Here is a 288,358-nt window from a genome sequence, read left to right as displayed (position 1 = left end):
GTGGTATTGCAGGATCAAAGAGTATGCATAGTTTTATTACCCTTTGGACATGTTCCAAATTTCTCTCCAGAATGTTTGGATCAGTTCGCAATTCCACCAACAATGCATTAGTGTCTCAGTTTTCCCATATTCCTTTCAAAACGGATCTTTTCCCTTTTCTGTCATATTAACCAATCTGATAGGTATGAGGTAGTACCTCAGAGTTGTTTTAATTTTTATTTCTCTAATCAATAATTCATTGCCTAAAAATGTTTTACTTCCTCAAACATTCCCTTATTTAATCATAATATTTTATTTATTTCATATTTTCCTATGCTTTGTTGAAATCTTAGTCCTCTTCCTTCCTCACTGTGACCTTCAATCTTTCCAACCCTCAGTTTATTCAAAGACAATCATTTTGAATTAACTTTATTCGTCTATTACCTATCTTGACCCCTAGTGAATTGTTTCAATTCTATACTATCACCTATTCTCAAATCCCTTGTCCTTTTATCCACCAATCTTGGCTAGCTAAACCCCAACCCTGTGTTATTCTCATCATTTGCCTCTTTTGTTCTCATTCACATGCTGCTAAATTGAGCAGGAGAAAATTACAAAATCATACCTAATCTCACTGGGATCTATTCTACTCTTTTTTAAAAAAAAATATTTATTTAAGGCAATTGGGTTAAGAGTGACTTGCCCAAAGTCACACAGCTAGGCAATTATTAAGTATCTGAGGCTGGATTTGAACTCAGGTCCTCCTGACTCCAGGGCTGGTGCTCTATTCACTATACCACCTAGCTGTCCTTCCTCCCCCCATTCTACTTCTTAATCAAGTTTCTATTCCACACTATACAGGGGCTATTAGATGGCTACCATTGAGTATCAACTTAAAATCAGAAAAATTGAAGTTAGAATTCTGCTTCAGATGTTAGCTATTATAGGACTTTGGGCAAATCATTTAATCTCTGTCTCTTTCCATCAATTCCCTCAAGTAAATAGCACTTGATAAAATAGCACTTGCCTCCCAGGGTTATTTTAAAGATAAAATAAATCAACATTTGCAAATGTTATTTTTTGTATTTTTGGGGTAAATTTTCAACTCTTAAAGCATTATCATTATTCTTAGTCTTCTCATCTTTCCTCTAGCTTTCAATGGCATCCCTCTTCCCAGTTGTGTTGTTAAGTCATTTTTGTTTGTTTTGCAAGGCAATGGGGTTAAGTGACTTGCCCAAGGCCACACAGTAAATATTACCTTATTACCTAAATATTACCACAAGTAAATATTACCTTATTTCTCCATGTATAAGATGCCCTTTAATTTGGGGGCCCGAAAAAATATATTACATAAAATTGTTGAATTCAAATTTTATTCATCACAAAATTCATACAACTCCTCATCAATGTCAAAACTCCCTTCTATTAGCTCATCCTCGTGTTTGATGACAAATCACTAATTTAGGAGAGGCTCTGACTGCTCTCCTGATTGTTCCCTGGTCTGATGTTGACCATAAGCATTCTCTGAGCAAGTCTGGTGCACGGACAAATTCTGTTTCATGAGCCTGAAGCACCAACTATGTCCTCCTTTGAAATCAGTCACTTCTTTTTTCAACAGCAATTCTTCTTGCTTCCTGCTGAACCATCTTTGTGGACACAAAAATTCCATTGGCCCTTTGCTCTTCAATCAATCTCTCAATCCCTCTCTAAATCAGGCCATTTGGTTGATTTGCCTCTCATGACCTTCTTATGCAGTGGTGTTTTCCGTAGGGTTTCTTCTTCCCGTAGCCACTCTTGGATTGTTTTCTCATTTGGAGGAGGACCAAATAGTCATTCAGCAGCATAATTTTCATTCACTTTTGCAAGCTTGATCACTTTGAACTTGAATTCAACACTATACGAAAATCTTTTCTGAGACATTTCTGGGCAGAACATGGCAAAAAATAACCTAATATACTGGTAGCAAATGTGAAACAATGAGCACAAAGACAAGAGGTATGAAAAAGCAGAAAATGCAAGTAAAAAAACTATAACTACTGTATAAGACACTCCCAGTTTTTAGACCCCAAATTTTTCAGAAAAGGGTATGTCTTATACATGGGTAAACATGGTGTCTGAGACTGGATTTGAACTCAGGTTCTCTGCACTACAGGACTGGTGCTCTTTCCATTGTACCATCTGGCTTACTCCAGGATTTTTCACTCTTGTTAACTTTTTGTTACTCCTGTGGCAATTAAATTGTCCCATATTAAATAAAAGAGCCTGAGGTAGAACTCTGAGTCAATATCACTTCATTAAAGGGCAAAAGCAATATATCGGCAGAGTCATGAGTTGGGTGAAATATGTGGCATTTCCACTAAGTGGTTATAAGATGAATGGGCTACTCTTTAAACAGATTTTTTTTGGGGGGGGGGCTTTTTTTCAAGACAACTTGCCCAAGCTAGGTAATTAGTAAGAGTCTGAGGTCAAATTTGAACTCAGTTCCTCCTGACCTCTATCCACTGTGCCACTTAGCTGTCCCTGAATAGCTACTCCTAAGCAAGTAGGAGGAACCTCGTATAAGTTATATGTTTCTTCCAAGATGGTGTGGGTGGGGTGGGGGGATTTTCATGCAATGCCATTACCCATGCATAGTTTGGTTATGGAATTTGAGCAAAACAGGATGTAGATATCCATATCAGCATTCTTGTGGCTTTGCAAGTAAGCAGTAATGACCATTACATTGAAAGTTTGCGAACTATTAAAGATTCTTCCTATGTGAATCTGTACTCTTATATAACATACAATATCTGGATTAATTCATTGCTTATTGACTAAGCATGTGTTATTAAATGAGTATATGTTCCTAATTGCTAACAATCATCATCCTTTATAAAATCTTACTTGATCCTATAATTCTTGATAACTATTGTCCTAAATGTCTCCACTTCTCTTGGCTAAAACTCCAGGAAAAAACAACCTGTCATTGGGACTTCTAAGTGCTCTGCATTCTGGCTTCCAGTATCTTCCAACTGAAACATCACTCTAAAGATTTCAATGATCTCTAAATTGCCAAATGTAATGGCCCTTTCTCAATTCTTATCCTTGTTTACCTTTCTTCAGCATTTGACACTTTATCACCCTCATCTAGGTAATCTTTTCTCTGATTTTTAATGATGTGATTCTCTCTTCCTTAATTCCTCAGCTCCCTTTGTTGATTCTTTAGCCACATCATGCTCACTATACATGACTAATTCCCTGAGGCTATGATGGCCTTCTTCTCCTAGGCCCTCTTTTCTTTTCTCCCCATATTCTCTCCCTTGATGAATTTTTAATCTACTAATGGTTTTAATTTTCCTCTATGAAGATGATTTCCAGATTATATTTACCTAACTCTTTCCTTATCCACCATTTTATATCACTCTTTTGAATAGCTCAAACTGAATATCTTATAAGTATCTGAAATGCAACATATCCAAAACAACTCATTTTTCTCTATCCCCCAACACTTTTATTCTCAATACATCCCTCACAATTTCAGTGTCAGTTTTGACTCCTTCCCCAAATACACCTTACATGCCTTCTTTCCAATTCACAAAGTTACCAACCTAGTTTAGATCCTTGTTCATCTCTTCTGAACTATTCATTTCAATATATCTTCATGTCAATATATTTTTCATTCAACTGACAAAATCATTTTTCTAAAACATAGGTCTGACATTTTATAAATGGATTCCTATATCTTCTAGGATCATATATAAAGTTCTTTGGCATTGAAAGCTCTTCAAATCTCACTCTTTCCTACTCTTACAGTCTTTAACATGTACCTAGGAGAGATGAGTCCATCAAGAGGAGAATTAGTATCACTTTTCAAATCACTCAGCTTATATGATAAAATATTTATTGACCTGCTACTTTTCCTCTGACTTGGAAATGAACTCTGAGCCAAGAGTTGCATTACAGAAAGAATGGAAAAATAAATTCAGTATCAGAAATACAAAAGTTTCACCTAGAAACAGTAAGGAAGCAGTTTCTAAAGCAAGATTTGTGAAGGAAAAAGAAGAGAAATGAATTTGAATACTGGTGTAGAAGAATTTTTTGTTTATAGAAATAAATAGTTATTCTTCATGAGTAACTTTGTTGCTCATGAGCAACTCAGGGACAGAATAAGTATTTCATTCAAACATAATTTCTTAAAAAGCAAACAAATAGAGCTAATTTGAGGCTCCACTCATGTGCCTTTTCCTCTTCTACTTCCCTAATTCTCCATTGTGCAGGAGCTCTTAAACATTTTTGGATATTCCTTAGGCAATATGGTAAATCCTATGGACCCCTTCCCAGAATGTTTTCAAATGCATAAAATAAAATAAAACATATAGCATTAGAAAGGAAACCAGTTATATTGAAATAAAGATCTAACTTTTTCCCCATCCAATTTCCTGAATCTTTTAAGTTGAAAACCCCTGTCCTTGAAGAAAGTTTTCTCTCCTCAAATATAATATAACATTTTGATTGGAATCATACTTTGTATTACCCTCTAGAGCTAAGAATATGTTTAAGCCCTCGGCTACAAACCAGTTTTTCAAATGTTTGAAGAGAACTATCATAATCTCACTTCTCCTTCCCAGATTGTTCTTTAAACATGTGAGATGCAATGAGTTATAGTAGATAAAGCACTACATCAGAAGAAGAGGGGAGGAAGAGAGATATAAAGAGAAGGAAGGGAAGGGGAAGGAAAGAAAAAGGAGAGAGAGAGAAAGAGAGAGAGAGGGAGAGATTGAGAGAGAGAGATTGAGAGAGAGACAGATTAAGAGAAGAGAGAATGTTAACTAAAGGTGAGGGGGGGGACTTAGAGTTCATTAAGTCTGTCACCATCCCTATTTTATTTTTTTAGATAAGGAAACTGAAACTAAGAGCAAATGAGTGACTTTCCCAAGGTTAGACAACTAGCCCTTATCTAAAGTAGAATTTGAAATTGGAGCTTGACCTTAAGTCTGGCCATTAATAGCTACAGTCACCATATTTTTCAGTTTCCCTATCTGAAGAAGGCTAATAATATTTAAACTACCTACCTTACAGATTTATTGGGAGGATCAAATGAGATTATGTATGTTAAGAACTTTGGACCTAACAGTCATTATGAGCCCTGGAATCTTAGAATTGGAGGATCTCTTACAGGCAGTATATAGTCTGTGTGTTCTAGGAACAGACATATTATCTTAGAAAAAAATGTTGATTACTTCCCTTGTACCTAGAACTAATATATGTATCCCTAGAAATATGTAGATGCCTAATCTTGCCAACACATTCATAGAGTAAGACAAATGGAATTAATTGACTGATTGAAGTTGAATGTCTACCCAGACATGTCTCTTGAGGGCAATAAGCAATTAAGAGCTAACAGAAGAGTTTGAAATATAGTGAATGAGAGGAACAGGACCAGATCCTACAAAGACTCCAGTAGTTGGTTATAAAAAAGTTCAGGTAGAGTACAAATTCTGTCAAAACAGAGACATCAGAGATGACTCAATTGCCAAGGAAATATGAAATTGACCTTGATCATGTTGTCTAAAGTTTTAATCTCTATTCATGGGTGCTTAGATTGAGACTAATTAAACACACACCCTAGTTAAATAAAATGATAGTTAAATGAAGGGTGTTGCTCTCTAATAAACTTGGTCTAATACTGTTATTCTTTGGCATTTTAAGGGTTGAAGGATGACCACTTATCAAAGTCCTTTTAATGAATTTTTAAAGGATGATTCATTCTTTAATAATAAAGGTTTGCAATTTTATGACCCCTTTCATCTGAGGCTCTCAAAGTGCTTTGCTAGACTAATTAGGCTCCCCATGCCCATTCATCACAGGCGTTTATAGAGTATTTACAATACTTCTTCCTTTGACTGGAGTAAGGGTGGAAGAGGAGGGGGAGCGGAAAGAATGTTCTGGAGTAGGGGTGGGGTAAAAAAAGTAAAGTCATCTGGAAGTAGAATAATAGCTGAACTTGACCAATAGAGGGGCATGAGAAAGTTTGGGAAGTTCCCTGGAAAGATGAAATGTTTGAATAAGGTTTTGAAGGGTGTGTGTGGTCAGCTTTTGGTGGAGAGAAAATGAAAAATGTCAGAGAAAGAAGCCCAGGTTCTTCCTGCTGAGCCACTGTGTATGGGTGGTTAACCTCTGGGAATGGCCCAGGGTGGAGGAGAATGTCAAAAACATGCAACCAAACAAAGGGAGTCATCAGCTGTTGGATCAGGTCACTCTCCTGGGGCTAGAAACTCGAAGGTCAAGTTTGTAGCAAAAAAGGAAATAAAATCGGGAACACAGACAGTCTGAGACGGGCTGCGCAGCCAAGATCAAGAATATTTTAAGATCAGAATCAAAAAGGAAACAGTAGCTCCAAGATCCAGTCTCATAAGTGCTGGCCACATAGGCACCTACCGATCATCGATGAGGCAGTCCAGTCTAGTTCCTCCCTATTACCTATCCTTACCCTCCATGGTCACAATTAATCTTCTTAATTACTATGACACTGTCCACTTAGAATCTAGAAAATACCCATCTTATGTTATTATTTACATATTTTTCCCAATTAGATTATAAATACCTAGAGGGCAGAGTCCCTGTCTTTTATGTGCCCATTACATTTCTTATGGATGACAATAAAATATTTATTTAAATTGTTCAGTTTTGGACATCCTGTCTGCTTCTCATGTTTGATTTGGTCAACTTTTTTGTTTTTTTAGGTTTTTGCAAGGCAAATGGGGTTAAGTGGCTTGCCCAAGGCCACACAGCTAGATAATTATTAAGTATTTGAGACCAGATTTGAACCCAGGTACTCCTGACTCCAGGGCTGGTGCTTTATTCACTTTATCCACTGCTCAGTCAACTTTAATGTGAAAACTTTCTGTAAGTTTTTTTATTTTATTAAAATTGATATTATTAATTATAATTATCTTGAATATTTAATGTAAATTATTATGTAAATATATACTGCAAAATATTAACAATAAAAATAAAAAACCTCAAACATTAGGTGTTAATTTTGTTACTTTTTATTAATCCCCTGTCTTGATTTTTAAATAAATTCCAGAGCATATAAACGTCTCAGACAAGGAAAAGACATAAAAAAATTCTTTTGAGGGAAAGAAAGATGACATTAAGTGAAAAGACAGGGTGAGAAATTATTAGCTCATGGTCCTGGTTTGTTCTTACTCTTCAATGAACCAGAGCTATATCTGTATATTTGTCACAGGATGAATTATGCTAGCTCTATATATTGATCACAGGGTAAATTTTAAATATGTATATATATATATATATATGTATATGTAAATCACAGAGTTTTTACATATCTACAGATATATCAGGATTTTATATATATATATATATATATATATATATATATGTATACATATATTTGTATATGTCACAGGCTTATGATAATGATGTTTGTCTTTTTTTTTTTAAGGTTTTTGCAAGGCAAATGGGGTTAAGTGGCTTGCCCAAGGCCACACAGCTAGGTAATTATTAAGTGTCAGAGACCAGATTTGAACCCAGGTACTCCTGACTCCAGGGCCAGTGCTTTATCCACTATGCCACCTAGCCGCCCCTTGTCTTTCATTTTCAAAGAAGATCATCACATCAGAGAGGTGATACCATGACAAACAAGGGAATTGGATTTGACTGAGGCTGTCACCAGCCTTACTTTCTTCTCTTGAGTCATCTGGATGCAAGGATAGATATGCATCAGAATACCTGGAGATGACCCTGAATGGGAAGTAGTCAGGGTTAAGTGACTTGTCCAAGGTCATGCAGCTTGTATAGCCACATTTGAACTCAGGTCCTGCTGACTCCAAGGCTGATGTTTATAGGGTTTATCTATATATGGATATGTATGCTTGAACCTGTACACATATATTGTTATTATCCTGTGGTTCTACCATATGTGTATAATTTACAACTCTATTTTGATTATATTATTAGAACCCATAGTACATTATCTTAGTGTCCTCAATGAAGGCAAATCTTCATCTTTTTAGGGTAGGTTTTATTTTCAGAAATAGCCCAGAGTCATTTGGAAAATGGATGGTCAAACTGAAAAATAAAGTTTTATTGATGATGATGATGATTGATTATTACTTATTAATTATTATATTAAAAAGAAAGAAAATCTGTTAGAATGAAAAAAGGTAGAACAGGAATCAGAGTGTCTGGTTTCAGGTCCTGACTCTTCACTTATTAAGAACTTGCTCACTAAGTTACGTTGAACAAGTTATTTAAACTTTCTAGGCCTCAATTTGCTCACCTATAAATCAAGAAGACTCTTATTAGTTAGCTAGTTGTGTGACCCTGGACAAGTCACTTATCCCTGTTGGTCTCAGTTTCCTTATCTGTAAAATGAATTGGAGGAGGGAATAGCAAACCACTTCAGTATCATTGCCAAAAAAACTCCAAATAGGTCACAAAGAGTCAGACTTGACTGAAATTACTGAACAAACATAGATGTTTGAAATGGATGACTTGCAGAAGCTATTGGAGCTTTAAAAATGAGATCCTATCAAAAACAGCATGTCTTTTCTGGCATAAGAATGGTTTTTATTATGTGGCTCATAAATTCTGGTATCAGCTCTTAGATGCTTCAAGATTTTTTTGAGCAGTGCTAACTTATGTGGAGAAAAGTTATATAGATTCCAAATTACTTTAAAGGTTATTATTCTCCTTTAGATTGTGTACAGCCCTGCTCTTCTCTGGAATAGCCTGTTTGTGAAAAATGTTCAAATGCTCAAAGGAACATGTTTTTTTTTGGTTTTTTTTTTTGCAAAGCAGTAAGGTTAAGTGGCTTGCCCAAGGCCACACAGCTAGGTAATTATTAAGTGTCTGAGGTCAGATTTGAATTCAGGTACTACTCTGTAGGGCTGGTGCTCTATACATTGTGCCACCTAGCCACCCCAAATATGTATCTTCTTAACTGCTTATAGGACAATCAGATTGAAAAACAGATGAATAAAACACTCACAAGTCAAAAAAAGGGGGGGATAGGTAGGTGGCATTCTGTGTTTTGTGGGTTTGGGTTTTTTGGGGGGTCATTTTTTCCTTTATTATGCTTGAAATTAGATTAGCCATTTTATTCCTTCCTTAGTGGCAACATAATTATAGTCAATCTAGATGTGCAAGCAAGTATGTTATTCAGGGGTGGGGAACTTCTGGCCAGTGAACCATATTGGTCTGGTGTTGCCAAGGCAATTGTAAATGGGACTTGAAATTCAATAAACCTAGGTGCTTTTTAGGGGTGAATTAATTAAATGGTTAACCAAAATATGGCCAGCAAATGATGTTATAAATATCCAAATGATCCTTGGTAGAAAAAAGGTTCCCCACCCCTGATGAAGAGCATTAAAAACAGGTATGTAGGGTCTACACATATACTTCTTTTTTTAAAAAAAATCGATATTTTATTTTATTTTTTTAATTACATTCAGTTGTAGTTTTTCAACATTCATCCATTTGGAAATTTATGAATTCCACATTTTTCTATTACCCTTCCTTCCCTCCTCCTCCCATGGCAACAAAAAGTCTGGTAAAAGTTGTACATATTTATCATATTTTCATATTAGACATTTTCACACATATACTTCTAAGTATGCTGTTAATCAATGATACAGTGGACATTGAGTTCACTCTTCCCATATCCAGGAAAGTTTCATGGAAGTAAACATAGGCTCTCAACTATAAATTGAAGGATAAAAGCATCTTAGGATGGGAGCTGAAAGGAACTTTAGACCTTTCCTAGTCTGATCTTTCATAATATAGATGAAGAAATAGAAGGGGAAAAAAGAATATGAATATACATAGGGATTGTGCTAAATAATTTTTTTACAAATATCTCATTTGATCCTCATACAGCCCTGTGAGATAGTTAATGTTATGATCTTTATTTTATAATTAAGGAAAATGAAGCAGACAACTGTTTAGTCATACATCTAGACAATATCTGAAGCTAATCTGAACTCAGATCTTTCTAACTCTAAGCTTAGTGCTCTATTCACTTCTCTTTTGGATGCCTTTATGGAGGTAAATGGAGAATGGAGGCATTGGTAATTCAGAGAGGCTTGCCCAAGTGACTTGCTCAATTTCACACACATATTAAGTGGCAGGATGAAGATTTGAATCTGAGCCTTCTCAGTCTCAATCTAGTATTTTGTAAAATACTATATTATTGCCTTAAAGGAGACAGCTAGGCACAGGAGCTAAGTACAAAGTACAAAGAAGGTCTCAGGTACTTAATAGTTGTGTAAGTTTGGACAAATTACTTTTTCTCTGTCTCCTTCATTTTCTTCAACTGTAAAATAGACATCATCATACCACCTATCTCCTAGGGTTGTTATGAGGATCAAATGAGATAATGTGTAAAAGCACTTAGCACAGTGTCATGATAAAAGCTTATTTCCTTCCCCCTCTCCCCTCTGCTCATCACCTCTACTTGAGGCAGAGTTTGGCAGCAAGAATCTGATTTGTGGCACCACAAATAGGTTAATCCTATTTCCAATAAATTTTGCAACTAACAAGAATTATGTAGCCAAGAGTATATGAGTTCAGAACATCATATGAAAAAGAAGCTTTTAAGTTCTCACAGAAGGGAATTATAAATGCCCATTGTCGGACTGCCCAAATCAAAATGAGTTGGGGATTTCAAAACTCACTAATAATTTGCCTTGGGGAATGTACCTTTTGCCTGCTATATTATTTTCAGATGACTCAGAACTAAAATATATATGCCCGATGAAAGTATCAAATGGATGAAGTTCAGCTTGTTAGTAGCATAAAATATTTTATGACATGGGGGAAAGAATGTCAAACCATCTGCAAATGGCTGCTTTACTGATTTAACAGAAACCACCACATATGGAAAAAGTAACAGGAAAGAAAAACAAAGCAAAGGAATTTGGAATCTATTCTTCAGCTCCATTCAAAGGAGGTTCAGTCACAAGAAAGAACAGACAAAATATAAATGTGGATGCTTGCTTCCTTACTCTCTTTGGAAAAAGACAATTTTGTCAAAAAGAGGGGAGAGAAAAGAAATTAAACTTTCACAACTTTCTTGAAGGGTCTATGTAACACTAAAAGGAAAACACTAATACAATCTCTTTGGGACTTTTGTTTTGGAAATTCTCCTTTCTCATAATAAACAGAATTGGAAAGAGTATCTCTGTAGAAGATGCAGGAGGAACAATTAACACAAAGGAACGCTGCTGCTCTGGTCCCTTACTGTTAAATCTATTCTTCCAGGAAGAAAGGGTCTCTGCTTTCAATTACAAATACCTCTGCTTTCGGTTTTAAGTTACTCTAAAAATGTTCTAACTAATGTCTTCTTCTAGTGCAGCAGTTAGGTGAGTCATAGACTTGGGTCAGGAAGACCTGACTTCAAAGCCAGTCTCAGTCATGTAGTAGCTGTGTGACCATGGGAAAGTCACTTAACCTCTGCCGGCCTCAGTTTCCTTAACTATAAAGTGTGCACTATAACAGCATTTACCTCCCAAGGTTGTTATGAGGATCAAATGACATCATAATTGTAAAACTGTAAAAAAGCACAATGCCTGACATTTTGGAAAAATACAGCCATATCCTTTCTCTTCATGATCCCATTTTGAGGTTTTCTTAGCAAAGACATTGGAATAGTTTGTCATTTCCTTTTCCAGTTCATTTTACATATGAGGAAACTGAGACAAACAAGGTAAGTGACTTGCCTAGGGATACACAGCTAGTGTCTGAGCCTGGATTTGAACTCAAGAAGATGAATGTTCCTGACTTCAAGTCCAGTGCTCTATCTGTTGTGCCCACCTAACTGTCCAAGCACTATGATTATCATTATCTGCAGAGTGTGACTCATTGCCATGTTAATCTGTTTTTTTTTCCTAGAGCAGATTTAATCTTTTTTTTTTAGGTTTTTGCAAGGCAAATGGGGTTAAGTGGCTTGCCCAAGGCCACACAGCTAGGTAATTATTAAGTGTCTGAGGCCAGATTTGAACTCAGGTACTCCTGACTCCAGGGCTGGTGCTTTATCCACTATGCCACCTAGCTGCCCCCCTATCGTGGATCCAGTGAACCTTTTCTCAGAATGATATTTTTAAATACATAAAATATTTTTGTATTACAAAGGAAGACAATTATTTTAAAATAAGAGATATCAAAATATATTAAAAAAAAACCAAGTTCACAGACTCCAAGTTAAGAACTCCTGGAAGCAGTCAGGTTATGGAGTCAGAGTTGCAGCATGGGGTGGTCCTTCAGTCCATTAATAATAAAATTAATAATTTTTATTAAGAACCCACTGTGTGCCAGGCAAAGTGTTGGGGAATATAAGGAAAGGTAAAAGAGAACCCCTGCCCTTAAGGAGCTCATAACCTAATGGGAGAGGCAACATGCATACAAATATGTACGTGCAACCAATATACAGGAAAAAGAGGAAATAATTAAACGAGAGAAGGCACTAGATATTAGAAGGGTTGGAAAATGCTTCCTGTAGAAGATGGGATTACAGTTGGAATTTAAAGGAAGACAGGGAAGGCAGCAAGTAAGATGATGGGGGCGTCAGAGACATGGGAGCCAGCCAGAGAAAATGCTCAGAGCAGGGAAATGAAGTATCTTGTTCTTGCAACAGCCAGGAGGCCATTGTCACTAGACTGAAGAGTCCATGATGAGGAATAAGTATAAGAAAACTAGAAAGATAGGAAAGGGTAACGATCATGAAAGGCTTTGAACATCAAACAAATGATTTTGTATTTGATCCTGGAGCCAACAGGGAGCTATTGACATTTATTATTATTTATTGGTGTAGTAAACTGAACCCTGAACAAAGCAACAGGAGACTCATTCCCTTTTTCATCAGTTACTCATTTGTCTCACTTATGCATTAAAAATAATGTTCTGCTGCCCTTTTTCCCTCTTCCATCTTCAACTCTACTTACTTTCATTTCCCACTCAACCTTCAAAATCATTTTCTTCCTGCGGCTTACTCTACATTCTTCCATACTTCTTCCATACTTCTGAACTATCATTAAAACAATAAGCCTTTCACAAAAATAACTATAATATCAACTAATTCAATAACACAGGGGGTGGGGGAATCTTTTTTCTGCCAAGGGACATTTAGTCATAACATCACTCACCTGCTACATTTGGTCAAACATTTACTCAATCCCGTAAAAAGCCCTAAATTTATTGAATTTCATGTCCTGCCTGTAACTGCCATGGCAGTGCCAGACAAATGGCCAGCAGAATGGACATTTTCAGTTCCTCCAATAAGAAGTTCCAGTATAGATTGAGAAGTCCATGAAGGCATGAATACTCATTATTACAACAGCAACTCATAATGCTTAGCACTATCTCTTGCCAATAGGTGTCTATACTAAATATTTTTTGAGTTCAAGTTATTAGAACAAGATGAAATCTGTCCCAGATAATAATTCTGATATTTACAGAATACCTGGAAATTTCCAGAATGTACTTTCTCTCCTTGGAACCACAATCTGGTCCTTTCCTATTTTTTTTCAATCTTAGACATTATTTTTTTTTTACTTTCGATCATCCAGCAATACTGTCCTCCTTTCTCTTCCCTGCTCCTGATGCTCCATTTCTAGTTTGTCTATAGTCTGTCTCCCCCATCCCTGAAATGATCTTCCCTCCCACCCTACTTCTGCATTTCAAAATATCTGGCTTCCTTTAAGATGCAATTCAAAGAATTCTCCCAGCAGGAAGTCTTTTCTGGAACCCCTAGATGCCTTCCACTCTAAGGTCACCTTTCATCCACTCTGTACTGATGAGTATACAACTATTTATACACATGTCTCCTTCATTAGAGGCAATTATTTCTTTTTCTGCTTTTTCTTTGAATCTTCAGATTCCATAATAAGTTGATAAATGACAGACAGAAGGCTGTTAGGTATTATCATACTCATTTTACAGGTGAGGAGCTAACTCAAAGAAGTTAGATGATTTGCCTTTCTGTGATCATATAGTTAGTAAGTATCAGAAGCATTGTTTGAACACATTTTTAGGAGATATATTCAGAGTAGATGGAAGGTCAGGGCAGGTGAGATGCTGGACCTGGAGTCAGAAAAAACTGAATTCAAATCAAGCTTCAGACACTTATTAACTGTGTAACCCTGGGCAAGTCACTTAATCCTATTTGCCTCAGTTTCCTCATCTGTAAAATGAACTGGAGAAAAAAAATGGCAAACCTCTCCAGTTTCTTGTCAAGAAGACCCCAAATGAGATCCCAAAGAAACTTAAAAATAACAAAGTCTGAAATAAAATTTTAACATTTTTATTTTTTAGGGGTAGCTAGGTGGCGCAGTGGATAGAGCACTGGCCCTGGAGTCAGGAGGACCTGAGTTCAAATTTGAGTTAATAATTGCCTAGCTGTGTGACCTTGGGCAAATCACTTAACCCCATTGCCTAAATAAATTTAAAAAAATATATTTTTATCCTATGAGGCATCGGTGTAGTAAAATAACTGATCATTTCTCATAATTAATTCCTGTACCCATGGAAGCAGAGCTCTTGTAGAGTTTGAATGCTTAGCAGTTTAACTTGAGAGGACCTCAATATCCATCTCTCTGTTTTGAGATCTTCAGAATCTTTCTAAGACATTTCAAATGGAAGTTATTTAGTTTTCTGGCATAGCACTGGTATACTGTTCAGATTTTATAGGTATACAACAATGAGGTCAGCACAATGGTTTGATAGACTTTCATTGTGATAGGCAGTGTAATTCCTCTTCTTTCCCACACTTTCCTTTGCAGCCTCCCAAACATGAGCTAGCTCTGGCAATGTGTACATCAACCTCTTCATCTACACATAAATGCTTGGAAAGTATACTGCCAAGGTAAGTGAATTTATCCACAGCATTCAAAAATCTCTCCATTTGCAGTTAATCAAATGAATGGTGTGGTGTTGTTGTGGAGACTGTTTTTCTTAGTGCTAATTATCAGGCCAAAATCAGCACAAGTGGCAGAGAATCAATCTACACTTTGTTGAATATATAGTCATCTGTGGACAAAAATTATTGCACCAACACTCTCTCCACTTTAGTGTTGGCTTATGTAACTTTTTCAAGTTAAATAATTGACCATCAGTGCAATAGTTGACCTTGATACCATTTTCATCCTAGTTTAAGAGTTCTGATAACATTATGGAAAAACATCATGCTCAAAAGCATAGGGACAAGAACACAGACCCACTTTGCTCCACTGATGACTTGGAAAATGTGAGGATTCTAGCAAGAATCTCTCTGGCAATGATTAAGAGAGAACCCCCCCCCCCCCCTTGTGATCATCACAAGCTAGCCTATTTCCTTTTCTTTTTTAGAGGACAATGGAGTCATTCTTGAACTCCTGGGGAGATAACTCCTCTTGCCATATAACCCAGAAGATTTCATTCAGGTTTTTTACGAGCAGTGGACAGCCTGCCTTGCAAATCTCAGTTGGAATGGAATCAGCACCAGGTACATTGTTACATGAGAAGAGACCAATAGTATTTAAAACTTCTTTAATTGTAAATTGAGCGAGAGAGGGATGAATGACAATCACCCTGTTCTCAAGGAGCTCAAAGTAAAATGGGGGGGGAGAAAAATGCAAATAACTATGTATAAACATTTTATATATATATCAACTTGGAGATAATCTCAAATATAAAGGGGAAATCAGGAATGGTTTCTTGTGGAAAGTGGAATTTTAATTTGGGAAATGAGGGAAAGAGGTGAGGAGAGAAGGAATTTCATCTATGGGGAAGTCAGGTCCAGAATCTGGTAAAAGGACATGAATGACTAGCTTCCAAAAGAAGAATGGCAGACTATTAACAACCTAAGCAAGATTGCTGCGTATCATTAAAGATAAGAGAAGTGTAAATTAAAATGACTTTCACTTCCAGCAAACTGTTGAAAATGACAAATGATGAATTGTTGGTAGAGTCATGAATCAGTCCAACCAACCATTCTGGAAAAAAAAATTTGGAATTAGTTGGTAATACCACGAGTCATGAGAAATTTTGTTGCAGTAGACAGAACCAGGAAAATGCTATTCACAATGACAATGGAAATGGACAGAAAAAAAAAAAACCTGAATCTGTCCAATTATAACAGAGCTTGCTCCTGAGAAAAGATGAGGAAATATATGTCTTGATTTTAGTTTGAAAGGCGGTGGACTACTGGGGTAAAATGTTTATTTGTGTTGAGAAACACTTAATAGATTGGTTGGTTTTGCTTAGTTGTTTCTTTTTAAAATTTTGTTATGAAGAAATTTTCAATTGATAGGGGAAAGAGGAAAGATCATCGGATGTGACTGTAACATAGAGACAAGGATTTAACAAAACTTAAAAACAAACAAAGAATTTATTACCTAGCAATGTATTAAGTTCCACATGATAGGAAGTTCTTAAGCAGAGATTTGATGATGGCTTGTTGAGAAAGCTGAAGATAGCATTTGTACTTTGACTAGAGGTTGGGTTAGATCAGCCCTAAGGTCCCTTTCATTCTCTGAATTAGAGGTACAACTGTTTCCCTTTTCTAAAAAGGGAAGGAAGGGAGAGGAGGATGTATAATAGGTTAGGGTTAGGGTCATGGCACAATTGATGCAGTAGTTATGTAGTGAAATCACCTATGCCCACTCCCTATTCTGTCACCAACACAGCTGCTGCAGTAAGGGGTGGGAGGTGGAAATGATGAGGTAAAGCAAAGAGGGTGATTGGAAGCTCCAGCTGGGAGTGGGAGTAGGGATTGGCGAAACTAATATCCTGTCACCAGAATGGGGAGCATGACAGTACAAGGTTCATTGTTTCAGGTTCAGAGACGATGGTGTGATCGTGGAAAGTCACCCAAGTGTCAGTCTTTATTTCAAGGCTCAACCTCCTTACATTATATGTAAATAGGGGGGCTCCTGTCTATTTGAGAAAGAACTTTTGTGCTGATTCAGAGGGAATCCACCCACTTGTTTGGGTGAATAAGCAAGCCTTGAGTTCTCTCTACTGACTGAGTAGCTGTTAATGAGAGCTGCTAGCTCAAAGACTGCAGCTGTATTTCCTCTGTGCAGAGCAGGTAAAAAAGGTCTGCCTGTTCTGAAGTGGGAGGGGGAGTGGTTGGTGGGTTGGTTCTCCTGCCTTCTTGATGTTGTTCAGTCATTTCAATTGGATCTGACTATTCATCACCCCATTTGGAGTTTTCTTGGCAAAGATACTGGAGTGCTTTGCCATATTCTTCTCCAGCTCATTTTAAAGATGAGGAAACTGAAGCAAAACAGGGTGAAGTCACCTGCCCAGGTGTCATGGCTAGTAAGAGTCTGAAGCTGGATTTGAAACTCGGGAAGATGAGTCTTCCTGATTCCAGGCCCAGTTCCCTTTTGAGCATGCCACCTAACTGACCCTGAATAATACATGCTATCGTCTCTATAATAATCAGTGGTGGGGTTTGTCTCCAGCCTAGTTACATCAATTCTTATCTACCACTGTTTCCCAAACTCTGCCCCCTTCTTCTGCTTCTGATGCATGAGGTACCATGGGGAAATTTTTTCCACCACTTCTCACTATGATAGATTACCTTGTAGCTATAGCAGGCACCATTCAGAGGACTGGCTTTATGTTTAAAAGTCAAGACAGGTGAAAAAAACCCTGCTTCCTGCCCTTTTACTTTGGAACAGAATGAATCATACAGGATGAGCAGGCATGCATAGATTGTGATCTGGATGGCAGATATCATTATATGTCTTACCAAAACCCTCCCCTGACTTTATACTCTCACAGTCTAGTTTAAAAGCCAAGACAGGTGAATAAGAATCCTGCTTCCCGCCTTTTTATTTTGGGAGGGACAGAATGAATCATACAGGGTGAGCAGGCATGGATAGATTGTGATCTGGATGACAGATATTATATTTCTTACCATAACCCTCCCCCCGACTTTATATTCTCACAAAGTCTTGGAGGGAGTAGTCACTTCCTCCAGGCTTTCATTCATTTTTTACCCCAGCAGCCAGTTCCACCCTGTTTATGAGATTCAGATCCAAAATAGAATTTCCCTCCACCTTTTGAAGGAAGAAATTATCACTTAATGCAAGTCAAAAAATTATTAACTGCTCTGCTTTTAGCACAGAAAGGGAGAAAATTCCAGTAGATATTTGGATAATTGATCTCACCCAACATTACTATATTATACCTCTGTGTTAAATTTCCTGACCAGTTTCCCATACTCATCTATTTTCTTTTTTTCTGCAAAGGACTGTGCTGGGCCATCTGGAATTTTCTAGATCTATATTTTAGCAAAGGCAGATGGTTCTGGAGGAGAGAGTGAGGCTGGAGATTTTCCACAGTTCTGCTTCACTTAAATCCAATTTACTTGCAAGTCATGACATTACCTTCTGGATGTCATTGGTCCTCATTGAGAATGAAAGACAAGAAACAACAAGCAAATGGTCACAGTGTACTATGACAATGGAGTATAATCAGTGACAATATGTTCCATATAGTCATGAGTCAGAGCTGTCTCTAGGTAGAATTGTAAAGAAGGAAAAGACAGTTGCTTTTTAAATCTTCTTGATTGTGATTTTTGTCATTTTGGTTTTTTGGTTGTGCCTAGATGGAGCAGTAGATAGAATGCCAGACCTGAAGTCAGAGAAACCTGAGTTCAAATCTAGCCTAAGTCACTTATTGTGTGACCTTGGGCAAGTTGTTCAATGGAGGTAATAATAGCACTTACCTCCTAGGGTGGTTGTTACAGAGGATCAAATGAGAAAATAATTATAAAGCATAGTGCCCAGCACAGAGAAGATACTGTGTAGATATTACCTATTATCAACATCACCATCACCATCACCATTACCACCACTACCACAACTATCATTATCATCAGTTTTATGATCAATTCAGAATTACATCAGGATCAGTTAAAGAAGATGAGAATAAAAAAAGAATAAAAAAAAGAAGATGAGAATATTTAGCTTGGAAAGGACACGACAGGGAGTATTTTTACAGATATCTATGGATATTTGAGATGTTGTCAAGTCCCAAAGGGAAAAATCCTAAACAATGGGTAGAGATTTCAGAGGCAATTATCCAGCTGATGTGAGGGAGAACTTCCAGAAACCAAGACAGTCTAAAAATGGAATGGATGATCCTCAAAGATGAGTCCATTCCCTCTATCACCCCACCCTAGTTTAACATTAAAAAAGCAAAATACTTGGGATTAAATTTATATCTAACTTTTAGGCTTCTAGATATTTCCTATTCATGAATCCATTTAGTTTCTCTACCCTGACAAAAGTGTTGAGTCATCTTGGTTTAGGATAAACAAGAGAGATGAATTGTCAAGTCTTAACTCCCTTTAGGAGTTATTTTGTAGGGTAGAATTAGATGGATACAGTACTTAAAATAAAATAATCATTTAATAAAATGTTTATTGACTGTTGATGGTGTCTCCAATTCTCATATTTCAGTATTTTTCTTCCTATTCTTACTTTTTTTACTCAGGATCTTGTTTCATCCTGTGCTTTTTTTCAAAGGGATAGTGTATATTCCTTAAGGTGTGTGAAATTCATAATCAATTATGTTGTCTTAATTGTTATTTTCCTTCTTCATGAGTATATACAAAATGAGTTGGCTCTAATTTTTTTCTCAAAAGTTAAGACACATTAATTGTACTTCATTTATTCAATCCAAAGCAAAATATATATGTACCATTCAGTATATAAAAGTTACACATTAAAAGTACATATTTATCATTTTTAATTTTGTCCACTAGTTTAATTTACATTTGATCATTATATGTATACTTTTTGCAGGACCAAGAATCTTCATATTAAATGTGGATCAAAATAAATAAAAAATTTGTAAGAGCAAATATTATTCTTTTTGACATCTTAACCTTAATTCACAAACACACTGATCTAGTATTGCCCAAGTCAGTTCAATTCAATTCAGGTCAAAGCATAGATTTAGAGCTGGAAGTGACCTTAGAGGAGATCTAGTTCAACTTTCCCATTTTATAGACAGGAAAATTGGGAAACAGAGGTTAAGGATCACATAGTATCTGAGGTAGAATTCAAAGTCAGCTCTTCTTGACTCCAAGTCTGGTGCGAGTTAGTCACTAGGAGATAGCAAAAAAAAAAAAAAAAAAAATGCTGCTAAGGTGAAAATTCAACTAGTCAGGACAGCTAAGTGGTACAGTGGGTGGAGCACTGGCCCTGGGGTCAGGAGAGCTTCAGTTCAAGTCCAGTTTCAGATACTTAACAGTTACTAACTGTGTGACCCTGGGCAAGTCACAACCCAGAGAAAGAAAGAATAAAGCAAATTCTACCAAGCACCTAGTCATAGTTCACTTAATCAGTTAGACCCAGGTACTAATACAAGATACATAGGGATACATGTATGTGTATCTGTATATGTAACTAAACTTTTTATAATTCTATGGCAATAAATGGACTTAGATCTGTGTAAACTTGGCCCACCCCTGCTGCACTATGTATTGTTGATTAGAAAAGTGATGAGATAGCAGCTAGGTGGCACAATGGAATATCAGGAGGACTTGGGATCAAATTTGGTCTCAGGCACTGACTAGCTATGTGACCCTGTACAAGTCATTTTATACCAATTGCCTCCCAAAAATTTAAAAAAAAAAGTGACTACAAAGGAAAATGTAGATGGATCAGTATGCTTTCATCTATTTTTCAATAGAAAGACATGTCTAAATTCAATAAATTATGGGTCAGTAGTATTATCTTTCTATATGACTAACTCATAATGTATTTAACCATCAAACAAGACACTAAACACCCATGACTCTTTGCTAGATGTTAGGACTGAGATACAAAATCTAGATAACAAATGATCCTGATATTCAAGAAACTTAGAGGCTAGAACAAGGGGATAAGATATAACTGTAATTCATGATATTACTTGTTAAGAGGTAGTATTAGGAAGTAAAAAGAAGACAAGTTTCAGAGACAGGAACATTTGGAATCAAATTCAGTCTCTAATAAATGCTAGCTGTGTGCAAGTCACTTAGTTACTTAATAGTCTGAGAAAACTCTTCAAGTAATATATAACAAACATTTATTCCAGTTTTCTCTGGGAAGAGAAATAGTACCTTCCATTTGATGATGAGTATTATCATATCTGGGCATAGCCTACACATTCCTATGATTTTGATAACATTTATTTTCTAGCCTTTTCTCCTCTGAGGTTTATGAAATTTATACATGTCACCCAATCAAAATCCTGATAGCTATTTTCTTTGGATATATAGGTCACTCCTCTTCCTTTCTCAATATATACCTCAGACACAATTTTTGTTCCCTCCTCAACTCCTGACTGAAACTAGGGTATTTCGAATAGATTTTTTTTTTTGAAGACAAATTAAGTGACTTGCTCAGAATCACATAGCTAGTGTCTGAGGCTGGATTTGAACTCAGATCCTCTTGACTTGAATTCCAATTCTCTATCCACCTTGCTGTCCTTCAAATACATTTTAACTCTCCCTTAAATAACTAACCACTCAGTTCCTCAACCTACTCATTTAACCATGACCTATTTCTTAACCCACCTCAGCAACAAAGTCGACCATACTCTTGATTTTGCCATCGCCCACAAATACACAAATACAAATGTTCAAAGTTTGGAATCCTTTCAATCCTTTTATCTTATCATAGACTACTGGCTTTCTACCTTTCTTCTTTCTTCACCAAACCCTCTTCCTTTTTTTTTTTTGTTTATTTTATTTTATTACAATAATCTTGTTGTGAGAGTAATCATAAACCCCCCTCCCCCCCAAAAAAGATAAGAAACTTCAAGAACAGATAGAAAGAAAAAAAAAGTGTACTTCATTCTGTGTTCAGATTCCAGTGGCTCTGTCTCTGGGATGAGTTGCCTTCCCCATCATAGCCACCAGAGAAGTTGCTTTAATATTTTTCCCACAGTTGCTATCACTAGCTGTATTTCCCTCCACTCTATTCCTCCCCACTCTCATCTATTCCATTCTCTCTCTCCTCCTTTCATCCTGTCCCTGTTCAGAAGAGGGGTGCATCCGAGAACCCTCTCCCACGATCTTCCCTCTCTTCTATCACCTACTCCCTCTTTCCCTCCCCCCATCCCATCCCTTTCTTCTCATTTTTCTCTAAGGTAAGACAGATTTCTATACTCTCTTAAGTGTGTATGTTACATCCTCTCTGAGCCATTTCTGATGGGAATGAAGGCTCACTCATTCACCCTCGCCTTCCCCCATTCCATTCCATTGTCTTTTTTGTTTGTTTGTTTTTTTGTGAGGCAAATGGGGTTAAGTGACTTGCCCAAGGTCACACAGCTAGGTAATTATTAAGTGTCTGAGGCCAGATTTGAACTCAAAATACTCAACTCCAGGGCCAGTGCTCTATCCACTGCAGCACCTAGCCACCCCATTCCATTCCATTGTCAAAGCTTTTTCTTGAACTCTTATGTGAAATATCTTAGCCTCTTCTTCCTCTCTTTTCTCTTCCTCCCAGTACTTTCCTTTATCACCCATTGACTCCATCTTTTTACTATATTATACCATTATATTCAGCTCCTTCCTGTGTCTTGTCTAAATATGCTCCTTCAAACTGCTCTTATGAATGAGAAAGTTAATATGAGTTATCAGTATCTTCTTCCCATGCAGGAATACAAACAGTTCAACATCATTAAATTCCTCATAAATAGTCCTTCTCGGTCACCTCCTCTATGGCTCACCTGAGTCCTGTACTTGGAGATCAAACTTTTTCTTCTTTTTAGGTTTTTGCAAGGCAAATGGGGTTAAGTGGCTTGCCCAAGGCCACAGAGCTAGGTAATTATTAAGTGTCTGAGACCAGATTTGAACCTGGGTACTCCTGACTCCAGGGCTGGTGCTCTATCCACTGCGCCACCTAACTGCTCCAGCTCTGGTCATTTCAACAGGAAAGTTTGAAAGTCCCCTGTTTAATGAAAGTTCATCTTTTCCCCTGAAAGAGGATGTTCAGTTTTGCTGGGTAGTTGATTCTTGCAAACCCTCTTCTTCATCTATACCATGCTCTCTAGCCCCTAGACCCCTAAGTTCTCTCCCAGGTCATCTTCCTGCACTTGCCACACTCTCCTCCTCTCCCCATCTTGGCCTCTTGGGGAACCACTTCAACTTTACATTGGTCCCTTCTCTTGAATCTCTGATGATCTTATCATATCACTGATTGGACCTCAAACTCGGATGATTCTGACCATCTACCACATGTACATCTAAATGGAGGGAAAAATCATATAACTATTTTGACTGGGTTTACTACAAATTTATGTTACACAACCACAATGGGACCCTCTCTGCTGCTGTGAAACCTTCTATACCTCCCCTATCAATTCACTGTTCCACTCTCCACAGCAGATCTTCTAAGTCTTTTCAATCTCCCTCCCAAATCTCCCTTGGCTCCCTCCTCTTGCCACACTCTTAGATGAAAATTTTGCCTTATATTTTACAGAAAAAAACCCAAAGACCATTTGCCATGAACTCCTTTTCTTCCATCTACCTTGTTTCATAACACTCAGATGTCTTTGCCATTATCTCCTCCTTGTTCTTCCTCTCACACAAAGATAACCTTATCCTACTTACCAAAATTAACCCATTTACCTGTGCGCATGCAAACTCATTCCAACCACCTCCTACCCGCTATGATACCTGATTTCTATCTTACTTTCAATCTCTCCCTCTCTTTTGGATACTTCCTTACTATCTTTAACCATATACATGCCTACTTTCCTACTCTTTTTAGCTAAAAAACTTGAAAAAGTCATCTATAATGAATGAGAGAGAAAATGGAGGTACTTATCCAATGAATTTGTTCCCTCCAGAGTTATTAGCAATTTCTTAATTGCCAAAGCCAATGATCTTTTTTTTTTTTAGGTTTTTTTGCAAGGCAAATGGGGTTATGTTGGCTTGACTAAGGCCACACAGCTAGGTAATTATTAAGTGTCTGAGACCAGATTTGAACCCAGGTACTCCTGATTCCAGGGCTGGTGCTTTATCCACTGTACCACCTAGTTGCCACTTGTGCCACCCAGCAACCCCATAAAGCCAATGATCTTTTATCAGTCCCCATTATTCTTGACCTTTCTATAGCCTTTAACACTATTCATCACCTTCTTGTTCTTGATACTCTCTTCCTTCTATTTGTTCTCCTCCTAACCATCTGACCAATTTCAATGTATTTTACTGGATATTCATCCGGGTCATGCCCTCTAACTGTAGGTATTCCTGTCCTAAGCCTTCTTCTTTCCCTCACCTTATACTACCACTTTTTTTTAAGTTTTTGCAAGGCAATGGGGTTAAGTGGCTTGCCCAAGGCCACACAGCTAGGTAATTAAGTGTCTGAGGCCGGATTTGAACCCGGGTGCTCCTGACTCCAGGGCTGGTGCTCTATCCACTGCACCACCTAGCCACCCCACTACTTCACTTTTTAATCACATCAGCATCCATGGATTTAATTATAGTCTCTATGTTGATGATTTTCAAATCTACCTATCCTGCCTTAATGTCTATGCTGACCTCCATTCTCACGTTTTAGATAACTTGAAATTATGTCCAATAGACATCTTAAACTCAACATGAGTGCATTGTATTTTCCCCTATATCCTTCTTGCTCCTAACTCTAATTTATTATTGTCCTATTAAAATCAAGGGCACCACTATCCTCTCAATTCTCCAGGATAAATCATTATCTCTTACCTTTCCATATCCAATCTGTAGCTAAATCTGAGACATTTCTGAAATATTTCTTTTTTGACACTGCCACTACTTTGGTGCAGGCCCTTATCATCTCATACTTGGTTTATTCTAATATCCTGGGTCTGCCTGCCTCAAGTCTCTTCCCAACTCTTATCCATCCTCCTTTTAGTTACCAAAGTACTATTATTAAAGCACAGGAACAACCACACTACCCATCCTGCTCAGTAAATTCCAGTGGCTTCTTATTGGCTTCTTGATTAAATACAAAATTCTTAATTCAGTATTTAAAGTCCTTCAAGTGTGGGGCAGCTAGGTGATGCAGTGACTAGAGTACCGGACCTGGAGTCAGGAGCACCCCGGTTCAAATCCGGCCTCAGACACTTCATAATTACCTAGCTGTGTGGCCTTGGGCAAGCCACTTAACCCCATTTGCCTTGCAAAAAAAAACAACCTAAAAAAAAAAGAGTAGCTGAATTCATAGCTAGCTAACTAGCTAGATGGATGGATGGATGGGTGACCTTGGTGTCTTAGATGACTAACCAAGCTCTAAATGCTCCCTAGTGCCAGTTTCAGTGCTGACCACAGATGAGAGAGTTGGGTGAATCAGGTGAACCCCAAAGATGGATAACCAGCCCTGAAAAGGACTCTTCAAGTTCTCACATCTTTGAACCACCTCATAGAACTGATGAGGTAGAAGAAAGAACACTGGTATTAGGAGTCAGAATATGGAGATTCTAATCATAGGACCTTCATAGCACTTGTGAGATTGTGAAAAAAAAAGTTACTGTTTCTCTGCCCGGCCTTAGAGGTTCTCCATCTGAAAAATGTCATGAAAAGACCACCTCTACTTCTAAATTCTATGATTCCATAATCTATAGAATTTAGGTTGCTAATGATCATCATCACTACTTGTCACTAATTGTTCCTGTACACCCCAACAGGTGAATTGGTGAGGACTGGCATGAAGGTGGTGGACGAGAGGCTTGTTAAATCAGGGTAAGGGGAAAAAAGGGGGAAGATAACCAATAATACAGTAATATGGCATGAAATCATCTTTACTATCTCTGGACCTTTGCTCATGCTGATGTGCCACCTAGCCACCCCTCAGCTACTCTTTTTAATGAAACTTTCTTTGATTCCTTCCTTTCTGAACTCACACAGCAATTTATGCTATTGTAATTATTATATTAATTTTTAGGAGTTGAGAATGGAGCAAATCTGTGACCTCCTCAGTATAAGAAATTTCTGGTTTGGGTACTGCTTCTATTGATACACTGGAATCAATCATTGAGTCATCATTGGTCATCTTGACTTTTGTCCTGTCACTGGACTTCACTTACTAAGGAAGAGAGAATGAGACTGACAACTTCGTGCAACTCAAATTCAAGTGCAAGTCATGACATAAACTATGATGATATTGATCCTCTTTGAAAAAAAAAGAACAAAAACCAAACTCATCAAAAGTCCAATTTTTATTGAAATTCTTTAACAACTTTCTACCTTGATTTATTTTTCATAGTTTGGGGCCTTTAAGTCCCTCTTGTTCCCTCACCCAATTAAATTAAAAGATATTCCCAGTTAGTGAAAATAGCAGTGGAAATTGGTTGGCACATTTTAATATTATTCTTGTGGAAACTTTGGCCCAAATATCATTCCAACAAGTATGGACTATGACAATCTGCTCCCTTAATCCTATTCAACAGATTCCTTTAAGCATTAAATTAAGAAGAAAGAAGGAAGGACAAATTTCTAAAATAATTCCTTCATTCTTTCACTAATCCTAGTATCCCAGTATAGGATTATAGATTATAGAAGCATAGATTTTACTGCACAAAGATCATCAAAGGCCATTCAGTTGAACTACCTCACTGCACATTTGCTGAAGCTAAAACACAAAGAGGTTAAGTGATTTATGTAAGGGCTCGGGATTTTGTTGTTGAGTATCAAAGACAGGGATTAGAACCCAGGTATTCCTAGGATAGCACTGTTAAGTTTGTTGAAATTAGAATGATAAACTTGGAATCATGAAATTGGAAATTCAAATTTGAGTTCTGCTATTTATGGACTGTATGAGTTTAGGTGATGAAAGGATGAATTAGAAACATTTAATAAGGACTTCCTATATGCTAAGTACTGTGTTAAAGCTCTATGGATACAAATACAAAAACCCAATGGGATTTTATGGGGCACTAGGTGGTGCAGTGACTGGAGTGCTGGACCTGGAGTCGGAAAGACTCATCAAATCTGGCCTCAGAGATTTACTAGTTCTATGATCACGAGCGAGTCACTTAATCCTGTTTGCCTCATTTTCCTCATCTATAAAATGAGCTGGAGAAGGAAATGGCAAACCACTTCATCATCTCTACCAAGAAAATTCCAAATGTGATCATGAGGAGTCTGACATGACTGAAAAATATCTGGGCAACAACAACAAACAAGAACTTATAGTCTAATGGTAGAGAGAACACATAGAGGAGTGTTTTGATCTGGGAAGTCTCAGAGATTATGAGTGGAGCTTTGGGGGAACTAATTATCATGCCCCTTTCCAGAAGCAATGCTAGTAATGGTTTTATAATGGCTTCCTGAAAAAGAAGAGCCCGGTAGGAGAAGGGGCGGGTATGAGAAGGGTATACCTGGTTCTGATGGGAACTAAGTCACTTAACCCCTATAAACTTCAGTTTCTTCATCTATAAAATGAGTTTGGGTTAGAAGATAGCTGAACTTCAGGAGGTCAATAATCTTATGACCTCAAATCCAGTACTTTTTCCCTTAAACCAAATGATTCCCAAATCACGCTATCATTTTCTTTTTTTTCTTCTTCATAATCAACAAAGAGAAATCATAATACTCCATATTGTACTCTAATATCTACTGATTTTCAGAGACCAATCCATCATGTATTGGTCCCTTAATACAAAGTTTAAAGTTTGAATTCTTTTTTTCAATAAACTTTCCACAATGGATAATAAAAATACCTTCTGTTTGCATAATACTTAACAGTTTAAAAAATGCTTTCATGTCCATTTCCCATTTTATCCTTATAAGATATCCTTCGAGATAAGGAGGGAAGATAATATTTTCTCCATTTTACATATTAGGAAATTGACTCTCAGAGAGAGTGACTTATTCAGTCACATGGCTAGTAAGGGGCAGAGGAAGATTTGATACCAGACCTAGTTCTTTATCTTGTTTCTTTCCACTACACCAGAGATTCTCAGTGTGGTATGTAGACTACCGCCCCCATCCCCAGGGGTCTTTAAGGTTCTTTCAAGGGGTCTATGAGGCCCAAATTATTTTCATAATAACACTTAGATGTTATTTGGCTATTAAAATATGCCTCCCTTTTCCAATAGTTTCTCAGAATAAAAAAAACAAATACTTCAACCAAAACAATATATTTCAAAAGATTGAATATTGAAATAAATATGAAAATCCAGTAATCTTCCAGACACTAAAGAGTGCAACAAAAATTTGTAAAACAATACTACTCTTCTCACTATTTTTTCTTTTGAAAAATATGGTTATTTTTAATTAAAATGTTATAATGATATGTAATGGATTTATTAAATTAAACAAATTAATAAACATTTTAAATATTGATCTAATATTTAATATTATCGATCAGTTAGTAAATAAGCATTCATTAAGAGCCTACAATATGCCAGACATTGTAAGAAGCAAAGCAAAAGATAATGCCTGCTCTCAGGGAGTTTACAGTCTAATGGAAGAGAAAATATAAAAACAATGGTGTACAAACAAGCTATCTATAGCATGACTAGAGATGATGAATAGAAAGGAGGCACTAACTTTATGAGGGATTGGGAAAGACTTCCTACAAAAGATTTTTATTTGGGCTTAGAAGGAAGAGAGAGAAGCCAAGAGGTACTGATTAGGAGGGAGATAAGGGAGATAATTCTAGGCATGAGGAACAGCCAATGAAAGTGCCCAGTATCTGGAGATGGAGTTTTTGATTGAGGAACATCAAGGAAGTCAGTTTGTATTTACAATATTGAACCAAGGAACTGATATTATCTACTGGATCCACTGTATCACTAGATCTTAGAGGGGGAGGTGGGTGGGGAATAAAATATAAAAAGACTAGAAAGGTAAGAGGGAGACAGGTAAGCAAAAATTCTTTGGGGTTAATTTTAAAGTCTATAAAGAGATTCTGCGACCAAAATGTTTGTGACTGCTACATACTGTCAAATCAGATTTCTCTTCTCCTTCTCCCCCAAAATATAATTTCCCAATAAAAATTACAAAGGATAATGCATGAGGAAGTAATCATAGCTAAATACTGGAATTCAGGAACTCTAGAGTTGTAATCAATATAATCAGCAGTTATTTAGTGGGTACCCACATATAGATTAAAGGCAACTTAATACATTAGAAAAAATAATAAACTTGGATTCAGAGAATTTGATCTCAAATCCTTGCCTATCTAATTATTCATTTTTCAGACATATCTGTTTCTTTGTGGCCCCATTTGAGATTTTCTTGTCAAAGATATGGAATGGTTTGCCATTTCTTTCTCCATCTCATTTTACAAGTGAAAAAAAAATGAGGCAAATGACTTGCCCAGGGTCACATAACAAGTACATGTCTAAAGTCAGATTTGAACTCACAGAAAGGAGTCTACCTGATTACTCTATCAACTGCACCACATCGCTATTTATCTACTTACTGTATAATCTTGGGCAATTTATGTAATTTGGGGACTCTTTTTTATAAATCCATAAAATAAAGGGGTTAGACTAGATGACCTCTAAGGTCCTTTCCATATCTAATTTTATGGTCTTGTTAAATGAACTGTATGATTAAGTTAAACAAATATGATTCCTGTCCTCCTACAGTCTTTATTCTAAGATATACATCCTTTCCTACAAGCATAAAATGGCACAACACATAGAAGACTATGTGAACTTTGACTATATTAAAACTATTTACATAATATGTGAATAATCCTATAGATTGACGGCATCATCTAATCCAATTCTCTATCCTATGCAAGAATTCCCTCCACACCATCCCTTGTCTGATCACCTCTAATAACAGGTAGATAGTTACTTAGTAAGTCATGCTATTTTTTCCAGTGGTTCATGTAAACATCTCTTTAGAACTAAAAGGGACCATAGATATCATTTATGCAGCTGAGGAATCTGAGTCTTAGAGAAATAAAATGACTTGCTCAAAGGTTCACAGATGGTAAATAGTCAAACAAATTTCAATGAGGTCCTCTAACTCCAAACCCTGCATGATTTCCATTTAGAGAGGTCTTTCTTGTATTGAGTTAACATTTGCTTCCTCAAAACCTCTAAGATTGATACTGTTTCATTGGAACTGAAAGAATGAATGTAATTCTTTTTTTCAGATGACAGTTTTTCAAATATGTGAAGATGACTGGCCTGGCTCTACATTGTCTTCTCTTCTCCAGAATATCCTCAGCAACCTCCTTTGAAGATACTCTGATTTTTAATATCTTTTTTTTTAAAGGAGGCTGTCTTTTTTATTTCTATTATAGTATTTTATTTTTCCAATTACATGTAGGGATAATGTTCTACATTTTTCTTCTAAAGTTTTCTCCTTCCCTTTCTTTTCTCCCCCTCCCCAAGACAGTAAGTAATTAGATATAGATTATTCATACACAAGGATGTCAAACATATTTCCTTATTAGTCATACTGTGAAAGAAGAATCAGAATAAAAGGGAAAAACATGAGAAAGAAAAAACAAAAACTAAATTTTAAAAAGTGAAACTATTAATGTCCTTTTGAAAATGAGACTTCTGGAAATAGACAAAATAATTCTGATACAGTGACATTAGCTCTTTTGATCTGATGATTATATTCCTATTCATGTGTCTTCTTGCATTAGTTTATTGGAAGGGGCGAACCTATTATTTTGTTTAATCATGATTTGTAGAATGTCAAGAGCTGAGGTTCTAACAAGTCAGCTGGGTCAAATTCTTCAATTTACTTATGAGAAAACTAAAGTTCGGGAAAGTTTAAGAAATGTACTCAAGGTCTCAAAACTAATCCAATGCCCTTAAGCTATCAACTCTTACTTAGTTTATAGTTGACTAAAAACCCAAGTTGTTTTCCCTAAACTTCTTAACAGTGGTTTCTACTACCATTAAGTCAGAACTCTTCTCATCCTATATTCATGTAATTGATTTTTTGAATCTTAAGATAATACTTTATATTTATTTTGGCAGAATTTAGGCTTGCCAGATTAATATTACAACAAGCAAAGCATATTTTTAGTAGTGTTATATAAAAGAGGAATTCCTCATGTCCAGATTGCTTATCTTTAGCAGATCATGGTAATCTCTTCTCCAATTTTTCAGAGAAAAAAAAACTTCATGAAAAATAAATAATGATTTTGAAAATTCTAGCTTTGGCATGTATTCTCTTTGAAACCTTTAGTATGCTTCAACCTCCTACTACAGGCAACTGATAATTCTATCCTGTTTTTCAAGAGTTTATTAAAGACAGGAAGGAATTCAGAGAATTTACTCCCATCCCTCAATTCAGCCTTGGAAGCTGATACGGAACCAGAGTAGTCTGGAGGCTCTTATTCTGGTTCAGAATAACCTTGGGAAAGTTATCTATAGTAATTCTGGTGGAAAAAAAAAGAGACTGGGTTGGTTTGGGGGCTAAGTAAGACTTGCTCTATTTAGAAAAAACCTGGTAACAAAGTATAGCAGAAAGAACAATGAATTTCAAGCTAAGAGATAGGTTCAAATCCCAATGATGTCATTTATGAGCTGTATAGCCTTGGATAAGAGACTTCTTTTGGCTTCCCACAGTTTCTTCTAGTTTAAAATGAAGTGACTGGATTAAACTATCTCTGAACTTCCTTCTAGGTCTAAATCATAAATCTGATGTAAGGGCAGCTAGGTGGTACAGGGGTTAGAGCACTGGCTTTGGAGTCAGGAGGATGGAAGTTTGAATTCAACCTCAGACACTTGGATGACCTTGGGTAAGTCATTTAACCCTGATTGCCTCACAGGGGCTCCAGGGCCATCTCTAGTCATCCTGATTTATATCTGGTCACTAGACCCAGTGACTGGTGACAGCACAGGATCCCTTCATTCAGATCCAATTCATGTGCTTTTCATGGCATCTTCTCCCTGATGTTGTGGTCTTCTTTGAAAATCAAGGACAAACATTAAATCTGATGTAACATATCATTCTACCATTGATCTACATTTCTGACAATTCCTCTCATGCCTTGAATTCTCCCTATCTTACCTCTTAAAATACTTGATTTCCTTCAAGACTCAACTCAATTTATACCTTCTATAGGAAGACTTTCTAATTTCACCCCACCTGTTAGTTTCCTTTTCTATTCTACAGTTCCCCTCCATCTATCTATTCTGCATATATCTTGTAGGTTCTCATTTATGTATGCTATTTCCTCCTTTACAGTGTAATCTCCTTGAGTTCAGTCATGTCTAATCTTTTGAGACTCCATTTGGGGTTTTCTTGACAAATATACTAAAGTACTTTGTTGTTTCCTTCTCTAACTCATTTTACAGATGAGGAAACTGAGGCAAACTAGCCCAGGTCACCCAACTAATAAGTGCCTGAGACTAGATTTGAAGAAGATGAGTCCATGATTCTAGGCCTAAATTCTATTCATTTGTGTCACTTTAGCTGTCACAATCTCCTTTAGGGCAGGGACTGATTTTGCATTTCTTTGTATTCCCAGGGCTTAACAGTGTCTGAAATGAAGTAAGTGTTTAATAAAATATTTGCTGATTAACTGGCAATTGTGATTTTGCCTCAGGTTCATTCAGTTCCTTAATTGACCTAGTTTTGAGCCAGGAATAATGACCTCTCTGTTACTGTTCCACCAGCAACCCAGGTTATATCTTCGCTCTTGCTGAACCTGGACAGCCAGACTGAGTAGAAGATTGGGTAAATAGGCATTCACTTCAATACATTCTTTCATGGTGACAGGTGCCGAATGTACTAACTAATATCTAGAAATGTTTTAGAAATAGAGTGGATGATCATGCCATTTTTAGGGATCATAATTATCTTTTTATTCAGGAAATCAAAGGAGGTATTTGTTGTATGGCTGGAAAATAGGGAGGCATCAATAACCACAGCCAGAATAAAAAGCTATTATAATATAAATTCTGTGCTCATGAAATGAAAACATTCCATAACTGGATGGTTTCTCCTCCACACCAAGAAATGAAGTTTGAAAACTGACATAAATATTTGCAACACTGCTTTGATGAGTCTGAATTCCACCCAGTAGGGTTGACATGTCCCTGGCAATGATTAGAAAATAAACATATCTAAATTGACAGCAAAGGGAGCTTGTTTGTGGCCTCCTTGACTGGTTGGCATGAAACTGATGGGGCAACAGAGGGAAATTTGCCAGCTGAGCTGGGTAAGAAAGGACAAAAGCATGTATCTGATTAGAGGTACAACCTTTACAGGAAAAAAAAAGGAAAATATTAGAAGCAGTTTTCCAGATAGGATCTGATTTTTTGTCATACAGTTGAAAGGAAAGGATATGCTATGTGGCTGAGATCCTCAAATTAGGAGTTAGTAATTTTCAAAAGTATTTTGCTCAGGTTCAGATCCTAGTTCTGGGACTGGGAGTGAGTTGGTGAGACTGGAAATCAAACACTAGGTTTCAAAGAGAGAGAGGGCAGAACAGCATCTCTTACTTCACATAAAAGACTAGAGGAGATGTTACCAAATTGAATTTTATGAGAAGTGAGGGTAGAAGAGAGGGCAGCAGGATGGGTACCATTCAATGCCAGAAGCCCCTTTCTTCAAGTCATTAAGGAGACTGTTGTATTAGGAGCAGTTGGCATTAGTGCTGCTAAAGATTATTATTATTATTATTTTTTAGGTTTTTGCAAGGCAAATGGGGTTAAGTGACTTGTCCAAAGCCACACAACTAGGTAATTATTAAGTGTCTGAGGCTGGATTTGAATTCAGGTACTCCAGACTCCAGGGCTGGCACTCTATCTACTGCATCACCTAGCCCTCCCAATGTCCTAGATTATTGATCAGACCAAAATGTATTTGTATTTAAAGAAATTATTTTGTGTTGCTAAAGACCTGATATATAAGTTGGTTAACAGGACAGAAAAGGAAAATGATAAATCTTGGAGGGAATGTGGGAAAATTGAGACATTAATACATTGTTGAAGTTGTGAATTGATTCAGGCATTCTGGAGAACAATGGGACTATGCCCATGGGCTATAAATCTGTGCATGCCCTTTGACCCAGAAATACTCCTACTAGGCCTATATCCTAAAGAGATCAGAAAAAGGGAGAGGGAGAGGATGAAAAAGAATCCATTTTTTCAAAAATATTTATAGCAGCTCTTTTTGTGGTACCAAAGAATTGGGATGCCCATCATTGGGCAATGGCTGAACAAATTGTGGCATACGATTGGGATGGAATACTATTGTGCTATAAGAAATGATGAGCAGGTAAGCTGATGAGCAGATTTCAGAAACCATTGAAACACTTGAGTGAACTGATGCAAAGTGAAATGAGCAGAACCAGGAGAACAGTGTACATAATAATAGCAATTTGGTATGATGATCATCTGTGAAGAATTTAGCTATTCTCAGCAATATAATGATACAAGACAGGACTCATTATGAAAAATGCTATCCATCTCCAGAGAAAGAATTCATGGAGATTGCAGCATTACTATTTTTTACTTTGTGTGTGTGTGGTGGTCTGTGTGTCTTTTACAACATGACTAATATTTAAATATGTTTTATATGATTACACACATATAAGCTCTTTTCAGATTGCTTACTGGTTCAGGGAGGGAAAGAAATGTAAAAACTAAATGTTTAAAGTTGTTTTTACATGTGATTGGTGGAAAATAAAATATTTTTAAAATCTGATTTAATAGTTTTAAATTAGTTTTTATTTAATGATATAACTTCTTGGGGTGACCAGGTGTTGCAATGGATAGAGCACCAATCCTGGAGTCAGGAGGACCTGAGTTCAACCTGAGTTCAAATCCAACATCAGATGCTTAATAATTACCTAGTTGTGTGATCTTGGGCAAATCACTTAACCCCACTGCCTTACAAAAACCAAAAAAAAACCAAAACAACCAAACAAACCAAACTCAACAATAATATAACTTCTCTTTTTTTCCTTTTAAATTGGAATCTATAGTTTCATCATAGGGGAGGCAGGGTTCTTGGGGAAGAACTTCCTCTAATTATTAAGATAGCCACCATGTAATCTAAAATAGTTGCCTGGAGCAATGAAAAATTAAGTGACTTGCCCAGAGTCAAAATGCCAATGTCCATGTTAGAGATTGGCTAAATCCATTATTTCATCATTGTGAATTTCCCCTTTCACCATCCCTATGGCTTACCTAACCATTACTGAATGGGCATTGTTTTAGTCAAATTGTGACCTGTGAAAGAGCTAACTTTAAAAGACTATGGACTCGAAAGGACAATGGTCAGTGTTGGAAGGGATGTGGAAAATCTGGGACACTAATAGATTGTTGGTGAAGCTGTGAACTCATCCAACTTTTCTGGAGAGCAATTTGGTATTATACCCAAAGGGCAACAAAAATGTGCGTATCCTTTGACCCAGCAATACCACTACTGGGTCTATACCCTGAAGTGATGATAAAAAAGGGTAAAAACATCACTTGTACAAAAATATTTATAGCAGCCCTGTTTGTGGTGGCAAAAAATTGGAAATTAAGTGAATTGGGGAATGGCTTAACAAACTGTGGTATATGTATGTCATGGAATACTATTGTTCTATTAGAAACCAGGAGGGATGGGAGTTCAGGGAAGCCTGGAAAGATTTGCACTAACTGATGCTGAGTGAGATGAGCAGAACCAGAAAAAACATTGTACACCCTAACAGCAACATGGGGGTGATGATCAACCCTGATGGACTTGCTCATTCTATCAGTGGAACAACCAGGGATAATTTTTGGCTATCTGCAATGGAGAATACCATCTGTATACAGAGAAATTATTATGGACTTTGAACAAAGACCAAAGACTATTACCGTCAAATTAGAAGAAAAAGTGTTATATTATTATTATGTAATTTTACTATCTCATAATTTATCTTTCTTCCTTAAGGATATGATTTCTCTGTCATCACATTCAACTGAGATCAACATATAACATGGAACCAATGTAAACACTAACAGAATGCCTTCTGTGGGGGGTGGGGGAAGGAAGCAAGACTGGGGGAAAAAAGTGTAAAACTCAAAATAAAATTTTTCTTAAAAAGGGGGGGGGGCAGCTAGGTGGCTCAGTGGATAGAGCACTGGCCCTGGAGTCAGGAGTACCTGAGTTCAAATCCAACCTCAGACATTTAATAATTACCTAGTTGTATGGCCTTAGACAAGCTACTTAAACCATTGCCTTGCAAAATCCTAAAAAAAAAAAAAAAAAAAGACTATGGACTTCCATTGAATCCAGTGTCATCTCCAACTGCCTTCATCCATATCTGACCACTGGACCCAGATGGTTTCAGAGGAGAAAGTGGGACTGGTGACTGCACAGCATTCCCTCACTCAAATCTAGGTCACTTGCATGCCATGGTATCACTTCCCTGATGTTATAGTTTTATTTGAGAAAGAAGGACAAACACCACCAACAACAAATCATAACTTTCTTAAATTGTATGATTATCGGTCATTTCTCTTTATAAATCTGCCATTTTGCAGGAGCCTTCTATTTGGGTTCCCTGGCTTTCTCTACTCCAATCCATCCTACACACAGTTGCAAAAGTAATTTTCCTAAAATGCAGATCAAATCATGTAATCCCCCATTCCCTAACTGCAAGCATGATCTTGAACAAGCCACTGAAACTCTGTTTGCCTCAGTTTCTTTAACTGTAAGATGGAATAATTATAGAACCTACCATTCAGGGTTGTTATGAGGATCAAATGAGAATATTTGTGAAGTGCTTAGCACAGTACCTAGTGCTATATAGATGCTTAATTTCCTTCCTCTCTCCCTCCCTCCCTCTCTCTCTTTCTCCCTCCCTTCCTCCCTTCTTCCCTTCCTCCTTTCCTCCCCTTTTCCTTTCCTTCTTTCCTCCCTCTCTTCCTTCCTTCCTTTTTTTCTTTTCACCTCTTTTCTTTCCTCCCTCCCTTCCTCTGTTCCTTCCTTCATGCTTCCTTCCTTTCAGGATCAAATATAAATTCTAGCATTTAATGCTCCTCACAAACTGTCCCCTTTCTATTTTTTTCAGTCTAGTTAGATTTTATTCCCTTCCTTGGACTATACATTCTAACCAGACTGACCTACTCACTGATCTCTCCTTTATGAGAGCAAATGAGGTAATGGGATTAATAAGAACAATGGAAGGAGAAGAAAAAGTAGATTTTTGAGAAGACAGTGAGTAGATAAATCTGGCTGGAGAGGAGGATTCATTGAAGAATTAATAATATTGGAGATTATTTGAGAAAAATAGTTTGGACTAGAGTTTTGAGTACCAGATTAAGGTGTTAGCTCATAGAAAGTAATTGTAGGCTCTTAGCTTGGTGAGATATTATGAAAATGATGCTTTAGGAAAATTAATCTAATGACTATGCAAATTGTATTGGAGACAGGGAGACTAAGCTGTTTAAATAGTTTGGGAATAAAAGGATATCTTGTGTTATTGAAGGAATAAGAATATATATGAATAAAAGAGAAATACCAATGATTCAAAAATTTCCTTCTTAGAATCAATTTTAGCTTTCTCATCCGTCAGATCTAGACAGGAGTTGCAGGTGGTTCTTATTTTTACAACTTTCCCTCTGTATTCTTTCCCAAGAGATGTTAGTGAATCTGCTCATGGAGAGAAGAAACAACTAGGAGGGGAAGCAAGGGGCCAAAATCTTCCTAATTTGGATCATCTGCTTTGTATACTTGGAGATAAGTATAATTAAATTTCTCAAATTCCCACCTTTAAAAAAACCTGTTTGTCAGACCTTAAAATAGAAGACAGTTTCTTGAGAAACAGCATGTGTGCAAAAACATAGCTGAAAGAGAAAACTGACAAGACCTTAGATCAGTGAATTTAACAGAAACTTTGAAACTTTTAAAATCTTTTCCTTTTGTTAAAGAATCTTAATAATATTATTGTTTATTTTTGTATTCCATGAATATTCCAATACATTCAAAGACCCTTTTTATATAACATGCATTTAAAAGCTCATATTTAACAATTTATCTTTTTTTAAATCAACTACATGTAAACTATAGAGATAAGTGATTTTCAAAGTGTGGCCTGGATACCCCTAGGGATCCCCCAAGAGTCTTTCAGCAAGTTGACAATATTAAAACTATTTTTATAATACTAAGATGGTTTAATTTCTAATATGTAAATATTGAAGATATAGTTCACATAAACCGAAGTTCTTTGAGGAAAAGTCCTCAATAAATTTTTAAGAGTATTAAAGGGTCTCAAGACCCTAAAGTTTTAGGACCTCTGGCATAGGTGATAGAATATCCAATCCTGTCTCTGACACTTATTGTCTAGATAAATCACTTAATAACTAAATTCTTCCAGCAGTGCTCTAAGATTGTAAACCACTTTCAAGAAGTCAATCTCTGTATTAGTGGGGAGAGACATAGTGACAGAGAAAGAAAGATAGTCAGACAGACAGAGCCAGAGAGAGAGATATTCCATCCCCAGAATTTTTCTCACCAATGATATCACTGGGCCAGACTAAAAAACAAATAAATAAAATGTTACTTTTTCTCTGAATTAAAGACTATGTGTTCCAATAGTTATTTTATATATTTTTAAAACCACAAATCAACTTTATTGGATTAAACAGTTTAGACATATAGCACTTGGTCACAAAATCCTTCCATAATTCATTTTATCAAGTGATCTTAGGAATGTAGAACAAATTGGGATTTTTGTTTTGTTTAGTTCTAACTAGTCCTGTCATTTCTTTGGTATAGGAAGTGGCCTCTATCAGTATAGATCAGTACACTCCAGGAACTTAAGATACTAAAAAGTTATCTTATCCTTTCAGAAATAAAGTAACTCATTAATAGGGCAACTAGGTGTGCAGTAGATAGAGCATTGGCCTTGGAATCTGGAGAATGGGAGTTCAAATCCAGCCTCAGACATTTGCCACTTACTAGCTGTGTGATCTTGGACAAATCACTTAACCCTGATTGCCTCGCATGCAGGACCATCTCGTCACCCTGATTCATATCTGACCACTGGACCCAGATACCTCCAGAGGAGAAAGTGAGGCTGGTGCAGTAACCCCTCACTCAAATCCAATTCACGTGCTTGCTCTGGCATCACCTCCCTTCTGTCATGGTCTTCCTTAAGAATTAAGAACAAACAATGTCAAGAGATTCATCAATGATCCAAGAGTCAGTGTGTGTCAGATAAAGAATTTGAACCTTAGCCTTCCTGACTCCTGACTCCATTTCTATGCCTAACTATCTTTTTTTGAATAAGTGTTAACATCCTCATTTTGAAGGTAAGTTGTTTTGCCCAATGTCACCCAACTAGTAGGCAGCAAAAGGATGTTTCAAGTTTTAGCAACTCTATTTAGGAGAGCGAACTGATTCTGAAAATAAAAAAAAGACAGTGAAAACAGATGCTGGGAAAAGATGTACATTTTTTCCTGTTCAAATACAGTCACTTTCACTTTTTAAAAAATTATATCGCTGAGTGTCGGTTATATAAAGTATCTTCCAGTTTTCTACTTTAATAAGATATCCATGATAAACAGGTATGAGTTTTTTGATTATTCCATAATGCAAAACTTTTGCTTCCTTCATCTCTTGATTCTAAATTATGATTTCCCAAGTAACTTTTGTCATCTTCCCTATGACCATTTTTGTGTTGTTTTGGTGAGTATCAAAGTATATTTTGTTAAAGTATGAGAGATATCATTTCTTCATAGATCTTTATACTTCATCTTCTGCAGATGTTGATGATGTTTAGTCTGCACATTATATCCGTGAGTATCGCAGGCCTTATGCTTGGCATGAGGACTGATTGCCAACATCAAGTATCCAATGATATGTAATCACTGGGACTATAATGCTTCTTCAGTGTTGTTATTCACAGCACTGAGAAGAGTCTGTGAGCTGTCCACTTTGCTGTAAGTTCCTTACTATCTTCTGGTTTCATTTGTAAAGAAAATCTTAATATCATCACGTTGCAGACAAATCACAATATGATTCAACTATTTAAAAATGTGGTCAAGTTTGGCTACTTCAGTACCATGCCAAGTTGCTGATCAATGAACGAAATTGTGTAGTGATAGTTAAATTAATACTTGCAGATGATCTAAGATCACCCTTTGTTCTCTTTTATATCCCAACCTCAGTTTCTTCATTTTAGCTTGATGATAATAACTGTAGCGCATACTTTTTCATGGTTGTTGTCTTAAGATAAGGTGTGGAAAGAGCTTTTGCCACCTGAAAGCATTATTTAAATGCCAACCATAAGGATAAGCTCATCATCATCATCATCATTAAATCATCTGACATTAAGTATCTCTGTATATTGCTAGTCATCAGAGGACAGGTAAGCAGTCTATCACTGAAAGAGTAGTGGAAGCCTTTCTATTTTGGTAAGAACTTGCCAGAAAATGATGCTGAGTTTTCTTAGTCTTGGGACATTGAGTCATCTCCACATTTCAATAAGACATCAGGGTAGGACTTTAGCTTGAACATAAATAACGACAAAACGAAATCCAAATATCAAATGGGCAGTTAAGACAATGAGTTCTTTGGAACACTCAACTTTTTAAAAAATTTTCTTTTTTACTGTGACTTAATGATCAATCATCACAAACATTTTACCATGTAAAGAACAAAAAAAGATTGTTTAAGAAAATGTGAATCTCTGTTACATATGGTTTGAGTTTTTTAAGAATGTATATAAAGTTTAATATAAAATTTTTTGATGAAATCTCCTTCTGGATTTCTAATTGCTTTCTTTTGCATCTATAATTACATTCATATAAGAAATTCCCAGATAAGGTCCCTCTATCACAAAGGTACAACTCTTCTCTGCAATTTATCACTCCATCTTTTTCTATGCCTTAAAACCTCTAACACTTTTCTTTATTCCCACCATGACCTCCAATTCTTACATTCCTCAGTTCTCTTCCAGGACAGAAACTCATACATTAGTTATGCACTCATCTTTTCCATATCTTATCTTCCTTATGACTGAGTTCAACTCAATTCTGTGCTCAGCACTCAAATCCCATTTCCCCATATCTTGTCCCTATCCTTTGAGAAGCCCAAATCTTGAATTACATCCACTATCCACCTCTTTCATTTCTATTCATTTGCTATCACAGGGAAATGAAGAAAAATCACAAAACCCCATTCTTTTGGGGAACACTATAAATTTGCTATGTTATTTTGATTAGATTTTCATTGTAACAAGGCACACATTTCATACCTCCCTAATTGATTTCCTATTCTCCATTCCAAAACTCTTCATACCTCCTCAAGTCTTGACATCTTTCCCTTCACAATATCTTTCACATGCCCTTGTACAATCCCGCATCACCTCTCTCCTGGACTATTGAAATAACCTTCTGATTGGTCTTCCAGTCTCAAGTTTCTCCTCATTCTAATCCATCTCCTACTCAACTTTCAAGTTCTTCTTAAAGTGAAGGTCTGGATTCTTCTCCACCAGAGCTCCCTCAATAACCTGTATCAACTCCCTATTGCCTCCAAGATCAAAAATAAAATCACTTGTTAGGAATTAAAGCTCTTTACAGTCTGGTCTCTTCTTGCCTTTCCAAGTTTCTTTCTCTTTATTGCTTTCCATATACTCTATGATGCAGTGATTTGCTTTTCCTCACACAGGACTTTCTGCCTCCCACATCCTTGGCTTTGCACTGGCTGCTTTCCATGCCTATCTCCTCATCCTAGCTTCCCTAGATTCCTACAATATTTAACTGAAATTCTGCCTTCTACAGACTTTTTCCAGTATCTACCCCAAAGTTCCTTTTTCCTGAAATTACTTTGCATTCGCATGTAGCTGAAGTAATAATACACCATGAAGGAGAATAGGGAGGCAGTATATGCCAGGCAAGATAAATCACTGCCATAGTCTCAACCACTATGCCCCCTTGGACTCAGATGAATATAACTGAGGACCCTGAATCCAAGAACTTTGGAAATAGTGGCCTTGCTTCCAACTCCGCAGTCATCCCTGAGGAAGGCAACTGTGGAGAAGGACCTCCCTTCCTCACCAATATCACTACTTTCACCAACTGCTGATCAACTACTACTGAGCAACACATAAAACTAAGAGCTCCAGGAATGACAGACCCTGCTTCTAGCCCATCCACTTCCATCATCCCAAGAAACATCTACAGACATGAAATCTGAGATCTGCTTCTGCAAGTGCTGCAATCTCATTTTGGAAAAGAAACTTTTCATCACTAAAATCTCACCACTCTCAAATAGTTCTGTTCTATAACTTTATACCAATTTTTATCAGTTGAAAGAGCATTGGGATTGACTCATAGCTTGAGTCTTCTTGCGTGTGTTTTGTGCCCATTAGAATATGACTCTTTGAGAGCAGGTCTTTCTTCCTTCTCTACTTGTAGCCCTACTACTTAGCTGAGTATTTTGCTCATGGGAAGCCCTTCATAAATACTCATTCATTCATGTTGCTTCCTTCATTAGATGTGAACTCTTTGAGATAGTGCCTGGTGTAGAGTAAATGTTTAAAAGTCTGGTTGACGGAGCACAGAGTGCATTGAGAAATTAAATGATTTGTACAGAATTACATAACTGCTATGTGTCAGAGTCAGGGTTTGAACCCAAGCATCCAGGCTCTGAGGCTAGCTTTCTATCCCCTCTGGCACTCTGCCTCTCCTTTCCTTGATGCTCTCTTGCTTCATGTAGATAACTACCTTAAATTAGCCCACATTTCCCTCTGAAGTAGAAGATCTTTCTCATAACAAATAATTATAGGCAAGAAAAATAAATCAACATATAAACCATATATGATCACTTCTAATTCATCACCTTTCATCCAAGAACTGGGGAGTTTGTTTCATCATCAATCTTTTGAATTCTTAGGAAGCCACACTTTGAATGATTTGTTCAATCCTCATATCTGAAGACTGATTAGGCTCAGAAGTGCCCCTAGATCTTTTATAGTATTCTCTACTTTCTGACTTTTTTTTTCTTAACAGGTGATGATGATGATGAAGGCAATGCCAATTTATGCTTGATGGTCTGTTCTGCCTTTGGTAAACCCATGTTCCCCTCAAAACAGAGGAAAGACCCTTGTTCTGCTTCTCCCCAGGATGCATTCTAGTATCATTACTAGATTACTGTCAGCAGGAATCTGGCTTCTGATTTTCACACTTCTCTCCTCCCCCAGCCCAAGTTAAATTTAGGTGAATCTGTATCCCGAACCAGAACATTTTTGAAAGTTCCTTTTGCATCCTAATTTCAGAGCAAACTCTGCCCAGAACAAGAATAAGCTCCTTGTGATTTTTTCATAGTTAAAGTTTCTCACTTCTCTTGTAGACAGAGGAGCGATGGAGTCTTTGATCTGAACTGACATCTCTAAGAGCCAAGAGCCATTATATTGCCTGTCACTGACACAGAGAATATTTCTGAGTGGGCATTTCCTTTAATAGTCCTATACTTTTCCAAGAAGCCCAGGACAAAACAGCAGTGGTCATTTCAGGGACTCTTCCTAGCATTCACTTTTTCATTAGAAAGTAGGCCTTTTTAACTGACATAAACTAAAATAAATCATTTGCATTCTTATGACTGTTTAAGGAACCAAGAATATCCTTTCCTCCCATGAATGCTTTTGGGCTTTTTCTTGGTTTGTTTTTTAAATGTGTGCTGGGTGCCAGGCAATTAAACAAGTCATGGTATGTGTTTCATATTAACACATATGAGATCACCAGGACTTTAATTTATGACAGGGACAAAGAGGTACTAGGAAAGAAAATCTTTAGGTTATCATTCTTGTTCAAGTGCTTTGGGGGTTTTCTCATTACTGTTTTTGGCAAACAAAACCAATCTTCAAAAATCACTTATGATAGGGGGCCACTAGGTGGCACAGTGGATAGAGCGCTGGCCCTGGAGTCAGGAGGACCTGAGTTCAAATCTGACCTATGATACTTATTAATTGCCTGTGTGACCTTGGGCAAGTCACTTAACTCTGTTGCCTAAAATAAAAATAAAATTTAAAGCAAAGAACAATTAGCAATAAATTTTTAAAAATCACTTATGACAAAGGGGAACACTATGAAGGAGGGTTATTGTTGTAAGAATAATAAATAGTATTTATATGATACTATAAGGTATGCAAAGTACTTTACAATTATTAATCATTTATTTTCACAACAACCCTGGGAGATAGGTGCTATTATTTTACCCACTTAACAGATGAGGAAACTGAAGTTGACAGACATTAAGTGACTTGACCAGTGTCACACAGTTATTAACTACCTGAGGCCACATTTGAATTCAGATTTTCCTGGTGACAGGTCTAGCACTCTAACTACTAGACCAGCTTTACACACACACACACACACACACACACACACACAAACAAACAAGTCACATATACATATATGTGGGTATACATAAATACCTATGTCCAAGAAAAAGGTGTGTGTGTGTGTGTGTGTGTGTGTGTGTGTGTGTGTGTGTGTGTGTATGTGATGTGTGAGATATGGCAGCTGGATTGATCACTGAGTCTGGAGTTAGAAAGACCTGAATTCAAATCTAGTTTCAAACACTCTGTTTCTGTGTGTGTGTGCGTGTGTGTGTGTGACCCTGAAATTACTTAACCCTATTTGCCTCAGTTTCTTTATCTTTAAAATGAACTACCAAATTACTCTAGTATCTTTGTCAAGAAAAACCCAAATGAGGTAATGAAGAGTTGGAAATGACTGAAATCCCTGAATATCTGTCTATCTATACACATATACACATACACTCACACATGAAGATATATAGAAATTTATATAGGGTAGATGAGCAAAAAAGTGATAAGGAGGAATAAAAGGAAACCAAAAACAAAAGACAATAATAGAATTAATTTTAAGAATAATCACCTGCCTAAGACTCAAAGGTTTTGGAATATGGAAGCTGTACTGAACTTATATTTTGGGATGACTCCCCAAAATTTGTGACTCTGTTTTTAGTTAATTCTGCTTTGGGGAAGACTTTAGTGGACATCATGAATCCTATACTTGATTTTAAAAAACCCTACAATTCAGCATTTTATTAATGATGTCCCTCCCAACCTTCATCCCATAGCTCATAGGATCATAGACATATAAATAAAATTAAGGATCCTCAGAGACCATCTATTTTAATCCCCCTCATTTATTAGATGAGGAAACAGTGGCTTAGAGGTTGAGTGACTTGTGGAAGTAATAATGATCAAAGGCTGAATTTGAATTGAATTTGAATTTGAATTTTATACCCCTATTCCTGAGTCAGTAGTTTTACCACTATATTGTGTTGCCTCTTCTATAAAAAATTTTTTATTTTAATCTTGACCTTGGGTTTTCTTTGACTTTTTATTATTTTTGTTTTGTATTCTGGGTTTGTGGGGTGTAGAATGACACATTTTTCCTTTAATAATCTATTACTTTTTCACTGGAATATGCTGAAAATTAAATTCATTTCAATTCAACATTTGTTAAGTACATATTATCTACACTGCAATATTAGACTCTGAAGAGCACAAGACTAAAACTACTAAGAACTATTTTTTGTCGGGAGATCAGAGGGAAGAGAGATATAAAACTAATAAGTAAATATATATATGAATAATTTAATATAAGATAGTTAAAGGAGGGAGAGGCAAAAAATAGAGGGAGAGGCAAGAAATCAAGAAAAGTTTCCACTTCAATTGAGCTATAAGCTTTGAGGGAAGATAAAGCTTTTTGATTGGTAGGGAATAAAGGAAAGGTATTGAATTGGTAGTCACAGGATCTAGGTACAAAAGAGAGAGTGGTAAATGAGGAAATAGAGGCAGTGAGTGTAGATGACTTTTTCTAGAGAGTAACCAGGACAGGAACCCTGAAGAGACAGGAACCTGAAGAGACAGAACACCTTACACTTGATAATGACAGTCTTTAAAGGCTCAGCAAGTTTGTAGGCCACAAGGAGGGATTCATTTGGTTGGGCAAGAGATTGATGATAATAGAGAGAAGAAATCCTCAATGAGATATTCTTTAATTTTTTGAAAAATATTTTTCCAATTATATGTAAAAATAATTTTAAATATTCATTTTTTTTTGTTTTTGCAGGGCAATAGAGTTAAGTGACCTGCCCAAGGTCACACAGCTAAGTAAGTATTAAATGTTTGAGGTCCCCCGACTTCAAAGCCTGTGCTCACTGCACCCAGCTGTCCCCAACATTCATTTTTTAAATACAGAGATAAGTGACTTGCTCAGGATCATACATATGTGATGCCACTGAACATTCATTTAAAATTTTTTTGAGCTCCAAATATTCTCCTTTGCTCCTTCTCCTCTCCCTGAAACAATAAGCAATTTGATATAGGCAATATATCTGCAATCATGCAAAATATATTTCTCTATTATTCATGCTGTGAAAAAAAGACTAGATCAAAAAAAGTGAAAAAATATGCTTCTATCTTCATTCAAATCCATCAGTTTTTTCTCTGGACATATCATTTTTCATCATGAGTCCTTTGGCATTGTCTTAGATTGCTGAGAATAGTTAAGTCATTCACAACTAATCATCATATGATATTGCTATTACTGTGTACAATGTTCTCTTGGTTCTGCTCACTTCACTTTACATCAGGTCAGGTAAGTTTTTCCAGATTTTTCTGAAATCCAACTGCTTGTCACTTTTCATAGCATAAGAGTATTCCAGCACAGTCATCTACCACAGCTTGTTCAGTCATTTCCCAATTAATAAACATTCCCCTGATTTCCAATTCTTTGCCACAGCAAAAAGTAGCTAGAAATATTTTTTTTTATCCCAATAGGTCCTTCTTCCCCATCCCCTCCACCACTTTTTAAAAAATTTATTTATTTAAGGCAATGGGATTAAGTGACTTGCCTAAAGTCACACAGCTAGACAATTATTAAGTGTTTATGGTTGGAGTTGAACTCAGGTTCTCCTGACTCCAGGGCCAGTGCTCTATACCACCTAGCTGCCACTACCACCATTTAAAAAAAAATCTCTTTGGGAAACCGAAGCATTAGTGGTATTCCTTGGTCAAAGGGTATACATGGTTTTATTGCCCTTTGAATATAGTTCCAAATTGTTCTTGAGAATGGTTGACTCAATTTACAACTCCACCAACAGTGTATTAGTCTTTTCCCATATCCCCTCCAATGCAATGCGGCATTCTTAAAGAGGAGCAAGTTGGTGCTGCCATCTGAGTAAAGTGGTTAATGTTAGTAAGAAGCGTCATCTCATCCTCTACAACCAGAGTAAAGGAGGGGATAACACAGGGTAGTATCAAAGGTTTTTGTGAAACAATAGTGGAAGATTTGAAATAGCTAAGGGGGCAGAGGAGAGAAGAGAACTAGCATTTATTATATCACCTACCACATGGGCAGACCCTTTATATTAAGCATTTTACTAGTATTCTCTCATTTGATCCTCACAACAACCCCATGAGGTAGGTGTTATTATTATAATTCCCATTTTAAAGTCGAGGAAACTGAGATAACAGAGTTTAAGTGACTTACTGAGGGTCACAAAACTAAGAAGTATCTGAGAATGAATATGACCTCAGTCTTCAGCACTCTATTTACTGGACCACTTAGCTAATCTTAGTGAAGATAAGATTGGATGACTTCAATATCATCAGTTTAGAGATGAAGGAGTAGGGGTAGGATGGTAGACAAGCATTTGAAGAGGAAAAGTTAAGGAACAGGAGTTTTAGGGAGTCTACCCAAGAATAAAATGGAGAGGAATAAAAGGATTTCCATGTAACACTGAGGACCTAGTGGGATTAGAGAATATGAATTTGTAGTGGATGCAATGATCAGATTCATGATTTCCTCTAACAATGTTCAGCAGCTCAAGGCATGAAATAGCGAAGGGAGTTGTTTGGAGAAGTTGACAATTAGATGAACAGTTTTTAGGACCACAGAAGTCATTCCATGACAGAGGACACTATATTGTTGAACTGGTTAATCACAGGGTTAAGACTTAAGCAAACGGGAGATGGATTTGGAGAAACAAGAAAGCTGGGAGATCCAGGTGTTGTGATGAGAATGATGAGTAGGTTAGAAGCAGAATCTTTCAAGGAACAAGGAAATAAATGATTGCTCCCTTTTGAGGGAGGTGATCCTTTTATTGGGATGTCTTAATAAAAGCCATTTTAATAAAAAAAGAGATTAAAACTAAGCTTGAAACTATTACACAAAAGTCATCAACAAAAAATATGGTCATGTAGTTGCCATATTAATGATGCTAAGGAGCTTCTTGAAAGTAATAGAGAGACACCTGGGAGAGGCCTCAGCTTTTATTATAATGATGGCTTTAAGAAAGCAGTTTTATTTTATTGTTGGTGGTGGCCCCAGACCATCAGAAGTTCTACCCTGCCCTATTAAAGCAGGGGTGTGGACTGAGGGCTAACAAAGCATTTAAAGAAGGGAATTACAAGCTAATAAATACAGTATGCAAAGAGGTCCTAAATATAGAACCCAATAATATAAAAACAAATCTAAGCTCCACTATAACCAGGAAACAGTTAACTTCATGAATGCAGCGACACATCAAAGTCTATCTGAGAAGAACATGATGTTACATGGATATAAAAAAGTATGGAAAAGCAATTCAGGACAACAAAAAAATATATCAGGCAGAGAAAATAAAACAAAACAACAAAAAAAAAAAAAGATGCAACTCCTGAAAAATGTACGATGGAATTTAAGAAAAGCAAGAGAAGATATTAAAGTAAGATTTTAGGGGAGGACAAGAATGCTTTTGAAGATGAAATGCCTCTCAGAAGAGAGTCTTAATGTACCATCCAGATGGAAACTATGGGAACAATGCTGAAGTCAAGAGAGAAGAGATGAAATTCAAAGAAGTTAATGAAACCTTCATTGTTATTTCCAAGATTTGATATGACAGTGGGGAAGACTTAGATATGAAGGGCAAGAACATGGGCAATATTGATGCCATTGTCTTTGAGTCATTCTTCATTGATCTAGAGATTTTATTTTGAATCATCAGGTCCAGGGAATTTCTTTCTCCAGTTTGACAGGGCCCAGAGAATGCAAATGTGCTTATTTTTTTCTTGTTTGTTTTTCAAGGCAATGGGGTTAAGTGACTTGCTCAAGGTCACACAGCTAGGTAATTATTAAGTGACTGAGGCCGGATCTGAACTCAGGTCCTCCTGACTCCAGAGCTGGTACTCTATCCACTGTGCAATCTAGCTGCCACTGATGTGCTTATTTTTATTTTGAAAATGTACATAATTAAGTTCATTTATTCATTATGTCTACTTATACTTAGATCAGTTTCATTTTCTCAATTGGAAATCTATGTTTGTGAATGGTGGTGATAGAGTAAACACACTAAAGATGAGGGTCTATTAGAGGAAAATGTGGAAAGGAGGGAAAGAAATACGTGAATTAATGCTGAACTTTATTTAAGACAATTAGTGGGGTGACTAGGTGGCAAAGTGGTTAGAGCATTGGCCCTGGAGTCAGGAGTACCTGAATTCAGATCCGGCCTCAGACACTTAATAATTACCTAGCTGTGTGACCTTGGGCAAGTCACTTAACCCCATTGCCTTGCAAAAAAACCTAAAAAAAAAAGAAAACTTAAAAGCAAATTTAAAAAATTAGGTTAGGAGGAGTAAGTTTGAACAAGAGATGGAAGGACCAGGATTCATCCTTATGATCCACTTACCTGGAAATCTTTTTCTTGCAACCCCTCCTCCCCTCCTTTCTCTCTAAGCCTAATTTATTTATCTTGTATGTAACAATGACTAGTAAGTACACAAAATAGGATCTGAATCTCTCTTCTTAATTCCAACACTCAATCAATAAACATTTATTAAACACCTATTGTGTCCTGGATACTACACGAAGAGACAAAAGATAATCTTTGCCCCCATCTGCTATCTAGAACTTAGGGTGAGGAAGTAGCAGGGGAGGCAGAGGTGAACTTGACCTGTTGCCCTTCACCTCATGTACCAGACTCCCCTTCCATTTTGGATAACTCTGAACTTAGATCAATGCATTTGTGATCTCAATATTATTGATGCTTCAAGCAGATTTATGAAATATTTGTGCCTTATCATCATGGGTAATTATTTTTCAGGGCTTCCATAAATCCTCCATAGCAAATCTACCAAATACTCTTGAGGTCCTCCTCTGTGAATTTTAATATTTCATGGATACCCAAGAACATTAGTAGCAAGTCCCTTGAAAAAAAGGGATCATCTCACCTCGTTATAGGTATCCTCAGCACTCAACCCAGTTTCACAACTTGTTAAGGACCTGAGGTCATATTTAAACTCAGGTCTTTCTAGCTCCAGACTCAGTATTTTGTCCACTGTAAACACCTAGCTACTTCTACTGATTCACTAGTTCTTCCAATTCTCCAACCAATCTGAAGATTTTTTTATCCTTACAAAGTACTAACACTTAAACTAGCTTTCAAAATTACACTTGTATTGACAGCAAACTGAGAATATTGGGCATGACCTGTGTAACCTATGAAGAAGGACAAATCCATGTTTGCTCAAAGGACTGATCTCTTACCAGATGTCTCATTTTGCAACAGCCATATTGCATCAAGGACCTATGTTAAAAAGTTGTTCTTTGATGTCATGAAGGAGGCTTCAACATTCTCTTTTTCTCCTATTCAATTATGAACCTAGCTCACTGGCTCTTTTCAGTGTCTATCCAAGAAATATCCACTGGTAGTCTAAATCACAGGTGTCAAACATGTGGTCTACTAGCTACAACCCTCCTGAGGGCTGCTGCAAAATATAATTGGTAAATATTTAACAAAATAAATAAAGAAAAAGTCAATATATGGTCCACAGTTTAGTGAACATGAATAGTGTAGTAGTTCTTGTTTCTGTTGAGTTTGACATCACTGGAATAAAACAACTTGTTTTCCTATTCACTGCATGTTTATTCATGTAATATGCCTTCTTTATCCATGAGAAGATCCTCAATAAACTCAGAAAACTTTTTATCCACAAACGGGAACAGCTATTATGAGAGTAGTTAACATCTTTGGTGAGTTTATGTCTCCCTCTTTTATAACTTGCTTGATAGAAATTGTCAGAGAATGGTTAAATCAATATAGTTCTATGATTGCACTTTCTCAAGGAATCCTGTATGATCTTAATGTACTACAGAGGAATAATCTATGGTAAGAGAGCTTTTAATTTGGTATTGCTCTACCTGTATATTTGACAATTTTGTCATTATTTTGAATCCATAGGACTTGAAAACAAAAAATAATGGAGATAATGTAATAGAAGCAAGCATGTTTGGAATATCAAAAATGTCAGAAATGTGATGAAAATGTGTGACTAATAATAATAAAATACCTTTATTAGAATATGAATGTTTTGCTAGATTGCCATGAGTTTCCATTCATCATTGTTGGAAAAAGACACTTGCCTTAACCATCCCAATATTGAATGATCTTTTCCCCCTATGAAGTCCTTAAATGTTTTTAATGAATGAAGAAACTGAATGGAGGAGAGAAAATGTCCAAGTATTACAAGGGAGCAATGGCATCTATCAGAATAATTTTTCCCTTCTCTATTTTTCCATATTCCAATATGAAATTCTTCCCTCCTTCTGACTTTCCCTATTATCTCCTTCATGATTATTGCTAGATTTCTATTTACTTTCTACCATATACCCAGAAAAATACACCATTTCATTCTAATTTTTTCATAGACCATGTTATTTTTTATGGTTATTTCTTGATTTATTTGTCCAATGAAAACTAAATCTTGAGGTTCTTTTTTTTAAAAAAATAGCATCTTATTCACTCTCTACTATAGACAAATCTCTTACTTCTCAGATTAAGCACTAGGCAGGAAGGTCCAGGAAGATTTTTAAGGTAAGCTGCTTTAAATCTCTTCAATAAACTTTAAATTATTGCTGGCAAGTAATTCATTCGACCACACTATTGTACAGTTAAGATATGCTTCTACCTTAAGATATGAGCTCTAGTGGACATTGTTTTTCATCATTCCCAGAAGTACCATATTAGGCAGGACCTGTCTTGTGGAAGAAGGATTTATCACTCTTGTTCTTCTTGATCCCAAAGGACAGAACTTGAAACAACCAGAAGAGGTTGCAAAGAAGCAAATACAAGTTCAATGTAAAGGGAAACTTCTTAACAATGAAAGTTATCCAAAACTGGGATTGCTCCTTGTTGTTCAACCTTCTTTCTCAAAGAGGACCAATGGTATCATGGGGTGATATCTTCTTGACTTGCAAATGAATTGGATATAAATGAGGCAGAACCTCCGTCTCTCCTCCAGGATCATCTGAGTGCAATGGCAAGACATAGATCAGGATGTCTGGTGATGGCCCTGGATGCAGGTTTAGGAGGTAGATCCCTATCACTTGAGATCTTCAAGAAAAAAACTGTATTATTCCACTCTAAGATTCTGTGAGCTACCCAACATAGTCATCATCATGAGATGAAGTCAACTGGCAATAATGCTGAACATTATAATAAGAGTCTACAGAGTACCATTCCAGAAGGAACACTTAATATTCATGATTTTCATGATGACCAAATTTCATACTACAGCTCAAGATATCCTAGGGTAGGACCATGAACTTGCTTTTTTTGTCAAAAATATATTTTTTTAGGTTTTTGCAAGGCAAATGGGGTTAAGTGGCTTGCCCAAGGTTACACACAGGTAATTATTAAGTATCTGAGGCTGGATTTGAACTCAGGTTCTCCTGACTCCAGGGCTGGTGCTCTATCCACTGTGCCACCTAGCCACCTCAAAGCCACCTACCCACCCCTCAAAAATATTTTGACAACTTTTTCAATATTGTTGGGTTTCTTTATAATCTTGTTTTTTGTATTTTATGTACTTAAAATTATTTTTTTCAGAATTAGTCTATAGGTTTCACCAGACTGACAAAGAGGTTTATAACAAAAGAAAGATTAGAAACTCATTTGCTAGGGACACTCAGGATGAGGGAAATAGATTAGATAGTATTCCAACTAAATTGATAGCAATTATCTTTTTTTTGTTATTTAATTAAAAAAACTTGCCCAATTATAATTAAAACAATTTTTAGCATTCTTTTTTTTGTTTCAAATTCTCTCCCTCTCTTTTCCTTCCTTCTCACTAAGAAGGCCAGCAATTTGATATAAGCTATATGTATGTAGTCATGCAAACCATATTTTCATATTAGTCATGTTATAAAAGAAACCATAGACCAAAACACAAAAACAAGAAAAATAAAGTGTTTTTAATATAGTATGTTTTTTTATCTGCATTCAGACTCTTTCTTTCTCTGGAGTTGGATAGCATTTTTCATCATAACTCCTTTGGCATTATCTTAGATTACTGTATTATTAATTCTTCGGTCATTTACAATTGATCACCATACTATATTGCTTTACTGTGTACAATGTTCTCTTGCTTTTGCTCACTCAACTTTGCATTACTTCATGTAAATCTTTTCATGTATTTCAGATAGTATCCCACTTATCATTTCTTATAGCACAATAGTTTCCCATCAGAATCATAAACCACAATTTTTTCAACTAGTCCCCAATTTCTGGGCATTCCTTCAATTTCCAATTCCAATTCACAAAAAAATGCCATTAGAAAATTTTTATTCACATAGACTCTTTTCATTTTTGTTTTTTATTTCTTTGGCATACAAACCTAGTAGTGGCATTTCTGGAACACAGGTTTTACAACATGGTACAGTTATAAATTACTCTTCAGAATGGTTGAATGAGTTCTACCAATTCCATTAACCATGCACGAGTGTCTTAATTTTCCCATATTCCCTCCACTATTTGTCATTTTCTTTTTCTATCAATCTAATAGGTATGTGGTTGTGCCTCAGAGTTGTTTTAATTTGTATTTCTCTAATCAATAATGATTTAAAACATTTTTTCTTATGCTTATAGATAGCTTTGATTACTTTGTCTGAAAACTTCCTATTACTATTCTTTGACCATTTAGCAATTGGGAAATGGCTTGCTTTTATAAGTTTGATTCAAGTCTCTATATATTTGAAAAATGAGACCTTTATCAGAGAAACTCAGCAAAAGAAAAAGAGGCAGAATTAGTCAAATACTTATAATAGCCTTAGACTTGATGTTTGACTTGCCCCAACCTCGTTTTAGAGTACTCTACTTTTAAAGAGTTGAACTCTAATAGATGCTGAAGTTGACATAGAATAATTGTTTCCAAGGTCTAATGAGTTCTTACATAGTCAAGGTAAAAAACCATTGAAACATTTCCAAGAAAGACAGGTGTGTAAATGATTTCTGCTGGGAGTAGGTGTAATACTGTTTACATTACTGCTCTTGGACAGGGTTTGCTTCCCTATTTTCTGAAAGTAAATATGTGTGTGTATACATATGTAAATATATATTTTTAAATGAAATAGCTCTGAAATTTTAAGAGCAAGGGAGCTCTCATCAAACCAGAGTTCATCAAAACTGACCTCATCAATCAACTTCCACCTCTTAATTTCCTTTTGAATCAGCAGTAGTTTGTCTGAGATAGGCAATGCTAAGTTTGTCGCTTTTATATTAGCCTGTTCGTAAGTTTAGAAAAGAATAGGGAATATTAGTGCCAAAAAAACTGCAACTTATTTTGATTGGTCAGCTTTTTCCAATATCATTTTCAAGTGTAAAAAACACAGGTCACACAGTTTGATGACTCCTTTGCTACTGACAACACTTTATTTGGCATAAAGGGAAAGAAGCAAACAGATAAAGACATAAAGAGAAATTTAGTTAGTTCATAGACTCATAGGATTTAAAGTTCGAAGGGAATCTAGAAGATATCTATTCTAACTCCCTCATTTAACAGGTGAGAGAGGTGAAGATTAGAAAAATGGCGTGGTTTAGAAACTATGTATTTTGACTCCAAATCCAAATCTCTTTCCTAAGATAGTGTAAATTGAAGTTGTTGGATTTTGCTGTTTCACAAGGGTTTAGAAAGAATTAGAAATTCATCTATGGGTTCTCAGGCTGAAAAGTAGGAATTGGGATTTGGGATTGGCAGTCCAAGCATGCTTTTCTATCTTTTCTTTGAATGCTTTCTTTTTTTTAGCTATGAATTCCTGACTGTGGGGGACACCTGATGTGGAAGCACCCATCACTGATGTAATTCATCATCTTGAGTTGCCTAAGCCACTGAGGGGTAAGTGATGTGCCCAAGGTCATATAGTTAGTATGTGTCAAAGGTAGGACTCAAGCCCAGGTCTTCATGATACTAAGACCAGCTTCCCAAAGTATCCTTAATCTAATGTTGAAGTAAAGTAGCCTGAACAAGCAAGAGTGTCTAACCTTCAGCTTTCTGAGTAAAAATCAGAATGGTATATTATTGAGCAGCTAAATCTATCTATTGACTGAGAATAAATGACTATGATAGTAAAAATTCCAGGAAGTAGAGAACACAGAGAGGAAGGAGTATTTATTAAGCCACTACAACATGCTGTGTACCATACTAATAAACACTTTACAAATATCACATTTGATCAGGTCATTCTTTTTTTCTTTTTTTTTTTTTAGGTTATATTTGCAAAGCAAATGGGGTTAAGTGGCTTGCCCAAGGCCACACAGCTAAGTAATTATTAAGTGTCTGAGGCCAGATTTGAACTCAAGTACTCCTGACTCCAGGGCCATTGCTCTATCCATTGCGCCACCTAGCCGGCCCGATCAGGTCATTCTTTCAAAACAAAAGTGAATTAACTGGGTGAATAAATAGGTCTCATTCACCATTCAAAACTGAAATAGGCTCTCCTTTATAGGTGCACAAAAGCAGAGTTTCCAAATTCCAAAGTACAATCAGGACCAAGCTATTGTCTCTAAAAAGTTTTTAACTAAGTCAGTCAGATATACAGATAGTTTCTGGTTTCATAAGTCACTGGAAAGAAAGTCAACTTCATGAGGTCTCACACTGCACAACAGCTATGTTTGAACTCCTACCAGGAACATAACTGGAATGTGGAATTTCAGAATTGGGAAGGGCTTCAATAGTCATTTAGTTCAATATATATTTCCAAAGTAATCTGCATGGAAATAGATCTGAAAAATAGCAATATAGTCCATTCTATGTTTGGGGACCTCTACTGAAGAGATTGAAATTCACTCTCTTTTGAAGCAGCCCATTCTCCTTCCTGATGATCAACTTCATAATATCTTTTAAAGGGATCCAAGATGGCAGCATGAGGGCAGGAATTTCCAGAAACTCGACCCCACAAAACTCCAAAAAGCTGTCAAATATGACTCTAATCAAAATTTAGAGGGTCAGAACTCACAGAAAGACTTGAATGATACAATATCCCAGTCTAAGAAAACTTAGAAGATCTGTGGGAAAGGTCTGTTTCACCTGGACCAGAGGCTGGAAAGAGCTGCAGTGCAGCCGGGCCAAGAACAGTCCATGGGGTACCTGAGTCCATGGTAGAGGGAGCAGTTTCCAGCCCTCTTGGACCAGAGATCACTCTGACAGCTTGAAGTGGCAGTGAGAGAACTCTGCCACACCAAAGTGAGCAAGGAGCCCTGGCTAGCTCCAGCCTCAGAGCAGCCCTGTGGTGGGAACCTGTGGTGAGAACCTGCAAAGTCACCCAGTACTTCCAGAGTGCTCAACCCACAGATGGTAAGGGGGTGGGGAGAGACTGCAGAGGTCTCTCTCTCTGCTCTTCCTGGGGCAGGACTCTGCTGTTTGCCCACACTCAGATCCAGGTCACAGATCTACCATAGAGGAGCAGGGACCCTCCACAGCTCCAGGGCAGAGGGGTGTGTTTGTGGTCATCCACAGACCAGAGCATAGGCCAGGAGAGCAGTCAGAGCCTCTCATAAGAACCTGGAGGAATTAGAGTCTCTGTGGGGTTCTCAAAACCCCTCAAAGTCTTGGAAGTGTAGTAAATCTGTCATAGACTAAGAAAATGAGCAAACAACAGAAAAAGAGGAACCTGACCATAGAAAATTACTTTGGCCCCATGGAGGATCAAATATGCACTCGGAAGTCAAAGCTTCTTTATCCAAATCCTCCAAGAGAAAAAGGAAATGGGCTCAGGCTATGAATTAGCTCAGAAAAGATTTTGAAAAGCAAGTAAGGGAGGTAGAAGAAAAAAATTAAGAAAAGAAATTAAGAGTGATGCATGAAAAACAAGTCAACAGCTTGGTGAAAGAAATACAAAAAGTACTGAAGAAAATAACATGCTAAAAACTGTTTAGATCAATTGGAAAAAATGAACCAAAAGGCAAATGAAGAGAGGAATGCCTTAAAACACAGAATTGGCCAGCTGGAAAAAGAGATTTAATAAAGCTCTCTGAAGAAAATAACTCCTTCAAATGTAGAATGGAGCTAAAGGAAGCTGATGACTTTGTGAGAAATCAAACAATGAAACTATACCAAAAAAAATGAAAAATTAAAAGAAAATGTGAAATATCTTGTTAGGAAAACAACTGACCTAGAAAACAGATCCAAAAATTATTGGGCTACCTAAAAGTCATGACCAGGAAAAGAGCCTAGGCTTCATCTTTCAAGAAATAATAATGATACAGAAAAATTGTCCAGAGATCCTAGAAACAGAGGGTAAAATAGAAATTGAGGAAATCCACCGATTACCTCCTGAAAGAGATCTCAAAAGAAAAACTCCCAGGGATATTATAGTCAAACTCCAAAACTCCCAAGTCAAAGAAAAAGTACTACAAACTGCCAGAAAGAAACAAGTCAACTACCGTGGCTCTGCAATCAAGATTACACAAGATTTAGCAGCTTTTACATTAAGGGCTCTTGGCTTTTAGAATATATTATTCCAGAAGGCAAGAAAGTTTGGATTACAACCAAGAATCAACTACCCATCAAAAGTGAACGTCTAGGGGCGGTTAGGTGGTGTAGTGGATAAAGGACTGGCCTTGGAGTCAGGAGTACCTGGGTTCAAATCCGGTCTCAGACACTTAGTAATTACCTAGCTGTGTGGCCTTGGGCAAGCCACTTAACCCCATTTGCCTTGCAAAAATAAAAAAAAAACAAAAAAGTGAACGTCTTCTTTCAGGGGAAAAGATGGACTTTCTTTTTCCTTTTTTTGGTTTTTGCAGGGCAGTGGGGTTAAGTGACTTGCCCAAGCTAGGTAATTATTAAGTAACCGAGGCTGGATTTGAACTCAGGTCCTCCTGACTCCAGAGTCGGTGCTCTATCCACTATACTACCTAGCTGCACCTGAAAAGATGGACTTTCAATGAAACAGGTCATTCAGACTTTCCTATTGAAATGACCAGAGCTGAACAGAAAATTTGATTTCTGAATCCAGGGCTGAGGTGAAGCATAGAGAGGGTGGATGAAAAGGACTAATTATGAGGAACTTAATGTTGTTGAACTATGTGTATTTCTGCATGGGAAAAAGATATAGATAACTCATATGAACCTTGCATTTATAAGAGCAGTTAGAAGGAATATATATGGACAAGGCACAGGAGAGAGTTGAATATAATGATATAATATAGTATAAAGATGGTGTCAATGGGTGATAAAGGAAAGTACTGGAAGGAAAGGAAAGGAGAGGAAGAATATGCTAAGGTATTTCATATAAAAGAGTCAAGAAAAAGCTTTTGCAATAGAGTAGAATGGGGTAAGGCAAGAAGGAATGAATGAGCATTCTCATCAGAAATGACTCAGTGAAGAAATAAAATACTTAAGAGGATATAGAAATCTAAGGGGGAAGTTGATGATAGAAGAGAGAGAGAAGATCATGGGAGAGAGTACTCAGATACGACATACTTCTGAGCAGAGACAGGATGAAAGGAGAGAGAGCGAATAGAATAAATGGGAGTGGGGAGGAATAGAATAGAGGGAAATACAGCTAGTGACTGTGGGAAAAGATATTGAAGCAACTTCTCTAATGGAATTTTGATAAAGAAGGCAACTCATCCCAGAAACAGAGCCAATGGAATCTGAACAGAGTGAAGTACACTTTTTTTCTCTCATTTCATTTCTCTTGAGACTTTATGTTTACTTTCACAACAAGATTATTGCAATAATATGAAAATAAATACATAAACCATAGAACACAAAAGTAGAAAAGAGTTATTTCTTATGTCTAAGCTTCATGAATGTAGCAGAGGGGTGGGGAACCAATATTTTGTCATTTAAAAGAGTTTATATCTTTTAAGATTTGGGGGATAAAGGCAAGGAAAATTTAGGATCCATGATCAATAACCTTTACAACATCATTAGATAACTCCAATAAGAAGATGATAGAAATCTTTACTATAAAAATTACTTTGACTTTTTGCTATTTATTTTAAAAATACAAAATCTTTCAGCAATGACTACCAATGGAAAAAATTTTTTTGCTAGCAATGATGTGCTTGTTGTATTGCATGTTAATTTACATTCCAGAGACTCAAATTTTTGGTGAAGAAACATGTCTGTTGTGAACAATGCATTCTATAAAGTATTTAGAATATGAATTGCACAGAAAGAGGTCTAATGACTGCTGCTGAATAATGATGTTGGCCATGATTATGTAGAAGCTGGAAGTTTAATCCCTTTCCAAATGTCCCTGAAAACACTTGCTGTTGATTTGATTTTAAGAACTGAGCACAGAACAAAATATTGATTCCTGAATGCTATCTTTTGTCCTAAAGTTGCCAACTTAAGAGGTTGAATGGCTTATGGAGGTAGATAGGTCAATAGGTCAACAGAGAAGTATATAATTTACTAAATATCCCTAGCATTAGATTTTTTTGATTTCTTAAGCCTAATGCCTCAGGGAGAACTATAAAAACAAACCAGGAAGATCACAAAGAATTAATTGTGTACAGATTTGTAAGCTGTAATATAAGGCCTGAACCTTAATTACATTGGCAAAGTCAATTATATATAATCGTGTTTCTCCTCCATATGCTTGTATAATTTTAAAGTCTACTAAAGCTAAACAGTGTGAAGCAAGCTCAGGCACATGGAAATCGTTTTCAAGGGAATATATAGGAAACATCCCAGAGTCCCTAATTAAACAAAACTTTAAATTGCTTTTGTATGTTGATACCACTTACACTACACACACACACACACACACACACACACACACACACACACACACACACATATATATAAGAATTTAAAAAAAAACACTAAAAACACTTCCAAATGTAGTTTTCTAAATCTTACTTGGAACCATTCTTCACTGGAGTTTACATCTCGGTGACAATTTGTCCTAGATTTTGATTTTGAGAAAAATCCCACAACTTAGTTCAATTAAATTACAAACATATATTGAATACCAACTATGTTTAAGGAACTATAATAGGAAAGAAGGATAAGGTCCCAAATAAGTAGGGTGTAAGGTGCAAAAGGGAAAAATTCTAAGGATAGCTCCAGGCTTTGAGATATTTCAGGAGGAAAAATCAGTTTTGGGGCAACTAAGGGCAGCAGGAAGTGCGTCAAAGATGAATTCATGAAGGAGAGGTTGGCATCTATGTTTGATGTTGAAGGAAGGAACGTCATTACATGAGATGAGTAAAGAAGTGTGGAGAGGTATGCTTTGTATTAAATTACTTAAGCTCTTCCAACAAATAGATATTATAGACATTTATCAAATGGCAATGAATGGAATTGGTCAGACATAGCTATAATTCATATATTCTAAGAGTTATAAGGTAATGTAGAGGTTTTCTAGCACAATTCCTTCCTCAGTACATAAAATCTATTCACCATATCATGAGGGGAAGGGGTGGAATACTTTCAGCCTTTACTACAGGTAACTAACCTCATGAAACAGCACATTGTGCTTTTGGACAACTTTATTAGAAAGAAAGTCCTTTTTATGAAACCAAAACCAGTCCCCTTATAACTTATAAACTGGACCTCACTATCCAAGTAGAAAAAAAGAAGACTTTGAATTACATTACTTCTAAGATCCAGTTCAAAAGATCTATGATTCAAGTTCATCCAGATGTTTGAAGATAGAAAACTGTCATACATAAGTCTCACAATCATATCTCTAAACTAAGACCTTTTGGAGTTTCTTCAACTTTTCTTCATATAATAGGGTTTTAAATTCCCTTATTCCTAGATGTTTTCTAGTTTGTTAATGTCTCTCTTAAATACATAATACTCAGAACTAAACACAATATTTTTAATGTAGTTTGATCAGTATGAAATGGTAGTACTATTGCCTCTCTTCTTCTAGACATGGAACTTCTGGTGCTGATTACACTATTTTGACTCAATGAATTTTTAGTCTATTAATAATATAAAATATTGTTAAGTATATCTCCTACTTGTATAGTTGATTTACTTTTATTCTGTTAAAATTCTTTTGTTTTAAAAAAATATTTTCCTGATTATGTCCCATGTTTCTTTCTTTGCTTCTTTCAAATTCTAAGATGACATGATCACTTTCTCCCAGGGTTCCTTTCACTTATATTCCACCAAATAGTTCTTTTCGTTTGGTCAGAATAAAGTCCAGAGTAGGAATGACCCAAGGTGCTGTTGTGTGTGTGTGTGTGTGTGTGTGTGTGTGTGTATTTTTTAAACAAGGCAACTTAAGTCTTATTGGATGTTTTGCTTTTTACTTCCTTTGTAGATTCACATTCAAGGGCCTATCTATTTGATATAAAGTTTAATCTGCCACTCTTATAAAATAAATTTGTTTTGAACAAATCAAAACTTCCAGACTTCCAAGTCTAAGCCTAAAAATTTTAGACATTTTATGATAAAATGTTTTGGTATCATAGAGTCATAGTTGCTTTGCTGGGGAGTAATAGTATGATATGATATATACATAGTCAAGTTTGAATCCTCTTTCTCAAAAAAGGGCAAAGAGTTATTGTGACCAATCCTCAATGGGTAAAGGGTAGCAAGATCTAGAATGAATGATTTAGTGGAACACTTGACTTTGTGTCCAAAGACAAGCTGAAATGCAACATCTGCCTTCTAACTTTTTGAGACCTTACAGTGCTTACTCAATACTTCAAATCAGTCAATGAATCCATAACTTTACTCTTGTGGAGACTTATGATTCAGTTGCAGATACTTTCCCATCCAACATTTTTGCATCATTAAGTCTTCCAAAATGGATCTACTTCTCCCCAGTAGAGCACTCCCTTTATTTTTTTAATACCAGTTATACCAGTATAGATCATGCACTACTATCCTTTATTCTCACCAGTCACTAGACTATCTTTGAGGCAGTTTGATATGGGGGGAAAACTCAGAGTACTCTGTTTTCATTCTTACTTCTGATGCTTATTATTTGTATGACCTTGAGTAAATTACCTAATCTCCTTGGGCCTCATTTTTCATCTGTAAAATGAGTGGGTTTAACCAGATGAGGATCCTTTCAGTTATAAATTTATGTTTTTATATCTTTTTTGCCACTTACCCATGCAATTCATCATTGATAAAATACTGTAGCCTACTTACACTTAATATATACATATGTATATATATATATATATATATATATATATATAATATTTTGAGTGATCTATGCTTTAGAGTCTTCTAAGATTGTGGGCTTAAATGATTAGTAGACATATGACATCACTGGGACAACAGTGGAATTATAAAGATTATCTTGCAGTCAATCATAGTTTAGCATCATTGCAAATACTGCACAATTTCCTAAATATGGTTCAGCTAAATCACCTCCCACTATTTACAGTGGAGTCCAGTCCTTCAGAAAGCTTTCATTAAGAGCCTACAATGTACTAGGCTCCATGCTAAGCTCTGGATCTGGCTCATCATCCATCTTTAGCCCCTGCCTAATACGAATATATGTATAGACAGAGAGAGATACAGAATAATAGAGACTAACTCCATGACTGCCCAAATCTAACTGCATGTCAGCAACTAGTCAGTATGTATTTTTTTTGACAAGGCAATGGGGCTAAGTGACTTGACCAAAGTCACACAGCTATTAAGGTCTGAGGCTGAATTTGAACTCCAGTCCTCCAGACTCCAGGGCCAGTACTCTATTCATTACACCACTTAGCTACTGCCAATATGCATTCTTTATATACTATTTTTTTCTTTTATAGATGGCTGGGTTAGTGTTTTTTGAGTGACTATGGATTTTATTGAAGAAGTCTTTATAGTGTTTTGGAGCTTCATGAAATTAGTAAAATATCATCCACAATCAGAAGAATCCATATCAATAGGAAATCCCTCTTTTATTTGGATTTTGTGCATGATCTCATCCATGAAACTGGAAAATGCCTCATGTAACCAAATGTCTCCTTGTTTTCTGTTTTGTTGGCTATTGATTTTCAGCATATTATGAACAACATGACCTTGATGATTACATTTGTCATGGAATCTTATATGACCCTAATATTCTTTTAGCCTAAATCTGTGATTTCACCATTTCTCAATGAAGAAATTCCCTCTGTCAATGGGGATAGGTAACTGTAATAAAATGTATAATCTAAGAGAGTTGCCCTAGGATACTGAGAAACTTGCCTAGAGACATACATCAAGTACATGTTAGATATCAGACTTGAACTCAACTCCTCCCTAAACCATATTTACTCTCTATGACTTTATATAATTCTTTTTTTTTAAATTTTTATTTATTTAAGACAATGGTGTTGTGACTTGGCCAAAGTCACACAGCTAGGTAATTATTAAGTATCTGAGACTGGATTTGAACTCAGGTCTCCTGATTCCAGGGTCAGTGCTCTATCCACTGAGCCACCTAGTTGCTCTATTCTCTATGATTTTAAAATATTTAATAGGAAATTTTTTTGAGGAGAACTTCCAAGGCTACATTTGACTCCAGTTGAATACTTTTTTCTTTTTTTCCAATCAATTCTGCAATATTATATACTTTATACAACTTAGTGAAATGTGATTGTGAAAATATGATCTGCTATAGAAAATTATCAATGGAAATGGTCTCTTCTTTTATTTTCATCTAGGAACACCTCAGGATGTGAATACTTCATTCTCATAAACATTTTATAGAGATAATAAAATAAGCCTATGGGTTGCTAATGTCTTTTTCATTCTTTTAGAATCTTTAAAGTCTTCTCCTTTTTGAGAGATCTTGAAAATTAATTCTTAACTGCCTTTAAAAATTGCCTTACCTCAAGCACAGAGTTCTTCCGTATTTGGTCAGCCATTCCAGCTTCAACTTTGGAAGTGTCATTTCAACTTCCTTATGTTGGGACTGAAGTAGAAGACTCCAAACATAGTCATTCCATTTTTTCCACTGATAACCAAAGATTACCAAAGAAATAAGTGCAGCAGATGTCAAGTCTGCCACATATCATGTCTATTCATGGCTCTCCCTCCCAGTTTCAAGCAAGAATAGTCTCATGCTAAAGGCTCATTCTCCCTTCAATTATATTTCCCATTTTACCTTGAAATGTTGTTCATAATTTCCCCTCATCCTTTTCCATGATATTTTGCAAATAAGCTTGCACTTTAAATTGGTGTTATATCAGATGCAGTATCTTTCCATTTCACAAAGAGATAAAATATTTGCAGACTATAGTGGCTTTCAAGATCTTTACATGAGTTCTTCTCTAGATAGATTGCTGTCAGTAATAACAATAAGCATCTTTTAAATACCTACCATGTGCCAGTCACTGTACTAAGCATTGGGGAGACAAAAAAAAGGCAAAAACAAGATATCATTTCTCAAAGACCTCTTATTCTAAAGGGAGAGATAACATACCAAAAACTGTGAACATAAATTATCTAAGTATGTATATATGCACACATATACTATAAATGGTTGGTAAGCCCAAAGGTAACATAATAATATTCAAGTGGGATTTTATCTGAGACTTGAGGGTCAGGGAATGTGGCACATGAGGAGGGAGATAGTTATAGGCATGGCGGGAAAAGCAAACAAAAATCTCATTACTTTCGTCTATTTCCCCTTCATAGGGGCCATAGTTCATTTAAACATGTTGAATTGGAGGCACTGAAATAATATTCAGCATCTTTTTCTTCTTTCTATTAATTCCTATTGATTTTCATCTTTGATGAATTCAAAATTTTAACTGAGAACTTTCTCCCATCCCCTTGTATTTCCTGTTTAAAACTTATTTGATTAGATTGGCAAGTGTCTATAAAGAGATTTTTTTCTAGGCTTCATTAATATTTCATCACTTGCCAAAAACCCATCATTAGCTTCATTAGCTTTCAGAAAAACAAATACTATTCTTTGCAACATTTTCTGTAACCAGATGTTCTCTATCTATATCTTCCTTCTTCTTCTAATATTGCAACCTTCAGTTGAAAGAGATGAAAATTTCACATGTGTATACCACCAAGACCTTCAACTGTCTTCCCAATATTTCATATTCGCTTTTCAACTTTCTTTTAGAAGTATCATAATATGTAAATTGTCAGAAAGGGGGGTGATTGGTGAATGTGATGTGATAGTAAACTCCCCATCACAACTTTGATACATGTCCCATAAATATATCATGCCTCCCACATGACTATGTCAAGTTTATATAAAACCAGTTCCATTTCCCTCAACAAATTGTCACCATCTACCAAGATTTGAATTCTTGAAAGCTGATGACTTTTATTATTTTGTTCAATTCCATATGGTGCTTCTTCAGAAAGGATGAGGCCTGATCTCCCAATTTTTCGTTTAATAATAACTCCAGCTTCCAGTTTCATTGATTTACATTGTCCCTCATAGTTAGAATGCCCTTTCTCTTCAACTCTATCTTCTAGCCTCCCTGACTTCCTTCAAGCTTGAGTTTAGATCCTACTGTCTTAGATTCCCCTCATTCTCCAATCCTTTTTCCCTTGAGATTATCTTCCATTTACCATTTCAAAAAATATTGGTGCATTCTTCTTACCTCCAGGATCAAGTATAAAATCCTCCGTTTTAAAGACAGAGACAGGAGAGCTAATGTTGTACATGGGAAACAATTAGTAGGCCACATTGGTGGAATACCGAGTACATGAGGGAGAGTAATGATTAATCAGTCTGGAGAGATGGAATAGAGTCAGATTATGAAGGGATTGAATAATCAAATAATTTTTATTTTATTCCAGAGGGTATAGGAGTCACCAAAATTTCTCAAACAGGAGAGCTACATGATCAGGTCTATGTTTGGTTAGACCATATATTTATAAATTAACGAATCTTACCATGTCCTCTATAACATGAATTCATATATAATAAATTTATGATGACAGGCAGAATAATGTGCAAAGTAAAGCACAAGACCTAGATGTTGGAACCATGGGTCAGAAACTTAATGGCTCTGAATTTTAGACCCTTTGTATATAATATGGAGATAATAATACTTGTAGTACCTGTCTCCCAAAGCTATTTTTGAAAATGAATCCCTTTGTGAATTTTAAAAATGCTGCACAAATGCAAGTTAATATTATATTTGCTGAAAGCTTCCATATCTCCCTCTTCATGTGCTGTATTTCCTGACCCTCAAGTCTCAGATATTATGACCTTCTGAGATATTTTACTAATAAGGACCTTTAAGGATTCAAGCCAAGACAGACTCACTATCAGACTAAAGGAAACACATTTGTTGATAATCCTTAGTTTAATGAAATCATGAAATAGTAGGTGCTCAGTAAATAATTGCAGATTTGTCCCCCTACCCCATATCTTCCACTAGAAACATTTAAAAACAAACAAACAGACCCAATCTGAAGGCACCACATTAAACCAGGGAAAACTTTTGTGACCCAGAGATAAGAGAAAGCTGATATGATGGATGAAAGCATCAAGATTCGAAATAATCTCAGCAGACTGAAGTGGAAGATCAAAACCGACAAGATGAAATATAGGAAGAAATGTAAAATTCTTAACTTTGGTTCAAGATAACAATTATCCAGATAAGTCAGGAAGACCTCACTTGAGAGCAATTCATTCATAAAATACCAGGGATATTATCTCACCACATGTCCATAGTGAGTCAGCAGTCTGACCCAGACACTGAACCAGTTAATGTAATCTTGTGCTGCAGTAATAAAAGCATACTATATAGACAAATGAAGAAAATAGTTGTATCGTATGCAGGATTGATCATTCTGAATAGAATGTTCAGTTCAGGGAATTATATTTTAAAAGTGAAATTGACAAGTTAGCATTAGTTCAGAGATGAGTGACCAATATGTTATGGGACCTAAAAAATATAAGGAATATTTTAAGGATTCTGGGGGGGGTAGTTTAGAGAAGAATAAGGATCAGTAGCTGAGTATAATTTAATTGTCTTCAAACATTTTACAGATCAGAAAATAGAAGAGGACACACAGAGGTCCTTCAAGCTACAGGAAAACAAGTTAGGCTTAATACAAGGAAGAACTTTCTAATAGTTTGATGTATTCAACAATGGAATGAGTTCTTACACAACAGAGTTGGATCTATATCACTGGAATTTCTCATGGGAAATGTGGAACTGGGGTGGCTAGTTGGCACAGCAGGGTGGCTAGAGCACCAGCCCTGGAGTCAGGAGTACCTGAGTTCAAATTTTGCCTCAGACACTTAATAATTACCTGGCTGTGTGGCCTTGGTCAAGCCACTTAACCCTATTGCCTTGCCAAAAAACAAAACAAAACCAAAAAACCCCTAAAAATCCTAAAAGAAAATGTGGAACTATCAGAGATATAAAAAAATAATCTTGTATAGAGAGATTGAACTGGGTGACTTTCAAGGACCGCCAACTTAAGGGAATTATTATTCTAAGAAATGTAGTTAAGGTAATGATTATTCATGTTAAAAAATCAATCTTGTATTTTTTACATGGTAATTAGGAAATATTGGACTACATTAAAGTCATCAAATTTTTAACCTATGAAATAACCTACAAACCAAAAGAGTATGTAGATCACTGATATAGAGAAAATGTACTTTGCTGCTTTTCTTACTCAGACAACCAGAGACTACTGAAATCTGTGTAATATGTAGCTTTCCATAAGTCTTCTTTATTAATTCTTAAACAAAAAGTAACATTTGTGTGACACTTAGAGTAGTGATAGTTGTATTCAGTTTGGTGACTAAGAAGTAATGAAGTAATTAGAAGATATATTTACCTTCCCTCCATTGTTATACAAAATTGAGAAGAAAAAAACTCTAAGGAGGGCAGCTAGGTGGTGCAGTGGATAAAGCACCTGCCCTGGAGTCAGGAGTACCTGGGTTCAAATCTGACCTCAGACACTTAATAATTACCTAGCTGTGTGGCCTTGGGCAAGCCACTTAACCCCATTTGCTTTGCAAAAACTAAAAAAAACAAAAACAAAAAAACTCCTAAGGAACTTTGGATTGCCTCTTACAAAATGCCTATCCTGATCTCCACAACTGCCTTCCTTTTTAGAAATTACTTTGTATTTTTAGATAGATAATAGATGATGGTAGATAGATAGATAACAATACATATGCACTTAGATGGAGTTACCTGATGTAATATACACACACATACATATAAGAATCTGGAAATAATTCTTGAATATTAATACATATACACATGTATACACACACACACACACACACACACATATATATATATGTATTGTATATCTATTCATTTATAGTATATAAACACATGCATGTATATAATATATATAGAAATTCAAGAAGTTTTTCCAGACTGAGATACTGATTATGTTTGTATATGTATAGATGTATGTATTACATTAGTAAACTCCAATTAACCGCAGATCATTGTCTAGCCAGTATGTGTTCTTCAAATACTATTTTTTACATTATATAACTGTATCTGTGTATGTATGTATACATACACAAAACACATGCAAAAATGTATGCATATGTATGTATGTATACATAAAATTAAATACAAAGTAATTCTAGAGTTCTAAGAGCAGCTAAACTCTGAGAGGCTGAAGTTTTAATACTATTACCCCTGGCCCCCATGATGTGTTTTCCAACAGCAATCATCCAATTGACTTCATTAGGGAAGGATAATTACTGAGAAAGCTAGCAAGAACAATTGGTATAAAACCTTTTTCCAGACCTGAGGGAAACTCTCTCAAAATATATATAACAATATCTTTAGGATGAAAGAGAATAGTGGCCAAAAACTTACAACACAAAGATTGTGAAGGAGTTCATGTGTGGAGAACAGGTTCCCAGGTGTGGAGTGTACTCTCCCATAAATATACATAGATATAAAAATACTAGATATAAAGTAAAATAGTAGTGATAGATACATGTATAAAACATATATTACAAATAATGTCTCTTGACCCTGGAAGTCCTTTTTTCCTTCACTGAGTTGTCATGAAATTCCCCTTAGTTGTAGAGTAGCTCACTTCTGGATTCTGAGGCTCAGTGCATTTCTAGAGCCCATCCCAGAACTTTTCTCCACCATGAAATGCCATATCTTCTGAAGCTGTTGCCATCCTAAGGTGACTGTCTTTAACATCCCTACGCATATAATTCTGCTGCTATTGCTACTATCACTTTGGTGGCTAGTTCCACTGTCTCTAATCACTAGTGGGCTTAGGACCTTTGAATCTCTCAAAATCATAAGGTTGATCTATTTAGTCACTAAGGGAAGCAAAAGACAGAGGAGGTCATATTCTCATAAATGCCATTAGCCAAGTGAGAGATATGGAAGCAATTCATCCCCTAGTTAACTCTTGGAAAGCTACTCTCAGAAGCCCTTGCTCACTTGCAACTTCTAAGAAGAGAACAGTGAAAAGACTGTTCTCCCCTTTTGTTTATTCAATTTTTGCTTAGTAGCACCTGAGTGATCAGTTCTTCCATCTCTACACTAATTAGAAGGAGTTTTTTTTGGTCATCACACAGTTAGCATGTATTCAGAGAAGAGTGACCAGTATGTTGAGGGATCTAAAAAATATATAAGGAATATTTTAAGAAACTGGCCGGGTTTGTTTAGAGAAGGTTAAGGATTAATAAACTTTAACTGCAAGGTCGTCAATCGTGCATGGGCATAATCAACTTCCCAAGGTTTCTACAGGGTCCTTTGGACTGAAAGTAGACAGGGGATATCTGTACATGCTCCAAAGACTGGTTCTACTATAGACTATTTCATCCAAGAAACAAATGAATGAACAATGCATGTTTCTGCTAGTGGCTGACTTGCTTTTCAGTCTGAGGCTGAGGGAAGCTCTTTTACTGACTTATCAAAATGTTTGACTTGAAGGAGACACCATGTGTCTATTGTTGTTTAGGCAGAGGCTCTTCAAATTTTAATGGTGAGAAGACATGCCAGCACCTGTGATCTTTTAGGCATAATAAAAGAAGATTATAACTCCTGATGTTATGTGGGTGTCATGAAGCAATGAGAAGATTATAGCCTCCTTTGACAGGTGACCATCATATTTCATTAGTCAAGAAAACATTCTTGCTGAATCATCAAAATATTTCTCCTTTCAGATAAAATCATACCTACATTTGGGGTCGTTTTAGGATAATAGCATCATAGATTTAGTGAGGAAAAGATCCTTGGAGATTATTGACTCTCACTCCTAATCTCTCAGATAAAGAAACTGAAACCCAGAGAGGTTAAATATCCTGGGGATACATAGCTAGTAAACATCTGGATTGGGATTTGAACTCAAGTCTTCTTGACCCAACTCCAACACTCTATCCACTACACCATGATGCCTCTAATGGTGTTTTCTCCATCTGAAGATACAGATTTAAAGTTACAATTCTAAGCTTAATACTTTTTCAAAAGAGGAAACAGAAAGCATTCATACATATTGTTTTTGTATGTTTTTTTCTTTCTTATCCTTCTCTTCCCTCTCTCTGACATTTTCACATAAATAATATGAGACATAATAAACATATCTCAGGAAATTTAGACCTGGCTAGTCTGTCAAAATATGTTTATGAGTCAGTCCCTAAACATTTATTGAGTACTTACTATGGATCAGGAACTGAACTGAACTAACTAACTAATATAAATTCACATAAAAATGAAGATAGTTCCTACTCTCAAAGAGCTTAAATTATAAAGAAAGAGAATCACACACAAAAGGAAGCTGAAAAGGGGAAATGATGGAGAGTTCTGAAGTCCAAAGGTAGTGCAATTGGTGAGAAATGGGGAGAAAACTGTACTGGAACCCCTCTTTAAAGAGAGGCCCTGGGGCTTATGGACCAACTCTCTGATCATAAAGTCCAGTCAAAGGGGCTAAGGGTACTGATGAGCTGATAAGGAGATACTAGAAGACATTTCAACACCTTTATTAGGGATATTTCACTTTTATGACCTTCTATTGCCTAGAAGAAGAAAAAAGATCATGAATGACTTAACTCTAACCTCTGGGGCTCCATCTAATAATATTCATCAGTAATTTGCTTTGTTCCTAATTAATAAAAGAGATTAGTATATAATTAAATGTTGGGCTAAAAGACTGTATTAAATCAAATGTTTTTCCTTAGCTGTTCCCAGATTTCCTGTATAAAAGTGAGGAGTATAGGCAGGCCTTTCTATTATAATTAATTATGTTCCTTGAAACTGCATCATTAAGTGGAGCCTCAAAAAACAGATTGAGTATGTGTTAGTGTCCTGTGCAAATATATCATATCACAGGTGGAATCAATCAAATGAGGGAAAAAAAGGTGGCAAAAAATGAGGCAAAGTATTTTATTACTCTAACATTCCAATAATCTATAACTTCATTGACATCATTATTCCTATCCACATTCCCCAATTGGATAATCAATCATTCTACAAACATTTATCAAGTGCCTAATATGGCTAGAGATACATAGTACTGGGGATACAAAGGCAAAAACTGTGCCTTCTATAAAGGAGCTCATAGTCTAATGGAGGAAATCATATGCAACACTCATATCCAAATAGGATAAATTGGGGATAATCTCAGAGAGAAGGTACTGTCACCAAAGGGAAAAAGCTTTTTATAGAAGGTGGGATTTAGACTTGACAAGTCAGCAACTGAAGTCAAGAAAAAGAGCATTTTAAGAATGAGGGATAGTCTAGAAATATATAGAATCAGTCCCTAAAGAGTTATATGTGAGTAACAACAGTAAAAAGGGGCAGTTAGGTGGCATAGGGGATAATACACCAGTCCTGGAGTCAGAGATCCCAGACACTTACTACCCATGTGGCCCTAAAGAAGTCACTTAACCCTTATTGTCAAAAAAAGAAAAAAAAAAAGAAACAGTAAGGAGACCAGAATATGTTGAAAGGGGTAAAATATGAGATCACACAAATAGAGCAATGGGAGTTCAGTTGATCTGCATAGAGCTTTCTTTACATTCTTTTTCAGTCGTGTGGTTACCAAAACAGCATGCTGGCTATCTATTTATTTATCCTCTGCATTATGTCAAGTGAGCAGAATGGCAAATAGTAGAGACCACTTGACTCTTACAGAGATCTTATATGTATAGTCAACATTTCTTATTACCATATTGATTAGTTTATCAAAAATCTCCAGATTTTTGAACCCTCATACTTAGTGAAACATCTAAAATGATCTTTTTCAAACACTGCTCTATTGATGCTTAAGTTATTGTTATTATCCTTCCTTATTGTCACTGTTTTAAACAGCTGTGCCTTAAGAAACAGTAATCTACAAACTGTATTCTATACATTGAAGTTTTTGTGAGACATTACTTATATGTTCCTTGGAAAACAGATCAGTTCCATTGAACATGAGCCATTTTTTGTTTTTTATAGACTCTACCCCCAAGCTGACAATAGTTTGAGGTTCCAAAACTTGGATGGGAACAGTACAAAAAAATATTTGCCACCCTAAAAAATCATGAAAACCATTGGTAAAGAATCTTAAATGCAGAATCAAATTAGTTATTTCCACTTATAAAAATCTTCCGGAAGAACAAGATCTTTTTAAACATCTGCTAAAGTGGCACTGACCAGATTAATGTGGTTCTTTCAATCTAATCTAATAAGCTTTTATTAAAATCTTCAAAAGTACAAGACACAATTGTTCTAAGTGCCAAGGATCCAAAGGCAGAAATGAAAATATCTGTCCTCAAGGATTTAACATTGTATTGAAGAAAACAACATATAAATAGATAAGCATTTGTCTTATAAATTGAAGAGGGAGGAGAAAGTTTTAATAAATTCAATGAAAGACCTTCAGGAGAACCCCTAAGAAAACTGAAAGAAATCCAACTGTTTCCAGACAGAGTTGATATTTTGGCCAGATCTTCAGGAAATACACCTCTACTTAGAAATAAGGTAACAGAAAGGAAATTAAAAAGCTAAAACATACTATTATTTTGGTCTTTATGAAAGGAAATAAATAACAAAGTTTTAGAGTAGATCCTTAAAAAAGACATAAGAAATGGACTTGCTCATTCCATCAGTGCAACAATCAGGCACAATTTTGGGGTATCTGTGATGGAGAACACCATCCATATCCAGAGAGAGAAATGTGGAGTTTGAACAAAGACCAAAGATTATTACCTTTAATTAAAAAAATAAACCATTATCTTATTATGTAATTTTGCTTTCTCATACACTTTATTTTTCTTCCTTAAGGATATGATTTCTCTCTCATCACATTCAATTTAGATCAATGTATACTATGGAAACAATATGTAGGGGGTGGAGGGGGAAGCAAGATTAGGGGAAAATTTGTAAAATTCAAAATAAATAAAATCTTTATAAATATAAAAAAAGAACTAGGACACAAGAGGGGAAAAAAAGATATAAGAAAAATGCTTACTAGCTGTGTGATTAGCTTTGGCAAGTCATTAATTCCCTCTGTACCTTAGTTTCCTCATCTGTAAAATGAGGGGGTGGGACTCAGAGTCTTCCCCTTCCAGATCTAAATTTGTGATTCTATATCCAATGATATAGAGATCAATGCTGTTAGAAGTTGCTTTAGTTAAATTCAACAGACCCTTTTTGGAATTTTCTTGGCAAAGACACTGAAATGGTTTGTCATTTCCTTCTTCAGCTAATTTTATAGTTGAGGCCTGGGGCAAATTGATTGAAGTGACTTGCCCAGAGTCACACAGCTAATAAATGTCTGAGGTCAAATTTGAATTTGAGTCTTCCTGATTCCAGGCTTAGCACTCTATCTACTATACCGTCTGGTTGTCCTAATGTTGTTAATACACTGGGCAAAGATTCTCATTAGGTTAAAAAGGAAAGAAAGGGCAAGAACAAGGTTCAAAGTTAAACTATAAGCATTAATTAAATGTCTACTATGATAAATGCTGGGGACACAATGACCAAAGTGTTCTGAATGTCACATATCCTTAAAACTACAAATAATCCTATTGATAGAGAAACTGAAGACCATTACTTTTCAAGGAAAAGTGACAGAATAAAAATTGGGTTTAACCAGTGAAATGCTTCTTGTGCCTGTTTGTTTTTTTATTTTCCTCATTTGTCAGACTACTCTTTAACTAGAGGTTATTAATTGCTCCTATTAAATGTAGGCCAACAAATGCCTACAAAACTTTATTCTGACTTCACTTTCACAGACTGTTTTGCTTTTTTGTATAATGAGAAAACATAGTATGATTCTTTTTAGGAGATGAGTTCAGAATGAGGCATTTTAGATCAATGATGTATTCAATTGAAAGTAAAGGTTACTATTTACTATAATGTGCTAATTTCTTTAGGAGTTTCTGAATTTCAAAAAGCAAACTGGTTTTTTTTTAACTGTGACATCCCAGACTGCCTCCAGATGATCACCTGCCATTTACGTGGCTTTGACTGTAAAAAATACATATGGTATCATCATTACAGATTGCTAGGAGAGGTTCCTCTTTAGTTTGGCAAATACATTTGCTGCCATCAGCAGAGAGCATAGCAATAAAACCAGAGAAATTCTCTTAATCAGCTAATTCAACTTACATCTGGGATGTCTGATAATGTGACTGGGAAGCAAATCCTCAATATATAAAGAAAGTGATTCTTGTTTACTAAAAATTACCTCCACACTCTTCAGGAATGGCAGCTTTTGCAGTTTGCATTTTGGCTGTCCTCCTGGACACTGTGTCTGGATTCATACTTGGAAAACTTAAGAGTTTCATGGGCCAGTCTAACATGTTAGACTGCTTCCCATATGTAAATGCAATAATATAACATACATTGACTTGATTTTATTATTTAATATAATTAAGACCTCCTGGGGTGTTTATTATTCTTAAACATTAATAAAACTGAGTTCAGTTGAATTGATGCTTTATAAGGCTAGTTTAGAAAACAAACCAAAGGACTGCTTCCTTATAGCACCATGTTGACTTTTTTGTTACTCCCATTGATTTCCACTAAAAGGTCATTGCCAAGTTTATTTATAATCTATCTGCATGTGTGTGCATGAGGGTATATCTGTAGATCTGTATATGTCTGTGAATACACAGTCTATCCCAGTTAAGTCATAAGGTTATTGCTTGAGACTTGAGACATCTTCTATTCCAACCCTCTCATCTTACACATGAGGTTACTTAAGTCCAGAAAGGGAAAGTAACTTAACTTGTTCAACTTTCCAGTAAACATCAATGAAAACCCTAAAGATAAATATGTAATCATCTATAAAAATAATAATTTATCATAAATTTAATAAATAATACATTTATTATAACTATTATAAATTGTAACTTTATTATAATTTATTATAAATCAATATTCATTGCTCTTGTAAATGATTTATAAAATATAAATGAGCAGTGGTTGAAATAATGTCCAATATGTAGGTGATTTCTCCACTACAATAAGTAAATAGCATAGGAGGTTAGAGTCTCTCTTAGAGTGAAAAGACCTGAGTTCAAATCCTGCCTGTGGAATATCCTAATTCTGTGAATTTGGACAAGCGATTTATCCTCATTGAGCCTCTATTTCCTGATTTATTGTTGTTGTCCCAACTCTTCAAGACCCCATTTGGGTTTTCTTGCTAGAGATACCAGACTGGTTTGCCGTTTCCTACTCCAGCTGATTTTTTTAGATGAAGAAATTGAGCCAAACAGGGTTAAGTGACTTAACCAGGATAACATAACGTCTGAGGACAGATTTGAACTCAGTAAGATGAGTCTATGACACTGGCAGGCCTGGCACTCGATCCATAGAGCCATCTGGCTGCTCTTTACTCATCTATAAAATTATAATTATAATATGAAATCAATTTTTTTTTTATCTTAAAGCATCCCTGGGGGTTTTGAAAGATCTTAGAGGAGTCCAGCTCAGAGGAGTACACAAGCAAAATCTACAAGGGTGCTGGTGAGATGTAAATGGCCAATCAAACCAAAGAGAAAAAACAATGTTTCTCCATCTCAGTCTAGAACTGGGCAATGGCCAGAAGCTGGCAATCCTTAGAAAAGGGTCATGTCAGAGGATGTAAAAGTCATTATAAGTAAGAAGGATTCTATGGGAATTGTGACAAGAACACAAGTCCAGACAGTTAGCCTAATGTTGGATCAACTAGAACGAGAGGACAGAGTCATTGAGACTACAAAGGGGAAAAAATATCTTAACAAACTATATGTATCCTACTCAAGTGTCAGTGAAGCCTTGATCTAGTTACAAAATCCCAATTCAAAGAAAAAAAAATTGGACACAAAGTAAAAATACTTATTTAAGAGAAGTTGAAGGGGGAAAAGGAGAGTAATTCCTTGCCAAGGACAAATAGAATTTCAGAAAAATTAATATCTTGGATCACAAAATCTCCAAGAGTGGTTTGAGGAAATGAAGGAAGAACTTTTTTTTTAAATTATAAATGAAATTAGAGCTCTAAAGGAAAAGAAAAATTAGAGGGAAATAAGTGGCTTAGAAAGAAGAGGGAAAGCAAGTTCTCAAGTAACGATCTCCCTAGATGGGGAAAAAAAAAAGAATGGAGCAAAAAGAACTCAATGATTCTGTGGGACTTCAGGAAATACAAGAACAAAGTCAAAAATCTGAAAAAAAATAAAGAAAATATAAGGTATATACTATTAAGAACAACTGATCTAGAAAACAAGTTCAGGAGAGATCATGAAGCATAGAACTCTCTGAAAACATGAATAAAATAAAAGGTTTAATATAAACTGATTTCATTTTAAACTTCTTTTCAGAGGCAGCTAGGTGGAGCAGTGGATAGAGCACCAGTCCTGGAATCAGGAGTACCTGAGTTCAAATCTGACCTCAGACACTTAATAATTATCTAGCTGTGTGGCTTTGGACGAGCCACTTAACCCCATTGCCTTGCCAAAAAAATAAAATAAACTTCTATTCATTTGAATAGGTTGTAAAAAATCTTAGCAAAACTTAAAGCATCATAAGAATGCTAAGTATTATTATAATAAGGACAAGATCTTTATAGACAGTAGGCCAGTCAAGGATTCATTTTTAAAAACACTGAATTCAATTCAATCAAAATTAACTAAAAACTAACTATGTACAAGGCACCATGTTAGATTTTCAGGATATAAAGAAAAAAATGAAACATTTGCTCTCCTCAAAGAGCTTACATGGGAAAAGAGGGGATGAGGTGGGTAGGGAGAGAATAGGAAGAGAATTGAATCTAAAACTGAATCTAAAATTCATACAGATTAGTAAATATTAGCTTAGGCGAGGAATGAGAAAATCCTAATAATTAAGAGCGCTAGAAAGGCAACCATAGCACCTGAACTGAGCCTTGGTAGAATTGATACCTTTTAAGAAGGAACTTCATTCCAGCCTGGGAAATAACTTAAGTAAAGGCATGCAAATGGGAGTGGTGAGTTAGTTAAGGGGACCAGCTAACAGGGTAGTTTGTCTAGAACATAAAGTTTATAAAGGAAATTAATGTGAAACAAAACAGGAATGTGGGTAGAAGATAGAATTTGGAAGGTTTTTAAGACCATTAGTGTAACCATCTTGAGTAGTCTTCCTTATAGTCAGAATACTATGTCTTTTTGACCTTGGGTCATCTGGCATTTTGATTTTTTGAGCTTGTAGCGTTTCATGATTTGCAGCAACTCCTATTGATGCTATATAGATGTACATCTTGAAGCATCACATTCTCAGAAGATGCAGAACCACAGGTGATTCAAATAGCCACTGAAAGACATAATGAAGCAAGTATAAATAGATGATAGTGTATTACCAATGACAATTTGCACATATTTCCTTTTGTATGATTGCATGGGTGTCAGGAACTTCTAGGGAAAATGTTTCTCTATCAGAGTAGATTAGCACTTTCTTTTTACTTTATAGTTCTAGAGAACAATCTGGGCAAAGAAGGCAAATGAGCCAAGGTGACCCAGCTAATATGTGACTGAGATGGGACTTGAATCAATGTATCTCTAGCCAGCTCTTTAACCACTGCTCTGTACTGATTCTCAGATGTAGGAATAAGCCTTTTTTTTAAAAAAAAAAAGTCTATATGTTATTTTCAGGGGAAAGGGGAAAATGGCAGTGTCACATCCTATATCCTAAATTTGGTAATGGGAATGTGGAAAATAGGAGTGGTGATAGTAGTAGGGGAAACAGAAAAAGGTACTTTACAAGTTCTAGTTGATTGCTTGATTGAATAATTGATAAATACTACATTAGCTTTGCCCAGGGGGTTGTTTTGAAGTAGAAATGAGTAATTGATGAAGGTTACCCCTTGATTTTATTGGTTTCTTATATTTTGTTATATTGATAGTGTTTCTTTCTCCTACCAGAATCTGTGTCACTGAATGTCACAACCACTGGTTGTAGTCGACTTGCAAGGATCTTCTGATGTTCTGTTATTCTGTGATTCTGTAATTCTGATTCAGTAACCCCTGGGTTACAATTTATGAAAATATGCCAAATTGCCTTTTTGAATATAGCTCAACCTTGTCTGTGATCACTTTTTCTTGGGGTGGTTGGGGAGAGGATAAAAAGTTCTTTCTGAGGACGTTGCTGCTGTTTTTTTCTCCCTTGTTTCCCATCCACACCCCCCCCCACCCTTGCTATTTTTGCACTCATCCCTTCCCAGTTTAGTCTAGCTACTTCCAAGATAAACAACTGAGGTAGGTAAGTTTGCTTGTTTTTGTTGTGTTTTGGTAGCCTACAGCTATGGGTTATAATGTCAGTTATTCAAAACATGCAGCCTGGGGAAATAAATACCATTTTCTAGAATGCTGGGGGAGTCAGTATTTCTTGTCAAAGAAACCTTTACTGGTGCCAATGTAGGCTATTATTTAGACTAGCTAAAACATAAGTTTGGGAATTATAGTGCCCTTACTAGCGTATCATTAATACTGACCAAGTATGTGGTAGTGTAATCGGACAGCAAGTCTTTGTTCACTGGTAACTGTTATTAGACAGGATTTTTATTTACTCCAGATGTCAAGGTTCTAACAGATCGTTTCCCCTTGTTGTAACCACAAAGAGGTTCCTGAAATAAGGCGATTCCTTTGGATTTCCAGTACTTGACTGATATTTTCCTGGACACTACTCTTGGGTTCTTGGCAGCAGTTTGAACTATGATAGAAATAGCCACTGAATGTGCCTTTTGGCTTCTAGACCTGTCCCAATGTTACAAGATGCTTTTTTCCATCTCAAACAGTTGGTAAGAGCAGAGGATCTGAAAATGTCTATTATACAAAGATTATTTTCCAAGTTTTCTTTACCAATCTCTGTTTGGACTACTGCTTGAGACTTTAGATATACTGAAGGAAGTTGTTTATAGCAAATAGAATTGAAATCTTCAGGTGAATAGACCATATGAAGTTGACTCTTTTGACCTGATTTGTTGGTTATGAGTTTCACCCTTTCACACCTAAATATTTACCTTGCATTTTAGCACAAGAAAACATGAATTGTGTATGGGGGGAGGGGGTATTATATCTAAAATTCCAAGATCCCTTTCTCTTTCCTCTCACATTCCATATCATAACATTTACCTTGTTAATACTATTCTCTGACAAATTAGATTAACAAAAATATTCACAATAGGAATCCCAAGATCACTTAGAATCATGAATTTATATTGGGAAGAATTTAAATAACTTGAGGACTGTTTTTCAGTTTGTGAGCTTAAATCCCTATCTGGAACTTAATTGTTGTTGTTGTTGTTGTTGTTTCTTCAGTCTTGAAAAGGACTATGGCATCAGGAAGGTCATTCCATGACTTGCACATGATTTGGATTGAAGTGAGGGAAGATTGATAAAGCACTTAATAGATAATAACTTTTTGAATGAATGAATATAAGTGATGAGTTGGACAATTGATAGAGCACTGGCCTTGAGTCAAGAGGACCCAAGTTCAAATTTGGCCTCAGACACTTGACACATACTAGTTGAATGATCTTGGGCAAGTCACTTAACCCTGATTGCCTTACTTCCAGGGCCATCTCCTATCAAACTGATTGATATATGATCACTAGATCCAGATGGTTCTGGAGAAGAAAGTAAGGCTGGTGACTTAGCACAGCACCCCTTTATTCAAATCCCGTTCATATACTTATCATGGCATCACCTCTCTAGATGTCATGGTCTTCTTCTAGAATAAAGAACAAACATCATCATCATCATCATCATCATCATCATCATAAGTGAAGAGTTGGAATAAGCCTCAGAGGTTCATCTAATCTATCTCTGACCTATTTATTATTAATTACCTGAGAAAGGGAAAATGTCCATTTTGATTAGACCATAGAAAGGAATCATAAAGCAGAAAAGTTGGTTTGCAGACAGGTCATGAAGGTTTTGAAAAACCGAAGAAGTTAAGAATATGATCCTAGGGTGGCTAGGTGATGCAGTGGATAGAGTACCCACCCTGGATTCAGGAGGACTTGAATTCAAATCCAGCCTCAGGCACTTAATAATTACCTAGCTGTGTGACCTTGGGCAAGTCACTTAACCCCTTTGTCTTGTAAAAAATCAAAACAAAACAACAACATCAAAAAGAATATGATCCTACAGGCAATAGGGAGGCACTAGAGTTAATTGGGGAGGAGAATGAAACAATTAGGTCCATGTTTTAGGAAGAGAAGGAAGAAAAGCAGTAAGAAAAAGAAAGAAAGAAAGAAAGAAAGAAAGAAAGAAAGAAAGAAAGAAAGAAAGAAAGAAAGAGAGAAAGGAAGAGAGAAAGGAAGAAAAGAAGGAAGAAAAAAGAAAGAAAATAGAAAGGAAGGAAGGAAAAAAGGAAAAAACAAAGATGGAAAAAAGGAAGGAAGAAAAGGAGAAAGAAAAAAAGAAAAAGAAAAGAGGATCATTGGATTATCTTTTTTTTAATGCCCAAAAGAAAACAGAAGGAAGAAGGTCAGAAAAAAAATCATAGACAAGTTTGGCAACTTTCAAAGTATCATGGTGAACTTATACATATTTAAAAGAAAAGCAAGCTATACAAAAAGAGAAAGTTCTGGGAGAACTCTCTCCTAATATTCCTTGTGTATGGAGAAGCCCTAATTTAAAAAAAGTGGAGGGGGGCCCTGTCATTTTGGTAGCTATGTAGAAGATGGATTAGAAAAGGAAGAGACTTGAGGCAGGGAGATCAATTAGGAGGCTTCTTCAATCTATCAGGCAAAGAGTGATGAGGGCCTATCCTAGAATGGTGATTGCATCCATGGAGAGGAAGTCTTGAAAGGTCACGTGGACACTCCAGCTGATCTCTGGTTTAGGTTTCCATAGCCCCAATGCTGAGCATAAGAGCCTCTTTGTATTTTAATTATTCTTAGCAAGAGCCAACTTCAGGAAAGAGCACCAGGGAGTTACTTTCAGTGGAGCAGAGGAAGCCAGAGACACCTGTCCATCAAGTGATGACTGTGAGGGTGGAGGGGTTAAAGGCCTGGCCTCTGATAGTCTCAGGCATGTGAAATGAAGTAAAGGCCAGAAAGAGCCTCAGATTCTTAAGCATAACTTCTATCAAGTTAGGAGTGTGAAAAAGTTAACCCCTGCCTTGTCTTTTTCTAGTTCTAGGCTGGGCTAGCTAGAAACTGACTGTGTTTTTAGGGTAAACTGTCAACCTTAAATTTTAGACCCTGAACATTTCTAATCAATATTACAAATCTAGTACAATTTAGGATTTCTATTCACCTTTTAGTGAGCTTGGTGTACTTCCAAAGAATCCACTGCCCCATACTGGTTGATGGTAGTAGTTTCAAGGATATCTTCCTTTTCTTGCTTGAGTATGGAAATGTTGGACTGGGAGTGGGGGACACTTGAGAAGACAATGCATTTTCATTTAATTAATAGCTCTTACTTTAAAGCTTTTGGAATTTTTATTCCCAAGAAAGTAAGGCAGAACACTGGACCTGGAGCAAGAAAGATTTAAATCTGGCCTCAGACTCTGGCTCTGTGATTTATTTCACTCAACCTCTGATTGCCTCAGTTTCATAAATTCTAAAATGGGATTAATAACAATATCTATCTTGAAAGGGTCTCATGAGTATCAAATGAGATAATATTTGCAAAAACTCTTTAGTATAGTGCCTGGAAAATAGTTGGGGGTCTATTAATATTTATTCCCTTTCCTTCCTCCATTGTAGAGTGGAAAGAGCACTAAATGTAGAGGTGGGAGATTAAATTCAGGTCCTAATTCTGATATTCATTAATTTTGTGAACATGGATAAATCACTTAGTTTCTCTGAATTAAAGTCAACTCATCTGTAAAATGTGGTTAATAATATTTTTACTGCCTATACAAGAATTTTTTGTGATGAAAGCATTTTAGAAAACTTAGAACACTAAGACATTCATCATGATTGTCATTACTTTTCTCACTCATGATTCATAATTTATTCCTTTTAATGAATCCTTTAGGATAGAGAATCCTAATCCTGAATCCTAAAGGATAGAGAGCCATCTACAGAGTTTGGAAGACCTTGGCTCAAGTGCTTTCCCTTGTAATGAATAAAAATATTGAGAGAGTTTTTCTGAGAAACTAATAATCAAATTATTAATTAGATTAGTTAACAATTAATAAGTTGATGATCATTGGTCTCTCTCAATAACCAAAGAAAATGACCATGGAGATGATAAAATGCTTAAATATCTTTGGAAAAAAAGGACTGCCCCTGACAGGTGATCAGTACTTGTTGGTAAACAATGAATGAAAGGTTGGACTTGGGCTAAAAGCCTCCAACTCCTCCTACTGAGAACATGGGTAGATCTTGTGACTGCTTTCTGGACAAAGGCATCCACCACCACCCAGACAATTCAAGTTGAACAATGGAACAATGGGATGGGGGGTGGGGTTCAAGGGTGTAAGTTTAATGCTTTTAGGGTTGGAATTTACATAGTTTAGATTCTATTTATACAATTATCAGAAGAAAGCTCCCTAGTTCCCTAGATCAGTAGAATTTCCCATAGAGTTAGACGAATCTCATTATTAGCCCTGTCCTTCAGAGATTGTTTAACTTATGAGGACCCATCTTTGAATTAGGAAATCAAAAGGAAAAAAACCTGGATGTCACTTTCAATAATAGGCTATTAATAAAATAGTAAAATAATCATTTTTCTCACCCTGACAAATACTGACTGTGTGACAGTGGACAAGTTATTTGATTTCTCAGTATACTAAACAAGTCTCTAAGATGAAAGATTCAGATTATTTTCTAAGGAAATTCCTTATTTGGAGTTCTCTGTAGCAGTGAATTACAGTTATGCACAGAAATGTTATAGGGTGATCATGAATTCACCTAATAGACTGACTCTTGACCCAGAGATATTTAGGGACAAAAAAGGTTTATTTACTTAAGATAACAAGGAAATTGAGCAGTAATATGGGCTAGATTTCTTAAAAAATATTAACAAAAGCTAAGAGAAAGTAAAAGCTATTGCATCTAGCCTAATCCCCTGAGGGCATAAGCAGCAGAGAAATTTAGCAAAATAAAGAAAGTAAGGACAGTTGCAAGAATGTTGTAACCAGGATGATCAGCACAGCCAGCATAAAGAACAGCATAAAAAGGGAAAAATTAGAAAAGTTGCTGGGTGTTACAACTAAGCTGATCATCATCAGGTAGCAGGGGAAAAGGCCAGGGTTAAGATAGGGGATGTACTGGCATATTTAGGTAAGGGAAGAGTTAGAGCGGTGCTAGGGAGGAATTAAGGAGAGGGTAGACTGCACATATCCTGAAGGGTCTTCAAGTAAACTCTGGGATGGGAGTATGTGTGGGCTTCAAGTAGTTTCTGTAAAATAGCTTTGAACAGTAGAATGGAGGTCAGTATTAGTGGAAGGGCAGCACAGAAAGAAATAGGGTAATTATTTAACGTGTTTTGCATAGAACATTTCTCTGCCTCATATTTCCTCTGCTGCAATAGAAATAGAACACAACAACAGTAGGTAATAATAATCAATTGAGATCATATTTGTAAAATGCTTTGCAAACCTTACATCATTATGTAAATGATAGTTATTATTATTTATAATCACATAATTTAAATGAAATTGCTGTCTAACAACCAAGGAACTGATACAACACTGGAGGAAATGAAACACTCACATTGATCTTCTAACTTCAGATTAAATCAGAAAATATTAATGATTCACACCTAAATGGAAGTATAACTCATAGCTTCCCCTTAGAAAAATAAATAAAGGAGTTAGCAGAGTTGGTTTCATTATATTCCTAAAACAACAAGAAACAGCATTTCTTGGGTTACTTAGTGATGTCAAGGGGATTACCATGAAGGCATTTCTTAGTGACTTATGTGCTACCTCCTTTTGCAAAGAATGAAAAAGAAAAACTCTGAATAACTTGACAAGCTAATCCAAATCAAATTGATGTGTTCCTTGATAATTTTTTCAAAGGAAAGAGCTCAAGACTAAAAAATGAATCAGCTCAAAGACATGTAGATTGAACATCTAGGAACCCTAAGGGACTGACAGGAGGTTATATTGCCATTCAAGTCAAAACACTACAACCACCTTATCAACCATTTCCCTTTAGACTTCAATGGATATAGGCCAGAAGTCTGAACCCAAGAGCCTTGAGAATAGCAGTAGAGTACAGTGCCTACATCATCCTGGGAAGCAACTCCCATGGACATGAAGCCTGGCAAATGTTTCAGTTCCTAAAGTAGTGAATTTTCTTGCTACCAAAGTGAATCAAATGATTCACATCAGAAACTGATATGATTTTATCGGTGGAAATGCTATTAGAAAAATGGTATTACCTCATGCTTTGTCACTGCATCCTAAGGACCTCAAGAACCTTCTCTTTGATTTGCAGCTGAAATCAATGCACTTTATCCCTGTCTTTCTCATTAAAATGTGATCTCCCTGAGGGCAAGAAATGCATTGCTTTTTGATTTTTATCCTCAGCACTTAAGAACAATACTTTGCCCAAAGTAAGCAATTAATAAATGCTTTTTTTTCATTCTTCAAGAGTATTGGAAAGATCTAAATACATAGAGTAACCAACAATAACAAAAAAAGAAAAAAGAAAAAGAGAGAAATTGTACTTTAAATTCCAGGATAAGACTACTGATATTTACATTATTTTATAATCAAGAATTTGTGTGTAGTCAGATTATTGACTAGTTATATTAGAGGTAAAAATAGAAAAACAATTAGAATGTTAAAAATTAGAAGAACAATAAAGATGAGAACATTTGAACAAGTTCTTGATTCTAAAAAATGGCAAATTAGAAAAATTAATGACATTGACTTTTATTATCACTACTTTGTGAAGAAGTTGAACTGATAAAAAGTATTAGCTTTTACAATAAAACCAAAAGATGACAGAAATCTTCAACCAATACCTCATCTTCTTGTGGTCAAGGACTTGTGACATTAAGTTGTAAAGATTCACCATATAATAAGGCCTGAGAAATTAGAGAGGGCCTTTAATAGATCTTAGTTCCTTGCTACTTATATCTTGGATGGACAATGAAGTGGTTCCAGAATTGAATATGAGGAAGGGACAAGGTTGCAATTCATCTGCAAGACAAATTGTGGCCATGGACAATATTATACTAATTTACAAAACATTATATTAGTTGAAGATTATTAACAAAGAGGAAAATCTTTTACTTGTCTTCTTATCTAGAATTATCTCTTCTAATTTTCAATTTCACATCACCAATTGTCTACTGAACATCTCAAAGTGTACCACAAATATTTTAAACACAATATTCACAAAAATCGAAGTCATTATCTTTCCACCAAATCTTCTCCTCTTCCAAACTTCCTTGTTATTGTTGGCACCATCATCCTCTCATTGACCTAGATGTCATCCTCAACTCCTCACTCTCTCTAACCACCCATATACAAAGGGTCACCAAGTTCTGTCAACTTTACCTTTGTAATATTTCTCATATTTGCCTGGTCACTCCTCTCCCACTGCTGCTACATGGGTATAAGCCCTCATCACTTCATGCTTGGATTATGACAATAGCCTACTGGTTTGGCCTCTCAGCCTCAAGTTTCTCACTACTCCAGTTCATCCACCTCTTCAGCAGTCAAGTTAATCTTCCTAAAGAGTAATTCTCACAATGTCACCCCCTTATTCAATAGCTTCCAATGGCTCCCCAACACCCCAAGTTTAAGCATGAAGACCTCTGTTTTGCTTTCAAAGTCCTGCTCCCCTCCTATATTTCCAGTATTCTTGAACCTTACTTATTCATCCTCACATGTTCTGTGATCCAGACCCTGGATTCCTTCCTGTTCTGATTACAAGACAACACATATTCCAACTCTGAACATTTTCACTAGCAGTCTTGACTGGAATTCTCTCTTTCCTTGTCTCTACCTCCAGCTTCTCTGACTTCCTTCACATTCTAACTAAAATTCCACTTTTTTACAAGAAGCTTTTCTGAATCCCCCTTAAGGTTAGTGTCTATCTATAATTATCTCTAATTTATCCTGAAGATATGTTTCTTGTACATAATTGTTTTCATATTGTTTCCTCCATTAGACTGTGAATTACTTCAGGGAACAGATTTTTTTCTTTTTTCTTTTCTTTGTATTCCATTACTTAGCAGAGTGTCTGGCACATAGTAGGCATTTAATAAATTCTTATTGAGTGACTGACTAAACTTGAGCTTAGATTGATATTAGACTCAAGTAATTAGATCCAGATCTAACAACTTTTAAATTACACTGTAAGGACAATAAATGTGTGTAAAGAGGAACAGATCTGCCATCATCTTTATTACTATCTTTTCATCATCAATGTCAGTGCAGTTAGCATTTTGAAATCCAACACCTCCCTATTCATTGTAATTGATAAAAGGTGCAGAACTGGACTAATTCATATGACCATTCACTCAAAAGAGACTAACCTAGAATTTCTTTCAGAAAAACTCAAAATGTATATGGCATTGTTCATGATGATATACAAATGGATAGGCAATAAATTAAGTTTGCTTAGTTGTACATATACGACTAAGACCATATCTTGGGCAGGCAGAACAGATGGACAATGAGTTGTGCTCTAGGAGGAAATAGAAATAATAGTCAAAAAATGAACTCAGGAACAGCAGCTAGACCTGACCAAATATATACTAAGGAAATCTGTGTTGGAAATGATACAATTGAAAAAATTCAGGGATAAATTTTTAAGTTATCTCAAAGAAAAGGTGTTTCTAAAATAAATTTTGAATCATCAATTTAAAAAAATTATATAAATATTAATAATTATTGACAGATATTCCTACTTTCTCATTTCCTCAATTTTTCTGTGTTAATAGGCCCATTTGTAGTCTCATAAAGCTTAATACTACTATGGTTAGTTGCCTACATTTATAACTGAAGAGTGGCTTGGTGGTACAGTAAATAGAGCAGTGGACTTAAAATCAGAAAAACTCATCTTCCAGACTTCATATCTGGTCTCAGACACTCAGTAGTTGTGTGACCCTGGGTAAGTTACTTAACACTTTTTGCTTCAATCCTCACCTGAAAAATGTACTGGAGAAGGAATTGGCAAATCCCTCTAGTATCTTCAAACTCCAGATTGGGTGAAGATGAATCAGACAGGACAGAAATAACTGAACAACATAATCAAAGGAGATGATAAATTTGAGTTAGAGGTATGTAAACATTCAGATGCATTTTTTTTTCTTCTTAAGATCATGGGTCCTTTGAGATCCATCCATATATGGTCCCCAAGTTAATACCTCCTATTGCAAAAAATGATCAATACACATATAAAAAATATATTTCCTGTGTATCAAGATAATTTCATTATTTGTATTTGCATTCCCAGTATAGTATAGTAACTGGCACATAGGAGATATTAATAAATACTTATTGATGGGTTAAAAACAGACTGATTTTCACAAGTGATTCTCCATACTTAGGCACATCTTCATATTGATTGAGAAGAATAGAAAATACAAGTTCTTATTATATTTATTGTATGTTGAGTATAAAAATATTTGATTTGGCAGAACAAATATTATTTTATTTTATTTTTTAGGTTTTTTTGCAAGGCAAATGGGGTTAAGGGGCTTGTCTAAGGCCATACAGCTAGGTAATTATTAAGTGTCTGAGGCCAGATTTGAACTCAGGTACTCCTGACTCCAGGGTCAGTGCTCTATCCACTGCACCACTTAGCCACCCCTCATCAAATATTATTTTAAAAGCTCTCTTTCAACAAAATGCCTTCAAAAAATATATATATATATATGTTATGGTCCTTAAAGATTCCTATATAGATGCAAAGAAATAACTTTCTTCAATGATCTTCTGATTATCAATTTCAATTGCATAAAACATGCAATCACCAATGGTATTCACTATTATGGTGGAGTCTTGCACAAAATGGAAGAGGGATAAAGTCTTCCAGATATTCCTAGTTACAATCAGTTGATTCCATGGAGTTCTGGAGCAAGACTGGTGTCTTTAATGTCATCAATAGAGTTAGATTCAGACTAACTCATATGACCATTCAAAACAGAAATTCATACAGAAAAACTCAAATGCATATTGCATTCATTGTTTATGAGGATATATAGGTGGGTGGGCAATAAATGACCTTAGTAGCAGACATAAATATGTCTTGGACAGGCACAGGAGATGGATAATGAGTTTGGTTCTAGTTTAAAGAAAGTAGACTGAGTCACTTTGGCTAGATTGTACTATGCCTATAGAAAAGGAAATCTGAAGTCCAACATGATAAGGGTCAGAGACCTGGGAAATATCTAAAGTAGAATTGAAAAACTCTGTTTTTTTTGAATCTTAAGCCCCTTTCTAAATTCACTTTATCACACTGACTTTTATTGCCTATTTATACAAACATAAGTAATATTAAATATTAGACACTGAGTACATTGTCTTTTGCATAATATTGTGAAGTATTTGAGTGCTTTTGGATTTCTATTGCTCTTCTTTAGTTTCTTTAGATTCTTGATTTTTTTTCCATATCAACCTATGGGGGTGGAGATTTGAAATGATAACCCAAAGAATGGCTCATTCTGGTAAACGAGTTTTTGTGTGATCAGTATTTGGTAATGTGTTTTATAAATAGGGTCATTTTTAATTTTTACATTCAGTCAAGGACTGGATTTGTTTATTCCTATTCTTTGCATGTTCTCATAAGTAATGAGCAAATTCTAAGAATGAGGGGTCAATATGATAGGAGGGAATTTGGAATCAGGAAATTAAGAGACGTTGGCTTTACCATTTATTAGTCCTGGGATCTTGGGTAAGTCATTTAACACCTCTAGATCTTAGTTATCTTCCATAGATACTTTCTTCCCAAGGCCACTTCCTGACTATTCCTCCACCCCTGTCAATTGCTTAGAGGCTAGTAAGATTTATCACCCAATCTAGATTCTCCTGTTTTTTTCTATCAATGCCTATGATATTTTCTTTCTTTACTTTATAGTTCAGTGCATCTCTCAAAAAATCTCTTTCCACCACCTCTCCTGTAGCCATACTGTTGACTTCAAAATAAATATTAAAATTTCCTTCAAATACCTAACCTAATAGGCCATCGATCTTCTCAGTCTTCATGATTTGCCATTCTCCCAGTCCTCCTCAACTACACAGAAATGATTTTACCCTTGATCTTACCTTTATCTACAAATGTTCCACTTGCATGTTTATAAATAGTAAACACTATTATCTAATCACAATTTTTTATCATTCCATCATTCCTACTGCCTTACAACCCCTTACTTTGTTCTTGGTCCTCACCATGACTTCCAATCTTCATTTCTTTCTCAGGCCTTCACATCTGCACTGGCTATACTATCCTCTCTTCTTAGGTTCAATTAGCATTGATGTGCAGTGAAATTCCAGATCCAGTTCCCATGTCACTCCTAAGTTTCAATCCTACAATACTAATTGCCTTTTAGGCATCTTGAACTGAGTATCTTGAGTATATTTGGAACCCAATAAATCTAAATCAGAATTCATTAAAATTTCCCCCCAAGTTCTTCCTCCTTCTCAACTTTTCTATTACTCTTAAAAGGACAGCACCATCCTCCCACTCAGTCCTGCTTGAAACCTTTCAGTCACTTTTCACTCACTCCCCAAATATCCAATTTATTAATTAGTTTTGTAATTATAATTTTAGTCTATAATTTGTAATTGTAATTGTAGAACAGATAAGTGGTGCAATTGGATAGAATACCAACCCTGGAGTCAGGAGGACCTGAGTTCAAATCCATTCTCAGACCCTTGACACTTACTACTGTGTAACTTTGGACAAGTCAGTTAATTTGATTGCCTTACATCTAGGGTCATCTCCAGTCCTCCTGATTCATCTCTGATCATTGGACCTAAATACCTCCAGAGGAGAAAGTGAGCCTGGTGACTTAGCACAACTCCTTTCACTCAACTCGATTCACATACAAATCATGGCATCACTTCCCTAGTGTCATGGCCTTCTTCAACAATGAAGGACAGATATCATCACCTTCCTAACATCTCTCATGTCTCTTTCCTCTCACACAGCTGCCGTCATGATATAGACCACCATCACCTCATGTCTCATAGATTATTAAAATGCTGTCCCTTTCTAATCTCTGCCTCAGACTTCTCCAACTCTGCTTCTTTCTCCACTCAACTGGTAAACTGATTTTCCTAAAGCACTGGTCTAATCATGTTAACTTTTATTCAATAAATTCTAGTGACCCCTAATAACTTAAGGATCAACTATAAAATGATCTCTTTGGCAGTTAAAGTTCTTCACAACTTGATCCCTTCCTATATTCTCAGGCTTCTTGCACTTTATTCCCTTCCATAATTTAGCTACATTGCCATACTTGATGTTCTTCACATGATGTCAGGAAGGTGAACTATGATTTGCAAGTGAATTAGATTTAAATGAGGCAGGATTGTGCAAAGTCACTAGCCTCACTTTCTCCTCCAGAGCCATCTAGGTCCAGTGGCTAGATCAGAATGACTGGAGATGTCTTTTCACTGTCCATCTCTCATTCTTGACCTGCTGTGCTTCCTCACCATTGCCTCATGTCTTTTCTGACCACTTTTAAGACTTAGCTTAAATCCTACCTTCTTCAAAAGGCCTTTTCTAGTCATTCCTTCCTCTTCCCTAGGCCTTCCATTCCCACTATTCAGATCTTGTATGTACTCAGTTATTTGTATGTCTGTCCACTATTCCAAGTTGGGGTATTTTCTTTTTTTTTTCTTTCTAGTCTTCAGTGCTTAGTATGTTGGCTGACACAGAAAGTTTTTATTTATATTTCTTGACTGACTGATAGTTAATCTCATATCCGAAAAAGATCAAAGAAAGAAAAAAGGCCCCTTTTCTACAAAAGTATTTCTAGTGGCTCTTTTTGGTTATAGAAAAATACTGGGAAATAAGAGGACTGTCTATCAGGGAATGACAAAACAAAATATAGTATATGAAAATAATATAAAGTTTATATTTTATATGAATATAATGTTACATCATAAGAAATGGAAAAAGGGACCATTTCAGAGAAACCTGGGAAGGCTTTTATGAAGATGATGTGAAGTGAAGTGAATAGATTTAAGTAGAAAAAAGGACACACCACTACAAAGAAAACTTTAAAAGAGCTAAGAACTTTGATCAATGTGTGATCTATTGGGATTTTAAAAGACTGCTGCTGATGATGAATATTTACCTGAGAGAGAAGTGATGGATTCAAGGTACAGAATGAGAAATAAATTTTGTTTACATGCATAATGTGGGAATTTATTTTGCTTGATTATGCATATTTGCTATAAGGGCTTTCTTTTTCAATTGGGTGGGGCATGAGAAGTAGAAGGAAGAAATGGAAGGGCTACAAAAAAATTAAAAAAACTTGAAGGGTCATTATTTAATTTTTTAATGCACAAAAATAATAGGCAAAATAAAAAAATAATAAGAGAGGTGAGCAGGAAAGTTACATGTTGAATTGATTTGTCAAAAAGCACAAGTGATACATAATAAATAGTCATAGTTTTATGGACTATCTTCTTTTTCTGACCTACTTAGTATATGGATGGAGATGCTCATTTTATTTTGGGTTTATCTACTGAATTAAAAAAAATTTATATGAAAGGAGTTGACTTCCATACATGTGGCCATTTTATTTAAACTGACATTTGACTAATTGCTCACATAGGCCCCAGTAAATCCGACAGGCTTTCATGATTCTTAGCAATAAAACTTTACTCTCCCCCCCCCTCCAAAAAAGTAGTGATAATTGTGGAAAGAGCTGCCAGGTAAAACTCCAGGAACAACTTTATTAGGAATGCTTGTAACTTTTCATGATTTCCAAGATGTATGGTATCTTTCAGGATAACATAAATCGCCAAGAGAGTGTTCTTGTCAGGGTCCAGCTGTTAGAACTCACTGTCTGTCTCTGAAGGGAATGTCCTGATAATATATAAATCTAGCAATTCACCAGCTGAGCATATTCAAATGAACTAATATCCATGTCTTGCAATTTTCCCCTTGGATCGTTCCCTATTTTTTTTTTGGCACCATCCCCCTTAACAAAACAGGTTCATGATTTCCTTGGGTGTCAGGACTCCTAAAGATTACATATTAAACCATTGTGTGTAATTAACTTGCAATAGCTCACTTCTCTTAATTGCTCTGAAGCATCTGAGGAATCTGAGGGTGCTGGTGGTATAGTTAGCATTTTGCTTTATCTGAATGTACCATTAACAAGATGAAGTAAGCCTAAATTGAATGTCTTATAAATACCATGGTTCAAACATGAAATCATCTTAAAAGACATTTGCATTTTAAAGCTATGACTCTTGGCTGTCCCTATCAGAGATTTAAAAAAAAGAGAGTCCTTTGCCTTGGGCTAGGGCCTGGTGAAGATGAAAATTAAGGCTATATTATCTTGGCTTCTCTTGGGAATTCAACCAAGTTCAGTGTGTATGAACCTATGCGTCATCCTAGAATTTTCACTCTTTCTCACCACCACCCCATTCAGTCTATTGCCAAGTGCCATCAACATACCTTTGTGACATCTCTTCTGGGTCCCCTTTCTGTCTTTTTACCCTGCTGTGAGCTCTCTCATCACCTCATATCTGAACTGTTGTAATAAACTTCTGGTTGATCTCCCTGCCTCAAATCTCAAGTCTCTCCCTACTCCATTCAATCTTTCATTCAGATTATCAAAGTCATCTTTCAAAAGTGCTAATCTGACCATGTCACCCCTCACCCTCAATCCCATTCTATAAACTCCAGTGGCCTCCTATTATCTCAAAGATGAATTTTTTTCAAATAATGATTCTCTGGTTTTTAAAGTCTTTCATAAATGAGCTCCTTCCAAATTTTCCAGTTTTCATAAAAGATCCTCCATCTCCTCACTGGCCATTTCATTGAATGTCTCTCATACCTTCTCATCTCCATCTCCTAACCTCCTTCAACTAAAATCCCAGTTTCTGGATTTCCTTAGTCCTCATCATGTTGGACTAGAGTTTTCCCTTTGTGATTATTTCCAATTTTTTCTGTACATATATTTTGTTAGTACATAGTTGTTTGCTCAGGGGCAGCTAGGTGGCGAAGCAAATAGAGCACTGACCTTGGAGTCAGGAAAACCTGAGTTCGAATCCCCCCTCAGATACTTGACATTTATTAGCTGTGTGACCTTGGGTAAGGCTCTTAACCCTGATTGCCTTATATCCAGGATCCTCTCCAGTCATCCCGATTCATATCTGATCACTGGACCCAGGTGACTTTGGAAGAGAAAGTGAGGTTGGTTACTTAGCACAGCATACCCTCACTCAAATTCAGTTCATGGGTTTGTTATAGCATCATCACCCTGATGTCATGTTTTTTTTTCGAGAATGAAGAACAAACATTATTAGGTGTTTGCTTATAGTCTCTCTCATTCAACTAAATTTTCTGAGGGCAGGAGCTGTCTTTCCCTTTCTTTGTATCCCCAGAGCTTTGCACAATTCTTAGTACAAAGTGATTAACAAATGCCCTTTGATTTGATTTGACTTGACAAAGAATTTTTCATAGTATTATACAGTAATAATTTAAAATGTTCTAAATTGAGAGATAGTTGATAGAGGCAATTGCTTATCAATTAATCAACAAGCATTTATCAGAATCCTATTATGTAGTAAATTTGGGGGACAAATTACAAAGAATAAAACAATCTCTACTCTCAAGATTCTAACATTCTATCAGAGAACAACTGCATCTAAGAAGGGAGAGAAGAAACATTTCATATATATATATATATATATATATATATATATATATATATATATATATGGCAGTGAGATGACATAGTAGATAACATTGAACCTGGAGTCTGATAGACTCATCTTTCTGAGTTCAAAACTGATCTCTGCCATTTATTAGCTGTGTGACCCTGGGCAAGTCACTGTGCCCTGCTTGCCTCAGTTTCTTCAGCTGTCAAATGAAGTGGAGAAAGAAATATCAAAACCATTTCAGTATCTTTGTCAAGAAAACCCTAAATGGGAATCACAAAGAGTTGGACATGAATAACAATGAAACTCCAACAGCAACAATCTGTAATAAGCACTAAACTCCTGGGGAAGTATTATTTTTATTCCCATTTTATGTACTTGCCCAGGGTCATGTAACTAGTATGTACTTAAGGTCAAATTTGAACTCAAATCTTCTTGATTTCAGGCCCAGAGCTCATTTCACTGTGCCATCTAAATGTCACTTAAGTTCAGTAAATTTCTAGTTTTATTTGCATTTCTCCCACTCTCTTTGGCTTCTCTTCACATATGTGAACATTTTGCAATCTGACCCAGCAAACATAGGGTCAGCAAAATGAGGTCCTAAGGTCTATATCTGGAAGTTGGTGTGGTGTTGAAATGGAAACTAACCATGGGTTTTACAGGAAGTTTGCATGAGGCATGAGGATTAAGTTATCAAAGTACATACACATATAAATAAAACCACTGTAACGAAGATCAAAAGGCATCTAGTAAATCGAGAAACAATTTTTACTAGTGCTTCTGACAAAGGACTCATTCTAAAATATATAGAGAATTGAGTCACATTTATAAAAATAAAAGTCATTTCCCAATTGACAAATGGTCAAAGGATATGCAAAGACAATTCTTGGATGAGGAAAACAAAGCTATCTATAGTCAAATGAAAATTGTTCGAAATCATTATTGATTAGAGAAATGCAAATTAAAGCATCTCTGAGATACCACCTCACACCTCTCAGACTGGCCAATATGACCAGAAAAGAAAATGATCAGTGTTGGAAGGTATGTGAGAAATCTGGGACTCTAATGCATTGTTGGTGGAGCTATGAACTGATCCAACCTTTCTGGAGAGCAATTTAGAATTATGCCCAAAGGCAATAAAAATGATTATGCCCTTTGAACCAGCAATACCATTACCAGGTCTATACCCTGAAGAGATAAAGGGTAAAAATCCCACATGTACAAAAATATTCACAGCAGCTCTATTTGATGTGGCAAAGAATTGGAAATTGAGGGGATGCTCATAATTGGGAAATGGCTGAACAAACTGTGGTATATGTGTGTATTAGAACACTACTGTTCTCTAAGAAATCATGGGAGATGGGATATCAGAAAAGCCTGGAAAGATTTGCATGAATTGATGCTGAGTGAGATTAGCAGAACTAGAAGAACATTGTATGTCCTAACAACAACATAGGGTACTGATCAACCTTGATGGACTTGCTCACTCCATCATTACAATAATCAAGGACAATTTTAGGGAATCTGGGATGGAGAATAACATCTGTATCCAGAGAAAGAACTGTGGAGTTTAAATGAAGACCAAAAATTATCACCTTCAATTTTTAAAATTGTCTATGTATTACATAATTTCTTTCTTCTCTCACAACATTCAATTTTGATCTATGCATATCATGGATGCAAATGTAAAGATTATATCAGATTGCCTTCTGTTGGGGAGGAAAGGGGAGGGAAGGAGAAAAAATTGTGAAGCTCAAAGTACCTGCACATAGTAGATATTTAAAATAAATATTTGTCGAATTGAAGCCTGTAGGATTACAGAGAAGAAATGTTTTATACCTCATATTCCCTGGGATACTCAGCTAACAAGTGTTGTAATATAGTTTTAAAAATGCAATGGATTTAGAGGTTTTTTTAATTTGTGTTTGATTTTTTCATGACTCTATTTGGGGTTTTCTTGGCAGAGATACTGAGTGGTTTGCCATTTCCTTCTCCATCTCATTTTATAGATGAGGAACTGAGGCAGCCAAGAATAAGTGACTTGTCCAGGGTCTAGGAAGTATGAAGTCAGATTTGAATTCATGAAGATGAATCTTTCTGACTCCAAAGACAGGTGCTCTATGTACTGTGGTACCTAGCCTCTTAAAACTCAAGTATTTGAGACTTTCTCTTTATTTTACTATGTTTCAGTCCCCCCAACTGTAAAATGAAGATGTTGGACTATGTGACCTCTTAAAGTTGCTTTCAGCTCTTAATTCTATGATCCTATGATCTAGACTGTAATTCTAGTCTGTCTCTCTTTTGGAAGTTGAATTATCTATGTTGATTGAAATATTCTATATTGAATTATCTATACTGATTGAAAATTCTATATGCCTCAGTAACATGAGGCTGGATTGAAACCTCGTGAGATTTTCCTCTTCCATGGACAGGATGAGAACCTCAAATTCCTGGTACATTTCTTGAGACATTCCCTTCATTTTTTGAGATGCGATGCAGACAGTATATATCACATAACATCTTTTATACAAACAACTAAAGAGTTTAAACATTACTGCTGCTGGCGCCAGGTAGAACGTTTTTCTTTAGCTCTGTAATGTCTTTTGGCTCTGATGAACCAATGCAAACAAGCTAGAACCTCATGTAATACTATTCACTAAATGACAAGATTTGGTATGACAGGTCTATCTTGGACTTCATCCAAAGAGGTAAGTCACTAAAGTATCCAAAGAACTTTGAAGATCTCACTTGTATAGCCATCCCCACTGCACAAATTCCAAAATCCATCGCAGTAAGGAGTCCCTTCTCTTTTTCTTTATTTGTTTGTGTCTGTCTGTCTGTCTGTCTATGTATCTATCTATTTATTTATTGGGGGGGGGGGGGTTTGCAAGGCAATGGGGTTAAGTGGCTTGCCCAAGGCCACACAGCTAGGTAATGATTAAGTGTCTGAGGCCGGTTTTGAACTCAGGTCCTGACTCCAGAGCCGGTGCTCTATCCACTGCACCACCTAGCTGCCCCCCACTTCTCTTTTTAGAGGCAGTTGGTGGCAACATGGATAGAATATTGGATCTGGAGTCAGGAAGACCTGAGTTCAAATTTTAACTTAGCTACTTACTAATTGTGATCCTGGGCAAGTCATATGATTCCCTGTCTGCCTCAGTTTTCTCAATTGTAAAATAGGATTCATAATAGTAACTCCTAGGGATCCTGTGAGGATAAAATGAGATATTTGTATATTTAGTTTAGCCCAGTGCCTAGAAAATGTAGACGCAATAAATGTTTCCCTGTTCATTTTCTTTCACATCTGCAAACCATATTTAGCAAGGATAGTAGCCTAGACCTTGGAGAGAGTTACACTGTGTTGAGAAACCTTTGACTGCCTTATCTTCCCTTCCCCCCCCTCCCTATTTCTTACTCCCCCTTCCCAACTAGTTTAATTTGGGTCTCGAATGAAGACTTTGATCTGAAAAAAGGGCTAAGGGAATCACTTGACCTACAAGGACTCTGGAGGGCCAATTTGGTTTCAAATCTAATCTTCAAAATAGTCCCTATGGTCTAATTGTCTCAAAGTGGTTCTAAATCCTTGGATTGACTCCTGGATAGCTCTGACTTCCTAAGGGGGTCTCTAGAGTAATTTTATTTTCAAAATTAAACAAGGCATGATATGTGGTATTTTGCTGAACACCTATTTCATATTGCATTAAGGTATGATAAATTCACACTGAACTAAGTTATGCCTACATATATAAAACATATATACATAAGTGTTTATTTCTGTAGAACTACTATCAGCTCTAGGCAAAGTCATGTATCTTATTGTTTTCTAAACATCCATTCTGTTTAAATTAAACCTTTAAATGATTTTTTTAAAAGGATTCCTCCTCATGTCTGTTTTAGTGTAAGATAGTAAATACAACATGTGTTTAAATTAAACCTTCAGATAACTTTTTAAAGGGAATCCTTCCCTCTCATGTTTGTCTTTGTGTAAGATAGTAAATACAACACATTATTTCCATGTACCCATTATGGAGAGCAGTAAAATAGACCTACCTATGTGGTATGGACTTCTTAACCTTACTCTCTTATAAACTTCTGAAATCTATTTTAATGGAACAAGTTGAGAAATTTCCTGAGGGATGATTATGTCCCCTCCCCTCTTGGTTCCCTACTTCCAAATTTAATTACAGAGGCTGGAGACATCCTTGATTTACTTCTGAATCTGCCTGTCAAGACTCTTGTTTCTTGAAAAATCCTGTTCTCATCAGCATTTAAAATCTGGAATTAATTTGTGGTTTTATACTTGGAGGCTTCAGTGAGGAAGCAATCTTTGTTAACAATGGGTGGGAAAAAGATCTCCATTGAATCAAAGTCTTTTGGTCCTCTTTTGGAGTAAGAACTGTTCCTTTTTTAAAAAAAAGACATCTCCTGGGAGAGCCAGAAGAAATGATGGAGGGAGCTTATATTTATATGTATATATAACTATATTTAACTATATGTATATATAACTATATGTATATATAGTTATATGCGGTATTTTATTGATGACTCCATCTGACTGATTTAAAATTTCACTTGAATTCACTCCAGATGCTGATCTTTTCCCAGTTCTTGTCATTTGTATGAAAATATAGTCACAGAGAGCAAAGATCCTTTGTAAATGCAATTCTTCTAATATAAATTTCATTGTGACCCTAACTGATAGAGTCTCCCCCCACTTTTCTGGCAGTCATTGAACTTCTTGTATCTGGCAAACTCCACTTCAGTTTAAATGGCATTCTGAAATATATGCACACAAATATATCCACCAGACAAGAAGGTGGAATGGATAGTTTTGCACTTGGAGTCAGGAAGACATTGGTTCATATCCTACTTCAGTCACATTAGCTGTGTGACTTTAGGGAATTTTTGTTGTTTGTCAGTCATGTTTGACTCTTCATGACTCAATATGGGATTTTCTTGGCAAAGATACTGGAGTGGTACATCATTTCCTTCTCCAATTCATGTTTTTGTAGTTTGTACTTCGTTCTCAAAGACCATAATATCAAGGAAGTAATGCCATGACAAGCAGGTGAACTGGATTTAAGGGAGGGGATACTGGGCTAAGCCACCAACCTCACTTTCTCCTCCAGTCACCTGAGTCCAGTGGCCAGGAATTAGGATGACTGGAAATGACCCTAAAGTGGGGTAATCAGGATTAAATGATTTGCCCAAGGTCACACAGCTAGTGTCTGAAGGCAGATTTGAACTCAGCTCCTCCTGATTCTCCAGGAGTGGTGCTCTGTTCAGAGAATAAAGCCTTCAGAAGAGGAAACAGGCAAAAATGGGTTAAATGACTTGCCTAGGGTCTCACAGCTAGTGAGACTGGATTTGAACTCAGGTCATCCCAACTCCAGGTCTCATGCTCTATCCACTGCACCATATAGCTGCTCTTTAGGGAAATTACTTAAACCAAAAAGACTGAGGTTTTTTCCTTTATAAAATGCAGATAATAACATCCCTTCCTTCAAATAGTTGATAAGAAGATCAAATGAGATGTGAAGTGTGTGGTCTTTTGCAAAACTTAAATATTTATGCAGATGTGTGTATCCACAGATACATAAATATGCTTGGATATAAATGGCAGCTATTATGCCATCAATACAAACAAAAACTCTCCACAAAACTTGTCTTTGAAGCAGAGTTGAGTAGCTGTTGATTCTCAAAGCTAACTTTAGCACTCCCTACACATTTTGTCTAAGTTGTGAGACTATTTGCTCAAATTAGTTCATTTAATTTGTGGACTTTGTGTGTGTGTGTGTGTGTGGTGTGTGTGTCAAATCTGTAAAGTCAGCAATGGAGAATTTAGTACAGGTTGGCATTTCCAAGTATGACTAAACAGCTCCAGGGACTTTTAAAAATTCAATCATTTTGCCAGTCTTTGGAGTGGTTTTTCTCCTGTCTAGTCTTTTGATAAATGTTTTCATTGCTTTTTAAAAAATAATGCCCCTAAAATAATGCTCATTTTATTGTTTAACCTGTGAGCGATCACAAGGCATCAGATACTATAGAGAATTTTTGTAACAGGTAGAGGTCAGTGTTGGAGGAAATACAAAGCCTTGAGATCCTAAGCTTTCTAGTCAGCAGAAAATCTGACTGTTGGAATGACGATAAAGTTTTAACTAGAAAACAGGAGACCTGGAAGAGACTTAGAGGTTATAAAGAACAACTTAAGGTTATACTAGAAGCAGTTTACTGGATCATTGGTGTTAATTTTCAGTGTGAGTATTTTGCTACTGCAGTTTAGTCTTTTTTTCAGTCATATCCTGGCCCCATGTTCTTCATGACCCCATTTGATATTTTCTTGGCAAAGATACTGAAGCAGTTTGTCATTTCTTTCTCTAGCTCATTTTTACAGATGAGGAAATCAAGGCAAACACGGGTGACATGACCTGCCCAAGATCACATGGCAAGTAATGTCTGAGACCAAGTTTGAATTCAAGCATATGAGTCTTTATCTACTCAGTGATTTTGCACTTCAGGCAATCAGCAAACAAATCAGGGCTTGATTTAATTTTTTAATTTTTTTATTTAAGGTAATGGGGTTAAGTGACTTGCCCAAGGCCACACACAACTAGGTAATTATTAAAAGTCTAAGGTCAAATTTGAACTTGGGTCCTCCTGACTCCAGGACCCCTAGCTGCCCCTTGATTTATTGTTTTACAGATGGGGCTAGGTTTAAAAAAATGAGGGAGAAACATTATCAATGCAGTTTAAATTTGAAAGTGTGCACTTTCTCCCCTAGTAGTTTATGGTTAAACATTTACCAGCATTTCCTCAATCTCCCCCTCCCTTTATTTTACAAATGAGTAAACTGAGACTCAGAAAGGTAAAGGTCCAGGTACAAGTTAGTAGGAGAGAGGACTAAGTCTCCTGCCACTCAAATCCAGAGTTCTTTCCAGTACAACATGGGGAGAAGAGAGAACAAATGGAAAATGAATAATTTACATAATTTTTCATAATCTTTCATAATTTCCAAGTAACAGACAGAAAGGTAAAGCCAGGTAATATAACAATTCAATTCAATTCAAATCTGGGTAGGGGTAGTGGATAGGAATCAGGAAGACCTGAATTCAAATCCAGCTTCACACAAGAAAGTCATTTAATGTCTGCTTCCACTTCCTCATCTGTAAATTTGGAGTATTAGCAGCACCTAGTTCTTAGGATTGTTGCAAAGGTAAAATAAAATACGAACTGTCAAGTGATTGGCACAAAGTGGATGCTATGTAATGTTAGTTATTGTTTATAAATATGAAAGGCATACCCTCTGCCAGATTCTATGCTAAGCACTGGAAAGCCAAATAGAAGCAAAAAAGAAAGATAGCTCCTATTCTTTAGAAGCTTAAATTCTAATGGCCTAAAATAACATGCAAAAAGGAACAAAGGTGGGAGGGAAAAGGTATGTCCCCAGGGTGAGGAGAATGGAGGAGAGAGGTCCAGAGAAGAGTGAGGAATGTAGTAGGTTGGAGAGGAATGTAGGAATACCCATGTCCTACCCTGGGGACCCCTTTCTTAAAATGGGACCAAAGAACATTAAATTACAAAGCTTTTGCACAGACAAAACCACTGTAACCAAGATCAAAACTGGGAAACGATCTTTACAACTAGTGTTTCTGACACAGGACTCATTTCTAAAATATACAGAGAACTGAATCAAATTTTTAAAAAAAGCCATTTCCCAACTGACAAATGATCAAAGGATATAGAAAGGCAATTTACAGATGAGGCAATCAAAACAATCCATAGTCATTTGAAAATGCAAATTAAAGCATCTCTGAGGTATCACCTCACACATCTCAGACTGGCCAATATGACTAGAAAGGATAATGATCATTGTTGGAAGGGTTGTGGGAAATCTGGGACACTAATGCATTGTTGGTGGAGTTGTGAACTCATCCAACCTCTCTGGAGAACAATTTAGAACTACACCCAAAGGGCAACAAAAATATGCATACCCTTTGATCCAGCAAACACTACTGGGTCCATACCCTGAAGAGATGATGAAAAAGGGCAAAAACATCACTTGCACAAAAAATTCATAGCAGCCCTGTTTGTGGTGGCAAAGAATTGGAAATCAAGTAAATGTCTTTTAACTGGGGAATGGCTTAAATTGTGGTATATGTATGTCATGGAACACTATTGTTCTATTAGAAACCAGGAGGGATTGGAATTCAGAGAAGCCTGGAATGATTTACATGAACTGATGCTGAGTGAAATGAGGAAAACCAGAAAAACATTGTACACCCTAACAGCAACATGGGGGTGATGATCAACCTTGATGGACTCACTCATTCCATCAGTGCAAGAACCAGGGACAATTTGGGGCTGTCCATCTGTATCCAAAGAAAGAACTGTGGAGTTTGAACAAAGACCAAGGACTATTACCTTTAATTTAGAAAAAACAAATTGGTATCTTATATCTCTTGTACTTTATGTTTCTTCTTTAAGCATATGATTTCTCTCTCATTACATTCAATTTGGATCAATGTATATGGAAACAATGTAAAGACTGGAAAACTGCTTTCTGTGGAGGGTGGGGGGAGGGAAGTAAGATTGGGGAAAATTGTAAAACTCAAAATAAATAAAATCTTTATAATTCAAAAAATGGGAACAAAGATGTTTGGAGGAATCTTCCCACATGAGCTGACTGAAGTTCTAATGAGACTATTGCTTGGAACATGATGGAAAAGATATTAGCTTCTATGGTGAAAAAGGTTGCTGGACCATGGGTGTCAGCACTAAAAAGGAAGTGAGATTTGCTTCTTTTCATATCAAACTTGCCAAAACTGCTAACTTGAGTTGATGCAGTTGATGTTTTTTAATCAAGAGGCTTTTTCCCCTGCTTAAAACACAAAGATCATTCAATTTAATAAACAAAGTTCATGAAATACCTCTATGCTCCAGTCACTGTCACTGGTACTGGGGATAGAGAACAATAATCCAGCCCTCATGGAATTCCCATTCTACTGGGGACAGGGACATTGTAAACAGATAAATAAACTTATAATCAAAATCATTTCAAAAGGTAAGCTGTATTAAAACTGGGCATCCGAAAAAACTTTGTATAGGCGAGGGCATCTCAGTTGTACTTTAAAGGGAAGCTAGAGATTCTAAGGGGAGGAAGTAGAGAGGATGTACATTCTAGACTTGAGATTTCACTTGTGCAAAGGCACAGTAGTGAGAGATGGAATAATATAAGCAGGATAAAACAAGGAGATCCGTTTGAATAGAATAGAGAAGGAAGTGGTGTGAATTAAGACTGAACCAAAGACAGGCTATGAGGGGGCCGGAGGTGAGGCTTAACTCTGCCTCACCTGCCATCCCCTCATCATTCCTGAATTAGACAGATAAGTGAGAGCCAGATTGTAGAGGGCACTAAGTGAATATGTCTCTTTATGGCAAAAGTGGGGAGAAGGAAGAAGGGGGTCACTGAACATTCTTAGGTATATGAGTAACAGGGGGTGTTTTAAGAATATCACTTTGGCAGTATATAATATGGATTATGGATCAGGGAGGGGTAATACTGAAATCAGAGAGAAGAATTAAGAGATCTTTGAAATATTCAGATCCATAGTATCAAGACCAGGAAGAACACTTGGACACCATTTTTTTTTTAAAGTTTCATTTTGCAATGAAGAAGTTTAACTCCAGAGAGGTGAAGTGAATTGCACAGGTCACACATAGGATGATGATGACGATGACGACTATGATGACGATGACGACTATGATGATGATGATGATGATGATGATGTCTGTCCTTCCTTCTCAAAGAAGGCCATGCCATGATACCATGAATTGGATTTGAGTGAGGGGAGTGCTATGTTAAATCGCCAGCTTCATTTTTTCTTCTGGAGTCATCTGGGTCCAGAGGTCAGATATGAATCAGCACAACCCTGGATGTGAAGCAATCAAGTGTTAAGTGACTTGCCCAAGGTCACACAGCTAGTAACTTTCTGAGGTCAAATTTGAACTCAGGTGCTCCTAATTTCAGGACCAGCACTCTACCCATGCACCAGCTAGCACACATATAGTAATTAGTGGAATCTGACTTTCAGACATTCTAACTTAAATTCAGTGATCTTTTTCACCACTCCATGTTACTTTATTGAACTGCTTTTCTTGAAATGAAACCTAGAAATTAATTTTTACTGTTAATTGAAAAATTCTATATCCCTGGACCAATTCTTAATTTATCTAAATTGCTTTGACTCTTCATTAATAGGGCATTGAGGTTGAAAGAGCATAATGAAATTAATGTTCTTGACATTTCCTCTGGTTGGCAACTTGGAAGACTTTAAGTAAATGATTTAACTTTCACTCTCAGTGGAGATTACTGCTTCACTGACTTCATAGGTTTTGGAAGAATTACTGATGACAAAACTCTTTGAGTTCTTCAGATGAAAGACAAGCAGTTATTCCAAGTGTTATTATTGTCATTTGCAAAGACCACATTTGTTGTTGGAAGATGGATACAAGAGATTCTCCATATCTAGAAAAATGAGAATCTGGAAGAACTAGACTTTATGTTTTATGAGCTTTGCTCTGCTGCCTTCCCATGGAAGCCAATCTCAAAATAAATCTTATTTATTTAAATTAAAATCAGTGGGAGTTCCCCTCAAGGGGAAAAAGCATCAAGATCAAAGCCCTGAGTAGAAAGACATGAAACCAGATTTTTTAAGTAACCAGTATCTAAAGAATTCTTTAGTTTAAGATGTTCATTTAGAGTTAAGATGGAAAGAAGTCTTAGTTTTAATCCTTCATTATTATGGTCTTGATTCTCCAACACAGATGTATTTACTAGCTTTACTTGTGTTAACAGCAATGCCCAATTATTGCAAAACAACCCACAAAAACCCAACCAACTCTTTATAAAAAAAAGACTTAAATTGCCAGTCACTGATTTCTATTTCAAATCCATGTCTTTCAGGATGTCAACATGTCTTTGGTAGTGTTCATTGGCTTTATAGTACAATGGTTTATATTACAAATCAGCAACATTATCAACAAAGATAACACTTATGAAAGCGATTCAAAATTGTAAAATGAGGTAGCATGGTATAAGGGCTCAAATCACCCTCCTGGTCCAGAAATGACCTAGAAACAAATGGATCATTTGTTTTATTTGTTTATATACATTTATTGCGCTGAAACTTTGGGCCAGTTTTTAAACTTCTCAGTACCCCCAAGGAACTCTAAGAGGAATTATTAACCTTATGGGGTATCATAAAGCACGTTGGCAATGTGATGCAAGTTTTAGACTCCATTGAGGAATGTTTATCAAAAAACTCCAGTTTATGGATTCCAGGTTAAGAACCTTGATATAGACCCACAAACAATCAGAGGTATCCTGAAGGGTCATGATAAAGAACATTTCTTCCATTCTGAGTGGACAGAGTACCAGACCTGATGTCAGGAAGACTTATCTGGACTCAGACACTAATTAGCTGTCTGACCCTGGCAAGTCACTTAACCCTGTCTCCCTCAGTTTCTTCATCTATTAAATGAGCTAGAAAAGAAAATGGCAAACCACTCTAGAATCCTTGCCAAGAAAAACCCAAATGGGGTCATGAAGAATTGGATACAATAATTGGAACAGCAATAGCAACTCTAAGGAGTTCCTTATACCAGTGAAATTACAGATACAGACAAAACAATGACAGAAGTGTATTATGCAAATCTAAGATATCATTATTACAATAACATATAATTGTTAAATGTCTTGTAAAGATTGTTTCATGGGAACAATTATTGCTCCCCACAGGTTATTTGTGCTATTTCATATTTTAAAAATCAAAATTTCGGAAATCTGAAAATGTCTTTTAAGAAATAAAAATAGTTTTAAACCAAACCAAAAAACCCAGAAAGAATAAATTCCATAAGTTAGTGAGAATTTGTTTTAAGCTATAGATAATGTGGCAATTTTTTGCCAGTATTTTAATTAATGTGTTAAAATAGGAAATGTCTATTTAGATTGTATTAGTATACTCTTATAAAAGAAAAATATTAATGTATTAAAATAGGAAATGTCTATTTAGATTGTATTCATATACTCTTATAAAACAAAAAGTAGCACAAGAGAAAAAAGTGAAACTTCACTCCCAAATTATCCAAGTTTTTAAAAAAAAATAAATCTTTAAGACCTACTCATATAACAATCTCTATAAATTTTACCTGTTGGCCAAAGGATTAAGTGTTTTCTCTTGTTTTTCACTGAAACAGCAGAGAGGAAGACATGTGAAGAAGGAGCTTACAATGAAAAATAGCCTAACTGATCATTTAAAGACCATCTGGAAAACTTGCCTCCAACCAAATTGCTAAAGAATATCTGGGACTTTAAATACTTGGACACAATTCATTTCATTTCAAGAAACAATACCTCACCATTGTCCCTGCAAACCCAGGGAAAGGAGCATAATGGCCTGATCATGTGTCTTCTATGACTGCTTAACCACAAAGCTATTAATTAGAATTTATTTTTTCCTTCTGCTAGTTAATTTGATAGAAGGGAAAATGTTAAGAAATTAACAAAACAGTCAAGGTGTTTTTTTTGGTCTGACTTTTGTTAGTTGCTCAAATGGCTCTTATATTGCAACTAATAAGTTAAGGAAGCATTAAATAACATAAAAGTCATATTGATATGATAATTACTAAAATAAATTTATTTTCTATACAGTTTTTAGCAGTAAATTATTGATCATAACTTTTTTTTTAGGTTTTTGCAAGGCAAATGGGGTTAAGTGGCTTGCCCAAGGCCACACAGCTAGGTAATTATTAAGTGTCTGAGACCAGATTTGAACCCAGGTACTCCTGACTCCAAGGCCGGTGCTCTATCCACTATGCCACCTAGCCGCCCCTGATCATAATTTTTTTAAAAAATCTACTTCCAAAACTTATCTCTTGTTTCTTCAATCAGTTATTTTATATGGCACTCAAAATTATTTACAGATTTATTGCATATTAATGTATCTAAATAGAAAGAGGAATTGGTTCTACACACCACTAAAATGTAAATGATAACAGCAATCTTAGCAATTTCCTATTCTGATTGGAGCTGAAGCAAGGTCTTTAGACTTTCAGACCAAACTAATCTGACTTCCTTAGGTAGAGGTTAATAGAGCAATAATATTATTATCAGATCTTATTCTCTAAGAAACACATAAATAATATAATAAATAAATAGAACTTTGCTATTGCATCATTCTTAATAATATATTGCTTTTTCATTTCTCTTTAAAAATGCCTATTGCTAGGGGTAGCTAGGTGGTGCAGTGGATAGAGCACCGGCCCTGGAGTCAGAAGTACCTGAGTTCAAATCTGTCCTCAGACACTTAATAATGACCTTGGGCAAGCCACTTAACCCCATGGCCTTGCAAAAACAAAAAAAAAATGCCTATTGATATTGAAACCAGTAAGAAAAATAAAACTTTTATGTATGTGAGAAATCATTCAAGAAAATTAAACTAAATTTTCAAAGATAATAAAGTCATGACTATGCAATTTGATAATATACTCAGTTGGGGTGGGTTTTTTATTAATGACTTCCATTGATTCAAATAAATTGTTAGTATTTTGGGGGCAAAGACCCTCTATTTCTATGTGTATTTTGTGATCTTCCATGTGACTGTGCCACAAAGTAAGTAGAGCATCACTACTAATAATCAATATCCCCATGGAGTTTTCTTTATTGTGAACCAGTGAATATACTATGGCAATAACAAAATATGAAACTTGAACTGAAGTAAAGTGTTTACTACTGGAATCAAAACCTGGAACAAATTTATTCTGGTCCAAGTAAATAAAAGTTTTTTGAAGACAGGTGCTGTTTGATTTGGGGTTTTGCATCCACAGTAACCATCTGGCATGAAACATATTTGGGTATATACAATCATTATTGAGATAAGTGGTTATTAGGAAAGCAGTTTAAATCATTTATAACTGGGATTACTTTTTCCAACTATGACACCTTCCTACTTAATAAACTCCAGTGACTCCCTATCTCCATTAGGATCAAATTCAAAAATTTGGGGTGGATAGAGCACTGGCTCTCAAGTCCGATCTGATCTCAGACACTTACTAGTTCTGTGATCTTGGGCAAGTCATTTAACCCTGATTGCCTCACATCTGGGCCATCTCCAATCATTCTGATTCATATCATCTAGCCACTGGATCCAGATGACTCTGGAGGAGAAAGTGAGGGGGGTGACGTGTAGCACAGCACCCCCTCACTCAAATCCATTTCTTGTGCTTGTCATGGCATCATGGTGGTCTTCAAAAATGAAGAATGACATTACTATTATTAATTCAAAATTTTCTATTTGACATTCAAAGTCCTTTAGAACCTAAGCCCATCCATACCTTTTCTGATCTTCTTAGACCTTACTCCACAGCACACACTCTTCTATTCAGTGACACTGAACTCTACTGTTTCAAGAGCAAGAGTTCCTGCCTTTGGGCATAATCTTTGACTGTCCCCCATGGCTAGAATGTTTTTCCTTCTCATCTCTACCTCTTAGCTTCTGATTTTCTTCAAGTTCAGCTAAAATCCTACATTCTATATGGTCTTTTTCAGTCTCTCTTAATTCTAGTAGCTTCCGTCTGTTAATTATCTCCTATTTATATTATATATATTTGTCACTTGGAGCAGCCAGGTGGCACATTGGCTAGAGGGTTAGTATCTAGTATCTTTGCCAAGAAAGCCCCAAACGGGGTCCTGAAGAATCGGATACAATTGAAACAACTGAACGACAATAGCAACTCTAAGGAGTTCCTTATACCAATGAAATCACAGATACAGACAAAACAATGAGGGAAGACTCAACTTCCTGAGTTCAAATGTGGTCTCATACTCTTAATGGTTGTGTGACCCTGTGCTAGTCAATTATTCCTATTTATCTCGGGTTCCTCTTCTCCAGTATATTTGCCAAGAAAATCCTAAATGAATCAAGAATATGACTCAAAAATGACTTAAATCCCATTAGATTGTGACCCCCTTGAGAGTGAAAACCGTGTCATTTGCCTTTCTTTGTATGCCCTCCCCCCAGGGCTGAGCAGAGTGTTTGGTACATAAATGGTGCTTAATAAGTGTTTATTGACCCGACTGACAAAACAGACACACATTCATACCTATAACACAAAGGCAGAGTAAGACTTCCATTTGTAAATACACCATGTCAAGCTCTGGACTTATAAGTGTTAGGCTCATTCAAAGGGACTATTTTGGACCAAACCTAATTCAATCCCTTCAGATGATCAGGTGAACATGGTGTGACTATGTCCCTTAAAATCTCAAAGGAAAAAAAAAACCTTGTAAATAAAAAATGACAAAAAATACAATCTTCTTTCAAGCATTCCAATAACTTTTTGTGTTTGTGTATCTCAACTTAATTGTACAATAAAGAGTTGATTTGTTATGAGATGGTTAAAAGGCCAAAGATAAAAGATATTTCTTTTTTTGTTTGTTCATGAAATTATGCTTTTGGGTTTTTTCTCTTTATTTTTTTGTTTAAAAAATCTTTTTAGCCTGTTTGAAGTATGTATGAAACATGTTGTCCAAAAATAAATTAGAATTTTATTTTGTCCAATTATTATTTTTTTTAGGTTTTTGCAAGGCAAATGGGGTTAAGTAGCTTGCCCAAGGCCACACAACTAGGTAATTATTAAGTGTCTGAGACTGGATTTGAACCCAGGTACTTCTGACTCCAGGGCTGGTGTTTTATCCACTGTGCCACCTAGCCTCCCTGTCCAATTATTTTTTTTAAAAAAATCATTCAATTGATTCAGATTTTGGATTAGAAGACAATTAAGCATTCTTGGATCAAAAGAAAAATAATTTAATAAAAGCAACTTTGTTGACAGAAAAATATATAATTAAAATGAAATATTACTCCCTATTACCTCCATATTCACCACAGCCCTTGTCATATGAGATTAGAAAGGAGTTACTTCAGGCAATGAGAATTCTCCTAAAGTTCCTATAGCAATTCTTCATAGACTTGGTCTTTTGTGTCTCAAGCAGTAAGAAAACCAAATTAATGATAATCCAAAGAATGGCCTCCTTAAAGGGATCTCATACCAGTTTACATTAAAACAGTTGCTTCTTCTATCACAGGACTTTATGCCCTAAAATCATTCTTTTTTTTTGATTGATATTTTATTTTATTTTTCCAATTACATGTTATGAAAGTTTTTCAACATTCAACCACATGCATATGCATATTTTAAAATTACATAATTTACTTCCACCCTCTCTTCCCATCCCCCCTTCCCTCAGCTGGGAACAACTGGTAAATATTGTACATACACATTTGTGTTTAACATGTTTATAGATTAGTAATTTTCTGTATGAGGAATTAGGATTAAGGGAAAAGAAGGAAAATCATGAGGTAGGAGAGAAAAACATAAGAGAAATTTTTAAAAAGTAAATCCAGTGTTCATTCAGATTCTGTATGTTTGTTTTTTGTTTTGTTTTTCATTCTCTGGATGTGGATACCGTTGTCCATAGCAGGTCTCCTAGGGTTGTCCTAGCTCTCTGAACTGCTGAGAGCAGCTGCATCAGTCAAGGTTGATCAACTCACAATGCTATTGTTAATGTGTATAATGTTCTCTTGGTTCTGTTCCCTTCCATCAGCATCAGTTCCTGTAATTCATTCCATGCTTTTCTAAAATCCGACCATTCATGGTTTCATATAGACAATAGTACCCTATAACATTCCTATACCATAACTTATTTAGCCATTCCCCAATTGATGGGCATCCCCTCAATTTCCAATTCTTAGCCACCATAAAAAAAGAGCTACGTTGAATATTCTGGAACATGTGGGATTTCCCCCATTTTTTTATGCTTTCTTCTGGATATAGATCTAGTATTATATTGCTGGATCAAAGGGTATGTACAGTTTTATTGACTTTTGAACATAGTTCCAAATTGCCCTCCAGAATGGTTGGATCAGTTCCCAACTCCACCAACAATGCATTAATGTCCCAATCCTCCCACAACCTCTCCAACATTGATTGTTTTCCATTTTTGTCATCTTAGCCAATCTGATAAGTGCTTTATTTTGTTTAAACAATTTTTTGCTTTAATTTGCATTTCTCTAATCAGTAATGATTTGGAGCATAAAAATCATTCTTTCTTTGGCTCATTTTATCTTCATTCATTGTGGTTTCTAGGAAAGAAGGCTATAGTTTGAATATAGGACTCTGTAAACCAAATAAACAACTAGCAATTATTGTGTCTACTATTTGCCAGATTCTGTAGTAGTTGCTGAGATACAAAGCTAAAAAACAATTGAAACAATGAATGTGAAGTGGTACTAGAGTAGGGAGATGATGTCCAGGTCTCACCCATATCTTGACTTTAGTTCCTTGCTATTCTTCCAACTCTAGGCAGGGACACACAAGTAGCGTACAATTTTTTTGTTCCCATGAAGTATTATGGGAACTCCCTCTATCTTAGCAAAAGGCTGAATTATGGAACTTGCAGTCTGGTAAGTCTCCTTTCTGGTTTCATGGATAAAAGTCACAGAGAATTCCATATGGCTATTCCAAAGCAGCCATAAGCAGATAAAGGAACTGCTCCTAGCTCTATTAACTCTTTGGTTCTTTCTGAAAAGGGTGAAAAGGGCAACTCTGCAATTGACTCCCCTTTTTTTATAGGCCCACACAAAAGGGTAGCTTATTCCACAATAGTCAATTCATCTCCTAATAGAAGAGGCACAATTAAAGTCCCAAACAAAGGCTCACCATCCTGTAAGGTCATCAAATGTATCAGGAAGTCGCTTGATCTTGTAAGAAGGCTTCTAGAGGCCACTAATCTGCCCCAGGGCAGGGGTTCCTGGTTTTCTAGCCAAGCTATTCTTTTTCATGTTTCATTCCAAGCTAAATTCCAACCCTGTTCCCATTCTGGATATCATGGATACTAGAGAACTTGAGGCAGAAGAAAATCTTGACTTTAAGGTTGAAAATTAATTTTCTAAAGGTTGACAGAACAATTACTATATTGTAAGAGAAAGGAGGGGGGATGCAGGTGATCATAAATAGAGATTCTACAAAAGCATTTCATTTCTTTGGTGTACATTAGAAGGAACTGTGGGAATATGTTATTTACATTGAAAAGTATGCTGAATTTGAAAAAGTACAGAGAGCATCCCATTTTCCTTAATTTTTGTCTCTAAGTCTTGATTTGGATCTAAATCCATTACAGTGATTTAAAAAAAAAACCCATCTTTTTGGTTGCATTGGCTGATATTTCTCTAGTAAATGTATCTTTACCTGTAGTTTTTTTGTTCTAAAGACTGGAGTTTTGATAATATTTCTTGTTTGTTTTTTGCCTATTAATAATGTTCTGCCATAGAAAAAATATTAGTTCCTAGCTACTACTTTTTGCTCTTCTGAAGTTATGAAAAAAAGAAAATAATCCACTAGATATTAAAATGATAGCTAGAATTTTTAAGGTGTTTTAAAGTTCACAAAGTACCTGATAAAATTTATTTCATTGAAACTCAGAATAAACCTTTGAGTTAATTGCTATTATTATATTCATTTTACAGATGGGGAAACTGAGTTAAGAAATAAAGTGACTTGCCCAGGTTTACAAAGTTGATAAGTATTGAAAGCAGGATTTACATTTATATCTGACTGATTCCAATCTAATAATAGATCAACTGTACCACCAACCAACCTGTTTTGTTTTTTAAGAATTTAATTTAATGGGGAATGGTAAATTCTATAGTTAGAGAAAATAAAATTCTTGTGATTCTTTGTTAACCAGGGATAGCTCTACTAAGAGTACATATTGCTTCTAGAGGGTCTTCTATGGTCTGTCAGTCTTGATCTGTGTTTTTCACAGTCTCTTTCTTTTAAGAGCCTGGATTTTGTTTTTATTATGCAGCAAAGTGGACTACTGAACTTTACAGATAAACCCATCTGGAAGTCACCTGCCATAGGCACCTTTACTGAATGTAAACCATTCCAGAACATACACCTAAACATGTGTATATTAATTGACTATCTTTAAGCTCAGTCCTAAAAGGAAACCAGGAGGTAGAAATGAGGAAGGAGAGAATTCCAGACCTGGTAATGCAGACAGTGAAAATGTACAGACTTGAGAGATGGAGTGTCTTATGTCAGCAAAGTCAGGGAGACCAGTGTCTCTAGATTTCAGAGTAAGTAGAAGGGGGGAGTAAAGTATAAGAAGATTGAAGAGGTAGGAAAGGGACAGCGGGAAAGTCTTTAAAGGTCCGGCAGAAGATTTTATATTTTTTCCTGGAGAAAATGGGAACCACTGGAGTTAGTGGAGTGAGGGTGGGGGTTGGCGATAAGTTGATATGATCAGAAGTAATCTTTAGAAAAATCATTTTGTTATCCTATTTGAGGATGGACTAGAGAGATGAGTCAGAAGACTATTACAATAGTATGTTGTTTAGTTGTTTCTAATTCTTTGTGACCTATGGCTCCAATATTGTTTATGAGCTTTCCTTGGTAAAGATGCCATAGCAATTTGCCATTTCTTTAAACATTCTTGCCCAAGGTCACACACTTAATCAATGTCTGAGGCCATATTTGAACTCAGGTTTTCCTGACTACAGCTCCAGTGCTCTAGCCATTTAGCTACCTCAGTGCTTCTACTACAATAGTTTAGATTGAGTTAATAAGAACTTGCCCTAGGGTTGTGACAGTCTAAGGAGAAAATGGGGCATAGATAACAAATGTTATAAATTCATAGAATTTGCTAATTAGCCATATGGGGTGAGAGAGAAAAGTCAAGAGAGACACCTTGGTTATATGTCTGGATAACTGGAAGAATTGTGATACTCTTAACAGTAAAGGAAAGTTAACTGGAAAAGGGCAAGGTTGTGGGGGGGGAAGAGAATAAGTATATCCCTATTCAATTCCACCTATTAGAAGATTGTTATTTTAGTCTGTCTATATCTTTTTTGATACCTGTTTCACCAGTCTTCTATTTACTATGTGTTATAACGGGAAGTTAAACTTAGATGTTGGGCTATTACAAAAGTATAATCCTCCTCCATTCAGAGTAACCTAATGCTCTCTTCATGAAATTTAAACACATTTCCATTTTACCATGTTTTCTAAAGTAAAGAATAATTGATAACAGTTATCCTGGGTTGCAAAGTGATGTGCGCAGAACCAGGAAAATAATACACCCAATGACTGACTACAATGTACCGTAAATGAAAAGAAACAAAAATGAAACTGAACCTTCAGTTATTGTGAAGACTAAGTTTGGCCCTGAAGAAATAACACACTGTACTCTTTTATACGCAGAGGTAAAGAACTAAGAATGTAGAGCATTCAATATTTGACTGATAGGTTAGTTTAGCTGTACTGCTTCTATTTTTTTATTATTTTTTAATGTAGAGGATGATTGTTTGGATAGGGGAAGGGGCAGGATATATATACATATATATATATATATATGGAGAGAGAGAGAGAGAAAGATTCATATGTATCTGAAAAAGGTGATGTAAAAAACAATAAATCAATAATTTTAAAAATTGTGTACTGGAATTCATCAGTCATTTGGAGATTATGGTGTCGGAGTTGAACCAAGTACTAATGGATCAAATCAGGTTGTTTTGAAGGGTAGTATTTTTGTTGTTTCAGTCCTGCCTGACTCTTATGGTAACCCATTCTGGGTTTTCTTGGCAAAGATACTGAAGTGCTTGCCTTTTCCTTTTCTAGCTCCTTTTCTAAGTGACTTGCCCAGGGTCACACAGCATAAATGTCAGAGGTTACATTTGAACTGGGTCTTTCTGACCCCAGAACTGGTATTCTATTCATTGTGCTGTCTGGCTATCCCTCTCTCTATGCAATTGAAATCACAGGTCTTTTTTAAAAAGAAAATTCATGTATGATATATTCCAATGATAACTTGATATTAAGGAGAGTATATCATTAATCTCAATATCATGACTTGAAAAAGATAATACTTTCCCCTGTATTATGATGAAATAATGTGAGCACATAATATAAGCAAGTGAATATAAGCAAGAAATTTTCTCCATATCACAATTGTAAAGAACTTGAGAATATCTTTGAATTAAGTAATTAATATCAGTAGAAGTAGTGATAACATTTTGGGAAAAACAATAAAGAAATTGACAGAGACAAAGACAGAGGTGGTGATGAAAAGAGAAAATACATCTGCATTCAATCTGAAAGAAATTCAAAAGAAAATCTTCACGGAAATATTTATGGTGATTTTATATAATTATTTCTAAATATTAAATTTTTACATACAAATAAATTTTTACATATTTTTGTTTCTTTTTAAAGGGATCTCATTTTAAGAGTACAGACTATATTTTAGGTGTGGCCTATGTTTAGTACAATAAAGACTTTTTAGAAAGTGAATTTTCTACTGGTGAAAGGATACTCAGGAAGAAAGTATGAACATTACCACAGGATGAAGTCCCTAGGGGGCTGGGTTTGACTGAGTTTCCTGGTATTATATGGCTTGGAGCCAGGGAAAAACCAATGTAGTACATACACTAAAGAAGGCAGTCCTACAAACCTTAGGGGAAAGGTTATAAAGGAGTAGTGTGACAACAATATTTCTTTTTGCATGCAAGTAATATAAGCCATAACACTGAGTGAGTTTAAGGATTTGCAAAGTGCTTTCTGTGGCATGATCTCATCTTAGTGTCATAACTATCCTGTGAGATAGATGCTATAGATTTTAATCTAATTTTATACATGTTGAAACTAAGGCTCAGGGAGATTAAGTAGCTTTCTCATGATCTTGGGTTAGAAACAAGATTCAAACCCAGCTCTTTCTCTCAGTTTAGTATTCACTCACTTGACCATGCTATTTCTTAGTATCTTACAAGATGCATGGAAAAAAAAATCATAATAATAAAGCATTAGAATTAAATGGTTAGAAAATAGAAACTGGTCAGATAGTTGGAAAAAATTGAGGTTAATTTAGAGAAGAATCAGCTATTTTATTATAGAAAGAGAAGCCCTCCAAAGATTAATGCAGGGAAGGAAATGTTTCCTTTCCCTTTGACTAGAGAAGCTGAGGGAAAATTTTCTGCCTTCTCCAGTTCATGAAAGGCAATTATGTGGTGCAGTGCTGTTTGCCTCAGTTTATTTATCTGTAAAATAGATTAGAGAAGGAAATGACAAACCACTGTAGTATATTTGTAAAGAAAACACTCCAAAGTAGGAAACAGCTGAACAACAGTTCATGAGGATAAACTATAGCACCTTTGAGGGATTTAAAGAACATGGGCATTATGGCCTTTAAGGCTGATGTAATTTGCTTTCATTAAAAAATAGTATTTTACTTTTTCTAATTACATGTAAAGACAAATTTTGACATTCGTTTGAAAATTTCAAAATCTAAATTTTCTCCTTTCCTCCCTCATTTCTCCCTCCTTAATACAATAAGCAATTTGATATAGGTTAACATATGTGCAATCATGGAAAATATATTTCCATATTAATCATATTGTAAAAGAAGAAACAGATCAAAAGAAAAACAAAAAAAAAGATGAAAATAGTATACTTTGATCTGTATTTAGACTCCATCTATTTTCTGAATATGAATAAAAATTTTCTTGTGAGACATTTGAAATGTTTTTGGATCATTTTATAGCTGGGTATAAATAACTAAGTCATTCATATTTGATCATTGTACAGTGTTGCTATTACTGTGTACAATGTTCTCCTAGTTCTGCTCACTTCACCTTGTGTCAGTTGGTGGAAGTTTTTCCAGGCGTTTCTGAAATCCACCTGCTCATCATTTCTTATGGAACAATAGTATTCTATTACATTCAATTGTTCAGTCATTCTCCAATGTCATTTGCTTTTGACAGACTCTTGATTCTACAACCCTAACCTTAACCTGTGCCTAGCCTCAATTTGTATCCTTCATTGTTTACACTAGTCACAAATTATAGTGTTCAATTACCCTATTACAACTAAGCAAATCTTAATTATTAGGGGTTTTTTTGGGTTTTTTTGCAAGGCAAACAGGGTTAAGTGGCTTGCCCAAGGCCACACAGCTAGGTAATTATTAAGTGTCTGAGACTGGATTTGAACCCAGGTACTCCTGACTCCAGGGCCGGTGCTTTATCCACTACGCCACCTAGCCGCCCCAAAATCTTAATTATTAACTAAAATGTGTTGTATTTGCAATACCCTATTCCTATTGGGCCATTCTTTAATGCTTCATATTGAGTAGGTCTGTCCAGGATTATAGAGACCCTCCCTGTTTAAAAGCTCTTAAAACTATTTTGTATTCTGGATTCCTTTTGGCAGTCTGGAAAAGCCTATGTACCCTGTTTCAGAATAATTTTTTAAATAATTGAAGAAAATGTTAAATTTTAAAAATTAGTGAAAATAAAGATGTATTTTTCCCCCCTCCAAGTTCACAGAAGTTAAAATCTTAACTTCCCAGGTTAAGAAGTCTTCCTTACTCTAGAACTCTTTACCAGTCTTGAGTCAAGCACATGAACCATGTCAAGCTCATTTCCTCTTCTAGGCATTTGTCTATATTAGAGATTCTTAGCCTGGGGTCTACTTGTCTCCCAGGGTTCCATGGGTAGGATTTCAAGAAGTTTGTAAATTTGGATGAGGAATCTGTCTGTCTATCTATCTGTCTATCTATCTATCTATCTATTGTCTATGTATATATGTATGTATGTATATCTTTATTTTCACTAACCTCTAACTAAAATTTGCTCTTTCATTCTGCTTTGATTTTAGGCAACATACCATTATTCTAAGGAATCCACAGATTTCACTGACTACCAAAGAGGTCCAAGACACATAAAAAAGGTTAAGAACTACCCTAAAAAATGCACTAGTATTACTTTTGTTAGTCAAAAAAACATTAAATGCCAGGCTCTGAACTATGATACATATATAAATAAAAAGCAAGGCTAGTCCCTACCCTGAAGGAATTGACTACATAATGGGGGAAGATCATACATAAAAAGAAACTGAAAGGGTGGAGAGGGGAAGGGAGAGAAAGTACCCATATTGTTGCATTCTGGAGAATTCCAAAGAAGTCCCAAAACAGTGAAGTTGGTGGGAAAACAGGAGCAAAAACTTTGCTGAACCCAGCACTTTTAGCCTTAGAATTGAAAGACAAAGCTTTTTTTTGTCTATTGTATGAAGTTTACTTTTTCCATAAGGAAACTCTTTTAAGTTCCTAACTGTTTAATTAGTAACTAGAGATGTAATTGTGCCCTGAATTAATGCCTATACTTACTTCAAATAAGATGGTAGTAAGGAATATAAAAATGAATAAGAATAATGAAATAAAAAGCTAGTCATTAGCTACATCTTGGGGTTATAAAGTGACTGAATTCTCATACATAAGTCTCTGGAGCCTATTCTATTAGGAGTAAGTCTGATTTGCCAACAAGGGTAACTTCTTGGTTAGCTATGTGAAGAATTTCCTCATTTAAAGCCCTGCCTGACCTGAATGGAAGAAGCTGGTAATGCTTTTAGATTTTTCCAGGAGAAAAGGAGAGGTGACCATCATTCTGATAGCACTGGTAGGAGTAGGCCTTGACAAACTGGGGAAGAAGACTTGTGATCTTAAGAGAGAATGACAGTAACTACTCAAAGTTGAAGGTTCCTTTTGATTGGAGGTTGATAAATCTCACCATATAAACATCAAATATTGACTTAGAAGTTAAAAGGCAAGATCACTGTTAATGTGGAATCCAGAAGTTTATTTTTTATGATGGTAGGAAATCTTCATATATATTTCTATGGTTTTAAAAAGAAAGTCAGCAGAGTTCTTGGGGGTCAAAATCATAAGCTGCAAAGGGATCTGGAAGAAAATCTGCTGCAGCTAAAGATTGGAATCCAGAGAAATTAAATGACTTGGCTAAGATCACATAGTACTTTGAAGCATATTTATTCTAGGATGCTGGATGGTACACTGGATAAGAATGCCACCCTAGAAAGAAGAAAGACCAAAGTTTGGATCCAGTCTTAAATATTTATTAGCTGTGTGATGCTGGGGATGATACTTAACTAACTCCTGTTTCTAGTTCCAACTTCCTGAATTGTAAAATGGATATTAAAATACTAGCAGAATATCTAGAAGTTTGAGGCCCTTAAAATATATTATTTCTTGCATTATAATATTTGCATGTTTTGTTTTGATTTGTCATGTTCTTTTGGAAGGCAGAGATCCCATTTAATTGTGGATTTGTGTGTTCTTTTAATGTTTTTTGCTTCTGTTCTACAAAATTTTCATAGGTTTGTGTTCCAAATATGTTATTCTCTATACTTCTAGAAATCACTATTTTTTTTTGCAAGGTAATGGGGTTAAGTGATTTGCCAAAGGTCACACAGCTAAGGAAGCATTAAGTGTCTGAAGCTAGATTTGAATGCAGGTCTCCTGACTCCAACACCTGTGCTTTATCCACTCTATCACCTAGCTGCCTGAAGATTTCTACTTCTTTAGAAAAGATTCTTGCCTCAACCACTGAGTCAGACCCCCCAGACTGGGCTGTTTACCAGTCTCAGCCTCCTTAATTTGGGGGGGAAATGTCTGAACTGATTGACCAAGGTCCCTTCCCTGAGAAACTTTCAGGAGTAAGTTTCTAATCTCCTTTCCTTTAGGCCTGATGCTCTCTTCCCTTCCAGTATGTGACTGAAGGTCATGCTCAGGGCATCTCCTGTCTTCTCCAAGTCTTTTGTTCTCCCTTTTTTCTTTCCTTCCAGTTACTGGGCAATGTTGCCTTCCATTTTTTGTAAGGTTAAGGGAAGCAGGGTGGGGAAAGGGTCTTTTCATGCAGTCAAAACCTTGGGCTGAGTTAGAGGCCTTATCCCTAGACTTAAGTTATAAGCCTAGGAACTTGTATATGCCCACTGCAGTGGGCCTGTAGAGTTGATTAGGCTTGGGACCTTGAGTGAAACCCCTAAGTTTTAAAATTATCTGGCATTAATTGAGGGTTTGCTATCTTCTGAAGGATTCTGTCTTATCTTGTGAATTCAACTGTAATTTCTTTCTAACTGATTTGAAATCCTTATTTGACTTTTTTTTTAGAATGAAAGAATTTGTACAAAGTAACTTTCCAGTCATCTTGCTGATTTTTTGCTCAATTGCTTTTCAGACATGTGACTTTTGTGACCACATTTGGTGTTTTCTTAATAAAGATACTGGCATGATTTGTCATTTCAGTTTCCAGCTCATTTTATAGATGAGGAATCAGAAGTAAACATTTGTCAGGGTCACACAGCTGTAAGTGTCTGATTTGAACTCACGGAGATTCTGGGTCCAGCAATTTATCCACTGTACCTCCTTACTGCCCTGTCTTGCTGATTCTATAATCTAAATTGTAAAGAACTGGCATATACTACAATATTCTTAGTATTTTATTCTGATCATTTTTTCATCATTCTTTGATTTAGAGGGTATTTTAGTATTTATTGTCTCATCCTCTGGATAAGCTGCCAAAGAACCATTAAGTGACTCAACTGATGAAAAATATTTCTTATTAATATTAGACTAAGAAAACTTGAAGCAATGACAACTTGGAAGAGGAGCAACCCAAGGAAACAAGGACACTCAGGAAACAGCACATTTTATTAAGAAATCTAGATCAAATCTCTAAGATGACTGGACTCTGAAAGAGTTAAAAATTTTTGAAGGCGAGTCAGGCATACTAATTGAGCTAATGATGAGGGTAATCACGTGTTTATTAGAGCTGCCTTTGACTTGATTGATAAGCTACATCAGAGCAGTTTAACAAACCCTTGAGTGTCTCCTAAATACATATCCCTGTAATAGGCACTGGAGGGGGGGGGGGGACAAAGAAAGACAAAGACTTTCTTCCTATACTCCAAGAAAGGAGCTTAGAAGAAAAGGCATGGTGTGAATAAGGGGCAATTCAGTAGTAAGTGGGTCAGCTGGGTTTGGATTGAAAAATAACTAACTAGCCCAATTGAACAAGAAGAAAATAGTAAAAAGAAGGGAAACCACATTGGTCTATGTGGTTCTATCATCCATATGAGAAAATTCAGGAGTTTTTCAAACTCTGAAAGTGAAATTCTATAGTTGTTTTGGTACTTGAAAGTCATCACACCATGCTCAATTTGTAGTCATAAAATGATAGATTGAGAAGTCATTTTATCTTTGATTTTACAAATGAGGAAATAAGGCCCAGAGGTGAAGGGATTTACTCAAGGTCACATAAGTGGTCCTTCAACTTCCTGAACATATATTTAGCAATGGGTGGAATATCTAGCTAAAAAAAGAATTGTTCTAATATGACTTTTATCATATACTCTTAAGTATTTAATCCTGTTTTCTAAAGCCCATTTGGCTTACTGCTGATGAGTTGGCTTATTGAAATGTTGGCCACAAATGATGATGATGATGAACAATAACAAAGATAATTCTGAAATAACTGTAATTTTTTCAGTTTCTGAAAAGTACTCTGTCAAATATGTTGAATGTTGCTTTTCTGCTTTCCCCTTAACTACTTTTATATGTCTTACATTTTCACTCCTCCAAAGATCAGACTATCACAGATTTAGAGCTGGATCTTTCAGATCTAGTTAAACTCCTCTACAGATGAGGAAACTGAGGTCTAGCTAGAGAAACTGTCACTTTTAAGAGGGTCATAGTTTTTTCTAAATTTTCCTTCCTTTTCTTCACTTTCCCCTCCCCTTCATTATTTTCTTCTGGTTTTGATTATTTTTCATGTATATTTCCATTACTTAAAGTTACCTTAATAGAAACTTGTAAAGAATGTACTCCATCATGAAGGACACTTAAATGACTTTTCATAGCTCTTCAGGATTTCACAAATGGACAGAGTACTTATTTTCCCAAGATGGCTAAGATATGGCAGCAGAATGAAATGCTTGCTTATAAAATACAATTGCTTCTGGTTACTGAGTAATTAGATTGTCATATTATTAAAACTATTCTTCTGGAAATATTTGTTCTCAACCCTCATCTTTAGATCACTTATATGATTGGAGTACTTGAGAGAAACAATGTCCTAAGGCTGAACTCAACTTGTATTCTTTGTGTTTAAGGGTTTCAAGATCAGGATGTGTAGCATTTTAATTTAGTATTCAAAAGTAATTGATTTGATTTCCAGCCCTTAGGAAATCAAGTGTGCCTTCCATATTTAAAACAGTCTTTAAAAATAAAAGGGAATTCAACTTATTACCCCCCCCCTTACATGGGAGAAATGAAGGAAGGCATCTTTTTTTTTTAGTCCAGCTGTTTTTACTTTTTTAAAAAAAATTTATTTAAGGCAATGGGCTTGTGACTTGCCCAAGGTCACACAGCAAAATAATTATTAAGTGTGTGAGGCTGGATTTGAACTCAGGTCCTCCTGACTCCAGGGCCAGCACCCTACCCATTGCATCACCTAACTGCCCCATGTCCAGCTGTGTTTTGAACTAAGGCAGCACCTCTTCCCTTTGTAACTCCTGCTCTATTTTTCAAATTCTCCTCCTCCAAAATGAGACTAAATTCCCAAACTCTGTCAGACCTCCCTAGTCATCTCTGCCACATCAGTCTGACAGCTCCTGACCTCCCAGTATCTGGCCTGAACCCTCATTCTGGTTTACCCTTACTGAACTGAACCAATCCTAACCCCCCCTGGGGTTATCCCTTGGAAAAATTTGTGGGACAGGATTTGAGGAAGAAACTTATGGTCTCTTTTTATATCACCTGACCCCAATTCAATTTAGAAAGTCAGGTGAAATGAACTTTGAACAGGTTAATAAATCAAAAATGTCATTCTTCAATTAGTTAAAACTTTCTCCCCCTGAAAAATCTCCTTCCTCTGAAAATCCCCCTGCTCTTAGTTTTCTTCTTTATGCCTCCTTTCCACTGCTCTACATCTAAGAGACAGGAGGATCACTTATCCTAGACCAAAGTGGCTTGATGCCAACAGGTAAAATTTACCTACACCACCTTGAGAGGGGATAATCTATCCATTCCTTACTCTAGTTTGGACCCCATTATGGGAAATTTTCTTATCTTATTTTTTTCTTTTCTTTTTTTTTTTTTAGAAATTATCTTTAATCATTATACCACTGAAATGTCCAAGTCCATTTGTTGGCTCATAGTTGGTTATCACCTAATGTTACTGTTAGTAACTTCTTTTCTTTTTTTTTTTGGTTTATTTATTTTATACTATCATAATAATCTTGTTGTGAGGGTAAACATAAACCATCTTCCCCAAAAAACTGAAAGAGAAATCTCAAGAATAGTGAGAGAGAAAGAAAAGTGTACTTCAGTCTTTCAGATTCCAATGGCTCTGTCTCTGGGATGAGTTGCCTTCCTTATCATAAGTCTATCAGAGAAGTTGCTTCACTATTTTTCCCCACAGTTGATATTACTAACTTGTATTTCCCTCCACTCGATTCCTCCCCACTCTCATTTATTCTGTTCTCTCTCTCTCTCTCCTTTCACCTGTTCCTACTCAGAAGTGTGTTATATCTGAGTACCCTCTCCCATAATATTCCCTCTCTTCTATTGCCGACTCCCCCTTCCCTCACCCCATTCCCCCTTATCCCATCCCTTTCCTCTCATTTTTCTCTAAGGTAACATAGATTTCCTTACCATATTAAGTGTGTATGTTACATCCTCTCTGAGCCATTTCTGATGAGAATAGAGGCTCACTCATCTTCCTTGCCTTCCCCCATTCCACTCCATTGCAAAAACTTTATCTTGTCTCTTATCTGAAATATCTTAGCCCCTTCTTCCTCTCCTTTCCCTTCCTCCCAGTACTTTCCTTTATCAACCACTGATTCCATCTTATTACTATATTATACTATTATATTCAGCTCCTTCCTGTGCCTTGTCTATATATGCTCCTTCTAACTGCTCTTATGAATGAGAAAGTTAATATGAGTTATCAGTATCTTCTTCCCATGCAGGAATACAAACAGTTCAACATCATTAAGTTCCTCATAATTAGGCCTTCTTGTTCACCCCTTCTATGGTTCACCTGAGTCCTGTACTTGGAGATCCAACTTTCTGTTTAGCTCTGGTTGTTTCAGTAGAAACAAATAGAGAGGGCGCTGTTTCATTGAAAGTCCATCTTTTCCCCTAAAAGAGGATGTTCAGTTTTTCTGGGTAGTTGATTCTCAGTTGTAAACCAAGATCTTTTGCCTTCTGGAATATCATATTCCAAGTCCTATGAGCCCTTAATGTCGATGCTGCCAAATCCTGTATAATCTGGACTAGAGAGCCATGGTAGTTGACTTGTTTCTTTCTGGCAGCTTTTAGTATTTTCTCTTTGTCTTGGGAGTTTTGGAATTTGGATATAATATTCCTGTAAGTTTTTCTTTTAGGATCTCTTTCAGGAGGTGATCAGTGAAGTCCCTCAGTTTCTATTTTATTCTCTGCTTCCAGGATCTCAGGGCAATTTTGCTGAATTATTTCTTGAAAAATTAAGTCTAGGCTCTTTTTCTGGTCATGATTTTCAGGTATTCCAATAATTTTAAAATGATCTCTTTTGGATCTGTTTTTGAAGTCAGTTGTTTTTCCAATGAGTTATTTCATATTTTCTTCCAATTTTTGCTTTTTTTTTTTTTTTTTGGTTCTTTTGGTTCCTTATTTCTTCCTGATTTCTTGTAGTCATCAGCTTCCTTTAGTTTTATTCTACATATGAAGGAATTATTTTCTTCAGAGAACATTTCTATCTCCTTTTCCAGCTGACCAATTCTACATTTTAAAGAATTTTTCTCCTCATTTGCCTTTTGTGTTGCTTTTTCCATTTGACTTAAACTGGTTTTTAACATTTTATTTTCTTCAGTATTTTTTTGTTTCTTTCACCAAGCTGTTGACTTGGTTGTCATTATTTATCTGCATCACTCTCATTTCTCTTCCCAACTTTTCCTCCACCTCTCTTAATTGCTTTTCAAAGTCTTTTTTGAGCTCATCCATTGCCTGAGCCAATTTTCAATTTCTCTTGGAGGTTTTGGATACAGAAGCTTCAGCTTCAATATCTTCTGAGTATGAATTTTGATACTTCATGGGACCAAAGTAATTTTCTATCATCAGATTCTTCTTTTTCTGTTGCTTACTCATTTCCTCAGCCTATGACTGATTTAACACACTTCCAAGGTTTTGGGGTTTTTATGGGACACCCCACTGGGACCTTAATTCCTCCAAGGTCTTATGAGAGGCTCTGACTGTTCTCTTGCATGTGCTCTGGTATGTGGATTACCACAGAGAGACCTCTGCAGTCTCCTCCTGACTCTCTTACCATCTAGGGGCTGGGAGCTCTGGATGGCTGGCTTTCCCAATTCCTACTGCAAGTTCTTACCAAAGGGCTGTTCTGAGGTAGATGCTCCGCTCTGTGCTCACTCTGGTGTGGCAGACTTCTCTCACCACCCCTTCAGGCTGTCCCTGGTGATCCCTGGGCCAAGCAGTCTAGAAATTGCCCCCTCTGCCACGGATCTACCTCATGGGCCTGTTCCTGGAAGACTGGAGCTGGTTTACTCTGGCGGCTGCCCTGTGGTTGTATTGTGGCTCTGCTGTGGCTCTTTCCAACCCCAAGGTCCTGGTGAAACAGACCTTTCCTAGGATTTTCTAAGTTGTCTTGGACTGGGATATTGTATCACTCAGTCTTTCTGTGGGTTCTGCCCCTCTAAATTTTGGCTAGAGTCATAATTTCATGGTTTTTGGAGTTTTTAGGGAATGAGCTAGGAATTCCTGTCTTCACGCTGCCATCTTGGGTCCACCCCCTCCATGCAAGGCATCTTATATTGTTTGTATTACATGTAATACATTATATATGATTTACATAAATATATAATTGGAGTGTGTGGGTTGGAATGAATTAGAACTTCCTGTGTGAAGGCTTGTAAGTCCTTCTGAGAGCTGTTCATCCATCTTTCGTGTCCAAGTGGCATTCAGTTCTTACCTCTGACTCCAAGAAATTGTAGTAAGCACAGTGACTAGACTAGTAAACTGTCTCAGCATATGAGTTCTCTCAGGTTAAGAGTAATCAATGAACCAGAAACTCCTAGGCAACTTAAGTGAACACGACTAAATTCTATCCCACTTGAAAGGAAACAATTGACAATGCTGCTAAATTTTCTAAAAGAAATTGAGAAGGTTAAGAGGTCATTCTGCTAACATGTGGGGGACATTATGCATTATGAATGTCTGAGAGAAGTATTGGAATAGGTTGTGGCAGACTGAGAAAGAGGAAAGCTACTGGACTCAAAAAGGAAAGTGCAGTAGTTATTCAAGGTCCAGGATTTCTTGCCAATAAATTAATTAGATAAAATTAATTAAATAAAATAAGTATTTTAATATCAAATATTGACTTAAAAGAATTTAAAGAAGATCCTTGTTATTCTGGATCTGAGAATTAGCCTTATATGGAGCAAGAAATCCTCAAATGTATTTCTATAGGTTTCCTGAAAATCTATCACAAAGTAAACATTTATTAATTCTTTTTTTATTTAATTTTTTAATTTTTTTTAAGGTTTTTACAAGGCAAATGGGGTTAAGTGGCTTGCCCAAGGCCACACAACTAGGTAATTATTAAGTGTCTGAGACCATATTTGAACCCAGGTACTCCTGACTCCAGGGCTGGTGCTTTATCCACTTCGCCACCTAGCTGCCCCAAAGTAAACATTTATTAAATAACCTGGGTTTAAATCTGGTCTTAAACACTTATTAGTTGTCACTTAACCTCAGTTTCCTTAACTGTAAAATGGGGATAATCATAGCATCTACCTCACAGAGTTGTTGTAAGGAGCAAATGAGATATTTGTAAGGTATCTGGCATATAGTAGGTACTAAAAAATGTTAAATAATTTTCCCTACTTTTTAATAATAATTTCACCTTGTATTTTGTACAGGATTGAATTTGACTGTCTTTTCCTTTTTATTAAACTGAGTTCTGGAGGGAAAGGACCACATCTTGTTCATCATTATTTTCCCATTGTCCCCAGTCCAGTATCTTGCAAAGAGATTGTGCTCAACACATATTTGTTGGATCAAACTGAAATGAGCTCTGCATACAGTGTACCTGGCATTCCATAGATAGTGCCTCTTCTGTTATATACTCTACGAGTTGGAAGGGAGCTCAGAAATCATCTAGTGCCATCTAGAACATCCTTGACCAGGGATCAGTCACCCAGTCTCCCCTTAGTAAGCACTCAATAAATGTGCTTCCTCTGTATTTTTTGATCTATCTGTATATCAAGTAATAGATGGATCTATCTTTCTTCCATTTTAAAAATATTTTAAAATTGTGAGCTTGTTTCCTCCACTTTTTCTTCTAAAAGCTAAACAGGGGCAGCTAGGTGGCTCAGTGGATAGAGCACTGCCCTGGAGTCAGGAGGACCTGAGTTCAAATGTGACCTCAAGACACTTAATAATTGCCTAGCTGTGTGGCCTTGGGCAAATCACTTAAATCACCTTAAATTAAAAAAAAAAATTAAAAACTAAACATCAGTTCCTTCAATCAATTAGTGGCACACCTTGGATCATAGGGGTACCTAATGGCCTACTTCCCTGATATGAGGTCTTAATCTCTTATGTCTGCTTGGAGGCAGTTAGAAGTAAAGTAGTTAGAGTGTTGAGGTCTGGAAGCAAGAAGTGTTTAAATCTGGCCTCAGAAACTCAGTGACCTGGTGAATCACTTAATTTCTCTCTGTCTGACTCAGTTTCCTCAACTCTAAAATGAGAGATAATGATACTTAGCTCCCAGCCTTGTGTGAAAAACAATTGAGATAATCATTGTTTATGTAGTTAGTGCTACAGAAATGCTTACTCTCTCCCTCCTGTGAGATAGGAATAAACAATAGGTATATATAGAAGAGGGTCAAACAGTTCCCAGATCAAACATTAAGGAGATGTCTAGAATGCAAACTACTTGTATAGTGGGCTTAATCCTAGGAAAATTATGTAGAAGGATATGGAGAGAGAATGCCTTCTTTCACTAGACCTCTGAAATATGAGTTATCTAATATGGAAGCAGAAACATGAGTTGGTAGCTTCTTCCTCCAAAGTAAAAATACACTTCTATCCTGTTGACTTTTTCTGGGCAGAAAGTATAAATTTTCTTGTTCATTTTACCCTTGAGGTTATTCTTAAAATCACATGGAGCATCAATTCATATATTTTGTTCTTCCTTTCCTTTTTTTTAGGTCTACAGAGGCTAAATACTTCCTGTAGTAAATTTCCATTTCTTCCCACTTTTTCTCAACTTGAACTACTCCTGTATTTGCACATTTCCTTTTGTAATTAGGGAAGACTTAGGACTCTAATCTGGCCACAAACTCACATGTCCTTTGCAGTAGAGGGATGTTTTTCACAGGTAGATCTATGTTTTTGACTAGTTATAGCTTGCATATTTAAATATTTCTAAAGGTATATACCTGTATGGAACAATTTTTCTTCCTTTGTCTTTATAGCTACACATGTTTGGTTATATAAATTTGAAGCTTTAAAAAATGCTGTCTGAATCATAGAATTATATATTGAAAGTATATAGGAAACTTTGGGATCATCTGGTTCAATTCTAATTTTATAGAGAAAAAAAGCTCAGAGAGGTTCGTTGACAACTTAGATTACACCTATTCTTTGATTCCAGATTCACTTCTTTCTATTGACCATGATATACCAAAATTTTATGGAATATTATGTTGCACTTACAATTTTCTCGATATTTTATTTGAAGTGATAACACTGAAGAATTAATGTTGGTTACCCAGGATCAAAATACTGTTGCTGTTGCAAAATCCTGTTCAATTCCTCATGATCCCTTTGGAGGTTTTCTTAGCAAAGATAGTGAAGTGGTTTGCCATTTCCTTCTCCAGTTGATTTTATAGATGAGAAAACTGAGGCAAACAGGGTGAAATGACTTGCCTAGGGTAATACAGCTGGTAAGTATCTGAGGCCAGATTTGAACCTTAGGTCTTCCTGACTCTAGGCCTGGTGCTCTAACCACTTCACCACCTAGCTGCCTTTGAATCAAAATAGAGAAACCCAAAAGATTAACAAAAATTAATTTTAATTTTTTTCTTTTAAAGTTCTTAATATTTATCTAAAGGAAAACTGACTTTGGAGATATATATATATATATACATACACATATATATGTTATACGTCTGCATATGTGTATATATATACACATGTATTCATCTGTATGTGTGTATGTGTGTGTGTGTGTGTATACACACACACACACACACACACACACACACACACACACATAGACTTCCAGAGGGCTTTTAGACAATGATCTTAATGTGAGATATGTTGCCTGTTATTTATCAATTCAGAATTTTTGTGTGAAGCAAAAGGTGATATCTCAGGAACTTGGAAATATTCTTATGCATCAAGAGAAAATAGTCCACAAAGTTTAGTTGAAATTATAAAAACAACTGGGAAAATATCTATCTGGTTCTGTTTGAACACTTAGGAATTTGATAGTAGGGAAGAGAACAACTAGCATAAATCAGAGGAGAAACCATAGCCTTCTTTGTCTATAGGGAGTCTTTTTATTAGCTGATTCAGCTGTTGAAGGCAAGGCTGTTCACATCTTTTGGGGGTATTTCTTTGCACACTACCCTTTTTTTAAAAAATTCTACTTGGATTTCTTGGGAAGAGGTTAAGAGTGCCAATGGCTTTTATTCTTTTAAAAATAATAAGTCTTTTTTTTTTAAGTTTAGTTTTTATCAAGCTATTTCAGGAATTGTAGAAATTGTAGAAATAGGGAAGATTTCCAGGTGCCCACCCAGTAGGACATGTTTTGAAACCCACAGTAAGGCTCAGTGAAAGCAAGCTAGAGCTCATCTTCCTCAGTAGGATGACTTCATTAACATACCTGCCTGGAGAGATCCAAGAAATTTGAATTTGTTGGGCAGCACTTCTGAGATAAGAACCTTTGAGACCTTGTTGCCCTGTTAGGGAGCTACGTATTTTTTTGTCTGCCAGATGGAGAAGGGCAGACCCAAGGCCCAGCATTTCACTAGCCTGAGAACTTTAGCTAATCAGCTTCTTTTTTGAAATTTTATTTGCAAGGTAATGGGGTTAGGTGACTTGCCCAAGGTCACATCATTAAGTGTCTGAGTCCACATTTGAACTCAGGCCCTCCTGACTTCAGGGCTGGTACTCTATTCACTGAGCCATCTAGCTGCTGCCAATTTCTTTCTTTCTTTCTTTTTTTGTTTGTTTGTTTGTTTTTGCAAAGCAATGGGGTTAAGTGGCTTGCCCAAGGCCACACAGCTAAGTAATTATTAAGTGTCTGAGGCCGGATTTGAACTCAGGTACTCCTGACTCCAGGGCTGGTGTTCTATCCACTTCGCCACCTATCCGTGCCCTCCCATTTCTTTATAATGAAATAATATAGATAAACATGATAGACCTAGTTTCACATTAATAGGAATTTTTATGATTTCACTAATAGGGAAAGGAATTGAACTGAATATTTCTCTTGGAGCACAAGACAAATAATTATGTACAGACAATTATGAACAAACAAGATGTGTAAATGATAAATTTAGGGTAGTCTCAGAGGGAATCAATGGAAATGCTGAGAATTGGGAGGTGGACCCTTTAGAGGAGCAGCAAAGAGGTTAGTGTCACTGATTTGCATAGTCCAAGTTATCAGAAGACTGTAAAGGCAGAAATGAGAGGTTTTAAAAGTTAAATGAAGGATTTTATATTTGAGATAATAGGGAATCTCTGGAATTAACTGAAAGGGTGGGATAGGATGTGTGTGACATGGGCAGATATCAGTTTGTCAGCTGAGTAAAGAAGGGACTGGAATTTGGGGAGGTGAGTCAGAGACACCAATCAATATGGTCCAAGTTTGAGGTGATAAAGGCTTACAACAAGGTCACTGCAGTGTCAGAGGAATGAAGGGGGCATATACATGAGATTTGAGGGGAGAAATTATAGGACTTGCTAACTATTGTATATGGGGAATGAGAGAAAAGTTGAAGGTGACACCTATGTTGAAAATTTGGGTCACTGGGAAGATGATGGTCCCTTCCACAGTAATAGGATTAGGATTATTAGGAAGACAGGAAAATTTTGGGGAAAAGATGAGTTCAGTTTTGGACATGTGTTTAATATGTCTATCAGAGCCAATCCAAGATGTGTGGAAGGCAGTTGGATCTGTGAGGCTGAAGGCCAAGAAAGAAGATAGAATATTTTGCATAGAGGTTGTAAGTGAAATGATAGGAACTGATAGGACCACCAAGAGAAAATGTATAGAGGGAGAAGAGAAGAGGGGTTGGGACAGTCTTGGATGATTTCTGCCATAGTTCACATGTGGTCAGAAAAACATTGCAGGGGACTCTTTGCTGGCACTGGGTGCATTGCCCATTAGAGGTTCTAAATTACAACCCCAGGGCAAGGAAGAACACTAGAATATGGAGTGTGGATCCCAGGGGATCAGGTACCCCTGACACAGTTCCAAGGCAGAAAAGAGTGCCTGTGGTCATTCATAGATCAGAATATAGACCAGGAAGGCAACAACCACACAGTTTGGATCAAATGAAATCCTCTAGAACTAGCTCTGAAAATAGCAGCACAATAAATTTAAAAAAAAAAACCTGATATCTGAGATAGTGTTAGCTCTATACAGGGAGTAAAACTCTACTTTTGTATAAAATTAAAAGTCAAGAAATAGACTGGAACAATGAGTAAACAAAAAAAAAAGAGAACCACATTATGGAGTCAGATAAGGTCAAAATACAAACTTAGAAGACAAAAAATTCAAAACAGCTAACTACCAAGACTCAAAGAGAAATGTGAATTGGTCTCATTTATCCTCAACACCCCCCCCCCCAAAAGAATTCCCAGAAGGGCTTAAAAACGATTTTAAAAAAATCAAAGACTAGAGGGAGAAGAAAACTTGGGGGAAAGCATGAGAGTGATGAGAGAAAAATCATGAAAAAAGAGTCAACAGAAAAATCCTTAGGAAAACACCACCTTAAAAACCAGAATTAACCAAATAATAAAAGAAGCACAAAAATCTACTGAAGAGAATTCCTTAAAAAGCAGAACTGGGAAAAAGATGTAAAAAAAATCAATGAAGAAAGGAACTCCTTAAAAAGAAGAATTGGTCAAATAGAAAAGTAGGTACAAAAACTCATTGAAGAAAATAATTCCTTAAAAATTAAAATCATGTAAGTGGAAGCTAATGACTCCATGAGACATCAAGAAACAATAAAAAAAATCAAAATAATGGAAAAATAGAAGAAAATGTAAACTATCTAATTGGGAAAACAAATGGTTCAGAAAATAGATTGAGGAGAGAAATCTTAAGAATTGTTAAACTATTATGCATTATGTAATTTTGTTATCTCTAATATTTTCTTTCTTCCTTTTGGATCTGATTCTTCTCTCATGACACGTTCAATTTTGATCTATATTTAGCATGGTTGTAAATGTATGTTTAGCATAGTTACAAATGCAAAGGCTATTATAGCAAATTGCTTTCTGTTGGGGAGGGAGGATGGAAGGGAGGGTAGAAGGGAGGGAAGGAGAAAAATTGTAAAACTCAAAAATCTTGCTAAAAAAATTGTTAGAAACTCCCATTGTATGTAATTGAAAAAAGAAATAAAATATTTATATAATTTAAAAAATTACTAGACTACATGAAAACCATGATTAAAAAAAAGGATCTAGGCATCATGTTTCAAGAAATTACAAGGAAAACAGCCCTGATATCCTAGAACCTGAGGGTAAGATAGAAATTGAAAATAAATTCACCCATCATCTCCTGAAAGAGATTCAAAAATTAAAACTCTCAGGAATATTATAGCAAAATCCCGGCATTCCAGGTCAACAAGAAAATTTTGCAAACAGCCAGAAAGAAACTATTTAAATATTGTAGAGTAACAGTTAGAATAAGATAAGATTTAGCAGCTTCCACATTAAAAAGGATTGGAAGGCTTGGAATATGATATTCCAGAAGGCAAAGGAGCTAGGATGACAATCAAAAATCATTTACCCAACAAAAGTGAGTATAATCCCTGTCAGGGGTGGGAGGAGAAGGGGGGGAAAATGGACATTTAATGAAATAGAGGATTTTCTAGCATTCTTGAGGAAAAGACCAAAGCTGAAGAGAAAATTTGACTTTCAAATACAAGAATCAAGAGAAGCTAAAAGGGGTAAATAAGAAAGAGAAATTATAAAGGACTTTGGAGGGTTAAACTGTTTATATTCCTACATGGGAAGATGATACTTGGATGTATCCTAAGAAGTTTCTCATTATTAGGGCAATTGGGAGGAGTTTATATGAGTGTAAGTCAACTATGATGGGATATAAAAAAATAAGGGAAAAGAAATAAAAATGCACTGGGGGAAGGAGGAGGCAACTTATCTCCCATAAAAAAGTCACAGAAAAGCTTATACAGTGAAGAGGGAAATGAGGGTGGGGTTGGCAGACAGTCCAGTATAGACATTTATGTTATCCTAAAGCAGAGGCAGAAAGCATCTGTCCCACAGCTGAATGAGGCTTGTGAAATCATTTGATCTGACCCTATCACAGCAGGGGATATTCAAAATTCATTAAATCTAGGAGCTTTTTAGGGGTGAATTGATTAAATATTGACCAATTATAGCAGTCTAATTTTTAAGTTGATAATTTTGTATGGTCCACAAGTGATATAAATATCCAAATGGTCCTTGGTGGGGAAAATAAGTTTCCCTACTTCTGCCTTAAAGGAAAGTAGAAGGGGAATGGGATAAGAGAAGGAGAAAAGGAGCTGATAGAATGGAGGGAGATTTAGGTGAGTCTGTGGTCAGAAGCAAAACACTGTTAAGGAGGGAGAGGGAGAAGGAGAGGGAGAGAGAAGGATAAATGGGAAAAGTAGTATGGACAGTAATTGACAGAAATGGACAGTAAACATAATTATGAAAAAATTTTCATAGTAAATTTCTCTGATAAAGGTATCATTTCTCAAATAGACGAGAATTGAGGCAAATTTTTAAGAATAAAAGTTATTCCCCAATTAATAGGCAGTCAAAGGATATGAATAGGCAGTTTTCAGACATAGAAATCAAAGTATATGATATAATGATATAAATTGCTATTGATTAGAGAAATATAAACAAACAAACAACTCTTAGGTATTATCCATAGAAAATTAAAATGTCAAATATTGGAGGTGATATGGGAAAATTGGAAGAATAAATCAGAATTGTTGCAGTTGTGAACCGATCCAACTGTTTTGGGGACTATGCCCCAAAGAACTATAAAACCATTCATATTCTGACCCAGCAATACCACCACTAGGTCTGTGCCCCAAAGAGATTTTTTTTTTTAAAAGGAAAAGGACCTATATGCACAAAAATATAGCAGCTCTTTTTGTGGTGGTAAGCTATTGCAAGATGAGGGGATGCCCATCAATTGGGGAAAGCTGATTGAGATGGAATATTAATGTACCTTAAGAAATTATGAGCAGGATGTTTCCAGAAAAAACTGTAGAGATGTAGACAAATTGATGCAAAGTGAAGTGAGCAGAATCAGAACAGTCCCAGTAACAGCAATAGAGTATAATCAACAAGTGTGACTTCGCTATTTTTCTTGCTTTTTTAAAACATGTTTTGCCTGACTGCTCATATGCAATCCATATTAAATTGCTTGGTTTCTCAATGTGGGAGGTAGAAGGGGGAGGGAGGGGATTTGGAACTCAAAATCTAAGTAAAAAGAGTATTAAAAATGATTTTTATACATTTAAAAAAGAAAAAAAAAAGATGTAACACACTTCTCCGGCTACACAGGGTATTTGGGGGCAAAACAAAGCTGTGCTGACAGAAGGGTAATTTGATTATGTCTATGTTGCATGCTTAGAAGGGTCAGAAGATAAAACTCTGGAACTATAGCTCCTGAACATTGCAGATAGAGAACTGGATGGCAAAGTATTCAAGGCCTTTGTTTTAATTCGCAGTGCTAGGGCTTGGGGAACTACGGTAAAATTCGGTACTATTGGTCTTGGAGATAACAGTAGGAAAGATAAGATTCTATTCACAAATGATAATAACAATGCAAAGTAGAATGTGATAGTACACAGAAGAGGTGGTAACAAAGTGTTAAATGCTTTTTTTGGGGGGGGGAGAATTTATTTTTTTAATGTTTAAATATGCAACCCAAACTTGTGTCCTAGGAAAAGAGACTTAGCAAATTCATGAATTATCTTTCTGTTTATACTCCAATTAAAAAAACAAACAACAAATAAAACTGTTTCCCTATGCGGTTCTGATTTGATTACAAGCTATTAGTATCCATTCAAAAATGCAACTGTGTTTGGATTTCACAAGTCTGCATTTTCCACCAGGAAGGCAGGTTTAGTTATTGTTTCTACCAATAAACACCTGCAATTAAAGGCAGAAAGGCTTATATTTAAATTACAATTAGATTTCTTGGCAGGAAGAGAAATAAGTTATAATTGTCTAATTATTCTGAGCGGTTGCAGACAATAACTTGACTTTTATAATAATAATTGACATTTATGTAGCCTTTAAACTTTGGAAAGAATTTTACATTCATTATCTCATTTGAACCTCAAAATCACTAAGTGAGGTAAGTACTAAGTATGTTTACACAAATAAGAAAGATGAGGAAACTAAAGCTCAGAGGTTGTGAGTTGCCCAAGGACTCTTGGTGTCTGAGGTTAGATCTGAACTCAAGTCTTTTTGACTCCAGGCCCAGCTTCTTCTTTTTTTTTTTAAATTTATTAAATTTTCAGCCAAGGCAAAATTGTAGGTTGGCATAGGATGCATAGAATATTACTAATGATAGCCAGCATTCATACAGAGATTAAAGGTTTGCAAAATACTTTACATATATTACTTCATTTGACCCTGTAAAATTGTTATTATTAATTAATCCCATTTTACAGATAAGAAGAATGAGTTTGAGAGGTTAAGTGACTTGCTCAGAGTACATAGCTCAGAGGCTGGATTTGAGCCTTGGCTAAAAATTAAATGAGATTTCCAAGGAAATAAATTATTTTGTTGTTTTCATTTTATAAAAGGAATATGCATTGTCAGGTATATAGTCTGACTGGGGACAGGAACTAGAGATTGATTACAAATATGGGACCAGCAACTTTTATCAAAGCTTTAAAATGCTGGAAAATTTGCAAGTGGAAGATAAAATTTCAGTTTGCTATTAAGTCTTAGAGTTTACTCAGCATTAAAAAAAAATCTCCATCTGATTCCTCCAAATCACTCCATAATATTCCTTCATAGAAGACAGAGTTCTACATATTCTGCTTGCTCAGTTTCATAGCTAGATGACATTCATGTTCAAATTGTATTTAAAGTATCCTCTTAAATAACTACACATAATCATCGCATCATACAGTAAATACTTTGATATGAATCCCTTATGCTCAGTTGAACAGAGCTATAGCTCTCATCAATCTGCCTCGATGCAAGTTTATTTGAATTCTGAAATTTCCACTTAGCAGCTGAAAGAATGAATTCCTTCTCCACATTAAGTAGCCAGGGGAATACTTGGGGTTCAAAGAATTGAAGGATCCTCAATGAACACATGTGAACATGGACTCTTGTTGTTCTGTGGTATCTGACTCTTTGTGACCCCGCTTAGGTTTCCTTGGCAAAGATACTGGATGGGTCTAGCTCATTTTATATATGAGGCAACTGAGGCAAACAGGGTTAAGTGGCTTGCACAGGGTCACACAGCTAGGGAATGTCTGAGGCCAGATCTGAACTCAGGGAGGTGAGTCTTCCTGACTCCAGGCCCAGTACTCCATTCACTGTACCACCTAGCTGCCCTTAACCATGCGCTATACTTTTGCAAAATCTTGTTTGGTGAGTTTAGATTTTCAGTTCCTTATATTAATGATTGAACCAAGAGGAAGGGGAGACCTTACTGAGAACTTACTTAGGATGATAGCTTCAGGACTAGGAGGGACCTTAGAGGTCTGTAGTCTAAGCCTCATATTTTAGAAAGGAGGAAGCTGAAGTTCCGGGAGATTAATTCTCAGAGGGAGTATGTGGATTCACATTCTTTGGTTCAAGATTCCTCTTTCCATTGACTCTTGGTTGGTGAAAGGTGTGTAGAGTAGATCACCTTGACAGAGCTTCTATTCTAATAGCTCTTTAAAACCTTTTGCTAATTTAAATATTAAAATAACGCTGTATTGCTTGGAGTTGCAGAGGGTCTCATTACTGGTTCCTCAAAGGTCAATATAGAAGTCCATGGATGGAGGTAGGAGCAAATTGCTGCAATAAGAGCTGGAAGTAGGTGGAACCATGATTAGGAAGAGCTAGGGATAGCCTGTGTACAAGTCCCTGCTCTCTCTTCCTAAATTTACAGTTTAATGCAATGCTTGAACACATGGTTTGTCTTGTTTGCTTGTAATTACACATAAACTCAGTACAGGACGTGCCTATAGGTTCTTCATAAAAGATTTGGAGTTTTGGAGCCAGGAATGGCCTCCTTGGGGTCACCTGACTTCTTCTCCAAAGCACTTTCCACCAATTTTACCTTGCCTGGCCTTAAGAGGTGAGAGATAGAGAGACAGAGAGAGAGACAGAGAGAGAGAGAGGAAGATAGTGAGACAGATTCTGGTTTAGGCGTTCAAGTAAGTAAGCCTTCGTGGAAGAGGTGGCATTTGATCTCTTGGGGAAAGAGGTCTAAGATATCAGTCAGGAGAGATGAGGTGGCGGAGGTGCTTGAGGAACAAGGGGCACGGGTAGCACGTGAGCCAAGAAAGATTCCAGGGAACGGGTTGAACACCAAGCGGTTCATTTTGGCTGGAACGAGAATACTTTCAAATGAAGAAAACATCCACATAGTTTGCAAAAGTATTTTAAGTGACCAGAAAGAACTGCAGCGCGCGTGCAGACGGGTGGGTGCTTCGCCGCCCTACTTTTCCAGGACCATTAGAACAAGGACCCACGACCCTGGCACGACGGAGCAGGCTGTCCTGGATGTATGGCCAGGGAACAATAAGCCGGCACGGGCTGGGGGGAGGAGGTGGTGGTGAAAGTTTGGAAGTAAAGGCACGGCCGCTTGGGGTGAGAGTGAGAAACCCTGAAAAGAGGGAAAGTAACGAGAGAGCCGCCCTCCCCCCACTCACGGTTTCACTCCCAGCGCCCCCGCCCCCCGCTCTCGCTCCCTTATCCTGTTGGCAACTGAAAGGGTAGAGGCTGTGTAACCCGAGAACAGCCGCCCTCCCTCCTCCTCCTCCTCCCTTCCATGTGCGCACCCGGAGATTAAGGAGCTGGGACCTGCTGGCGGGAAGGCTGCCGAGGGGGCTCCCCCACTCACCCGCACGCCGGGGAGCAGAAAGAAGCCCCCTCCCCCCCCCCCACACACACACAGGAGCGCAGGGGGAGCAGGAATAAGCTTCCCCCTTACAAAGAGGAGGCTCTGCAGGCGGAGGGGAGGGCAGGCAGGGGACAGCTTTGGCCAGGGGGCTGCGGGCGCGGAGAGGAGTGTCAGGGGCTCCTGCTGGCGCGTAGTCCAGGAGCGGGGAGCAGAGGCCCCAGCTGGACCAGCGGATCGGGTCAGGCCGTCGGGGGGGAGGAGGAGGAAGGGGAGGAGGAGGAGGAGGAGGAGGGGAGGAGGAGCTGGCGCAGCTGGCGCGTTGGCAGCTGGAGGAGGAGCTCCACAGCTGTGTCTGTGTGTGTGTTGGACCAGAGGCCGGCTTTGCTCGCCCAGGGAGTCGGAGAGAGGCTGCTAAGCCGGTGGCGGCGCGGTCCTGGACGGTCCCCGCAGACGGCCTCTTCTAGCAGCCGCGATGGACGGTCGGGAACGAAGCCTTTAGTCCGGATAAAGGGAGTCGGAGGGCTCGGCCCCGAGCGCGGCAGGGGAGCGTGAGCGGGGCTCGGGCGCCCAAGCGGACCTTGTGGCCTCCCCGGGGCCAGAGTGGCTGGCTCGCCATGGAACCCGTGACCAAGTGGAGCCCTAAGCAAGTGGTGGACTGGACTAAAGGTGAGAACCACTTGGGGGGACTCGAAGCGGGGACGGGGAGGGCATGGAGTGCGGTGCTTAATGACGAGCGGGCTCCCCTTTCCTCTTTGGTGCCACTGGGGAAGGGCACCCCCCCTGAGCCTAAGGGGCACAAGGGACCCAGCTGCCCAGAGAGCCCAGAAGCAAAAGTTAGCTTCAGGCTGGCTGCTTCTCCAGACTTCCCCCAACTCCCTTCCCCCTCTTCCCAGCTGGGTTTTTTTTGGGGGGTGGGCCCGGGACGGTGGCAAGACTTGCAGCTTCGGTTGCAGCATGGAAAAGTTTGCCGAGTGCCGTGGAATCCGTTGCTTTGAGACTCGGGGGGCGGCGGCCAGGTTCGCAGCAGCCCCCCTTGCCCCGCCACGGCTCGGTTGGTTGGGCTGGGGCCTTCCGAGGCACAACGCACCTTTGGTGTGGGTGGCTCCCCGTAAATACACCCTGTCCAGAACAACCTAGAGGAACCCCAAGGCTCTGCCTGGGCACGGCAGGAAAGGAAGCGCGATCCGGGCCGGCCGCGGTGCTACATTTTAACAACTTTGTATCTTTGTGGGGCCTCAGGAATCCGGAGCGCTAGCTGTCTTTTGTCTTTTGCCCAGGAAGGGAGTAGTTGCCGGGAGAAAGTTGCATTCCCCTAGGCTGTGGGTTGGGGATTGAAAGAGGGAGAGAAAGAACTTTCCGACTGGTTTACGATGGGGAGGACCTGAGGGGGCAGGAGTGCGTCTGTCTGCCCAGGACCTGGGCTACCGGTCCGCAGCTTGCCTCAGTCACTTTCTCCGGGTTGACCTGCCTCCAAGCCGCCTCTCCCTGGGGCTCCCGGGGAGGCCGGGACGGGTACTTCAGCCTCTTCTGTAGAGTGGGCGGCTCCCTTTACCCCAAGGATGCTTGGCTCTACTCCTCTGGGTGTCCTTTCTCATGACAGGATCAAACTTTGGATAAGCTTTTAAGACTGTCTCTCCCGTGGGTGTGACCACAATTAAAACTATTAACCTCCTCTGGTAATTGGCTTCCGATGGTATCCCGAAGTAAGGACTGGAATCATAGACTATTAGAGCTGCTACTTGAGATCCCTCCTTTTTTTACAGAAGAAGAAACTGAGACTGGCCCATGAGGACCCTTTCCTGATCTAAGTTGAGTCCGTGTGGACATGTGTTTAATGTTTTCATAAAATGTTCCTTGAAGACAATTTTTAGCTTACTTTGTTTTTTTTTATTTTGAGACGCGGGGTTGGGATGGAAGGCAGTTTTTGGTTTAGTTGAGTTTTTTTTTTTTTTACTTGGAGGGGCGGGGCTGGGAGGAGGGCAACCCCGGACTTTGGAATGAGTGTTATTGGATTTCGAATCCCAAGACCTGCCTTCGACTTTCATAGCTTCCCCCAGTACTGAACTTGAAGTCAGAAAGACTGGTTTGAATCTCACTTTACATATTTACTGGCTTTGTAACCCTGGGCATGTCCCTTAGCCTCACTCAGCTTGAGTTTCTTAATCCATAAGAATAGCACTTACTTCACAGAGTGGTTGGGACAGTCAAATGAGATAATAACACATGTAGAATGCTATACAAATCTTAAAGCCTCTAAAAAGGCTAGCTATTAGGATTGACTCATTCGTAAAAAGAGGTGGTTGGATTAACTGCAAATCTGTAAATCGGTGACTATCCACAGTAGCACCCCAATAAATAAGTAACTGTTATTAACATATATAGTGTAGGATTGATTTTAGTATTAAGACTTGGGTTCAGGTCCTAAATGTGACTCATCCTTAGTGCTTAGGCTCTTGGTTTCCATTGCTAAATTTCTAAGATTATGTCCACAGGTCTGCATTAGTGGGGGGTGTTTCTACCCCAGGGAGTTCCCTACCTGAATAAAAGCATAGAGCTAGGGGGGAAAATGAATAAGGTGATAGGAGTACTAAGACAAAAATCAAACAATGCTTGCCCTCAAGAAGCTTACAATCTACTGGAGAGGTGTCTTCAGAACTCTTAACTGGATTCCATAGCTCTTTAATTCCAGTTCATAGGGTATGAAACACTAACAACACTACCTACATTTTTTTAATAGTCTCAGAAACTGTCTTCCTATAATTACATTTTTTATAGATCTTGGATTTGTAGTTATTACTAATATTTTTGTAGTAGTAAATTACATTGTATAAATACTAGTTAAAAGGTTAGAGCAACTATATGGTGCAGTGGATAGAGCCCTGAGCCCTGAAATCAGGACAATCTGAGTCCAAATTTGATCTCAGACATTTAGTAGTAGTGTGATCCCAGGCAAGTCACTTGACTCTTTTTGTCTGTTTTCCTCACCTGTAAAATGAGCTGGAAGAGGAAATGGCAGTATCTGCCAAAAAAAAAAAAACAACAAACAAAAAAAACCCTCAATAGGGTCACAAAGAATGCGACACAACTGAACAAGTTAAAAGGTTAACTCTATAGCTATAGCCCCCTCATTCTAGTTCTATGTCTTATATCTATATAACAAGCCTGTAGTGAGATAATCCTTAGTTTGTTTAGTCATTCTCCAGCTGATGGGCATCTACTTTGTTTCCAGTTCTTTGCTAAAACAAAAAGTGCTATTTGGAGTACATGAAGCCTTTCTTTTTTATTAGTGATCTATCTCCAAGTTATTTGTCTAGCTGGGCAGTTCCTAGGTCAAAATGGATGGTCATTTTAACTATTTTGTTTGCATAATTTGAAATTGCTTTCCAGTCTGGTTCTACTGTTTCAAGCCCCACCAACAGTGCACTCATGTCCCTCTTTCCCATAACCCCCTTCAACATCGACTATTCCCATTTTTTCTGACCCTTGGTCTTGACTGTAACCGGGAAAATTTATCACATCCTGTAGGACGTGTGTTATGTGAATGTTTGTTTTCCCCTTGGGACTGGGGTCGTGTTGATGGGTGTGGGTGAGGTGAAATGGTGGTGGGAGGTGGTTGTAAATTTGCATCCTGTTATGTTTGTTCTGTGTGATCAGTTGAAAAGGAAGAGCAGATTAAAATATTTTGGGCATCAGTTTGCCTTGACATTATGACAAACTAGGATTTCTTTCTTTGAGGAAAGTTCCCTGTCAACCTGAAAGAGTATTTATCTGTAGCACAATACTTCTGTGTCCTAAGGCCTGAGTACTGATTAGGTTGCATACCTGTGGTCAGCACTTGGCAACTTTTCTAAATAATACTGCTTCTTTGGACTACAAGTACAGTGACACAGAGTGACCTGGATTATTTCAATGTTTAAACCTAGAAGGCCATTGAAGGGAGCCAGCTGCATTCTTGACTTTCTGAGATAGGTACTTCCTTCTGCCATGGAGTAGCCTGGAAGAAAGAACAGTAGGTGAAAGTGTATAACATAACTCATATTCAAAAATTCCACTTTCCCAAGTTTTAGTGACTTGCCTTTTTTCTGAAACCGTATTTAAACCTCTTTGAATTTCTAACAATATAAAACATTGATTTGTGCACTCTTATTTACTGCTGACGTTTTAATCTGTCTTTTGTATTACTTCCCCATCCTCATTTTATAGCATGACACATTTCCCCTGAGAAGCAAGTTTCATGAAGATTTTGCTGGTACAGTAAAATGCATGGACTCTTAAGGCCTTGGATTGTGAACTCCACAGAAATCCTTAGATTAGAAAAACAGAAAGCATTGATTGAAGCAAGCCTGGACACAATCCACAATTTAAACTTCTGTGGAGGATACTAGACTTGTGGTTGAAAAGACAGATATCAATGAGAATTAGTTCATCTATCTTTTGTTAAAAGTATTCACTCTTAGCAAGTGGTATCCTCATGAAGACACCTGGGAAAGAAACCTTAGAATCACCTTCACTGTTCTCAGTTTTCCCATCTGTAAAGTGAACATTTGCTTCTGAGGGCCTCTCCAATTCTAGATCAATGATTCTGTGCCACCTCTATTCCTGCTCTGAACTGACTTTTTCCTGTGCCTGAAATGTGCTCCTTTTCTTCCAAAGGCTCCTCAATGAAACCAATCAGTAATTGAAAAAAAAAATTCTATTGTTTCATTCATGTACTGCAATGTTTTTCAACCATTCTCCAATTGATGGGCATCTATTTTGTTTTTAGCTCTGCTAAAAAAAAAAGTGCTATTTTGGAGTATACAGAACTTTTTTTTTATCAGTGATTTCTTTCAGGTATACGCCTCTCAGTGCAAGATCCCTAGGTCAAAGGGATTGCACATTTTAGCCACTTTGCATAATTCTAAATTGCTTACTAGGCTGGTTGTACTCACAACTCCATCAACAATATTCTTGTGTCGATATCTTTCCCACAACCCCTCTAACAATGACTAGTCTCATCTTTTTTTCACCTTAGTCTTGGTTGTAACTAGGAAAATATTTTTAAAACTCTAAGTAATAGTAATTCGATATTAAAGTTCACTAAAGCAGGTACTATTTCTAGAGACTAATCTGTTAGCTTTTTATGTGGATTTCTAAGGACTATAGTTTGTGAACTCCAAAGATTAACTTTCTGGGCTTGGTAGCAAGCAAATGAGAATAAAAATAACCTGAAGGTGTTTGCTTATATGTATAAGCACCACCTAGAAACAGTGGGAGGTGATTCTTTGGAAAACCAAACAAACATTTTTCCAGAAAGTCTGCTGAGGCTGGTCTCCAGATCTGGTTCTCTTGACAGGTAGATGTACTAAGGAAAAACAGTAGTAAATGGGGAGGGAGGAACCTGCTGCTTTTGACTGCTCTGAATGATTGCATACTGGTCCTTTGAGACCAGTTTCCGCTGTCTCTAGCAGCCAGCTGAGTATTTGACTTTCTGAGATGGGTACTTCCTTTTGCCATGGAAGAATAGCAGGTGAAATCCTCAGAAATTCCTAGGAGAGAAAATTCCAGACATTCGTAAAACCATGGTCTCCAATTTCTATGCACAAATGCCCAAACTTCAAGAACTACTGGACTAACCCAAGGAATCATATTAGGTACCACTAAGACTTGGTGGGGGGATACCCATGACTGGGATATGCTTCTGAATGGGCATGTCTCATTCAAATGAATCAGGATATGTAAAAAGGAATAGAGGATAGAGTTGAGTAACATGGAATATTAAGGTTGAAATTCAGGAACCCTGAGTGAGGAAGAGATCAAAGAAGGGAGAAACTGAAACGATTTTGTCATTGGAGTAAATTATAATATCACACAGAAAGCAGAGACAGATGAAGAGTTATAGAAACAGATCACTTGCCTGGCAGAGGGTCATGATATGTAGAAATTGGAGAATAGTTCAATTATGACACCCCACCCCCCATTGAAAACACTTGTGAGGTAGAGGGTTTTTTTTAAACCAAGTATAAGACTTTTATATTTAAGTTTAGTCTAATTAGATCTACCCTAGCATTCTAGGTTCTCAAGATTTTTTATATTCTGACCCTATCATCCTGTTACTTATTTTTTTTCAGATTTGTGCCATTTGCAGCTTTGAAAAACATACTACCTAAACTATGAAATTAATAAAACATAAAAAAGAGCACAGGGCTAAGCACAGATCTCAAAGGTACTTGCAAGTTGCCATCAAACCAGTAATAACCACTTTTGTGAATTTGAACATTCAACCAGTTCTGAAACTACCTACTTACTATTTAGTCTACATTTTTCCATCTTTTCCCCATGTATTCTAAGAGACTGTTTGTCAGGCTGAATGCAAATATACTATGTCTATGGTATTTCCCTACTCCACTGTTCTAAGAAATAAGTCTATTAAAGGAGGAAAAAAAATAAGTTTGGCATTTTTTGTTCTTGATGAAGTTATTCAGTAATCATTCTTTTTATTAATATTCTTAAACTTTGACAGTAATAAAAGTGAAATTCCTTGTCCTTTGATTTTGAAGATTCATTTTTCTCTGTCCATTTTCCCCTCAAGAACTGGGAAATTTGACCTCCAATCCCATGATGGCTTTACTATTTTACATAATCTCTAAAAGATCACTAGCAGTGTTTCTATTATAGCTTTCATTTTTTGAGTTTTTTCCCCTTTGGTTTTTGCAAGGCAATGGGGTTAAGTGACTTGTCCATCACAGATAGTATCTGAGACTGGATTTGAACTTAGGTCCTCCTGATTCCAGGGCAGGTGATAAAAATGCCTAAACAAAATAAATCCACATTTTTTTTGCCTTTGTCAAAAATATGTCTCAATTTGCACTTGAATTCCACCTACTGATCTTTTTTCTTTTTGTTTTTTTTTTGCAAGGTAATTGGGTTAAGTGACTTGCCTAAGGTCATATAGCTAGGTAATTATTAAGTGCCTGGCCAAATTTGAACTGAAGTCTGTCCACTGCAACACCTAGCCACCCCTCCATCTTCTAATCTCTAAAGAAGTGGGTAGCATTGGACATAGTCTTTAGGGAATTTCTCACCTTTTTTCTATATTGGAATTTTCTTTTTGAACTTCAGAATTTCTTTTCTTTATTTATTTTGGACTCATTTCCTCTCTTGAATTTTAGAACATCAGCTCCTTCCTCTTTTCTTTTCAAAACCTATTACCTCCAAATTTAAGGTGTCTGTCAGACCAGCCTGATTTTTTCCCTTTTTCTAACAGATTTTGATATGGAGAGTTCAGCTCTCTCTAATCCAACAGCTAGCTCCTCCTTGTCGATAAGAATCAGATCCAGAATAAGAGTTCCCTTTACAGATTCCTTCATGTTTTGAAGGATGATCTGATTATGCTCATTTAGTTGGCAATATTACCTTCTTTGCTTTAGTAGAGTGAGAACTCCAATTGATGACTAGATAATTGAAGACTCCAGTCATTACTATATTATATGATTCCATACCAGGTTTAAAATTTGTTTCCTAAACTTCTTACAACCCCTTTCACCTCCATTCCCCTCCCTTACCTATTTAGAATAAACTGAAGGTAGACTAGATTAGGACACTGGACCTGGAGTCAGGAAGGCTAAGATCAAATTTGACCTCAGATATATTGTGTGACTTTGTGCCAATCACTTTACCTCTGTTTGCCTCAGTTTCCTCAATTGTAAAATGGGAATAATAATAATAGCACTTATCTCCCAGGGTTTTTTTGAGGTTCATATGAGATATTTGTTTAAAAAAAAAGCTTGTAGTGCAGTGCCTAACAAAAAAGTGCTATATGACATGCTTCTTCCTCCTTGTTCCTTTTGAATTAAGGATTACCATTCCCAGCACATAAGGTTAGATTTTCCTCCTTGCTTTTGTCTGTAGTTTTCTATGGTTTTTATTACTAGTTCTTTCTTAAATTTTGGTTCCTATGACACTTTTCTTACATTATAATTACATGAGATGAGGTAACAATACTAGTTGATATTCAGTTAGCACTATGAATTTTGTAAAATTTTTTTAGATACATTCTTTTTTTTGACCCTTACAACGGCTTTAGATTTCTAGATTTGAGTATGTGTGTTGCCATTTCTTCTCTTTAAACTTTTATTTAAAGTCTTTTAGACTCAATTTGTGTGATTCTAGTCAGATCCATTCCCATCAATCTTATTAGTTTTTATTACATAGTGATGTCATTTTGGTAGTCTTTGATTATGAAAGACAAGAAAAAAATGTTGATTTTAATTCCATCAATGGAGAGGAACTGTTTCTTCTCATACTTCTAAGCTATAGTCTCCAGATCCAAATTCCATTTTTCAGATGCTATCATCTTACTGAGTGAGCTTTTCTTTTAAAAATTTCCTTTTTTCTTCTCAAGTCCTTGTTTTTTTTCTTAAGTTTTTTTTTTCCAAAGCAAACTGGGTTAAGTGGCTTGCCCAAGGCCACACAGCTAGGTAATTATTAAGTGTCTGAGACCGGATTTGAACCCAGGTACTCCTGACTCCAGGGCCAGTGCTTTATCCAATACACCACCTAGACGCCCCACAAGTCCTTGTTTTTAAAGGGCAAGCAATACATAAGAAAATACCACTTATATTTTCCAAGTTCTTCTGTTTCTTGTTCTAGATTTCATAATGTTTCTTAAAGCCTTCTTGATTCCTTCTGGCAATGACCTTATGAATCACCAGAAGTAGGTAATATTCATCTGGTTTGACAAGATTATCAAGCCCTGGATACATAGCCTGGGAAAACAGCATATCTCTCTGAGGGTCACCAGCTTGCACTCCTTCTCAGATGGCCCTACAAATCCAATCTTCTCTTGAAATGAGCATCTATTTGTCAATTAGTTCTAAATTTTCTGTGGTGCTGCTTGTGTTTCTCATCTTGTACATGTTTTGTGCTTTTTCCCCTTTTTTCACATTGAAGTTCTTTCATTCCCCCCTCCCTGTCAAAGAGGACTTAATTTTCTCTGATATAGAAAGTCTTTCCTTGAGTCCTTTTTCCAGTTTTCTAATGGAAAGCTTAGCCTGCACTTGAAGCATAGATAGATGGCAATAACATGCCCCATTGTAGAAATACAGACATACCCTCTGTGCAAGTCACTTCAAAATTTGTTCTGCTTTTTCATATTTTCTGAAGTGAGATTCTCAGTCTTTGTTATTGCTATTGATTTTGGTCAGTAGAAGCCTTGTAAAATTATTTTGGTGAATTGCCTGTTTGGAGGGGAAGTGAGAGTAGTCTTCTTTGGAGTTATCATTCTCATCTTCTAAAGGTTTTGTGATGATTACACCTTTTCCCTTCTCTTTCTAACCTCTTACCGGTCTCAGTCTTCAGTCATACATTATTTTACCAACAACTTCCTTTCTCATTCTCTTTCTTTTAAATCTTTTTATTTTCCTTTTTTATCCTCTTTTCCCAGACCTTCTGCTTGAGTTTTTCCTTCTTCATCTTCTTCATAAATCTTTCCAAATTTCTCCTCCTCAATTTTAATCTCTAATCCTTTTTTCCATAATTAATTCAACAAACATTTTTAAAGAACCCTTCATATTCCAGAGTATAGAACACAAAAATAAAACCATCTTTCTTTTGTGTGTGTATGTGTGTGAGAAAGATGGTGTGAACATAATTGCAAATCCTTTCATATCTTAATTTTGTTGATGTCAAAAGCATTTATAGAATACCTACTATGTGTCAGATATGCTAAGCTATAAATATTATCTTTTTGGATCCTTACAACAACCCTTCAAGGTTAGTACTATTATTATTAATTATTATCCATTTTACAGTAGAGAAAACTGAGGTAAACAGAAGTTAAGGGACTTGTTCAGTGTCACAAATGTCAATTCACATTTGAACTCTGATCTTGCTGGAAATTGTCATTGAACAGGAGAAGGTTTGTATTTGGGGGGGTAACAATACTAGCTGACATTCATATAGCATTTTGAAGTTTGTAAAAATTTTAGATGCATTATTTTTTGACATACAACAACTCTGAAGTAGGTGCTTAATGTTATCCTTATTTTATAGATGAGGAAATCAAGGCTCATCTTGAGTGACTTGCTAGTAAATGTTTGAATTGGAATGGGAAGCCGCCAGGCCTTTCTGACCCCCCAAACCAGCCCTCTATTAATTATACCATTCTGCTTTTCACTAGCATTGTAATGAGGTTCTAATACATTTGTTCATTTAGAAGTAGTAGTTATAACTTAGGTTTTGGAATGTCTTTAAAAACTCATTTGGGGTTTTGATCTTGAACTTTGAAGTTGAAAGTGGCCCAGTATGTTGGTATAGGCTTCAAAGTTTTGTTAAATCTCTGTTTTTTTTTTCTTTAAAAGGTTTTTGTATTCACATTATTCTTTTCTGGAACATTCTGCTGTGTGCTGTGCTTTCTGAAGCTGCTCATCTGCTTGTGAATGGGGCTTTTGTGAAAGTAGGACAGAACCCAGTTTGTTTGCTTTTGACATCAAGTAGCTGATCAAATAATTTTTCTCCAACAATCAGAAGGTCAAATGTGTTCTTAAAACTAAAGTTTTCTTTGAAATGTTAATTAGCCAGTTTTCAAAAATTAGGAAGTGGGGCCAAATTTTTTTTTCCAAACTGTAATGCAGAAATGTTATGGCCGGTAGGATTTGAACCTTTGTCTAATGAAACCATATTGTTTTCATTACTGTTTAAGGGAAACCCCTGTTACGCAATGGAAAAACGTGCAAAATGTGGATCTGAATCATACTTTCCTGAGGAAAAACCTTTTTTGAAAGGAAACATTCCATTTCCTTATTTTCAGTGACTTGAGGGTGGGGGGAGGTATCTATGCTGTTGTCCTTTTAGGAACACAGTATACAGTACCAAATAAATCCTTTTTAATTCATTTTGTTTGTTCCTGGCCTTGGTCATTGTACATTACTGTCACTGTTTAAGATTTGCTCTCTAAAATAGTGAAACAGACTTTTAATGTACAGTGATCCAAACTTCATGAAACACCTGTGAAAGTTGTCAGCACCATCTTAACATGGATTCCAACTGGAGCCCTAGACTAACAATTAGCAGATGGCATTTGTATTGTTAATATTTCTAAGAGAAATGTTTAAAATTTCCAGGGACAAGTATTAAAGATAAATATTTGTTACTATTAAGACTTTCAAGCATGTTATTATAAAGTAGCATGATGCTATATCTTCTTCAGCCTGGTTGAACTCTTGTTTTCTCTAATGAAAAAGCCCATTTATTGAAGGAGAAAGTTATTAAAGAATGGTCTGTTTGGAGGCAAGGAGAGTATTATCTTTGCTGAAACAGAGGCCTCACTCTTAAATGTTTGACATTTTTGAACTGGACCTGTGCATTGATCTACTGAGAGAACTAATCTTCCTTTCAACTTAATGTGTCTCCTTGTTTTACAGAGAGTTTAAATGATTTACCCAGGATCACACAGCCAGTGTGTTTCAGAGGCTAGATTTTAATTCATTTATTTCTGACTCCAAGGTCAGTGGATGCTTCTCATGATCATTTTATTTAGCTTTTAGCAGTTTTGTTTAATTTGGAACTAAAATCATTTTTTTTCATAAGTGGGCACAAAGGAAAGGAAAGGAAAGGAGACTTTCTCTTGTTAGAAGTTTACTGGAATGATTTTGATCACTGTTTCTTTTTTTTTTGCAAGGCAATGTGGTTAAATGACTTGCCCAAGGTCATACAGCTAGGTATTAAGTGTCTGAGATCACATTTGAACCCAAGTTCTCCTGACTCTAGGGTGCTCTATCCACTGTGCCACCTAGCTTCCCCAATCACTGCTTTTATAAGAATATAAATTTTGTTCTCTCTCTGGGTTCATTTGAGGGGCCTTTTCTAGAGAAAGGGTCCTTAGTCATTTGCTTAGTACTGAAGATCTATTCTTAGGTGTATGGTTTCTTTTTTCATCTGCTCAGGACTGAAGTCTATTCTAGTTGTATGAATTTTGTTTGTTTTTAATATTGTTTTAAAAAGAAAAATCACTCTTTATCATTTCTACCTGTACCCCAAAAACCTACCCAATCAACCAAAAACCCCTCCAACCCAGCAACCAAAAAATGATCCAATTTTCTTAAATAAATCAATTGATTTTTGCATAAATAAGCAAGTATTCAGTAAAAAATCTATCCTTCAAATTCAGATTTTTTTTTTCCATTTCCTTCCCCTCTCTATTAATTCTTTTCAGGAGGCTTAACAAGAAAAAGAAATCTCAGGTAAATGGAAAAAAAATTGAAAGTAAAGTTAGATTTGTTTAATCATTCAATAGTATTAACCTTTGATTATGCTAAATTCCTTTCCTAATTAAATTTTTTTTTGCTTTAGAATCAGAACGTGAAAGAATCCTGAGCTTTCCTTTTTAAAGTTCTATAGTACTTTAAGCATAATTGCTATTTTTCTCTTAATCTTAATCTTTTGCAAGTTGATCTTTGTAGTAGAGGAGTACATGCACTGCTCAACTTTTCAAATTTGGGTTTACTCCATAAGTACTTCAGGAAGAATATTAGTCTTTTGGACACTGGAAGATTATAAAAAAAAGATAAAGAAGAAACTTTAGAGGGCAGAGTTTATTTAGATTTTTTTTTTTGGATCCACATTCTATGTCAACATCTCCATCAAAAACTTCAGAAAAAATATGAAGCACTTACCACTTAATATTATTTTTATTCATGTATATGTATATGTATATCCCTTGAGTTCTACTCTGTAAGCCATATGAGACTTCAAGAATGACAAGAGAAACTACAGAAAGGATTTCCTAGAACAACTGAAAATATTCTTTTCTTTAGTTTTTAAAACTCGTCACTTTCATTGTATTATCAAATTTTCCCCCCAGTTTTTCCCAACAGCAATGTATGTTTTTGGTATATTTATCACTTGGTTTAGGGTCATGAAAATATATTTTCTTATATTATTTATCATGATTTTAGTTGAAGATCATAAATCAACTTTCCCTGAAATATACTTTTAAAATATTATCTCAGGTCCTGGTAGTATAACCCTTTAAAGTTTATATGTAAAATTTTAAAGATAAAGTTTTAATAAAAACCTTTAAGGTTTAAAGGATAATAGAACACTTTATTGACAACAGTTTTATGACAATCGAAGAAATATTGTTTTCCCCTTATTTTACAGATAATGGAGCTGAAAGTCAGGAAGAGTAAATCATTTTCTCTCAATTAATTAGGTAGCATAAGATTCAAGAGTTAACTTCATGGCTTCTGACTCTATTCCAAGGTGACCAATAGGGAGTTGTAATCACAATTGATGAGATGGAGGTGGGGGGGGGGGGGGTAGAGGAAGACAGCCAAAACATATAACCCATAGTTCCCTGTAGTATCTAGTGTAGGTTGATCTTTAATTCTGAAAATTTCATAAAACCATTGACTTGGAACTCAGGACATATTTCATAGTAGACACTTATTTAAAAAAAAACAAACCCAAAATCTCACCATGCTCTTGTGTAAAGAGGGAGAAGTAGAGAGGTAAACGACTCAATACCTGATTTTAAGGAGCTTAAAATAAAGTCTAAAAGAAAAAATACAAATAACCATAAGAAGGGTAAAAATGAGATAAATGGGAGCTATGAGAGTTCAGAGGAAGGCAGGATCATTTTCATCAGGTAACAAAAAGAGGTAGCATTTCAGTTGGGCAAGACTTCCCTCATTTTGTACAATCAAAATAGGAAAATATTAGATCAAGTGATTTCTAATTTGTTCTTTGAAATTCTCAGTTTTTCTGTTACCCTGGGGAGGATGATCAGGGCCTTAAAGTTCTTTGTCTCAAATTAGAAATTTGTTGTTCTCATATTGAAAAGGTGGTTTGATATCTGTGCAAACTGCAATTGAGAGATTGTTGGGATTTGCAAATTGCTGTAAATACCTTCTGTACCAAATTCCCTCAAAGTTATACCATCTAGGAGGCAGCTTGTAGAGATATCTAGGTCACCACTTCCAGAACACAGAGTGAGCTTGTGTTTACAGGTAGGATAGTGTAGCAAGAGGTGAGTGGAAGGCATCCAAGAACTAAGGGCTGGTTCAGAAGAACAAGAATGGAGGCCATCCAGAATGGCTCATTTGGTCAGATTTTGCTTCAGGCTAGAAATTGGTTCCTAGAAGTTGAGGGACTTAATTTAGAAGGACTGAGTAAACTTAACACCATTTGAAGACCTTTGAGCAGGTGTATGGAGGGTAACACTCATGAGCCCCCTGGGTCTTAGAATTTAGAGCTGGAAGCCACCTCAATCATTTAGTTCAACCCCTTTGCTTTACAGATTAGGAAATTGAATCCTAGAAAGGTTGTGCAAGGTTGCACAGATAGTGAGTTTTAAAGATTTTGAATTTTTTAAAAATCTTTTATCTTTTAAGTCAGTGATCTTTCAACTTCATTATCCTGACTTTTCTCCAATTCATTCCCCAAATGGGAGAGCAATCAGCAACCATTTTAGTAAGACTTACCATGAGCTCTGTGCTAAGGGAGATGCAAAATTGAGATTCTTATAGAACAGTCTGGTCTCACATCCTGCGGCAGTGTCCAGAGTTTTGGATGTCAGGGTCAAATAACCGGGAAGAGAACATATAATCTTTGTTATTGCAACAAATTCTTAAATGTCATGATATTCTTCCACCCTCACTTTTTTTTTGGTGGGGGGGGGAGTGGTAAGGAATTAAAAGGCCCCTTAAAGAATTGTCTGGTAAATTAAAAACTCATACAAGAGGTTTTCCTTATTGATTAAACCTACCCTAAAATCAAGTTAACAAATTCTTAGAAGAGGTTAAATTTTGAAATCTTACAACCAACTTTAAATTAATTAGTCACAATAGTAAATAACTTGTTTTTTAGTGTTTTAAGATTTTCAAAATGTTTTTATGTTCTCATTTGCTCCTCTGCAACCATTATGAAAATAAGTAGTGAAAATACATACATCCCTATTTTTACAGATGAGAAAATTAATACTCGGGGGTCATACAGCCAATAAATATTGAGGGCAGTAGTTAAACCTAGGCTTTTTTTCATGATCCTACATCTAGCATTCTATCAATACACTAAGCATCTTGCTAATAAAAGGAAACAACCAGAAAATGACTCCTTGAGATTTACACAACCTTAGAAATTCTGACTTCATATAATTTCTTTTAAAATTTCAAGTCAGCAATGATGTTTAGACATCACAGTTTCAAATAATCTCAGGAATTCTAGAATGTACCTCCATGTTTTATTATTTTGACTTCAGGTAGTGAAGGTGAGGACAAAGAAGCATGTCATTCTCTTCATTAATAGAAAACAATAATTCTTAGTTATGACTATATACTATTAATCTGTAACAAAGGTTGATATTTATAACAGCATCTTCATGAACTGTCTGAATTCTCAAGAGAAGATTGTTGTATGTATTTTTATTACAATTTTGTTATTTATTCTATATTGTTGTATTTCAGTTATTTGTAAACTAGTTAGCCAGTTAAGTTGTGATCCCTTTTTTTTTTTGGCAAAGATACTGGAGTGGTTTGCTTTTTCCTTCTCCTTCTCCTTTCCTTCTCCAACTCATTTTACAGGCAGACAAGGTTAAGTGACTTGCCCAGGGTCACATAGCTAGTCACAGTATCTGAGGTCAGATTTGACCTCAGGAGGAAGATGTCTCCTTGATTCTAGGCCCAGTGTTCTATCCATTGTACTACCTAGCTGTCCTGGAGAAATTTTCATATATAATATATAATATATGTGTATGTGTATGAAAAGGACTTGAATTAAAAAATTAATAGAGTTAGAGGGTGATGCCATTTTGTTAATAATTTCTGAGTTATTATGATTTCTTTAGCCCAGAATCTGACACAGATCTGAGTACCACCCATTTCTTCCTCCTTCCCTCCTCCATCTTTGGAGAAGCCAGAATATTTACTGTATGCTGGTACTTCATCTGGACCAAAAGCAGATTTTTGGTTAGATTTTGCCATTTTGTTCAGTTCATCCTTCCTTTTGAGGGTCAAGGAAGGAAAGCCCTTGGTTACAATTATGAGCTCATTTACCAGACATTGGGTGGGGATGATTTGTCTTGAGCTATGTTGACCTGTTGAAGGGGATGGAGAGTAGTGGGGAGGGGGACAGCACTGTTGATAAGGGTTTGCCATGACTTGAAGGGAGTTCTCTAGTGACCAAGTATATGATTGTAGAGATGTGATTCTTGGTGTTCATGCTCATCAGCTTTTTACCCTGTGATGACTTAAGGATTTCCCCACTGTTGGAATTGCACTTTTAAAATGCACTGTAGGATAGAGGTACCATAGTCTTGTAGTAAGATGACATTTTTCCAGTACATTGTCTGTGATGTGATCCTCTCTCAGAAGAGTAGGATGCTAGGAAATTCTACCACGGCAGATGCTGCTACTTCCATGTTGCTATGTCAGGGGCTAACGATGGAATTAGAATCAAAGCCTGGGTTTGTTTCATGACCTGCACATGGTGGAAAGCAGTTTTACCTACTTAGATAACAATAATCATGTATAAAATTAGATTTAGGGAAAATTTAGGGAAAAACCTTACTAACCACTCAACTTTGGGGCAATTAAGGATGAAGTTAGGAGCAAAGATTTTTATAACCAACTATTCATCATCAAATGAAAGTTGAGGCACAATTGAATTTGAACATCACAGTACTATGCATGTGCTTGTAGAAATGGTATATGAGGAGTCACTATCACACTTGCCCTCTGTTTCCTATAATACTAGATTTTCTGGAAGATGCTATTTAGGAAAGTGAACTCAAATTTTAATGGGGTTTTCAAAAAGGAATGCTTTAATTTGTTGGTGGTAGGTGTAGAAAACATAGGAAATAAAATAAAGAAAACATGGTCATTGGACCCATAGCAATTGAACAATTCTGGACTTGTCTTATTGGTTAGGTAGATTGATGATAAATATAGGAGCTGATATTTTTTCTTTCTTTCTTTCTTTCTTTCTTTCTCTTTCTTTCTTTCTTTTCTTTCTTTTCTTTCTTTTCTTTCTTTTCTTTCTTTTCTTTCTTTTCTTTCTTTTGCCTCAAAAGACCACAGGAGGAATTCATTAAGAAATAAGTAAGAGATACAAGAGTTACTTTTTTACAAGTTCCTATACATGTAAAATACTGGTTTTGGGGTATCCTTTTATTTCCATTTTGGAGAACAGTAATCTCATGTTCATTGTTTTTAAGAACAATAAACATTAATTATCGTCAATAAGTGCAAATATTCTAAAAATATGCTTTAGTTTAATATTAACTCTTAGGAGTTAAGAAACCTAGAAGAGATTGGGGCTAGTGGAGGACAGAAGGAAAAGGAGAGAAGAGGAGGAGCAAATGAGAATGAACTTTGGCCTGAGAGCGGGATCTAGACTTTGCTCTGCTCCTTAGCATGTGGGTTTCTCTAGTCATTACTCTCATCTTTAAAATGAAGAGGTTGGACTACACTAGATGATACTTTCAAGTTTTAACATACTAATCCTATGAAGTAAGGACAAGTGGAAAGAGTATTGAAATTGGAATCTATGGACCTAGATTCATTTAAATGATACCAGGGTGACTGTCAAAGTAAATCATTCAATCTCTGAAGGCTTGCTTTATTTACCCACAAAATGAGAGAGTTTGATGAGATGACCTCTAAGAATTTTTCAGCCTCTCAATCTAATCTTATGAGAAGAGTTGGGTACTGATTTCTTTCACTGTGTTATTCTAGTGGTCCTCATTCTTATTTGTCTTACTGCCTCTGCCAAGGGCTAAGATGGCACTTGGTCCAGAAAAGATGTTTCATAAATGTTTATTGATTTGAAATTTTCTTTTGGACCTTGTAACCATAAGTTCTCATAGTCTTGAGTTTCTTTAGTCCTTAAATCTTTGGAGAGTCTTCTGAATGAAGTCATCAAAGAAACCAGCAAGAACTGGGAAGATTATACTGCACAGTAGATCCCCGATTTTATTTTTTTTTAAACTTTGTTTTTAAAAGGAGAGCAGAATTTAAGTGTCTTTTTTTTTAAACTTCTGTCAGAGCTTTAGATTGCTGGGTTATTTGCCAATAAACTTCAAAATCATCTGTGTGAGAATCTCGTCACTTTATTTTATTTTTTTAGGTTTTTGCTAGGCAATGGGGTTAAGTGGCTTGCCCAAGGCCACACAGCTAGGTAATTATTAAGTGTCTGAGGCCGGATTTGAACTCAGATACTCCTGACTCCAGGGCCCGTACTCTATCTACTGCGCCACCTAACTACCCTGTGAATCTCATCTTTTTAAAGAGAGATGTATTGAGTCACATACATTCAAAACCTTTTTCATTTGTATTCACTTAACTGGTATTAAATTTTCTGCTAAGAATAGTCAGCTTAATACATATCCAGAGAAGGAACTGTGGAGTTTAAATGAAGACCAAAGCTTATTATCTTCAATTTTTAAAAGTTGTCTTATTCATTGTCTGTTTTCTTTCTTCCGATTGGATTTGATTCTTCTCTTACATCATGATTAATATGGATCTGTTGTTTAGCATGGCTATAAATGTAGAGCTTATATCAGATTGCTTTCTATCAGGGGAAAGGGGGAGGTAAAGGAGTGAGGGAAAAGAACGTAAAACTCAAAACTTTACAGAAATAATGATTGGTAGAAACTACCATTGCATATAATTGGGAAAATAAATAAAATATTTTTTAAAAAAAAGGAAAAACAGGGGGCAACTAGGTGGCACAGTGGATAGAGTATGGGCCCTGGAATCAGGGGTACCTGAGTTCAATTCCGGCCTCAGACACTTAATAATTACCTAGCTGTGTGGCCTTGGGCAAGCCACTTAACCCCATTTGCCTTGCAAAAAAAAAAACCCTAAAAAAATAAATAAAATAAAAAAAGGAAGAACAAAAACCCTTATAACAAGCATAGTAAAACAAAATAATTTAAATAAATTTGCATTTTGACTATGTTAAAAAAAGAAAAGAAAGTTTACTTTCACTGAAATTATCCAAGAACACACTGGATTAGCATTTTTCATAGATATCACAGGGGCAACTCTGGATCCAATGAGAAATTCAACTATATAGCTTAATGGATAGTGGCAAAAGGACTACTTTTTTGGAGTAAGAGGACTTTCATTTCTGATGTTTATTACCTGTGTGATCCTGGGAAAGTCATTTCTCCTAAATCTGTGCTTCCTTATAAGTGAAATAAAGGATATGTCCTAGATGACCTCTAGGGTCCCTTCCAGCTGAACTTCTATAATTTATGACCATCCTTGGAGTACCATTGAATTCCTAGATGATTTCAAACTTGCTATGCTTATCTTTCCTTCCCACATTAATTCAATATACATTTTTTTTTAAAAAAGAGCATACAGGTTACATAAACTTAAAAACAATAGTACTTGGTTAAGACTTGAGGGGAAAAAAGGCACCCAAAATTTTAATGAGTATGTCTCTGTCTCTGTCTCTTTCTCACCATCTCTTTCTTTTGCAAGATTTCCCCAAATTTATAAGAGGATGTTCTTACAGACAATTCATTACTAGGATTAACTAGATAGACAGGTTATCAAGGCTCAGTAGTTTGATTTGATAAAGACAAAACTGTAAGATAGTAAGTTGTGGTTTTAAAAAAATCCAAACCCTTTCATATAATGTGTTAACATCTAACATTCATCTTTGAAAACTAGCATTTTCTCATGCATGTTTTCTCAGTGATGTTTAGAAGAAGGAAGGAAATGGGAAAAAATGCTATTTGCCAGATACTATGCTAAACACTTTACAAATATCATCTTGTTTGATCCTCACAACTATAATTATTCCTATTTTACAGTTGAGGAAACTGAGACAGAGTAACTCGCTTAGGGTCACATGGCTAGTAAGTGTCTTAAAGCTTGTTTTGAACTCAGGTCTTCCTTGTTCCAGGCCTGTTCACATTACACCTTGATCTTTTGGAAAACATGGATTTTTGAGGAAGATTCTCATACTCTTGGAGGTTTCTTCAAGCTATCTCACATCTTTGCATGTCTTTATACTTTAGCAATTTGAGATTTTTTTTATTTTAAAAATCTAGCTTATGTGTATATGTGTATGTGAGTATATGTGCGAATGTGCTTGTCTTGAAGACCTCAAGGCTATGTTCTGCTAGACTAGAAGTGGTATTTACAAAACATTTTTATTCAAACAATGTTGATGTCAAGAGATTTTGTAATCTTGTTAACATACAGGTTTGGTAATTTTCTCACATTTAAAAAATTTTTTTCCTTTTATAAAGTTCTGAACCTAACAAGTTAAATAAAATGAGTACTTCCATCACACAATAGAACAGATAAATCAGTTATCATGAAATACAAATCTCTATTAGGTAGAGCTTGCTTTTCTTTGTAAATTCAGCCTGTTGCCTTATTTTTTTATTACATTTTCTGAATATTTGGTTGCATTGAACTTGATGGGAGAGACAGTGTGTTGTTCTCATAGATCAAGATAATCTGGGCAAATCACTAGATAAGAGATGTCAAAGCCAAATAAAAATGGGGTCACCAAATCTATTTAAGTTTCCCTGTGGACCTCATATTGACCACATATTAATATTATATTTTATTGCATTTTTTTGTTAAATATTTTTTCCAATTCTATTTTAATCTGGTTCAGTCTGCCCTCCAGAGTGTCATGGGCTGCACGTGATGTTTGACAGTCTTTGCTCTAGTCATCTCTCTAACATGATAAATTGCAAAGAAGGTGCTGACCTGCCTTGGTCTTGGTAGCAGGTCTTTCCTTACCTCTTACTCCTCATACCAGGAAATCACTGCTACAGTCCCTTCTCCTAAGGAAGATAAGGAAAAAAACTTAGAGCATGACAATGGAGGAAATTTGGTCTTTAAAATCATAATCTATCAGGAAGATGTAAGTGATTTTAAATCCCTAACAAAAAAAAATGCCAAACACTGAAAGAAAATACCAATAGAATTCAGGGTGAGCAACATTCAAGAAGAAACAGTTGCCTCCTTACATTTTAATTTGGGCAGACTTCTTAGAAGGAGGTAGGTTTGATATGAGTGATGTATTAAGCAAATTTAATTTATGATCTCAGAGTTGGGACACTCATGGGGTCCTTTTCATCAAAAGATCTCAGAGGTTTTTATGAATTAAACAGGAAATGAGGGTCAAATGAGAATGAAGCCAAACCTTAAAAATTCTGCAAAATGACTGGAGGTTTTTTCCACCTGTACGTTTCACATTAACATTTATTAATTGCCTAATTTTTTTACAAGGTACTGTGCTAAATATTAAGGAGGTTAAAAGTGGACAAATTCAACTTTTACCCCCAAGGAGCCCACAAGCTAATGGGAGAGACCACAAGGAAACAACTATGTACTAAAAAAGCTAAATCTAGGATAAATAGGAGATATTTTTTTTAAAGGAAAGGTACTAAAATTAAGAGAGGGTGGGGTCGACTTCTTGCAGAAGGTGGGATTTTAGTTAGAACTTAATGGAAGCCCAGAAAGGCAGTAAGAAGAATGGAGGAAGGAGAGAGTGTTCCAGGTTGTAGGAGAGCCAGAGAGGAGAAGGCCTGGAGCCAAGAGATGAGTGTCTTGTTCCTGGAACAGACAGGAGGAGAACTGGAAAGGTAGGGACAGGCTAGGTTGTTGAGGGTTTTAAATGCCCAACAGGATTTTGTATTTGACTGTATTAAGATTTTTTAACAAAGGATTGATGATGATCGAAGGTTAAAACTGACATCTGTTTTTACTATTGCACGAAATGATCCTTTTAAGTCACTTCACTTATTGGAATGTAGATGATATACATACTTGTTGTATAATGGAGTATGTGATTTTTTTCCTTTTTACATGAAAGAAAATAAATTTTTTTTTTTGGTGAGGGGGGAGAGAGGGTAACAATAGTCATTGTTTGATGAAATAATCTTATATCTGTTAACACAGATTCAAGGAGTTTGGGGTACAGATTCACATTTTTAAGTGATATAATTTTTAATTTCTAATGGAACCCAAATATATTTAGCCCTTTTTTTTATTTGATGAGTTTCAGATGCCTCCCCTCCTTCCCCCTAGTTGCAAATACATTTTTCTTTCTTAGTTGATTTTACATTTACTTTTAAATGTGTCATATCCCTCCATTCTCTCCTCCCCTTCCCAGTAGAATGTAAGCCAAAGGAGGACAGGACTGTCCTCTTCACCTAACACTTCACATTTCTTTCTGTGTAGTAGATGCTTAATAAATGTTTCTTGAAACTGAATTTGAAATCTGAACAAGAATGTTGTGTTTCTGTGTGTGATAGCTATTTTAAAGTGTCTGTTTTTAAGGAAATGGGAATCTTTGTAAACAACTTAAAAAGAACAGATTGTGTTTATTGAACATGTTGACCTTGATTCACTTGAAGCCAGATGATGGGGTGGTAGTAATAATAACAGTAACAATAGTTAGCAGGTGTATAACCTTTTAAGTTTTGTAAAGCATTTTTCATATTTGGTTAGTTAACATTCACAACAGCCCTATGAAATAAGGCTACTATTATTCCTGTTTTTTTGGATAATGAAACTGGATATTAAATGAATCCTTGAAATTTCATTCTCTTTATCATCACCATTCTATTAACATTGTGTCACCAGGTTGGACAGTTGCTGTGGTGATTTCTGGGGCAACAGTTCAATTGAATTAGGGTCAGGTGCTTCAAATCTATTTTTTGCTTGTTTTATTACAACTCAAAGGTTTGTTCCATTTGCTCCTTTACCATGCATTGTTTCTTTTGACTAGTCCAATGGGTGTGACAGTTCACGGGTGCCTACATGCACACACCAGTGAGTAATATAGTCCTTGTCTTTATTTGGCCAATAGTTGCACATGGCAGGATCCGGAGTCCAGCCAAGCCCAATTAAGGAGATCAGCCCATTTTACCAAGAAGCCGTTTCACAAGATCTGCTGCTTCTAGAAGCCCTGTGGGAAATAGGTATCAATGGTAATTATCAACCTTGATTAGTCACCAGAACCACTTCCCTCTTATTTCCAAGCCACAGAAATCCACAGACTTCTGAATGGAGGGGTACTCTTAGATACTTATCAAGAAGAAAGGATGTCAGCTCACACTTAACCACAGTTATAAGCTCCATAAAACCTCCCACGTGAGAAACATAAACAAGTAACGTGTAGCATGCTATTACTGTTTTAAAAATAAACTGAGGTTTGAGATGGGTAATCCTTCTACTTCTCATTTTTGTCTGTGAGGGAGACTTGGTAGGTTTATATGTTAAATAAAAAGCTTAAAGTATTATCTGATAAGTTTGCCTGTAGAGAAAGTGAGGTTTTTGTAAGATATCCTACTACAAAAGGGAAGGGTGTTTTCATTTTCTGTTTAATGTGTTTATGCTTATAAGCTATGCTTTCTGCCAAGATGAACATTTTATTTTGCTCTGATCACCATCTTCATCAACCAAGGCATTACTTTCAAAATAAACCAATCCTGTATGGAACTTGTTCATCCAGAGCTGTTTGCATGTTGACTTCCCTCTTAGATTGTAAGCTCCTTGAAGGGTTTTTTTTTTGCCTTTTTTTTTGTACCCTTACCACTCAGCACAGTAGTTGCTTAATAAATGTTTATTGACTGATGTGTAAATTTTCATTGATTTAAACAAACAGCCCAAGTGATATCAATTAAATTTCATTGACTCAACAGTTATTTTTTCTTAATTTCTGTAAAGTTTCTTTACTTAATGGAGCTTTGTGTAGTAAGATGACCTTGGGTAATAATAGAATCTCTGTTAGCCTAGGGTAGATCTTCAACTTTGAACTTCAAAGGTCATCTTTGATCCTAATTTTCAGACTGGAATTTGAGACAAATCAAAGATAGAATTCCTTTTCTCTCAACTTTCTGAGATGACCAGTTGAAATCAAAGTTAGCTGCTAGTGATCATTGAATTCTGATCTTTATTGAGCATCAGAAATTTTTGTTAGTCATGTCTGGCCCTTCATGATCCTGTAGACTGCAGTATGCCAATACTGCCCATGGAGTTTTCTTGGCAAAGAGATTGGAGTGGTCTGCCATTTCCTTCTCCAGTGAATTGAGGCCAACAGAAGTTGCGACTTGCCTAGGGTCACAGAGCTGTTAAATGTCTGCAGGCCTTTGAATCTCAATTCTGTCCTTGCAACCTATGTACCCTTGGGAAAGTAATTTTATCTTTCTAGACCTTATTTCCCTCATTTGTGTTCTAATGAGGTTGGACTTACTGATCTCTGGCAGTCCCTTCTACTTCCAAAATTATGATTCTGTAAAATTTAGGGTTCCTTGCTTTAACTATTGTACCTTGGAAAGAGATATTTCATGAAGACCTTAACATTTCTTAGAATTTCTATACTCAAACATCATAGGAAAGTCCTGAGGATTCATCTATAAACTTCCAAAAAGGTGTTTGGTGGGTGGACCATATAAAGTGACTGGTCTTTTTCACTGCGTGCATTTCCATCATGTAAGGCTTTATTAATAAATGTTAAACAATTCGCTTGATGGTAATTGATATTTAAGACTGTTTTGGTAGCACAGTGAGGTGTAAGTACAGGATAGTGGAAATGAAGGGAATGGAGGTCATGCTAGGTTAGAAGGTAGGGGTGGAGGCATTGGAAAAGCATTGTGTGATAGTGAGATATTTGACTTGAATTTAGCAATGATGGGTTGAATGCTAAAGGAATATGAAGAAGGGCATGTTATGAGGAGTAACTAAAGAAACTGGGGTTGTTTATCCAGAACAGAAGACTCTGTGTGTATTCAGGTATCTGAAGTGTTATTATGAGAGAAGAATGAGCAGCAAAGAGGCAAATTTAGGCTTTGATGTGAAAACTAAGAACTATATAAAAGTGGAAGAGGATCAAAGACAGAAAAATGATTCATATGTATAAACAATTTTTGTAACAGCATATTTTTTTGGCAGCAAAGAATTGGAAACTACTAAAAGGGTGTCCATCAATTGGTGAATCCTTATCAAATCATGGTATATGTATGTGGGGAAGTAGATTGTGCCATAACAAATAATAAAAAACATTTAGAGGAATCTTGGAAGTCTTATATAACTTGATGCATAGTGAAGTGAGTAGTACCAGGAAAACAACTTATAGAGTGACTCCAGTATTGAAAAGAAAAGCAACTGTAAAAGAACTAAGAACTCTGATCAATGTACTGAGTCCAACTTCAAAAAAAACTCGACAGAGAGGTGATACCTATGGATGAGACCTATGTTTTCAGACATGACTTGTGAATGGAATTATTTTACTTGATTATTTCAGTTACTAGAGAAGGCTACTATTGAGGGGCAGAGAGTAAAATATTGGAGGATGAAAAGAAGTTTCAATGAAACATTTTAAAAATACACAGAAGATTGTTAACAAGGGGACCAATACTTATAGGGCAGTTTTTGGTACTTCTTTTAACATATGACTCTAAAATAAACACAACATTAAGGAATAGAGATTCATGATTTCATATTTTCTCTTCTTTGTATGTGGAAAGTTCATATTTTAAAAAATAAAGTGATGGGAAGTCTTAAAGCCAAAGCTAAATGTGCTGTATACTACTCCCCCTTCTCTCTCCCTGGTATTTTATATTGGGGATTCCTTTTGGGTGGGGTTGGGTTAGATAATTGATCAGGTCCCTTTCAACTTTGTAATACTCAGGTTCTTCAAAGAATCCTGTCATTTTCAAGAATATCCATCCAGAAGATTTGCATAACATTAGCTATCTTTAATTTTTCATAGTTTTTAATTTTCCCAACTACATACAAAGATAGTTTTCAACAACCATTTTTTTAAAAAAATTTATTTATTTAAGCCAATGGGGTTAACTGACTTGCCCAAGGTCACCTAACTAGGTAATTGTTGTCTGAGGCTAGATTTGAACTCAAGTCCTCCTGATTCCAGGGCCCGTGCTCTATCCACTGTGCCACCTAGCTACTCCCTCAACAATCATTTTTTGTAAGATTTTGAGTTTCACATTTTTCTCTGTCCTTCCCCCTGACAGAGAGCAATCTAATATAGGTTAAATATATTTCCATATTAATCATGTTGTGAAGGAAGAATCAGAATTAAAAGAAAAAATCATGAATGGGGGAAAAAAACATAAAACAAAACAAATTTAAAAAATTGAAAACAGTGAGCTTTGGTCTGCATTCAGACTCAATAGTTCCTTCTCTGGATTTGGATGGTATTTTCCATCACAAGATTGTCTTTGATTTTTTTTATTCTGCTGAGATGAGCAAGACCATCATAGTTGATCATAAGACAATGTTGCTGTTAATGTGTACCAATATTCTTCTGATTTTCCTCACTTCATTCAGCATCAGTTCATGTAGGTCTTTCTAGGCTTTTCTGAAGTGTGGTCACTTATGATGTCTTATAGAATAATAATACTCTATCATTCATGTATCACAATTTCTTCATCCTTTCCCCAATTGATGGGCATTCCCTCAATTTCCAATTCTTTGCCATTATGAAAAGAATTGCTATAAATATTTTTACATGTGAATTTTTTACCCTTTCTTGTGATCTCTTTGGGATATAGGCTTACTATTGCTGAATCAAAGCATATGCCTGGTTCTATTGACCTTTGAACATCCAGAAAGATTGGTCAGTTCACAACTCCCATCACCAATGTAATCCCCTCAATCATTGGTCATTTTCCTTTTTTCTCAAATTGGCCAATCTGATAGGTGAGAGATGGTACCTCAGAGTTGTTTTAATTTGCATTTCTCTAATCAATGATGATTTATAGCATTTTTTCATATGACTATAGATACTTTTAATTTCTTTATCTCTCAGCTGCTTGTTCATATCCTTTGACCATTTATCAATTGGAGAATGACTTGTATTCTTATAAATTTGACTCAGTTCTTTATAATTTAGAAATTAGTCCTTTATCAGAAATATTAGTTGTAAAAATTCTTTCCCAATTTATTACATTCCTTTTAATCTTGATGACATTGGTTTTATTTGTGCAAAAATTTAATGTAATCAAAATGATTCATTTTTTTTTTAATCATGTTCTCTATCTGTTCTTTGGTCATAATCTCCTCCCCTTTTCATAGGTCTGGCATTGTTACACAATTTTGCGTAAATGCTAAAGGTGTGCCTGGACACCCACTGTAGTGCATGTGATCTTTAGGAATGCTTGCCTTTCAGTTTTTGTTGCCATGGAGGAAACTTGCAATGAATGATAGGAAACAGCTGTTTATAACTTAGAAAGGAATCCAACCTCATGGAGAAATTTAACATTCAAAAGAACCGTTAGTGGGGAAATCCTTTCAGATGCAACACGTCAGAGATATGGAATGTAGTCTCTATGGCTCCCCCATCCTTTCCCTTGTCTTAGATATCTGTGGTTTTTTTTTTAACAGATCCACTTTAAGTAACTTCACCAAGGTTTTCAAAGTTGGCATTTTAGTATAGATCTTAAGAAAGTTGATGATCACTAGTGAAGCAGTAGTTGGACTCAGGAAGATATGAGTTCAAATCCCATTTTTATCTCAAATATCTACCAGCTTTGTGACCCTGGGACAAGTTGAATAAATTCTCTGAGATTCTGTTTCAGTGAGATAATATTTGTAAACTATTTAATGAGATAATATTTATAAAATGCTTATATAGTATTAAGACATATAAATTTTAGCTATTGTTATTTTTGGTGTCTATGCCATCATTTTATTGGCAAGATACTTGTGGCTCATTGTACAAAGTAAGTACAAAAAGAAACATATAGTTCTTGTCTGAGGGTGTGAGATTGATATGAAAGTGCTCAAATAGTAAATACTAGAACTGCATGGGGGAGATTTTGATCATTCAGTTGAACTTTATTTTATGAATAAGGAATCCAAAACTCAGAGAGATGGAGTTACTTAAGAACACTAAGCATCAAAAGCTAGTCAAGTGAAAGGTTAGATATGGAGAAAAGTATAGAATCAGAGAGAGGTATACGGGCACAGTTAGAAAGGGAGTCACTTTTCCCACTCTCTTACATTAATATATCCACTTTATTTGATCCACTTTATTCTGGTAATATTGTCTGTTCCCAGAATGATTTGGCCATTTTTCTGCCTATCCTCCCTCTCCCTCTCTCTCTCTCTCTCTCTCTCTCTCTCTCTCTCTCTCTCTCTTTTTTAAGATTTTTCAAGGCAATGGGGTTAAGTGGCTTGCCTAAGGCCACATGGCTAGGTAATTATTAAGTGTTTGAGGTGGCATTTGAACTCAGGTACTCCTGACTCCAAGGCCAGTGCTCTATTCACTGCGCCACCTAGCTGTCCTCTATCCTCTTTCTCAAACCTTTTTTTTTTGGATTAAGAGAAGAAATGTTATTCTCTTAGCTAATGTTTGTAGTTTATTTCATGAGAACTAGTATGAATGTACATTTTTTCCCCTCAAGGATTCAGAATTTCCAACATCACACTTAATAAAAGACCAAAGGACAGCACCATGGGAAGAATGTTGCTTATCTTTGCCTTGTAGTGTCTTAAACGTTAGAAAATTTCGTTAAAAAAGAAACAGAACTTCTATTTCATGGGAATAGATACTATTCATCAATAATCATATGTTGGCATTTGCCTCTGTCCTGTTTTAAGTATTCTTACCAAAAGTTGTCCTTCTAGGCCTCTTCTCATCAATATCAAAGAAGTAGGGGAGTCTTTCAAACTTAGTTTGGTATTATTGAGTTAGGGTTTGGTTCATACTTTTTTTTTTTTGCCAGAGTCTGTACAAAAGGATTTGAATAGGGTCTGGAGAGATGTGGGGGAGCCTGAGGCTACCTTTGGATTTTGATGCTTGGCAGAGGTACACAGAATTAATTTCTAGTGGGCACTGTGATTGATCCTTGTCATAGATAGTCACCCAATGAGTTGGAGAGCTACTGCCCAATTCATTGTTTTTGTAAACTATAGTTATAAGACAGAAGGAAAGAGCATTTGACAACCTTCTGAGCTAAAGTTTTGGCAAGCTCCAATTCAAAACAAAAATTCATCAGCACGCTGCAATCTGCATTTCAGACTGCTCCCTGTGGTGCATTAGTGATGGTCTGTGCAGGGTGATTGCAGATGGGATGCTCTTACTATGACCTCAGAACACATCATTTAGGCAAATGGTAAAGTGCTTTAGTCATCTGAAAATTTGCCAGCCACTTGTTTTTCTCTCTTTGCTATATTGAAGGTGACCAGAGTTTGATCTTCAAGTCTATTTTTAAAGAAAACAATCTGCTATCTATCTGCACTTTTAATTTCCTACTCCTCTCTCCTATGACTATATACTACAATTATTTATGTTAATCATTTTATAGTATTTTATACCAAAAGCTTTTTACATACATTTATTATTTCATTGGATCCACCTTTGTGAAGAAGCTAAAAATTATAGCCATTTTACTGATAGGAAACTGAGAATCTTCTTAAGTTTAACTTACTGCTGATTGTGTGATGTCACAGATTGTTTGATGACAGGTCTATGACTTAAAATTCAGGTCTTTTTTAATTTCTGTGTTGTTTTTATTTAAATATGTGAACTCTAAGTAGATCTATGCTAAATATCCCAAGGTGGTGGGAGTGACCATCATGATTTATTTTGATAGTTCCTTTGCTAACTCCTTAATAGTATTTTGAATTTCAAACTATTTTTTTTAAGAAAAGTAGTGACTTAATCCCTAAATTCTAATGTAGTGTGGTATAGGTCTGCAGACTCAAGTGATTCAGACAAAATCAACATTTCTGCTGTAAGTGTGCTTTCATTAAGCCTTAGGGTTTTTGTTTTTGTTTTTGTTTTTGTTTTTTCTTTTTTAGGAGTAAACGAGTTCTCTAAGGAGATAGGCCTGGACTTGTCAGAAGGCTGGGGTTTAATTCTTGGCTTCACCTTTTACCAGCTGTGACTGTGGTCACATTATTTAACTCTTTTGAGCCCTAGTCTTTTATTTTATAAAATGAAGTCTCTTCTGAGGAAAGTTTTTGCCAAACCTTTAAGAAATCTCTAAATATGAAATTGGGGCAGAGTCAAGCCATGGGAGAACAATTAGCTGTGGGCTGGTAAATGTTTAACAACTGGTTCTCTGGGGTGGGGGGGGGAGTACTTTTAATCTTCATTATTAACTTTTTCTTCTTTATTTTCTTAAGTGTAGCATTCAGCAACACATTAAATCAAACCTTGTAGTAGCATTTGCCATTTCCCAGGTGTAAATAGTCAAACTGAAAATTTAACCATCAGGAACTCCCATGAGCCAACTCCTGCACACTCTTGATTACCTATTTCCTTTGAATCTTAGAGAGAGGAAACACATCATTGCGTTGTGAAAGATTCTGGATTTGGAGTCTGGATCTGGGTTTGGATCTTAAATTAATTTCTTAATAATTCTGACCTGGGACAAGAAATTTAAGATTCTGGGTCTCAGTTCCTCATCTGTAAAATGTAAATTGCTGATTTCTAAGTTTCTAAAGCTATAATGCCCTGATCTTCTTTTATCAACCTTGAAACAAAAGTTGTTTCAGAGAAAATTCCTTTATCAATGTAAAGTCCCTGGAGTCATAGCTTTCCCTTATTCCTGTCATTTATGCCCCAGTGCAATAAAAGAGACTCATTACTTGTGGGGTACACAAATCATTGCGGGAGGAATCTTTTGGCACCTAGGTGACCCAATGCATAGAGCACTGTATCTGTAGTTAGGAAGACCTGCATTCAAATCCATTCTCAGATTCTATGTGATTTTGGACAAGTCATTTAACTTTTGTTTGCCTCATCTGTAAAATGGGGATAATAATCATACCTACCTCAAAGGGCTGTTATAAGGATTAAATGAAATAACATTTATAAAGAACTGTGTAGACTTTAAAGTGCTGTATTTAATATTGTTGCCATAATAAATATTAGTATAAACTATGTATGTCTACCAGAAGTGATAGTTATAGTATGTCATGTTACTCTACTAGGTGGGTACCAGTTATCTCCAAGTTGTATCTTTCAGAGAAACATCATTTTTGTTGTTGTTGTTGTCATCGTCATTTTTTCTTTTTTTCACATGCATATACATATTTATGTTACATAATTTCCTTCTACTCTCCCTTCTCATCCCCATCCCCAGGCCCTCATCAGTCTGGTGAACATTGTACATACATTTGTGTTTAACATATTTACGTATTAGTCATTTTCTGTATAGGGAATTAGGATTAAGGGAAAAGAAAGAAAACCATGAAATAAGAAAGAAAAACAAAAGAGAAAATTTTAAAAAGTTAACATAGTTTTCATTAAGATTCTGTAGTTTTTTCTTTGTTTTTCTTCCTCTGAATGTGGATAGCATTGTCCATAAATGATCTCCCAGGGTTGTCCTAGCTCAGAGACACATCATTAAGTTTACAATTTAGAAATACCACTAATGAATTCATTATTCAAAACTCTGGAGAGACATATTCATATACTTGAAAAATATGAACTGTAATTTTAGTTTCATGTTGCTTATTCTCATTGGAGAATTTTTAGCAAAGAGGTCTATTTGTGTGGAGTTCTCAGTCAACCATTTCTTTGACTCATACATTCCTTGATGCAGGAAGATCTATGTTTATATGAAATATGGGGAAGACCCCCCCCCCTTCTTCTTTGTTAGCTACAGATGAACAGCTGAGCCATTTTTCATTTTCTTGTTTTTAAGGGGACTTCCGATTCAAAAGCAGTTCTGACCTGAAGCAAAGCAAATAGTTTACTCACTCACATTTGAGCAGTCACTCCCTGGCTTGGAATGCAACTTATCTCACCAATGAATGAAAAAATCAAGGTTTACTTGGTTTTTAATTGTTTTTAAATAATTGCCCTAAAGGTAGAGTCCTATCTGGGGGAATTTCCCTTTCAACTCTCTTGTCTCCTAGAATCATAGCTTGCTAGCAGTTTTTCTTTTCTGATGATCTGAATTGTCTTGATATCTAGGGCAATTCCAGAACATTCAATATGGAAAACCAAAGGCATGGGAGTAGAATTATTTTTGAAGGCAAAACTTGTCCCTTTGAGTGAGCTTCCATTATTCCTGCTTATATCTCTTGATTTAAAAAAGTCAGTCTTTCTTCTCTATGCTTCCCTTAACACATCTGAGTACACTATTTTCTAGAGTATCATGAGAGCAAGAGATATTAGGTACTGAACTGTCCAAAATATTCCACAGAATACAGGTGGAAGAGAGGAGGACAGAAAGCTTCTTTCTGTTGAATTTGGAATGAATTTGGAAACTGCTCTCAGTAAATCAAATTTAAGTTTGGCAGGTTACAGGAAATGTACATTAAAGAGGATTAAAGACTTTTTCTTTCCTTAAATCCATTATTAGTGTCTCATTGTGTGACATCTTTAGGTATTTTGTTTTTTTAATCTTAGCAGAGAGCTTTTTCTTACAGCACACTTTTTTTTCAGTTCAAGAAATATTTATTAAGATTTAGATCTTTCAACAAAAATGTGCATAACCTTTGATCCAGCAATACCACTACTGGGTCTATACCCTGAAGAAATTATGAAAAAGGGTAAAAATATCACTTGTACAAAAATATTCATAGTCACCCTGTTTGTGGTGGCAAATATTGGAAATAAGTGAATGTTCTTCAATTGGGGAGTGGCTTAACAAACTGGTACATGTATGTCATGGAACACTATTGTTCGTTCTATTAGAAACCAGGAGGGATGGGAATTCAGGGAAGCCTGGAAGGATTTGCATGAACTGATGCTGAGCTAGATGAGCTGAACCAGAAAAAAACATTGTACACCCTATCAGCAACATGGGGGGGGGTAATGGTCATTACGCATTCCATCAGTGCAACAATCAGACAATTTGGGGGTATCTGTGACGGAGAATACCTATATTCAGAGAAAGAATTGTGGAGTTTGAATAAAGACCAAGGAGTATTACCTTCAAATTAGAAAAAAAAAAGATTTAGACCCTTGTTCTTCTGGAGCTTATATCCTAACATTCAAAACATACTCCCTCTTATGGTGCCCAAGGATACAAAAACAAAATTTTGACAGCAGCTCCCTTATGCCTACAGAGGTTATATTCTATGGAGACAATACATACCCATATAGCTAGATACAGGGGATGAGAGGGCTTGTTTGAATTGACTGCAGTTAGGGTGATGGTGAAAAATCTTGTTCATTGACTTGAGAGAATTAGAGATGATTTCACAAGACTTGCCATTTTTGTTAGATTTTAAAGGAGGATTAGGAATTTCATAGTCAAAGAAGTAGAGGGATGATAGTCTAGTATCCAACCAAGAGTGAGGGGAAGCATGACTGGGTTTCTTCCCATAAAATAGTGATGTTGGGAGTCACCAGGGAGCAGAAGAGGTTCTCAGGGTAATCATGCTAGGCAAAAGGAAGTTGAGGTCTAGTGTTAGAAAGTACTTGTAAGATCAAGTAGTCTAGGGGGCTGCTAGGTGGTGTAGTGGATACAGCACTGGCAGGAGTACCTGGGTTCAAATCCAGTCTCAGACACTTAATAATGACCTAGCTGTGTGGCCTTGGGCAAGCCACTTAACTCCATTGCCTTACAAAAAACAAAAACAAGATCAAGTAGTCCAGGTCCTTTACTGTTTTTGTTTCATGGACCCCTTTGGCAGTCTGGTGATGTCTATGGATCTCTTCTCACAACAATGTTTTTAAGTGAATAAAATAAAAATACATTGGGTTACAAAAGAAAATAATTATTATGATATTTAAAACAAAAGAAGTTCAAGGGCCTCCCAGATAAGAACCCTGGACTTCATCCAACCTTAGGAAACTGAGATTTAGAGGGTCAAAGTAAATTTTTCATTCCTGAAACTTTTCAGCTGTGACATCAAAGACTGTTTGGAGTTGTGGGTGCTTCCGGATTATAACATCCTTAACTGACCTTGAAAGCTTGGAATTTCAGACAATATTATTTTAGATGATTTGCTAAAAGCACAGAGAAGTCAATTTAGATTGTGATTAGAGTTGTCTTACTTGACCAATTCTTACTAGACTAGAATTGTTTCTGACTCTCTCCTTAAATATTGATGTAGGGACAGAATATAGGTTTGTTGTTGTTTTTTGGTAAGTTGCTACCTGATTACTTTAAGAGAGGAGGGCTGACCCAAGCTTACACCTACAACCTTGACTCTTTTCACAAATCCTGGTTAGAGAAAGGACGGTCACAAATAGTGAATAAAACTATTTTTCCAAGGGAGGAACATTGAAAAAGACCTGCAGTTTTTTGGAAAGTTTGACTTCTGCATTGATGAAGAAAACCTTCATATTGGCAACTAGTAAACATTTATCAAACACTCATTGCCTGACAGATTTTGCTAGGCACGTGGAATACAAAACAACTGTTCCTGCCCTCAGGGAGATCGCATCTATTTGTGGAGAATCTTTTTCTTTTTGTTACTAGAGGATGGGATGGAGGTGATTAGTGGAAAATCACAGGTGTTAAAAAAAACAAAACCATTGTATCAATAAATCAACATGCCCCACCTCCCAGGTACTTAAGGATGTTGATTCTTTTAGTGTGGTTGAATCATCTAATATTTTGAAATGAATAAATGATATTTATTAAATATTTAATAGACAAACCCACATAAAACCACTTATTAAGGAGCAGGGGCACCCTTCTATCTCTTAACCCCACCTCACATCCCTAAGAAAAAACTGCTGCCTTTTCTTACCTTCCACAACAGTTCCTGGCATCACTATATGCTTGATTTTCCCAGTCTTAAAAACCTTGAAATATATCTTCAATTCCCCCTTTTTCCTTTTTTTTTAAATTCACTTCCAAAGAGCTATGAGTTTTTCCTTGGCTTTATTTCAGACACCTGAGGCTCTTTTCTCCATGTTTTCCTTGTTCCTAGAACAGAAAAAGCTCTAATCCTACCTCATTTAACCTGTCTGGGGCTCAGTTTTCTTACCTATAACACAAGGCAGTTGCACTATATGAACTTTAATGACTACTCCATCTCTAAATTTGATGATCCTATCTCATCTCACAATTTCACAGTCATGCATGTGGGTGAGACTTTCCCCTTTCCTCTTCCTTGTCCTTTGGTCTGTTTGGTTGCTTGGCCTGACCACAAGGGTGTGAATGCATCTTTAGGTTCTTTAAGCCTTGATAATCAGATTGGATTATTAGGAGTGAAGGAGGGGCAGTTAGTTTGGAATGTGCTGTGAATACTGACCTATGCTGTGGAGGAAGAGAAGGACATTTCTATCTCTTGGTCCTCCTAAATACTTCTGAGGATGCCACATTTTGGAAAACAATTGATAATTGATAACTGTGTTTTTGTTCAACTTCATTGTTTTTGAGGATATGCTTGCAAATGGCTTCACTGTTGTGAATTGCCTTATTAGGTCAATAGAATTTAGCTATATGTGCCTCAGTCTCACTGATATAAGAACCTAAAGAATGACAGTGTTATCTTTTGGAGAATTATAAAGTATAAATTACACTTTGACTTATAGAAATATATGTAACATTTGTGTCTCATAGAAATATATGTAACATTTGTGTCACATGGATCCATATGTGATTTGCAGGAGGCTTAAGTCACTATTTGACCATTTAAGAGAAGAGGGCTGTCCCAAGCTTACCCCTACAAACTTGATTCCTTTCCACCAAACCTTGGTTAGAGAAAAGACTATCACAAATAGTGAATAAAATAATTTATTCGAGCAAATAATAAACAGAAATTGGAGGAGTTCTACAATATAGAACACACTAGAAAATACAAAGGAATAATTGAGTTTTTTAGATGAGAGAGCATGATAAGATCTCACTCAACTGAGAGGTCTGGACTTCACTTAAGCCAAAATTCCCCAGAGTCTCATCTCTAGGTAAGAAAGCTAAAAATCAAGAATTTTCTGAGTTGCCAGCTACCACTACTTGTCTGTAGCCTCCAGACTTTCTCTTTCTTCCTCTCTCTTCCTTTCTCTCCCTCCCTCTTGCCCGCCTCCAAAAGCTCTTATGGTATACAAAATGATCCTCTTCTTGTCTAAAACTTGAAAAGCTTGGGATAGGAATAAGGACTAGATCTTCAATTTTGTTGGGGTAGAATTCTCGTATATTGACATATTATAGTTAATACTTCAATCTCTTTTATACTCCTTTTTTTTCCTTTTCTTTTTCTTTCAGTGAAGCTTGGAAGGTTAGTTAATCATCCTAGTACTCAAAAATGTATGTTTTTAAAATGTTTTATTTACCTGATTACATTTGGAACTGAACTGTTCTGCAGAACTGAAATTTCCAGAAAACTGTAACTGATCCTTTTAAAATTCCATATTTTTAAAAGTCATTTGAATATTAAGTCACTTATAACATATATTGCCTATTACCCTTTCATACTATGGAATGAGTACTGAATCTGGCTTTACAGACCCCAAATTATAGACTTTTATTTGCAGAGCCTTGGGCCTCAGTTTCCTCATTTGTAAAGTGAGGGATTTGAACTAGGTGATCTCTGAGGTTCCTTCAGAATTTCATCTCTGATTCTATTCTTGCTGTCATAATCATAAATTATTTAACTATAATGGGAAACAGAAAAGCTTTGGTGACTATTGTGGTATCACAATAGTTTGTCCATAAAAAAAATGGCACCAGACATTGGGTCTTCTTTTTATCTAGTTTTTCCTCTTTATTTCCTTGCAATCAGATGCCTCCTCCTGCTGCTGTCAATATCCTGCCCCTAGCTGATCCTTGATCTGCTTCTGATTTGAGACATTTAATCCCTTGTAGATTGGATTGGGAAATCAACCATTGTATATAGATTTTTAAGAGTATAAAGGGTCTAAGACAAGACCTTGAGCCTTTTATTATGGGTAAAAACTTTCCTTATTGTAAATTGTGAACCAGATTCTCAGAACCTCTTCTAGGACTAACGATGATTAGGAAAGGATACAAGGAACCAAAGTATCTTTCTTTGGGGGTGGGGTTGCCATTTAATTGGATAGATAGTCAATCACCTAGCATTTATTAAATTCCTGCTATGTGTCAGTACTATGCTAAGAGCTGAGAAGACCAAGAAAGAGGGAAAAAACTCCAAACAATCTGTTCTCAATGAGCTCATATTCTAGGGTAGATAACATGGAAAACAATTGCATACAAATAGAATATATATTTATAATACATACACACACACACACAAACAAGATTCATATATATATATATATATGTATACACACACACATAAGACAGTTTCTTGGACATGCTAGACCTTAATAAATGCTTGTTGGATTGAATTAGTTGGAAGTGGGACAAAGGAAAGATGTCTCAAATGAAATGTTGAATTATAGCATGCTGTGGTCCAATGGAGAGCTCAACAGTTTCTTTGGCTTGAGCCTTTATACCCATAACTTCCAAATCTGTATTTCTCTGTCCCTTTTAGACCTTGTTCACCTGTCTGTCCCATCACTTTCTCAGGATCCTATGTTCCCAAATAAGCTAATCTACTCAGTTTTCTTATTTCTCTCTGTCTTTTTTTCCCTTCAAATATTTACATTAACCTTTTGAGTGATTTTCTTTTAAGTAAACAAATTTTAAAAATTTTCAGTCTATCATTTCTCTCTCCATCCATCTCCTGCCTAAGCATTCATTTATTTCTATCTCCACAGGGACCACCCAAGTCTAGGCTTTCTTTTTCTTACTCCTTAACCTGCTTCCTGTTAGCAGTTATTTCTGATTCCCTCTTTCATTCATTCATGCATGCTTAATCTTCTTTAAATACCTCTTTCAACATATCGTTATTGCTCAAACTCCAGTTTAGCTTTTAAAACTTCCTATAATCTACTGCAGCCGATGGATCTGATGTTATTTTTTTCTCTGCTCTGTAAAATAAAGTGCCCATTTCAGTCAAGATGTCTGGTTAATGACCTCTACATGTACCATACTCAGTCCTTCAGTCTCACAGGTAAGTCTGTACTTACCTATATGACCTTTACTTAGGGTTTTGATTCTTAGGAGAATGTTTTTTCTATATACATTATATATATATATGTGTATATATATATATATATATATATATATATATATATATATTCATGTTGAATAACTTAAATTTTCATTCCCTTTATGAAATCTGCCTTAACTGTCCTAGTTTATAGTGATTTTCCACTCTCTTCTTGAGCTTGGAGCCAGCTAGGCTGTACAGTGCATAAAATAGTGAACCTGGAGTCAAGAAGACCTAAGTTCAAATTTAGTCTTACTATCTGTGTGATCCTGGACAAGTCACTTAACATTTGTCTATCCCAGTTTCCTCATCTGTAAAATGGAGATAATGATAACACTTCTGGGATTATTGTGAGGTTCAAGTGAGATAATATTTGGAAAGCATTTGTCAATCAACAAGCATTTACTATGTGCTCAAAATGTGACAGGTATTGGGACAGATGATAGGAAGACCAAAATAAAATAATCCCTGTTCCAGAGGAGTTTATATTCTATTGGGGGAAATAAAGGTTGATCAATTTTATACATGTAAAAATTGTGTACATATATTATAAGTCTATATATGTTTGTATGTGTTTAGATAACTATATGTAAAAATTGTATACATATATTCTTATAAGTCTATATATGTTTGTATGTGTTTAGATAACTATATGTAAAAATTGTGTACATATATTCTTATAAGTCTATATATGTTTGTATGTGTTTAGATAACTATATGTAAAAATTGTGTACATATATTCTTATAAGTCTATATATGTTTGTATGTGTTTAGATAACTATATACACATGTAGTTTGTGTGTACACACAGAATGAATACAAGGTGACTCAAGGAGGAAGAACATTAGCAGCTGTAGGGGTAGGAATTGGGTCAGGAAGACTTTCATTTAAAAGGCAGTGAGAGAAAAAAAAGGAATCCATATGTGGAAATGGGGGTAGAAAAGTTTATTCTAGTGCAAAAGTACAAAGATGTGAGATGGAGTTTTAGGTATGAGAAAAAGCAAGGCCAGTTTGACTAGGCGAGGAGGTGAGGGGTGAGAAGAGACTAATGAATAATAGGTCTGGAGAGGTAGATAGAAGTTAAGCCCACTAAAGGAGCAGGTATCTAAGGTATAGTATGAAGATCACTGTCTCTTAAGTCAAAAGACCTAGGTTCAAATCCTACTTCTTTATTGATTGTGACCTTGGTTGATTTAACATCTCTCTACCTCAGTTTTCTCATTTGTTAAATGAGGGTGTTGTGGAACTAGACCTCTGACATCCCTTCCAGATCTAACAAACAGTAAACAACTGAATTCTGTTGAATAGTGAGATGATTTGATCTATGCCTTTTGATAGCTGTGTCAAAGAGACTGAGGCAGGGAGACTCAAATTTAGAATATATTTGCCCAGAGTGGGCTTTTGATGTCTGGAAGGAAAAAAAAGGTGGATTTTATTGGATTCAAGGAGAAAGCAATTTACCTGTACAAGTTGTATAGACAAAGTGATGTCATACTTTTTGATTTGTAACTCATTCTTAGAACTGCCTTTTTCTTGCTATGCTTTCCTTATAAAATGCAGTTTGGATGGCCCCTTATCTCTGGAGGTAAGACTCACCTTTGTTTTAAAATGTAGTTTTAAAATGGGGGCTTAATGTTTTATTAAGTTTAGATGATGTAAGTCAGATAATAACTATCCTTAAAAACCTAGAAATGCCTAACTATACTGTCACTGACTTTTTAATCTATCTTGTTAATAATAGATGTTCTGGAATGGGTAGGGGATGCTGAGTTGCATTTAAGCACAGATGATTGTGTTTTTACTTCAGTTGTGGCCAAGGTTTTCACTAATGCCCATCTAGACACTTTGTCCCATCATGAATCGAGCTGTCTGAACTTGCCGGGGCTGTGCAGGTGCTCTTTATTTTAATGTGCATCGTATCTATTTGCTCAGGGAAATTGGCCTTTGAAAGTGTTTTTTGTTGAAACTTGAAGAGCCAGGTGCCTCCAGCAAGAGCGAAGACAGGCTCTGGTTTTAGTAGGCTTTATTGGAAATTTGCTGAATACAATTTGTTAACAAGAAAATGGGCTATGTTTTGGCCAAGTGGAGTAGATTATTAGATTATTAAAGCACGAGCTGCCTTTTGATTCCTTCATTATGAAGTAAGCCTGAGTATTATTATAGCCCTCTTATTATTGCCATACACCTAACTTGGGGCAGCTCCACTTTAGGAGATGTCTTTATTCTACTACAAATTAAATTTTGGCCTAATATTTGGCATCTGCTTCTCTTGAGTGTTTAATCAACTGGGCACAACATAAGATGTTACTCAGCCAGTAGTGAAGGAGGATCTCTATTAAAATGTAAGCTCTTTAAAGGGAGGGACTGCTTCACATAGGGCTCAGCATTCACAGATATTGTCTTTTGTTCTGGAGGACCATGACATCAGGGAGATGATGCCATGACATGAACATGATTCCAGACTCACTTTCTTCTCTGGAACCATCTGAATTCAGTGGCCAGATGAAAATAAGGTTGACTGGAGATTCCTTGGATACAGTGGGAGACCTTGATCTTTGTGAGCAAAGGTCAGATCTAAGTATGTTCTTTAGAGGCAGTCAAATTACATTTATTAAATACCTACCAGGTAGTAGTCACTGTACTGAGCATTGGGGCTACAAAAAGAACCAAAAAACAGACTCCATCCTGAAAGAGCTCACAATTTAATGGGCATATTTGTGCAAACAACTCTATACAGGAGTGTAGCAAATATCTAATAAATGCTTGTTTGGGAATGATACCTTCCCCAAGGTATCATAATGGCCATCTCAGGAGATGATTTAATACAAAAATGATGCTATGGATAAACTTCGTAGACATGGTCATTCACTGTGACTATTTAGTGCTTTCCCCTCTGCCAACTGCTTTTTAGAAAAAATTTAAAGTACTACAAAAATGTTAGCTATTTGCTTCTGACCCACCATCAAGAGGTTAATATATGTTTTGAGTTTTTTTTCCTTCTGGTAATACGTTTGAGGTTTGCACTGAGCCATCTGCACCATTGTGGTTGATATCTCCTTATAACCAGTGGCACCTAATTGTGAACCTGTTGACTAATGATAAAATGAATTATATTTTCTCCAAAACCAACCAACTCATTTAGGGATTGAAACTCTGGACTGCAGCCTCATTATCTCTGTACTTGGTTTGAACCTACTCCTCTTGGCAATGCTTGAGTTGGAATTCAGTAAGTCATGTTTTTCTATAGGAAACTTGTTTTCCATATGTGTGAATTGGTTATTTTCACAAGGCTAAATACCCTTTCCCACGGCCTCTTCACTATTAGTATAGCTAGCTGGATGCATTTCTGGGGTCAAGGCTTAGGAATCTGACCTATGGGCTTTAAAGTAGGTTGTCTTTTGGAGGGAAGAACAGAATAGTTTCTCCAGTTGTGTATTCTCTTCTAGAAACACCTGTTGAGCTTATTCTTTGTGAATTTCATAGCATGCTCCTTTTTTTCTTTTTCTTTTATTGGGGGGAGATGAGGACTCCCCATTTTACTCAGATTAGAGTACAGCAGACACTCGTAGATGTGATCTCACTCCTGATTTGCACATAAGCTTTGACTTGCTCCACTTTTGCCCTGGGTCAATTTACCTTCATCTCCAAGGGGATCCACCATAATGGTATTTGACTTAGTGTGGAGAATTTCAGATCTCAAGTGAACCTCCACTCTCAGCCTCTCTAATAGCAGTGATAGTAGGTATGTACTACCATAGCTGATCCACAGCTTACAATTAAGAAGTCTACTTAGATGTAGTTGACTTTTATCTTTTTAGGAATATTTCCTTTCCTCCAAAGTTTGAGAGTTTTACTTGTAGGAGCAAATTATTTAATGTGTTACTGGATTCTGGAGCACCCACAAAGTGGAGAGAAGTGGATAAGTTTTAAAAAGCATTATGTTGGAAAGGGGTCCATAGACTTCTTCAAACTGTCCACACACAAAAAGGATAAGAAACCTTGCCCTTGACTGTACTTCATCACACACCAGTACCAGTCATATTTGGAAAACAATTTAATGTTGCCTTTTCAGCTTCTTAAGGCAAACCATCCCTCATTACACTTATTTATAGCATTTACATTTTGATCCACAGTTTTGCTTTTGCATGTGTATGTCTCTGTTGCAGTGCAAGTGTTTCCTTTGGTTTTGTTTTTAAGCTAAGAAGCAGGCCAGTACATGATAGAGTGAAACAGGGATGTTCTCTGTGCAATAAGTATACCACAGACAGATATTTTTGTTTCTGAAGCCCTTGGGGCATATGGGTCTGTACTGACCTGCATTGAAGACCTACCTATCATTTTCCTTCTCTAGTCCTATTGTTTCTTTGTCTGTCTCTCAGTTTTCAGGTTCTTATTGACATACAGGGAAACTGGAATGCTTAATTAACTTTAGGTGTGGTTTATAGAGGCTCTTAAGTTTACTTAATCTAAGAAAGTAAAAGCTTAAATTTCCCTGAAAGTATTATTTTCTTCTTAAATATTTCAATTTAACGAGGAAATAGGCTGGCATTCAGGATGGGAGATCCCTGTGAATGACATAAATCTTTAAATCCTAATTTAGTCTCTGTGCCCCTGCCCCACCAAGTATCAGAGATCTAGAGCTGGAAGTGACCTAAAAGGCCTTCTTATTTAACCTTCCTCTTTTTATAATTGGGGAAATTGAGGCCCAAAGAGGCAAAGTGATCTGCTTGAGGTAACAAAGGTAGTAATAGTCAGGAAGAATTCAAACCTAAATTCTGTGACCCACAATCAGTTCCTCCAGAACCAGTTGGGTTAGTGGCCAGATATAAATCAGTTAAGTGACTTGCCCAAGGATACACAGCTAGTAAGTGGCAAGTTTTTGAGACTGAATTCGAACTTCCCACTGCCTGTCTCCAAGGCCAGTGCTCTATCCAAGTGACAAGATAGCTATCCAGCTATATAACATATTGCCTTGGGTTTTGATATCTTATAAACCTGGAAGACACCTTAGAGGTCTAACCTCATTTTATAAACAAGAAAACTGAAGCCCAGAATGTACTGTCTTGCCCAAGGACTCAGTCCAGTATTCGCTAGTCTTATTGAGGTGGGGGGGAGTCTGTTTGCTGATATCTCATAATTTTAACATGAAAGCAAAGTAAAATTATAGAATCATAATATAGGAATAGACATCAGAAATACTCAAATTCAGCCCATTCCTAAATAATGATCTCCTTTAAAACAGTCCAACAAATTCTTGTCTAGATTATCTTGTATTCTTGTAGTGAGGCCATCCCACTACCTCCTGAGGCAACTAATCATATTTTGGGGTAGATTTTGCAGGAAGTTTTTCCATATATATATCATGTGGGCATATGCCTCTCTGACTTTTACCCATTATTCTTAGCTTTTCCCTTTGTTACTGCTCCTAACAAGTGTGATCTCTCTTCTGTCATGTCATTTTTAAGTTTCCTCTTCTGCAAGTCAAAGATTCCCAGTTCCCTTGATCATTCTTTAAAGGGTCTAGCTTTGAACTTTTTTGCCACCCTCTTCATCCACAGAACCCCACTGCATGTTATCAGTATCCTTTTGAAAATGGGACATTTAAATGGTTCAAAACTGAGATGTGGGCTAAGAGTCCAGTAGAACAGTGATTACTTCATGTTCAGCATACAACACCTCTTATTTCAGACTAAAAATTCATTAGCATTTTGGGGGTTTGTCATGAGCTTGGAGTTCACTAAATCCCTGTCTTTTTCAGATGAACTGTTGTCTAGTCACACCTTCATCTTGTACTTGTGAAGTTGTTTTTTTTTAATTTTGGAATGCAAATATAAACTTGAGATTTAATAGATATGAAGCATAATAGAAACTGTAGCATGTACAGCCACCACACTCCGGTACTAGGTTCAGGGTAACCAAAAGGCCTCAAACGCATTGATGAGTGAGGGGAATGTCTACCTGAAACATGTGAAGACTTCTGCTGTCAGAATAGGTGGATGACAACACTTTGTTCTAGTGGCCATGAAGGCAGCTGAATCTTTTAGAACTTGATCAGACATCAAAGACACCAAAGTCATCCAGTGAATGTGGGGCTATCACCAGTCATCTTGATTTTTGTCTTGCCACTATATTTTGATGATTCTGGAAGACAGAGTGAGACTGATGACTTTGCACAACTCAACCTCACTTAAATCCAATTCATGTACAAATCAAGGTATTTGATTCAGATTGACATTCTAGTTTGCACACTTCACTGGCAGTTTGATGAAGTCTATGGACCTCTTTCCAAAATGTTTTTGAATGCATGAAATAAAATACATAATATTACAAAAGTATTTAAATGCATACACACATAATAAAACAAAGCAAAACAAAAACTCAATTCATAGACTCCAGATTAAGAACAACTGTTTGTAGCTAGTCACATTCTTTTTGTCTTCACTCAGCTATTCCCTTTGCAAATGGCTCCTCGCAGCCTTCTGTCCCTTAATCCTAATAATTAAAATACTCATCATCACAGGGCCAGTGATAGATTCCAGAGCATTATATAAGAGAGCTCCCAAATCAGCATTTTACAGCAGCAGACTTACAGGTCACTTACTAGTCCTTCCATCTCCCAGAAATTTATGTTTTTGGATGTATATTTTGAAATGTGAAATAGTAAAAGGCATTATAAATATTATCATGTTATGTATATCTTGCTTGGAAGTAACTCAATAAAATTTGTAAGTATCTTAGTATTCATTCAACAATCATTTATCCAACTCCTTTATGCAAGGCACTGTATTAGGAACTAGGGACACCAGGATAAAACATAATCCTTGCCTTCAATGAACTTACATTCTACTGGAATGCAATTCCAGTTTAATTCCTTAATCATATTGTTATAAGAATTAGGTAGGTAGGTATGCTTGTTTACTTTATAGATGGAAGAAATGAACCATAAGGAAAGTGATTTATTCTGAGTCACAATGGGAAGTTGGTAGCTGAGCCAAGTCTAGGATCCAGCTTTATTGAATTTCTACTCACTGCTGTACAGTGGACCCTTTGTAGATTTGCCATTATTCTCTCTTGTCACACTTGCTACTTGTTACCATTTATGTGAGTTGATTGATATTATGGTATGATTCTATGACTGTGATAATAGACTTAAAAATCCTTTCCTCTGAGGTTTTCATTATAATTGTAAGAGGAATGGGAGAGATCATGCAGTAATGGGTAGGTATCCTCCCAGTCTGAAGCTGACTGGAAGAAGGAGGTGGAATACCAAAGCAGTTAGTATCACCAAACCCAGGAAAGTCATGTGGAACTTCTCAGTGGTAACTTTGGGAGGTTCAAGTTAATACTGGTGTCCATTGATCCATTAAAAAAAAACTGTCTATCAAATGCCATATTTATCAAGAAAGCATGAGAATCTCGAATTTCAAATACTTTGCTGATATTGGAACTGATGCCATGGCCAACCAGAAATGATAAAGAGGCTATGAAAGACTTTCCAGTGTCCCTTTCAGACTGTCAATGATAAATCCAGGGTGGTCTCAGTTGCCCATCGCTACTGTGCTAGAGAAAGATACAGTTCAGGTGCAAACACCAGAGCATTTTGGTTTTTTCCATCCCTTAGTTATTAGCCCCTGTGATATCTTTTCAGGTAGAGGAAAATTGAGTCATTTTTTAAAGAAATTCAAAGCCATTCAGAAGATACAAAAAGTAGAAAGCATGATGGCTTTGGCAGTCTTTGTTTCTTCACTGAAGTTTCAGCTGGGATGCATTACTTGAAATTCAGAAACTTCTTGTGAGGGCCAAACTGTTTCTGATTTCTATGCTTTTGATTATTTGAGTCCTTGGGCTGTTTGTAGTTTTTTCCCTACTATTTTTACTTCTTTAATTTATCCTGACCAGACAACATCTTTCATGCTATTTTGAAGTTATATTTCAAGTTATGTTTTATTCACTAATGCAATGTAAAAAACAATGCAAACCAAAAACTAGCTTGGAAGGTGGCATCAAACAAGGTTGTGGCTTTTAGATGATTCTTTTCCAGAAGTCAGAAAACCGGAAGAGTCAACTTTACTGCAATAGTAAGAAAGAATGCATTCACTTATTCCATATCTTTGTTGATTTGAAAAATCACTGTTTCTTATCAGAAACATTCTCAATAGTTGTGATCATTGTATGCCATTGTAGAGGAAGTTGTGGGCGATTTGGAGTGAATTCCACTCCTCCTAGGACGTGCCCTTGAAGGGCATTGTTCTTAATCCAAATGTGATGTGGTTTCTTGGCTGTTGCCTATAGGAGAAAAATCTCAGTAAACCAAGTTGAAATTAATGGGTTATAAAAAAACTCAGTAAAATTGCAAGGAGTCAGACTCTACTTTCTATAAGGGAGCTTCAGGTTCAGCCAACATCCTCACCTGTTCATAACTGTAATCAAGAAAGGTCTTACTTTGATATATTATGAGTCTTGAAACTATAAATGTCAGTGAAGGTACAGCTAATTAATTTCATAATTATTCTTACCTATGTGATCTGTCCAAGGGTGAGTTTTTAGGTAAGATATAAGGAGGTAGGTTCATGCTTTGTTTTTATATCTAGTAATTGACTTCAAAGGATAAGTTGTACTGCATTCATGTGGAAGTAAAACTGTCTTTGACCTCAAAAAAGCTAGAGAAAATAGACTTCTACACTTCACTCTGCAGGGCTGCTTCAGAAATTCAAAATAGGAATTAAGTAAATTCACTTTTAAAAGGTAAATTAAAGATTTCCATAATAAAACAAAGTGTGGGCAGAAAATAAAGATTACATTATTCCCCAGCCTCCTCTGTGGGTCTGCAGCCAATTCACTTTTAGCAATTAAGTATTATAAGGTAAAAGGTATTGATTACCTCTGTGACCGTTCCTTGCTACTTACTGGAATCACACCCAGCTCAATTCAGCTTTTGTCTCTTGTTTTCCAGAATAATGATCAGGTCTTACTTTCTTTTTTATCTTGGAAACAAGCTTCTCAACTGTCTTTTACACTGTAGGTATGTAATGTCACTGTATTTGCTTATAGACATTCCTCATGTTCTTCCTGGGTAAATGATGTAATATTCTTTTATAACCTGTGTTCTTAACAGGCATTTTGTAATCAAAACACAGATTTATCATAGTATATGGCCCCTTAGCACAGTGTCTTAACACATAGTAAGTCTTTAATAAATTTTTTTTGACTGACTGATCTAATAGCTACCATAGGAAGTTAGAGCCCATGCCATTTTAGCATAGGTTATCCACAAAGTCTAGTAGAGCTTATGATACATAACTTCATAGCAACAAATTGTAAATAAAATTTATATATATAATAAATTTATGAATATGTAATATATAAAACATATGAAATTCAGAAATTGCATGTAAATCAATATATATGTAAGTTGTATGTAAAAAAATATTCTATGGTTTAGAGTCCACAACATAGGAAGTAGAAGTATTATTTCCAGATGGAGAAGGAAACTGAGACCTAAGGGGTTAAAATGACTTGTCCACACTCAGTCATGCAGTTTGAATATCATAACTGGAAGGCAGGTTTGCTGATATGAAAATCAGTTTTTCTCTTACCTTCTCCCCAGTTAAACTTATCAACTACAGTAAAACTCAATAATCAAGAAAATGCTCTGATTGGAATAAATCTTGTTTTCCCCATTCTTAAATTAGTTTATTCTCTGAATAATTAAAAACTTAACTCACACACACACATATATTATTTTACTTATATTTATTCTTATTTAGACAGATTGCTATGGAATGCTAAGGGAAGAGATTTGAGTCTCAATATCAGAGATAATCCTATTCATTCATTCCCAAGAATGGAGGGAATCACAGGGAGCTATGGGAGGTGAGAGGAAGAGTTGGCAAAGCTTTCTTCTTCAGTTGTATCTTTACAATGTGGCTTGATTATATGGTTATAAATATTATGGGTTTTCCATAACAACTGACATGTTTGAATTATAAAGAAATAAAACACACCCCAAAGTCAAATATCAGTGAGTTTTGGGTTTTATCTGTGTCCTTTAATGCTTGCTTAAGCAGAGAGAATCAAGAGTTGACTTTCCTCATGTGATTATCAGAAACTTCTAAAAATAGAAAACCCATGTTCTAAAGTCTTAAAAAATGCAAAGGGATTTGATGAGACAGATGTCTAGGGGGAGTCATTTGCTTCTATTTATTGTTGCCACAATGGGTCATAAAATATCTAAGTTGGGTAGGAGGAGTACCCTCAGTTAAAAAAAAAATCAGTCAAAAGTTTTCTATAGACTGGTGGGAAAATAGATAAGGCTTTGAAATTCAGGTGCAAGATGTGAAATAGGATCCCAAGGTTGTAGGCCTACTCTATGGGTTATAGAAGAATAGACTCTAAAGAACATCTGATAGGCTGAGGCTTAGCTATGTCATAGTTCCATGCGCTTCACATACCAGACAACTGAAGGTTGAAGAGGTTGGAGTCTGGATACTATTTTCCAGTTTGTTAGGGGGCAGATCTGTTGTCTGGTTGTGGCCTAGTTAGTTATTTGATGTCAGCTTTATAAATTAAGGAAGAGGAAAAACTCCAGGTATTTCACTCAGTGTATTTATTGCAATTTCCCCCTAATTTTCCTGTAAGTTGGCCTTTTTTTTGGCTTAATAATAACCAAGTTGAAACTGGATTTCAATTAAAAAATAAGAATGCTATCTATCAAGGGCTAGAGATCCATTTTCAAAAAAACCAACAAACTGTCATTCTTGCTTATCATTTAACTTGAGTTTCACTTTGTGTGGAATGACCTTCTGTAACTTTGAGTCTGGAAAGAAACTGAACATCAAAGAGTTTATATCACCATGTTTTGTTAACTGAACTTATCGGTAGTTACTCAAGTGGGAAACCATTATCAGGTGATTTATTTGTAGGTGTATAACTTATAAACTCCACAGTCCCATAAGTTTCACTGAAGAAATTTGTGAGGGAGGAACTGGTGATATTGCAGACTCCCAAATTTGTCATTCATCTGGATTGGCAATGATAAATGATAACAGGAATGTGATGATTTGCTGTGATCTCAGTAAGGTATACTTCCCAAAGGTGAGCTCTAAGAGCCTGCAAATACATCATGACCCTATAACTGTTAAGTTCTTCTTATTAAGTGCCTATTTTGAACTATGTATTATACCACCTTGTCTGATAGAATTATACGGTGCTCCTCACCCATCTCAGTAGAGAGGAGGGTATATGTGTGCTCCTGTAAGTGTTTCTGTGTGTGTGTGTGTGTGTGTGTGTGTGTGTGTGTGTGTGTAAAATTAATATGATATTTTTTTGTTAATTTTGTTTACATCATTGCAGTCATTGAGCTTATTACTTTCATGGATCGACTTTTTTAACTGCAGTTGTTGATATAAATCTTCCCATTCTTCTCCAAATTCTTCCTTTTCATTGTTTCCATTGTTTCTTATGAGGCAGAAATATTCCATTGTGTACCATAATTTGTTTTTTTCTTTACTCAATGAATAGGGAATGCAAGAATGGGAATTCAGTAGTTTTCAGACTTGCTATTTCTTGTAAAATGTAGTAAAATTGATTTTATTTTTTTTCTCCAAAAAAATTTCAAAGGTATTTCCATTTCAGTGTAAAACTGTCCCTGTATCTTTAGCTAAAGAATTATAAGGATTTTAGGGGTGGCTAGGTGGCGCAGTGGATAGAGCACTGGCCTTGGAGTCAGGAGTACCTGAGTTCAATTGTGGCCTCAGACACTTAATAATTATCTAGCTGTGTGACCTTGGGCAAGACACTTAACCCCATTTCCTTGCAAAAACTAAAAAAACAAACAAAAAAAGAATTATAAAGATTAAGTAATTTTCTCTCATTTAGGAAAATTCAGTTTTCTTGCTACAAAACTAACAAGATCATTTAAAATTAAGTACTCATTAAATACTTATTGATTTTGTTTTTATCTCCTGTTCTTTGCTTCCTTTGTTGCTACCACAAAAGTACATCTAAGATATTCATAAAATTCTAGTTGATTTTTTTTTTAATAGTGAATATGTGGTATCATTAAAAAATTGTAAACTTTGATTCTTTTAAGTCTGTCATGAAGTAACCTATCTGACTTTGGAAAAAAACATTTCCCCCTCCTTATACCTTTGTTTCTTTTACAAAATTGTTGTTCAGTAATTTCTGACTCTTTATGACTGACCCAATTGGAGTTATCTTGGCAAAAATGCTGGAATAGTTAACAATTTCGTTTCCATTCTAAAAAATTAGTTGGAATCTTCTCGAAGTAACTTCAAACTATGATTATAATCACATTTAGTAATAAGGATATGAAAGAAACCTGTATTTTTTTTACTTTTTTTTTTTTTTAGATTTTTCAAGGCAATGGGGTTAAGTGGCTTGCCCAAGGCCACACAGCTAGGTAATTATTAAGTGTCTGAGGCCACAATTGAACTCAGGTACTCCTGACTCCAAGGCCAGTGCTCTATCCACTGCGCCACCTAGCCGCCCCTCCACTGCGCCACCTAGCCGCCCCTAGAAACCTGTATTGTTTCTAGTACTATTTCTAATAACCATTGTTATTTGTTCTGAATTAAAATTTTTTTTTATGTGATCATTGGAAAATTTCTTTACAGATTCCATTTCTCCTCTGTCAGAAATATAAGTTTGAGTATATACTCTTAGATCTTCTGCTAATATTATATTTTATAATTCTTCTTTTACAGCTATTTTTCTTTGAAAGAATTATATAAGTGAAGGGCTACTTAGGAAGATAATACAAGAATTTTTATAGGCCACTTCCATGTTGGTGATGAGCTTTTAAGACACAGTTCTATTGACATTTATTTTGTACAAACAATATTTCACCTTGTCTAACTTGGTCAGAACTTATTTCAACAAGTGAATTTGGAGAATATCCAACATACCAAAAAGATTTCTTAGCCCTTCCAGTCAGTAAGTTTTATATTGCAAGAAATATATATGAGTTGTAACATTCTTTATAAGGAAAATGGACAGTTCTTGGGCCTTTTTTTTTTTGGTAAGGATTGTTAGATCTAATAATAATTTGAGAAAACATTAAGTCCATCCTCCCACCCCACCTTATTTTTCAATTGAGGAAAGAGGATCAAATAATCACATTTTCCATTTATTGTTAACCAGACTGAACTGGCTTCTAATCTAGGGGTGACTGGAGTCTAACAGAGCAGGCTAGAAACAGGACAGTCAGGAATCAACTAGAAGTTTAATTTCAAAATGAGGGAAACAGCTTGCAAACATGTGCCTGGGTCCTGCCCCTGGTGGGGGTACCAGAGGCAGCATGATACCAATGGTTACAGAATGAGCTGTAGCCCTGTTAATGAGAGGTAACAGCAATAGTAAGACAAGTTTGATTCATAGCAGGACTTTATGACCGGAATTTGGATACTTAAAGGAGCTCAGAGAACACCTGGTACTGGTCAGAGCAATACAGTCATTATATGAACTTGCCAGAGGGTGAATGCAAAGGATTGTTATTATGTTATACTCTGGGCACAGCTTCTCACTACCTTAGCTCTGGAAAACAGAGCTCCTAATATCTTGTGCTTGCTTTGAAGTTTCCAAAGTACTTTCTTCACAAATATAAGAGGGTTTGGGAGACTAAATGACTTTTTTTTTCTGCTCTTAGCACAAGTGAGTAACCCAAGTAGGATTTGAAATCAAGTTTTGTTGACCCCAAGGACAGATCCCTATCCACTATGCTATTCGGTCTTGTGCTAGAGTTAAAATTCCCTTAAATTAAATAATGTGGCTTTATAAGTAGCTAGAGTTGGGAATATGTGTGGTTTTATTACTTTTGGGAGGCTTATGCATTTGACTCCTTCCAATTCCTTCCATGAGAAATTACCTTTTCTCTCTTTCTCTCCTTGCCACCCCCCCCCCCCCAACCCCTTGGAATGTTCCCTTTACTCATCTCTACATCTTGGTTTCTCCCTGGCTCCTTTGGAATCTTAACCAAAATTCCATCTTCTACAAGAAACCTTTCTTGACCTTTCTGAAAGCTAGTTCCTTCCCTTTGTGATCTTCTCCGATTTATGAAGCATATATCTTGTTTTCATATAACTGATTGTTGTCTCCCCCTTTAGATTATGAATTCCTTGAGAACAGAATTTCTTTTGCTTTCCATTGTATCATAGCATAGATAATACTTGATAACTTATTTCTAACTAATCTGATGTTTTATTTCGAATGTGATTGTGGAAGAGGGTCAGGGGACATGGATTTGAATTTTGTCTTTAATAATGATAATAATAGCAATTACAAAGAATAGGTTTTGCAAAATGCTTAACAAATATCATTTGATCACAACAACAACCCCAGGAAGAAGGTGCTATTATTATTCCCATTTTATATCTAAGTAAACTGTAACAGCAGGTTAAATGACTTACAGCTAGTATGTGTCTGAAACTGGATTTGAACTCGGGTCTTCCTGATTCTATGTCCAGTGCTTTTCCACTGTACTACCTAGCTACCTTTGTCATTTTTAACCTAGGGGTGACCCTTGGATAAGTCCACTAATTAGCTTCATTTTCTATAAAACAAGATGGGGGAAATGGGTTGGGGATTTATTTAGATAATCTCTGAGGTCCTTTCCTGATCTATATCTAAGATTCAAATGATCTTGTCCCTTCCATTCAGTTTTCAAAAGCCAATTTCCAACCACCTTCTTTTGAACAAGGTTTTTTCCTCAGAAAGTTTCAGAGAATGAGTGTGTCAAACAGGTAAAAATTTAGAATGGCAATGGTGTGATTAGTGATCATTAGCTTGATTTATTAGTATAGAAATGTGAATGAAGAGACTCTAATGTTTCTGTTTCTTTTGATAGGCTTGGATGATTGCCTCCAGCAGTATGTCCATAAATTTGAACGGGAGAAGATAAATGGTGAACAGCTCTTGCAAATTTCCCACCAGGATCTCGAGGAATTGGGTGTCACTCGAATTGGACACCAGGAACTTGTATTGGAGGCGGTGGATCTTCTATGTGCATTGGTTAGTTAATTTTGTTTTAAACACAAAATATACATAAACATATACTTTCACTCTCTCTCATCTACAAATGGAAATATTTTGAAAAAAAAAAACCCTTAGGATTTTATTTTTTTTTTCCCCGCTTTCAAAAATAAATCACAGGGGGCAGCTAGGTGGCGGAGTGGATAGAGCACCTGCCCTGGAGTCAGGAGTACCTGCGTTCAAATCTGGCCTTAGACACTTAATAATTACCTAGTTGTGTGGCCTTGGGCAAGCCACTTAACCCTGTTTGACTTGCAAAAAATCCTAAAAAGAAATAAAAAGAAATAAAAAAATAAATTACTATCTTTTCACTAGTTGAAGATTGGTTTTGACCAAAGAAACCATTTATAAAAGGGGAATGAGAAGGAAATAAGAATTTAAAAGGTGTCTACTGTGTGCCAGTCAGTTTGCTAATTTTTATAAATATTTCATTTGATCCTCAAAAATGAGGGAAGTGGATGCTATTATTTTATCAACTTTACAGTTGAAGAAACTATATTGACTGTAATTGATTTGCCTAGGGTCACATAGCTGGTAAATGTCTGAGGACAGATTTGAACCCAGGTCTTTTGAGACTGCAGGTCCAGTATTCTATCTACTGCAAATGAAATGTTTTTTGGTTTTAAATTCATATTTTATTGACTAATATAGAAAAGTAATCCTGGATGGAAATATAAGTTTGGGTTTAAATTAACAGTAGCAATGAGTATATGTAGAAACTAGAGCCAGAAAATTATTTAACTCTCCTCATGTCATGGACTGAGGTAACAATTAATCAGAGTTGAGGACTTGAGCCCTGATCTTCCGACTTCAACTCTAGCGATCTAGGAAGAGCCCCAAACCTAAACTCTTTGAATGGCCACATTTCTAAAATGTAAAATGGGGAATCCTGGAGGGAATCCTTGAATCTATGATTTCTTTTTTGCAAGACTACTATCACTGTTACCTAATCGGCAATTTATAATTTTAGTTCCAAGCGGCAAGGTTAAAAGATTCACTCATGATTACAGAGCTAGTTTGTCATCTGAGGTAGTGCTTGACCTAAACTCTGACTCTATGACTGGTGATCAATAAATCAACATTTTAAGTGCTACCAGAACTGGTGATACAAAAAGAGGTAAAAGACAGTCCTACCCTCAAGGAGTTTATACTCTTGGGAGAGATGGTTTGCAAACAAATATATTCTAAGGAAGGTATGGGAAAGATAAATAGGAAATAATTAAAAGAGGGAAGACACTGGAGCAAAGAGGGGTTAGGGGAAGACTTCTTGTAGAGAAGGTAGAATTTTAACTGGAACTTAAAGGAGGCCAGGGAAGTCAATAGTTGGAGTGAAGGAAAGTGAGCCAGAAAAAATGCTGGCAGCCAGAAAATGGAGGGTCTTATTGCTGGAATGGCAAGGAGGTCTTTGTCACTGTTTTACACTGCTTTTCACAGATAATTAAGAAAATAATAATAATAATAATAAAAACTTTATGTAATACATAAAAATGGTCAAATAGAGAATTTTAAAATATCTAACACTGCAAATATCAAAACAATACAGCAGAACTAAAATTGATATTGGGTATCCATGTAGCTCAGTGAATAGGGTGCTTTGCCTGTAGTCTAGAAGACCTGAGTTCAAATTTTACCTCAGATGATTCCTAGCAGTGTGACCTTGAGCAAGTCATTTAACCCTGTTTGCCCCAGTTTCCTCATTTGTAAATTGAACTGGAGAAAGAAATGACAAACGAGCTGGTATCTTTTTTTTGTTTTTGTTTTTGTTTTTTTTGCAAAGCAGTGGGGTAAAGTGGCTTGCCCAAGGCCACACAGCTAGGTAATTATTAAGTGTCTGAGGCTGGATTTGAACTCAGGTCCTCCTGACTCCAGGGCCGGTGCTCCATCCACTGTGCCACCTAGCCGCCCTAGTATCTTTTTTTTAGAAAATTCTGGATAAGGTCTTGAAGAGTCAGACATGATTGAAAAACAACAGTATGATAGTCACTTAATAATTTCTTATAATTTGGTTTATTTTTGCATCTTTTGATCACTGAAGTGGTAGAAAAATGAATTGTCAAAAAAGAATTGTCAACCTTGCACAGAACCTAAGTTGGCCCACTAGGTCCTAAAACTAGTGAATTGAAACTAATCCCATTCTTGTTTTTGCACTAAATTTGTAACTATATCTGTGGGAGATATTTAAAAATTTTTTTTATTACCAGCTTCAAAAAACACAATCAAATATGCAAAAAAGCTTCTTTTACTCTTTAAGATAATAGAGTCAAATGAATTAATAAGCAAAGAAAATGATTTTTGAACTGTTTGATGCCACTTTTGCTTCTTTTTTCCCTTCTTTTAAAAATAAGTCAACAAGCATTTTTAGACACATGCTGTGCCAGGGTTAAATGACTTGCCCAAGGTCACACAGCTAGGAAGCAACTGAGGTAAAATTTGAATTCAGGTCTTCTAGACTTCAGGCACAGCACCCTATCCTGAGCTACATGGATGCCCAATATTATTGTTAGTTCTGCTAATGTCAAAAACCTTTTTAAAAAGTAAGTTAATTGTTTTGATGTTTTTAGTGTTAGATACTTTAAAATTCTGTATTTGACCATTTTTATGGATTACGTAAAGTTTATATTATTTTTTTAATGATCTGTGAAAAACAGATTAAAGCTAGATGCTTTATAAAGCTTAATTAATTCACTTGATCCTTACAATAACCTGGAGAAGTAGGTGTATTTTCATTTTCATTTTCATTTTGCAGTTGAAGAAACTGAGACAGATGAAGTTTAAGTAACTTACCTAGGGTCACATAGATAGTCCATGTCCTAGGGCAGACATAATTCAGGTCTTTTTGACTCCAGACCTAGCACTCACCTAGCTTCCCTCCTGGATAGTTAAGGATGCTAAGAAAAGCAAAAAGAATCTTTGACCTCTGGTAGTTCACAAGTATTTTTTTTTTTAAAAGTTGGTGTTTATTGATGCAAACTACAGATCTGGTTCTTTGGATTTTGCCCAGTATCACTTTGTGCATGTTCCTATATTTCCTTGTATACTTAATATTTATGGCACCAGATATTCTATTACATTAATAATATTGGAGGAATTGTTTACTTATAAATGGTTCTGTTGAACGTAGAATCCAAGTTGCCTTTGACAGTGTCATGCTATAGATGCCATTTCTTTAAAAGTCTGGGTTCAGACAAACTTCAGAGCATTCAAACTGTGTTTGTAATGCTAGGAAATTCTGCCAGAAGTGTATACAATTACATCACGGAGAATGGTGGGAAAGAATGCTCTCTCGATTATTTTGCCATTGCTGGTCTAAGTTCCATTGATTATATAACACTTGCTGCATTGTCTGTATCTTAAAATGGACAGAGCCCGGTCTTCCTCTCTGAAATGTACTGTCCTTGTTGAGGAAAAAAAATGGGGAATTTATTTGTAGTTGATAAATGAGCTGCCACAAGGGAAACACTGTAGCCAAGTGGTCTAGTGTTGTCTGGGGAGTCAAAATCTTTGAATTTTAATCCTGACTGTCAATGATTCACTTTGTGACCTTCAGGAGACATCATGGGGGTCTGTTTTCTCAATCTATACTATAATACCTCAGACGCGGTTGTGTGTTTGAGTGTTTAAATGCTTTGCACTCCTCTGGGAGTGGTTAGAGGTGTGTGTGCCATAACAGTTCTACCAGTTACCTCACAGTCAAATTAGATGCTATTATTTGCAAAGAAAGGATTTTACTTTTAGCAGGAAGGATTAAAAAAAACAAACATACTTAGAAAATTATCTTATAATATGATCTGCTAAAATCTTAATTTTAATTTCTTAAAGTTCCATTGTCTTTTTTCATTTGTGGAGTTAATTGAAGGACAGATAAATTAGCCTGGAATACTATTTGTCTGATGCATCCAGAAATGAAAGGAAGGAATGGGTAATCATATAGGCTCATAGTATGTACATTAAGTGAAATAATGGACACAATAGCTACCTCAGGGCATTCCTTTTTCTTCTCCTTTTCCCTACCTCTTAAAATATTATAGAATGAACAAAGCTGGAGACAAGCCAGATCCCAAAGCTATGTTTTTTATCTCTTACAATTTCCTCCTAATTTCCTTAGTAGACAAAGTTTTGACCTCAGACCCATTTCTGGAAATGCTTTGTGCAGCAGAGCTCCAGTTAATGCATTAGACAGAAAATTCATGTGATGTAGTTGAAATAAAGTCTTTGGAGGGGTAGACTAAGGAGATGGCGAGACTGTCTGGTGTCTTTGGTTTCAAATTAAACTGGACTTTATAAGAATAATTGTTCCATTTTTAATCTGTGATGCAATGCCTTTTTTGTGGCATTCATCTCTCTATTTTTTTCTTTTTTTATATTTTAATTCAGTCCTGATTTAAATAGCATTTCCTCCCTTTTGTGTTAGAAGGCCTTTAGCTCTTTTGGTACATCAATGTAACATAGGGTAATGGAGGGTGGGTGGGATTCAGGAAGGCATAGGTTTGAATTCTGCCTCAGATACTTTTGAGCTTTGTAATTTTAGGCAAGTCACTTAACTTGCTCTGAACCTCAGTTTCCTCATCTGTGAAATAAGAGAGCTGGACTCACAGACTTCTCTGGTGTCTTCCATCTCTAAAATTTAAAATTCTGTGATTTAATAAATTGCAACTCATATGTCTTATTTAATGTTTTTTGAAACTCTGAATTCTTGAGGATTATGCCAACTTGCCAGAGAGACTTTTGGAGGATATGGGTCTATTGAGAACTAGCTTAGCTAAATTTGGAGAATCACCTTATTATTCAAAGGTTATTCTATAGGTGGTGAGTGTTTTTTTGTCTACCAGGAATTCATGAATAGTTTCTTAGTGTGTGGAAGTTTTGTTGTTTCTGTTGATGTGTTGAGAGAGTAATCACATTGCAATCATGGTGATGAATAACCCTTCTTTCCAGAAAATATCTTACCTACCTGACTGCTCCTTCACTCTCTTCTTTCTCATTATATGGTAACCTCTAACTATAGTTGGAATCCAAGGTTCTGTCTTAGGTTCCTCTCCCTTTCCTCCTCTCCCCCCCCCTCCTTCTGCCTGTCTCTCTCTCTCTCTCTCTCTCTCTCTCTCTCTCTCTCTCTCTCTCTCTCTCTCTCTCCCTCCCTCCCTCCCTCCCTCCCCGCCCCCTTCCCCTCTCTTGGCAACCCTTAAATATATAACCCAAGCACCATTTTCTGCATGAATGACTTTCTTGATCTATCTAAATGCTAGTGGCTTCCATCCTCCAATTACCTTGTATTTAATTACTATGTATATATTTGCATTTATTCACTTTATATTTATGCACTCTCTCTCTCTCTCTCTCTCTCTCTCTCTCTCTCTCTCTCTATATATATATATATATATATATACACGTATATGCTGTAATTGTTGCTTCTCTTGGAACATTGTGAATAGAGATTGTTTCGTTCTTTGTACTTTGGACAGCTAGGTGGTAAAATGGATGGGACACTGGGCCTGGAATCAGGATGACCCCTATTTGCCTCAGTTTCTTCATCTGTAAAATAGGAATGATAATAATAGCAACTACCTCTCAGAATTGTTGTGAGGATCAAATGAAATAATAATTGTGAAGTTAAAAGCACAGTGCCTGGCACTATGATATGTAAAATAAGTGATATATATATATATATATGTATATATATATATATATATATATATATATGGTATTATCTTTATCACCTAACTTGTTATATGTCTGGCATATAACAAATAATACTTGTTGATTGAGTTCTCTTGACCATTAAGACCTTTCCTGAGCCATTCAATTATTACTGCTCCACCTCCCAAACTACTTTTTTTTTCCATTTATATTCTGTTTATGCTTTCCGTATTTTTATATGTACTTGTTTTCACCTTCTTCCTTCCTTCCTGGCACTCAATAAAGACTTGCTGGTTGATTGATTTGGTTCTGTGAATTCATTTATGTATAAGTGTCCCAGATGATGAATTTTACTCCTCTAATTCAGATAAGCCTCTTCTCTGCAGCTTCAAGTTTGTTATTTTTGGCAAGGCAATGAGGTTAAGTGACTTGGCCAAGGTCACACAGCTAAGTAAATTTTTTTACATGTCTGAGGTCATATTTGAACTTAGGTCCTCCTGGGCTGCTGCTCTATCCATGAGTCACTTAGCTGCCCCTGCAGCTTATAGTTTTAAGAGAGTTCCTCAGAGTATTTCTGAGGTTAAAAAACTTGCCCTTTGTCACACAAACAGAATATGTCAGAGGAGCCACTTGACCTATGTCTTAGCTGGTACTGAGGTTAGCTCTTCATTACCATGACTACCTCTGTAGTATACTGAAGTAATATAGACAGATCATTTTATGGCCATTTATGCCCTTTTTTTATATAATCCCTTAGTAAGGTTTAGGGTAAAAACAAGTAGCCACTTGGATGACTAATGAAGAGTAGAAGCTATAGTGGGTTGCCATGAGAAAACTAGTTTTTAGAGGCTTTAGTAAAAGAGATTAAGAAAGATTCTTTAAAAAAAAAATGATGAAACTCAAGTAACATTGGAGAAAAAGGAAAGTTAGACATCTCTTGTAATCTCGCCAGAGAAGATCTACAAAGAGAGCATTGATTAAGGGTTGTTAGGGCAGAATCCCGAGCTCAGATTATCAAACTCAAGTTTGAGAAACTTAATAATATAAGTTTTTATTTAGAAATAGTGGTTGTGCATTAAAACCTGTCTAGGAAGGTTTTCTTAAGACTTGAACTAAGGGGTAGCTTGGTCAATCTGGGAATGAAACATATTAGAACGGATATACACAGACGGCATACTATTTGTTGAATTGTGAAATCCTTTGTTTTTTTGTACTTAGAAATTCCTCACAATATGTTAAGATAGATTTTTGTACATCAGCTTAATTACTAAGAAGAGATTGTCTTGGGCAGGGCATTTTGGTGCTGGGAATACAAAGACCAAATAAGATGTGAAGGGCACAGGGAGAGAGAAGTGATTCTGGGGGGAGCTTTTGAATTCACTAAGGGAGGACTCCTTGCCCTCAAGAAGCTTACTTGCTATTAGGGAGATGCACTATACACTCAGAATCATAAACAAGTGGTGATATGAGCAGGCAGATAAGCTGAAATCATTGGGAAGATCAGGAAAAACTTTCCAGAGGATATGACAAGTGAGCTAAGATCTCAACAAAAGGTATTTTAGCAGCATAGAAAAGGAGGTCCAGTATTCCAGGCAGTGGATTATCCTATGTAAATACACAGAGACAGAAGAGGAAATTTGAGTTTGGGGAGCACCTAGGAGTTGTTTACTCTTTCTGGAATATTTTATGTGGGATTAGAGATATAGTGAGTAATGAGTAAATATGTCTGGAAAGGTATAGTGGAGATGGGTTTTAGAGAAATTTAAGCCAGTCTAACAAGTTTGTACTTTATTATAGAGTCAATAGGCATTGAAGGATTTTTTTTAACAGACAAAAGACATGGATAGACATGTGCCTTATTTTGTCAGAGGTTAAATGGGAGAGGTTAGAGGTTAGAAGCAAGGATATTAGTTTCTGCTCTACTATAATAGAATGAGGCAATTAGAGCACTTGGCTTGGAATCGGGAAGACTCAACGTCACAAGTTCATATCTGAAGTTAGACACTAGTGTGTGATCCTGGATATGTCACTTAACCCTTTTTTGCCTCAGTTCCTCATCTGTAAAATGATCTAGAGAAGGAAATGGCAAAGGGCTTTAATGATTTTGCCAAGAAAAGCCCAAATGAAGAGTTGGATACATCTAAACAACCCAATACTAATAATAGTAATATAATACATTATAAACTAAGAAGGGGGCTACCAAAGACTCAAACTAAGGTATTGGCTTTGTGAGTAGAGAGGAAAGAAAAATAAGATATAAGATGAGAAGTAAAATTGATGACTTCACAATATAAGATATGAAGGAAAGTCAAGAATGATGAGACCAAAAACCTGGGAAAAGAGGAAGATAACTATAAATAAAGAAAAGTTAGATGGGCTTTAGTAGGGTTAGGTTGGGAAGGTGTGTATGTGATTAAGGGAGAAAGAATGTGAGGGAACAGGGAGAGAGAAATGAAACAGGGGGGAACTTTTGAATTCATCAAAGGAGTAAATATAGAAAAGAAGATGGGCCTCTGGATAGGCTTGGTGGACATCTACCCTAAAGGGAAGATAAATTATCTCACAAAGCATCTTGAAAAGGAACATTCAGATAGGATGTCAGGAAAGAACAGTTTAGATAGTGAAAAGAGAGAGTAGGGAGAAGGAGAAGAAATGGTGTCTAAAACTTCAGAGAAGTCACAAATTGAGGACAGAAAGAAAGAAGGTCATTTGACTTAGAAGTTATAAGAAATCAATAGTTATTTTGTAGAGAGCTGTGTTCAGTATGGGGGGGCTGGTTCTGAAGGCAGATTCCTGGGGTCTCAGGAGTGGAAGATAAAGAGGCATGTAGGAGGAAGAAAAGAGTGTAGATGGATTTTTTTAAAAAAAGAAACTCAGTAGTCAGAGGGAAGGAGGATGCATGTTTTTAGCTTGAGGGGATTTCAGGGTTAGGCTAAGGTTTTTTTTATCTGAATTTTTTAAAGAATAGGGAGATCTGGGCAAGGAGTTAAGTAGGTTGTACATAAATGAGATTGACAGTGATTTGGCAGGATAGTTAATGAATAATGGGGCATGCTCCTGGAGATTAAAGTGGAAGACAAGTTGTTTGGTAAACTGAAACCAACCCTTCTTCATAGATTGGAGTCAAGGTCAGGATGAGTAATTAAAGGGGTGTTGAATGGAGAGAAGATAGAGCTAAGTAAAGCAGGAGACAAATTCATTTGAAAAAGAGGAATAGCATGATAAATTAATCAGAATAAGAAGAGGGGGTGCCAGTTAAGGCTTGTGTTTAGGGGTAGATCAGTAAACTATTGAGACAATATGTGGACCAAATGTGGAACTCGTAGGTCATTAAACAGTTAACAAAAGGAGGATTATTTATTACAGAGATATGTACCAAGGATACAGTAGCAGAACTTCTATAGTGTGATTTCCTCCCTCATATCTATATGGAAATCTATCTGGTCAGCAGGGTGAGATGACTTTTGTGGACTTCAGCTATTCACCTAGTCAAATGTCCCCCACTCCATGTAGATTCTAATAACTACAAATGGTCAGGAAGCAGCATCAAGTGAGGCACAGATTAAGACTTGCCTCAGTCTTGGTAATCAGACAAATCCTGACTTTGTCAACTTTTCTTTACCCATGTTAGAGGTGAGGGTAACCTTGGTAGATATTAGTCCTAACACAGCTAGGTAATGACCAGGCTTTCCATGTATCTACCTACAGTGAAACACGTGTGACTCTGGCATAGCTGAAGTTACAAGTTCAAAATTCAAAGAGGATAATTCCCCAAATCTGTTTGCTTGGTGATAACAGAAATGGACAGTTTCAAACGAGCAGGCCCTTCTTTCACAGGGAATAATATGTAATCTGACAGTTATCCTGTTATTAAATTTGCTTTATGCTTGTAAAGGAAAGGTCTCCTTTGTCTTAAGGAATTAACTTCCAAGCTGAATGATATTAGAATAAGAGTAGATAATGTAAACTTGTTTCAAGAAGTGAAAAATTGTAGAAAAAGCAAATTTTAAAATCAGAAAGCTCCTTTAATCAAACCTGTTTTGATTCTTTAGTTTTTCATGCTCCAGATTCTTCCTTATCTCACCTTTATAGGAAAATCTAATTTGGACAAGATAAAATTGGGAGTGGAGATTATAAATGTTCTTCCAACAGGATGATTTAATTTTTTTTAATTTGCTAAATAGATGAATTATTACTCTTCCTATCAAGAATTCTTGATCTCATTAAATAAGGGGACTTATTGGACCACAGGATCATGGGTTTCAAGCTGGAAAGGACTTGAGGGTCCTTCTACTCCAATCATTTTTTTGTTATAGAATATAGATTATATGGAGACCAAGGTCCAAGAAGATTAGATGATTTGCCTAAGGTCCCACAAATAGATAGATGTTTGAATTAGGATTTAGCAAATATTGAATATTCTTGTTGGTTCAGTTTCATTGCTTCCCCCCCTTCATGTTCTGGACAATAAAATTTTTTACTTAACAACTTGCATTTGGTTGGATTGTGCTTTGAATAACATAAGTTTATCATGTATTTTGAGGGAAAGATATAGAATTCCATCAATAACTTTCCAAGTCAGTGAAACTTAATGTTTCTGAGAGTTTCCTGTTCCTTCAGTTTTGATCAGTAGCAAATATTTAGTGAAAATGTATGTGTGTGGGCTAGGGAGAGAATGGAAGTGTGGGAGGGAATAGAGTCAATACCCTTAACTCTTTTAAGCTAAAATTTGCAAGATAGTATAGTAATTACTACATTTTAGGAGACAAATTTGGAGTCTAGATCTCCCTAAGCCACTAACTAGTAGACTGGTCTTGGGTAAGTTACATAACTTAAGAATCTCAATTAACTTTATTTGTAAAATAGGGATGAGAAGAATAAAGCATCTCTAAGGTCCTTTTCATTTAAATCATTGTATTATTCTAAAAGTTTTTAGGAAATAATCTTTTTAAAGGTCTAGAGGAAGAGTCCCTTCAGTATATTTTTCCAGGACTTTCATAAAATCAAATCTACATCCTCTTCCTTTCTGTTTATTCTCTCTCTAATTGGTTTCCGTGATATGTTTTCCTCTTTTTCCTTAAGCTTCTCTAACCACCATTGGTTGGCTTTTCTCTCCAATTACTGCTTCCCTAATCTTCCACTCCCATTATTTTGACCAACATCCTTGAGCTCTGATCAGCCTCTTTCTAGAGCTTCAGATCTATATCCCATCTGCCAATTAGGCATCTCTTCTGAATGTGGAACCTGTTGGTCCCACAAATTCAACATGCTCAAAACCAAATGACAAAGGTGCTACAGCCCAAACTATCTTTTTGCCCCCAATGTGATCTTCTAGGCCCTACTCTGATCATTTCTGCCTGTGTGAGCAACCTCTCTCATCATTTTCTATCATCTGATGTCTTTTTTTTTTTTGCAAGGCAATGGGGTTAAGTAACTTGCCCAAGGCCACACAGCTAAGAAAGTATTAAGTGTCTAAAGCTGAATTTGAACTCAGGTTCTCCTGACTCAAAGACTGGTGCTGTATTCACCATACCACCTAGCTACTCCCATCTGGCATTGTCTTGAAAATCTGTGATTTCTGAACAAACTTAAATCTGTCTCTTTGAAACTTGTTCTTAATTTTGTATTTTATTATGCCTGCACTAGTCACATTCCCTTTCTGGACTGCAAACTTGAGAGCAGGAACTAAAAGTCAGTTAAGAGCAATACTCTGAATATAATAAATAGGTGCTTTGACTGTCTATAACTTATCCCTGAAATGTTCTGCTTCCTTACTTCCCTGATTCCTTCAAGTTTTAGCTAAAGGCAAGAAGCTTTCCCACTACTTTTTCACCCTAGTAACTAACCCTTCCCTTTGAGATTATCTCCTAGTTACACTGCATGTAGTTGTATTTTTTTAATGTAGTTGTGTGCATGTTGCCTTTCCCCCTAGACAGTTGGTTTCTGGAGAGCAGAGTCTATGTTTTCCTTTCTATCCTGTGTCTGGTGTGTAGCAGGTGCCTAATGAATCCCACTTGACTACTTGATGAATGGATCTTTTATATATGCTAGGAGGGCTGTGGTATCATATAGTGACATTATCCTTATGTAGACATAGTTTTTATAGCTGATGGTGACCCCAGCAGGGCTTCCTCATTTTACAGATGGAAAACTGAAGTCCTTGAGTAGCAAAGTGACAAGATTATATAGCTTTTAAATATGAGAACTGGGATTCATCCCTAGGTCCTCTGTTTCCTAAGTCTTGAAGTCTTTTTTTTTTTCCTGAAGTTGAGTCATTTGAAACTGCAATGATTTTCAGGTTAGTCTTTGCAGTAATAAAGTACAAATGTCACATTGAAGGCCTCCTTCTCCCTTCCTCATTTACTGTTTAAACAGACAAACCCAATTTGAGAACCTGTTCTTTTTCTGTGTTTCTTTGCAGCAGGCTCTTAAATCAATAATCCTTTCCTGATTATATTTGTACAGTAGGTGGTACTTACCAAACCAGTATAATCCATTTGTTATTATTTCCATGTTATGTGGAGAGAGGGATAGAGGAGCCTTTGTATGTGGAGAGTCTAGAGCAGAATGAATACTTTAAAGCCTCTTTCTGCTCTTTTCTCCCCTTTCCCTGTTTTTTGGGGGGCCATATCTGATACTAGTAAAATGACTAAGAATACATGTGAATCAGGAAAAGATGAAAGAGAAGGAAAGCAAGAGAGCTTATTGTATTCTTTTAGTCAGATTTAACCAGTCAACAAACAATTAATTGTCTAGTATGTGTCAGACTAGGTGGAGAGTATCAGAGATAGAAAGATAGGCAAAAGGAGCCCCCTGTTCTCAAGTAGCTCAGAGTCTAATGGGAGAGGCAATAGCTGTGTGTGTTGTGTGTGTGTGTGTGTGTATAGACAGGATATATTTGGAATAAATTGGAGGTAATTTTAGTGAGATTAAAGGAGGGCTGGGAAAGGCTTCCTGCAGAAGATGGGACCTTTGCTAAGACTTTAAAAAAGCCAGGAAGGTCAAGAGGCACAAAGATGAGGAGGGAGAGTGTTCTGCCCAGTGAATCTGATTGCTTGGGGAGCTGAATTGTTCCATATGAGTAATAGCAAGGAACAGTGTCCTGGGGATGATAGAGAGCAGGGAAGGGGGTAGGGAAATAAAGTATAAAAAGATTAGAAAAGTAGGAATGGACCAGATTATGAAGGGTCTTAAACACCAAATAGATTTCCTATTTGATCCTGGTGGTAAGAGGGAACCATTGAAGTTTATTGAAATAAAAAGTTTATTCAGTTAGAAGATATTTGAAGATAAGATTATTTAAAGCTTTTCCAAGAAATTTTTCTTTAAAAATCAATCAACAAATCAGATACTGGGTTACTCTGGCGAGACACAGATAAAGATGAAATTGTGTCTCTGCCTTCAAGAATCATTCTCTTGGTGGGTGGTTTGGGGGGGGTGAATGTAGAGAGAAGACAGAAATAAAAAGAATGAGCAATGAATTCATCCTGGTACTGCTGTGAATTGGCTACATGGGAAAGGAAGTTGCTTTGTATTCTTATAGCTCAAAGCATTTAAGATGATTTGAAAGGGAAAAATGATTTTCAACCAAAAGGGAATAGAGGTGCAGGTGGGATCACAGGTCTTTTTATGCCAAAATTGTGTGGAGGCTGGTTTTTAAAATACATTTGGTTTTATATCATCAGCTAGCTTAAAAAAAGATCTGTTGAACATCCAGTTTTGTTATTGTCATTCTCTAGGAAAGTATCATGTCAATTATGTCATTTCCTGATGTCTAGGAAATAACAGTTAAAAGATGAATGCATATTCAATTGTTGTGACATAGAATGTTCTTTTTTTTTGCTATAACTTGCACCATTTTGTTTAAATTTGACAAAAAAGCTTAGTTTAATTGTAGTTAGCTGGGGAAAAAAACATCTTTGTATCTGAGTACTTTAAGGACCCCCCCCATTGTAATTATTATTTTATAGCTATAGAAAACCACATAGTTTTAAAACTTAACTTCAAAATATGTGGCAATGAAATCAGAGAGAACTTCAAAAAAATAAACTTTTAACTTTCCTTGATTTATGATGAAAGGAACTTAGAGAATATTTCATGTGTTAACTGTTCTCAGAAGCAAAGGAGCTGTTGGTATTGGATGGATTGGGTTAGGAGTGCTTTATAATAAGGACTTTTTTGTGTCTGACTCATCCTGACCCTATTTGAAGTTTTCTTGGAAGATATTGGAATGGTTTGCTATTTTCTTCTGTAGCTCATTTTTTTATGGGTGTCTCAGAAACTGAGGCAAATGAGGTTAAGTGACTTGCCCAGGGTCACATGGTGCTTGAGGTCAAATCTGAACTCAGGAAGATGAGTCTTCTGACTTCAAATCCAGCAGCTGCCCAGTGATCCCTTTAGGGATCAGTCATTTGGGTTTTGCAAGTATGACTTGCAACTAAAATTGTCATTGATCTTTTGAAATGCTGTTGATAGTGATTGGTGATATAGAGTTTAATTTGCTATTTTTGTTTTGTTTTTCACAGAATTATGGCCTTGAAACGGATAATATGAAAAACTTGGTCCTGAAACTACGAGCCTCTTCAAATAACTTACAGAATTATATTAGTACTCGGCGGAAAAGTGCATCTTATGATGGAAATTCCTCTCGAAAACCACCTAATGAATTCTTGACCTCAGTGGTGGAGCTCATTGGTGCTGCTAAAGCTTTGCTAGCTTGGCTGGATAGGTAACTTTACTAATCTCTCTTTTCTTTTCCTGTCAGGTCAGGATTTGGGATGCCTAGTTGACTTCCTTTTGTACAGGAATCATTTTTTCTCACTTGGACACTCCCCTGGGAGATATGGGTCAGTGACAGACTTCAGAGACCCTTGGAAAACCTTTAAAAATGACCTAGCAGGAAGAAATATATCTCATCTCTTTTTAAAGATTGAGATAATTATAAAGATTATGTTGTAGATTTGGTTGGTATGAGGGCTATTGACTTTTGGCTGTATGCTAATTCCCTGGTTCATTTTTGCTGTGCTTTTATTCAGTGGTGTACTGTTGCCAGTCCTAATGCTAATCAAGATAGAGTTTTATAATGTTACATGATAAGAAAGGGTTAAATATAACAAATGAATTTAACAATATAACCTGTGAACACATAAATGTGTGTCATGCCCACCAACTAAGTGTATTTCTTGTTTCAAGGAATGGATTTTTTCTTTTTTTTTCTTTTTCCAGGACTCCATTTACAGGGATCACTGACTTCTCAATGACAAAGAATAAAATCATTCAGCTCTGCTTGGATCTGACCACCTCAGTTCAGAAGGTCAGTTAATTCTTTCCTTTGACTCCTTTCGCCTTGCCTTCCCTTCCCTTCCCTCTCCTATCAAACAAACCTTTCTTTTAAAAAAAACAAAACAAGGAAACATCCTTTAATACAATGTAGCTAAAATGTAAAAAAAAACCAAATAAACCATTGGCCTTCCTAATCATATATTTTGCCTGACTTCCTTCTTGTTTTGTATCTTTCTTTCTCTAACTCTTTATTTTCTTTTTTTTCCTTTAAAAATGTGATAAAATAGTTTCCACTCAAGACAGAAAATTTAACGTTTTTCTACAGAAATAGAATTTGGTACCATTTAATATCTTTTTTACTTACTTTGATGTGTGGCATTTACTGATCTTACCCTTTTAAGTCCTGTCTAGTGTTTAAAGTTGTCTTCTTTTCAAAGACCCTGATCTTTAGAAAGGTTACAGAAATATTTAAATCCATCCTTCTGATAGCCTAACTATCTTAAACTCTCTGGGCCTTAATTTTCTCATATGTTAAATAAAGGATTTGTACTAGGTCATAGGATCATATACAAAGTATATATGATAATCAGTCTTTAGAGCTAAAAAAGTCCTTGGAGGTCTTGTACTCTTCATTTTACAGATAGGAAAACTGAAGACACCAGAAGTAGGAATAGGAAAACCTGAATAGGAAAAAAAAAGCCTGAAAGAGCTAATTCCAGCTACTGGGGAGGCTGAGGTGTCAGATTTCTTGAGATCTTGTCCAGTTGGGCATCTATTTGTTAAGTCCCTTGGGACCCTATGGGGTGGGAAATCGTACCAGGTTGCCTAAGGAGGAGTAAATTTACCCTGATTGAAAAATAGTGCCAATCAGAAGTGGGAATGGGCCTGGGAGTAGTCCTTTTACTTCCAGCCTAGGTAAGAAAGAGAGACTCAGTCTTTACAAGGAAGCTTAAGTAAATGATTGTCACAAAATCATGACAGGTAGCAGAGTCAGAATTTTAGTGATCTCTTAGAGATCCTTTAGTTCTAATAGTCTATAATTCTGTCCAGGTTCATTTGCAAAACAGATTTTGGCAATAGGTTCTATGACCAAACTGGAAAAGAAAATATGATAATATAACATATATTATAATAATCTAATTTAATCTAATCTAATTGTACCCTCTGTGCTATTGTGGTGTATGGTACAAGTAGGTGTGGTCCTGAATTAACTTGGTTTTCCCCCTTTCATAGTCTCATTTTGCTACTACTGCTGCTGCTTGTTGTCAGTTGATTTGTAAAACACTGTTTAAAAATTAACTAGAATACAGTTAAAGGATCTTTTTTAAAGCTTAATCTCTGATTTCACTGGTATAGGGAATTCCTCTACCCATTCTTATGGGCATTTTATTTGCAAATTATAGTATGACTGGAGATATAAAGAAGTTAAGTGCTAGCCCAGATTTGTATTAGACAGGAAAAATGGGAGCACAGATTTTCTTAACTCAATATCTCTTTCTTATCCATTATGCCAAATTGCTTTACTTTAGTATTAAATGCTCTCAAATAGATAGAACAAGCAAGTTTGCTCCTAGGACAGTAGTAAAGATACTCAAATATTCCTTTCTTTTTTTTTTAATTAATATATTTTAAATTTATGGAATAAAGTAAGCACCTCCCTAACAGTATAATGAAAAAAAGATGATTATATAGAATAACACAAGAAACTGAAAATCTATTATATACAATATGCTCTTTTTAAATATATATTAAAATTATCATGTACATTTATTTTTTTTTCTCCTCTCCTCCCAATAAAAGCTGAACAAGTTTTGATATATGATTGTGATGGAATACTACTGTGCTATTGGAACTGATGAGCTCAATGATCTTAGAAAAACATGGAAAGACTTGCATGAAATAAAGATAACTCCTCCCTTGTGGGAATAATGGGGATTCATCTTCTCATACCTTTTTAATTATTCATATGTATTGAGGCAGACAAGAAAAGGAAATTTTCCTTTTAGGATTTTGAGCTGTCATAAGAAACTGAAGGATGACTAGGCATTTTGACACTGAGTAGCAAGAATTCCATCCATAGGGGGCAGATAGATGGTATAAGTGGGAGAACCTAAGTCCACATGGGATCTTAGATACTTACTAGCTATTCGACTCTGGGCAAGTTACTTCATACTGATTGCCTCCCCCCCCCCAAAAAAAAAAGGCCAAAAAAGATCTCCACATAATGCTGTATTGATGGTAGATTTCTTCTGAAGACTCCTTTCTCCACCCGTGGCTCTTTTGTCTTTATAACATCCCTTTCCCCAGGACCTGTCTAACCTTTTCTTCTCTCTTCAGTCTCCTTGGTGACATAATCTACCACATCTTCAACTATTATTTCTGTCTACATAGTGTTTAAATATTTATGTCAAATTCGACAAATATTTGTTAGTTCGGACTTCTTCCTCAAGTTCTCAGCCTGTATTTCCAAATGTCTAATAGACATTGCCTTCTAGAAACCCCTGTTAGTGTCCAAAATCAAAGTTTTCATCTCCCTCAAATTTGGATTTTCAAATTTTTGCAAATGGCACCACTCTTCTGTTTAGTCCTCCAAATCTTCATCATCTCATATGCCTCCTTTTCTTTCCTAATCACAACTAGTAAATCCACATTCCATGGGTTCTACTTTCGAACTGTCACATCCATTGCTCTAGTTCATGACTTCTTCACCTGGACCTGCAACATTAGCCTTGTCAGTATTCTCCCGCACTTGAGTTTCTCCACCTTCTGATCTTTGTTACCATAGCCCAGATTAGCCTTTCCATTGTGTAATTGTTATTCAGCTAATGCTGTACTTTAAATCCTATGAATATAAAGTCCAAATCCTTAGCACTGTATTCCAGACTTTCTCCAAACTGGCCTAGTCAAGTTTTCCAGTTTTATCTTAGACTGGCTACCTCTTAAGCCAAGCTGCTTGCTATTCCCCATATATATAGCCCATGTTTTCATAGTTCTCTACTAGAATTAGGTCCTAGAAATAGTCTTCTTCCCTGATCTCCAAGTGTTGAAATTCTAACCCTCAAGACTATTCAAATACTACTCTGTTCATGAATGATTCCCGGGAAATGCCTTTTTTGGGGTTTTTTTTGCAAGGCAAAAGGGGGTTAAGTGACTTGCCCAAGGCCACACAGCTAGGTAATTATTAAATGTCTGAGGTCATATTTGAACTCAGGTACTCCTGACTCCAGGGCTGGTGCTCCATCCACTGCACCACCTAGCTGCCCCAAGGGAAATGCATTTTTAACAGCATATTAAAAATTCTCATTGACTTGAATTGAATTGTAGCCTTCAGAGTAAATCTTCCTTATCTGAATTTGGAATCCCTTGGAATATTTCTTTCTCCTTTGTCACTTTGTCTTCTTTGCCGTTTTTCTTTTCCTTCTACTATTAAGAATGGTTTGATTTTTCTGCTTTGATTATTTGCAAACCTGTTTAACTTGTCTTTTTTTTCCCAACCATAGAAGGAGATCTGCCCTATTGATTAGATTCCCATATGGTGTAAAGTTAGACTAGTTGATCCCTGAGGATGACTTTAAGATTCTGTGACTCCATACATCTGAAGAGAGGGTAACAGGAGAAAGGGGGTCAAAATGGAGCTGCACCACATTTGGATTCAGACAACTTGGGTTCCAGATTTGGCTCTGTTACTTTACTAGCTCTACGCTGGTCATTTTCTCTTTCAGAGACTCGGTTTCCTCATTTGTTAAATGAGCAGATTATACTAGATGATCTCCAAGGTTATCTTTCAGTGATGTGATCCTATAATGAGAGGTCCTGGGGAAACACTAAAAGGACATCATATGCTGTACCTGCACCTTCCCTTCTCCATCTAGCCTTGTAGGTTAGACTAAACTGCCTCTGCCAATTATGCAATGAGTTTTAGCACACACGTTTCCTGCTTGTATTGTCAACCTCACCATTTACCTTAATGTGACAGTGACTTTTTCCCAGTTTTTTTTTTCTTTTTGGGACAATCCCTCTGGCTTCCTGCCAGAAACTCTGAGGACACACCTGCAACCACTTCCTCTAGTCCTCCCAACAGATCGTGAGAACCCATGCTCACTAGTGGCATAAGGATGGGGAGTGTCCTTTCTCTAAAGCTGGCTGGGGCAGTTTTGGTTGGCAGAAAGGTTGTCACTTAGTTTTGTCTATATATGTGTAAATCCTTGTAGGTAGCAGTCTGTGGGTTTTCCATGAAACTGGGAATTGCTAGCTCTGAGGTCAAATATCTGTTCTGTCATTGACTTGAGTTTTTATTATAAACCTTCTGAATTAATCTATATGTCAGAGAATAATTTGGCTCACAAGGATGATGTGGCCATAAATTAATGCTTGTAAAACAATGGCAGATTTGTAATGAAAGGCTAGAAATACAAACCATTGCTTTTATGATACTATATGGTCCCGTAAGCATGCAGATTTTTAGAACTGATTATTAATAATTCCTACCATGACAATTAAGAGTATGTTGTTAAGTGAAAAGCCATCCTGACAGATTACTTCTTTGGTTCTCATTTACTGGACAAGGAAGATATTAGAGTTCACCCCATCTCTCTCTTTTATTCCAATTCTAAAAGAATCTGTGGGTTCTCTTGAATCTGTTTCTGCCCCTCCCTTGCCACTTCCCTTGCCAACACCTCCTTTGAGACCCTTCCCACCTCTTGTCTACACTATTTATAGTTGGCATTTGCTCCTTCTATTCTTTCCCCTCTACAATCCATCTTTCATACTGCTGTCAAGTAATCTTTCTAATGCACCAGCTTGATCATGTTACTCCCCTGCTAGAAAGGCCTTCAGTATCTCCCCATTGCCTATTGAGTAAAAAATAAACAACTTAACCTGATGCTCAACTTCCTTTATTTGACTCAAACTTAACCCTTCTAGCCTTTTAAAAATTTCTTCATGTGCCCCTAGCAAATGAGACCCCAAATCTATTTTCCCATCTCTTCCCACCCTCCTATGCCTTTGTTCATATCTTGTCATATATATATATACCTTTTGACATTTCTCCTCTTCTTCAATGTCCTGTTCAGATTCTATCTCCTAAAATTGTGCAAGATTTGCCTGTCATCTCTTCTCCTAGCTTCATCCTTTCCTTGCATTATTTCTCAGGGCCATTGTGACCTACTTGCTTTGCATTTAATCATTATCCAAGCTATTGAGATAGGGACTGGACCCTAATTTTATTTGTGTAGGAAATTTCTGAGTGAGTAAGGTTCCTCTGCAAATGAAAATCGGCCCCTTCTCTGCACCTGCTAGTGCATTCAAACCCTGGAGGTTAAAGGATTTGCCTAGGTTACACAGTCAGTGTGTATCAGAGGTGGGACATAGCCTTAGGTTCCTGGTCTCCAGGTTAATTCTCCATCCATTGTGTGAAGCTGTCTCACTAATCTATTCCAGTTATTGTATGGTTCCCCTTAGTAGATCATAAGCTCCTTGAGATCACGAACTCTGCAAATGTTCATTTTTATAGTCTATATAACTATCACATGACCATTGATTAGTTGAACTAAATTAGATTTACTCAGTATAACCTAGAACTTTGTTTTAACAAATCATGTTTGTAGTTCTGAATGTGTACCATTGAACACAGCAGATTGTACTCATATTAAAAAAAGCATTGCCGATGATAAAGCGATTCAGTTTTTCCCAGAGTACTTATAAACTCCATCAGGGCAGAAACTTTTACCTCTTTTTTTGCAGTATATATCTATTGCTTAGCACTGATGCATGTTAGGCACTTAGTTTATTGATTGTTTATTGTTTGATTGATTTTTGGACCTCTTTGTCATCAATACATTCCATTTCCTATTATGTTTATTATCATGTTATAATACTCTGATTCATTGTGCCCTTCCTTAAGGTTTATTTAACATTTTTCATCTTTTTATCCTCTATACTTAGAATCAAACTCTGTATTTAGTAAGTATTTATTGAATTGAATTTACTAATAAGATATTCTCTCAGCAAGAACTATTTTTTAACTTACATTTTGTTTTATTTAAAATTTTTACCCTTGCTACATGCAAAAGCAAGTTTTTCAACATTTTCTTCCAAAACCTTGAATTTTAAATTCTTTCCCTTCCTTAGCCCCACTCCCCCCCACCCCCCGAATTGAGAAAGGTTACTTGGTGTAGGTTATAAATGTGAAGCCATGAAATACATTGCTACAATAGTCATATTGGAAAACTAAACATGATCTCCCCTACACACACACACACACACACACACACAGAAACCTCAAGAAAAATAAAGTGAGGGGGGAAAAAGTGTGTTTAAGTGTGTATTCAGACACTATCAGCTCTTTCTTTGGTATGGATAACATTATAAATCCATCAGAAAAATTACTTCAATATTTTTTCCCATAGTTACTATTGCTAGCTATATTTCCTTCCATCCTATCCCCCCATTTATTCTCTCTCTCTCTCTCTCTCCTTTTAACCTTCCTTCTCTTCTATCACTTATACCCCCCTTCCCCTTTCCCCTGGATCCTTTTCTCCCATTCTGTTTTTCTCCTGTTTTCCTCTAGGGTAAGATTTCTATACTCAATTGAGTGTGTATATATTTCTTCTCTGACCTATTTCTGATGAGAGTAAAGCTAACTCACTTCCCTTCACTTTCTCCCCCCACTTCCATTCCATTACAAAAGCTTTTTCTTGCCTCTTATGTGAAATAACTTACCCTACTCTACCTCTCCTTTCTCTTTCCCCCAGTTCATTCTTTTCTCACCTATTAACTTCATCTTTTATTATATTATACTTGAAATTTAATGCTCTCCTGTGCCTTGTCTATATATGCTCTTCTAACTGCCCCAATAAATGAGAAGGTTCATAGGAGTCATCAGTATCATCTTCCCATGTAGAATATAAACAGTTCAACATCATTAAGTCCCTCATTAATTGCCACAAGAATTAATTTTTTTTCTCAGAAACATATATTTGACAACTTAAACTAGAAATCTATTGCTTGTTTTTTAACTTTTCTCCCCCAATAAAAGATAGAATATTTTTAAAAAAGAAAAACAACAAACCACTGATGCATTTTGTAATTTCTTGCCACTCTTCAGTAAGCTTCTATTTTATAACACATAACAACTTATATAAAAATAGTTGCATCTGACACCACATGCAAACTTCTGGCCTATATTTCCTCACTTTCCTGCTGAAAGTAATGAAGTAATAAATTTGTATGCCTTTTGGGAACAAAATTGAGATTGTATTTAGTGAGATCAGCTGCTTTTTTTGTGTTATGGAGTAAGCTGTAAAATGTTCTTTAAGTGCTATATCAGTGTTAGTCATTATTATTCTTATTTACTTTATTGTAGACTTTCTGTATATTCTCCTCTTCTCTTTCCTTCTCTTGCCATAGACTTACAAGAATTCAAGAAAATCAAATTAATCAAGAAGAAGAATGATAGGAAACCTTAGAAAAATGCATTTGAATTGGAAAATTGGTTATTTTGGGGAGATAATGTAACTACCCAAGTCTTTTTTTTGGGGGGGGGGGTTGCAAGGCAATGGGTTTAAGTGGCTTGCCCAAGGCCACACAGCCAGGTAATTATTGAGTGTCTGAGGTTGGATTTGAACCCAGGTACTCCTGACACCAGGGCCAGTGCTCTATCCACTGTGCCACCTAGCCCCCCCACCTAAGTCTTTTAAACTCTGCTACAGGAGCTTCACTTATAGGCTGGTTTTTTTTTCAAATTATTTAGTAGGAGAGAGTTAGAGTTTCTTGGAATAAAAACTTCCTACAAATCACAATTTTCTATTTAGTTCTGCAGTGCTGAATAAAGTTTGACTTTAGATGGCTAAGAAAGGCTTACTTCATTTCTATGAAAAACCTTAAATTGGAATTGAAATCCTCTGTGACGGGAAGTTTAGATGGCTGACAGTGAAAAGTTTTGCTTATGTTGAACATGGTGCTAAGCATTTGCAGTCTGGCTGTTTATAAAGAGAACAATGGTGATTTCTATAATTTGACAACTGGGTTCATTCAGTGTCAAAGTTTTCTGTATCTAAACTGGGTAAATAATGCTTTGCATTCCAGTCTTTCCTTTATTTATTGTCATCAATAACATGCTCTTAGGGGGATTTTTTTTTTGGCAGCGTGTAAATGAATGTTTTGTTGGAACTTTTTCCATCTATGAAGCAGTATAATATCTGATCTAATCTGGCTATTACTTAAAATAACCTGGTATTGTTTAGTTTAATTGGAGCTTATTCTTCGGTATGCTTAGAGACAAGCAAAGAATTCAAAACTTTTGGTAGCTTTGTAAATAACGCAGCTGCCAAAAAAACTCAGGTACCCATGACCTTTTGGCCCTGGATGCTGGGTCTATTGTCCTTTACCTGGCTATACTTAAAGTATGAGCTGGTAATAAAAAAAATGATTAATTAGCTATATTCCATTTGAGAATCAAATTACTTTATTCAATAGTTTCCTAGTGAATAAGCAGGAATCATGTGGGAAGCCAGGACCTAATCTTCCCTCATTCTGATTGCTAGTTTATCTACCTTAATCCCTTTCTTGTTCCCAGGTCCCCAGCATTACCAAGCAATGCTATAGGGTCATGGATTTAGACCTTCAAGATTAAATTTTCTTTGACTCTTGAGAATCAATCATCCTTTTTCATGGATGTATAGCATATTTTATAACTATATGTTCTCAGTTCTTATTCTTAAAAACACCGAATGGGACACATAGTAGCTCCCAGATCAATAGATTGGAACCTATTAGTAGAAAGCTGATACTTATTTAAGATTTTGAAATCAGTTTGCCTTTTCTATTACCCTTTCACTTTTCTCCTACACAATTTTCTGTTGATTTCATTGAAGAAATGAAAAAAAGAACACATTGGGGGCCTTGGTGGTACTTGTTACTTGAATGAATTAAGATAAAAAAAATTTTTTTGGAGGGGGAGAGGAAAGAATTCTTGTTGGCTTTGATTCTTGAGAATCAATCAACCTTCTTCATGTCTGACTAAGTTTGAATGCTAAATGATGAGTGTATAGTATATATTTTATAAGCATATGTTCTCAGTTCTTATTCCTAAAAACCCCCTTGGTATATGGCACATTGTTGGGGTCCCAAATCAGTTGAAAGATTGAAGATGCTACTTAAAAGATGCTACTTCTTTAAGATCTTGGAATCAGGGTAGAATTTGCATGCAATTAACTTTTTAAAGAAAGATATTTTTATTTCTTAGGTTAAACTATTTTTTATCTTCTGTTTTATCTTTAGGACTGTCCTGTGGTTGAAATGGAGGATAAAGTTATAAATGTTGTAAGTATACATTTTTATTATCATTATCCTTATTCCAAATTTTAAAAATAAATAGGAACAGGAAGATGGAGAGAAGGAGCAAGAACTTCATTCAGTTCCTTACAAATATCTTAGCAGCTCAAATACTGCTTCAACAGAGGTTAACAGAGGTAGCTGGTGGTTCCATGGATAGAATATTAGGCCTTGATAACAGGAAAATTCAACTTCAAATTTGACCTCACATGCTTACCAGCTGTTTGACCTTGGGCAAGTCTGTCATATAACTTTTTGCCTCAGTTTCCTTAGCTGTAAAGTATGAATAATAATAGTATTTACTTCACAGAATTGTCATGAGAATCAAATGAGATAAAATTTGTGAACAAGCACTTTGCTCAGTGTGGTTATTTTCTTCTTGTTCCCTTCCCTTCATTTGATAGGTAAGGGTCACATTAATTGAAGTTAGGGCTTAGGACTTCCGTTAGGATTGAAAAGAAGTATAAAGGGGATTTAATAAAAATAACAATAGCAACAACAACAAGATAACTCTCAAATTACAGTCAATACAACTCATCTGAGATTCTAAACACTAACAAACAGCATTTTTACTATTTTATGACTGTCCACCCAGATAGTTATTCTGAGTAGGATCTTGTTAATGGCAATGGAACACTGATTTAATGAACTTGATGTAATGCATTCTTTTTAAGATTTGGGAAAAAAAAATATGTTGGCAGATATCTTATGAGCAAGGGGGAAAGTACCATAAAAAATTTTTTTTTGGATCATTTAGTAACTATTCATCATCACTTCCTCCTTTTGACATAAACCAGGCAAGGTTCTTTGATAAGGCCTTCCTTTTTGCTGATGAGGAATTTAGCAGGGCAATTGCTATAAATATATTTTCCATAAATAGGGAGGCTAAACATATTGGAAGAATTGTTAAAGTGTTACCTCTTAGAGTTTTCCCTCTTCCCCTTCTTAAAAGAAAAATTAATCTTTGGAAGTGCTTTCATTCATCAGTCCTTTAAATTCTGCAAAGTATGTGTTTAGTAATGTGAGTGTTATGTTAACGATGTGATGAGAAGCTGCCTGATGCTATGGCTGGAGGGCTGGCCTTGGCGGGAGAAGGGCCTGAAATTAAGTCCTACCTCTAATTATTTTGGGCTGTGACCATGTACAAGTCACTTAACCCTTTCTGTGTCTGCAGACAAATTATGGAGACTATGATTGCTGGTCTGCATCATTGAAAAAAGTTTCCTAACTGGGAGTTTTTTCACATGAATGAATAAAAAGTCCAAACCTAAGAATAATATTAACAAGTTGAAACTTATTTAATCGAAAAAAAAAACCCCTAATCTATGACTTATATGAGGAGTCCATTTGGTGGTAACTTTTAGGGAGTTAAATGTACTAATAAAGTAGAAATTATAAACATTTGATAAGGATGACATGGGGAGGAGGACATCAAGAAAGTCCCCCCAATTTTACTGTGTTTGGTCATTCCCAATGGATAGTGCTTGGAGAATAGAAAGCCTCTACCCAGAAGAATTACTATTGATGAGTTATTCAGCTTGACCTCAGTAGAAGAAAGGGCTTTACCACATAGCCATGCCCTTTAATGGCAACAAATATAGGTTAATAAAGAGACTTCATCTATAAACTGGTAGATAAATCATTCTCACCCTAGCTCCCCCTTCCCCCGCCAGGCACATTATTGAGATATGAAGCAATTTTTTTTTCAAGGAGTAAAACACAGTAATACACTTTCCAGGCATCATTACCTAAATGAATGTCAGCTAGAAGATTATAATTGGGTCATATGTTTATTTATAAGTTGACTTTAGAAATTAATTTTTTTAATTTAACCATTCTTGACTTATTTCTTTCTCCTGTAATTTTAGTCCAGAGTCTTAAATAGCATTTGTGATAAGACTATCAGATCAACTGCTGATCCAGTCATGAGCCAGTGTGCATGTCTGGAGGAAGTTCATTTACCCAACGTTAAACCTGGAGAAGGTCTGGTAAGTGTTCCAGTGTTGTTTTTAAGTAAAATGTCATCTTTTTGGCAGATAAAAATTTTTATGTTAATAATTGTTTAACTTAACCACAGTTTTCTAAATGAACCCATATTATACTCACTCCCCATTACTTTTTTGCACGCGCACGCGCACACGTCTGTGAACTTGAACTATATTGTGGTTCATTTTGCATCAGTTCAAATGTGAAATGAAAAACTGAAACTTGAGTGAAATTGTTACCTCAAGGACAGAAGTGCTTTCTTTTTCATTTGTGTTGGAAGGAAATTTAGAGCAATGTCCCTCATTCTGATGGGAATACTTTACATAAAAAAGATGAACTCTATAGGCAGGGAAAAAAGGGGGGGAAGTTCTCTGTTGATTAGTGCCTAGGAATCCCCAAGAAGTTTTTGATTGACTTAGCATGGGAGAAGGGTGCGGAAGAAAAGGTTCAGCCTGGAGCAAACTTAAGAAAGATTCCTTATTGTTATTAGTTCTTATAGACTGTTAAAAAAAATAAAATCTTCCATTTCCCTACTAGAGGACAGGGTCTATAATTAGTTAAATGTTTGAGGACCCAACTGGCAGTTGATAAGGCAATGGAGTCTTAGTTTTTAAGGGAGACAAGGCAACAACTAATTACTTTCAGAGCAAGTAGAAATGAATGCCATCTTCTTTAAGGACATTAGGGCTACAGTGATTCAGAGCAAAAAGTGGTCAGTAGGACAGTCAGCTAGAATTGGGTGAATTCAATGAGGGAGGAGGCTCCCTAGAAAGAGGTGGTTTTTTTTTTAAATTTATTTATTTTTGTTTTTTATTTAAGGCAGTGGGGTTAAGTGGCTTGCCCAAGGTCACACACAGCTAGACAATTATTAAATGTCTGAGATCAGATTTGAACTCAGGTATTCCTGACTCCAGGGCCAGTTCTCTATCTACTGTGTCACTTAGCTGCCCTGAAAGAGATGTTTTTTGCAAATCAGGTTTCGAAGGCACTGGAGTTGCCACATGTGAAGAGAAATATATATATGCAAAAGGCACAAAACCCCAAGTCTACATATGTACTTTCATATATATAGTGAAAGTGATTGATAGGAAAAAATTAGTTTAAATGAACTTTGTAAAAAAAAAATCATGGGGAAGGAGGTCTTTAGGGACATATATATACATTTAGTGCTGGATGTGATAGGTAATCTAAAGAATTCTTATAGGTTCCTTAGCAGGTGAGTGACAAGATGATTGAAATTGTTGTCTGAAGATGATTCAGTACAGGTTGGACTGGAAAAGGGTGAGGTGAGGGCTGAGGGGGAATTGAAGATTTTCTGTGGAATTAAACCTGCTTTTAAAAGGATAGACAAGAATCTAGTGCTATGGCTTCCAAAACCGTTTGTTTTTCTAGTCAGATTGGTGTATTGTCTGAACTCTCCAAAGGACATGGTAGACCTCAAAAGGATATCTGAATAATCCTTTTCAAAGAGGAGTATCTATTATGTTATATTCTTCTTGATGATGGTGGTCTCCACAGCACTTGTCTGGTGCTGTATATGAATTAGCCTAGAACTCTAAGGAATGGAAAAGAAAACCCATTAAAAGCCTTCCTTAAGCTTTCCATGCTGTTAGAAAGAGGAGATTAACTTGTGTGAAATGACTTGAATTTACTTAAACCTGGAGTAAAGAGAAAGAAGGTAGCTTTGAGTCTAAGTTAGGTATCTTAGTAGTGAAAAGGTTCTTCATTTGTTGTTAACCTCAGGCAAGGAAAAATAAATAACTTGATGCCTTTTGGTTTCTTATCAGAAGCCTCTAATTCTGCATTGATTAGATCTGGGTTAATTCATGCATTCCTTAAAACTGGTTTTATTTATAGGTCCACTATAATGACTTGTTCCATATTTCCTTGTGAAGTTTGGCTGTCACAGCTATAGGAGAGATTTGGTTTTGTTTTTAAATTTGATGAGTGATTTTATCATCAGAAGGATCTTCTAGTGATGCATTTCCCCTCTTGATATAGATTTGTTTTTTGTTCAGTTGTTGGTTGTGCTCAATAATTTGTCACCCCATTTGGAGTTTTTTTTGGTAGATACAAAAATGATTTTGCTAATTCCTTCTCTAATTTATTTTACTGATGGGTAAACTGAGGCAAATAGGGTTAAATGACTTGTCCAGGATCACACAACCAGTGTGAGACTGGATTTTTAACTCAGTCTTTCTGATAAGTCTTGCTGTCTCTAGGTCCAGCATTTTATCTACTGTGCCATCTAGCTTCTCTAACCTCTACAGAGTAGATTTCTCTATTATGCCAAAAACCCCTCAATTATAATTACAGATAGAATCTTCTTCCTGTCTTCTGGAGATCCAGAGATGTTGTTTCTTAAATTTAATACATAGCCTTCCATTCTCAGTTATTATACTTTTAGGAGAGTACCAAATCTTTTCACATTCATTTAGTAACAAAACTGAAATAATAAAGGAAACATGATAAAATTTGTCCTCTGGATAAATATCTGGTTCAGTTGAAGTATGCTATATGTCAAACAGTAGGATGTTTCTTAGATACTATTGAATTCCTCACTTTCATTTGTCTGTTGATCTTTTTTTACTCTGGATATGTTTGCCCATTTAGTGCAGTGGAACTTGGGGAAAGTTTTCTTTTCCCAGTATAATGAGACACTTCACAGAGCCCATGAGGTGCCAGTGGGGTTGGTTGTTTCTGGGGGATCCATATTGCAGCTTCCCTCACTGAAAGTCTTCTGAGACATACCTTTGGCCTTACTGTTATTTCCTAGTGTGCATTAATAATATGACTGAAAAAGGTAGCCCACACAATGCTGAGACCAAATTTAATATCCTTTAAAAAATAAGCACAGTTGAGCTCAAAATTTATTTGTTTTAAAAATAGCCTCTGGATCCTAAATATCAACGGTAAGAGAGAACACAGTTGTTTTTGTTTCTAGGCAAAGAATTAGGAAAGAACAAAGATTGTTCATTGGATCCTTGAATTATCCATGGCCTGCCTTTCTTAGAAGAACTGGCTCTGGGTATTCATCTGATAAGTCTCCAGGGATGTGACAATCTTGCATTCCTAGTAAATCAAAGAGAAGATTGCTTTCTGGTTGTTTCCTTAGTCTTTCCATATGTTTGAGGTTTCTGTTCTTCCTCAGGTTTCTTTGGCTGGAGCCAGCGGCTTTCACATTTGTTTTACTGGTCCTAAATATAGCTGTTGTTCTAAATGAACTGTATTAAAATATTTTCTAAGGTTAAGTCCAACATAGTATTGGAACTTAGAGTTGGTTAATTTATTTGTTTATGGATTACCCTAGGGCATGTACATCAAATCAACGTATGATGGACTGCACGTGATTACTGGGACCACAGAAAATGTAAGTGCATGTCAATTAAGTTTCAGAAGTATTTTTAAAAGAAATGTGAAAAGTCTTTCATGTTTATTTTATTTCATTATATTTTTTAAAATGGAGCATTTATTCTTCTTATCTTTCTCCTTCCTACTTTCTCTCCCTCACTCAAAACAAAACTCTTCTAACAAAGTATGCATAATCATGCAAAACAAATTCTTTATTGGTCATGTTAAAAAAATCTAAGTGTTATTATCCTTGATCCTTGAACAGGGATTAATGAGCATATTTGTAGTACAAGAATTTTTGCTTAAAACCCTGTCTCCATGTTAGTAGATTGCTGTACTGGATCTACTAACTGAACTTGAAAATACTTTCCATTTACAGAATTGGATTTTATGATGGTATTCATTATTTAAATTCAGCATATATTAATTAATTGCTCTATGCCAGACACTTGTACCAAGTTATGGAGATATAAAATAATTCTTGCCTTTACAAGGCTTTTGTGTTGCTGAATCAAATGAGATTACACAGATAGCTATAATACAAAGAGTTGAATGATTGGGATAAAGGAGAGGTTGGAAAGAGGATCCCAGCAATATTTGAGGACTAGCTTGGGGGCAATCTGAAAAGACTTCATACTCTTCCTATCATCACTTCCCTCCCTACTTTCCCCAAAAAGCAATAGAACCTGGAGCCTGAAGGAACACAAGGAATCTGAAAAGTAGCAATGAGGAGGAAAGAAGATATTCTAGCTATGGACTGGGAGGTGCTTCACAATTTCTTAGATATAGGAAGGCTTGTAAAGGCCAAGGGATAGCTAGTGGTCCTTTTTGGTGTGAAATAAAGTTGGAAAAGTAGTTTGGAGTCATATTGTAGGGAATCTAAAATATTCCAGATATTGATATTTCCTACTTGAGGCCCTAGAAAACTCATGTTCACATCTGTGAGAAAGATTATTTTGATAGGTGATATCTATCAATGAATAGGAGAGGGAGAAATGGGAGATGGGGAGATAATGTAGAAGACTATTAGCCTTAGGATTATTTGTCAATGAGTGCTAAATTTCTAAACTAGGCTGTGAAACAGGAGAGAAAAATAAGATGTGAGAGATTTTATGAAGCACCACAACTGATTAGGTTTGGGAGGGGCAAGGGAAGGAGGAGTCCAGGATGATTCCAAAGTTAGGTACTTGAGTGACTGGAAGGATGCTGATGTCCTCAACATTAAATGAATGAACGAATGAATAAATAGGGAAATTTGGAGAAAGTCTAGATTTGGGATGGGAGACGAAGACGATGAGTTCTAATATGGTCATGTTGAGTTTGAGATATTTATAGGGCACCCAAGTATCTGGAGCTGCCCAACAGTCACTTAGTGATTCAATATCAGACTGTGGGAGAAATATTGGAGCTGGATATCCAGATTTGAGTCATTTACATAGAGATGATAATCAGTGGAGCTAATGAGATGACTAAATGAGAGCATTTGTATAGATTAAGTTCTGGATTGGAATCTTGTGATAGTGATAAAGCATCACTGACAGGGGAACAAGATATGGGACATGATAGAGCAAAGGAAACTGAAGATAGGAGGGAGAGATTGGTGTTACGGAAACCAAAGGAGAAGACATTTTTCAAGAAATATTGTCACTGGAAGAAGGTTTAATAAGAGAATGTATATTCTAGATTACACAATGGAAGGGAAGATCATAGAAATCTAGGGAGAAGAGGTCAGGGAGAAGAAGGGGCAGGGGAAAAGACTTTGTGATTGAGCTGATGATGACTGTGAATAATAATGTTGACTTTTTAGTGCTTTAGTTTCACAACTCTGTGAGATAGCTACTATGGGGTGTTATCTCCATTTTTCAGATGAGGAAATTTCAAAGAAGTTAAAGTGATTTGCCTATGCTCATGCCTGAGTAGGTTTCAGAACTAGGATCTGAACACAAGCTTCTTGTAACTGGAAGCAGCTTTGCTAGCCAAAGGACCAAGGGAAGAATCAGTTGACCCAAGTAGATCATAATAGAAGTGAATGGTAATGGCAGCCAGAAAGAACATGGGGAAAAGAAAGCCATTGGTCTCATGTAGCCATTTCACTATTCCATTCTCTCCTTTGAGAATCTACTTTTTTTTTTCAGGCATTGTACTAAGCACTAGAAATAGAAAATTAAAAAATGAAGCAGTTCCTGCCCTCAAGGAATGTATGTGCTATTGAAGGGAAACAACATGAACATATAGTAGTATATACCAACTGATAGTGATGCAAAAAAAAAAGGAAAAAAATCAATGAAATACCTCAAAAATACAAAGCAGAGAGTTCCAAAGGCTATTCAGACAGGAAAACAGACAAAGTACTGATGCTACTGAGTTAAAATTTAGTATATGGTTAAAAAAAAAAAAAACTTTCACATAATAGATTCATTGTTTCACATGCGATCCTCTTCCCTATTTTTATTTGGAAATGTTCACATTGATGTTTATCAAGTTTGTATTTAAAAAAAGAATGAAGAAGAAATACAGATAGTATAGAAGTGCAACACCATTAACTTTATCAAGTTGGAAAGGCCTTGTGTAGGAAGGGGCATATGAGGCAAACTTTGGAGGAAGCTAGAAATTCCAAGGTGAATGGGAAGAGAGAGAATAAACATTTATATTATACCAACCATTATGATAAGTGCTTTTTAATGACTATTTAATGATTATTATTTATGAATATTATCTTCACATTATGAATTATGAATGAATATTATGATCTTCACAATGAATCTTGCACTTATTATCCTATTATTAGTGTTCCATTTGAGAAAACTGAAATAGATGTTAAATGACTTGCCCAGGGTCACAGATTTGAATTCATTTTTTTTCCCAACTCCAAGCCTATCTCTCTATCCACTGCATTGCCAGCTGCCTGTAAAGGAAGAAATAAGAGCAAGTACATTCCAGGCAAGGGGACAGCATGTGCAAAGGTTAGAGATGGAGTGTTTTATTTAGGGAACAGGAAGATGGCTTCTATTGTTGTATAAATGGAATGGGAGGAGAGAATGTACAGGATAACTCCAAAATCTTAGTGCTATTCTAAGTTTTAATAACTTAAAATTTTATTTAGAATTTGGAGCACTATATGGGAAGTAGAAAGGTAGATTGAAGTTAGGTTGTGAAGAACTTTAAGTATAAAAACAGGAAATTGCATTTGATCCTAGAGGTCATAAGGACACATAAAAGTATCCTTGCACATGGTCAGAGTTGTGATTTAGAATATTATTTTGGCATGTGTGATGGAATGGAGAAGTAAGAGACTTGAGGCAGAGAGCCCAATTATGGGATTGCAATCATACAGATAAAAGCTGATAAGGGCTCGGACTAGGTTAATGACCACCTGGGTAGAAAGGCTGATTGAAATGTTATGGAGGTAGACTCAATCAATAGTATTAAGCAGTTGGTTGGCTAAATTGGGAGAAGTGGAGTAAGAAATGGAGGATATTGATATTACCAGTCTGGGAATAGGAAGACAGTGGTGCCTATGAGGAAGACAGAGAAGTCTGGAAATGGAGTAAATAATAATGGCAGGCTAGAGGATCTTGAAAAAAAACTCCTTTTACTCTAAAATAATTTTTAATCTACATAGAAGCAACTTTGGACAGTTTGGTGATTCAATAGATAGAACCTAGAATCTTAAAATCTGGCCTCAGATAATGACTAGCCATGTGACCCAGGGCAAGTCACTAAATTTTGTTTACCTCAATCCTCATCTGTAAAATGAACTGGAGAAAGGACCATTGGAATGGTTTGCCATTATCTTTGCCAAGAAAACCCCAAATGTAGTCCTGAATAATTGGACAGAACTGAAAAATGACTAAAAGCAGAACAGAGCATGATTATTTGCTTCCTGAGAATTTTTTTATGTTGTTAATTTTTTCATCCTGGAAATTCTGTTAGATGTGGGGTTTTTTAAGTACCTTGAATGTTTTGAATTTCAGAATTAGAATTTCAAGAGGCATAAGAGAGCTTAAAGTTACTTAATCTAATGTCCTCACTTTATAACTAAGAAAACAGAACAAGGGCCCTTCATTGATTTGATCAGGATCATACAACTAATTCATGACTAAGTTAGAACTTGAATCAAGGTTTCCCACTTGGCTAATTCAGTGCTCATTCCATTATACCAGTATTGTAGAGGTTGTTATATTTTGTCTCAACTGCATATACTTCTGCAATATTTCTTGATAGTCTAGAACCTTCCTGAAAAAAAAAGTCAGAATTGGACAGATATAGCAAAATTCAACAAGCAAAGAGTATTCTTTTTTTTAAATTGATTTTAATTTTTTCCAAATACATGTTATATAAGTTTTTCAACATTCATCCATATGCATATGTATATTTTTAGGTTATATAATTTCCTTCTATCCTTCCTTCACACCCCTTACCCCTCAGCAACAAACATTCAGGTAAATACTATACATACACCTTTGTATTAAACATGTTTACAGATTAGTCATTTTTGATATGAGGAATTAGGATTAAGGGAAAGAAATACATAAAAGAAATTTTTTAAAAAAGTGAATGTAGTGTTCATCAGATTCTAAAGGAGTTTTTTGGAATTTTGTTTTGTGCAAAAAGTATTCTTATAGTTTGATCCTTCTCATTGACAAAGAGTTTGTGCAAATCATGAAAGTCTCTACAAGCTACTGACCTAGTTAGTAATTTATATGAAATCTGTGCCTTAATTTGAAAATTTCTTCTTAAAGCCCCTGTCACCCAGATTTGGGCTAAATCTAAATTTAAATTAAATTAAAAATTAAATTTAAGTAATTTGGTGAGTTTGAGCCTGGGCTGCTCCATACCTGTTAGGCAAACTACAGTCTTTGGATCTGAAAAACTTCTTTTGTAATAGTAAGAGGAGACCTAACCAAATGGAAAGAGCACTGTGTTCACTATTTAAATGATTTAAACCTGATTTTCCCATTAACTACTTGTGAGATCTAGGCAAATTACTCAGTGTCTCTGGGCCTGCCTCAGTTTCCTCCTCTGTATAATGAGAAAGTTGGGGCACATCTTCTCTAAGGGTTTTTTCAGTTTTAAATTTTTTAATTCTTTTACTTCCTGGTTATAGAAAGGATTATTGTGAGGAAAGTGCTTTGTAAGCCTTAGGGTGAATCTTTCCAATTATTTTTGCAATCTTTATATAATTTGTTTCATGTTGAAGATAGATAGCATAGTGAATAGAGCGCTAGGCCTTGATTCAGGAAGTCATGAATTCAAATTTGACTTTAGACTGTAACTTTGTGGCAAGTCATTTAGCCACTGTCTGCCTCAGTTTCTCAATCTGTAAAGTGGGAGATAATACTACTAATAATAACTGCCTCCAGGTAGGCATTTTTAAAATCTTAAAAAGCGATTATCTTATCATCCTTATTATTTCCAAATATATGCCTCAGTTGTATCAAAGAAATATGAGGAGGGGAAAAACAGTTCAAGAAAACTAAACAGTGAATGAATGAATTAAAAGGTATTCATTAAATACCCTCGAAAACATTGGGCTAAGAAGTTCTGTTTACAAGCAAGATAGTGCTTGTTTTCAAGAAGCTCACCTGAAAAGAGTGAGATGACATATAGGAGGTATCACCAACACGTTAACTGCATCTAATAATTTATGCAATATCCATACCTATCGTATCCTACCTCTGCAAGGAAAAGAAACAGTACAATTTTCTTTTTCCTTTGGGGCTGCATTTGATTATTATAATTACATGTTATTGAGTTTCTTTTTTTGTTGTTGTTCTTTCCATTTCATCATTGAAGTTCTTGAGTTTATTTTTTCCCCTTTGTGTTCTGCTTATTTTATTTTGTTTTAATTCATATAGATCTTTGAAGTTATTAAAGGTGAATTTCACTATATTGTTATCTTTGATTAAGATTTGATTTGAACACATCTCTTTAACAGCAAAATAGAAATATGATCTAAGATTCTTATCTAGAACCTAGTGAACACAACTTATGGAAGATGTATAAAATAGTGTTTTTTTCATTAATCTTCCCTCTTCTCAGATGAATACAAACCTAAGATTCATTGATTTTTATATCTTGGTTTTATCTTAGCCATCCCTGTGCAAATCCCATCTCCTGTCACTATTGGTTGTACTTTGTGCAAAGGTGATGAAATGGTCTCTAGAAATTGGTGCATCTTCTGGATGACAGAAATTTGCTCCTGTTGTTTAGTCCTCCATATCACCTAGTAAATAGAGTGAGGAATCACATAGACTTTCAGTCGGTCTTGGTCTGGTGAGAAGAAAGAGAATTCCTATGGTCTGTTTTTCACAGAGTTGGAATGTTTCATCTATCAGTTCAGTAACTGATTATATTGGATTACTTGAATAAACCTATTTAGTCCCAGATCTCTATCAAATTGACTTGGCAGCAATTTCAATCTTTGATAAACATGTGGAACATTATAACCTTACAATTGAGAGGCCCAGAGTCATCTTTTTATTGTGTGTATGTGTGTGGTTTAAAGGATGAAATGTGAGATTCTAAACAAAGCTTTCTTTGAGTCTGAATGAATTTTCAAGTGGAAAAATCCCAATACCCTGAAACGGCTTTCAGACTCATAAGAGAGTTAATACAGCATAATGGATTAAGAACTGGACTCGGAGTCAAGAAGGTCAGAGTTCAAATTCTGCCTCAACTTACTTTATGATTCTGAGCAAGTCACTAATTCTATATGACCCCCAGTGTCCTCATCTATCATATCCAATCAATCATATCTTTTCTGCATCCAAAGCTCTGTGCCTTTTGTATATTCAAAAAACAAACAAACAATAGACTGGTAGATTTGCTTGAAACATTTCAGATTTGGCTGACCAGTCTTGGAAATCTAAGATCTAAAGATGGTGAAAAACAGGAGAGTAAAGATTGACTGCTAAATAAGAAGATAGATTTCAAAAGAATGCCTCTGGAGAAAAGAGGCTTTCTGAGGGTTTATGTCCTATTGAGTAATGCACTTTGTAGGAGGTTCATCATTGGCTGGCATCATTGTACCCTTGCATGTATTACTAGTCTTTCAGGTATGCCATGACTGGTTGTTATGGTATTGAGGTGAATGTTTTCAAAAATAGCTATGACAGTCACGCATACCTTAACATTGGACCTCAGTGCATCAGGGAACATTTCTACTCTTTAATATCATTCACTTACTTCTTGTTGAGTGCCACACCTGTTGGGTGAGAGGGGGAAGCATGTGTTTGGGAAATTAATCCATAAATAAGCAATTATTAAAAGTGCCTTTGTGCTAGTCAATGGAGATAAAAAAGACAAATGCAAAACAGTCCTTGCTCTCAAGAAATTTGCATTCTATCAAAGAAGGAACATGTGCTCATCTAAGAATATACAAAATATATGCAAAATAAGTCACTTACCTCTCTTGTTCTCTGTTTCTCTCATTTGTAAAATTAACTGAAGAAGGAAATGACAAACCACTCCAATATCTTTGTCAAGAAAATCCCAAAATGGTATCTTGAAGAGTCAGATACTACTGGAACAATTGAACAACATCTAGATATTAACTACTATATGATGTAGTCTTTAGCCTTTGAAATTCATCTGGAACAAAGCATTTTCATATAATGTCTTTAAGCAAGACTAGTAAAAATTTATAGGAAAGCAGTAGTAAAGATGATAGTTTTTAAAATGAGTGGCAGAGAGAGAGACAAGGCAGGGAGATCTGTGTGCTAGCTTTGCTATATTTTTGACATATACTTGCTCCATGATACTGGGTAAGTTACTGAAAGTCTACTGCCCCACATAATAAATTTCACACTGGGAATATGCTATACAAATGAAATCACAGATCTTCAACTATCCCAAAATAATGTGGTCATTGGATTGAATAGATTGTGTATTTGTGTGACTATTTCTGTGTGTGTGTCTGTGTGTGTATAAAGTTATCTTTATGATGATTGATGATGTTTGTCCTTTATTCTCCAAGACCATGACACCATGGAGGTGATGCCATGACAAGCCCTTGAATTGGATTCGAGTAAGGAGGGGCTGTGCTGAGTCATCAGCCTCACTTTCTCCTCCAGAACTATTTGGGTCCAGTGGGCCACACATGAATTAGGACAATTGGAAATAACCCAGGAGTGAGGCACTTAGGGTGAAGACTTGTCCAAGTCCTCAGAATTTGTAAATGTCTGAGATCAGGTTTGAACTCAGGTCCTCCTGATTTCAGGGTAGACGCTCTACCCGCTGTGCCATCTAACTGTCCAGATATCTCTATATACAAACACATATGATCTACATAGATAAAAGCAGATATATATATATATAAAATATATATATATATATATATATATATATATATATATCTGTAGTTATCTAGCTAGTTGGCTGTAATTATTTTTCCTGCAAATTTAGCTTGTAATTAACTGATAGTTACTGTTTTTTTTCACAAACATACATGAATACCAATGTGTATATATCACACACTTATATTCTGAATATAGCTAGATAAATCATCTTGTTTGTTCTTATCCAGTCTCCTGCTGATAGATCTCAGAGGATTCATGCTGGTGATGAGGTGATTCAAGTTAATAAACAGACTGTGGTAAGTCTTAGCAACTCTCTTAATGTTGTTTTGTTTTGAGCATCTAGGTATGTCCCCTTAGAATCTTAATTGGATCTAAGGCAATTTCCTCACTGTTGCCTCTGTTGTTGACTTCCCCTTAAAGGAGTGATTTGTCAGACACAAGTTGTATTAAAAGCAGATGTTCTAGATTCTTCTTAAGTTTTTGAAGCTGCTTTTGGGCATATTCTTCTTGTAGTCTTTTATATTTGTGACTTGTCAACTTATAAAGAAAATTGGTTGTTTCAAGCAATTATTCTGGGACAATATTAGACATTTTAATTGTTTCACTTTTCTCTGTGCTTTGAAACCCCAAGGCACCAGATTTTGAGATGTTAGGAGTTATAACGGAGACATTTTCAACTTTCTTAAGGTCCCTCCTTATCTTAGTGGTTAGACTTGCTAACTCTCAAGTCAGTAAGTCAGTAAATTATTAAATGGTCTTTAAAATGCCCACATATATGTGTGTGTGTATACACACACACACACACACACACACACACACACACACACACAAGCATTGAGAATTTTCATGTTTTTCTTGAATTATTGCTTCAACATCTTGTAATTAGACATATATGTGTGTATCTATCTATCCATCATCTAGCTATCTATTGCAGATTTTGCCTTCAAATAGTGATTTGATTGTCTTTGAAAATGTCTTTCCCTCTCCTTTCCCACTTCCCTTTTAAAGGTGGGATGGCAACTAAAAAATCTGGTGCGGAAGTTGCGAGAGAATCCTACAGGAGTTGTACTCCTCCTCAAGAAACGCCCCACAGGTTCTTTCAACTTTACCCCTGCTCCATTGAAAAACCTACGATGGAAGCCACCTCTTGTTCAGGTACCAAGAGCTAGTCTACAGCTTGTGAACAATGTAAATGGGCAATGGATTCTTTTAATCTTGGAGGTTCCAAGATGCTTTTAGGATGTCTTCCTAGGTTCTCCAATGTTCATTTTACTTTTCACTTTTTCTTAATGATTTTCTACACTGTATGAATATTAACTTATTCTGTTATATTTTAACATAACATTTTGAGCTTTTTTTTTCACTACAGTTCTGTTTCCCACCTCCTAAACCTCCCAATCCTGGGGGGGGGGGGTTGAAATAATATGAAGGGCAGATTTATCTGGATACTATTCTAAAACTTATTTTTCATTTTTGGTAATGTTAGCTAATGTTTTATTTGAAGATTCATTAGTATTTTTCATTCATTAGTATTTTCTGATTGTACATTTTTTAAAATTGAGATTGGGATGGGAGGTGTTTAGAACAGAGTGTACTATAACATAATGACCCTTTCTAGTTAATAGAATTTTGACTACAACATTGTTTCCCTTCTCTGAATTCTTATGCTCTGCGCTTAAAAATACAGACTTTCATCATCAAGGTGGAAAGAGGGGAATGCATAACGAGAATAAATAAATTTGTTATTTAAAAAAATTAAAGAGAACTTCATAGAACTGAAAATGTTAGGGGTCATATAGTCTAATCTTCTCATTTCATGGAAAAGGCAATTCAGGTCTTGAGAGATTTAATAAATTACCTGAACTCACACAGAGAGTATGAGGCAGAGCCAGGATTTTGATTCAGATTCCACCCATTCGGAGTTTCTTTCATATAACATCCAGGTCAATAATAATAATAACTAACAGTTATGTAGAAGTACTTCAAGGTTTGCAAAGCACTTTTATATAAGCTGTCTAAATTGGTCATCACAAGAAAACCTTTTATCGTTCCCATTTTACAGATGAGAAAACTAAACCAGAGAGGCTACAGCAGCTTGTTTGGGATCATATTGGTAGTAAGGGTCTGGGCAGGATTTAGATCTAGATCTTCCAGACTTCAAGTACAATACCCTATTGAATGCACTGCCAAACTCCTATTCCGTGTAGGACTGAAACAGTGTCTCAAAAGGGACGTACAAATTGCTACTTGTTTTTCTCATCCAGAGCCTTTAGTTTAATCAAGAATGTTTTCCTTTCTTGACTGAGGAGTTTAGAAACGTGTTATTGATGTTTTGATCTTTGCCCAGTAAATTTCCTGATTTACCTGTCCTTATGATTCTAAAACTTATCCTCTGTATCACATTTAATTGTCTTTTGCTTCCCATGGGAGCCAACGTGCCATAGTGGATAGAGGACTAACCTTAGTACTTTTGCTGATTTTTGTATTGATAGAATGAATTCTGCTCCAGAATGCCCTATGTTCATGAAAGTATGGACCTGGTTTAAAAATAAAATGCTTTCCCATTATGTTTGTGTTCCAACTTTACCTTAAAACCATGGAATTCCACTTTTGACTTTCAAAGATCTAATAGTTTTCTTCTGAAGTTAAATGTAGAAACAAAAACAAGTCTTCTTGATTAATGCAATGTCACAGGTAATTATTTTGAGACTTTTGCCTTTCCAGTGAGTCAGACAGTTAAGGGAATTTTTATTGAGGGGGGAGTTGTTCTACGATAACCCTCTAATTTATACTACTTAGTTCTCAACCCTGGAGCAATTTTCTTAGGCATGGTAACGAGATAACTCTCAATTAACTCAGGGTTTCAACAATCCAGGAGATATTCAGTAGTTATGAAACAATTGTAGACATCAAGTTTGTCAAGAATGAACAAATATTTAGGTGTAACCCTCTGTGGTCTAATAGTTTTTTTTGGGGGGGGTGAGTGGGTAGGAAAATGTTATTTTCTATGTCTGTGTTTCATCCTTGAAAAAAGGAGAACTGAAGTTAGCTAATTTTATCAGTAAATACTTTTGACCCCTTAGAAGATGGGATTCTATAACTATACATCCTCTCTTTTCTGTCTATTAAACATTTATTATGCATCCTTTAGGACCCAACTTAAATTCTGCTCCATCAAAAAGTTTATCCTTATTACTTCAGTTCTTCCTCCTTACCACCTTCTCTCTCTCTCTGGGAAATCTTATGGCAGTTGTCTGTGTAATTAATTTGAAATTTATTGTGAAAATTTTTATTTAAATTTAAATCTTTCATCAGTTTAAATTAGTTGATCTTAAATCAACCTTTCACATATTTGTCTTGTTAACTCCACTAGACTATGGGACCTTGTCTAGCAGAATGTCTCACACATTATAAACACTTAAATATTTGTTAATTTTATTTGTCACTGCCTTCAACTACCCAGCTCTTTTTATTCTCATTCACAAAAAGGTGCTATTGAATTCCAAATAGGTAAGGGTGCTGATTTCATTGAATTTAATGGGATTTTTAAAAGTGTTCTTTGAGCTCATACTAATTTCAAAATAAAATATACCAAAGTTCAATATTTTAGGTTAGACACTGTTGAGCTTAGAGAGCATTCAGAGAAGGAAAACTATGTCATTTAATGATAGAAGGACCTTAGAAATCCTTAGCAAGGAAAAGAGAAAACTTTGATTGAAGGACTGCCCCTCAGAACTGGATTTGTGCTAACTGGGAACAATGAAGTAGACATTGAAAAAAGAAATATATTGAAGCATGAGGTCAGGAAAATCTTTCAGTCACCTGGAGACATCCATAAGTGGAATGACCTACATTGGGAAGTAGTGATCCCCTTTCTGGAAGTTTTTCAACAAAATTTGGTGAAGATGTTGAAGTTCTTGTTTATGTATGAGTTGGTCTGGGTCTAGATTATCCTGAAAAATCTTTTAAATTCTGAGACTAAAAACCCTAGTTATGTGTTTGTTGAACTATAGAGGGAGTCTTGGTATAAGAATGCCCTTTAGGGGCAGTCACCTAGCACTGGCCTTGGAGTCAGGAGTACCTGGGTTCAAATCCAGTCTCAGACACTTAATAATTACCTAGCTGTGTGGCCTTGGGCAAGCCACTTAAACCCATTGCCTTGTGCAAAAAAAAAAAAAAAAAGAATGCCCTTTAAAGAAAGTCATGTCTTTGTAAAATGCTCTAGCATGCCCATACAGTTGAGTTATTGGTTTTTGTAGGAAAACATACCACTGATGCTATGCCCTTTGAGAATGTGGGAAAAATGGTGAATAGAGCAGATTTGAGGATAGAAGGGAGTAGAGATGATTGCTAAGGGACCCAGTACTCTTCTTACATCAGTTGCTTCATTGGAATGCTTTTATTTCAGACCTCTCCTCCACCTACTACCACTCAGTCTCCAGAAAGTACCATGGACACCTCACTGAAGAAAGACAAATCAGCCATCCTGGATCTTTATATCCCTCCACCACCAGCTGTCCCCTACTCTCCCCGGTAAGAAAATAGTCATGTTTTGGATATTTGAAGCTCCTTTTCACTGTGGATTTTTAATGACACCAAATGGCACAAAATGTATGTACTTTGGTAAGATTGAATTTTGAAGGTGTTTTCAGCATAAATAATTGAAATTCTTAGCTGGAGAAAGGTAATTATTCATAAGTTTCTTAATTTCCCTCCTCTCTCATGTTTAATTGAAAAAACTTCAAATTGGTAATTAGTTTGGGCTTGACCAAACATATTTTGAAGTTTGCAGATATTAGATAAGGTATAAAATCAGGGCATAATTAGATATATTCACTTCTTCATCTTTGATAAAATTCATTTAAAATAATTATTCCTAAATGACCAGAAAAATGTAGAGTACAGTTCATACTTTAAAAAGATAGTGTTAATTTTAGGTCAACAGTGACACTCTGTACTTTTTAAAAGTTTGATATTTCAAGGAGAAAATACGCTCCTTGTAGTGTTATCTGCCTAATCATAGAAAAGAAAGAGCTCCCATCCTAACTTTCCTTTTAGATTTTTATGAACTATTTAGAGAAGAGAAATGGTGAGAATTAGAGGGTGCCTCTGCATTCTCTGTATATCATAGAAATACAGCAAGGGCATAGAATAGCTTAGAAAAACAATCTCCAATCTGCCATTTATTTAAAATGTCATATTAGTGTGGTTTGTCCACATAATCATCTCCATTGTTAGGAATTACATGGCTTTCAATAACCATCATCCCTACTTAGTGGTGGATGTGGGAAGATGTGGGAAGTGTGGGGAGAGGTCTGCTGATAATAGAGGAAGAAGTTGGAGAAATTGGAATTTTCAGGCTATTTGGAGAAGCCATCCAAATTCAACCAAGGGAACTCTTTTCAGCAACATGACCGCCAGCTTCAGAAGGGGGCATAGACTTGAAGGGAGGAATAAAGTTAGTTGGGATTGTTCATAGAAGGCTTCTCAGATAGATGAGTTCCAGGTTATACTTTAAAAGAGGTGAGGGACATGGATTCATAGGAGCGAAGAAAAAGAGGGCATTTCTGGTGCAAAGAACACTCAAGTAGGTTAATAATGAATATGAGAGTTAAGTGGTTCAGACTGATCAATTATTTGTTTCAATTTTTTTGCATATATAATAGGCTTTGTTAATAGGAATCACTTAATTCAAACCTAGCTACAGAATTATTTAGACTTTTATAAGACAGTTTAGGTGATATAGCATTTATCAGTCTGTACTAACATTCAGAAATAGTATGTATATACACATATATACATACACATACATCATGTAGAATATTTTCCCTTCCCCACCTTGGATCTTGGCAGGAATCATTCTCTTGGCATGGGAGAAGTATTTCAAAAGATTACATTCTTAACTTCTGGCCTGATGTGATTTTTGTAGTTATTTGGTAACTTTTTCAGCAGATCAAGCAGAGACTCTGTAGTTTAGGTTATCACTGCGAACTTTTTAGAGCTATCTATTTGTATAATTTTGAAATGTACAAAAAATACTGATTTTGCATTTCTTTAAAAGGGATTTATGATAAGAGATCTTAGAGGGGTTGTGTTTATTTTCAAAGCAATGTTGGTATGAAATGATTTTTTTTTCTTCATTTCAATAAGCATTTATTTTAAGTGTCTATTATAGTCCAGGCCCTCATGATACAAAGTCCAACCTGATGCATTTGCTCCTTTTAAGGAGCTTATGAGCTCCTAGGAAACAGATTGAATCATCCAAATATGTAAGGGCAAACTTAAGTGAAAACACCTCAAACCCCTTGAGTCTTCCTAACTGAATTTAGAGATGGGAGGACTTTTAGAAGTTTTAGACAGTTTACAGATAAAGAAACCAAAAATCCAAAGAGATTGAGACTTATTTAAAGTCAAAAATAGTAAGTGGTGGAGTCAGGATACAGATCCAGGTCTTCAGATTCTAAATTCAGGGCTTTCCTCCTCAGGTGAACAGTAACTAAATATTTGTTGCAATTCCTTTTGAAAGTAACACAAAATATAATGATTATTTCATTTTAATGCTGTGTTAAGGGACTTTTTCGAATTACTGATTGTTGAATATGTATTTTCAGAGACGAGAAGGGGAGTTTTGTTTATGGTGGCCTCAGTAAATGTAAACAGCCACTGCCTGGGTCAAAGGGTTCCGAGTCCCCCAATTCCTTCTTAGACCAGGAAAGTAGAAGGCGAAGATTTACTATTGCTGATTCAGATCAGTTGCCTGGTTATTCAGTGGAGGCTAATGTCCTGCCCACAAAGATGAGAGAGAAAACACAGTCTTATGGTGAGTTTATGGATGTTTTCTTATTTTTGTTCTTTTACTTATTCCTCTTCCCCTCCCCCTTCCTTATTTGGAAATGCTGGTTGAATTTGGCACCTTCTGAGGGTAATCTGAGGAAAATGTAAACTTCAATGAAAATCTAAGTATGAAACCATGTATTCATCTCTCTAAAGTGAAACCTTGTTCTGTCATTACTCTTGATGGGTATCAAAGCCCAGCTGGATGAGATCAGATTGCACTTTTAGCTTTTGGTGCATGCCTTTTAAAGTTTTGGGTCACTATGTTCTGCAGACTTTGTAGCCTGTTGTTCTTTATGCCCCTTGTCTAATTGCTTGCCTTATAAACAGAATGCTTTGGCATACTTTCCATATTCCTCAAGTGTTATTGCTACTGCTTAAATTCTTGTGGCATTATGAGTGGAATGACTGCTTGGTGTTCCGGAAAATTTCTGTTACGTGTAAATATGCATGACTTGTCTTCTTTCTTCTCTTGCCTATATAGGGAAGCCCCGGCCCTTGTCGATGCCTGCAGATGGGAGCTGGATGGGAATTGTGGACCCATATGCTAGACCCCGAGGACATGGAAGAAAAGGCAAGCCATATTTTATTTTCAAACAAACTCAAGGAGTTTTCAGTAACCTTTATTTGAGGGGATTGGCCAATAGGAGTGTTCATTTAAACATGGAACAGAGATTACTGGAAAGTGAGTAAGGAGAATTAGGTTCTATTCTCCAGTTCTGCCAAAAACTCAATCCTGAGTTTTTAATTCACATTTTGGCACTCTCCAAATGATGAGAAGCCTTGAAATATCTTGGTGTCATCAGCTGATGTAAAACCATAGAGTTCTGTACCCTCCAAATGATGAGAAGCCTTGAAATATCTTGGTGTCATCAGCTGATGTAAAACCATAGAGTTCTGTACCCTCCAAATGATGAGAAGCCTTGAAATATCCTGGTGTCACCATCTGATGTGGAACCATATAGTTCTACCATATAGTTTTATATAGAAATAGTTGACTGATTGGTAGAATTTGTCTCTATGCCATTTGCCCTTTCCAATTTCAGACTGGCTTTAGAATTTCCCTAAAGGATGGAAGCACTTTAATCCTAGCCTCTTTATCCAGATGTGGACCTATCTGTGAGATCCTAAAGTCAGAGGAAGGTTTAGAAATGGATCTATAGATTTCCTCTTTATACTCCCTTACAATCTCAGAGTTAATGTTCTTTCCATGAAGATGGGAGAGAAAACACAGTCCTAAGGTGAAAGCTATGTAATCTTCCACCTCTTCCACTTTTATAATCTGTGTATTTTTAAGCAAATCACTTAATGTCCCAGGGCCTGAGTTTCTTCTACTATAAAATAAGGATATTGAACTTTAAAGCTTCTGAGGTCCTTACTAGCTCAGATCTATGATCCATTGGACTGGAGTTATGGGATAAATATGTGGTTGATTGCTATTCCACCAACATTTGAATGAATTTCTTGAAAATAGTGTAAATTTGTTAGCAAAACCTGTTGTGTTAATGTACTACAATTTTGTCTCCACTTACCCTGATTTGTCTTTTTGTTTCATAGTGTGACATAGCTGATTTTTTTTTGTGTATATATCCACGGTCTTTTTTGTATGATATTGGAATTAATCCCTAACTTTCTTTAACTCTTAATGATTACAATCATTAGTCATTTTCCTCTAAAATTCAGAAATGGCATACAGATAAAATAAGATGATCTGAAATATGAAGATAATATACAGGCAAAATTCTAATTTATCATAACTGTCTGAATATAGGTCTCACTATTCCCCCCTCCAAAATTTATCCATATCCATATCAGAGAAGAAAAAACTAAAAAGAAATATGAGAAAATCCAAGTACACATATAAATGTTAAAAATAAGTTTGTTAAATTTAATTTCATTTTGTCATATAGTTTATATTTAACTTGATATGACACAAAATTTACCAGTCTTAATCAGCAATTTTAAGGATTTCTTGCCAATATGGTAAATATATATATATATATATATATATATATATATATATATATATATATTTGGAGTATAATATGTACCAAAAAGGAGTGGAAAGAACCTAGATCTCATTAATGTTTCCTCTCACCATTTTGCAAATTTTTCACATTGAAAAATCCAGATAAAATCAGTAGGTAATTATTGAATGCCTAAAATGTGCTAGATGCTGGTAAAAGAACTAAGACCTCAAGGATCTTACAGTTATTACAACATAAAAGTTGGAATATTGAAAAATAAAAAGAGTGAAATAATTGAAAAAATATCAGAAGACCTTATACACAAGTGATTACCTATAGGAATTTTGAGGTAGGTTTTGAGTTGTGAGTTTGAAAAATCATCTGAATTTTTCTAACTATATTAAAACAGGTGAAGATGCCCTATGCAGGTATTTCAGTAATGAGAGGATACCCCCAATCATTGAAGAAAACTCCTCCTCACGGCACCGTTTTTCCCGACCTATGACTGACAGACATCTAGTCCGGGGTGCAGACTACATACGAGGCAGCAGGTGTTACATCAATTCAGATCTTCACAACAGTGCCACCATTCCCTTTCAGGAGGAAGGGAGCAAAAAGAACTCTGTTTCAGCATCCAAAAAATCTTCTACGGAACCATCACTACTGGTCAGCTGGATCACTAGGCTTAAATTGTTGACTCACTGAAATTTGCCTTTCTCCTGGATTCTATCACCATCTTCTGTTACTAAGTGCCTTTGTTCCTCAGCTGACCTCTTTGTACTTCGACCTACAGTATTATGTAGTGACCTTCTTGTTTATTTTATTTTGGTTTTTTAATGTTATTTTATTTTGAAAGCAAGTTTTGGAGTAATTGGACTGGAATGCTTTGGTAGGTGTAATGGTATTGGGCAAAAGAGAAGAAAACAAAATTCAGAAGAATATCAACTTCAAGCAAGAAGATTTTGATGAGCAGTTGGAGACAATTCTGAACTGAAAGTCAGCTTAATATTTTGAAACAGGAACAGAGAAGGGGACTGTGTTGGTGTGAGGCACCACTTGTACTTATTTTTGTGATTATCATGATGGGAGATCTTGTGGTTTGTTATTTTGGATGTGGAACTTAGCTTCATGGTTTGAAAGAGCCAGTGGGGAAAAGTCATGTTTTTGTTTTGTTTTGTGGAAAAAAGCTGTGTCCTACAGTTGAAAGATATTGTAACTTTGACTTGGAAACTTCAAGTCTGGGAAATGTTTTTTGTTTTCTTTGAAAGCAGAGAATAATGCTGGGGAATTTGTTACACTTGGTCATTCCCCTTTTGGTGGAAATTTCATTGTAGGTCATTTAATTCTGGAGCATACAAGCACCCATTAGATATGGTTTATTATACATGCAAGAAACACATCATCCTTCAGTGATTATTTGTGCAGTTTTTGGTCATGTTAGCACATACTGGCTTTAAATGGAGAAAAAAAACTTTCAAGACTGATTTGCTGGTAACCAAAGCGTCTTTCAGAAAAATAAAGAAACCAGTTTTGGGGCTTACGAGTGACTCAGCAGTTTGCATTTTGAACTGTTAGTGTCTCCATTCTAGGAAATAACCCTTTATCAAAATTTCGCTATTCAGAGATACCTTGGAAATTGTCATGGTCAATAATTTTCAAGTAGCATCTGGTATTGTTTTGGGGAAAAGTCATAAAAGTGTTAGGATATAAATTGTGTTTAAATGAATGTATGATATTTTATTAGAAGGAAAAAGTCTTATTGTGTTAATTTAAGTGTTTAAATATAGTTGTATATTTTTCTTACTCTTATCAAATGTGTAATTTGTATGTTTCTATTACTGCGCCATGTATAAATTAGCCACAACAAGGGGGTAAAACTTTATTAATAAAGGCAGATTTTTCTGACTCCCAAGGTTTCTCACAGCAGTTCAGGTTTATGTGAGTATTCTTGGTGGAGCATGAAATGGGACAGGAAATGTGGGATGGGGCGGAGATGGATTCAGAAGAGAAAAAAGACCCTGTAGAAAAATAGGGACAATTTAGGAGAGCTGAGCCCTAGGCTAGCCTGTATATGGAAACTATTTCTGTCAGAGATTGTCTCTCCATGTTTCCCCACCTCAGTACTTGGAAGTTTCAATATTATTATCTTGCCTGAAGTTCTATCAAATAGTCATTTGAATCTATAATAAAAAGCAACTCTTTAAAAAAAAACAGCAAAACTCTTTGGAAGAGCCACTTCCCAATTTATGAGAATCTACCTATTTCCAGATCATTTTGACAACCAAAAGTGATACTAAAATGTTTGTTCTTATGACTCTTTTCCCTTTTTATATAATCTCTTTGGGGGGAAGGGGTGTTTGTATATGTGTGTGTGTGTATGTGTGTGCATGTGTACACATTTCCTGATAGTAAGATTATTTAGTCAAGTCAAAGAGTTTGCATCTTTTTGAATATATGTTGGGGTTAGTCTGACTCATGCCAGTTCAGATTCAGAGTTGAAACAAAATGAGATCCTAATAGGTCATTCAAATGGTTAACCAAAAAAAAGAAGTTTACTTATCCATGGCATAAAAAAGATATTAAACAAGGATATTCTATTACTTCATCACTTAACTTGGATAGATGAAATCTCTTGAGTCTACTACTCCTACACTCTGCCACTTTTAGACAAACAGAATTGGAAAAATAGGGTAGGGAGTGGTAACTTGTATTTGTCTTAGGATATTCAGCAAGTCTGAAGGATTCTAACTCCATGCAGGATGGTTTTTTAATGTACTTATTTATGCTAAGTTCTACCTTGCCAATATAGCCAGAGGTTACTGAGAAACTACTAAAGAGGATTTATGCAGCCAGAATCTTAGTTCCTTCAACTAGTTTAATCTTAGGGACAGCTTTATTGACTTTCAAGGAAATAAGGGCAAAAACCCAACAGCAAGAACAAAACTATCTTAATTTGCATTGTGGGGGTGGGGGGGAGTGGGGTAGTGGAGTTTAGGATATTGCCCCTATAACTGTATAGTTTCAAATTTCTGTCCAGAATAGCTGGATTGATTCACAGTTTCACCAATAGTTAGTGCATTAGTGTGTTTGTCTTTCGACATTCCCTCCGACAAATGTCATTTTCCTTTTTTTTTCTATTATCTTTTGCAATCTAATGGGCAGAACCTATTTTGTAATTTCATTCGTGACTTGGAACATTTAATTGTGTGGTAACTTACTTTTCTTCTTTTAAGACCTGTCTCTTCATATCTCTTGACTTCTTATCTGTCGAGTATTAGATCTTATTCTCAGTATTTAGAAAAATCTTCAATTTTTAGATAGCAGGCCTCATTTTAATATAATATTTTATTTTTTACAATTATATGTTAAAAACAATTTTAAAGTGGTTTTTGAAAGTTTTGAGTTCTAAATTCTATTCCTTCCTTCCCTCCACCTCCTTGAGGCAGCAAGCAATCCAATATAGTTTATATATGTGTGCATTTATGGTAAAACATTTCTATATTAGTCATAAAAACAAAGAATAAGAGAAAGAATGATTGCAAAATAGCATGCTTTAGTCTGCATTCTGACCTCTTTCTCTGGAGGGTGGATAGTATGCTTCATCATTCATCTTTTGGGATTGTCTTGGATCATTGTGCTGCAGAGAATAGCTAAGTCATTCGTAGTTCTCCATTGTACAGTGTTACTGTTATTATGTTTAGCATTCTCCTGTTCTACTCACTTCAGTTTGCATCAGTTCATGTAAGTCTTTATCGGTTTTCCTGAAAACATCCTGCTGGTCATTTATTATAACACAGTAACATTGCAAACCATAGTTTTTGTAGTCATTCCCTAAGTTGATTGGCATCTTCTTGATTTCCATTTCTTATCCACCTTTTTTTCCTTTTTCTTAATGTCCTTGGGATCTAGACCTAATAGTGTAGATACCAGGCCTTTACAAAAAAATTTGTTGCAAGTTTTTTTTCAGTTAATATATTCCCTTTTAATTTTAACTGCATTGATTTCAATTGTATAGAAACTTCAATTTTATGTAATCAGAATTCTCTACCTTATTTTCTGATATTTTCTTTTTTCTTTTCTTTCATAAAAAATCCTCTTACCTTTCCATAGTCGTGAGAATATTCTTCTTCCTTGCTATTCTACTTTGCTTATGGTATATAGTCTTTTATATCTAGATCTTAGAGCTATTTGGGGCTAATTATGGTTCAAGATATGAGATAGTGGTTCAAATATAATTACTTCCAGATTACTTTCCAGTTGTTAAATTGTTCTTATCCCTATAGTTGAATTTTTTAGATTTATGGATCTTAAAAATACTAATATGCTAATATGTTTTATTATATCAAGATCTCATGTATCTGATTTGTTCCACTGATTGACTTTTCTGGTTTTAAATTATTAGCAAATAGTTTTGATGATTAAGATTTTGTAGTATACTTTAAAATTTGGGACTACTTTATTTTTAGATTTTATTCATAAAGAGTGATATTATAACCATTTTGTAATATATGTCTTTACTATATAGGCCCACAATTAGGATAATAGGTTCAAATGCTTTGGATATGGGTGCAAAATTCCAAATTGATATCTAGAACTATTGGATGAATTCATGACTACCAGCAGTGTATTTACATATCTGTTTTCTGACAACCCCCCTCTGCCATTGACTTCTCAATTTTTGTCATCTTTGTTAATTGTTTTAATTTGCATTTCTCCTACTCTTAGTGAATTGGGCAATGATGTGGTATAGTTATATATACCTAGCTATTCTTTTGAAACTATGGTTCACATCTTTTGATCTCCTGCTGATTACAGAATGACCTGACCATTCCTTTTAGTCACCCCAAACAAAGAAAAAAATATAGAATGGAAAATGAAGGAATTGCATCGAATGGTCTGTTGTACTCCTTCCTGCTCCAACTCTCTGTGTTCCTGTACTGGTGGAGGGAAGAAATTGACAGGGACCTCTTTCTTTGAATTTTTAGAGACCTTCGACCTCATTGAGTAGAAACTTTTCTGAATGGACGGGGACAGAGCTCATATTCTATTCAGCTTTTGTAATTTGGACTGAGAGTAATTTAAAATTTATGTAGAAGAAAGGATACAAACTTTTTCCTGAGGAAATATCCCAAGTTAGTTTGCTCATTAAAAAAAAAATACTTTCAGTGGAAAGCAGTGAAGGATCCACAGTTTAACCCCACCAGAGCAGTGCTCACGTTTTTATGAAAAATGATATGACTCTAGTTCTCCTGATATCATTCAATACTTCCACAACAGACATAGCTGTAGGTTGCCTCTGTAAAAAAAAAAAGCTTTCCAAGAGTTTTTTCCAAAACTGTTTTGAGAAAACTGTGTTGGAAAACTTCAATGCATAGTCTTCAACTGAATAAACTATAGCCTTTAGTAGCTTTGCATCAAAAAACAGAAATTTGGGGCAGCTAGGTGTCACAGTGGATAGAGCACCAGCCCTGGAGTCAGGAGGACTTGTGTTCAAATGTGACCTGAGATACTTCCTAATTACCTAGCTGTGTGACCTTGAGCAAGTCACTTAACCCCATTCTCTTGCAAAAACCTTAAAAAAATTTACTTTTTGGTCATTATGTATTTTCACATCCAATCTTATAAAGTAAGATTACCCATTTTGCAGCTCAGAAAATTGACCTCAGAGAGAGTGACTTGATCAAAGTCATATACCTACCTAAGCTTAGTAAATGGCATGCCTTCAATATCTGAGATACCATATTTTTCTACTGATCGAATAATTCCTCAGTAGATCCAATAATAGAGATTCCTCATAGAAAGAAATTAATGGACAAGTTCCACACACCCTTTTCTATTCTATCTCTCTCTTTGTGTAAGGCAAATAAGGTTAGGTGACTTGTCCAGGGTCACACAGCTGGTTAGTATCAAGTGCCTGAGGTGAATTTGAACTCAGGTCCTTCTATGGCCAGTGCTCTATTTTCTGTACTACCTAGCTACTCCAATATCCATTTCTAAATTAAGAGTAGTAAGCATAAAGTTTATTCAATATATAAGATGAATACTCTGGAAATATACTTCATTTTTATAGTTTAAGTGAAATAAGGCTTAAAGAAGAAGGTGGAGAAAGTTTACTTGAGATTTCCTATTTCATTTATTAATAATATGTTTTATAGCATTTTATATATATTTGAACCTCCCATTACCCCTTAAAGTTTTTAATGCAATTATAATCCCCATTTTGTAGACATGGAAATGGTCTTTGTGAAGTTAAATTACTTACCATCATCACCTAGCTGGAATTTCAAGCCTAGTCTCCTGACTTTAAATCCAGGACTCATTAACTGTTTCATATTGATCACTATCATTTCTTTCTTTGGAGGAAGGGCAGAATGGTATATGCCCTTTATGTGAAATAATATGCAAATATTGTCAGAATCTGTTAAAAAAAGATTTAAATTCCTACTTAAATTTGGAAGAAATATTTTGACTTTGATTCTTTTAATTTTTAATAGAGATATTAACATGAAAATGGAACATTTGTTGCATCTCATTTTAGAAGGGAAAAGTAAAGACCTGCTTTGCAGATTAGCTCTCTCCTTATGCTGTCTTAGAATATCACTACTTGGAGCAGTTCAGTGGTACAATGGATAGAGCACCTGGGCCTGGAGTAAGGAATCCCTGAGTTCAAATCAGATCTCAGATACATAATAATTACCTAGCTGTGTGGCCTTGAGCAAATCACTTAACTCCACTTGCCCTGTAAAAACTAAAAAAAAAAAAAAAAAAGACTATCACCACTTGAAGACTTAGTCATTTCCCATTTTTGTAATGCTAGACATAAATATGGTAGGTCATGTAATAAAACCAGGGGCTATATATAATGATTTGGAGGTCCCCTCCATTTCTACTTGTTTTATAAGATCATTCCTCAGTAAGATTAGATTCATTTATTTATCCCCGACTTCACTCATTTGTTTCTTAGAATAATTATTTTTCAGTGACCCTAGCATAGATTGCCCTTTTGGAGATTGTTTGGGACCCATGTTTTTGAGGAATTGAATGAGCTAGTTGAAGTAAGATGGTACCACTTGATCTAGTCAAAGATTGATTTAATTGCCTTTCAGAAATAATTATGATTTCTGGAAACTTCTCTCCATTTATGGAAAATGGAGAGTCTGAAGAAAACAAACTAGGAGTGGGTTAAAAGGCAACCATGAAATTTTTTTGTTTCCCAAAATAGATACATTTAAAAAATATTAATTCTTGCTGACAAGAATGATATCTGAAAACTGATAATTTAAAACCATGTAAGATCTAGAATTGGTACCAGATGGAATTTTAAATGTCTTAAAATGCAGCAGTTGTCCAATAAATATTTGAAACTCTTCTATCTGCCAAGTTTAACTTGGGGATATGTGTGTGTGTGGGGTTATTTATCCTTGGCAAGAGCTGGTACTGGAAACATACTGCTATGGCAAGGGAAAATTGAATCTGGAGTTTCTGGATTAGTAAAGGAAAAAATTGGTTGCACCAGATTCAGACTAGATTTATTCAGGGAAAAGACGATAGTAAAATTATACTGCCCAGAAATGAGTTCCAGGTATTTGATCACCTGTAAAATGTCTTAATTTAAGAATGAGCAAAATCTGTCTTGTTTTTTTAAACCATTAATATTTGCTGAATATGATGTCATCCATGATGATAATAATATAGTGATAAAAGGCTCACAGAGTTCAAATATTATTTCATTTCATCCTCATAACTCTGAGATGTAAGTGCTATTCTTATCCCCATTTGACAGATGAAAAAATTGAGGTAACAGGTTAAGTGCCTTCCCCAGGTTCACACTCTGAGGTTTTTCTGCCTTCAGGTCCAGTGATGTATCCACTGTGCCACTCAACTGCCTTGAGGGAGGTAATGTGGTAAAATAAGATTCACATTAAGAATGAGAAGTTCTCTTCTGTCCCCAGTGTCACTAGTTATTAGTGGTGTGGATGAAGACATGTGGTCGCTTGCCTCTGTGGGCAAGTTCCCCTATCTCTAAATTGAGAGGAGATTAGATAATCCTGAAGGCGAATGGTGATGATTTTGTAAAATTCTCAGTCAGTCATTACCTTGCACTGTTGCATAACTGTTGGTACATTGTTTTATTTATGAAGATTTCATCAATTTCAAGATTTCAGACTTCGATAATAAACAAGGTAAGTCTTCAGCCCTCTTTGCATATGATAATTACTGAACTATCCAAGGCTTTTAAAAAAATTCTGTCCAACAAATAAATGGAAAGGGTGTGGCATAATAATTTCAACAATACTATTCTCTCACCAACTACGTGTAAATACCATTTCACTTTGTTTCTTTTTTAAAAGAAATTTATCTATTTTCATACATATGCACCTGTATATTTTAAGTTACAAAATTTCCTTCTACCCTTCCTTCCCACTCCCTTTCCCCTCAGCTATGAACAGTCAAGTTAGCATTATACATACTTTTTTTTTTAGGTTTTTGCAAGACAATGGGGTTAAGTGGCTTGCCCAAGGCCACACAACTAGGTAATTATTAAATGTCTGAGGCTGAATTTGAACTCAGGTACTCCTGACCAGGGCCAGTGCTCTATACACTGTGCCACTAGCTACCCCCATACACACATATTTTTGATAGACATGTTTACACATTAGTTATTTTTAATATAAGGAATTAGGATTAAGGGAAAGAGATACATAAGAGATAATTTTTATAAAGTGTTCATCAGATTCTGGAGTTGATTTTTGTGTGTGTGTGTGTGTGTGTGTGTGTGTGTGTGTGTGTGTGTGTGTGTGTGTGTGGTGTTTTGTTTTTCTTCCTCTGGATGGGGTTACTTTAAGTTTCAAATTCATTTGCAATTTATAAAAACTCTCTGGAAATGAAATTAGAATTAAAATTTAAAAATATGAGAAGGAACTAGTATTTAAAGTTTCAAAAACCTGGGTTTCAGCCCTATGTGTGATTTCTTTTCATTATATGACCTCAGATAATTCATATAATTCTCCAAGACTAAGTTTCAAGGAAAATGCAAACCTAAATTGGTGAAATACCTTAAAGCAAACCTTCAGTTGGAGTTCCCTTTACCAAGAAATCATAGGTCCAATCTCAATCTATATAAAGGAAAAAGAAGAATAAAATATTATTTCTAAGACTGAGTAGTAGGGTTATTTGCATTTCTTTCCTCTTGCCAATAAAAATGGCTAAGATTAGATTCACATAAATATGTATGTATGTATATATGTTCTTATGTAATATGAGTTTCCATCTCAAATAGTTTAATATTTCATTTATGATAACAGCATTTATACAGTACTTTAAGATTTGCCAAAGAACTTTACAAATATCTTAATTTATCCTCATAACAACCCTGGGAGGTGGATGCTATTATTATCTACATTTAAAAGATGAGAAAACTGAGACTTACAGTGACTGGATAACCTAATAAAGTTTTGGAAGCTAGATTTGAAATCAGGTTTTCTAGACTCCTGGTCCAACACTGACTTCATCATGTACTTCTTTCCTCCAAAATGGATAAACTAAATATGGTTTGCTAATGGAACTACACTGAAATGAAGGTTGGGTTCTTTGATTTGAAGATGTTTCATTATAGCTCCTTTGACATATAAGATTCTCACTATTTTAAAACAGTCTCTGAAATTGGATCTTGTCCTTTCAGTTCTAAGGATTCTGGACTTTTCTTTTGATCTCTTGCTAACATCCACATTCTACCTTTTAATTCTCATCCAATTTAGATCCCCATCTTCTTAGATTAAAACTGTATAGCAGACAGCTGAGAGTGAATTCTAATTGTGCCATTTTGCTGCATTTGTGGATGAAGAAATTCTAGATGCTTTAGTGATTTTTATTGGGGGGGGGGTTGAACTTATTCTTAAGGTTTTTTGCTTTTCTTTGTTGTTTTGTCTTTTTGCGAGGCAAATGGGGTTAAGTGACTTGCCCAAGGTCACACAGCTAGGTAATTATTAAGTGTCTGAGGTCAGATTTGAACTCAGGTCCTCCTGAATCCAGGGTTGGTGCTCTATCCACTGCACCACCTAGCCACCCCAATTCTTAAAATATTTTGACAACTTTTGATAAAATTGCTTTCCTTTGTGATCTTATGTGTTTTATGCATTTGAAAACATTCTGAAAAGGCTTCACCAGACTTTCAAACAAGTCCATGATGCAAAAAAGAATAATCTTTTTGCACTATAGTAATGATACTCATATCTTAATTTAAAGTAGACCTGAAAGCAGGTCTTAACTGTCAAGTAATTTACTTGTTCAATTGACCAGTCATTAAATTTCCTCCACTTTGTCAGGAGGCTGCTCATAGAAGGGTCGACTTTGACAATGATGGAATGGTCTGCTGTAGTTTTTGCTGGGAGAATACTTCCTGATTCAGATGTTTCTGCTAGTTCTGAGTTCAGTAGTTCTTGACAGAATTGTGCCTCTGATTTACCAAACTGTGAGATAACTGATTTAATTTTTCTACCACGTTTTCTTTCAACAGCCTTCAAAATAAACACATTTTAAGCAAATAAGGGGTCAGACAACTGGAAAATTTGATCATCTAGATAACTCAGTGACTTCTGCCTATCTCTAATTTTCAGTAAAGTTTAAACACAATTTCTAGTGATTTTTGCTACAATATTGAAACAAAGATCAGAGAGACAGAGGGATAACAATTTCAAAATTATACCAGATGATCAACTTTCCTTAATAGATGTTGAGTTTGTAGTTGTCTAAATAGAAAAGTAGAGTGAATGACTGCTTTATTTCTCTGATACTCTAATGTCCAGAAATGGAAAGAGAAGTTAAAAAAATGACTCTCATGATTAATTGCCTTTCCCCAGTGCTTAGAATTATAGATAATTCAATGTATACCATGGAAACAATGTAAAAACTGGTAAATTGCCTTCTGTGGGGGGTGGGGAGAGGGAACTAAGGTTAGAGGAAAATTGTGAAGCTCAAAATAAATAAAATCTTTAAGTAAAAAAAAAAAGAATTATAGATAATTGAAGCTAGAAGAGGTTATGTAATCCAATCCCCTCATTTGACATTTAAGGTCAAGAAAGTTAAAAGAATTGCCTACATTCACTTGATTAGTATCAAAACTAGGACTTAAACACACCCAAGTATCCTAATTCAACACTTTCTCAATTGGACCAGAAGTTGGGTGTGGCCAAGAGGTTCAATGAAGATTATAGGTGGGACTTGAGAAAGTTGGAATGAGCTGTTGGGATTCTGGATTTGCCTGTTCCCATACCTATCCATCTTGGGAATCCTATCCAACTGAACATGTATATTTTGTAGACCCTGCATGGAAATTAAAAAAAAAAGCTCAATGCTTAGTTAATACAATGAAGAGATGCAATCAAAATAGAGTACAGGATTATCTGATAATTATTTGTACTCAAATACTCTTGATGGAAAAGAGCTGTAACTCACTGGGCATTACTGAAGATAGACTAGTTTGGTTGTGCTTCTTAATACTGTTGTGACCTTGGACAAGTTGTATAAACTCCCTGAGACTTAGTTTTTTCCTACTAAATGACCTCTAAGTCAGATAAGGAAGAACCTGTTTATAAAGAACTGTTCTAGGTGCTGGGGATGCAAATACAAAGAATGAAACAATTCCTACTTACTAGGAACTTATCTTTTAATAGAAGAAGAACAAATACACATAAAAATATGTACAGTGTAAAATGATGAAATCAAATACAGATATATTTGTACATTATATGTGTCAAATGCAAATAGATATATTTTATTATTTATGTACGTTATATGTATCTATACTTATGTGTATATGGTTACATACCTGTGTAATGTCTATTTGAGTGTATATGTGAACTCATACACATATGCACACAAGTAGAGAAATACAAGGCAGTAGAAGAGGGAGTATAAGCAGTGGAGGTAGAAGTGGGGGAAATCTGGAAAGACTTCATACACAAGATGGTATTTGAACTGTATTTTAAGAAAGAGAGGGACTCTATGAAGTAGAGATCAAAAGGGAGTACAATCCAGTCATGAATATGGGAGATGTGATATGGAGTATTTTGAATGAGGAACAGAGAGAAGATGAATTTGACTGGTTTGTAGTGTGAGTTGGGAGTAATATCCAATGAGGCTGGAAGGAAAGTTGGGGCTAGATTATGCAGGGATTTCAACACTAAATAGGGAAGTTTATGTATATTATTTTATCTGTCTATTCATCTATCTGTCTCTCATTTCTAAGCTATCATTTGTTTTGCTGGGTTTTAAGTTTGCTAAGGATAAAGACTATATCTTTTGTTGGGATGGAAAAAACACTGTTTTTTGAATCAGAGAACCTGGCTTTGAATCTTATTTCTGCCAATGACTATTTTTGGGACCTTGAGCAAATCATTTAACTTTATTGATGAGGAAAACTCATCAGCAAAATAGGAACATCTCTGATATCCTGTCTCTTCCATCTCTTAAATCCCATGGTCCACGTCTGACTGGCATATCAGCCCTTCTGGCTTATGTCTTCTCCACCTCTCCCATTCTGCATACCATTTTACCCTTTTTTTTTTGTCCTGAGCACTTTTGGATTTCTTATGAAACATATAGACTCCTTTTCTATATAATATTTTTAAATGTATAAAATAAAGTATATAGTATTACAGAGGGAAATATTGAGAAATAGTTACAAAATATTTTTAAAAATTAAGTTCATGGACTCAAGTTAAGAACCTGGGCATTCTGCCTATACCAGTGTCTTTTATGCAAAGGCTCAATTATTTCCTAAGTATATATACTGATTACAACTAGATGAAAGAAATGTCCATAGAAATGCAAAGGTGAATAAAGAAATGGAGTGGAAAAAGATAGGCGAAACTAAGAAGCTATTATGGATATGTTGTACATGAAAGTTAATTTTAAAGTGAAAATAAATATTTATTACATGTGTCTACGTGATGGTGGTGGTGAAATACAGGATGGATTATTTTAAAATGTATATTGCCCAAGAGGGTAGGAAAAGACAGCTGTCATATTATTTGCATCAATGGAATTACTGCCTTTAAAATTTGGCTGCGTACATTTATGTAATATTATAGTAGACTAAACCTGAGGCTAGAATACTACATTAGAGGAAGAGAATAGGTAAATAAACAATCAAGTATGTTTCCAGGCTTTACCCTATTCCAGTACAGTGGAAAGATCTGCTCTAACCTTTTTGTTATAAGACCAGAATTAAAATTCTAGCTTTGTCAGAATTTACTCCTGTGAGATCTTAAGTCACTTAACTTCCATGAGGTCCCTTTCAACTATTGATCTATTAGCATCATTTACAGTTGGAAATAACCTCAGGGACCCTCTGGTCACAGAATTATAGATTTGAAGTTGGAAATTATCTAATGTAGATGTGTCAAACTCATGGCTTCCTAGTCTCATGACCCACAAAACTACTGAGTGCAATCTGAACCTAATTAAAATGTAATTAGGAAGTGTTGAACAAAATAATAATACAATTTCAATGATAATTTATATTTGTCCAAGTCAATAAGTCCACAGGGATCTGTTTCTACTGGAGCTTAACACCACTGATTTAGTCCCATGCAATCATTTTATAGATGAACATATCTGTTCAGTTCAATGGCACAGGTACACAATGGTCTGAAGTCAGGAAGACTCATCTTCTGAGTTCATACCTGACCTCAGACACTAACTGTGTCACCTTGGGCAAGCCACTTAACCTTGTTTGCCTCAGTTTCTAATCTGTAAAATGAATTGGAGAAGAAAATGACAAACCCTCCATATCTTTGCCACTCCCCCCAAAAAAGTTTCAAGAAAGGTTGAACATGATTAGAAAACAACCAACACAAAAACAATAACAAATTGAGTTCTAGATTTGAGGACTCCGTTGATGAAAATGTGTATGCAAGCATAAAATTTTGTTTTCCTAAAAAAAGATTGTCTTTTTGCTGTTTCTTTAAACAATACAGATATTTAATAGGAAATATGCCACCATAGACTTCTAAAGTGCGATGTGGAAAACTCCATGACTTTATTATACATATGGCAAATCCCATGACTCTGAACTCAGGTAGAATCAAGTTACAGGGCCTTCTTAGGAGAATTGTTTCAGCTCTTTTTGTCTTAGAAATAGAAGGCATGCTGAATCCAAAACTTTTTTTCCCTTTAAAGCATTCACAGTCTACCACATGCCTTGGATTTCATTAAATTGGCTCTCATCCTGAAGAATAACATTTCACCAGGTGTCAGGGCTTGCTCATTTTTATAGGGAAAATAAAATCTGGCAGTCAACAACGACTGCTTTGGTTATAGGACTGTAGTAACTGCCCGGAGAATGTGAGCACTTTCAGGAGCCCGACAAAGGGATCATTTAAGGCATGTGCAGCATGTCTCATAGAAACCCTAGAAAACTTAATGGGGCCTATTCTGATTGTGCAGCTTCCTCTGAAAGTTTTAGGGAAATGGGGAGTATTTTTAGTGGCATGATGATTGGTTAAAGGTAGGGGGTAGTATTTTGTGTCTTACTAGAGCCAAGTATTCTTAACACTTAATGGTGCAATATAACCAAGTGTGTTTGTCCTAAGGGAAGAGACTGAATCCTTTGGGAATATTGATGTAATGGTAAAGAGACAAGTGTAGTTTGGGGAATAATCAAATCTAATGATTATCTCAGATGTGAATATAGCTTTTAAGTCATTCTGTTCACAAAATGATGCCCACTTTTGTCCCATTTATAGTATTGTATACCCATATAAATATTTTCTTTTATATGGGAATGTGGAGAAGTCATAAAAAGATAATAGCAGCAATTAGGGAAAAGAAAACTTCAATCAAGGTATCCAGAAAAGATATGAACTTATTAAGACAAACTTGAAGGAAGGTAATATGTTGCTGGGAGGAAGCATTCTGATACCAGCATCTGTATAGGGTGAGACAGTGGGACTACAGTCCAAGACCTAAGAAGAAAGAAGGAAAATAAGATTTTGCTTATCAGGTATGTCATATGTTTCCAGTTTCCTGGAGCAAAATCCAGTCACATTTCCTAAGAAGAAAAGTATGGTATTCTTTTAGCAAAATTCTTCAGTTATGTCTCTCATAGCTATACCCATAGCTCTGGATTTAATGTCACTGACTAAATAAATCATTCTTTGCCTTGTCATTTATCTCATCCAGAGTGCCTCTTAGAAACATTAAAATATAGTTTGTGTCTTGGTTTCTGCAGCAAAAGTAAATGACTCTTCAAGCATCCCTGAATGTATTCAGGTGAACATCCCAAACAGGGGCTAGCGGTTAATAGAAAAGACCCAACCAAGCCCAGAAGTAGCCAAATAAATTTCTCTCCCTTCTCTAGGAGACTTGTACCACCACCAAGACTATCCTAGGATTAATGCCCCACCTTTGACCACCCAAAATAGGAAAGCATTTAGGATTGTCAGAGAACTGATCCCTCAGTGTCCATATTTTTTGTTTCCCCAATTTGTCAATTAATTAAGGAACTCCTCTACTGTTGGTTTGCATTTCTGCAAACCTGACTTGCCCTAGTAATTCCTTAATTCTTCATGTTTCCCATCCTGGTAACTGAGAAAGAATCTACTGTCTTAATGTCCAACTCTGGTTCTTTTGATGTCTTATATTCTCTCTTTTAAAGGATTGGCTCAAATGTTTAGCCCAGGTATCCTCAAACTATATTTGAAACAATTATTCACACACTTAATGTTGCATAAATGGGTTCAATACCCTCCAGGAGACTATACCATCAAGGTCAGGACTTAGTCTCAAGAAGGATGTAAATGGAGATATTGATGCCTTATATAGGGAGACTTTAAAACCAGAACAAAAACTTTCTTGGTTATCCCTGTTAAATTTGATCCTTCTTGTCATCTCCATATAACAATGTATTTGGATCAACAACATGTAAAGATTCATGAAAATAAAAAAAGGGAGAACAGCCATATTAATCACTAATTTTCTGTCTTTAAAACTCAGATTTCATTTCCCATTCTTTCTTGACCTTGATTTCCAAATTTACTAGAGACCAAGTTTTCTTTTCTCATTGTGCTTTAGCTCATCCTTCTTTTGTTCTGATTACATCTCTGTTCTTTCATGTTTCAGAGATTCTATGACCTTTTCTTTAGTATGACCTTGTCTTTGGTCATCGGGACTAAAGGAAAAGTCAAAGAAAACACAATGAATAAACAAAAATTAAAAAAGGAAAAAAGTAGTGAGTCAGAAATAGTGGTATATCCAGGTGTACACCTGGATTCTTGTAGCTAATCAGATGTCAACACTAAATCTGTCACCAAAGATACAGAGGGTAAAAGAAGGCACCATGCTGGCCAAAACTTTCAAGTCCATCAATAGTAGGATTCAATTCAGTCAAACTTGAACTTGGGTATGGTAGGGCATGGAGGGATGTGGATACTTTTATATGGGAAGAAGAAGAAGAGTTATACCTATGCTTTAGGGTTAATAAAGTTAAAAAGTATTTGTTCAGGCACCGAAGAAATCTCATCTGATAAAATGCCTTTTACCCACTCGAGAAAAAGCAGCAATGGTCTTTCATCATTTTATTCTTAATAGTCTGACATGCCTCAGATTTGCAGGTTAGCTTCAAAGAGATTAGTTTGACCCTATTTGGAGGGAGATAAACAATAGGTCTAATTGCCTTTTATAAAGTTTTAAATTATTAAAGACCTCAACAATTTTAGTCATAAGATCCTATGTTCAGAAATTATGAACAGAATGAAAAAAAACATAAATTTCAGAAGACATCATATGCAGTTTGCTGATTTTTAATGAATTTTAACTTTTAATGGAAAGGGAAGTAATGTTGTCCATTATCCAGCAATGTAGATTGTTTGTCTTAATAGAGCATGGTGCATTTTGGGGGTTTATGCAGTACTGAATTCAACAAAATTCTTAGTTTCTTTGCATTGTTACCTATTCCCCTCTTATTCTATCTGAAGAAAAGGTATCCCTATTGTTTCATAAAGCTGATCCTTCAATGATATAGTAGTCATCCACCTATCATATTTTCTTCCCCATTGGTAGAGTTGGTTCTGGAAATATCATGGGGAAAAGTAGTTTGAATGCAAACAAGGAGAAATATAGTCACAGTCTCATAATTTTAGATAGCATGGCAAGACTATGAGGCTTGGGAGATTTGATCTAATTTGCAATATTTTGAAATGGTGAAGGTCATTGTTGTGATGAGAGCCAGGAAGTAAAGATGAACTGCAGGTTGATGGCATTGAATCCCAGGTTCCATTGGAGTGGTCAGAATCTTTGACTATCAGAGACAGAGACTATAACATTAATTAGCATGGAAAATATGCTTGATTATTAGATCTCTTGGCTGAGAATCTGGGTATCCTTTTTTAACTTCTGTCCCCAAAGATAGAGTTTCAAATCTAAACTTTCCTGATTCTATTTTAAAATGTTTTTAAAACTGTTTCAATGACATTTTAAGGTTTGGTTTCTCTAGAACGAATGATGAGATTGATCTAAATTATTTTGAAAGTATGTCTTTAATTGGGGGTAGAACATATTAGTGTGGTAAAGTCCAGGGTAAAGTCAAATACCTGACCAGTTGGCCTCATGAATCCATAAACTAAATTAAAATATAATTGTGAAATATTTAACAAAATAAATAAAAATACAATTAATATGGATAACAATTTGTCAATATATGACTGGCAGGGATCTGTGTGTATGGATTAGAGGTCCTTGGTTCTATTTGAATTTGACATCATTGCTCTGCTTCATAGAATATAATTGACTGGATAGTATCCTTTGGTATTTAGATATTACCTGGGAAGGATAATGAAGTTTCAGGGGGCATTTTATTAATAATATGGACAACTTCATGAACTCTCCAGTAGTTTCTCTTCTTTCCCCCCAGATAATGTCCCTCTCAATTAGTTCTTTTTAGTAGCCTACAGATATGCTTAGGTCTTCTTAAATCTTAGAACAAAAACAAACCAAAAAAAGCCCTAACTTTTCCATAACTCTTCCATTGCTTCCATTTCTTTCCTCACTATCAAACATTTTAAGTAATTTATATTCAAAGATCCTTACCAATTACTTTCTCCAACTTACCCTTGAAATCTGGTTTTTCATCACTCCACCTCCATTAACAAAGTCTCCACTGAGAAGGGGTATTATTTTTGACTCCTTCCCAACCCTCATCTTTCATATCCAAAAACTGAAACCCTGTAAATTAAGTTTTCTTGGAACTTTTCACTTCTGTTCCCTTCTCTTTGTTCCCCACTACTTCAACCCTCTTATGAGTCCTTATTGAGGCAGCCAGATGGTGCAGAGGTTTCTTAGAATTACATATTCATCTAAGGCAGCTAGAAGGCACAGTAGATTAAATGTTAGATTAGAGTCAGGGAAATTTGAGATCAAATTCAGCCTCAGATATGTGACCCTGGGTAAGTCACTTCTTTTCCCCTCTCAATCATTATAGTTCATATCTTTCATGGTATTGTGAAGATTAAATAAAATGCTATTTGCAAGCAATTCACATTGTGCCTGGCATTCAATAAATACTTGTTTCTTTCCTTCTTTGGGTAATTATAAGACTAGTGTTACAATTGAAATGCTTTCAATCATGGAGCAGTAGTTGATAAAAATTTTTACAAAGTTCAAAAATCTACTAGAAGGTTGTATAACACAAGATGCCAGTGGTGTTGAAATTTAATAAGCAATATAAATGTATTTTTAGGTTGAATGACTGACCTTTCAATTTTTTAAAGTTTGTAGCATCTATTCTTTTGAACTTATTAAAATTAAAACTACACTTAGATTTTGGGACACTGTATATTTCATATCCTGCCATCCAGGAGAGAGAGAGATCTCCTTTTCTCCATATTTTATTAATGTTGCAGTGGTCTGGCATTTTTGGTTAAAAAAAAAATACAGACACACACGCATTAATGTGTATCTGTATACGTATTTATGAATTTGATTGCTTGTTGTTTTCTAATCTCACTTCAAAAGTTTGTAATGGGCAGGTAAAAACATGTCACAGATTTCCTGGGGGCAACTCCACTGTCATTTTTTAAATTTGGAAATGACAGGTGGATGGGTGGAGTGGTATATGTACTCCCTGTATTAGGGAAGACAGACAAAGGAGGGTGGGATGACACAATTAATTTTGTATGATCCTAAATTGCTTAGGCAATTTAGAAATGACTTCATTTACTTTTAAGTGGCTATTGGGGGGCTGTAAATTTACAATAAAGCAGGATGCCTGTGGGTAATTTTAGGAATTTTAAGGTGTGTGCTAAATTACTTTGCTTAGTAAATATAATTCCATCTTGTTCATGCCATGATCTTTTCTATGAATACTGTTGAGTGATTTGGGGGCCAGGAAAATAGTTTGGGGAAGTTGGTACATGTGAAAAAAAATGAAAAGAGTAAGAAAGGAAGTATTGTTTTGGATGATGGCACCAATTCTGTCCTTCTCCTCTTCTCTTAACCCTAGCTAAGTCAAAAAAAAAGAATCACAATATTTCAGAACTTAAAACAACCTTGAAGATTGCCTATCTTGCTAATGCAATCCTTTACCCAATGGCTGAATGTCTCAGACCTATCACATTGCGGACCAGTGTGTCTGTCCAGTTTCTAAACAATAATGAAGGATCCAATAAAGGGTAAGTCTCAGCTTAGCTGTTTAAATGACTTCCTCCTTTCTTTCTGGGACATTGGATCAGGACTCTTAAAAATTCAGTGCAATATAGGATTCACCTTTCTTACCCAACTTCCTCAAAATGTCTTTATTTGCCCAAGGAGACTTAAATGTTAGAAGTGGAAAGTGAACAGGTTTGAAAATCTGGAGGGGCCCTGTCAGAGCAACTTAAATGGAGCATATGGTAATAGACAGATGCTCTGAATAAGTCAGCTCAGGGTGGGGGTTGGGACAGAAAGGGGATATCCCTGCCTATGGACCATGGATCTACATAGATTTTAGCTGAAATGACATTAAAGAAGAGACATTAACATCAACTTTGCCACTGAACTCTAGAGACCATGGGAATCTCATCTGACTTGCAGTTGAAAACTTCCATATGTGTTGTCTTTTCCATTAAAATGTGAATCTTTCTTGAGAGCAGAAATTGTCTAAAATTTCCATTTGTATCCCCAGTGCTCACATAGTTTTTTTTGCATGTGGTAAATACTTAATAAATGTTTTATTCATTTGTTTATTCATAGAGAACAATATATATATATATATATTCCAGGAATAATAATATTAATGTTAACTGACATTTATATAATACTATGGTTACAAAGTGCCTGTCATATATTATCATCTCTTGAAGAAAATAGTGATGCTTAGCCTAGAGAAGACAGGATGGCTGTCTTCAAATATTTTGAAAGGCTGTCATGTAAAAGAGGAAACAATACTTCAGAATCCCCTTACCTCCTGCCTGGACTATTACAATTACCTCTTAACCATCTTCCTGCCTGTTCTGCTTGCTTCTTCCATTCATCCTTCTTACAGCTGCCAAAATGATATTCCTAAATTTTAGGAACTGTAACCATGTCAGTCACCTGCTCAACAAATTCCAAATAGATAACTTTTGCTTCTAGATTAAAATACAAATCCCCCTGTCTGGCATTTAAAGTCCTTTACTACCTGTTTCCAACAAAATTTTCCAAGATTATAATGTATATATATCTCCACATATTCTTTACTATTTCCCATGCAGGATTTTTCATCTCCCATTTCTTTGCTTTTGCTTAGGCTATTTTCATTACTGGTGTGTACTCTTTTCACACTCTTAGAATCCCTAGTCTTTTTTTTTTTTTTACATTTTAAAAAAAATATTTATTTATTCTCTTTTTGTACAGAAAATGTTTTTTTATACATTAATAAAATATTCTTGATTAAGAGTAAACAGAATACCCCTTCCCCCCACAAAATATAGACTCGCTTGAGCGATAAAGTAAAGGGGAGAGAAAAAAATTAAAATGAAAAAAAATCGTAATAATTGTAGGTATGGCCAGATGGTGCAATGGACAGAGCCCCAGCCCTGGAGCCAGGAGCATCCGAGTCCATATCTGGCCCCATACACCCAACAATCACCTAGCCATGTGACATGCAAGCCACCCCAACCCCACTGCCCTGCAAAAGCCAAAAAAAGGGAAAAAAAAGACCCAAAATAAAATAAAATAGTAATAATAGTAGGGGTGGCTGGGTGGTGGACAGAATATTGGCCCTTGAGCCAGGAGCACCCAGGTCCAAATCTGGTCTCAGACACCCAATGATCACCCTGTTATGGGGCTCCAAGCAGGCCACCCAGCCCCATTTGCCCTGCACCCCCCACCCCCAAACAACAACAACAACAATAATAATAATAATTATAATGTGCTTCAGTCTTTGTTCCAACACCAACAACTCTGTCGCAGGTGGATCACATTCTTTATGATAAGTCCATCGCAAAAGTTACTTCCATATTTTTCCACCGTTGCCATTGCTGATTGCAACTCCCTCCTTTTGTATTTGTCCACTACCATGTACTATATTTTCTCTCTCCTTTCACTCTGACTCTGCTGTAGGGTAGCTGAGTGGCGCAGCAGCCAGATCCCTGGTCCTGGGGCCAAGAAGCCCTGAGCCCCCATACCAACCCTTAGGCCCAGAATCCACCTGGCCCTGTGGTCCTGGACAGGCCATCCAATCCCAGCCCCTTGCAAGAAGTAAAAAGGAAAATGTGTTATATCTGACCACTCTCCCCCCATGGTCCATCCTCTCCTCCTTCATTCACATCCCCCCTTCCGCCTGTCCCCTACCTTTTCTTCTTAACTCCAGATGCCTATACCCCATTGAGTATATATGTTGTTTCCTCTCCTAGCCACCTCTGATGAGAGCAAAGATTCCCTCATTCCCCCCTGCCTTCCCCCCTTCCATATCATTGCAATAGCTCATTGTAATAAAGAAAAAACTTATTATATGAGATATCTTGGCCTATTCCCCCTCTCCTTTTTCTTTCTCCCATTACATTTCCCAGTTTTTCTATTGACTCCATTTTTACACCATATTTTTATCTTCAAATTCAGCTTTCTCCTGTGCTTCAACTATAAAATCTCCTTCTACCTGCTCTATTAACTGAGAAGGTTCATATGAGTATTATCAGTGTCATTTTTCTGTGCGGGAATACATGCAGTTCATCATCATTAATTCCCTCATGTTTTCCCCTTCTCCCCCAATTTCCGTGCTTCACCTGAGTCCTGTATCTGAAGATCAAACCTTCTGTTCATCTCTGGCCATTCCAACAGGAACATTTGAAATTACCCTGGTTCATTGAAAGTCCATCTTTTTTCCCCTGGAAGAAGACATTCATTTTTGCTGGGTAGTTGATTCTTGGCTGCATTCTAAGCTCTTTTGCCTTCCGGTATATTATATTCCAAACCCTACAAGCTTCCAATATAGTTGCTGCTAAGTCCTGTGTGATCCTGACTGCAGCTCCACAATATTTGAACTGTGTCCTTATGGTGGCTTGTAATATTTTCTCTTTGACTTGACAAGTTCTGGAACTTGGCTATAATATTTCTAGGGATTGGTTTTTTGGGATCTCTTTCTCTGGGGGATCAGTGGATTCTCTCCATTTCTATTTTGCCCTCTGCTTCTAGAATATCAGGGAAATTTTCCTGTAGTAATTCTTTGAAAATGATGTCAAGGCTCTTTTCCTGATCATGACTTTCAGGTATTCCAATAATTTTTAAATTATCTTTCCTAAGTCTGTTTTCCATATCAGCTGTTTTTTTTCAATGAGATGTTTCACATTTTCTTCTAATTTTTCGTTTTTTTGGTTTTGAAGCAATGAATCCTGGTTTCTCGTAAATTCATCATTCTGCCTGAGTTCTATTCTTTGTCTGAAGGATTTGTTTTCCTTAGAGAGTTTTCTTATCTCTTTTTCCATCAGGCCAGTTTTGCTTTTTAAAGCATTCTTCTCCTCAATAACTTTTTGACCTGTTTTATCCATTTGACCTAAGCTGGTTTTTAGCATGCTATTTTCTTCAGCATTTTTTTTGAATTTCCTTGACTAGGATGCTGACTTCATTTTCATGTTTTTCCTGCATCTCTCTCCTTTCTTTTCCCAGTTTTTCTTCTAACTCCCTCATTTGATTTTTTCAAAGTCTTTTTTTGAGCTCTGTCATAGCCTGAGCCCAATTTCTGTTTTTCTTGGAGTCTTTAGATGCAGGAGCTTGTGCTTCCTCATCTTCAGACTGAGTATTTTGATCCTTCTTGGGCTCATAGGCAAAATATTTCTCAATGGTGTTCTTCTTATTTCTCTGCTTGCTCATTTTCCCAGTCTGAGCCTGGTTTTGGGGTGCTTCCTGAGCTTTTGGGACACTCCCACAAGGGTCTCAGTGTGTGAGGCTCTGTCCTCCCTCCTGGTCTGTGAATGACCATAAGCGCCCCCCTCTGCCACGGGGCCGAGGTGGGGGGGCCCTGTTGTTCTATGGGGGGCGCCTAGACAGGGATCAGGATCTGAATGTGGTCAGAGCCCCAGAGTCCTGTTCCAGGGGCAGAGGACAGAGCTCTACAGTCTCTCTCTCTTCACTCCCCTCCCTCAGCTCAATGGGCTCATGCCCTGGGGGCTCTTGCTTATGGCTCCACCTGCTTCTTTTTCCTGGATCTGGGCTGCGGTGGCCATGCTGCTCTCTGTGTGCCCTGAGGGCTGGGCTCCATGTGCTTGCTCTGGCAGAGGTCCCCTGCTGTTCCCCCAATTTGTGCTCGGTGCTCCCTGGAGCATAGCTCAGGAGACTCCCCTATTGCCATGCACCGAGGCTCCCAGCGCCCTGGGGCTTCCTCCTGGAGACTGAAGTTCTTTCGCTCTGGGGAGCCACCCCTCTGGTGGGCGCCCCTCTGACCCCCTCTGACTCCAGGGAGCAGAGCCTTTCCGCTCTTTCCCAGGTTACCTTGAGTAGGAGAACTGCCTCCCTGGGTCCCCCCCGGGTTCTGTCTCTCAAAAGTTTAGTTAGAGTCCTTAGCTTATGAGTTTTATGAGAAAGCTTCTAAGAGAAGTTCCTCTCTTGTCACCATCTTGGCTCTGCCCCCTTATATTCAAATCCCTAGTCTTAAAACCCAACTGAGATCCCATCTCCTATTTGAGATATTTCCTGATTCTTCAAACTGCTAATCCTCTCCCTCAAAAATCACCTCATATATTCATATATTGTTGCCACCAAAGGAATGTAGTAAGCTCCTTGAGGGCAGGGTCTCTTTCATTTTTTGCCATAGTGCCTGGGATGTAGTAGGCATTTAATAATAAGTATTTATTAAATGGTTTTTGATTAGTTTGCTAGATCTCAGAGGGCAAAGCTAGGAACAATATCTCCTAAATACAAGAAAAGAGATTTTGATTCCATGTAAGAAAAAAACTTTCTAAAACTTCAGCTTTCCAAAAATTGAGATTGGGATGGACCCAAGAAAACTTCAAGCAGAGAATGAATGACTACCAGTCAGTGCTAAATAATGTTTTCTGGACTGTCAACCATGTTGTGGAGGATTTCAACCTTAGGTAGGGGATTACTTCTAGTCCATTATAAGTCTAAAATGTTAATTCTATTACTATTGTTATTATTAAATGTTATTTTCTATATTTTCCAGAAGATGGTTGTTGAAATGGTCCAGGCAGGAGATAAGGGGTGTCTGAAGTATTCGATTTCCTTTTTCACAAGATTGAAAACAGAGGTTCAAAGAACTGAAAAAGGATACATCACTACTAAGTGGCAGAACATGGACTCAAACTCAAACTGTTGCTGTCTTTCACCAAAGAAATATAGAAATGGAAAGGAATACAATTTTGAAGAGGTTATAATTTTTATTCAGATTTAAGTGAGCATAGGCCCTGACTACATTTTTTAAAGTTTGTTTTCAATTAATAAGCATTTGTTTTCTTGCTTACCTCTTCCTTCTAAACAATTGAACAATAGCAATAAGCCTCATAATACATATTCATAATCAAGCAAAGTGAATTCCCACATTGGTTGAGTCCAAAAAATGCATAAATCCAGCATTTTGACTCTATCATCTCTCTGAGAAGATAGAATAATTCATTTTTAGTATTTTTGGAATCATGGTTTGTCATTTAATTTATTAGAATGCTCAAGATTTTCAAAGTTGTTTTTCTTTATGATGTTACTCTTGCATAAATTGTTCCTCTGGCTCTGTGAAGTTCATTTCATACAAGCTTTTCTAATTTCTCTGAAATCTTTCATTTCTTATAGTGAAATAATATTCCAATACATTTGTATACCATAACATTTAACTATTTTCTTTTAGATGGTCACACTCCCACTCTTAGGTTCCAGTTGTTTTTGCTACTACAAAAAAACCCCTGCAATATATATGCTTATACATATGGGTTCTTTCCCTGTATCATTGAACTCTTAGGAGTGGTATGGTTGGGTCAAAGGGCATGCATGGATTAGTAGCTTTAGAAGCAATTCTAAATCACTCTTCAGAGGGGTAGATCAATTTACAACTCCATCAACAGAGCATCTGTGTACCTGTTTGCCTATAGCTTCTCCAACAATTGTCATTTTCCTCTTTTATCATCTTTGCCAATCTGTTGAGTATGAGATAGGACCTTAGAGTTACTTTAATTTGTATTTCTGCAATTATAAGTGATTTGGAGTATTTATCTTATTAATGTTAGTATAGCTTCCTTTGAAAATTTCCTGTTCACATCTTTTAACTAGTTCTCACTTGAGGAATGCGTAGCCAAATTTTTGTGAGAGGGCAAGCACTTAATAAAATAATTTCTTCAATTCCATATTTCTAGATAAGGCCAAGGGAAGCAAAGAAGAATAATCATGAGGTAGAGACTTAGCTATTACCTGTTGATAAATTATAGTACTTTGTGTAAACTTAGTTGATTATTCAGAAGTTTAGTAACAACTAATTTGAAAGGGACATTTTCATGCTTCTAACTTTCTTTACTCAACTAAGCCATTAAATTGACTTTTTGGACTTGTGAATTCAGCAATAGTGGAGGTAAAGTTTTTTATGGTTAGATTTGCATTATTGTGAGAAAAAATTGATGAACCGATTAATTTTTATTAATTTTCTTTATTAATTTATTAATGATTTTCTCTCTCCTTGTCCTTGATTTAAGGCATGGCTTGCTGAAATAGATGAAAAGGGAGAAATGTATTTAGAAATGAATGTGATGTGATATATAAAAAAGAGAATTTTTTAAAAAGGAAAATAAAATTTACTTTTTAAAAGAAAAGTAAAATGATGGTCAATCCAAAGATATAAGTACATGTCCCAACACTGAAATTTATCTTATTGTTTAGAAGAGTGGTCAGGTTAGATATTATCTGATTTGAAGCTTTTGGGATCCCAGGACTGTGTTTCCTTTTCTCAGTGGAAAGCAAAATATCAAGGTATGGATTAGGATTCAGTAGACAAAGTTAAACAGACTGAAATTATCAGAATATTAATTCAATTGGAAAACAGGACAGCAAAAACTCAAGATACAAGAAGTAACCAGGGTACTTGTTCCCAGAAGGTCCCAGTTGCTCCCACTTTGCCAGAAGGTTGTAATCAGATGGTATATATAAAAGTCACACAGCAATCAGCTCTTTTGGTGCCAGTTTCTTTGATCTTTAGGCTAGCCATGGATAGAGAGTGATTAATATTTTATGAAGATAAAAAAGTCTAGAGAATTAATCAGTTCTCTCCTCCTCTGGCCTCTCCCTTCATCAAACACACATAAGTTAGGGAATTTCCAACATTCTTTTTTTCTTTTTTTTCTTTTGTGTTATTATTATGCATTGAAAAAAATCTCCCCAGAGGACAATAGAAGAGCATATACTATGTATGTCCGTTGTTTTTCTCTCCCAACCCCAACACACACCTGGTCTAGTAAATCTACATTCTTGTCAAGTATTTTAGTCTTTAGGTATGAAAAATTCTCCCCAAATGATCTTGGCAGTTAGAATCTATATTCAAGATCAGAAAAGAGTTGTGAACTAGACAACTTTTTTCCTGAACCGCCCCTTCATCATGAGCTATACCAATGTAGGAAATCAAAGATCACACTAAATGGGAGTCAAAAACACAGATAAAGCAGATTATCACCGGAAAAGAGGTTGTTCATAATTTCTTCAGGTATTCTTCTTTCACCTCCCTCCACATTTGTAGACAATAATTAGGACTCATTTTGACCTAAGTCAAACCAATAGAGTAGAACAAGTTAAATAAGGATCATATCTAGTTAAAGAATTAGGGTAATGAACCAAGAAACTGTTATAATGTTCCCTCTTCCAAAGGTGAGATTATAGATGCTTTATATTAGAAACAGATTCATTATACCATCATCATCATCATCATCACATTATTATCACTATATGTCTGAATATGAACTTAGATCTTTCTGACTCCAAGTCTAGTGTTCTGTTCACTGTTCTCACTTAGCTATCTATCTATATCTATCTATATCTATCTCTATCTGTATATGTATATGTATATGTATATGTATATGTATATGTATATGTATATGTATATGTATATGTATATGTCTATCTCTATATATATCTATATCTATATCTATATCTATCTATCTATAAAGAGAGAGAGAGAGAGAGAGAGAGAGAGAGAGAGAGAGAAAGGAGAGAAAGAGAGATTGCTCCAAGGTTTCTGATTTTTGAGATTCAGTAGGGAAAGCAGAAATTGGAATTTGGGTACAAAGATAGCTGAGTAAATTCAAGCTTTCCATGCTCATGACTATCAAGTTTCCCTGATTATTCTCCTCTTCTAAGGAGAAAAAAAAAATCCTAAAGTTAGAGAAAAGGCTGGAGACTGAAGTTAGTCATCCAAATCCCCACCCGAACCTGCTCTAGGGATCAAGGTCAAAAGACAAGGGTGAGAAATAAAAAAAAACTCAATGTAATCCATGGGGGCTAGAGGTATTTCAGCATGTGATTGAATGGCATTTCAGCCAAGTCTACATGCCTTGCCTTTGTTTAGACAAGACCCATGGGGCCAGATTATTTTAGACACACGTGACTGGTTGCATTGATATGCTCACTTCTGTTCTGTATGGCTGAACTCTTAGATTTGTAGCTTTATACACATAGTGCAGCAGAGATTAGAATCTGGTCTATAGTGATACTTTAACCTAATTTTGTGTGGGAATTCTGCTTTGAGGTTTCTTTGGAAAGCTTCCCTTAATATAATGTCCTAATAGTCTGATGTCAAGATGATCTAAGGTTTTTTCTCTTAATGCATGACATATTGTTAAGGGTTTATGTCATTGTTTTAGAAGAAAATCTTTTAAATTCATAGAAAGATCACAGGGTTAGGACTCAAGACACTTGAATTCTAGTCAGGCTTTATTATTAACCAGTTGTGTACCCTGTGGTTCATTTGACTATTAGGTGGCACTATGGATAATATGTTGGACTTAGAGCTAGGAAAACCTGAATTCAAATCCAGATTTAGACTACTGTGTATGATTCTGGGCAAACCACTTAACCTCTGTCTGCCTCAGTTTCCTTAACTGTAAAATGGGGATCAAATGAGGTAATATTTATAAAGTATCCAGCACATATAAGGGCTTAAAAATGCTGCTTTCTTCATTTAACCACACCAGGTCTACTTCCTCATTGGTAAAGCAAAATATTTGATCTTTATACTCTCCAGTCCCTTTCAGTTCTAGCAGTCTATGAGAGACAGTGTTAGAAAGGTTAAAAAGGTGACATTGTAGATCTGGGCATTGTTTCTGCCTCATCCTTGTTGGGTCACTCGAGTACATCTCTTAACTCCCCAGTGTTCTAGACCAGGGTGTCAAAACCCCATAGAATTAGGATCACTGTTGTATACCTAAGGATTTCTGTGGACCTGCAGATTGACTTATTTTTCCAAAATGTAACATTATCTATAATTTTATTCTATTCTTATTTATTCTGTTACATTTTACTGTGGTTCTTGACACCCTCAGAAGTATTGTAGTCTGCATTCAGACCATGCGTTTATCATTTTTGTCTAGACAACTCTTTAAGACCTTAAGTTTCAGAGATGGTGCCAACCTGCATTAATGGAGAACTAACAAGGGAGTACCTTTACTGATGAAATCACAGATTCAGTCTCATCTCTGTACTCACCAGAAGAATTAGGTGAGGGAGTCAATAATGAAAACAATAGGCCCTTTATATTTGGATTGTGTAAAGGGAAGACATCCCCCCTAACCATCGACCCATCCACCCACTTAGGACTTAACAGAAACTACCCAAGTAAGCACCAAAGGGGAGTCAAAGAAGGTAAAAGAAGAGAACTATGAAAATCTGTGGAGATTTGGGACTAAAATCTTTAAATAAGGGCAAAGATCTAAATCTCCCCCCCCCTTCTCCAGACATATTGTGACCAAGACAGTCACCTCCAACCAAGGCAGCTCTATAACCTACCTCACCTGCTCCCTACTCCCCAGTCATGACCAAATGCATACATACATATACACTCTGGGGCTAAGTCTAAAGAAATATTGAGAAGAATATAAGGCACATTAGAAAACCTAATGAATGTCATCCTTCATGATAGAAGGAAAGAGTCCATCCTTGTCTGGAAAGAAGCTGTTTCCAGTTTATAGTGCTTATAGTGATGCCAAGCTTTTGCTATTCATATTCACTGAATGCTTTAAGCTGAATTCTGTGTTGAAAGTTGCTCAGGGATCAGAGTCTTAAGTATTCTATGGGGAAGAGGGAATGGGGTTCCAGCTCAGGAGTATCTAATTGGTTCCCATCTCTAATAAGAAAGTATTGTTTTTTTCAATCTGAGATCTAGAGTTCAAATCCCAGCTCTCCCACTTACTCCCTGTGTAATTTAGGATAAGGTATTTAATCTCTTTGGATTTTACTTTCCTTATCTATAAAATGCTTGGATTGGATTGTCTTCCTTCCAGATCTAAATCTATGATTTTATCTTGTTCTGAAGTCATAGAGTAGAAGGTACCAATTAATTAGGGGGGGAAAAATGGAAGTTTCTTACTTGGAAGAATTCAAGAGGAATCAAGGAAGGGAAGAAGAAGAACAGAAGAAAAGAGAGAAATGAGAAGGCAGAAAGACAAGGAGAAAACTTGAGTTGTCCTTGGATGGAATGGAACTGGGGTATCCTCTTAACTTTGGGGCTAATCTCTAGTTGACCATCTAGAAGTAGATTTTGTATTTGGGTGAGCTCTTGTAGAGATCCTGCCGTGGAGACTTGCATGTAGTCAGTCAGTTATTAAACATTTAAGTATCTGCTGTGCATCAGACCCTGTGCTATGCCCTGAGAATATTAAAAAAAAGGCAAAAGACAGTCCCTGTTCTCAAAGAGCTTGCAATCTAATGGGGGAAAATAACATACAAAAGAGTAAAAAAGGGTGGAAAGCACCTGGTGAGGAGGGGCATGATGATGATCAGAGGTAGATAAGAAATAAAGAGATGCCTAACCTATGTTCCCTAGAAGGAAAGCCATTTCTTCATCTATAAAATAAGGGAAATGATTCATGTAAAACCACCTCAGATTTCCCTAGCAGGTTTTTGATGAAGAGGAAGAAATCTGTGGGAATCTGGGTGGGGAAGGTGGTTACAGAAATTACTTTAACTCGTGGCTTCCCAGTTGACATGTGGCTAGGATATATGTGATGTCCCTGCTTCTTTTGTTTCTTTGTGTTTATTCATTTCCGATAGTAGGTAGATGAACATCAAAGACAAAATGGACGGAGTTACAACCTTATGCTCTTTGAAAAATTGGGAAAGGGATTTCTAGGTTAAGTGACCAACAATATGGTCTGCTTTGTTCTTTATCTAACTTTTTCAACTCTTTCAGTCAACAAAGACCTGATATTATTAATATTACTTTGCTCTTTATGGGGGAAGGCAGCTCAATCTGCCCCTTGGAATTCTCTTCATTGGCTAAAGAACCACTGTATCTGGAAGCAGAAGACTAAGGTTGGAATCCTCATATCCCTTCCTACTAACTGTGACTATTGTCTAGTGTTTTAAGGCTTCAGTTTTCTCATCTGCCAAATGGGGAAGCAAGAACTCAGGGTAGTTGTAAGAATCACAAAAGAAAATGCATATTCAAGAATATTCAGGAAGGAGAGAACTGGAGATGTCATTTAATTGATCTAATGGATCATTTTAAAGTTGAGGAAATCAAGGGTCTGGGTATCTTTTGATCATCCCTCACACAATGTTCACAAAAGTGTTTTGCAATTGTAAGTTTGTATTTATTGTTTCTCAGAGCAGACTGCTTCTGCAAAGCATATTTTGTCCTCCAAATACATTTCTTACTCCTAGAATAGCCTTCCTTTTCTTGACTTCCCCTCTGCTTCATATAGTAGAGACATTTATTGCCAGTTTTGTCTAATTAATCCTCTGCAGAATGACTCTCAAAATGCTCAGCAAATTGGTTTATTTTATTTTTATTATTTTAGTTTTTGCAGGGCAGTGGGGTTAAGTGGCTTGCCCAAGATCACAGTTAGGCAATTATTAAGCATCTGAGTCTGTATTTGAACTCAATTCCTCCTGACTCCAAGGCCAGTGCTCTATCCACTGTACCACCTAGCTGCCCCCCAAATTGGTCTATTTTTTAAAAAGAAAGTATTTTCTATCACAAGTAATATTTGGTGAACAAAGTTAATACTATCTGCAGTTGAACTATAAGATAAACCATTTCCTTCATAATTTGTGCAATTGCCAAAACCACTGTCAATCACTCTATAAATATTTATTAAATGTCTACTAGACCTTATGCTTAGTGCTTGGAGATATGAATCAAAGGAGAAGTCAGTCCCTTCCCTGGAGTCTAATGGAGGAGACAATGTATGAACTGCTAGATAGATACAAGATAATTTGAAGTTGAATCAACATAAGGAAGGTATGGGCATTGAAGAAATGAGAAAATTTTTTTTGTAGAGTGTGGGATTTTGGTAGGGCCTTAAAGGAAGCAGGAAAAACCAAGGTGGAGATTAGGAGATAATATTCCAGGCATGGAAGGACAGGCAGTGAAAATGCCTGCCATTGGGAAATAATATCAGCAGCCATGACAAAAGTCATGTCCAGGTTATTTTGCCCCTAGCATTGTTACTTAGAATATACTCCCCTTCCCTTTTTCTTTCATATTTATACTATAGTTATATGATAACGTCCCTTTTACCATGACTATACCATCCACCTCCCCACTTGACCGACACCTTTCAGTCTTATATTTACTTTTCTCCATATACCATATTTCCCCAATGTATAAGACACACCTTAATTTTGGGGTTCAAAATTTGAAAAAACATGTATTATATAAAGTTATTGAACTCAAGTTTTATTCATCATGAAATTCAAGGATCTTCTGCTCATAGCTTTCAGGCATATTTTGGGCAAGCCTGGTGTGTGGATGCATGCTTAGTCCAATCCATTTCATGAACCTGAAGCACCAACTGTGTCCTCCTTTGAAATCAATCACTTCTTTATCATCAGCAATTCTTCTGGCCTCCTGCAGAACCATCTTTGTGGACACAGGAATTCCAATGGCTCTTTGCTCTTCAATTCATTTTTTCAATTCCCTCTCTAACTCAAGCCAGTCTTGCCTCTCATGACCTTCTGCTGGGGCTTTTTCAGGAGGGTTTCTTCCTCTTGTAGCCAGTCTTGGATTGTTTTCTCAGCTGGAAGAGGACCAAACTGATGTTCAGCAATACACTTTCCATTCACTTTTGCAAACTGGATCACTTTGAACTGGAATTCAGCACTATAAGAAAATCTTTTCTGAACCATTTCATGGCAAAAAAATAGCCTAATATACTGGTAACAAATGTGAAACAATGAGCACAAAGACTACAAGTGTGAAAAAGTGGGAAATGCAAATAAAAAATCTATAACCACTGTATGATGCTCCCAGTTTTTAGACCCCAAATTTCCAAAAAAGGGTGCATCTTATATGTGGGGAAATATGGTACTCTACAACTTTTGTGCCGTGGACCTAGATGCTGTTCACTTCATAGTTCACCCCATGTCTTGAATAGGCACTGGTCAACTCCTGGCTCTAGAATATTCTCCCTCTTCACATCTGGCTCCTGAGTTCCTTGTGCTCCTTTAAGATTCAGCTGAATCATTGGTTAGAGAAATGTAAATTAAAACAAAATCATCCTATACCTATCAAATTGGCTAAAATGATTGAAGGGGAAAGCAGAATAATGTTAGAGGTGATGTGGAAAAAACTAGGACACATTCATTATTGATGAAATTGTGAACTGATCCAACCATTTAAGAGAGGAATCTGGAATTATCCCCAAAGTGTTACCCTTTGACCCAGCAATACTACTCTTAGGTCTATTTTCTTTCTTTCTTTCTTTCTTTCTTTCTTTCTTTCTTTCTTTCTTTCTTTCTTTCTTTCTTTCTTTCTTTCTTTCTTTCTTTCTTTCTTTCTTTCTTTCTTTCTTTCTTTCTTTCTCTCTTTCTTTTGCAAGGCAATGGGGTTAAGTGACTTCATAGCCGAGTAATTATTAAGTATCTCTGACCCAATTTGAACTCAGGTCCTCCTGACTCCAAGGCATGCACCTAACTGCCCCTCCTATTTTTCAAAGATAATTGGAGAAAAAGGAAAAGAACTTATATGTTCTAAAATATTTATAGTAACTCTCTTAGTGGTGACAAAGAACTGGAAATTGCTAAGATGTCTATCAATTGGAGAATGACTGAACAAGCTGGTGGAATATTATTCTACTGTGAGGACTGATAAACTTAATGATCTTAGAAAAACATGGACTTTCATGAAGTAATGAAGAGTGAAATGAGAGAAACAAGATAACATTGGTTTTGTTTTTGTTTTTGTTTAGTTTTTGCAAGGCAATGGGGTTAAGTGTCTTGCGCAAGGCCCACAGCTAGGTAATTATTAAGTGTCTGAGGCTGGATTTGAACTCAGGTCCTTCTGACTCCAGGGCCAGTACTCTATCCACTGCGTCACCTAGCTACCCTGATAACATTGTTTATAGTAATAGCAATATTGGTTTAAGAACAACTTAAGATGGATAAGTCATTTTGACTATTATAAATACCTAAATAAGCTAGGGAGTATAGTGAATTGAACCCTAGCCCTGGAACTGGGAGGACCTGAGTTCAAATTTTACCTCAGACACTTGATACTGTGACCTTGGGCAAGTCACTTAGCCTTGATTGTCTCACATCCAATGTCATCTACAATCAATCTGATTCATACCATCCCCTAGACCCAGTTGGCTTCAGAGGAGCATCCAGAGGAGAAAATGAAGCTGGTGCTTAGCATATCTCAAATCCAATTCACTTGCTTGTGATGGCATCACTTTCTGGCTTTCTTTGAGAAAAAGGACTAACATTACCATCAAATTAACTATAAAGGACCTATGAAGGAAGATACCATCTGAATCCAAAGAAAGAACTAATAAATAGAAGTATGTAAAGAATGGTTTTGTATATCCTTACATATTTCTGCCTAATGCTAGCCATGTCTAAAGCAGAGGTGGGGAGAGAGGAAAAAAAAGACAAAGAAAATTACATGATAATTTAATTATATAATTAAAATGAATAGCAAATTTTACATGATAGATTTGTAGTTTCATGTGCAATCAATTTTATTATAATATGTTATGGAAATGCTTGTTTTATTCCATAAATTAAAAATAAAATAAACAAAATTTTAAAAATAAGATTTAGCTGAAATCCTATCTTCTGCAAGAAGTCTTTTCTGGTCCTTCCTCTTTCTTTCCTTTCCTCCTTTCCCCTAGCTGCTAATTTCTTCCCTTTGAGATTACTTTCCATTTACATTGTATATATATATTGTATATGCTTAGGGGGTTTTTTGTTTGCTTTTTTACTTGTTTGCCTCCTCCATTAGAATGTGAACTTCTCCATAGCAGAAATTCTGTTCTTGCCTTTCTTTGTACTCTGACACAAAATATAGCATTTGGTCCAAAGTAAACGCTTAATTGTTGGTTGACTAAGTATAAGAAAGCAAAAATAAATGCTATTATTGCATAAATATTATATTCGCTTTTACTTAAGGCCCTTCTCACTTTCTCTTGATCCCTTTTCCACATCTTCATTTGTACAACTCTCTGCCTCCTCATCATCTTTCATCTCTACTTTTCAATTCTGGGCATTTTCTTACAGAGAAATTCCTGCACTATAGAGGTTTCTTCAGTTGGAAATCTAAAAACTGACTTAAACAGTTATATTAATTTTTAGAGAGGATACAGTTTGTGTCATGGGTCTTAGCTAAAGGTACCATGCAGATTACAGAAAATAATTTCAGAAATGGAGAAATCTGCTGTACAATGAATGGGATGTGCAACTGGATCCTTCGATAACTTTTTGTGGGTACAAATTGTTTTCTTTAACCTGAGTAAGGACACAGGTGAGACAGTTGGATTTTGAGTCAAATTTACACACCACTTATCCTGGCTTAAGTGATTAAACTAAAGCCTACTATTTACTTCCTTTTGGGGGAACAAAAATAGAGCTGAGAAGGAAGTTAAAATGCCTGAAGCTCTACAGAATGGGTACCAGGCCTCAGGCAAATTAGGCCCAATTTCAGTTAGAAGTTTTACAACATGGAGGAACTGGTTATGTGTATTAAAATGGCTGTAGTGACAACACTTGTAAAATGAAATATAGTGGAAATAATCAGAATAATTCCCATAAAAGAGATCATTAAAGATCAAAATAGGTATAATAAATTAAGCTAATTTTCAATAATAAAACAAAAGGCATCCTTCTGTCCTCCCTTTTTACATTCCCACTATCCTCATTCCAAACACAGCCTTTGGATTTGTTACACAAATAGGCTTAATCTTAGACCCTACATTTAAATTTATGGTAATTATTCATAAATGTACTTTAATGCCTGGACAAATTTCAGGGCATGCCTTTTAGCTGTAAGATGAGCCTTGCTTCAGACAGCATTTCAGACAGAGCCAACATCTTCTGCATTTGTTTTGATTTCTCTCATTCCTTTAATAGTCTCTTCATAAACTTCTGTCAGCATCACAGCTCTCTGACTCCAGCAAAGAAGATGGACCACCCCAGAGCACAGTGTAGTCTGCCTCTAGTTGTAGATAACTTTGAAGTTTAGAAATTAGATTGTGTGAAGAAAAATGCAGTCTCTTCCTTGGCAGTGATGTTGCTGCTGGGGTGGGAGAAATTTTTACTTTTCATCCTCCTTTGTCAAATTAGGATATTATCTCACATTAGAGAGGCATCTTTGACATGGTGCATAGATAGATGACTAGTTTTAGAATTAGGAAGACCTGGGTTCAAGTCCTTTTTCTACCCAAACTGACTTTGTGATCCTGGGTAAATCATTTAAACTCTCTCAGTGCAACCTTCTAAGATGACAAATTACAGTGTAAGTGTTGAAGAAGTTTTTCCACTGGGGGTGGGGTGCAGTTAAGTGGTACAGTGGATAGAGTACCTGCCCTGGAGTCAGGAGGACCTGAGTTCAAATTCCCCTCAGACCCAGAATAATTGCCTTAGGTATGTGACTTCGGGCAAGTCACTCAACCCTATTGCCTTAAATATATAAATTTTAAAAAAGAAATTTCTCCACTTAAAGGTTAAGTTCTTTCATATCCAATCCTCCTTCCCTAAATAACCCCACACTAAACCCAAGCCCCAAGATGTATGATGCATGATGGAAGTTAGACCAGTGAGTTATGTATTATTTGTATTATATTTGTATTTGTACTATTTTTTCCCCATTAGAGATGGAAAAACCTGGAGATACAGGACAAACAAATCAGTTTTTCTACAGGTTCAGATTACCTCATAGCAAAGACAGTAAGGAGAAAGGAGAGAGTTTTCTCCCAAGAGTTTTATATACAGATATTAATCAACCAGTCACTCTGTCAATCAACAGGAATTTATTATGCATTTAACAAGTATTGTGCTAAGGCTGGAAATGTGAAGAAAATAAAGTATGGCACCTGCCCTCAAGGAGTTCATATTCTAATGAGTTAGATTTTATATATATATATATATACACATATATATGTATATATATATATATGAATTAGTTATTCATATGTGAGATGTATATTGCAGATGTAAATTAAGATAAACTAAGGGAGGGCATTATTGAAGGAAGTGGTGGGGTGAGTGTTGGCCAGCAGATTGGGAAAACCTCCCACAGAAAGTGGGATTTGAAATGAATCATAAAGGATGTGAGGAAAGCTAGAAGGCAGAAATGAGGAGAGAGAACATTCTGGAAATGAGGGATAGCTAGAGGAAAAAGCACAGATGATGGGGATGAAATTTTGTATGAGAGGAATATCAACTATGCCAGTTCAGTTGAATAAAGTGTAAGAAGACTGTTGGTGAAAGGGATTAAATTCTTAAGGGCCTTAAAATGACGAAAAGAGGATTTTAAATATAATCCTAGAGACAATATGAAGATCCTGGAGTTTATTGATTCTGTGTGTGTGTGTGTGTGTGTGTGTGTGCAAGCACACATGTGCACGCACCTGTGTAGGTAGGTATGTGTGTTTGAAATGTTCAGACTGAGATAGGTGAGTAAAAAATGGATTGGAATGGGAAGAGAAGACAAAGACTCTAATTAGAAGATTATTTCAATAGTTAAAGTTAGAATTGATGAGAGACTGAACAGGATAATGACTGTATGAATGGTGAGAGGATGAATGACAAGATTTGACAACAAATTAGGATAGTGGTGGATGAGAATGATTTGCTGAGGGTGACTCCAACATGGTTTGCCTCAGTGTCTGGGAGGATGGTGGTACCCTCAACAGGAATGGCAATGCAGATAAAAGGAGAGAGTCTGGCGGGGGTGGGGGTAAAAATGATGCTTTTCCTTTTGGATAATTAATCAAGTATTTATTTGGTGCTGGTGATAAGTCACTAGGGATACAAAGACAGAAATGAAATAGTCCTCATATTCAAGAGTATATATTCATGTAATTATGGACAATTGCCTTAAATAGCCTGAGACTTTAAATCTTGGATATTTTTTCCTCTTTTTTATTCATGTTGGTCATTTCACTGACTAAAATGAGTCCTGGTTAGTGAACCTCAAGACCTAGGGACTGGGAAGTCCAATGTCCCCCCATGTTCTGGTGTGGTTCTGTCTTCCTGGCTTTTCTTTTCATCTAGTTATTTGATTGGTTCCAGGTATAGTATGTCACCTGATCTAGTTTTGTTCAGATTTTTCTTTTAGATACTTCCATAGATTTTTGTTTTTTTCATTTTTTAGGTTTTTGCAAGGCAAATGGGGTTATGTGGCTTGCCCAAGGCCACACAGCTAGGTAATTATTAAGTGTCTGAGGCTGGATTTGAACTCAGGTATTCCTGACTCCAGGGCCAGTGCTCTATCCACTGCGCCACCTAGCCACCCCTAGATTTTTGATCTTATTGTCATGGATACTCTCTCCCATGCAGATCATGACCAACATCTACTCCTCCTGTGCTATCTTTTTTGCCATATCTTTATACTGGCTCTTTTACTATCTCAGGGATACCAATACAGCAGTGAATCTGTCCTATTTGATTGACTCAACTGTCATCTTGGTTTCCAAATCTAGCTGTCTCTACCTGTGTGACCCTGGGCAAGTCCCTTCACTTTACTGGGATTCAATTTTTTTCCTTTGTAAAATGAAGTGACTAGACTATTCGAATGATCTCTAAAATGCTCCCTAACTCTGAATCTATGATCCTATGATCTATTACTTTAATGATACTGTCAAGGAATACAATGAATGCTGATGAATGGGATTAAAATTACCCATGTGTTCCCAGTAGAGGAAAATTTTCCTCTCAAACAGAGAAAATTATTCCATCACAGTCCTCTAGAGAGAGAGAGAGAAAATAATTCAATAAATAAAAAAAAGGGATGACAGGATATTGCCCCAAAGATTCATTTTAGGTCTATAAGATACCTGAAAAAATTAATATAATATAGGATTCCCATATCCACTTTAAAAAATTTTAATGTAATTTTAATTTATGGAATAAAAGAAGACTCTCCATAACAAAGCATAATAAAAACATGATTGCATATGAAACTGCAAATCTATTATGTATACTTGCTGTTCCTTTTAAATATATAATAAAGTTATATAAAATTTCTTTTTTTAACCTTTTTTTCTTCCCTCTCCCTTCCTTTTCTGTCCCAGAGATGGCTACCATTAAATACAAATGTATGTATATGTGTGTGTGTGTATATATACATACCCATGTATGTAAAATCAATATATATATATATATATATATATATATATATATATATATACATATATACTTATATTTATCAGTTCTTTCTGTGGATGCAGATAGCATTTTATTTCTTCCCAGGTTCTTTGAACTTAATTTGGTATTCATAATATGTAAACTGACAGTCACTCTAAGTTGTTCTTCTGTACCCTTTTGGAAACCAGATTATGTTCTAACCATTGGAAAGACTGACCAGAAAATGTTGAGATTTCAGGAATTTTTGGTTCTCGACAATCTTTTTTTCTTTTTTTTTTCCTTTTTCCCCGTAGATCCAAAAGAAACATAATGACCGGGTCAAAGTTTTGGATGGAAGACTAATGTTTCATTGTCAAGTTAGAACCTCTCAGGTTCAAAGAAGAGAAATCACAGAGAAGGATGAGGAGTAGGCAAAAGAGAAAAATTAGCTCTATTTCTATGTTGTGAAACAGTGTCTATTAGGCCAGGGCAGCATGAGGCAAGTATTAGCAACTGTTTACATCTGGTGCACAGGGATATGATAAATATTATTTACTGGATGGATTAGGGGAATGTACACTGCAACTGTGTCCTAAGAAGAGACGTTTTATCATTTTAAATATGAGAGGAGTTGGTCTCTGTAGTGTAAATTCAGTCAGAATATAGGAAGCTAGTCATCTCAAAATCTGTTTTGTATCCAAGAGCCTTAAACCTCTTAAACAAGAATGAGGCCATTTTTTATAAGGGGAGTCATAGTTCTTAAGAGAGACTTTGTTTCAAATTTGGTTCTGTGGGAAATAGTTGAACCATAGAATAAGCATGTTATAAATTTCTAGGGCATCTAGGTGGTACATTGGATAGAGTGTGGGGCTTGGAGTTAAGAGAACTCATCTTCCTGAGTTCAATTCTGGTCTCATATACTTACTTGTTATGAGACCCTGGGCAAATCACATATCCCTGTTTGTCTCAGTTTCCTTATCTGTGAAAAAAATGAGATGGAGAAGGAAATGTCACTCTACTCCAGTATCTTTGCCAAGAAAACTCAAGACGTAGTCACAAAGAGTCAGATACAACTGAAATGATTCAACAACAACAAACTTCTGATATGTTTATAGAGATGAGATAGCAAACATAATTTTAAGAGAGATTTTCTGAAATTTCAAGACTAAAGAATCCCCACTCGACTACTTTCTACTCAAGGTACCTTGGACAAGTCACAACCTCATTTATAAAATGGGGGATGAAGCATAGACTAAGTGATCCTGAGATCTAAAATCTGGTCTGAATACTCTGATCTTGTAAAATGATGCCTTTGTTTTGATTCCTATTTTTTTGGCAGCCAGATACATATCTTTCATGACCAGTTCCTCTGAGCACCACAGTACTGGGTGTGAAAAAAATCAGATTGAAAAAAATTGAAAAAAAAATTAGTCTGACCCCAAAACTCTCACACTAGCTATGGAATTAGAGAACTCACATGACCTGCATGTGCTTGAATTTTCCTCTCTGTTAAAGAAAGATAAAACGAACTGTTTTATTTATACTAAAAGGTTATTGGAGGATAAAATGAGAACAGACATATAAAAGTTCTTTGGAAAATTAAAAGCATAACTATAATTATTTTTATTATTACAGCAATGACCTTACTTATCTGGAGGTCAGTAAATGGACAATTTTAGTCATCTAATATTAGAGGAATTAAAGGTTGAGATCAACTAACCCAATCCCATCATTTTTTTCAGATAAGAAAGAAAATAAGGCCTAGCTTTTCCTACATTTACCCCTCAGAATATGCTTATGTTTCCTGGTAGAGAATGTATTGTTAGGTTAGTGTTTCTATTCCTAGAATCTAGTTCAGTAATTGGCATTATGTGCTAATAATGCTTATTAGTCAATTTGTAGACTGATCTAAGATATTAGTACTAAATAATAGCCAAGATTCAAACTCCCTTATTTTCCCCCCTTACTCCAATTTTTTCCACATATGTAGCAATATGCTCAAGGAGGAAGGGAAGGAAAAGCCTTTTCTTTGAGCTGATGAACTAGTACTTTCTCTATGGGGTTTTCTTTGAGACCTTGTTTACCCTATTATGTGAGATTCTAAGAAGTTTAGTTTTATAGTTTCTTCATAAACAGAAAATTAGAAGTATCAAATGAGAAAGTGACCATGGCTGACAAACAGACCATTGTCACTTTTATTTGACAAAATCCAGAAAAAATAGCAAGGAATAAGACCACAAAACCCAATAAAAGTATATAAAAAAAGGAGCCACCATTGGAAATCATTTAGTGTAACATCAGGTAGTCCTACATACTTTAATTTCCACTGAGCATACCTCTATTAGAGTGTGGTATATAATTAATGTTTATATGACAAACGAGTCATAAATAATTTCATTGAGTTCAATAAACATGCATTTTTGAATGTTCATTATGATGAATTTGAAAGAACAAGAAAGAATTTAATTACATTTTGTTGAGTTGGTTTTTTTTAATTGTACCTGATTTTTCATGATCTTAGTTGAGGTGTTCTTGTTAAAAATTCTAGAGTCATTTACATTTCCTTCTCTAACTCATTTTACAGATGAGGCAACTAAGGCAAACAGGGTTAAATGACTTGCCCAGGGTCACAAAGGTATTCTGAGACCAGAATTGAACTCAGGAAGATGGATCTTCCTAAATTCAAACCTGATACTCTATCGACTTTGCCACTTAACTGCCCCTTAATATATATATATATATATATATATATATATATATATATATATATATATATATATATATATTGCTTAAGAACCCAGGGGGGTTTAATGTTTTCCTTTTTTTAAATGTTTGTCCTTCATTTTCAAAGAAGACCATGACATCAGGGAGGATGCCATGACAAGCACATGAATTGGATTTGAGTGAGAGGGTGCTGTGCTAAATCACCAGCTTCACTTTCTCCTCCAGAGTCATCTGGGTCCAGTGGTCAGATATGAATCAGGACAACTGGAGATGGCCCTGGATGTGAGGCAGTCAAGGTTAAGTGACTTGCCCAAGGTCACACAAGTGTCAGGCTGGATTTGTACTCCTGTCCTCCTAGCTGCCCTTAAAAAAACTTTTGATAGAAGTTACTTCTTATTATACGTGTAAAGTATGTTCATGAAAAAGTTAAATAACCAAATAAGAGATATATCTCTTTTCATGTTCTGACAAAATGATGCTAAAAATAAGTAACCATTGTTGCTTCTCCATGTGATTCCATGTACATAATTAGAGTCTTTGTATTTATTATTCTTTTGGTTCTGTATTTTTTGCTGTTGTTGTTATTGGTAATCTCATTGTCATTTCAAATAAATCTTCCTGGGTCCTTGAAACTCATTGCATTTGACGCTTCTTAGAGTTCAGTAATGTTCCATTACACTCCTAGATTGTTCGATTATTTCTCTACCTCTAGATACATGCCAATGTCCCAAAGTCTGAAACTAAAATTTGAGGCTCCAAAGTTGATGTTGAAGTCAACCTGTGTTTTCTTCCAGTCATGTCTTTTTTATACTTTATTCATTTAACATTTATTTTATTACAAGAGCTTGGTTTCCAAACTTCTCCATGTGCTTCTCCTCCTATTAAAAAGGTAAGCAATATAGTAATTATACATGGGAAGTTATGCAAAACCAATTTCCATATTAGTTATGTTATTAAAAAAGTAAGAAAAATGAAACAAGTAAAAAAAGTTTGTTTCAATCTGAACTCAAGATTTTTATAACTTCTCTATTGGAGGTAGAGAGCATTTTTTTTAATGAGTCCTTTGGAATTGTCTTGGTTCATTGGATCGATTAGAGTAGCTAAGTCTTTTACAATTTATCATTGTTGGAATATTTCTGTTACTAGATACAATGTTCTGCTTCTGCTCTGTTCACTTCACTCTGCATAAGTTCATGTAAGTTGTCCTAAGTTTTTTCTGTTAAACTGTTATCTAATTGATGCACATCTCCTCAATTTCCAATTCTAGTACAAAAATTGATATTATAAATATTTTTGTAAAGCATAAATGCCGGGTTTTTATTTACAACGCCGGCTTCTTAATGCTAGTCCGTCCTCTTACTCACCAGTCCAACGCGTGGTGAGTCTTCGGGGTACCTCCGGCCCCCACTCTTTGATGGGGGAAGAACCAGACAGAGCGCCTGAGGTGGGTCATGAGTCTTTATTCTTCTGTGATCACATTCCCGCTTCCCCCAACCTCTCAGCAGACCCTTTTATCCCCTCTGTCCTCCCTCCCATGAACTCTTACTCAATGAGGGGCCGAGTTCTGTAACATTCCCTTATAAGGTGATTATGTTTCCCCTCTAAGCGACCGCCAAGCCTCTTCCCCCCGCCCCCAACATCTCCCCCTTTCTGTTTTACAAGGTTATCACTTGGTGTGACCTTAAGCGGTGCTGAGGTTAGCCTTAAGCGGTGTCATTTCTACTGGCCTCTGATAGCCGGGGGCGAGGAACCCTGTCTTAGGTCATCTCCTTCAACCCAGGACCTTGCCCGTCCTAGGCGCCCGACACCCTCAGGGCCTGTCTTAGGTGGCTGGGTGAGGAGAAGTTGCCCGTCTTGGGGTTTACCTCGTCTTACCCCTAGGTGTCACATGTCATGCATGGCGGCTAGCCAGACTTGGGGATCCGCCGGGGGCGAGGAACCCTGTCTTAGGTCATCTCCTTCAACCCAGGACCTTGCCCGTCTTAGGTGGCTGGGTCAGGAGAAGTTGCCCGTCTTGGGGTTTACCTCGTCTTACCCCTAGGTGTCACATGTCATGCATGGCGGCTAGCCAGACTTGGGGATCCTCCCCCGTCTCCATGGCCATGAAGGCTTTCTGAGTAAGAAGCATATAGCCCCTCTGTCGCCTAGCTAGGCGGCAGAAACAGACAACAAGTAGGGTGATTCCCAGAATCAGCGTCCTTGTTCACCCTCAAGGGGGTATCCTCCCGCCATCTGGCAATCCCTCCATGGTATGGGATCCTCGATGTCTTCCCCTGTGGCCACACATGAGGGGCCCCACCGAGGCAGAAGGGAGCCCCATCGATGTATTGGTCACTAGCAGGCGAGGGTAGATCGGGGAGTTCTGTGCTACCGGAAGGGGAGAGGGAATAACTCGGAGTATTCCCCATGTCGGATTTCTTTCAGATGGAGCACCTCCAAGGATCCCTACGATGATCAGAAGGCCTGAAAAAGAAAGAAATTCCTCTCACCCCGTAGGGTTGGGCATTAATCAAGGTCTCTTATCTTGTAAACAGGGAGCCATCTTTCTGGCTCTTCTATCTTATCCTCGGGATGAAATGACAGGTGGCCCTGTCTTCTGTTCTTTACCGTTACAGGGCCATGCCAACCTCCCTCTTCATCTCTCCACATGACTTTAGAGCCTGGTAGGGCCTTGGTGGGAGAGGGCAGGAGCGTTGGTTCTTTCTTAGCATGTCCTTTTGGGGAGAAAAATCTCTGGGCGGCTGTAGTGCCGTCATCCCTGACTTGTAGGAAATTCATGGTAAATAGTACCTGAGACAGGTCTGAATGGGTCAGTGACCTGCCAACTCCCCCTTTCTGTTTAAAAAGCGTAGTTTTGAGTGTGCGATTTGCTCTTTCTACCAAAGCTTGGCCAGTGGGATTGTAAGGGATCCCGGTGGAATGGGAAATGGAAAATTCTTTGCAAAAGGAAGCAAAGGCTCTCGAGATGTAGGCAGGCCCATTATCGGTTTTGATAGCCGAGGGGACGCCTAAGACAGCCATCTGGGCATATAGATGTGAGAGAACGTGTTTAACCGCTTCTCCTGGCTGTAGAGAGGCGAAGGTGAAGGAGGAGAAGGTGTCCACCGAGACATGGATGTACTTACGACCCAGGTGAGTAATGTCCATCTGCCAAAGAGCATTGGGGCCGTCCCCACGTGGGTTAGACCCCTCTGCGGGGAGGGCTTGTCTAAAGGGAGCACAAGAAGTGCAGGAGCGCACAATTTGGCGAGCCTCCTTCCGGGGAATGCTGTATAGGCGCCGGAGCGACCTGGATGACAAGTGATACTTACCATGTGCCAGCTGGGCAGGTGTGGACAGGTTTAACAAGAGAGCCCTATCTGCCTCCGCATTGCCCTGGAATATGGGGCCGGTGGAAGAAACGTGAGAGCGCACGTGAAGAACAAACAGGGGGTGGTTTCTATCACGGAGGGAGGATTGCAGCTGTGTAAGGAGTGGGCTAATGGAAGAAGTCGAGGAAATGAAGGCATCTTCTAAACGAGGGATTAGCATGGCACAATACATACTGTCAGTAATAAGATTAAAAGGGGTGTCTCTGTAGAGACGGAAAGCCTGAAGTATAGCATATAGCTCATTCTTCTGAGTGGAGTCAAAGGGGGTATCAAAAATCCAGGTGGCGGGTCTAGCAGGGTCATGGACCACAGCACGGCCCAACCTGGTAGCGTCAGTGAAGACATTAGGGCCGGTCACTGGTTCTGGGGACACTAGAGGGCGCGGGCGGGAAAGGTGCAGTTCAGCGAACACTCTAACCACGGGAGGTGGCGTGAGTCTGGTCTGAGAGAGGGTAGTCAGGACAGTGGCCCAAGCGATAGATCTATCAACTAGCGAGTGGGTCACCTCCTCTGGGAGGGTAAAGTTGAGGACAGGCAAGAGGCCAAAGAGACGCTGGCATCGCTCTGAGGCCTGAAGGCAAAATAAGGCCAGGGCCTCCCACCGGTCCCGGATGATGCTCTTAGTGGTCCGGGGGTATAGCCATTCAAGGCATCCATGTCTCTGGAATAAACATCCCCAGCCCAGGGAACTGTCCCCCAGTGTGTGGAAGAGGACAGGCGACTCCGGGTCGTATTGAACCAAGAAGGAAGAGGTTCTGCGGAAAATTTCCGAGAGCGCCTGTCTTGCCTGGGGGGTCCAACTTCTAGGGGATGACAGATGGGAGTCGCCTTTAAGGACATCATATAGAGGTTGCATTAAGGAGGATGGGAGGGGCATAGCGGGACGCAGCCACTGTATGGCGCCAACAAGCCTCTGAAAATCATTAAGAGTAGTATATCCCTCGATGTTGATCTGAGGAAGTGCCCTACTAATCTTTCCTGGAAAAATCCTATGCCCCAAGTAATCATAGGGGAAATCCATCTGTACCTTTTCCGGGGCTATGTGAAGCCCCTTCTCGCGGAGGACATGGGTGGTGCGTTGCAAGCAAGCCCGAGCCCCCGTCACAGAAGGTGCTGCAATCAAGATATCATCCATGTAATGTATGAGCATGCAATTCGGGAATTCTTTTCTGATAGGATGTAGCAGAGTATCCATGTAAAGCTGGCACAGGGTGGGGCTATTGGCCATTCCCTGCGGTAGGACGGTGAACTGATAACGTTTACTGGGGGCTTGGAAATTGATCGCGGGGAGGGAAAAGGCAAATTTTTCTTTGTCCTCCGGGTGGAGGGGAATGCTATAGAAGCAGTCTTTAACATCAATCACTATAATAGTCCACCCTTGCGGGACTGCAGTGGGCATAGGGAGACCAGGTTGGAGGGTCCCCATGGGTATCATGTTGGCATTTACTGCCCGAAGATCAATCAACATTCTCCAACTCCCCCCTTTCTTTTTTATGACAAAGACGGGGGAGTTATACGGGCTAAGGGACGGTTCCACTTTGTTCTCGTGCAGGAGGGTCATTACTATGTCTGTGAGGGCGATGAGCTTTTCTTTTGTCAGGGGCCACTGCTCAACCCAAATAGGTTTCTTATTAATCCATGTTATTCTGGGGGAAAAGCTCATCTCTAGAGTGGCCCCAATTAATTTCCCCGCAGGCTATCAGGGGTGGCAAGTGTCAGGTTAAGCTGGCTCAAGATATCTCTACCCCATAATGCATAAGGGAGGTCGGGTAGGCACAGTGGGGTGAAGAGTCCAGATTCTTCCAAAGCTGACCACCGTAAGGCGTGTGCTGCTTTCATGGCAGATCTATTGCCCCCCACCCCCGTCACTGCTTGAGGGCTCTGTAGGAGTGGCCACTCGCGCCTCCACTGTCCCCTATTTATGACAGAGCAATCGGCTCCAGTGTCAATTATCCCTTCGAGCTTCTGATTTTCCACCGTGACGGTTAACAGTGGTCGCCCAGAGCTGACCGGGTGGACCCAGTTCACATGAGCGGGAGGGGTCCGCAAGGGCAGCGCCTTTCCTACCTCTTGGCCCTGTTTTACCAAGGTGGGAAAGGGGTGGGGGTTTGTGACCCTTACGGATGTGGGACTTCCGGGACCAAAAATGACCTGGGTATGGGTGACTAAGTCCACACATCTCTCAGCCCCTGTGATGAGCGCTGGGAAAACATTTAGCTCAATGGGAATCATCGAGGTTTCCCAAGGCCCGATCTCTCTCTGCTGTGTCCCTTCTCTATAGTCAACCCTCACGGGGATAGTCACAGTAATGGGGCCGCTGTCTTCGAGCACGGGGGGGGCCCCGCGGCCGGGCCCCTCCCTTTCCCTTTTCCCGACTTCCCTTTGGATCGGCAGAACCTGGCTATGTGACCTGGCTTTCCATAGGAATAACAGGTCGGAACTGAAGTGGAGGGGGGCTGCTGCCTGCACTGTGCTTTGAGGTGCCCTGGCTTTCCGCACCCAAAACAGGTGGGTCCCACCTGCATACCGTGAAGGGCGGTCAGGAGGCTATCCTCCCGGTTCTCCGTGGCAGTCACTAAGGCTTGAATTGAATCCTCGCTGGGCATGTCCAGCAATTTGTCAACAATTCCTTCTAATGAAGCGTCGGGGGGAAGGCTGCTAATGGCTGCGATCCCTTTGGGGCGAAGACCCTCTTTAATCAATTGTCTCATAAGTAGATCAGATCCCGGGGTGTCTCCCATTATACGAGTCACTGTCTCTTTAACCTCGTTCACAAATGAGAGGGGTGTCTGATCTGCTCTCTGCTTCAGCCCAACCAACTTCTGTGTGGCTCTCCCCCCTTTCATGGCTCCAATCTTATCCCAAGCTGCAACATGTGTTTCTTTAACAGTCTCTAGCTCAAACTGGCCATACCGGGCCTGAACAGCAGGGTCAGTATAGGCTCCAGTTCCACACAGGAGGTCAATGGCTAAATCCAGGGGAGTATAACCCCGGGATTTTGCCAGCTTAGAGGCCTCTCTGCGGGCCTGAGCCTTAAAAGCTAAATATAAGGAGGCATCTAGGCACGCGGCTGCAATTTCGTCAAAGTCAGCAGGGGTCCAAGGGTGCGTAGCAAAGAGGTTTTGCATCAGTCTTTTTACATAAGGGGAGTTTGGGCCGTATTTAGTCACGGCCTCCTTAAGTTCCTTAAGCATCTTAAAAGGGACAGGGCGGTAGTCTCGGGCTCCGGTAAGGGGGTCCGTAAATACCGGGTAGAGGCCCCAGTCATCCCAGTCCACCTCCTCCCCTTTCTCTATTGCTATGGAGGCACTGGTGGCAAGTAGGCCGGATGGGCGGAGCCCTTGAGGGGATCTCTGAAGGGCGGACAAGGAACACGGGGGATTTTTTGCCTCTGTTTCCTGGCTGGGCCGCCAAGCCTGGGGCGCGGCAGCTGTCCAATCAGCGCGGACTTCTCCCTCCTCGTCAGCAGCCTCCCGGTCCCACCTACTCACGCTCCTCTTCCTGCCACCCCTGAGGACTGTTTGCACCCCTCCCTTCCCGCGCTCGGAAACTTCCGGCCCTGAATCTTCTCCCTGGGGGCCCCTTGTTCCCCCATTGTTTCTTCTAAGTTCCTCCCACGGATACAGGGGAGGGAGTGGCCTTCCCTCTTCCTCTGAGCCCTCTGAATCCGATCCCGCCAACGAGCTACCCACCTGAGTGCTGATTGTTCGTGCTAAAGTCACCTTCTGGGGATGCAGGGCTGCATCCACTATCTTATACACTGTAAAATCCTCAGGGGTCAGTTTTCCCGGGCAGGTGTCATTATAGGAGGCCATCTGCTGCCCTACCACCTTCCATTTATCTGGTTGGATCCCACTATGTTGCACCCAAGGGCAGATGTTCCAGATATTCTCAACAAAAGCACGGCACGTCTTGATAGGTAATTTACGGCCATGCTTAGCGCAGAGTTTATAAAGCTGCCCTGCAACGGCCTCTTTTTCCTCCGGCTCAAAGGCGGGAATACTATTCCGGCCCCCCATGCTGTCTACTAGCCGAGGCTGCAATCCTAACAGGTGGCAGAACTGGAAAGTTCCCGTTCGGCAAAAGAGAAGGAGGAAGCAGGGCACAATCAGACAGGCCAGCACGGCAAGGAGCGTGATTAGAGCAGAAGGAGAAAGGGGAGAGAAAGAAAGCATAGTCAACACAATAGGGATATGTCCCTCAGGCAATATCTGAGAGTAAACGCCCTCTCCTTCCTCCCGGTCAGAAACGACCGAGGCTGTCTGGAGAATCCGACCAGCGGATTCAGACGTTCCCTAGCAAAATCAGGTCCCGGGTTTCGGCACCACTTGCCGGGTTTTTATTTACAACGCCGGCTTCTTAATGCTAGTCCGTCCTCTTACTCACCAGTCCAACGCGTGGTGAGTCTTCGGGGTACCTCCGGCCCCCACTCTTTGATGGGGGAAGAACCAGACAGAGCGCCTGAGGTGGGTCATGAGTCTTTATTCTTCTGTGATCACATTCCCGCTTCCCCCAACCTCTCAGCAGACCCTTTTATCCCCTCTGTCCTCCCTCCCATGAACTCTTACTCAATGAGGGGCCGAGTTCTGTAACATTCCCTTATAAGGTGATTATGTTTCCCCTCTAAGCGACCGCCAAGCCTCTTCCCCCCGCCCCCAACACATAAATATTTTGATAAATATAAACATATTGTTATTATAAATACATTTACATTTCTATAAAGATTTTTTTCCTTTTCCTTTGTCTCCTTAGGATATAGACCTAGTAGTGGTATTGCTGGGTCAAAAAGTGTGCACAGTTTTAGAATCCTTTGGGCATAGTTCTAAATTGTTCTCCAGAATGATTTAAAAAGTTTACAATTC

At 36.5% G+C, this 288,358-nt stretch overlaps 1 protein-coding gene across 1 annotated transcript; it reads left to right on the top strand.

The window, feature by feature from the left end:
- The first annotated feature begins 138,853 nt into the window (after window positions 1–138,853).
- Window positions 138,854–241,126, top strand: CNKSR3 (CNKSR family member 3). The gene is made up of 13 exons (XM_074187866.1): window positions 138,854–139,206; window positions 191,317–191,480; window positions 205,661–205,863; window positions 206,361–206,448; window positions 215,697–215,738; window positions 217,619–217,738; window positions 221,047–221,106; window positions 229,615–229,683; window positions 230,396–230,542; window positions 233,796–233,920; window positions 235,999–236,207; window positions 236,706–236,795; window positions 238,598–241,126. Exons 1-13 carry the CDS (start codon window positions 139,155–139,157, stop codon window positions 238,891–238,893), a joined length of 1,665 nt encoding a protein of 554 aa, XP_074043967.1. The 5' UTR covers window positions 138,854–139,154; the 3' UTR covers window positions 238,894–241,126.
- The last annotated feature ends 47,232 nt before the right edge of the window (window positions 241,127–288,358 follow it).

Source organism: Macrotis lagotis, chromosome 5 (genome assembly GCF_037893015.1).
Source record: "Macrotis lagotis isolate mMagLag1 chromosome 5, bilby.v1.9.chrom.fasta, whole genome shotgun sequence".
Taxonomy (NCBI): domain Eukaryota; kingdom Metazoa; phylum Chordata; class Mammalia; order Peramelemorphia; family Peramelidae; genus Macrotis; species Macrotis lagotis.
The sequence above is the reverse complement of the archived record's forward strand: the minus strand, read 5'-3'. Positions and strand labels throughout refer to the sequence as shown.

Excerpts from the sequence above, each read along its gene's own strand:
- CNKSR3 (XM_074187866.1), top strand. The coding sequence starts at position 139,155 with ATGGAACCCGTGACCAAGTGGAGCCCTAAGCAAGTGGTGGACTGGACT. Across the intron at positions 191,481-205,660 it reads TGGATCTTCTATGTGCATTG|AATTATGGCCTTGAAACGGA; the intron begins GTTAGTTAATTT and ends TGTTTTTCACAG. Across the intron at positions 206,449-215,696 it reads TGACCACCTCAGTTCAGAAG|GACTGTCCTGTGGTTGAAAT; the intron begins GTCAGTTAATTC and ends TTTTATCTTTAG.